Consider the following 288,358-nt stretch of genomic DNA (forward strand, 5'->3'; position numbering starts at 1 on the left):
ACACTTATTACCTAATTCTTGCTAATTCACCTGGGTCTATAATCCATAAATATTTAAAATGGCAATGAAGTACATAAATGCATACTTCTAGATAATTCCTCTTTACTCCATGGTAATGTGAATCAAGAAAGTATGTGAGTCAATCATAATATACTAATCAAAGAGACTCACTAGTGAAAACCATAAGATTTAATTGGATGAATCAATCAACTCAATTATTTATGTGTATGCATGTACATATATATGTGTGCATATAGTAACTGAGTTAAAATGGAAGGTAAAAATGATTTTTCAATAAGTTGTTTATGTATCTAGCTCATGCATCTTGATGATAACTAAGTTGAAAATAAGGGTTAGTTCCTCACTATCTGGAAATTTTAATTGCTGTTGTCAGAACAAAATAGTGGGTTTGTACATTGTCCTTAATTTAAATTTAAATTTAAATTTTTCATTTAATTTTGATTTTTGACTGCATCAACTCTTCTAACTTTGATATCTAAAGTTTCTAACATTTTCTACTCAAAATTAGTTTCAAAAAGTTTTGTGACATTAAATTTAGAATGGTTATTTTCACTACTTAGGTATGTGAACTGATAAAGATTAGAAAATGAGAGCAAATTTTTAAAAAGTGTTTTACCTTTTTTCAATCAGTCTTCCACTTTGGGCAGTGATCTGTGATAAAGATAATACTACATTTAAAAATATCAAGTATGCATATGAAATGTTTACATTCAGTCATTTAGAAAAATATCATTTAAGGTAGTTTTTTAATATGACAATTTTGTAAGATTAAGGTATTGAAAAAGCAAAGAAATTATCATATTTTAGCATTGGAAGAGACACTATAGAAGGAAGTAGGCCCTAAAATTACTTATATTTCTAAATTAAGAGCAAATCAGGTTTTATACTTTCAGTAAACAAAAAAAATTTTTTTGAGTTAAAGAAAAGCATGTTTATTAGAGCAACAGAGTACAAGAAAATAGCTGCTCCATAGACAGAGCAGGCCTGCTCCATAGGCAGAGTAGCTCAAAATTTATTTTAAACTTATCTATTACATAATTATCTAATTCTTTTAAATATTCTTGTTGAAGGGTTTATAATGCTAATATTATATATAATAAACTGTGGAGGTACTTTTTGTAATTTATCAATTTTAAAATAAGTATACTGAGAATACATGTTCAAATATGTTTACGGAAGTATGTAACCAAAAGTGTCAGGCCAGCCGGGCAAGGTGGCTCACACCTGTAATCCCAGCACTTTGGGAGGCCAAGGCAGGCAGATCACCTGAGGTCAGGAGTTCAAGACTAGCCTGGCCAACACGGCGAAACCCCCTCTCCACTAAACATACAAAAATTAGCTGAGTGTGGTGGTGGGCACCTGTAATCCCAGCTACTCAGGAGGCTGAGACACGAGAATTGTCTGAACCTGAACCAAGGAGGCAGAGGTTGCAGCGAGCCAAGATCTCACCATTGCACTCCAGTCTGGGCAACAGAGTGAGACTCTGTCTCAAAAAAAAAAAAAAAAAAAAAAGGCCAGTGACCTTAAAAGTGTGATTTTTATTAATAAATTACCTCTTGTGAAAATAATACATATTTTGCTATAGCATAAATGTTGATTCTAGGTTTTATTCTGGACCTGATTTTCATCTAATTCAGTTTCTTTTATGCAGAGGTCAACTGGTTTTATCCTTATTCCCCTGTGGCAAAGACTCCTAAATGGTCAACAATGTAGTTAAATGTAGCAAATAGAATGTGAGAAAAAAGAACGTGCATCTCCTCCAGCCAGGTCAATGAAAATTACTCATGTTTGCCCTCCATATTCTTTTCTGATAGCTAGATAACTATGCCTAGTGTGGCTCAGGAAGCCACATGTGAGATGGCAAACCTTCCATATGCCAGGATACCTTAACAACCCTGTGGAGCAGAACTCCCTACCACAAACACTGACGTTGAACTTCGTTGGACTATTAACACCAGGAAAGAAGCTTCCATTGTGTTTGAGCCATCATACATTTTGTGTCTATATGTCGTAATAGTCACAATAGTTATCCTATATACTAACTAATAAATCACCAAGGATTTTCAACTAGCCACCAACATGGAAACTGGCCTGGAAAGAGAGAGACCAATTAGAGTCCTGATGGGAGCTTGACTAACAGACCTGTCAGTAATATTGAGAAAACTGGACAGAATTTGATGAATAATTGGATCAAGACAAAGGAAAAGAAGAAATAACAGTGATGCTGGACTTTCTAGTTTCAGCAATTAGATGGATGAGGATGCCAGGAGACTGAATACTGAGAGATAAAGCAGGTCTGAGAAGAACACAATTGGTTCATTTGGGGACATGGTAAATTCTAGATGTTTGAAGCCCATTGAAATACAAAAATTCAGTATGTTAATGAATAATAGGTCTGGAAATTAGGTGTTATTCGAGTTAGAGATAAGAGATTTATATGGCCCTAGAAGCCATGAAGGTATATGAGCATGTTCAGAAAGAGTATATGGAATAAAAAGAAACTCTAGGACAAAACCCAGAGAAGTACTAACATTTAAAGAATGAGCAGAGCAAGAGGAGACAAAAGAGGTGTCCAAAAATATATAAGGAAAATCAAATAATTATGCTGTTTCTCAAACTATAGACTATATATGTACCCCAGAACTTAAAGTATAATACAAAAATATTAAAAAATAAATGATTAAACATAGTTAAATGCTGCTAAGAGGACAAATGAGATTGATTAAACTATAAATCAGGTGTGGTAGCTGGCCAGGTGTGGTAGCTCATGCCTGTAATCTCAGCACTTTGGGAGGCTGAGGCAGGTGGATCACCTGAGGTCAGGAGTTCGAGACTAGCCTGGCCAACATGGTGAAACTCCATCTCTGCTAAAAATATAAAAAATTAGCCAGGCATGGTGTCAGGCTCCTGTAATCTCAGCTACTTGGGAGGCTGAGGCAGAAGAATCACTTGAATCCGGGAGGCGGAGGTTGCAGTGAGCTGAGATCACACCATTGCACTCCAGCCTGGGGAACAAGAGAGAAACTCCATCTCAAAAAATAAACTATAAAGCATCCTTCAGAATAGCATCAAATAGATTTGTTGTAACCTCAGCAAAAATAGTTTTAATACAGTGATTGAGAAAGAAGATTACAGTTAAATTACGATAAGAACATGGACAGTGAGTATAAACTTCTATTACATCAAAATCTCCAATAATGGTATCTCCTGTTTCACTATTACCAGAACAAGCCATCTGAATACATGACATTATATACATCATCTATGCAAAGAACCTAGCATATAGTAGATGTTTTATTAATGAATGTTAAGCTAGATACATAAGAAGACAGGTGTGTATTGATCTATATATAAACCCACTAAAATGAGAATCACTTATGTGAAAGCAATGTGATGTTTCGGTTACTGTTCTGCTCAGGTCCATTTTACTATTTAACTTTTTCTGTCATATATAAAAATCTTTGTTTTGGATTAGGAGATAAATACTGGGAAATAGAAAACAATAAAGCTTTTAACAAAGCAAGTTTCAAATGCAGCCATATAGACAAGCAAAGAAGATATCTTCAGATGTGATTTTGGAGCTAGAAAGACCTGAATTTGAAATCGAACTCAGTATTACTTACTGTAATGTGGCATGGCTAATTTTTTAAAGCTTTAGTTTCATTCTCAAAATGGAGGCGCTAATAGCTATTTTATGGTCTTGTGTAAATGACTAGCCCATATACATAGATATAAAATAGCTAACAGATTTTATAATAATGGCAGATATAAAATGACTAGCAGATTTTAAATTGTGCTGCTTCTTTTGTTCTTTGTCTTAAAGCAGCTGACAGACAATCCTATATTTCTTTATTTTCATTTTTATTTTTTTTGAGACGGAGTCTCGCTCTGTCGCCCAGGCTGGAGTGCAGTGGCGCGATCTCGGCTCACTGCAACCTCTGCCTCCCGGGTTCACGCCTTTCTCCTGCCTCAGCCTCCCGAGTAGCTGGGACTACAGGTGCCCGCCACCACGCCTGGCTAATTTTTTGTATTTTTAGTAGAGATGGAGTTTCACAGTGTTAGCCAGGATGGTCTCGATCTCCTGACCTCGTGATCCACCCACCTCGGCCTCCCAAAGTGCTGGCATTACAGGTGAGAGCCACTGCGCCTGGCCATATTTCTTTAAATATATGTTTTTATATTCAATTCAGTGTACCTTACTCCATTTATATACATGATCTAACAACTTTAATAATTTTTATTGCCCTTGGAGAAACTATCTTTATTATTTATCTTTCCAGGAAGAAGTTGAGGTAGTTCACAATAAAAATTATACACAAAAAGAGAAGGTAAAAGTAAAGAACTCAAATCTCAGATGCTTATGTGGTCATTGAAAATCAGTATATATTTAAGTCATAGTTTGGTATTCAAGATAATAATGAGTTGACATATACAGAAGATAAAGGGCAAAAGTAAAAACAAATCCAAAGGCCGGGTGCGGTGGCTCATGCCTGTAATCCCAACACTTTGGGAGGCCGAGGCAGGCAGATCATGAGGTCAGGAGATCGAGACCATCCTGGCCAACATAGTGAAACCCCATCTCTACTAAAAATACAAAAATTAGCCGGGCATGGTGGCACATGCCTGTGATCCCAGCTACTCAGGAGGCAGAGGCAGGAGAATCCTTTGAACCAGGGAGTTGGAGGTTGCAGTGAGCCGAGATCGCGCCACAGCACTCTAGCCTGGCAACAGAGCAAGACTCCGTCTCAAAAAAAAAAAAAAAAACAAAAAAACCCAAAAACAGAGGCACAAATTTTTAAATAACATATATGAATGAAGTAAATAATAATATAAAAGACAAATTTCTCGCAACATATACTACTGTCTCCATTTTGGTTATTTCCTCACCTGTGGATATTCTTGGATTTTATCACTTGTCCTTTGTCCACCTGAATCTGAAACCAGTGATTTTCTTGCTTCTTTCTCCAATGGTATATTTTTTGAATCTTCACCTTTAACTTTTGTTTGACTATTACCCACTCGCATTGTTGTCTCAGTTTTCCCCTCACTTTTAAGTAACTTCTTCTCTTGATTTAGGAAATAGTTAAGTTGATGCTTAGCTTTTTCAGCTTCCTGTTTTTAAAAAAGTACCAGTTTATTAAGCATTTTCTGATATTTTCCTGCCAATACTACCACATTCAGGAATCTACATATATTTATGCCTACATGATTTCTCAACTCATTTTTACTGAGTTGAAGGGAGCAAAGGTAAGCTATTGGTATAACTGATACTTTAACAATTCCACAGTTAAAATCAGAAGTTGTGAAGAAACCTCTTCCAACTTTGAGGGCTATTTTTATACCCAGGAGTTTTTCCTGGCTGTTATTTTTAAGGCTCTAATCATTATACAGGCAAAATAAAAATTCATATAAGGTATATATTATAAAAACTGATAGACTATAAGAAGGATAATTAGTGCCTATAATATCAAAGAATGAAATAAAATGTCAAAAACAATTTATTTATTCTGGAATAAAAGTCTCCTTAAAAATGTCACTTTTTATAATTTTTAGTCATACAATTAACTTACTTATATAAAAGAATATATAAACAAAAAGAAAATTCATAATCTCACCTCATAAAGAAAAATTACTATTAACATTTTGAGATATATTCTTTAAATTTTTCTAAATATAGCTAATACATATATTATATATTATGTTACATATTATATATTTTATAATATATTATATATAATATATAATACAATATATTATATATAATATATAATATATTATTATATTAGCTACATATAAATATATTATATATATTTATATAAATATATATAAATTTATATATAAACATATAATATATTTATATATAATATGTTTATATGTAAATATATTATATATAATATATTATATTTTATATATAAACATAATATATAATATATATTTGTATATAAAATATATATATATCTTTGCGTAATTTCCCTCTAACCTTTCTAATTTAGCTATATTAGAAAGGTTAGAGGGAAATTACGCAAAGATATATATATATATTTTATATACAAATATATATTATATATTATGTTTATATATAAGAAATATAATATATATTATATATATAATATATTTATATATAAAAAATCCCACATATATATATAAGCTATATATATATAAGCTATATATATATAAGCTATATATATATATAAGCTATATATATAAGCTATATTTACATATAAGCTATATATATAAGCTATATATATAAGCTATATTTACATATAAGCTATATATATAAGCTATATATATAAGCTATATATATATAAGCTATATATATATATAAGCTATATATATGCGGGGTTTTTTTGCAACCTCTAGTCTCCTGGGCTTAAGTCATCCCCCCACCTCAGCCTCCCAAGTAGCTGAGACTACAGACCCACACCACCACACCCAGTTAGTTTTTGTATTTTTAGTAGAGACAGAGTTTCACTATGTTGCCCAGGCTGATCGCAAATTCTTGGGCTCAGAGTGATCCACCGCCCTTGGCCCCCCAAAGTGCTGGGATTACAGGCATGAACCACCATGCCCAGCCAAATTTTTTAAATGTTTATCTAAATTGGGTCCTACTATACATACTCAAATATTATGCTCTTTTCATTAAATAATGTCATAGATATGTTTCTATAGCAATATACATTCAAATCAGAATAGGTAACAGAAGTGCATTTAATAATATAGCATAATTGTCTTAGCAAACTCCTTATCAATGGACATTTAGATCATTTCAAAATTTTTGCTCTTAAAACATATGACATTGTACACACTTGTGCAAAATCTCTGTACACTTTTTTCTTTAGGATAAACTTTTAAAAGCTTTTATTGAGTGAAAAGGCTACATCTTTCCAAGTTTGCTATGTCTTTTCTGTCTCCCAGAAAAGACATAACAAATATCTTTTACACTTCTATTATCAAAAAAGTATGAATATATCAATTCGTACTTTTTTGATAATAGAAGTATGTGAAAGGTTACTCATTTCAGCATACAACCACAAATACTACATATTTCTGTCCTTTACATTTTTACCAAGATGGTAAGCAAAACAATTTTATAATATACAAATACACTTTTGTCTATTCATTTATGAAATGCTTATAGCTTTTTTTCATTTCTTGTTGTATTATTTAACTAGAATTTTAAAAAGAGTAGTAGGAGTCAACATCTTGGTTCAACTGAGTTTAATCGGAATGCCTGCAGTATTTTACCTTTAAGTATATTGCTTATCAGCTTGAAATACATTGTCTTTTTTTCTTTTCCTTTTTTTTTTACACTGCAACCATGACAGATGAATAGATTGCCTTTATTAGCTTAAGAAAGTTTACTTTTCTTTATATCTCACTATTTTTGATAAGAATGAATATTAAATTTTATTAATATACCCCTAATGCACAAAATGAATATAGTTTAAACCAGCCAAATAGTAGAATATGTAGACCTCTTAGCTTACAAAGTAAAAGTTATTCATTTGAAAAGTTCTTTGTGGATATTTTCTTTACTTGTTAACAATGTTAAAGAAACATGACATCCTTTACCTGTAAAGCCTGTTTCAATTGCTCCTGAAGGACTTTGTTCTCAATTTCCAGACGTGCTACTTTCTAGGAAGTAACAAGGGGGAAAAAAGGTATTTACTTTGGTATTTTTAATTAATTTAGTTTTACCAGTATTACTTTTCTAAAACCCATAGATAGCCAAGATAAGATTTGAGCATAGACATTGAACTGCACACCTCTCAGGTGTAATGGTGGATAATACCTGAAGCTAAAGCTTCCTATTGATTTTTCACAGGCAAATTGAGCATGAATTGGGGAAATTACAATTGCAGTAAATTAAACGTTTCATTTCTCCTTTCCTCTAGGCCTGAAATATTTAAAAAGAAAAAATTCAAATTTTACTAAAAGAAGAACCTCTACTCTTAACACAAAATAAACATTTTTCTGGCTTTGTGCAAATGAGTAAATTCTATTACACATGATGTTCCAGGAATTCTCCATCAAATTAAAGACACTTTGAGGACCATATTTAGAGTTCCCAGTTTTGCTTCTGATATGACTGAGTTCCCGCTGGACAAATGCTGCCACACATAACAACCATAAACTCTGGACTAAATACAAGTATCAACAATAGGAGAACAATCAAGACTAGGCAGATTTGTTAACTTATTTTATTTTATTTTTTAGAGACAGGGTCCTGTTCTGTTACCCAGGCTAGAGTGCAGAGGTGGGTTCCTAGCTCACTGCAGTCTCAAATTCATAGGCTCAAGCCATCCTCCTGCCTCAGCCTTCCAAAGCATGGGGATTATAGGCATGAGCCACCACACACCCAGCCAAGTGTAGGTAGATTCTTGAGGGAAGGTGACACTTGGAGGAAGGGAAGAACTCTAGGGAAGATTCTCATTTTTGTGGCTTTTAGTTTGAGGGCAATCCCTATCTGAGCCATTCAAGGTGCCTAGTAGCTGATTTAAAAACCACCAGAGGACAGAGTTCAGGACAATTCAAGCCACTGGAAAGGTTAGAGGGAAATTACGCAAAGAAAAGAAGATAAGATAGGGAGCCCCGGATTCTTTGTACAAACTCTACCCAAATCTCCACCTGACCCCTGAATCACGTATGCATAAAGAAGACTAAGCAGCCTAGCAAAAGCTAAAAAAACTAAAATGAAATGTGTGCTGCTACCTAAACATAGAATTTACATTTTGAATCCAATAGTGTTAATTATATATTAAAGAAAAAATAACAATCATCAGAAGAATACAACACAATCTAGGGTTTCAAGAATATGATATTCATAATAGCCAGGATATAATTTAGAAATACTTGACATTTGAAGAAACAGAAAAGTGAAACTAATTCTTAAGATAAAAGACAATGAGCAAAGAGTGATGCAAAGCAAGACAATCCAGATTTTAAAATTCACATACAGATGTTTAAAGCAAGTATAACAAAAATGTCCAGCATAAAGGAAAATATACCCATAACAAATAAAATTATGGAAATCTTAGCAGAGAAATATAAACTATAAAAAAGGCATGCGCACACCTATAATCCCAGCATTTCAGGAGGCTGAGGTGGGAGGATTGCTTGAGGCCAGGAATTCAAGACAAGCCTGGGCAACATAGCAAGACACTAGTCTATAAAACCCATTTTGAATTAGCCGTCCATGGTGGTACACACCTACAATCCTAGCTCCTTGGAAAGCTGAGGCAGGAGGATCATTTCAGCCCAGGAGCTCAAGGCTGGAGTGAGCTATGATCCTGCCACTGTACTCCAGCCTGGGTAATAAAAATAAGACAATGTCTCTTTAAAAAAAAAAAAAGTCAAATGGAAATTCTGGAACTGAAAATCATAATATCTCAATTTAAAAATTTAATGTATGAGCATAAGAACAGAATCTGATGACAGTGGAAAAAGTCAAACGACTTGAAAATATATCAATACAAAATGCCCAATCTAAATACAAACAACAACGATTTTTTTTTAACAGATACTGAGGCAACTGTGGGATAAAATCAAATGTCTAAGATATAATTGTATCACATAAAGAACAGAGAGAGAGGAAGTGGTAGACAAAATATTTTTTAAATAATAATACATTGAAAATGTCCCGAACTTGGTGAAATTAACATACTCAACATGTTCAGCGCTGCCCAAGTTGATATTTACAAAGAAAATCATGCCCACATAAAACAAAGCCAAACTACTGAAAACCAAATAAAAGGAAAAAAAAACAACAAAAGTGCCCAAAGAAAAATGACATATTATACAAAAGGAAATGATGACTTTATTTTTTTTCCAGTCCACACCTGTTCTTTTATTACTATTATTATTATTATACTTTAAGTTTTAGGGTACATATGCACAACGTGCATGTTTGTTACATATGTATACATGTGCCATGTTGGTGTGCTGTACCCATTAACTCATCATTTAGCATTAGGTATATCTCCTAATGCTATCTCTCCCCCCTCCCCCCACCCCACATCAGTCCCTGGTGTGTGATGTTCCCCTTCCTGTGTCCATGAGTTCTCATTGTTCCATTCCCACCTATGAGCGAGAACATGCGGTGTTTGGTTTTTTGTCCTTGTGATACTTTGCTGAGAATGATGGTTTCCAGCTTCATCCATGTCCCTACAAAGGACATGAACTCATCATTTTTTATGGCTGCATAGTATACCATGGTGTATATTTACCACATTTTCTTAATCCAGTCTTATCATTGTTGGACATTTGGGTTCGTTCCAAGTCTTTGCTATTGTGAATAGTGCCGCAATAAACATACGTGTGCATGTGTCTTTATATCAGCATAATTTATAATCCTTTGGGTATATACCCACTAATGGGATGGCTGGGTCAAATGGTATTTCTAGTTCTAGATCCCTGAGGAATCGCCACACCGACTTCCACAATGGTTGAACAAGTCTACAGTCCCACCAAGAGTGTAAAAGTGTTCCTATTTCTCCACATCCTCTCCAGCACCTGTTGTTTCCTGACTTTTTAATGATGGCCATTCTAACTGGTGTGAGGTGGTATCTCATTGCGGTTTTGATTTGCATTTCTCTGATGGCCAGTGATGATGAGCATTTTTTCATGTGTTTTTTGGCTGCATAAATGTCTTCTTTTGAGAAGTGTCTGTTCCTATCCTTTGCCCATTTTTTGATGGGGTTGTTTTTTTCTTGTAAATTTGTTTGAGTTCATTGTAGATTCTGGATATTAGCCCTTTGTCAGATGAGTACGTTGCAAAAATTTTCTCCCATTTTGTAGGCTGCCTGTTCACTCTGATGGTGGTTTCTTTTCCTGTGCAGAAGCACTTTAGTTTAACTAGATCCCATTTGTCAATTTTGGCTTTTGTTGTCATTGCTTTTGGTGTTTTAGACATGAAGTCCTTGCCCATGCCTATGTCCTGAATGGTATTGCCTAGGTTTTCTTCTAGGGTTTTTATGGTTTTAGGTCTAACATGTAAGTCTTTAATCCATCTTGAATTAATTTTTGTTAAAGGTTTAAGGAAAGGATCCAGTTTCAGCTTTCTACATATAGCTAGCCAGTTTTCCCAGCACCATTTATTAAATAGGGAATCCTTTCCCCATTTCTTGTTTTTGTCAGGTTTGTCAAAGATCAGATAGTTGTAGATATGCGGCATCATATCTGAGGGCTCTGTTCTGTTCCATTGATCTATGTCTCTGTTGTGGTACCAGTACCATGCTGCTTTGGTTACTGTAGCCTTGTAGTATAGTTTGAAGTCAGGTAGCGTGATGCCTCCAGCTTTGTTCTTTTGGCTTAGGATTGACTTGGCGATGCGGGCTCTTTTTTGGTTCCATATGAACTTTAAAGTAGTTTTTTCCAATTCTGTGAAGAAAGTCATTGGTAGCTTGATGGGGATGGCATTGAATCTATAAATTACCTTGGGCAGTATGGCCATTTTCACGATATTGATTCTTCCAACCCATGAGCATGGTAGAATGGCCATCATTAAAAAAGCAGGAAACAACAGGTGCTGGTGAGGATGTGGAGAAATAGGAACACTTTTACACTGTTGGTGGGACTGTAAACTAGTTCAACCATTGTGGAAGTCAGTGTGGCGATTCCTCAGGGATCTACAACTAGAAATACCATTTGACCCAGCCATCCCATTACTGGGTATATACCCAAAGGACTATAAATCATGCTGCTATAAAGACACATGCACATGTATGTTTATTGCGGCACTATTCACAATAGCAAAGACTTGGAACCAACCCAAATGTCCAACGATAGACTGGATTAAGAAAATGTGGCACATATACACCATGGAATACTATGCAGCCATAAAAAATGATGAGTTCATGTCCTTTGTAGGGACATGGATGAAACTGGAAAACATCATTCTCAGTAAACTATCACAAGGACAAAAAACCAAACACCGCATGTTCTCACTCATAGGTGGGAATTGAACAATGAGAACTCATGGACACAGGAAGGGGAACATCACACTCTGGGGACTGTTGTGGGGTGGGGGGAGGGGGGAGGGACAGCATTAGGAGACATACCTAATGCTAAATGACAAGTTAATGGGTACAGGAAATCAACATGGCACATGGATACATATGTAACAAACCTGCACATTGTACACATGTACCCTAAAACCTAAATTATAATAAAAAAAAAGAATGCTTGTGATTTTTGCACATCGATTTTGTATCCTGAGACTTTGCTGAAGTTGCTTATCAGCTTAAGGAGATTTTGGGCTGAGATGATGGGGTTTTCTAGATATACAATCATGTCATCTGCAAACAGGGACAATTTGACTTCCTCTTTTCCTAACTGAATGCCCTTTATTCCCTTCTGCTGCCTGATTGCCCTGGCCAGAACTTCCAACACTATGTTAAATAGGAGTGATGAGAGAGGGCAACCCTGTCTTGTGCCAGTTTTCAAAGGGAATGCTTCCAGTTTTTGCCCATTCAGTATGATATTGGCTGTGGGTTTGTCATAGATAGCTCTTAATATTTTGAAATACATCCCATCAATACCTAATTTATTGAGAGTTTTTAGCATGAAGGTTGTTGAATTTTGTCAAAGGCCTTTTCTGCATCTATTGAGATAATCATGTGGTTTTTGTCTTTGGTTCTGTTTATATGCTGGATTACTTTTATTAATTTTCGTATGTTGAACCAGCCTTGCATCCCAGGGATGAAGCCCACTTGGTCATGGTGAATAAGCATTCTGATGTGTTGCTGGATTTGGTTTGCCAGTATTTTATTGAGGATTTTTGCATCAATGTTCATCAAGGATATTGATCTAAAATTCTCTGTTTTGGTTGTGTCTCTGCCAGGCTTTGGTATCAGCATGATGCTGGCCTCATAAAATGAGATAGGGAGGATTCCCTCTTTTTCTATTGATTGGAATAGTTACAGAAGGAATGGTACCAGCTCCTCCTTCTACATCTGGTAGAATTTGGCTGTGAATCCATCTGGTCCTGGACTTTTTTTGATTGGTTAAGCTATTAATTATTGTCTCAATTTCAGAGCTTGTTGCCGGTCTATTCAGAGATTCAACTTCTTCCTGTTTTAGTCTTGGGAGAGTGTATGTGTTGAGGAATTTATCCATTTCTTCTAGATTTTCTAGTTTATTTGCATAGAGGTGTTTACAGTATTCTCTGATGGTAGATTGTATTTATGTGGGATCGGTGGTGATATCCCCTTTGTCATTTTTTATTGCATCTATTTCATTCTTCTCTCTTTTCTTCTTTATTAGTCTTGCTAGCAGTCTATCAATTTTGTTGATCTTTTCAAAAAATCAGCTCCTGGATTCATTGATTTTTTGAAGGGTTTTTTTGTGTCTCTATTTCCTTCAGTTCTGCTCTGATCTTAGTTATTTCTTGCCTTCTGCCAGCTTTTGAATGTGTTTACTCTTGCTTCTCTAGTTCTTTTAATTGTGATGTTAGGATGTCAATTTTAGATCTTTCCTGCTTTCTCTTGTGGGCATTTAGTGCTATAAATTTCCCTCTACACACTGCTTTGAATGTGTCCCAGAGATTCGGGTATGTTGTGTCTTTGTTCTCGTTGGTTTCAAAGAACATCTTTATTTCTGCCTTCATTTCGTTATGTACCCAGTAGTCATTTAGGAGCAGGTTGTTCAGTTTCCATGTAGTTGAGCGGTTTTGAGTGAGTTTCTTAATCCTGAGTTCTAGTTTGATTGCACTGTGGTCTGAGAGACAGTTTGTTATAATTTCTGTTCTTTTACATTTGCTGAGGAGTGCTTTACTTCCAACTATGTGGTCAATTTTGGAATAGGTGTGGTGCTGAAAAGAATGTATATTCTGTTGATTTGGGATGGAGAGTTCTGTAGCTGTCTATTAGGTCCGCTTGATGCAGAGCTGAGTTCAATTCCTGGATATCCTTGTTAACTTTCTGTCTCGTTGATCTGTCTAATGTTGATAGTCGGGTGTTAAAGTCTCCCATTATTATTGTGTGGGAGTCTAAGTCTCTTTGTAGGTTACCAAGGACTTGCTTTATGAATCTGAGTGCTCCTGTACTGGGTGCATATATATTTAGGATAGTTAGTTCTTCTTGTTGAATTGATCTCTTTACCATTATGTAATGGCCTTCTTTGTCTCTTTTGATCCTTGTTGGTTTAAAGTCTGTTTCATCCGAGGCTAAGATTGCAACCCCTGCCTTTTTTTGTTTTCCATTTGCTTGGTAGATCTTCCTCCATCCCTTTATTTTCAGCCTATGTGTGTCGCTGCATGTGAGATGGGTTTCCTGAATACAGCACACTGATGGGTCTTGACTCTTTATCCAATTTGTCAGTCTGTGTCTTTTAATTGGAGCTATTAGTCCATTTACATTTAAGGTTAATATTGTTATGTGTGAATTTGATCCTGTCATTATGATGTTAGCTGGTTATTTTGCTCGTTAGTTGATGCAGTTTCTTCCTAGCCTTGACGGTCTTTACAATTTGGCATGTTTTTGCAGTGGCTGGTACCGGTTGTTTCTTTCCATCTTTAGTGCTTCTTTCAGGAGCTCTTTTAGGGAAGGCCTGGTGGTGACAAAATCTCTCAGCATTTGCTTGTCTGTAAAGGATTTTATTTCTCCTTCACTTATGAAGCTTAGTTTGGCTGGATATGAAATTCTGGGTTGAAAATTCTTTTCTTTAAGAATGTTGAATATTGGCCCCCACTCTCTTCTGCCTTGTAGAGTTTCTGCTGAGAGATCCACCGTTAGTCTGATGGGCTTCCCTTTGTGGGTAACCCAACCTTTCTTTCTGGCTGCCCTTAACATTTTTGCCTTCATTTCAACTTTGATGAATCTGACAGTTATGTGTCTTGGAGTTGCTGTTCTCAAGGAGTATCTTTGTGGCATTCTCTGTATTTCCTGAATTTGAATGTTGGTTTGCCTTGCTAGATTGGGTAAGTTCTCCTGGATAATATCCTGCAGAGTGTTTTCCAACTTGGTTCCATTCTCCCCGTCACTTTCAGGTACACCAATCAGACATAGATTTGGGCTTTTCACATAGTCCCATATTTCTTGGAGGCTTTGTTCATTTGTTTTTATTCTTTTTTCTCTAAACTTCTCTTCATGCTTCATTTTATTCATTTCATCTTCCATCACTGATACCCTTTCTTCCGGTTGATCGCGCTGGTTACTGAGGCTTGTGCATTCGTCACATAATTCTCGTGCTGAGGTTTTCAGCTCCATCAGGCCCTTTAAGGACTTCTCTGCATTGGTTATTCTAGTTATCCATTCATCTAATTTTTTTTCAAGGTTTTTAACTTCTTTGCCATGGGTTCGAACTTCCTCCTTCAGCTCGGAGTAGTTTGATCTTCTGAAGCCTTCCTCTCTCAACTCATCAAAGTCATTCTCTGTCCAGCTTTGTTCCGTTGCTGATGAGGAGCTGCATTTCTTTGGAGGAGGGGAGGCGCTCTGATTTTTAGAGTTTCCAGTTTTTCTGCTCTGTTTTTTCCCCATCTTTGTGGTTTTATCTACCTTTGGTCTTTGATGATGGTGACGTACAGATGGGGTTTTGGTGTGGATGTCCTTTCTGTTTGTTAGTTTTCCTTCTAACAGTCAGGACCCTCAACTGCAGGTCTGTTGGAGTTTACTGGAGGTCCACTCCAGACCTTGTTTGCCTGGATATCAGCAGCGGTGGCTGCAGAACAGCGGATATTGGTGAACCACAAATGCTGCTGCCTGATCATTCCTCTGGAAGTTTTGTCTCAGAGGAGTACCCAGCCATGTGAGGTGTCAGTCTGCCCCTAGTAGGGGGTGCCTCCCAGTTAGGCTACTCGCGGGTCAGGGACCCACTTGAGGAGGCAGTCTGCCTGTTCTCAGATCTCAAGCTGTGTGCTGGGAGAACCACTACTCTCTTCAAAGTAGTCAGACAGGGACATTTAAGTCTGCAGAGGTTATTGCTGTCCTTTGTTTGTCTGTGCCCTGCCCCCAGAGGTGGAGCCTACAAAGACAGACAGGCCTCCTTCAGCTGTGGTGGGCTCCACCCAGTTCGAGCTTCCCAGCCGCTTTGTTTACCTACTCAAGCCTGGGCAATGGCGGGCACCCCTCCCCAGCCTGGCTGCCGCCTTGCAGTTTAATCTCAGACTGCTGTGCTAGCAATGAGCAAGGCTCTGTGGGCATAGGACCCTCTGAGCCACGTGTGGGATATAATCTCCTGGTGTGCCATTTGTGAAGCCTGTTGGAAAAGCGCAGTATTAGGGTGGGAGTGACCCAATTTTCCAGGTGCCATCTGTCACCCCTTTCTTTGACTAGGAAAGGGAATTCCCTGACCCCTTGTGCTTCCCAGGTGAGGTGATGCCTCACCCTGCTTCGGCTCACGCACAGTGCGCTGCATCCACTGTCCTGCACCCTCTGTCCAGCACTCCCCAGTGAGATGAACCCGGTACCTCAGTTGGAAGTGCGGAAATCACCCATCTTCTGCGTCACTCACGCTGGGAGCTGTAGACTAGAGCTGTTCCTATTCGGCCATCTTGGCTCCATCCCCGGAAATGATGATTTTAAAAATTGCTTCTCAGCAGAAAAAAATGAAAGCCAAGCAAAAACAGAAAAAATATCTTTACAGAATAAATGCCCCTTTTCTGTAACAAAGTTATTTTAAGAAACAAAAGAAATCCCTAAATCTACATTTTATTCTCATTGAAATTTGAGAGAACATAGCATCTATAAAACAAAAGCACATGATAATGGCAACAAAAGTAAACCTTACAACAACTGCACAAGAGATTTCAATACATGACTAATGAGCTGCTGAGGAAACACGTCCATAAACAGGCACAGAAATGCAATAAACCATGGGATGGGACTAAGTAACTTCAGAGAGGAAGTTGAACAATCCAAAGACGTAGCCCCTACTAAAGCAGAACTAGAGGGATAAACAGAAAATAATTAGTAAGAAAACATTAAGACCCTGATAGTGTTCTCTGACTGATGCAATTAGAACCCTAAATTAGGATCCCCTGAGATTTTTAAAGAAAGCAAACATGACTTTTTTAACTTAAAAGTTCAAGAGGAAGTGAAACAGAGAAAAGTTGCTTACTTTTGAGAATAAGTTTAGAAATCTTGTAAATTAAATGGAAGACATATCTCATACCACAGAACAAACATACACGTAGAAGCCATGATGAAAAAGATAGAAGACTTAAAACAGTCAATCTAGAAATCATAATATTCAAATACAAGTCTCAGCGGGATAAAAGGAAGAAGGAAGTTAAATGATGACGAAAGAAATAAGAAAACTCCCTTGATATAGATAAAACATTTGGGATATGATAAAAATTTCTACGTTTCAATGAGAAACAAGAGCAAGAAGTAAGAAGTCTAGGTACCAGACAACATCAAACTACTATACTTGCTGGAACCATCAACTCAAACTTTACATGAGATAAAAATGATATTCTTCCTTGTTTAAGCCATTGAATTATATGGGGTCTCTTTTATAGCAGCCTAGTCTATATTCTAACAAATAAAGATGATAGAAAATTAAAATAATGAAACAAATCTAGACTTAATTGAATTTTATACACAGGGAGAGAGAAAATATATACCCCACTGTGGTTGACTACAAATGGCCATAAATTCTTCCCAGTAGCTCCCATAAAAAGGTACAATCTATTTCTTCACTTCTTGAAACTCAGTTGGCATAATTCTTGTTTGGGCCAAGAGGATACAACACAAATGACATTATGAGTGATGTGAGCTGAGGCCTCCAGATATCTTTCAGCTTTGTTCTGATCTCTTGCTACTAGGAATCCTTCTTTAAACTACCCAGAGCTACCATCCTGGAGGATAAGAGACTAGAAAGAAGTCCCACTTCTCCCAGATGTCCCAGCTGGAATGTCAGACATAGGAATAAAACTTACCTTGCACATCCAAACTAAGCTGAGCTGCCCAGCAACTATAAGAAATAATGATTCTATTGTTTTAAGTTACTACATTTTGGAATAATTTGTTATTTAGGAAAAGCTAACTGGTATACCTAGCGGTAGAAAATGTGTATTATTTTATGTCATTAGAACACTTACAAAAATTGAATATTGTACTGGATTATTTCCATAAATGGCTACCAACAATTTTCTCTCACCCTATATATGCATGCTACTGTTACCTCTGAATATGGACTGGCCTTATGACTTCCTTACAGAATGTGTCCTCTCCTTTAAAAGTTAAAAATAGGCCAAGCACAATGGCTCATGCCTGTAATCCTAGCACTTTGGGAGGCCAAGCCAGGCAGATCATGAGGTCAAGAGATCGAGACCATCCTGGCCAAAATGGTGAAACCCCACCTCTACTAAAAATACAAAAATTAGCTGGGTGTGGTGGCGACTGCCTGTAGTCCCATCTACTCAGGAAGCTGAGGCAGGAGAATCACTTGAACCCGGGAGGCAGAGGTTGCAGTGAGCCGAGATCGCACCATTGCACTCCGGCCTGGCCACACAGCAAGACTCCGTCTCAAAAAAAAAAAAAAAATTAAAAATAGAACTAACATATAATCCAGTAATCTTACTGTTAGGTATATACAAAAAAAGGAAATCAGTATATTAAAAAGATATCTGCACTCCCATGTTTATTGCACCACAATTCAAAATAACTATGATTTAGAAGCAGTGTAAGTGTCCATCAACAGACAAATGAATAAAGAAAATGTAGCACATATACATAATGGAGTACTATTCAGCCATAAAAAAGAATTGAGATCCTGTCATTTGCAACCGGAGGTCACTACGTTAAGTGAAATAAGCCAGGCACAGAAAGACAAACTTCACACGTTCTCACTTATTTGTGGGAGCTAAAAATCAAAACAATTAAACTCATGGAGATAGAGTGCAGAATGATGGTTATCAGAGGCTGCAAATAGTAGTAGGGGGTGGAGTGCAGTGGCAATGGTTAATGAGTACAAAAATATAATTAGAATGAGTAAGATCTAGTATTTGATAGCACAATAGGGCAACTACAGTCAACGATCATTTATTGTACATTTAAAAAAAACTTAAAACGGACCCACAGACCCTCTGAAGGAAGCAGACAGCTCCACAGGACCTGGGAGACACCCCAAATACTGTAAGTGCCCCAACTGCGGAAGCAGGAAAGGGAGACTCTCCTCTCCTGAACACACACTCTCCACTGGAGAAACAGAAGGTCTGTTCATGGGAAAACTTTCCGACCTTACTTGGAGCTGAGTCCATTTAGAGAGCCATGTGAAATATAAGAGTAGAAGCAGCAGCAGAAAAGCCCTGGGAGCTCACTGGGTCCCGAAGCAGGCCACTCCTGACTGGAACCACAGGGATCCATTGGGAGGACAGACATACAAGCAGGGGGTAAAACTCCCAAGGGAAAAGGAAATCTCTAGCTGAACTTTGTAACAATTTGAACAGGGCAAGAAACCTCCTGGCCAGAACTCGGAGGAGGGCACAAATCTGGTGTGCAGACTCCATAGGTCAGGGAAGAACCACGCCCTTTTCTTTCGCAGCTGTGAGGCGGGTAGCTTGGGGCAAGTTTTCAAGCCCAACTCGCCCACCATCTGGAAACAGACTTGGAGCTATTGCGGGGGAGGTTGGGAGCAACACAGGCCCTTTATTTTGAGTGGGAGATGGGTGAGCCCTGTGACTGCCCACTTGGCCCGACAACTCTGACAACCTGCATGACTCAGCAGAGGCAGCCATAACTCTCCTAGGTACAAAACTCCAGTGACCTGGGAATCTCACCCCCATTCCCCACAGCAGCCACAGCAAGACCCACCCAAGGAGTCTGACCTCAGCCACACCTAGCCCTGCCCCCACCTTATGGTCCTTCCCTACCCACCCTGGTAGGGGAAGACAAAGGGCACATAATCTTGGAGTTCTAGGGCCACACCCACTGCCCCTTCCTCTCCATACTACCACAGCTGATGCTCTCTGGAAAGTGCCACCTCTCAGCAGGAGGCCAACCAGCACAAAAATAGGGCATTAAACCACCATATCACAGGACTCTGTGCAGACAACCCCCAATACCAGCCCAGAGCCAGGTAGACTCACTGGGTAGCTAGACCCAGAAGAGAGACAACAATCACTGCAGTTTGGCTCACAGGAAGCCACATCCATAGGAAAAGGAGGAGAGTACTACATCAAGGGAACACCCCATGGGACAAAAGAATTTGAACAACAGCCTTCAGCCCTAGACCTTCCCTAAGACAGAGCCTATCCAAATGAGAAGGAACCAGAAAACCAATCCTGGAAATATGACAAAACAAGGCTCTTTAACATTCCCTGCAAAAATCATAATACTTCATCAGCAATGTACCCAAACCAAGAAGAAATCCCGGCTTTACCTGAAAAAGAATTCCAGAGGTTAGTTATTAAGGGAGGCACCAGAGAAAGGTGAAGCTCAATGCAAGGAAATCCAAAAAATGATACAAGTGAAGGGCGAAATATTCAAGAAAATAGAAAGCTTAAAGAAAAAAAACAACAATTCAGGAAACTCTGGACACACTTTTAGAAATATGAAATGCTCTGGAAAGTCTCAGCAATAGAATTGAACAAGTAGAAGAAAGAAATTCAGAGCTCAAAGACACAGTCTTCAAATTAACCCAATTCAACAAAGACAAAAAAAAAAAAGAATAAAAAAGAAAACAAAGACTCCAAGAAATCTGAGATTATGTTAAATGACCAAACCTAAGAATAAACGATTTTCCTGAGGAAGAAGAGAATTCTAAAATCTTGGAAAAAATATTTGGAGGAATCATCAAGGAAAACTTCCCCGGCCTTGCTAAAGATCTAGACATCTAAATACAAGAAGCACAAGGAACACCTGGGAAATTCATCACAAAAAGATCTTCACCTGGGCACATTGTCATCAGGTTATCCAAAGTTAAGACGAAGGAAAGAATCTTAAGAGCTGTGAGACAGAAGAGCCAAGTAACCTATAAAGGAAAACCTATCAGATTAACAGCAGATTTCTCAGCAGAAACCCTACAAGCTAGAAGGGATTGGGGCCCGATCTTCAGCCTCCTTAAACAAAACAATCATCAGCCAAGAATTTTGTATCTAGTGAAACTAAGCATTATATATGAAGGAGAGATACAGTCTTTTTCAGACAAACAAATGGTGAGAGAATTCACCATTACCAAGCCACCACTATAAGAACTGCTAAAAGGAGCTCTGAATCTTGAAACAAATCCTGGAAACACATCAAAACAGAACCTCTTTAAAGCATAAATTCACACAGGATCTATAAAACAAAAATACAAGTTAAAAAACAAAAGCAAAAAACAAATGAACAAAAACCCAAAGTACACAGGCGACAAAGAGCACAATGAATGCAACGGTACCTCACATTTCATTACTAACATTGGACTAAATGCTCCACTTAAAGACACAGAACTGCAGAATGGATAAGAACTCACTAACCAACCATCTGATGCCTTCAGGAGACTTGCTAACACATAAGGACTCACATAAGCTTAAAGTAAAGGGGTGGAAAAAGGCATTCCATGCAAATGGACACCAAAAGCAAGCAGGGGTAGCTATTCTTACATCAGACAAACACACTTTAAAGCAACAGCAGCCAAAAGAGACAAAGAAGGACATTTTGTAATGGTAAAAGGCCTTGTCCAAAAGGAAAGTATCACAATCCTAAACATATATGCACCTAACACTGGAGGTCCCAAATTTATAAAACAATTACTAATAGACCTAAGAAATGAGATAGACAGCAACACAATAATAGTGGAGGACTTAAGTACTCCACTGACAGTACAAGACAGGCCATCAAGACAGAAAGTCAACAAAGAAACAGTGGATTTAAACTATACCTTAGAACAAATGGACTTAACAGATGTATACAGAACATTTCATCCAACAACCACAGAATACACATTCTATTCAACAGCACATGGAACTTTCTCCAGGATAGACCATATGATAGGCCATAAAATAAGCCTCAATAAATTTAAGAAAATTGACAGTATATCAAGCACTCTGTCAGACCACAGTGGAATAAAATTGGATATCAACTCCAAAAGGAACCTTCAAAACCATGCAAATACATGGAAATTAAATAACCTGCTCCTGAATGAGCATTGGGTCAAAAACAAAATCAAGATGGAAATTTAAAAATTCTTTGAACTGAATGACAATAATGACACAACCTACCAAAACCTGTGGGATACAGCAAAGGCAGTGCTAAGAGGAAAGTTCATAGCCCTAAAAGTGTACATCAAAAACACTGAAAAAGCACAAACTGACACTCTAAGGTCACACCTCAAGGAACTAGAGAAACAAGAACAAACCAAACCCAAACCCAGCAGAAGAAACAACCAAGATCAGAGCAGAACTAAGTGAAACTGAAACAAAAATAATACAAAAGATAAATGAAACAAAAAGCTGGTTCTTTGAAAAGATAAATAAAACTGATCGACCATTAGCAAGATTAAATGAGAAAAGAAGAGAGAAAATCCAAAAAACCTCACTAAGAAATAAAACAGGAGATATTACAACTGACACCACTGAAATACAAAAGGTAATTCAAGGCTACCATGAACACTTTTATGCACATAAACTAGAAAACCTAGAAGAGATGGATAAATTCCTGGAAAAATACAACCCTCCTAGCTTAAATCAGGAAGAATTAGACCAGTAACAAGCAGTGAGTTGAAACGGTAATTTTAAAATTACCAACAAAAAAAAAACGCCAGGACCAGATGGATTCACAGCAGAATTCTACCAGACATTCAAAGAAGAATTGGTACCAATCCTTTTGACACTATTCCATAAGATAGAGAAAGAAGGAACCCTCCCTAATTCATTCTATGAAGCCAGCATCACCCTAATACCCAAAACAGGTAAAGACATAACTAAAAAAGAAAACTACAGACCAATATCCCTGATGAACATGGATGCTAAAATCCTTAACAAAATACTAGCTAACTGAATCCAACAATATATCAAAAAGATAATCCACCACGATCAACTGGGTTTCATACCAGGGATGCAGGGATGGTTTAACATACCCAAGTCAATAAATGTGATACATAACATAAAAAGAATTAAAAACAAAAATCACATGATCATCTCAGTAGATGCATAAAAAGCATCCAACAAAATCCAGCATCCCTTAAAACTCTCAGCAAAACGGCATACAAGGGACATACCTTAATGTAATAAAAGCCATCTATGACAACCCAATGCCAACATAATACTGAATGGGGAAAAGTTGAAAGCATTCCCTCTGAGAACTGGAACAAGACAAGGATGCCCATTCTCACCACTCCTCCTCAACATAGTACTGAAAGTCCTAGCAAGAGCTATCAGACAAGAGAAAGAAATAAAAGGCACCCAAATTGGTAAAGAAGTAGTCAAACTGTCACTGTTTGCTCACAATCATTTACCTTGAAAACCCTAAAGACACCTCCAGAAAGCTCCTAGAACTGATAAAAGAATTCAGCAAAGTTTCTGGATACAAGATTAATGTACACAAATCAGTAACTCTTCTACACACCAACAGCAACCAAGTGGAAAATCAAATCAAGTACTCAACTCTCTTTACAATAGCTGAAAAAAAAAAAAAAACTTAAGAATATACCTAGCCAAGGAGTTGAAAGACATCTACAAGGAAAACTACAAAACATTGCTGAAATAAATCTTAGACAACACAAACATATGGAAACACATCCCATGCTCATAGATGGGTGGAATCAGTATTGTGAAAATGACCATACTGCCAAAAGCAATCTACAAATTCAATACAATCCCCATTAAAATACCACCATCATTCTTCACAGAACTAGAAAAAACAATCCTAAAATTCATATGGAACCAAAAAAAGAGCCCCCATAGCCAAAGTAAGACTAAGCAAAAAGAAGAAATCTGAAGGAATCACATTACCTGATTTCAAACTATACTATAAGGCCATAGTCACCAAAACAGCATGGTACTGGTATAAAAACAGGCACACAGACCAATGGAACAGAAAGGAGAACCCAGAAATAAACCCAAATACTTACAGCCAATTGATCTTTGACAACACAAACAAAAACATAAAGTGGGGAAAGGACACCCTATTCAACAAATGGTGCTGGGATAATTGGCTAACCACATGTAGGAGGATGAAACAGGATCCTCATCTCTCACCTTATACATAAATCAACTCAAGGTGGGTTAAGGACTTAAACCTAAGACCTAAAACTATAAAAATTCTAGAAGATAACATTGGAAAATCCCTTCTAGACATTGGCTTAGGCAAGGATTTCATGACCAAGAACCCAAAAGCAAATGCAATAAAAATGAAAATAAATATCTGGGACCTAATTAAACTAAAAAGCTTTTGCAAGGCAAAAGGAACAATCAGCAGAGTAATCAGACAACCCACAGAGTGGAAGAAAATCTTCACAATCTATACATCTGACAAAGGACTAACACCTAAAATCTACAATGAACTCAAACAAATCAATAAGAAAAAAACAAAGTATCCTATCAAAAAGTGGGCTAAGGATATGAATAGACAACTCTCAAAAGAAGATATACAAATGGCTAACAAACATATGAAAAAATGCTCAACATCACGAATGATCAGGGAAATGGAAGTCAAAACCACAATGCTATACCACCTTGCTCCTGCACGAATGCCCATAATCAAAAAATCAAAAAACAGTAGATGTCGGTGTGGATGCGGTGATCAGAGAACACTTCTACACTGCTGGTGGGAATGCAAACTAGTACAGCCACTATGGAAAACAGTGTAGAGATTCCTTAAAGAACTAACAGTAGAACTACCATTTGATCCAGCAGTCCCACTACTGGGTATCTACCCAGAGAAAATGAAGTCATTATTCAAAAAAGATACTTGCACACGAATGTTTATAGCAGCACAATTCACAATTGCAAAATCATGGAACCAACCCAAATGCCCATCAATCAACAAGTGGATAAAGAAGCTGTGGTATATTTATATGATGGAATACTACTCAGCCATAAAAAGGAATGAATTAATAGCATTTGCAGTGACCTGGATGAGACTGGAGACTATTATTCTAAGTGATGTAACTCAGGAATGGAAAACTAAACATCAGATGTTCTCACTGTAGGATATAATAAATTCCTCTTCAAAGGTTTTAGCCTGTAAATTGTTAAGTAGAATGATTTCTAAGATCCTTTCCAAAGAATCAATGTATCAGGATGTTCAGCTCCCCTGTTCTTTGTCCTCCATTTTAAAGTTTAACTTCTTCATTCTCCTCGCCCCTAGTTTCAGTGAACAACCTTTTCCACCAGTTCTAATCAGTAGTTTACATATGTTTCCCTGGTCACCTGCTATGTCTTGAGTCACCCCTGGTCACCTGCTCCGTCCTGAGTCACCCTGGTCACCTGCTCTGATCTGAATTATCTGTTCTGTAACTGCCCTTCCTGCCCAACTACTCACTCCACCACTCCAGTTCATACCCCTGCTCTCTTTAAAATAGCCAATGGGAATTAGCTTAGACTGTGCGGTCCAACCCTAGCCAATAGGGGAATGACACGGCAGTAGGGGCTACCTGCACCAGGAATAAGAACCCTTCCCCTATCTTGTTCAGGTGTGCTCCTGCCATTGCTCCATCCGCAAGTCACACCCTTCCATAGAAGTAAAATTACCTTGCTGAGAAAATTAAATTTATGTTCGAGTGCTGTTTCTTTGGCGGCACCAAATATTTATTTATAACATCACTGATACGTGGGAGGTAAGCTGTGAGGATGCAAATACATAGGAATGATACAATAGACTTTGGGAACTTGAGGGCAAGAGTGGGAGGTGGGCGAGGGATAAAAGACTACAAATATGGTGCAGTGTATACTGCTTGGATGATGGGTGCACCAAAATCTCACAAATCACCACTAAAGAACTTACTCATGTAACCAAATACCACCTGTACCCCAATAACTTATGGAAAAATAAATTTAAAAATAAATAAATAATAAAAACAACTAAGAAAGTATAATTGGATTATCTATAACACAAAGAAATGAAAAGTGCTCGAGGAGATGGATACTCATTTACCCTGATGTGATTATTATGCATTGTATGCTTGTATCAAAATGTCTCATGTATCCCATAAATATATACACCTACTATGTACCCACAGAAATAAAAATAAATTTTTTTAAATCAAATAAGATGGCAGGCAAAAATCTAAAATAATCCCATGACCTTCATCCCTACGGTCATGCTATATATAATAATCCAGCCCCTCTGAGTGTGGGTGGGACCTGTGACTTGCTTCTGGCCAACAGAATATGGCAAAGTGATGGGATGCCACTCCCTTTATTAGGTTCATTATATAGCAAGAGTGAGAGGATGTCACTCCTATGATCAAGTTACATTATATTAGAACTCTGTCTTAGCAGACGAGAGAGACTCTTGTGAGCCAGCCAGGTGTGGTGGCTTATGCCTATAATCCCAAAAATTGGAGAGGCTGAGGCAGGAGGATGATTTGAGGCCAGGAATCCAAGACCAGCCTGGGCAACAGAGCAAGAGCTTGGTGTTATAAAAAACTTAAAAAACATAAAACTTAGCAGGGTGTGATGGTGCATGCCTGTAGTCCTAGACACCTGGGAGGGTGAGGCGGGAGGATGGCTTGAACCCAGGAGTTCAGGCTGCAGTGAGCTAGGGTCATGCCACTGCACTCCAACCTGGATGACAGGGTGAGACCCTGTAGAAGCAGAAAGAAGGAAGAGGAGGAGGAGGAAGAGGAAGAGGAAGAGGAGGAGGAAAGGTGCTATGATATGAACAATCTATGGAAAAGGCCATGTGGCAGGAAACTGCAGACTGTCCCTAGAAGCTAAGTGCCTCAGCCCTAAACTGCAAGGAACTGAAGTTTATCACATCCACTTGAGCTTGGAAGAGGATTCTCAAGATATATAATGGAATGGAGCCCAGCCAACACTTTGATAATAGCCTGGTGAGCATAAGTTGATTACAGCATAGGACACAGCTAAGCCATGCTCAGATGCCTAACCCACTGAAACTATGAGATAAGATAAATTGTTTAAGCTGCCAAATTTGTGGTAACTTGCTATGCAGCAATAGAAAACTAATGCTACAAAATAGTACATTTTATATTCACTATTTTATGTGGTACTCTCGTTTTTTACAGAATTTATGTTATCTAGTTCTTGGGTCATTCAGGTATATACATACTTGTACACTTGCACATACTTATACACTTAACTCGAGCCATTCACTGAAATGGGTGATATAATGCTAGACGGTTGTTAAGAAATTAACATGTAGCTGTCTCTACCCCATCTTCCCAGTTTGGGAAAGAATCATTAGATAAAACAAAGGCTCTGCCTTTTCTGATACCACACTCCACAGATATTTTCTCACATCTTTTTAAACATTTTGCAATAACATGTTATTTATAGGAAGTTTACAGGGTACGCAATGATTAAAATTTTTAAGTGACTTGATAGTTGCAAAAGAAGGATAATATTTAAGGTCAGTGAGTAGCAAGACAAACTAAAGTTTCTGTAATATCTGATACTCTGTTAATTATAGAGCAAAGATTCCCTTACAGAATCCTTTCATGAACAGCATGCTAGAGTCTATCCCTAGTGGTTATAGCATTTGCTATGTTTTTCAGGAGACAGTTATGCCAGGGTGATTTGAATGGATAAATGTGCTGTTTTGCCTGCTTGTAGAATTCAGCCCAGTCTTTGGTCCCTCTCTCTCTCCCTCCTCCACCTCTCCCTCTCTCTTCTTCTGCACCAGAGTCTAAGGCTGCCCCACCAACATGTGTCATTTTTTCCAGAGGCTACATTTTTTTTTTTTTTGAGACAGAGTTTTGCTCTGTTGCCCAGGCTGGCATGCAGTGGTGTGGTCTCGGCTCACTGCAGCCTCGGCTTCCCGGGTTCACGCGAGTCTTCTGCCTCAGTCTCCGGAGTGGCTGGGACTGCAGGCACGTGCCACCATGCCCAGCTAATTTTTGTATTTCTGGTAGAGACAGGGTTTTGCCATGTTGGCCAGGCTAGTCTCGAACTCCTGACCTCAAGTGATCTGCCCGCCTCGGCCTCCCAAAGTGCTGGTATTACAGGCATGAGCCACCGCGTCCTGCCTAGACATATCAAATTTGACAGGTATTGTGTACCCTTTGGATCTTTAGGAATTAATTTTTGCCTCTGTCACTCAGCTTTGCATATTTTGAAATGGAGATAAGTATAGGGAGGTCATGGAAGGAAAATTGCCAGAATTCTCAAACCATGTAACACTCGTTGAGAATTCCAGATTCATTATATCTAAAGGGCAAGTGAAGGAAACAGTATTGTGAACTGGGTATAACTCCTTGGTTCTTAACTAGTACATTCTTAATTTGTGAGACCAAAATGTTGATAAACAATAATTTAAGATTGTACAGTACTCTAAACATCTGCAAAGGTCTAGATATTATCAGTATCACTAGTTTTTATTTATGCCAGTAGCTCCCTTTTAGGTTACATTGTTGTCCTCTTTCCAGTGTGGCATCTGTCATTGGTTTTTTACTATGGCAAGTTCATTAAAAAGCTTGCTCCACTGTTGTCTTCAAGTAATGCCCATAAGGAGATGGAAGATATCTGATACAATTAAGGCTTTAGCTTCTAGGCAAGAGAAATAACATTGCATTAAATTCCAAGTTTCTTTCTGCTAGACTTGAATGTATCTAGCCACTCTAATTTATGGGGGCTTTTGGTTTTTTTCCTATTGTACTTTGTATGTAGAATTGTTTTGAAATATTAAGTATATTTGCTTTGAATTTGAACTCTTTGTTAATTTTGTATTTATTCTTTGAATAAAATATAAATCCAAAAAAAGAAATTAACATGTAGCAAAAGAAAAAAGAATATTTAAAAGCCAAAATGTAATAACAGGTTACCTGTATTCCTTTGATTGGATGACACAAACCAGAGTGAGATATAGAGTTTACAATTTCTGAAGAAGTTTTTCGTTGCATCTTAAAACGTTTATACTTTTTTTTTTAATTCTCCAGGTAGCCATTTATTTATAGTCATAGGAGGGCATAAGTTGTAGAAGATTTTTAGAGTATAGATTTTTAAATCAGCCTGAGCTAGTTAAATAATTTCCTTTTTTTATTTTTTTAATATTTCTTTTTTTATTATTATTTTTTATTATTATACTTCAGGTTTTAGGGTACATGTGCACGATGTGCAGGCTTGTTACATATGTATCCATGTGCCATGTTGTTTTGCTGCACCCATTAACTCGTCATTTAGCATTAGGTATATCTCCTAATGCTGTCCCTCCCCCCTCCCCCCACCCCACAACAGTCCCCAGAGTGTGATGTTCCCCTTCCTGTGTCCATGAGTTCTCATTGTTCAATTCCCACCTATGAGTGAGAACATGCGGTATTTGGTTTTTTGTCCTTGTGATAGTTTACTGAGAATGATGTTTTCCAGTTTCATCCATGTCCCTACAAAGGACATGAAATCATCATTTTTTATGGCTGCATAGTATTCCATGGTGTATATGTGCCACATTTTCTTAGTCCAGTCTATCGTTGTTGGACATTTGGGTTGGTTCCAAGTCTTTGCTATTGTGAATAGTGCCGCAATAAACATACGTGTGCATGTGTCTTTATAGCAGCATGATTTATAGTCCTTTGGGTATATACCCAGTAATGAGATGGCTGGGTCAAATGGTATTTCTAGTTCTAGATCCCTGAGGAATCGCCACACTGACGTCCACAATGGTTGAACTAGTTTACAGTCCCACCAACAGTGTAAAAGTGTTCCTATTTCTCCACATCCTCTCCAGCACCTGTTGTTTCCTGACTTTTTAATGATGGCCATTCTAACTGGTGTGAGATGGTATCTCACTGTGGTTTTGATTTGCATTTCTCTGATGGCCAGTGATGATGAGCATTTTTTCATGTGTTTTTTGGCTGCATAAATGTCTTCTTTTGAGAAGTGTCTGTTCATGTCCTTCGCCCACTTTTGATGGGATTGTTTGTTTTTTTCTTGTAAATTTGTTTGAGTTCATTGTAGATTCTGGATATTAGCCCTTTGTCAGATGAGTAGGTTGCAAAAATTTTCTCTCATTCTGTAGGTTGCCTGTTCACTCTGATGGTAGTTTCTTTTGCTGTGCAGAAGCTCTTTAGTTTAATTAGATCCCATTTGTCAATTTTGGCTTTTGTTGCCATTGCTTTTGGTGTTTTAGACATGAAGTCCTTGCCCATGCCTATGTCCTGAATGGTATTACCTAGGTTTTCTTGTAGGATTTTAACAGTTTTAGGTCTAACATGTAAGTCTTTAATCCATCTTGAATTAATTTTTGTATAAGGTGTAAGGAAGGGATCCAGTTTCAGCTTTCTACATATGGCTAGCCAGTTTTCCCAGCACCATTTATTAAATAGAGAATCCTTTCCCCATTGCTTGTTTTTGTCAGGTTTGTCAAAGATCAGATAGTCATAGATATGCGGCATCATTTCTGAGGGCTCTGTTCTGTTCCATTGATCTATGTCTCTGTTGTGGTACCAGTACCATGCTGTTTTGGTTACTGTAGCCTTGTAGTATAGTTTGAAGTCAGGTAGCATGATGCCTCCAGCTTTGTTCTTTTAGCTTAGGATTGACTTGGCGATGTGGGCTCTTTTTTGGTTCCATATGAACTTTAAAGTAGTTTTTTCCAGTTCTGTGAAGAAAGTCATTGGTAGCTTGATGGGGATGGCATTGAATCTATAAATTACCTTGGGCGGTATGGCCATTTTCACCATATTGATTCTTCCAACCCATGAGCATGGAATGTTCTTCCATTTGTTTGTATCCTCTTTTATTTCATTAAGCAGTGGTTTGTAGTTCTCCTTGAAGAGGTCCTTCACATACCTTGTAAGTTGGATTCCTGGGTATTTTATTCTCTTTGAAGCAATTGTGAATGGGAGTTCACTGATGATTTGGCTCTCTGTTTGTCTGTGATTGGTGTACAAGAATGCTTGTGATTTTTGTACATTGATTTTGTATCTTGAGACTTTGCTGAAGTTGCTAATCAGCTTAAGGAGATTTTGGGCTGAGACGATGGGGTTTTCTAGATATACAATCATGTCATCTGCAAACAAGGACAATTTGACTTCCTCTTTTCCTAATTGAATACCATTTATTTCCTTCTCCTGCCTGATTGCCCTGGCCAGAACTTCCAGCACTATGTTGAATAGGAGTGGTGAGAGAGGGCATCCCTGTCTTGTGCCAGTTTTCAAAGGGAATGCTTCCAGTTTTTGCCCATTCAGTATGATATTGGCTGTGGGTTTGTCATAGATAGCTCTTATTATTGTGAGATACGTCCCATCAATACCTAATTTATTGAGAGTTTTTAGCATGAAGGGTTGTTGAATATTTTCAAAGGCCTTTTCTGCATCTATTGAGATAATCATGTGGTTTTTGTCTTTGGTTCTGTTTATATGCTGGATTACATTTATTGATTTGCGTATGTTGAACCAGCCTTGCATCCCAGGGATGAAGCCCACTTGATCATGGTGTATAAGCTTTTTGATGTGCTGCTGGATTCGGTTTGCCAGTATTTTATTGAGGATTTTTGCATCAATGTTCATCAAGGATATTGGTCTGAAATTCTCTTTTTTGGTTATGTCTCTATGAGGCTTTGGTATCAGGACGATGCTGGCTTCATAAAATGTGTTAGGGAGGATTCCCTCTTTTTCATCTGTTGGAATAGTTTCAGAAGGAATGGTACCAGCTCCTCCTTGTACCTCTGGTAGAATTCGGCTGTGAATCCATCAGGTCCTGGACTCTTTTTGGTTGGTAAGCTATTGATTATTGCCACAATTTCAGAGCCTGTTATTGGTCTATTCAGAGATTCAACTTCTTCCTGCTTTAGTCTTGGGAGGGTGTATTTGTCGAGGAATTTATCCATTTCTTCTAGATTTTCTAGTTTATTTGCATAGAGGTGTTTATAGTATTCTCTGATGGTAGATTGTATTTCTGTGGGATCAGTGGTGATATCCCCTTTTTCATTCTTTATTGCATCTATTTGATTCTTCTCTCTTTTCTTCTTTATTAGTCTTGCTAGCAGTCTATCAATTTTGTTGATCTTTTCAAAAAACCAGCTCCTGGAAAAATTAATTTTTTGAACGGTTTTTTACGTCTCTATTTCCCTCAGTTCTGCTCTGATTTTAGTTATTTCTAGCCTTCTACTAGCTTTTGAATGTGTTTGCTCTTGCTTTTCTAGTTCTTTTAATTGTGATGTTAGGGTGTCAATTTTGGATCTTTCCTGCTTTCTCTTGTGGGCATTTAGTGCTGTAAATTTCCCTCTACAAACTGCTTTGAATGTGTCCCAGAGATTCTGGTATGTTGTGTCTTTGTTCTCGTTGGTTTCAAAGAACATCTTTATTTCTGCCTTCATTTCATTATGTACCCAATAGTCATTCAGGAGCAGGTTGTTCAGTTTCCATGTAGTTGAGTGGTTTTGAGTGAGTTTCTTAATCCTGAGTTCTAGTTTGATTCCACGGTGGTCTGAGAGACAGTTTGTTATAATTTCTGTTCTTTTACATTTGCTGAGGAGAGCTTTACTTCCAACTATGTGGTCAATTTTGGAGTAGGTGTGGTGTGGTGCTGAAAAAAATGTATATTCTGTTGATTTGGGGTGGAGAGTTCTGTAGATGTCTATTAGGTCCACTTTGTGCAGAGCTGAGTTCAATTCCTGGATATCTTTGTTAACTTTCTGTCTCATTGATCTGTCTAATGTTGACAGTGGGGTGTTAAAATCTCCCATTATTATTGTGTGGGAGTTTAAGTCCCTTATACCTTTTTAAGACAAATAGAGTAGCTATCGTTTTACACATTTGGGTTATGAAAATTTTGAAAAATTTGAAATTCAAATAGGTTAAAGGGAATTATCCAAAGTCATATAACCAGTAAGTTGCTGTTCTGACTCCCAATATGATGCTCTTTCCTCCACGGTATTTCCTGTAGTTGTTTAAACCATGGTAATTTTCATAATATTGACATAAATATGCCTGGGTTTGACATTGCATTTTCTGAACCTTGATGAGAAGAGTCCATCAACAAGAAAGACATTATCTCAGGAAGAATTTTAGTACAAACACACACACACAGAGATGCATACATACACACAGACATATATATGTATAATCACATACGTAATAATGTTTCTCTATATATGACTATCAGAGCAAGTATTAATCAAATATTGATGCATAGAGAGAGTGGGTGTGTTACCTGTATTTGATCCAAATCTTCTTTAATTTTAAACTCTTTTTCTGGAGACATCTTCCTGTAACATAAAATGTTTTAAAATGCATCATGATATTTTTAAATGCCTCACTGCTTTGCTTTCTTGAGGAGGACTTTTTAAATGATTTTAAAATAATGAAATTTTTTTTTTTAAATTCATATTTCTAAGAGATATAAAATTCATACAGGCTAAATTACAAACAACTGAATAACATTTCTCAAACTAACTTCTCACTGGTATGATTAAAATGTGAAAAGACAGATATTCAAAGCATATTGGTCATTTTTTCTTCCCGGGTCATTTTTTGTTAAAGGTCAAAACCATTTGTCCCGTGAATTTCTTTTCAGGATTTGTGGAATTCTATAAAGTTTGACTTCATAGTTTCCTTTTAAAATTATTTTAATATTAGGGTTTAATCAGGCAAATTCAAATGCAATAATTATTTTAGAATACTAAAGAAAATATTTACTTAATAATGCTACTTTATAATAATACAGATACACAAAAAATAAATAACTTTTTATAAGAATAATACAATTAATAAGTACAGTAGAAAAGAACAGCCAAGACTGTGGAGTTAACAAATTACAAAGCATGAGCTAGACCATCAAAGAAACAATGTAAATGCTTTTTTCCTAAAATTAAAGATTTAATTCTGTTCACCTATTTCTGAATGTATTGTGGTTCAATCTCCTCTTCCAGTCCATTTTTGGTTCTTTGTTCTTCCCTTTTTAGCTTTATCCCATAATCATATACTGGTATGGTTATAAAAACACGTATTTGCCAATTTTATGTTTTTAAAAGCTTATTCATGAGTTATGTTTATTTGACTTTAAATTGTTTGTATAAAAAGAAAATACAAATTAACAAGAAAAAAAGATTAACATGTATATTTATGTCTTACTTTTCTGAATCCTCAGATTTTCCTTTGTCTTTTTTCTTCACTGTTTTCACAGCTTTCTTTGTTCGATTATTTGTAGGCTTAGTTTTCTGTGTAATTTTATATAAGCCAGAAATAAAGGGTTAAAAACACAATAAGTTATAGAAAGATATGATAATATACATTATTAATGTACATTTTACTCTGAGAGTCACTATACAATGTTTCAGGAAAAATTATCTGCATAGAAGCAAAACAAAATGACACATCTGGTCTGTCTGTAATAGTGCTTTACGTGGTGTAAGTTGTATATAAGCTAATACATATTAAAACATTTAAATTTTTCTGACAATATCAATTATGTTATAATGTGGCATATGCCTTCCTGAAAATCACCTTACTACGCAGAAACATGCAATAAAACCTGTAGGATATATGGGGGAAAGGTGTTAGGTGCACATCTTGCAAAAACCTTGTTGGTGATATATTTTTAAAAATAAAAACCTAAGAAAAACAGTACTATAGTACACAGTTAAATCATTAAGAATACATAAATACCATGAGAAATACAGACTTTTATTTTGAGAAAGACCTGAAACTTGTTTGTGAAAGTCAGCATTGAATAGGTTGCAACTTGTGAGTTATCGCACAGTGGAAGGAAATTATCTGAAATTAAAATGTCATACCACCAGATGTGTGCTGGTGTGGCACACTATACACAGGTGAACCAAGGTAAATGGAGAAAGTTGCTTTCTGCTTTTTTTTTTTTTTTTTTTTGAGATGGGAGTCTCTCACTCTGTTGTCCAGGCTGGAATGATGCAGTGGCACGATCTCAGCTCACTGCAAGCTCTGCCTCCTGGGTTCAAGCAATTCTTCTGTCTCAGCCTCCTGAGTAGCTGGGACTACAGGGGCACGCCAACACGCCTGGCTAATTTTTGTATTTTTAATAGAGACAGGATTTCACCATATTGATCAGGCTGGTCTTGAACTCCTGACCTCAGGTGATCCGCCCGCCTTGGCCTCCCAAAGTGCTGGGATTACAGGCATGAGACACTGCACCCGGCCTTTCTGCTTTCACTCATTGTTTTTGCAGTTTAAAATGCTTAGGCTACAGTAACCAAAACAGCATGGTACTGGTACCACAACAGAGATATAGATCAATGGAACAGAACAGAGCCCTCAGAAATGATGCCGCATATCTACAACTATCTGATCTTTGACAAACCTGACAAAAACAAGAAATGGGGAAAGGATTCCCTATTTAATAAATGGTGCTGGGAAAACTGGCCAGCCATATGCAGAAAGCTGAAACTGGATCCCTTCCTTACACCTTATACAAAAATTAATTCAAGATGGATTAAAGACTTAAATGTTAGACCTAAAACCATTAAAATCCTACAAGAAAACCTAGGCAATACCATTCAGGACATAGGCATGGGCAAGGACTTCATGTCTAAAACACCAAAAGCAATGGCAACAAAAGCCAAAATTGACAAATGGGATCTAATTAAACTAAAGAGCTTCTGCACAGCAAAAGAAACGACTATCAGAGTGAACAGGCAACCTACAGAATGGGAGAAAATTTTTGCAACCTACTCATCTGACAAAGGGCTAATATCCAGATTCTACAATGAACTCAAACAAATTTACAAGAAAAAAACAAACAACCCCATCAAAAGGTGGGCAAAGGACATGAACAGACACTTCTCAAAAGAAGACATTTATGCAGCCAAAAAACACATGAAGAAATGCTCATCATCACTGGCCATCAGAGAAATGCAAATCAAAACCACAGTGAGATACCATCTCACACCAGTTAGAATGGCCATCATTAAAAAAACAGGAAACAACAGGTGCTGGTGAGGATGTGGAGAAATAGGAACACTTTTACACTGTTGGTGGGACTGTAAACTAGTTCAACCATTGTGGAAGTCAGTGTGGCGATTCCTCAGGGATCTACAACTAGAAATACCATTTGACCCAGCCATCCCATTACTGGGTATATACCCAAAGGACTATAAATCGTGCTGCTATAAAGACACATGCACACGTATGTTTATTGCGGCACTATTCACAATAGCAAAGACTTGGAACCAACCCAAATGTCCAACAACGATAGACTGGATTAAGAAAATGTGGCACATATACACCATGGAATACTATGCAGCCATAAAAAAATGATGAGTTCGTGTCCTTTGTAGGGACATGGATGAAACTGGAAAACATCATTCTCAGTAAACTATCGCAAGGACAAAAAACCAAACACTGCATGTTCTCACTCATAGGTGGGAATTGAACAATGAGAACTCATGGACACAGGAAGGGGAACATCACATTCCAGGGACTGTTGTGGGGTGGGGGGAGGGGGGAGGGACAGCATTAGGAGATATACCTAATGCTAAATGACGAGTTAATGGGTGCAGGAAATCAACATGGCACATGGATACATATGTAACAAACCTGCACATTATGCACATGTACCCTAAAACCTAAAGTATAATAAAAAAAAATGAATAAATAAATAAAATAAATAAATAAAATGCTTAGGCACATGTGAAATTCAATCTATGCTCAAATTGTTCAATTATGTTGGAACAAGTTTGCATTTCAAAACAAATACTATAGCGGAACTAATCAGGTTCTAAAGTATTCTTGAGCTGCTGTGTAGTAGAAGATCATTTTATATAAGAAAGGGAAAAAATTAACAATTAGATTATTAAAAATTTTAGGATATTTGGACAAGATAGCTGACTAGAACCATCTCATATGCGCCATTCTCACAGAGCAGAAACAAAAGGGGCTGGTGAACATTGACCCTGCAGGCCAATCATCTGAGAAACCACGTTACTATCCATCAAGGCAGCAGGGTAACACAGAGAGCAGAGAGGAGTGAGGTGGAGCACCAGCATGTCTGGGCTCAGTGCAGAGCCAGAAGAACCTTTCAATATGGGAAAGGTTGAGTAAGTGAACCATTTGCCAACATGTGAAAGGGTGAGAGCCCCTAGGGGGATTCAGCTCTCCACAGGGACCTGTGCAAGACTGGGAGTGGGAGAATCCCCCTGGGCCCCCACCAACTCCACCACATTTCTAGACTGAGGTAGGAGCCACTGGCACATTTTGTGGGGGCAACTCTTCCATCCACAGTGACCTCTACAAGCCTTGGGCCCAAGGGCAGACCAGCACCAATGTCACTGCCCCAGTAAAGACCACAGTTACAGTGCCTGGGAGCTGTATGATTTATCCATGTCTTCTTGCCAGAAGAGGCTCAAGGCCAGCTTCTGGACTAGCAGGCCCACTTTGGGCTGAACTCGGCTGGCCATTCCACCCACCCCCACCACTAATAGCCAGGTGGGTAAGGCTTGCTAGAGCTTCCAGCCCAGCAGTGCTGCTTTTGTGTGAACTCAGCTGGAGGATGCAGTCTCCTGTTTTCCCAGGAAGTATCCAGAGAGCTGAGCAGGTGACCCCATCCACCCCTCCCACTGATACCCATATGGGCAACACCTCCTAGAGCTTCCAGCCCAGTGGCCATGCTTCTGTGTAAACTCAGCGAGAGGGTGCACCTTCCTGTTTGTTCCAGGAAGCATCTAGACTATAGAGCAGGCATCCCTGCCCACCCCACTGCTGGAAGCCAAGTGAGCCGTGCCTGTTAGAGCTTCTAGCTCAGTGGTCCTACTTCTGCCTGAATTTGCCTCCTGCTGCCCTGGAAACACCGAGAAGGCAGGGCAAGCAACTCTATCCACCCCTGTGGTTCTCTAAAATAAATCAATCAGACAGAAACAAAGAAAAAAGAATGAGGGAAAAAAAAAAACTCTGAGAAATTTGGGGTTAAGTAGAGGTCAAATCTATGACTGATTGGTTCCTGAAAGAGGCAGGGAAAAAGCAAGCAACCTGGAAAACATATTTTGCTATGTCATTGATGAACACTTACCCAACCTCGCTAGAGAGGACAACAATCAAATCCAGGAAATACACAGAGCCCCTGAAAGGTATTACATAAGAAGATAATCCCCAAGACACATAATCGTCAGATTTTCAAAGGTCAACACGAAAGAAAAACTGATAAAGGCAACTAGAGAGAATGTGCGGGTCACCTACAAAAGGAACCCCACCCACCAGTTAAAAGTGGACCTTTCAGCAGAAACCCTACAAGCCAGAAGAGACTGGGTGGGGGGTGGCCTATATTCAGCATTCCTAAAGAAAAAAATTTCCAGCCAAGAATTTCATATCCAGCCAAACTGAATGTCATAAGTGGAAGAGAAATAAGATCCTTTCCAGGCAATCAAATGCTAACAACATGATAGCGAGATCAAACCCATACATATCAATATTAATACAGAATGCAAATAGGCTAAATGCCCAAATTAAAAGGTACAGAGTGGAAGCTGGAAAAAGAAGCAAGACCCAATGGTATGCTATCTTCAAGAGATCCATCTCACAGGCAATGACATCCATAGGCTCAAAATAAAAAGACAGAGAAAAATTTACTATGCACATGGAAAACAGGAAGAAGTAGGAGTTGCAAACCTAATTTCAGGCAAAATGAACTTTAAGCAAATAAAGATCAAAAAAGGTAAAGATGGGCAGTACATATTGGTAAAGGGTTCAATTCTGCAAGAAGATTCTAAACATATACACACCCAACATAGGACCGCCCAGATTGATACTCAGGGTAAGCAAGTTCTTAGGGACCTACAAAGAGACTTAGACCCACACACAATAATAGTGGGAGACTGCTATTAAACAGAGGTCCCCACTGACAGTATTAGACCATTGAGGCAGAAAATAAACAAAGATATTCAGCACCTAAACTCAACACTTGACCAGTGGACAAACAGACGCTACACAAATCTCCACCCAAAAACAACAGAATATACATTCTTCTCATCACGACACAGCACATACTCCAAAAAATCTAACTGGCCATAAAATAATCCTTAGCAAATTAAAAAAAAATCAAAATCATACCAACCACACTCTCAGACTACAGCAAAATAAAAATAGAAATCAAGACTAAGAAAATCACTCAAAACCATACAATTACATGGAAATTAAACAACCTCCTCCTGAATGACATTTAGGTAAACAATGAAATTAAGGCAGAAGTTAGGAAGTGCTTTGAAACTAATGGGAACAAAGATACAACATACCAGAAACTCTAAGACACAACTAAGGCAGTGTTAAGAAGGAAGTTTATAACACTAAATGCCCAACATGAAAAAGTTAGAAAGATCTAAAATTAACAACCTAACATCACAACTAGAAGAAGAAGAGTAAACCAACCTCAAAGCAAGCAAAAGGCAAGAAGTACCCAAATCAGAATTGAACTGAAGAAATTGAGATACAAAAAAACATGCAAAAGATCAACAAATCCAGAAATTGGTTTTATAAAAAAAAATTAATAAGATAGACCACTAGCTAGACAAATAAAGAAAAACAGAGAGAAGATCCTGATAAACACAATTAGAGATGACAAAGCAGATGTTACCACTGACACCACAGAAATACAAATCACCATCAGAAACTATGACCGCCTCTATGCACACAAACCAGAAAATCTACACTAGAAATGAGTACATCAAACTAGAAATGGATAAATTCCTGGACACATACAACCACCCAAAAATGATCCAGGAAGAAACTGAATCCCTGAGCAGACCAATAACGATTTCCAAAATTGAATTAGTAACAAAAAGCTTACGAAAAAAAGGCCAGGACCAGACAGATTCACAGCCAAATTCTACCAGATATATAAAGAAGCGCTGGTGCCATTCCTACTAAATGATTCCTACTAAATTCCTACTAAAATGATTCAAAAAAACTGAGGAGGAGGGACTCCTCCCCAACTCATTCTATGAGGCCAGCATCATCCTGATACCAAAACTTGGCAGAGACACAACAAATAAAGAAAACTTCAGGCCAACATCTTGATGAACATAGATGCAAAAATCTCCTCAACAAAATACTAGCAAACTGCTTCCAGAAGCACATCAAAAACCTAATCCACCATGATCAAATAGGCTTTATCCCTGGGATGCAAAGTTGATTCAACATAGGCAAATCAATAAATCTGATTCACCAAATAAATAGAACTAAAAACCAAAACCATAGTATTATCTCAAGAGAGGCAGAAAAGACTTTCAATAAAATGCAACTCTCTTCATGTTAAAAACCTTCAATAAACTAGGCATTGAAGGAACATACAAAAAAATAATAAAAGCTATCTATGACAAAACCACAGCCAACACCATATTCAATGGGCAAAAGCTGAAAGCATTTCCCTTGAAAACCAGCACAAGACAAAGATGCCCTCTCTCACCATTTCTATCCAACACAATATTAGAAGTCCTGGCAAGAGCAATCAGGCAAGGGAAAGCAATAAAGGGCATCCAGATAGGAAGAGAGGAAGTGAAACTACCCCCATTTGACAGCATGATTCTATATCTAGAAAACTCCATAGCCTTGGCCCAAAATCTCCTTCAGCTGATGAACAATGTCAGCAAAGTTTCAGGGTACAAAATCAATATACAAAATTAGTAGCACTCCTACACAACAACATCCAAGCCAAGAGCCAAATCAGGAATACAATCCCATTCTCAATTGCCACAAAAAGAATAAAATATCTAGGAATATAGCTAACTAGGGAGGTGAAAGATCTCCACAATGAGAACTTTGAAACACTGCTCAAAGAAATCAGATGACACAAACAAATGGGAAAACATTCCATGCTCATGGATAGGGAGAATCAATATTTTTAAAATGGTCATACTGCCCAAAGTGATTTAAAGATTCAATGCTATTCCTATCAAACTACCAATGTCATTCTTCACAGAAATAGAAAAAGCTATTCTAAAATGTGTAAGGAACCAAAAAACAGTCAGAATAGCCAAGGCAATACTAAGCAAAAAGAATAAAGCTAGAGGCATCACACTACCCAACTTAAAACTATACTAAAGGGCTACAGTAACCAAAATAGCATGGTACTGGTGCAAAAACAGACACCTAGGCCAATGGAACAGAATACAGAAGCCAGAAATAAGGCTGTACACCTAAAACTATCTGATCTTCAACAAACCTGACAAAAACAAGCAATGAAGAAAGGACTCCCCATTCAAAAAATGAGGCTGGAATAACTGGCCAGCCATATGCAGAAGATTGAAACTGTACCCCTACCTTATACCACATTCAAAAATCAACTCAAAATCAATTAAAGACTTAAATGAAAACCCAAAACTATAAAAACTCTGGAAGATAACCTAGGAAATACCATTCTGGACATAGGACTTGGCAAAGATTTCATGATAAAGATGCCAAAAGCCATTTTGACAAAAACAAAAATTAACAAATGAGATCTAAACTAAAGAGCTTCTGCATAACAAAAGAAACTATCAACAGAGTAAACAGGCAATCTAGAGATTGGGAGAAAATATTTGTAAACCATGCATCTGACAAAGGTGTTATATCCAGAATCTATAAGGAACTTAAACAAATTTACAAAAAAAAAATGACTCCATTAAAAAGGGGACAAAGAACATGAATGGACACTTTTCAAAAGAAGACATACATGTAGCCAACAAACATACAAAAAATGCACAACATCAGTAATCATTAGAGAAGTGCAAACCAAAACCACAATAAAATACCATCTCATACCAGTCAGAATGGCAATTATTAAAAAGTCAAAAAGTAACAGATGCCTGTGAGGTTGAGGAGAAAAGGGAAAACTTATGCACTGCTGGTGGGAGTGTAAATTAGTTCAGCCATTGTGGAAAGCAGTGTGGTGATTCCTCAAAGAACTTAAAAAAGAATTACCATTTGACCCAGCAATCTCATTGTTGGGTATATACCCAAAGGAATATATAAATCATTCTACCATGAAGACACATGCACATATATGTTTATTGCAGCACTATTCACAATAGCAAATACATGGAGTCAACCTAAATGCCCACCAACGGTGGGCTGGATAAAGAAAATGTGATATGTATACTCCATGGAATACTACGTAGCTATAAAAAATGAGATAATATCCTTTGCAGCAACACAGATGGAGCTGGAAGCCATTATCCAAATGGCTAGTGCCAAATACCCCATGCTCTTACTTATAAGTGGAAGCTAAACAACAAGACCACGTGGATTCTAGGAGAGGAACAACAGACATTGGGGCCTACTTGAGAGTGGAGAGTGGTAGGAGGAAGGGGATTAGAAAAAATACCTATCTGGTACTATGCTTATTACCCAGGTGATAAAACTATCTGTACACCAAACACCCATGACATGCAGTTTACCTACATAACAAACCTGCCCATGTACCCCTAAACCTAAAATAAAAGTTAACCAAAGTGTGAGGTTTGCTGGGAGGAAACAGGTATATTCAAGTGCTAGCAGCTTGTGAGACGGCAAGACTCAAGTCTCAAAAAGCCATCTCAAAATCTCAAGCTGCCTAGAGGATGTTTAAGGGGAAAGGTGGCATGGAAATGATGCACAGGAGAGGCATGGGGTATAGGTCTGCTTGTTGTTTTCTGATGGCTAGCTGGGGTAACAGACCATCCACAGGCCTGGCTGGTGTAATCTCTGCAGGGGTCTGGTTATAGACTAACTGCTCCAATTTCTTCCTGGAAGGGAGAAAATTGCAACCACCCTCTCTGCTTCCTGCCTGGATTGTTTCAAGATTAGCCTTTGGAATTCTCAAGCAAACAGGTAGTTAGATATATGTGCAGCAAGAAACAAAATGAGGGAGGGGTTACTTCTAGAGTAAACTAGCAACCTGGCTATCCCAGTGAGAACTAAACTTTGACCTTTTCTCTCTCTTGCTGAAATTTCTATTTAAGGGGCCTGGGAAGACATGCCCTATAAACCATAAAACCTAAATAGATGCATTTTATTTAACCCTATATAACATTGCTTACTATCCAACCTGACTCTGGCATCACATCACATGACAGATAAAGAAGGAAATCCAAATATTTAACCCCAAAATATGTTTCTTTGCCATATTTTGAAACAGTCCTGCAAAGCCATCTTTTACCAGGGAAATTTGCATCTGTAAATAACTTCTATTAACTTAATTAACGTAATAACTTTCTCCTTTCCTCCCAACCTTGAAGAGATTAGCTGAGAATCCAGTACCTCTTAAAGGTCTAAACAGGAAATATTTGCCATCTATTGTTTCTAAGGGCAGCCACCTATGAGATTTCATATAATAAGAACCTCCAAGCCCCTTCTCTTTACCTAGACACTCCTTTCTATTGATTCCAGATCTTTAGATAATAATAACTTGACTTTTTCAATCAATTGCCAGTCAGAAAACCTTGAATCCATCTATGACCTGTAAGCACCCCACACACGCATCCCTCCTTCAAGTTGTCCCACCTTTCCTGACCAAACCAATGTATACTTCACATGTATTGATTGATGTCTTATGTCTCCCTAAAATGTATAAAACCAAACTGTAACCCAATTGCCTTGGTCACTCATATTTGGCTCGGGGTAAACTTCTTTAAATATTTTTAAAAATTAGATTAGCTTAATAATAACTACCTATTAAGGCATTAGGTGGTTATTTCTTGTTTTAAACCACAACTCCCAATGGATACCAAATTCACTATAGTGGCAATCTTCTCATAAGTTAAATACAGAGCACTGAGATTTTCACCAGCAACAACCCATAACATAAATATAAGGATGGGAAATATTTTCTTACCATCTGCCTGGAGTTTTTCACCCAGAGAAGTGAAAAAACTCCAGGCAGATAGTAGGAAAATCGGACTTCCACATCTGTGATACCCCTCCCCACATTCTGTCCTGCTACAAGCATGCAAAAGAAAATCTTCCCCCACCTCCAAGTTTCTACACTGCAAAAAGTGAGAATGAGGGGGTCAACCAGCTTTCCCACCATGCTGGGTTCCTTGACAGGAGACTTGCACTTGCTTTAACCCTCAGGAAGCATTGTGACTGCCTAAAGGGAGAAATATTACCAGCAACAGACAAAGACAAAGAAGAAAAGTAAAACTACCATCCCCAGCCCTGGAAACTCTGCAACTTGACCAAAGGAGATGCCAAATCAGAGTGGCTATTCAGCAGGACCTCAATGTAGAAGGAACATTTATTCCCAAATCCTTTGGCCTAAATCCCTGGTCAGCCTTCCTACACTGCTGGGATAAAACTTTTGGGACCTCCCCAATTCCAGACAAGCAGCACTCTCACCATTTACTAGAGCTGAGGTCAACCAGGGCTTAAGGAGCCACCAAGAGCCCCCCAAAAAAAGCAGCAAACCAGTGATAAATACTTGCTAAGCAAATATATCCATTTTTTTAATAAAAGCCAGAAAGAGAAAATGGGAATAAATAAGTAATTCTTCAAAGCAAAGGCACAGGCATATACCCACAATAAACAACAGCAAACAAGGAACCATAACCTCCCCCAAAAGGACAAAGCAAAAACACCATGACTGACCATAACAAGATGTTAATTCATGAGTTCTTGGAACAAGAATTCAAAACAACAGTTTTAAGGAAACTCAATTATCTCCAAGATAGCACAAAAAAGAAATTCATAAATTTACCAGATAAATTTAACAACAAGATTAAAATAATTTTTTGAAACTCAAACAAATCTTGGAACTGAGAAATACATTTGCTGAACTGAAGAACTCATTAGAGGCTCTCAACAGCAGAATGGACAAAGTAGAGGAAAAAAATTCAGTGAAATCTAAGATTGGCTATTTGAAAATACACAGTCAAAGGCGAAAAAAGAAGAAAGAATGAAAAGGAATAAAAATTACCTTCAAGACATAGAAAACTATTTTAAAGAACCAAATCCAAAAATTATTGGTGTTCAAAAGAGAGCTGAGGAAAAGAAAGGGGTAGAAAACTTACCCAAAGAAATAATAACAGAAAACTTTCCAAAACTTCTGAAAGATGTCAATATCCAGGTAAAAGAAATTCTGAGAACACCAAACAGATTCAACCCAAGTAAGACTACATAAAACATATAATAATGAAGCTCTCAAAGGTCAAGGACAAAGAGAATCCTAAAAGAAGCAAAAGAAAAGAAGCAAATAACATATTAAAAAGCTCCAATTTGCCTAGCAACAGACTTTTCAATGAAAACAGTACAGGCCAGGAGGCAGTAGAATGAGATTTTCAAAGTGCTGAAAGAAAACAACTTCCATTCAAGAATACTGTATCCATCAAAATTATCCTTCAAATATGAAGGAGATATAAAGTCTTCTCCAGACAAAATAAAGCTGAGAGAATTCACAACTACCAGACCCATCTTATAAAAAATGCTAAAGGGAGTTCTTCAATCTGAAAAAAAAATAAAGCAAAACACTAATGTGCAAAATAAAAAAAAACTTTTCCAGGTATAAAATGCATTGGTAAAATTAAGTACATGAAGAAACCCAAAATACTCTATATTGCAACTGTGGTGTGCAATTTGCTCATAAATCTATTATGAAGTCCAAAGACAAGTCTATCAAAAATAAAAATATTACAGCAACCTGTTAAGAGATTGGTAATATAAAATATGTAAATTGAGACAACTTAGTCAAAATGTGGGGGAGAAGTTAAAGTGTAGAATTGTGTGTGTATGTGTGTGTGTGTGTGTGTGTATGTGTTTCCTTTGTTTCTATTCTTTTATTTGGGATTAAAGATAAATTATCATCCCTTTAAAACAACTTGTTATATCTATACAATGTTCTTTGTAAGCCTCATGGTAACCACATCACAAAAACACGTAATAGATTCACTAAAGTCAAAAGCAATAAATCAGAACATATTATCATAAAAAATTACTTAACCACAAAGGAAAACAGTAAGAAATAAAAGAAGGACTCAAAACAATCACAAAATAGGCATCAAAATGGTCATAGTAAGATCTTACTTATCAACAATAACACTGAATGTAAATGGTCTCAATTCTTCAATTAAAACCCGTAGAGTGGCTGAATGAATAAAGAAACAAGACTCAATGATATGCTGCTCTCAAGAAACCCTAAAGACACACACAGCCTGAAAGTGAATGGAGTGGAAAAATATATTCCATGTAACTGGAAGCCAAAAAAAGAGCAGGAGTAGCTATACTTAGATAAAATAGACTATAACTATAAGATTGCAAAAAGAGACAAAGTCACTATATAATAATAAAGAGGTCAATTCAGCAAGAGGATGTAGCAACTATAAATATCTGTGCATCCAACAACAGAACTCCCAAATATATAAAGCAAACATTAACTAAAGTATAGATCTCTAGGGAGAGATAAACTGTAATACAATAACAGTAAGGGACTTTAAACGACACACAAAATGTAATAGGCCTATCTGGCATTTACAGAACATTTTGCCCAACTGCTGCAGAATACACATTGTTTTCATCAATATATGGAGCATTCTCCAGAATAGACCATATCTTAGGCTACCAAACAAATCTTAACAAAGGCAAAACATAGAAATCATATCAAGTATAATTTGTAACTTAAATAGAATAAAACTATAAATCAATTAACAAAAGGAAAACCTCAAAAAATACACAAACACATAGATGTTACCGTGTTCCTAAACAACCAATGGGTCAATAAAGAAATTAAGAATGACACTTAAAAATTTCCTCAAACAAATAAAAATGGGAATACAACATACCAAAGTTTATGGAATGTGGCAAAGGCATTAAGAAGAAAATTTATAGCAATAAATGCCAGTGTTAAGGAAAAAAGTAGAAAGACTTCAAATAACCTAATGATGAACCTCAAGGAACTACAAAAGGAAAAAGAAATCAAGCCCAAAATAAGTAGAAGAAAAGAAATAATGAAGATTAAAGCAGAAATACAAGATATTGAGGCTAAGAAATGTGCAGAAAATCAACAAAGACAAAGTCGATGTTTTGAAAAGATAAACAACATTGATAAGCCTTTAGACTAAGAAAAAAAGAGAAAAACCCAGATAAATAAAATCAGAAGCCAGCCTGCCTGCCTGCCTGCCTTCCTTCCTGCCTTCCTTCCTTCCTTCCTTCCTTTTTTTTTCTTTTCTTCCCTCTGTGGCCCAGGCTGCAGTACACTCGGCTTGCTGCAGACTCCCTGCGTCCAGCTCCCGTCATTCTCCTGCCCTGGCCTGCGGGCTGGCTGGGATTGCCGGTGCACGCCACCACCCCTCCCTCGTTTTTCTCCTTTGGCTGGAGGCGCGGTTTCACCATGTTGGCCAGGCTGCTCTCCAGCTCCTAGCCTCCAGTGGTCGGCCCGCCTTGGCCTCCCGAGGTGCTGGGACTGCAGATGGAGTCTCGCTCACTCGGTGCTCGGTGTTGCCAGGGCTGGAGTGCGGTGGTGTGATCTTGGCTCACTGCAGCCTCCGCCTCCAAGCCGCCTGCCTTGGCCTCCCAGGGTGCTGGGATTGCAGCCTCTGCCCGGCCGCCACCCCGTCTCGGAGGTGGGGAGCGCCTCTGCCTGGCCACCTATCGTCTGGGACGTGAGGAGTGCCTCTGCCCAGCTGCCCCGTCTGGGAAGTGAGGAGCGCCTCTGCGTGGCCGCCCCGTCTGGGACGTGAGGAGCGCCTCTGCCCAGCCGCCCCTTCTGGGACGTGAGGAGCGCCTCTGCCCGGCCGCCCCGTCTGGGAAGTGAGGAGCGCCTCTGCCCGGCCGCCCCGTCCGGGAAGTGAGGAGCCCCTCTGCCCGGCCGCCACCCCGTCTAGGAAGTGAGGAGCGTCTCTGCCCGGCTGCCCCGTCTGGGAAGTGAGGAGCTCCTCTGCCTGGCCGCCCCGTCTGGGATGTGGGGAACGCCTCTGCCCGGCCGCCCCGTCTGGGAGGTCTACCACAGAGGCCAGAAGCAATGTGGGGGCTGGACGTGGTGGCTTACGCCTGTAGTCCCAGTACTCTGGGAGGCCAGGGCAGGTTGATCACTTGAGGCTGGGAGTTTGAGACCAGCCTGGCCAACATGGTGAAACATATGAAAAATACAACAGACAAATCAACCAACCAACCAAGCGACAACAAAACAGGTCTAACCTGGAGTCATACTCTAATTTTTTTTATTTTCCTCCCTTTCTGATCCTTTATCCCACTTTCTTTTTCTTCCTCTTCCTTCTTCTTCTTTGTCAAATAGAGGATTGAGTTATTATCATTGATCCATACAAAGTCCCTCTCTCATTTATTTTCTTTAATTCCCACCACATATTTCTATTCCCCGTCTTCCCATGTGCAACCTTCCTAATATGTTTGATATACATCTTTTTGTTTGTGCTTTTAAAAAATAAAAATAAAAACTAAAAATAAAAAAATAAAATCAGAAGCTAAAAAGAAGAAATAACAACTGAGACCTCAGAATACAAAGAATCACTAGAGACTACTATGAACAGCAATAGTCAACAAATTGGAATACCTAGAAGAAACAGATAAATTTCTGGACACACTCAACCTACCAAGATTGAACCATGGAGAAATAGAAAACATTAGCAAACCAATAATAAGTAACAAGATCAAGGTGTAATAGAATGTCTCCCAACAAAGTTAAACCCAGGACCTGATGGTTTCACTGCTGGATTTTACTGAACATTTAAAGATCTAATACCAATCCTACTCAAATCCTTCAAAAGTAGAAGAGAAGGGAGTGCTTCCAAATGCATTCTACAAGGCCAGCATTACCTTGATAACAAAACCAGACAGAGACACAGCAAAAAAAGAAAACTACACACCAATATGACTGATGAATATAGATGTAAAAATCTGCAACAAAATACAAACCAAATTCAATAACACATTTAAAGATCATTTATGGCTAGGTGCAGTGGCTCACATATATAATCCCAACATTTTGGGAGGCTGAGGTAGGAGGATCACTTCCACCCAGGAGTTCAAGACAAGCCTGGGCAACATAGTGAGACCTCATCTCTGTAAAAAATAAAGAACAATAGCCAGGCGTGCTGGCAGACACCTGTGGTTCCAGCTACTGGGGAAGCTGAGGGGGAAGGATTGCTTGAGCCCAGGAGGCCAAAGCTGCAGTGAGCCAAGATCACACCATTGCACTCTCGCCTGGGTGACAGAGTGAGATTCTGTCTCAAAAAAAAGAATCAATCACCATGATCAAGTAAAATCCATCATCCCAGGAACATAAAGATGGTTCAATGTTTACAAATCAATAAACATGATATATCATATTAACAGAATCAAGAAGAAAAACCATGATTATTTCAATAGCTGCTGAAAAAGCATTTGATAAACTTCAACATCCTTTATGATAAAAACCCTCATCAAAATAGGTATAGATGGAACACAACTCAAAATTATAAAGATCATCTATAACAAACCCACAGCTAACATTATACTGAATGGGGAAAAATTGAAGGTCTTTCCTCCAAGGACTGGAACAAGACAAGGATGTCAACTTTCACCACTTTTATTAAACATAACACTGGAAGTCCTGGCCAGAAAAGTTAGGTAACAAAAAGAAATAAGGGGAATCCAAATTGTAAAGGAAGAAGTCAAATTAGCCTTGTTCACAGATAATATAACCTTATACCCAGAAAAACAGAGTCAACCCCCAAGAAAACTGTTAGAACCAATGAACAAATTCAATAAAGTTGCAGGATACAAAATCAATGTACAAAAATCAGTACCAATTATATACCATTTCACTGAACTGAAAACGAAATCAAGAAAACAATCCCATTTAAAACATAAATAGTGTTATGTTTAATAAAAGTGGTGAAAGTAGGCATCCTTGTCTTGTTCCATTCCTTAGAGGAAAGGCCTTCAGTTTTTCCCCATTCAGTACAGTGTTAGCTGTGGGTTTGTTATAAATGACCTTTATTATTTTGAGGTATGTATGACCATACTGCCAAAAGCAATCTACAAACTCAATGCAATTCCCATCAAAATACCACCATCATTCTTCACAGAACTAGAAAAAAGAATCCTAAAATTCATGTGGAATGAAAAAAGGGCCCACATAGCCAAAGCAAGACTAAGCAAAAGGAAGAAATCTGGAGGCATCACGTCGCCTGACTTCAAACTATACTATAAGGCTATAGTCACCAAAACAGCATGGTACTGGTATAAAAATAGGCATATAGACCACCAATACAGAATGGAGAACCCAGCAATAAAGCCAAATACTTATAGTCAACTGATCTTTGACAAAGCAAAGAAAAACATAAAGTGGGGAAAGGACACCCTATTCAACAAATGGTGCTGGGATAATTGGCAAGCCTCATGTAGGAGAATGAAACTGGATCCTCATCTTTCACCTTATACAAAAATCAACTCAAGATGGATCAAAGACTTAAATCTAAGGCCTGAAACCATAAAGATTCTAGAAGATAACATGGGAAAACCCTTCTAGACATTGGCTTAGGCAAAGACTTCATAACCAAGAGCCCAAAAGCAAATGCAACAAAAACAAAGATAAATAGATGGGACTTAATTAAACTAAAAACCTTCTGCACAGGAAAAGAAACAATCAGCAGAGTAAAGAGACAACCCACAGCATGGGAGAAAATTCTCACAACCTATACATCTGACAAAAGACTAATATCCAGAATCTACAGGGAACTGAAACAAATTAGCAAGAACAAAACAAGTAATCCCATTAGAAAGCAGGCTAAGGACATGAATAGACAATTTTCAAAAGAAGATATACAAATGGCCAATAAACATGAAAAAAATGCTCAGCATCACTAATGATCAGGGAAATGCAATACAAAACCACAATGCAATACCACCTTGCTCCTGCAAGAATGGCCATAATCAAAGAATCAAAAAATAATAGATGTTGGTGTGGATGCGGTGATCAGAGAACACTTCTACACTGCTGGTGGGAATGCAAACTAGTACAGCCACTATGGAAAACAGTGTGGCAATTCCTTTAAAAATTACAAGTAGTCCGGGCGCAGTGGCTCATGTGTGTAGTCCCAGCACTTTGGGAGGCCGAGGCAGGCAGATCACGAGGTCAGGAGCTCAAGACCAGCCTGGCCAACATATGAAACCCCATCACTACTAAAAATACAAAAATTAGCTGGGCGTGGTAGTGGGTTCCTGTAATCCCAGCTACTTGGGAGGCCAAGGCAGGAGAATCATTTGAACCCAGGAGGCAGAGGTTGCAGTGAGCTGAGACCGCACCATTGCTCTCCAGCCTGGGTGACAGGGCAAGACTCCATCTCAAAAAAAAAAACATAAAATAAAATACAAATAAACTACAAGTAGACAGTAGATCCACCATTTGATCCAGCAATCCCATGACTGGGTGTCTACCCAGAGGAAAAGAAGTCATTATACAAAAAAGATATTTGCATATACATTTTTATAGCAGCACAATTTGCAACTGCAAAAATATGGAACCAGCCCAAATGCCCATCAATTGATGAGTGGATAAAGAAAATATAAATATATATATAAAAGTATTCATCAATCGATGAGTGGATAAAGAAAATATAAATATATATAAAAGTATGTAAAATATAAAAGTATTCCACGGAATAATGTGTGTGTGTGTGTGTGTGTGTGTATATATATATATTTCTGAGATTTTGGTGCATCCATCTATCCAGGTTGCTGTGAATGACATTATTTCATTCCTTTTTATGGCTGAATATATATATATATGTACACACACACACACACACACACATATGCATATACCATGGAATACCATGGAATACTACTCAGCCATAAAAAGGAATGAAATAATGTCATTCACAGCAACCTGGATAGATTTGGAGACCATTATTCTAAGTGAAGTAACTCAGGAATCGAAAACCAAACACCGTATGCTCTCACTCATAAGTGGGACCCAAGCTATGAGGATGCAAAGGCATAAGAATAATGCAATGGATGTTGGGGCCTCGGGGGAAAGGATGGGAGGAGGGTGAGGGATAAATACACATTGGGTACAGTGTACACTGCTTGGGTGATGGATGCACCAAAATCTCAGAAATCACCACTAAAGAACTTAGTCATGTAACCAAAAACCTATTCCACAAAAACCTATTACAATTTTAAAAAAAAGAAATGTGCTACATATACACAGTGGAATATTATTCAGCCATTCAGCCATAAAAAGGATGGAATCCTGTCATTTGCAGCAACATGGATGAAACTGGAGGCCATTATATTAAGTGAAACAAGCCAGACACAGAAAGACAAATAACCCATATTCTAATTTACAAGTGGAAGCTAAACAATGTGTACACATGGACTTACAGTGAGGAATGACTTGGAAGGGTCAGTGGGTGGGCAGGGAGGTAGATGATGAGAGATTATTTAATGGGTATGTTAACATACGTTATCTGAGTGATGGGAATTTAAAAGTCCTGACTTCACCACTATGCAGTCTATGCATATAACAATATTACACTTGTACCCCATAAATTTATATAAATAAAAAAATTAAAAATAAAAATAAAAATTAGAAATCCCGTGTTCGACATATTCCATAACCATTATTCTCTCCCCACCATCCTATTTCACCAATTGCCATGTTAAATTTCCTTCTCTGAAAACAGACCACTTCTCAGATTTCTTGGTCACTACCCTTGTGTGGATATAACAATTACTTCCACAGTTCTCCTTCACACATCTACATCATTATGAGAAATTCTTTAAGTAATTTATAACAAGAGAAGGTACAGTCATTCATTGACTACATTTCACATTTATATAGTATTAGAAATGTGGTCCAGCAGACTTTAATATATTTTAGAATATTGAAAGCTTAAGTGAAGAGTGAAGCAGAAATGATGTGCACGGGCTGAGACAAAAATGGTGGTGGCAAGATGGCAAAATAGAAGTCTACACTGTTCATCCCCTCTGTTGGAACACCAAATTTTAACAACTATCTACACACAGGAAAGCACCATCACAAGAACTAAAAATCAGGTGAGCAATCACAGTTCCTCGTTTTAACTTCATATTGCCAAAAGATGCATTGAGGAGGGCAGAAGAGACAGTATTAAATGCTATGCTATTCATCTGCTATCACAGTGCAGCAGCCATGTGGGGTGGAGAAAGAATCTGTGCTCTTTAGGAAGGGAGAGCACAACAGTGGGGGGACTTTACAATGAACCCAGCGCTGCCCTGTCACATCAGAGAATAAAGCCATGCTGGGCTCAGCCAGCACCCACACACGGAGGGAGCATTTGCACCAGCCCTTTCCAGAGGGGAACTGACCATACTAGTGGCTGAGCTTGAGTTTCTTGGCAATCCTAAACATCATGGACTGAAGGGCTCTGGGGTCCCAGGTACACTTGAAAGGCAGTCTAGGACACATGGACTGCAATTTCTAGACTATTTGCAGGGCTAGGGTTGGGCTCAAAGCCAGTGAACTTGGGTGGCACGTGACCTACGAAGATACCACTTGGTATGGCAAAGGGAATGCTTGTGCCACCCTTCCCCCAACCCCAGGCAATGCAGCTCAGCAATGAAAGTGACTCCCTCCTGCTTAAGGAGAAGAGAGCAAAGAGTAAAGATGACTTTGTCTTGCATCTTGGATACCAGCTCAGGTACAGTAGGATAGGGCACCAAGGAGAGTCATGAGGCCAACTATTCCAGGCCCTCGCTCCTGGACATTTCTAATCACATGCTGGGCCAAAAGGGAGCATGCTGCCTTGAAGTGAAGGACCCAGTACTAGCAGGACTCATCACCTGCTAACTAAAGAGCCCTGGGCCCTGAATAACCACCAGTGATATGCACGGAGTACACTGTGGGCCTGGGCTCTGAGACATGGGGGCTTCAAGGATGACTCAGGACATTCCAAGCTATAGAGGCTATGGTGAAAGACTCCTTCTGTTTGAGAAAATAAGGGGGAAACGTAAAGGTGACTTTGTCCTGCACCCTAGGTATCAGCTCAACCACAGCGGGGTAGAACAACAAGCAGGCTCTTGGGGTCCCTGAGCCCAGGCTGAGACTTCTGGATAATATTTCTAGACCTTACCTGGGCCAGAGGGGAACCCACTGCCCTGAAGGGTGAGTCCCAGGCCCGGAAGCATTCACCACAAGCTGAAGGAAGAGACCATGAGCTTTAAGTCAGCATCAATGGTGTGTACAAGCGGAAGCCCTCATGATCCAGTTGTGGTGGCCACAGGGAGGGGCTTCTCTGCCTATGCAAAGGCAAAGGAAGACTGGGAAGAACTTTGTATCATGGGTTGAGTTCCAGCTTAGCCATAGCAGAAAACATCAGGTAAAATGCTAAGGTTTTTTACTCTCATCCCTGCCTCCCAGATAGCATCTCTGAACACACTTAGGGCTTGGGGGAACACACCACCCTGAAGGAAAGGGCCTTGGGAAAGGCCCAGTGCTGTGCTGGCTTCAAGTGTGACCTGGCACAGTCCCAATGGTGGTGACCACAGGGGTGCTTGCACAACACACCCCCCAGTTCCAGATGGCTCAGCAGAGAGAGAGAGAGAGACTCTGTTCCTTTGAGAGAAAGTAAGGGAAAAGAAGAAAAGTCCCTGCCTGGTAATCCAGAGAATTCTTCTGGATCTTATCCAAGACCATCAAGGTGATACCTCTAAGAGTCTGCAAAAAACACAGCATTATTGGGCTTGGGGCCCAAGTCCCTTCAAATACTTCAAAAGTCTTCACAAGAAGGACAGGCACAAACAAGCTCAGACTGTGAAGACTACAATAAATACCTAACTCTTCAAAATCCAGACCCTTATAAACATCTACAAGCTTCAACACCACCCAGGAAAACATAACCTCACCAAATGAACCAAATAAGACACCAAGAACCAATCCTGGAGAAACAGAGATATATGACTTTTCAGAAAGAGAACTCAAATAGCTGTTTTCAGAAAACTCAAATTCAAGATAATACAGAGAAGGAATTCAGAATTCTATCAGATAAATTTAACAAAGAGATTAAAATATTTTAAAATAATCAAGCAGAAATTCCAGAGTTGAAAAATGCAATTGACATGCTGAAGAATGCATCAGACTCTCTTAATAGCAGAATTGATCAAGCAAGAGAAACAATTATTGAGCTTAAAGACAGGCTATTTGGGGTTTTTTTTTCCTTTTTTTTTAAATTATGCTTTAAGTTCTAGGGTACATGTGTACAACGTGCAGGTTTGTTACATATGTGCACATGTGCCATGTTGATTTGCTGCACCCATTAACTCGTCATTTACATTAGGTATTTGTCCAATGTTATCCCTCCCCCACACCCCTATTTGAAAATACACAGACAGAGGAGACAAAAGAAAAAAAATACACAATGAAGCACATGTACAAGGTCTAGAAAACAGCTTCATGGGGGCACTTTAAGAGTTATTGGCCTTGAACAGGAGAAAGAGATAGGGTAGAGAGTTTAGTATCAAACAACTTCCCAAACCTACAGAAATATATCAACATTCCAGTATAAGGTTATAGACTAGCAAGAAAATATAACCCAAAGAAGACTACCTCAAGGTACTTAACAATCAGACTCCCAAAGATAAAGGATAAGGAAAGGATCCTAAAAGCAGCAAGAGCAAAGAAACAAATAACATACAATAGACCTCAAATATGTCTGGCAGCAGACTTTCAGTGGAATACTTACAGGCCAGGAGAAAGTGGCATGCCATATTTAATGAGCTGAAGGAAAAAACCTTTTACCCTAGAATAGTATAGCTGGCAAAAATATTCTTTAAGCATTGAGGAGAAATAAAGACCTTTCCATATAAACAAAAGTTGAGGGATTTCATCAACATCAGACCGTCCCATAAGAGATGCTAAAGGGAATTCTTTTATCTGAAAGGAAAGGATGTTAGTGAGCAATGAGAAATCATCTGAAGGTACAAAACTCATTGGTAATAGTAAGCACACAAGAAAACACTGAATCATGTAACACCATAACTGTGGTGTGTAAACTACTCTTGACTTAAATAAAAAGACTCAATAATAAAACAAACAAAAATAATAACTACACCAGATTTTTTCAAGACATAGTACAAAAAGAAAAAAATTAACAACCAAGTGGATGAAATTAAAGTGTAGAGTTTTTATGAGTTTTCTTTCCATGTGTATGTCTGTCCATGCAATCAGTGTTAAATTGTCATCAGTTTAAAGTTATGGGTTATAAGATAGTACTTGCAAGCCTCATGGTAACCTCAAATCAAAAAACATGCAAGGAATACACAAAAAATAAAAAGCAAAAAAGTAAAGCAAACCACCAGACAAAGTCACCTTCACTAAAAAAAAAAAAAGACAAAAGGAAGAAAGATAAGGCTGTAAAACAACCAGAAAACAAATTTAAAAAATGGCAGGAGCAAGTCCCTACCTATGAATAATAACACTGAATGTCAATGGACTAAACTTTCTTATCAAAAGATATGTGATGGCTGAATGGATTAAAAAAAAAACAAGAACCAATAATTTGTTGCCTACAAGAAACATACTTTACCTATAAAGAGATACATAGATAGAAAATATAGGAATGGAGAAAGATATTCCATGCCAGTGGAAACCAAAAAAAAGCAGGAGTAACTATACTTATACTAGACAAAATAGATTTCAACACAAAAACTGTAAGAAGAGACAAAAAAGGTCATTATATAATGATAATGAGGTCAATTCAGCAAGAGGATATGATTGTAAATATATATGCAGTCAATACTGGAACACCCAGATATGTAAAGCAAATATTATTAGAGCTAAAGAGAAAGATAGATATCAATACAATAATAGCTGGAGACTTAAACACCATACTTTTTTTTTTTTTTGGAGATGGCGTCTCGCTCTGTCACCCAGGCTGGAGTGCAGTAGTGCAATCTCGGCTCACTGCAACCTCTGCCTCCCAGGTGCAAGCAATTCTTCTGTGTCAGCCTCCCAAGTAGCTGGGACTACAGGCGCCTGCCACCATGCTCGGCTAATTTTTTTGTATTTTTTAGTAGAGACAGGGTTTCACCATGTTGTCCAGGCTGGTTTTGAACTCCTGAGCTCAGGCAATCTGCCTGCCTCAACCTCTCAAAGTGCTAGGATTACAGGCATGAGCCACTGCCCCTAGCCAAACACCCTACTTTTAGCATTGGAAAGATCTGTGAGATAGAAAATCAACAAAGAAACATCAAACTTAATCTGTACTATAGAACAAATGGAACTAATAGATATTTATAGAACATTTCATCCAACGGTTGCAGAATACGCATTTTTCTCTGCAGTACATGAATCATTTTCAAGGATATACCATATGTTAGGTCACAAAACAAGTCTTAAAACATTCAAATAAAACTGAAATAATATCAAGCATCTTTCCTGACAACAATGAAATAAAACTACAAATCAATAACAAAAGGAATTTTGGAAACTATACAAACACATGGAAATTAAACAATATGCTCCTGAATGACCAATGAGTCAATGAAGAAATTAAGAAGGGAACTGAAAAAATTCATGAAAGAAGTAATAATGAAAACATAATATACCAAAACCTATGGGATACAGCAAAAACAGTACTAAGAGGAAACTTTATAGCTACAAGTGCCTGCATCAAAAAAGAAGAAAAATTTCACATAAATAACCTAATGAAGCAACAAAAAAACTAGAAAAGTAACAGCAAACCAAACCCAAAATTAGTAGAAGAAATAATAAAGATCAGAGCAGAAATAAATGAATTTCAGATGAAGAAAACAATACAAAAGATCAATGAAACAAAAAGTTGGTGTTTTGAAAAGATAAATAAAATTGACAAACCTTTAGTCAGACTATGAAAAGCAGAGAAAGACTGAAATAAATAAAAATCAGATATGAAAAAGGAGATATTACAACTGATACCACAGAAATTCAAAGAATCATTAGTGGCTACTATGAGCAATTATATGTCAATGAATTGAAAAATCTAAAAGAAATAAATTTCTGGACCCATATAACCTACCAAAATTGAAACATGAAAAAACAAAAAAAAAACAAAAAATTGAAACATGAAAAAATCCAGAACCTGAACAAAAAGTAACAAGATCAGAGCCGTAATAAAAAGTCTCCCAGTAAGGAAAGCCCAGGACCCAGTGGCTTCACTGCTGAATTTTACCAAACATTTAAAGAAGTAATACCAACCCTATTAAAACCATGCCAAAAAATACAAGAGGAGGGAATACTTCCATACTCATTCTACAAGACTAGTATTACCCTGATGCCAAATCTAGACAAAAGCTCTTCAAAAGAAAGGCCTATATGCCACTATTTCTGGTGACTATTGATGCAAGAATTCTCAACAAAACACTAACAAAACACATTCAACAACACATTAAAAGGATCACTCATCATGACCAAGTGGGATTCACAATATGCAAATCAATCAATGTAATACATCATATTAACAGACTGAAAGACAAAAACCATATGATCATTTCAACTGATGCTGAAAAGGCATTTGATAAAGTTCAACATCCCTTCATGATAAAAACCCTCTAAAAACTGGCTACAGAAGAAACATACCTCAATGATAATAAAAGCCACATATGACAAACCCACAGCCAGTTTCACTCTGAATGGGAAAAAACTGAAAGCCTTTTCTCTAAGATCTGGAACATGGTAAGAATGCCCACTGTCATGACTGTTGTTTAGCATAGTACTGGAAGTTCTCACTAGAGCAATCAGATAAGAGAAAGAAATAAAGGGCATCCAAATTGGAAAGAAACAAGTCAAATTATCCTTGTTTGCAGATGGTATGGTATGATCTTATATTTGGAAAAATCTAAAGACTGGCTAAAAAAAAAACTCTTAGAACTGATAAATTCAGTAAAGTTACAGGATACAAATCAAAATACAAAAATCAGTAACATTTCTATATACCAACAGTGAATAATCTGAAAAAGAAATCAAACGAGTAATCCCATTTACAGTAGCCACAAATTAAACACCTAGGTATTAACCAAAGAAGTGAAAGATCTCTACAAGGATAACTATAAAACACTGATGAAAGAAACTGAAGTGGAGAGATATTCCATGTTCATAGATGGGAAGAATCAATATTGTTAAAATGTCCACACTACCCAAAGCAATGTACAGATTCAGTGTAATCTCTGTCAAAATATCAATGATATTCTTCACAGAAATATAAAACAAATCCTAACATTTATATAAAATCACAAAAGCCCCAGAATAGCCAAAGCTATCCTGAGCAAAAGAAATAAAACTGGAGAAATTATATTATTTGGCTTTAAATTATACACAGAGCTACAGTAAACAAAACAGCATGGTAGTTGCAAAGAAGCTGACACATAGACCAATGGAACAGAAGAGAACCCAGAAAAAATTCCACACACCTACAGTGAACTCATTTTCAAGAAAGGTGCCAGGAATATCCAGTGGGGGAAAAGACAGTCTCTTCAATAAATATTGCTGGGAAACTGGATATCTATATGCAGATGAATGAATCTTGAACCCTTTCTCACCTTACACAAAAATCATATCAAAATGGATTAAAGACTTAAATCTACAACCTCAAACTATGACACTACTCCAAGAAAACATTGGAGAAACTCTCTAGCATATTGGTCTGTGCAAAAATTTCTTGAGTAATACTCCACAAGTATAGGTAACCAAAAAATAAACGGACCCATGGGATAACATCAAGTTAAAAAGCTTCTGCACAGCAAAGAAAACAATCTACAAAGTGAAGAGACAACCCACAAAATGAGAAAAAATATTTCCAAACTACCCATCTGATGAGGGATTAACAATCAGAATATATAAGGAGCTCAAACAACTCCACAGGAAAAAAAAATCTAATAATCCAATTTAAAAATGGGTAAAAGATTTGAATAGACATTTCTCAAAACAAGACATACAAATGGCAAACAGGCATATAAAAAGGTCCTTGACATCACTGATCATCTGAGAAATGCAAATCAAAACTACAATGAAATATCATCTTGCCCCAGTTAAAATGACTTTTATCCAAAAGCCAAGCAATAACAAATGCTGGGGATGATGTAGAGAAAAGGGAACCCTCATACACTGTTGGTGAGAATGTGAATTAGTAAAACCACTATGGAAAACAGTTTGGGGGTTGCTCAAAAAACTAAAAATAGAGATACCATACAATCCAGCAATCCTATTGACATGTATATATCCCAAAAATAGGAAATCAATATATCAAAGAGATATCTGCACTCCCATGTTAGTTGCAGGTCTGTTTTCAGTAGCCGAGATTTGGAAGCAACCTCTGTGTCCATCAACATATGACTGGAAAAAGAAAATGTAATACTCATACACAATAGAGTACTATTTAGTCGTAAAAAAGGAGATGGTGTCATTTGCAACAACATAGATGGAACTGGAAGTCATTATGTTAAATGAAATAGGCCAGGCATAGAAAGACAAACATTGCATGTTTTCACTTATTTGTGGGGGCTAAAAATCAAAACAGTTGAACTCATGGAGATAGAGAATAGAAGGACTGTTACCAGAGGCTTGGAGTGTGAGCAGGAGGTGGGGATGGTTAATGGGTACAAAAAATGTAGTTGGAAAGAATGAATAAGACTTAGTATTTGATAGCACAACAGGGGGACTATAGTCAATAGTGATTTAATTGTACATTTAAGAATAACTAAAAAAGTATAATTGGATTATTTGCAACACAAAGGATGAGTGCTTAAGGAGATGGATACCAAATTTTCCATGATATGATTATTACACATTGTATGCCTGTACCAAAATATCTCATGTACCCCACAAATATATACACCTACTATGTACCCACAAAAATAAAAAATTTTTTTAAATGTTTTAAAGAATGGGTAAGAGTATAACCTACCAAATGAGCACCAAAGTTTCTATGCATTAAACAAGAAAACCTTGTTGTATCCTAGATCATATATTGAAGTTCGTGCAAAAACCATTGCTCTCTAGAGCAGAATTAGAGACAAAACACCTAAAGAAACAACACAAGGAAGCAAAACCAGAAACTGCTGCAACATCCTCAAGTCATCTAAGAAGCTCCAGCGTTTTTTCAATGTGGCTCTAACAGTGTGTGATTAGGATGCTGCAAAATTATCACACTTGGTCAGACTACTCAGTTCTTCAACATGACAATTTACTATTTTTAGTTTTTTTGTACCAATGTTCTATTCCTATTTGGCATGATACCTAAAGGAAAACTATTCCTAAACTGAACATATATGACAGCCCTGATCTTATATTTGACACCTGTGTAAGACTACTCCTTCTCTAACTGATCAAACAGCAAATCTCCTGTATGATTTCTGCTTCCTCCCCTAGTAAGGAAGAAATATCAAGCAACCAACATTATTGAATTTAGTATTTTTCCTCAACCATATATCTTAAGTTCTTAAGTGGTTAATAAAAGTTCACTTCTAATGTATTTGACTTTATTGTCTATGGTTTGAATTTGTAAGCTCTCTAACAATGGCAAAGAGAATAATAAAATACAAGAGGAAACAAATTTTCCTTTATCCTTGCATTTCTATTTACTCTATTTGGTATAATGAACTGAGACACACACATTACATAATTGTAGAAAATACCACAAAATGCATTTACAATATATTTGAAAACTAATTTACTGTTAGTTTAATAAAGTTAAATATTTGGCCTAGAAATGTCTTTTCAGATGTGTAAATTTTTTTTTTTTTTTTTTTTTTTGAGACGGAGTCTCACTCTGTCGCCCAGGCTGGAGTGCAGTGGCGCAATCTCGGCTCACTGCAAGCTCTGCTTCCCGGGTTCATGCCATTCTCCTGCCTCAGCCTCTCCAAGTAGCTGGGACCAGATGTTTAAATTTTATCTGTTTTTTCATGGCATCCTTTTGGTTTTGACACCTAATATGATAATTTAGAATATGGCATAATTTTATTTTTTAAAGCACAGCTGCTACAAATTATTAATATTAAAAACATATTATATAACATTTAAATATCTCTTTGATTTCTATCCTAACATAATAAGCCTTGTTAGGTGTATGCCATTTTCAAACACTAAAATTTTTCCAACCTCTTTGTCCTTCAACTTTTGTAGTTCATTTTCCAGCACCAACTTCTCTTCTGATAACAACTGAAAATCACGTTGCATCTGTTTGTATTCCTAAAAACAAATAATTTTAGTAATAATGAAGAGTAAAACTCTCAATGTAGAAAGGTTATTCAGATATTTAATGAATATCTGAATGAAACATTGGTATCAGTCTGTAGAGTGAGACAATAATTGGAGCTGAAAGACATAAAAGATCTACAAGTGTCAAGGACTGGAACTATTCAGATGACTGTAGGATATTATAGTTTAGTATTTCAGAAGTGAAGTGTTTCTGAGTGATAATGAGAGTAAAATGAACAAAATAGACAAGGCTTTCCAGTTCACATATGCATACAAATCTCTTAAATAAACTAAGTAAGGATTGGATCTTTATATAGGATTATGTATCCTGACAATTTCTAGAATCTGTTAAGAACTCAAGGACAAAGTGTAATTTCAAATTGAGAGTACTATACTTACAGCATCTAACAAAACTTGATCATTTACAGCTCTGAAAAATAAACCAAAAAAAGTATGTTTATAATTGTACATTTATATTTTAATTTATGAAACACACATATTTTCTTTTTTTTGGTATTCAGTAATTAGTTGCTACTGTTTTATTCTGCCCTCCCTTGCATCCCACTTTTCTTTTTATTATTATTATTATTATACTTTAAATTTTAGGGTACATGTGCACAACGTGCAGGTTTGTTACGTATGTATACATGTGCCATGTTGGTGTGCTGCACCCATTAACTCGTCATTTAGCATTAGGTATATCTCCTAATGCTATCCCTCCCCCCTCCCCCCACCCCACAACGGTCCCAGGTGTGTGATGTTCCCCTTTCTGTGTCCTCATTGTTCAATTCCCACCTAACACACACATTTTCTTTGTAAAGATTTTAATACAAATGAAGTTTAATGGACACTTTGATTAGCATTTCGAAAATTTAATACTCTCCCTAGAAATATTATTGGATCACTGTTACCTTTCCAGGACTTGTTCTAGGCATTTACACAATACTGCATCTACCTTTTCCATTCTGTAATTTTTATTAGGGGGTTGGATTTCAGGTTTTCACATAAATGACATCACTGTATATATTGTTCTCAACTTACTTTTTCACTTAATGTCTGAGATTTCTTCACGTCCATAAACATAGATCTTTCTCAGTCTTTTTAAGCGCTAATGATTATTCCATAGCAGGAGTGGTAAAGAACTAGATAGTAATGTAGGTTCTACAAGCCTGATGGTCTCTGTCACTATTCTTCAATGCGTATGGCTGTATTCCAATTAAACTTTATTTACAAAAATAAGTTTCAGGTTAGGTTTGACATTGTTCCACAGTTTGCTGACAGTTTGGTGACATTGTTCCACAGTATGGATAAACCATAGATTATTTTCAACAAATAATCTATGTCTATCTATGTTACTGCCAAATAACATTCCATTATATGGATATCCCACATTTTATTTATCCATCACTTTAAGGACATTTTGTTTGTTTCCACTTTTCTGCCACTATGAATAATGCTATTATGAACATTTACATACAAGTTTTTGTGTGAACGTGTGTTTTCATTTATCTCATGTATAAACCTAGAAACAGAATATCTGAATCATATGCAGACTCTGTATTTAACATTTTGAGGAACCGGCAAACTGTTTTCCAAAGCAGATACATAATTTAAATTCCCATTATGAGGTTCCCAATCTCTCTACATACTTGCCAACAAATCATTGCCTTGTGTATTTGATTATAGCCATCCTAGTGGGTGTAAATTGGTATCTCATTGTAGTTTTGATTTGCAATTAAAACTAGTGACAGCCAGGCCCAGTGGCTCATGCATGTAATCCCAGCACTTTGGGAGGCCGAGGCGGGAAGATCAACTGAGGTCAGGAGTTCAAGACCAGCCTGGCCAACATGGTGAAACCCCATCTCTACAAAAAATATAAAAATTAGCCGGTGTGGTGGCAGGCGCCTGTAGTCCCAGCAACTTGGGAGGCTGAGGCACAAGAATTGCTTGAACCCGGGAGGTGGAGGTTGCAGTGAGCTGAGATCATGTCACTGCACTCCAGCCTGGATGACAGAGCGAGACTCTGTCTCAAAAAAAAAAAAAAAAAAAAAATCTAGTAACTAACAATGTTACATACCTTTTCATGTGCTTATTGGGCATTTCTATATCTTCTTTGGGGAAATATCTATTCAGATCCTTTGCCTATTTTTAATTGAATTATTTAGCTTTTTATTATTGAGATATAAGAGTTCTTTACATATTCTACTTAGTACTTTAGCAGATATATGATTTGTGAATATTTTTCACATTCTATGAGTGGTTTTTTTCATGTTTTTGATAGTATCATTTGCAGCAAAACAGTTTTTAATTTGGATAAAGCTGATCTAACTTTTTGTTTTGTTGATTGTACTTCTGATGTCATATCTAAGAAACCACTGCTTAACCCAATGTCACAAAGATTTACTCCTACGTTTCTTCTAAAATGCCTATAGTTTTAGCTCTTAAATTTAGGTCTTTGATAATTTTGACTTTAGTGCATGGCAAAAATAAGTAATCCAAGGCCGGGCGCGGTGGCTCACGCCTGTAATCCCAGCACTTTGGGAGGCCGAGGTGGGCGGATCACGAGGTCAGGAGATCGAGACCATCCTGGCTAAAACAGTGAAACCCGGCCTCAAAAAAAATATATAACAACAACAAAAAAAATTAGCCAGGCGTGCTGGCAGGCGCCTGTAGTCCCAGCTACTTGGAATGCTGAGGCAGGAGAATGGCGTGAACCCGGGAGGCAGAGTTTGCAGTGAGCCGAGATCATGCCACTGCACTCCAGCCTGGGCAACAGAGTGAGACTCCATCTCAAAAAAAAATAAAAATAAGTAATCCAGCCTCGTTCTTTTGCATGGGGATAACCAGTTGCCCAAGTACCATTTATTAAAAAGACTTTTCTTTCCCCCATTGAATCATCTTACCTTGAAAATCAATTGTTCATAAATGTAAGGGTTTATTTGTGGACTTTCAATTCTATTCCATTGTTCTATATGTCTAGCCTTATGCCAGTAACACTTTGCCCTGGTTACTGTAGCTTTGTATTAAGTTTTAAAATCAGTTAAGTGTGAGTCTTCTAACTTTGTTCTTAAGATTGCTTTGGCTATTCTAGCTTCCTTGCACTTCCACATGAGTTTCAGAATCAGCTTGTCAGTTCTTAAAAAATGTCAGCTGGAATTCTGAAAGTAATTACATTGAATCTGTAGGACAATTTGGGAAGTATTGCTACCTTAAAATTATTAAAGCCAGGTGTGGTGGCTCACACCTGTAATCACAGAACTTTGGGAGGCCAAGGCAGGAGGATCACTTGAAGCCTGGAGTTCAAGACGAGCCTAGGCAACATAGCAAGACCCTGTCCCTACAAAAAAAAATTTTTTAATTGCCAGGTATGGTGGTGCATGCCTGTAGTCCTAGCTGCTTAGAAGGCTAAGGTAGGAAGATGCCTTGGGCCTAGGAGTTAGTAGCTGAAGTGAGCTATGATTGCATCACTGCGCTCCAGCCTGGGTGACAGAGTGAGACCTTGTCTCTTAAAAAGAAAATAAAAAATATTGAGTTTAACAGTCTATGAAGATGAGATATCTATCCATTTCTGTAAGTGTTCTTTAAGTTCTTTCAATGATGGTTTGTAGTTTCAGTGCCCAAGTCTTGCATTTCTTTTTTTAAATTCAGGTATGATCTCTTTGGTGCTATTATAAATGGAATTGTTTTCTTTATTTCACTTTGAGATGTTCATAGTTAGTGTATTCATTTCCTAGGGCTGTAGTAATAAAGGACCACATATGGGTGATTTAAGACAACAAGAATTTATTTTCTCACAGCCTGGTGACTTGAAATCCAAAATTAAAGTGTTGGCACAGCCATGCTCCCTCTGAAATATCTAGGGAAGGAATCTACCATGCCTATTCTAGCCATTGTTAGTCCCTGGCATTCTTTGGATTGTGGCAGAATAAATCCAATCTCTGCCTCTATCTTTACATTAGCAGTCTTTCCTCCATGTTTATCTGTCTTCTCCAATTCCTATAAGGACATTAGTCATGTTGGATTAAGGGCCCATCCTACTCCAGTATGACCTCATCTCTACTAACAATATCGGCAATAACCCTGTTTCCAAATAAGGTCACCCTGAGGTAGCAGGGGGTGAGAACTTCAACATATCTTTTGAGGGGATACAATTCAACCCATAACAGCTAGCGTATAGAAATACAAATTGTTTTTGTTTATTGATCGTGTATATTGCAGCCTTGAGGAATTCATTCACTACTTCCAATAGGTTTTAGCAGAACTCAGGATGTTTTTATATCTAAAATCATGTCATTTGCAAATAGAGGTAGTTTTACTTCTTCCTTACCAATGCAGACACTTTTATTTCCTTTTCTTCCATAATTGCCCTTGCTAGAACCTCCACTATAATGATAAATAGAAGTGAATGCCTTGTCTTGTTCCTGATCATAGGGAGAAATTATTCATTCTCACCACTGAGTATGATGTTGACTATGGGGTTTGTAAATGGCCTTCATCAGGTTAAGGAAGTTTCCTTCTATTCCTGGTTTGTGGAATTTTGTATCATAAAAAGATGATGAATTTTGTCAAGTGCATTTACTGAATCTAGCGAACTGATGTGATTTTTTTCTCCTTTATTTAATCAATATTACACATTCTGTAAATTGATACCTGCATTTTAAATCAACCTTGCATTCCTAAAATAAATCTCACATGTTCATCATATACAATCTTTTTTATATGCTGTTGGATTCAGTTTGCTAGTATTTTGGTGAGGATTTTTGTGTTCATATTCATAACACATATTTATCTTCTTAAAATAAATATCATATTTATGTTCTTGTGATTGTCTAATTTTGGTATTAGAGTAACACTAATCTCATAGAATGAATTGAGAAGTGTGAACTCTTTTATTTTTTGGAAGAGTTTGTACAGGCCTGATATTAACTCTTCTTTAAATATTTGACAGGATTAAAAAGCGAAGTCATCTGGCCTAAGCATTTCTTGGTGGGAATATGTTAATTATTAACTAAATCTTTTCACTACTTATAAGTTCAGTCACATGTTCTTGTTCTTCTTGATACAGTTTAGTTTGGGTCTTTCTAGAGATACATATCATCTAAGTTATCTAATTTGTGGTCATATAGTTATTCATAGTATTCCCTTATCATCCATTTACCATAGATTATTGAGCCATACTCCTACTAACAAAAACAGGTTCTTTCTAGTTTTGCTACCACCACACTGATGCAAAAAAAATTCCTTTTATGTGCTTTCTTGAGCATATTTTACTCCTTTCTCAAGGGTAGATAAAAAGAGATCTGCTATATAACACGGCATACACTTTCGTTATTACTAAACTGTGCTAAATTGTCCTCAAAAGGGGGAAATTTCTATTACACTAGCATGGTAAGAGTATTCATTCTGCCAATAGTTGATATTAGAAAACTTCTAAATTTTGTAGACAAAAAAGTCATGGCTTTGTCTTATATCTTCCCTGATCACAGTGAGATTGAGCATCTCTTAAAATGTTTATTGGCCAATTTTTTTGTCTTTTCCTTAGTTACCTCTTTATATACTTTGCCTATTTTTCTTATGTGTTTTTAGGGAGTTACAGATTCTTATTAGTACTCCTTTTTTCTATTGTATTTGCACGAATCTTTTCTCCCAGTCTATTGCTTACCTTGTAACTTTGCTTCAATTTTGAACAAGGTGTTTTTAGTTTTGAGAGTTGAATTTCCTCCCTTTTTATGGTTTTATTTTCTTACATTTAGGTCTGTAATCAATGTTACTTTTTTAAATGATGTGAATTCAGAATCTGTCATTACTTTTTAACCACATGGATGCCTTTGCCTTGCCTATGCCCTAGCTAATCACTGAAATTCATTCACGAATGTGAATTTGCCATGTTAGAATTATTATGATTCCAATTCTGACATAAGGTAACTATTTGTGATGCATGCACTTGGGCTAAAGACACTTTGAAAGGCAAAACAGCCTATTACCTTCACTTGTAACGTCTGCGCCTCCCTAGAAAAATGTCATGACGGAATTCTTAACAGGACTGCTTTCCTGTCCAGACCACTTGATTCAGGTAATGTACATTGTTCTTATCTAACTTAACAACTTCATCTCTAAGATTGAACACTAGTTCTAAGCATTCTCTTCACCAAAAAGGAATCATATCTTCACAAACCATCTTACAAATCAATATCTAATTGAGATCTCAATTTGTCCCACAATTACAAAAGAATTTCAAGGCCCTCTAGATCTATGCCTATTTATTTATTTCTCATTATGCACAGGTGAACAGCTAGACAATGCACTGACAAGATCCTGAAGAATATGTCTATTAGCTCCCCCAAAGATCAACATGATTGTCTTATCCTGCTACTATATAAATTTATGCATAATAATTTAATTAAATCCTAGTTTCTATATTTTATCCTATACTTTTAAATCACTTTATTGGTACGTAATTTGTGTATAAAAAGCTATACATTTTTATTGTATCTATCCCAATGAATTGGGAATATGAATATACCCATGAAATTATCATCATCATCAAGGCCACAAAGAGATCCTCATCTCCAAATGTTTCCTTCTGCCCTCATTAATACCATAATTGTTTGTCATGGTTTCTGCTGCTGCTGTTGCTATCAAGAAAAATTAACAAAACACCTACCCTCTTAGAAAATTTTAAGTATACAATGCAGTATTGTTCACTATGGGAATTCTGCTGTACAATAGATCTACAAAGCTTATTTATCTTGGAAAACTGAAACTTTTTGCATTTTAGCCTACACCTTTTCAGCTCCTAAATTATTTTGCTTTCTGTGCCTGGATTCTTTTACTTAACATAATGCCTTCCAGGTCCATCCATGTTGTCACAAATGGAAGGATTTTCTAATTTCTTAAGGGTGAATAATATTCTGTTGTATGCATAGGCACATTATATCCATTCATCCATTATGGATACTTAAGTTGTTTCCATATTTTGGCTACTGCAATGAACACGGGAGTGCAGATATCCCCCTGACGTATTGATTTAAGTTCCTTTGGATACATACCCAGAAGTGGCATTTATGGGTCATATGGTAGTTCTATTTTAAATTTTTATGCACTTCCATACTTTTTCCATAATGGCTCTACCAATTTACATTCCCACCAGTAGTGCTGAAGGGTTCCCTTTTCTCCACATCCTTGCCAACAATTGTTACCATTTTTTCTTAATAACAGCCAACCTAACAAGTATGATGTATTATTCCATTGTGATTTTGATTTACATTTCTCTGATGATTGGTGATATAAAGTACCTTTTCCTATACCCATTGTATATTTGTATGTCTTCTTTGGAAAAATATCTATTCAAGTCCTTTAATTACTTTTTATCTTCAATTCAGTTGTATGAGTCCCTTGTATATTTTTTATATTAACCCATTATCAGATGTATAGTTTGAAAATACTTTCTCCCATTCTATAGTTTTCCATTTCATTTTATTATTTCCTTTTTTAGGCAGGACTTTTAAGTTTGATGTAATCTCAGTTGTTTATTCTTGCTCTTTTTCCTGTTTTTTTGGTGTAATATCCAAAAAAATCATTGCCCAGACCAATGTCATGGAGCTTATTTCCTATGTTTTCATCGAGGAGTTTTACGGTTTCAGGTCATACAGGAAAGTTTTTAATGTATTTTGAATTGATTTTTATGCATGGCATGAAGGTCCAATATCATTCTTTTGCATATAGAGATCCACTTTTCCCAGTATCATTTGTTGAAGATACTATCCTTTCCCCATTGTTTATTTCTGACACTATTGTTGAAGATCACTTGTCCATATGCTTGGGTTTGTTTCTGCGCTTGCTAATCTGTTTCATGGGTCTATATGTCTGATTTTATGCCAGTACCATACTGTATTAATTACTGTAGCTTTAAAACATAATTTGAAATCAGAAAGTAAGGGCCAGGCACAGTGGCTCAGGCCTGTAATCCCAACACTTTGGGAGGTTGAGGCAGGTGGATCATCTGAGGCTACTCAGGAGGCTGAGGCAGGAGAATCACTCAAACCCAGGAGACAGAGGTTGCAGTGAGCTGAGATCACGCCACTGCACTCCAGCCTGGGTGACAGAACAAGACTCCATTTCAAAAAAAAAAAATGCCAGGCGCAGTGGCTCATGCCTGTAATCCTAGCACTTTGGGAGGCCAAGGCAGGAAGATCACTTGAGGTCAGCAGTTCAAAACCAACCTGGCCAACATAGTAAAACCCCGTCTCTACTAAAAATACAAAAAAGTTAGCGGGCACTTGTAATCCCAGCTACTTGGGAGGCTGAGGCAGGAGAATTGCTTGATTGCTTGAACCTGGGAGGAGGAGGTTGCAGTGAGCTGAGATGGTGCCACTGCACTCCAGCCTGGGTGACAGAGTGAGACTCCGTCTCAAAAAAAAAAAAAAGAAAGTAATGTGCTTCCAGCCTTACTACTCTTGCTAAAATTTGCTTTGGCTACTCAAGGCCTTTTGAAATTTCATATGAATTTTAGGATTTGTTTTATGTCTGTGAAAAATGTCATTGGTATTTTCATAAGATTCACACAGAATCTGTAGATCACTTTGGGTACATGGACTTATTTATAACAGTATTAACTCTTCTAATCCGTGAACATACGATATTGTCCCATTTCTTTGTGTCTTCTTCAATACATCTCATGTGTTTTACAGTTTTCTGTGTGCATAACTTTTACTTCCTTGGTTAAATTTATTCTTAAATATTTCATTTCTTTTCATGCTACTCTAAATGTTTTCTTCTTCACAGTTATTGTTAGTGTGTAGAAACACAACTGATTTGGGGATGCTGATTTTGTAACCTGCAACTTTACTGAATTCATTTATTAGTTCTAAGAGTTTTGGGAGTGGCACCATCCTATATTTGATGGGGATGGGGGAGGCATCCTTAGGGTTTTCTACATATAAACTCATGTCATGTAGAAACACATGATTTTACTTCTTCTATTCTGATTTGGATACCTTAATTTCTTTTTCTTGACTAATTGCTTGGCTACTAAATTGGACTTCTGGTACTACATTGAATAGAATTGGTAAGAGTAGGCATCCTTGTCTTTTTCCTGTTATTAGAGAAAAAGTCTTCAACTTTTCATCACTAAGTGTAATGTTAGCTGTAGGCTAATATGGCCTTTTTATGTGGGGAAAATTCCTTGTATACCTAATTTGTCGTAAGTTTTTATTATGAAAATATTTTGAATGCTGCGAAACGCTGTTTCTGCAACTATTGAAATGATCATATGATTACTGTCCTTCAAAATGGTAACAGTGAGCCATGCACAGTGGCTCATGCCTATAATCACAGCACTTTGGGAGGCCGAGGTGGTGGATCGCCCGAGGTCAGAAGTTCAAGACCAGCCTGGTCAACATGGAGAAACTGCATCTCTACTAAAAATACAAAAATTAGCCAGGCGTAGTGGCAGGTGCCTGTAATTCCAGCTACTCAGGAGGCTAAGGCAGGAGAATTGCTTGAACCCAGGAGGCAGAGGCTGCAGTAAGCCAAGATCGTACCACTGCACTCCAGCCTGGGCAACAGAGTAAGAGTCCATCTCAAAAAACAAAATGGTAATAGTAAGTCCTTACATATAAATAATTACTTTGAATGTGTATTTAAGTGTAAATTGATTAAATCTCCAACAAAAACATGTCAAGTGGCTGAACGGATTTTTTTTTAAGAACCCAACTACATGCTGCCCACAAGAGACTCATATAAACTTTACGAACATACAGGCCAGGCACAGTGGCTCATGCCTGTAATCCCAGCACTTTGGGAGGCCATGGTGGGCGGATCACGAGGTCAAGAGATTGAGACCATGCTGGCCAACATGGTGAAACCCTGTCTCTACTAAAAATACAAAAATTAGCTGGGTGTGGTGGTGCACACCTATAGTCCTAGCTACTCGGGAGGCTGATGCAGGAGAATCACTTGAACCTGGGAGGCAGAAGTTGCAGTGACCCAAGATCGCACCACTGCACTCCAGCCTGGACCACACAAAAGCTAAAAGTGAAGGGATGGAAAAAGATACTCCATGCAAATCAAAACCAAAAGAAGGCACAAGTGGCTATACTTATATAAGATAAGAGAGATTTTAAGTTATTAGCTGCCTCATGAGACAAAGAAGGTCGTTATATAATCATAAAGGGGTCAATCCATCAAGAGGTTATAACAATTTTAAATAATACGCATCAAGATAAGACTACCTGAATACATATAGCAACATTAATAGATCTGAATCGAGAGACAGACAGCAATATAATAATAGCCTATTTACAGTAATGCCCCATTTACAACAATAGACAGTTCATCCAGACAACAAATGAATATGGAAACATTGGACTTGAACGATACTTTAGGCCAAATGGACCTAATTGACATATACAAAACATTCCACCCAACAGCAGCAGAACATACATTCTCCTTGAGTGAATATGAAATATTTCCCATGATACGTTATGTGTTAGGCCACAAAACATGTCTTAATATACTTAAGAAGACTGAAGTCATATCAAGTATATTTTCCAATGACAATAATTTGAAACTAGAAATCAATGACAGAAGAAAAACTGGAAAAATTCACAAATATGTAGAAATTAACACACTCCTAAACAAATGATGAGTCAAAAAAGAAATCCAAAGGGAAATCAGAAAGTATCTTGAGACAAACAAAAATGGAAATAAAACATACTAAAACTCATGAAATGCAGCAAAAGCAGTTCTAAGTGGGAAGTTTATTGCAATAGACGTCTACTTAAAAAAGAAATAATGATCTCAAATAAATAACCTAATGTGATACATCAAAGAACTAGAAAAATAACAAATTAGGCCAATAGTTCATATAAGGAAGAAAATTACAAAGAGCAGAAATAGGCCGGGCGTGGTGGCTCGTGCCTGTAATCCCAGCACTTTGGGAGGCCAAGTCGGGCAGATCACAAGGTCAGATCAAGACCATCCTGGCTAACACGGTGAAACCCCGTCTTTACTAAAAATACAAAAAATTAGCCAGGTGTTGTGGCGGGCAACTGTAGTCTCAGCTACTCAGGAGGCTGAGGCAGGAGAATGCATGAACCCGGGAGGCGGAGCTTGCAGTGAGCCAAGATCGCGCCACTGCACTCCAGCCTGGGTGAAAAAGCAAAACTCCATTTCAAAAAAAAAAAAAAAAAAAAAGGCATAAATAAATAATAGAGACTAGAAAAGCAATAGAAAAGGTTAACAAAACTAAAAGTTTTCTGAAAAGATAAAATCAGCAAATCTTTAGCTGGACTAAGAAAAAAGACAGAGAAGGCCCAAATAACCTCAGTAAAGAAAAATGAGACATTACAACTGATACCATAGAAATAAAAAAAAGATAATAAGAAACTACCACAAAAAAATTACATTCTAACAAACTGAACAACCTAGAAGAAAATGAGTAAAATTCCTGGAAACATACAACCTGCCAAGACTGAAGAAATAAAATCTGAAAAGACCAATAATGACCAAGAAGAGTCAATCAATAATAAAAAAATCTCCTATCAAAGAAATGCCCAAGACTCCCTGGCTTCATGGCTGAATTCTGCCAAATATTTAAAGAAGAACTAATACAATCCTTCTCAAACTCTTCAAAAATCTTGAAGAGAAAGAAATACTTCCAAACTATTTTACAAGTCTTCACCAATCACCCTGATAACAAAGTCAGACATGGACATCAAAAGAAAAGAAAATTACAGGCCAATATGCCTCATGAATATAGATGTAAAAATCTTCAACACAATACTAGCAAAACAAATTTAACAGTACATTAAAGGGATCATTCACCATGATCAAGTGGAATTTATCCCTGGAGTGCAAAGATGATTCAGCAAATCAATAAATGTTGTATATCATATTAGCAGAATGAAAGACAAAACCATATGATCATAAGATGCAGAAAAAGCATTTGACAAAATTCAACATCCTTTCGTAATAAGACCCATCAATAAATAGGTATAGAAGGAATGTACCTTAATATAATAAAATCCACATATCAGAACCCCATAGCTAACATTATTATACTCAACAGTGAAAAGTTTAAAGCTTTTCCTCTAAGATCAAAAACAAGGATACCCACTCTCACCACTTCTATTCAACACAGTACTAGAAGTCCACGCCAGGGCAGTTAGTCAAGAAAAACAAATAAAATGCATCAAAACAGAAAAAGAATAAGTAAAATCATATTTGTTTCCAGATGATGTACTCTCCTATATAGAAAATTCTAAAGATGCCCCCAAAAACTTGCAGAACAAATGAATCCAACAAAGTTGCAGGATACGAAAACCAATTCAAAAATCAGTTGTGTTTCTATAAATTAATAACAAACTATCTAAAAAAGAAATAAAGAAAACAATCCCATTTATAATAGCATAAAAAGAAATAAAATACTTGGGAGTATACTTAATCAAAGAAGTGAAAGATCTGTTGCACTGAAAACGATAAGATGTTGATGAAATAAATTGAGGAACACACAAAGAATTGAAAATGCATCCCATATTCATGAGTTGAAACAATATCGTTAAAATGTTCGTGCTACCCAAAATAACCTACAGATTCAATGTAATCCCTAGAAAATTTCAATGACATTTTTCACAGAAATAAAAATAGATCCTAAAATTCATATGGGACCACAAAAGATCCTGAGCAGCCAAAGCAATCATAAGCAAAAAGAACAAAGGTGGAGGCATCACACTATCTCAAAATCTAATACACAAAGCTATAGTAATCAAAACTGCATGACCCTAGCATCAAAACAGATATAGCCAAAAAGATGGCCTAATAGGAACAGCTCCAGTCTGCAGCTCCCAGCGAGATCAACACAGAAGGTGGATGATTCCTACATTTCCAACTGAGGTACCCAGTACATCTCACTGGGACTGGTTGGACAGTGGGTGCAGCCCATGGAGGATGAGCTGAAGCAGGGTGGGGTGTCGCCTCACCTGGGAAGTGCAAGGGGTCAGGGGATTTCCCTTCCCTAGCCAAGGAAAGCTGTGAGAGACTGTACTGGGAGAAATGGTGCATTCTGGCCCAGACACTGAGCTTTTCCCATGGTCTTCGCCACCAGCAGACTAGGAAATTCTCTTGGTGCCTGGCTTAACGGGTCCCACCCCCACGGAGCCCAGCAAACTAAGATCCACTGGCTTGAAATTCTCTCTGCTAGCACAGCAGTCTAAGGTCAACCTGGGACACTAGACCTTGGTAGGGGGAGGGGCATCTGCCATTGCTGAGGCTTGAGTAGGTGGTTTTACCTTACAGTGTAAACAAAGCCAAGCCGCCAGGAAGTTCGAACTGGTTGAAGCCCACCATAGCTCCCTCGGACAGAGCACCTGGGGGAAGGGGCGACTGTGGGCGCAGCTTCAGCAGACTTAAACATCCCTGCCTGACAGCTCCGAAGAGAGGAGCAGTTCTCCCAGCAAAGTGTTCAAGCGCTGATAACGGACAGACTGCCTTCTCACATGGGTCCCTGACCATCCATGTATCCAGACTGGGAGATACCTCCCAGTAGGGGCCAACAGATGCCTCATACAGGAGAGCTCTGGCTGGCATCTGGCTGGTGCCCCTCTGGGATGAAGCTTCCGGAGGCAGGAACAGGCAGCAATCTTTGTTGTTCTACAGCCTCCGCTGGTGATAACCAGGCAAACAGGGTCTGGAGTGGACCTCCAGCAAACTCCAGCAGACTTGCAGCAGAGGGGCCTGTTAGAAAGAACACTAACAAACAGAAAGAAATAGTATCAACATCACCAACATCACAGACCAAATGTAGATAAATCCATGAAGACGGGGAGAAACCAGCGCAAAAAGGCTGAAAATTCCAAAAACCAGAACACCTCTTCTACTGCAAAAGATCACAACTGCTCACCAGCAAGGGAACAAAACTGGATGGAGAATGAGTTTGATGAATTGACAGAAGTATGCTTCAGAAGGTGGGTAATAACAAACTCCTCTGAGCTAAAGGAGCATGTTCTAACCCAATGCCAGGAAGCTAAGAACCTTGAAAAAAGGTTACAGGAATTGCTAACTAGAATACCCAGTTTAGAGAAGAACATAAATGACCTGATGGAGCAGAAAAACACAGCACGAGAACTTTGTGAAGCATACACAAGTATCAATAGCTGAATTGATCAAGCGGAAGAAAGGATATCTGAGATTGAAGATCAACTCAATGAAATAAAGCAAGAAGACAAGATTAGACAAAAAAAGAGTGAAAAGAAACAAACAAAACCTCCAAGAAATATGGGACTATGTGAAAACACTAAATCTACATCTGATTCATGTACCTGAAAGTGACAGGGAGAATTGAACCAAGTTGGAAAACACTCTTCAGGATATTATACAGGAGAATTGAATAGGCAAGCCAACATTCAAATTCAGGAAATACAGAGAATGCCACAAAGATATTCCTCAAGAAGAGCAACCCCAAGACACATAATTGTCAGATTCACCAAGGTTGAAATGAAAAAAAAAAAAAAAACGTTAAGGGCAGCCAGAGAGAAAGGTCGGGTTACCCACAAAGAGAAGCCCATCAGACTAACAGCAGATCTCTCAGCAGAAAACATACAAGCCAGAAGAGAACGGGGGCCGATATTCAACATTCTTAAAGAAAAGAATTTTCAGCCCAGAATTTCATATCCAGCCAAACTAAGCTTCCTAAGCGAAGGAGAAATAAAATACTTTACAGACAAGCAAATGCTGAGAGATTTTTGTCACCACCAGGCCTGCCCTAAAAGAGCTCCTGAAGGAAGCACTAAACATAGAAAGGAACAACCGGTACCAGCCACTGCAAAAACATACCAAATTGTAAAGACCATCGAGACTATGAAGAAACTGCATCAACTAACGGGCAAAATAACCAGCTAGCATCATAATGACAGGCTCAAATTCACACATATTGATATTAACCTTTAATGTAAATTAGCTAAATGCCGCAATTAAAAGACACAGACTGGCAAATTGGACAAAGAGTAAAGACCCATTGGTGTGCAAGAGACCCATCTCACGTGCAGACACACATAGGCTCAAAATAAAGGGATGGCGGAAGATTTATCAAGCAAATGGAAAGCAAAAAAAAGCAGGGGTTGCAATCCTAGTCTCTGATAAAACAGACTTTAAACCAGCAGAAATCAAAAGAGACAAAGAAGGGCATTACATAATCATAAAGGGATCAATGCAGCAAGAAGAGCTAACTATCCTAAATATATATGCACCCAATACAGGAGCACCCAGATTCATAAAGAAAGTCCTTAAAGACCTACAAAGAGACTTAGACTCCCACACAATAATAGTGGGAGACTTTAACACCCCACTGTCAATATTAGACAAATCAACGAGACAGAAAATTAACAAGGATATCCAGGACTTGAACTCAGCTCTAGACCAAGCAGAACTAATAGACATCTACAGAACTTTCCACCACAAATCAACAGAATATACATTCTTCCCAGCACCACATTGCACTTATTCTAAAATTGACCACATAATTGGAAGTAAAATACTCCTCAGCAAATGCAAGAGAACAGAAATCATAACAAACAGTCTCTCAGACCATAGCGCAATCAAATTAGACCTCAGGAGTAAGAAACTTACTCAAAACCACACAGCTACATGGAAACTGAACAACTTACTCCTGAATGACTACTGGGTAAATAATGAAATGAAGGCAGGAATAAAGATGTTCTTTGAAACCAATGAGAATAAAGACACAACATACCAGAATCTCTGGGACACATTTAAAGCAGTGTATAAAGGGAAATTTACAGCACTAAATGCCCACAAGAGAAAGCAGGAAAGATCTAAAACCAACAACCTAACATCACAATTAAAAGAACAAGAGAAGCGAGAGCAAACAAATTCAAAAGCTAGAAAAAGACAAGAAATAACTAAGATCAGAGCAGAACTGAAGGAGATAGAGACACAAAAAACCCTTCAAAAAATCAGTGAATCCAGGAGCTGGTTTTTTGAAAAGATCTACAAAATAGATAGACTGCTAGCCAGATTAATAAAGAAGAAAAGGGAGAAAAATCAAACAGACACAATAAAAAATGATGAAGGGGATATCACCACTGATCCCACAGAAATACAAACTACCATCAGAGAATACTATAAACACCTCTATGCAAATAAACTAGAAAATCTAGAAGAAATGGATAAATTCCAGGACACATACACCCTCCCAAGACTAAACCAGGAAGAAGTCGAATCCCTGAATAGACCAATTACAAGTTCTGAAATGGAGGCAGTAATTAATAGCCCGCCAACCAAAAAAAGTCCAGGACCAGACGGATTCACAGCCAAATTCTACCAGAGATACAAAGAGGAGCTGGTACCATTCCTTCTGAAACTATTCCAAACAATCGAAAAAGAGAGAATCCTCCATAACTCATTTTATGAGGCCAGCATCTTCCTGATACCAAGACCTGGCAGAGACACAACAAAAAAAGAAAATTTTAGGCCAATATCCCTGATGAACATCGATTAGAAAATCCTCAATAAAATACTGATAAACTGAATCCAGAAGCACATCAAAAAGCTTGTCCACCACAATCAAGTGAGCTTCATCCCTGGGATGCAAGGCTGGTTCAACATACACAAATGAATAAACGTAATCCGTCACATAAACAGAATCAATGACAAAAACCACATGATTATGTAAATAGATGCAGAAAAGGCTTTCAACAAAATTCAACAGCGCTTCATGCTAAAAATTCTCAATAAACTAGCCATTGATTGAATGTATCTCAAAATAATAAGAGCTATTTATGACAAACCCACAGCCAATATCATACTGAATGGCCAGAAACTGGAAGCATTCCCTTTGAAAACTTGCAAAAGACAAGGATGCCCTCTCTCACCACTCCTATTCAACATAGTATTGGAAGTTCTGGCCAGGGCAATGAGGCAAGAGAAAGAAATGAAGTGTATTCAATTAAGAAAAGAGGAAGTCAAATTGTCTCTCTTTGCAGATGACATGATTGTTTATTTAGAAAACCCCACTGTCTCAGCCCAAAATCTCCTTAAGCTGAGCAATTTCAGCAAAGTCTCAGGATACAAAATCAATATACAGAAATCACAAGTATTCCTATACACCAAGAACAGACAGAGAGCCAAATCACGAGTGAACTCCCATTCACAACTGCTACAAAGAGAATAAAATACCTAGGAATACAACCTACAAGGGATGTGAAGAACCTCTTCAAGGAGAGCTACAAACCACCACTCAAGGAAATAAGAGAGGAAACAAACAAATGGAAAAACATTCCATGCTCATGGATAGGAAGAATCAATATCATCAAAATGGCCATACTGCCCAAAGTAATTTATAGATTCAATGCTATACCCATCAAGCTACTATTGACTTTCTTCACAGAATTAGAAAAAAACTACTTTAAATTCATATGGAACCAAAAAAGAGCCCTCATAGCCAAGATAATCCTAAGCAAAAAGAATAAAGCTGGAGGCATCATGCTACGTGACTTCAAACTATACTACAAGGCTACAGTAACCAAAACAGCGTGGTACTGGTACCAAAACAGATACATAGACGAATGGAACAGAACAGGGGCCTCAGAAATAACACCACACATCTATAACCATATGATCTTTGACAAACCTGACAAAAACAAGCAGTGGAGAAAGGATTTCCTATTTAATAAATGGTATTGGGAAAACTGGCTAGCCATAGGCAGAAAACTGAAACTGGATCCCTTACACCTTATACAAAAATTAACTCAAGACGGATTAGACACTTAAACGTAAGACCTAAAACCATAAAAACCCTAGAAGAAAACCTAGGCAATACCATTCAGGACACAGGCATGGACAAAGACTTTATGACTAAAACACCAAAAACAATGGCAACAAAAGCCAAAATTGACAAATGGGATCTAATTAAACTAAAGAACTTATGCACAGCAAAAGAAACTATCATTAGACTGAACAGGTAACCTACAGAATGGGAGAAAATTTTTGCAATCTATCCATCTTACAAAGGGCTAATATTCAGAATCTACAAAGAATTTAAACAAATTTACAAGAAAAAAACAACCCCATCAAAAAGTGGGTGAAGAATATGAATAGATGCTTCTCAAGACATTTATGTAGCCAACAAACTTATAAAAATATGCTCATCATCACTGGTCATTAGAGAAATGCAAATCAAAACCATGATGAGATACCATCTCACACCAGTTAGAATGGCAATCATTAAAAAGTCAGGAAACAACAGATGCTGGAGATTACGTGGAGAAATAAGAACACTTTTACACTGTTGGTGGGAGTGTAAATTAGTTCAACCATTGTGGAAGACAGTGTGGTGATTCCTCAAGAATCTAGAACTAGAAATACCATTTGACCCAGCAATCCCATTACTGGGTATATACCCAAAGAATTATAAATTATTCTACTATAAAAACACATGCACACGTATGTTATTGCAGCACTGTTCACAATGGCAGACTTGGAACCAACCCAAGTGCCCATCAATGATACACTGGATAAAGAAAATGTAGCACATATACACCATGGAATACTATGCAGCCATAAAAAAGGATGAGGTCATGTCCTTTGCAGGGACATAGATGAAGCTGGAAACCATCATTCTCAGCAAACTAACACAAGAACAGAAAATCAAACACCGCATGTTCTCACTCATAAGTGGGAGTGGAACAATAAGCACACATGGACACAGGGAGGGGAACATCACACACTGGGGCCTGTCAGGGGGTGGGGGCCTAGAGGAGGGATAGCATTAGGAGAAATACCTAATGTAGATGACAGGTTGATAGGTGCAGCAAACCACCATGGCACATGTATACCTATGTAACAAACCTGCACATTCTGAACATGTACCCCAGAACTTAAAGTATAATTTAGAAAAAGGAAAAAAAAAAACAGACATAGCCAATGGAACAGAATAGAGAGCCCAGAAATAAATTCACATATATATGGTCAACTGTTCTTTGACAAATGTCCAAAAACACATAATTAGGAAAAGAATGTCTCTTCAATAAATTATGTTGAAGAGACTGCAGAAGAATGAAATAGGTCCTTATCTCATCTCATATACAAAAATAGACCCAAAATGAATTAAAAACTTAAATGTAAAACCTGAAACTGTAAAACTACTTGAAGAAAACAGGGTGAAAACTTCTTGACATTGGTCTTGGAAAAGATTTTTTTGATATGACCCCAAAAGCACAGGTAACGAAAGCAAAAATAGACAAATGGGACTGCCTCAAGCTAAACAGTTTCTGTAGAGCAAAGGAAACAATCAATGGAATAAAGATACAACCTATGGAATGGGAGAAAATATTTGCAAACCATACATCTGATAAGAGTTTAATATCCAAGATGTAAAAGGAGCTCAACTCAACTACAAGAAAACAAATGACCCCATTTAAAAATGGTCAAATGGCTTGATACTTCTCAAAAAAAGACATATGAATTGGTCAACAGGGTATATGAAAAAAATGTTCAACATCACTAATCATCAAGGAAAAGTAAATTTAAACCACCATGTAATATTACCTCACATCTGTTATCAAAAAAATGGCTATTATCAAAAAGAAAAAACATAAGTACTGGCAAGAATGTGGAGAAAAGGGAACTCTTATACACTGTTAGTGAGAATGTAAATTAGTACAGCTTTATGGAAAACAGTATGGAGATTCTTCAAAAAAGATAAAAATAGAACTACCGAATGAACAAGCAATTCCACTTCTGAGTATACATCTAAAGGAAATGGGATAAATCATGTTGAGTAGATAGATACCCATACTCCCATGTTCACTGCAGTATTATTCACAATAACTACAATATGGAATCAACCTAAGTGTCCATAAATGTAAAAATAGATAAAGAACATGTGGAAGATATATATATGTATATAATATTATCCATATATATATAATATTATCCATATATATATATATATATATAATATTATCCAGCCTTAAAAAATAAGTAAATCCTGTCATCTGCAACAACATGGATGAAACTGAAGGGCATTACCCTAAGAAGTCAGGTACAGAAAGACAATTACTGCATGATCTCACTTATAAGCAGAACCCTAAAAAGTCAAACTCATGGAAATAGAGAACAGAATGCTGGTTATCAGAGGCTGGGGTTGGGGAAAAATGGGGAGATGTTGGTGAAAGGGTACAAAATTTCAGCTAGACAAAGGGAAAGTTTCTAGAGAGTAGTTTTTAAGTGTTTTCACCAGAAAAAAAAGATATGTATGTGAGGATTTTGGGTCTGTTACATAGCTTGATTTAGCCATTCCACAAGGTATGCATATATAAAAACATCACATTTTATACCATAAATATATATAATTTTGTCAATAAAAATAAAACATTTATTTTAAAAAGAAATTATATGAGTTTACAGGTGAAAAAATATTCACAAACTACATTTTGTATCATTGTAACTTTTAACTTTTTTAACTATGGAAAAATACATATAACATAAAATTTACCATCTTAATCATTTTAAGTGTACAGTTCAGCAGTGTTAGGTAACTTTACATTATTTTACAACCAATCTCCAGAACTCTTCTCCTCATGTAAAACTGAAGCTTTGTGTGCATCAAACAGTAACTCCCCATTTCCCCCTCCTGCACCCGCTGGCAACCATCATTCTATCTTCTGTGTCTATGAATTTGACACTACTCTAGATACCTCATGTAAGAGGAATAATTACATTTGTCTTTTTTGTAGCTGGCTTATTATACTTAGCAGAATGTCCTCAGGGTTCATACATGTTGTAGCATGTATTAGAATTTCCTTTCTTTTTAAGACTCAATAAGAATTTCATTATATGTATATGCCACATTTTGTTTATCCATTTATTCACTGTTGCACATGTGGGTTGCTTCCATCTTTTGGCTATTGTGAATAATGCTGCAATAAACATGGATGTACAAATATCCCTTCAACACTCTGTTTTCAATTTTGGGGTATACATGCCCAGAAGTGGAATTGCTGGATCATATGGTAAATCTGTTTTTAATTTTTTTAGGAACCAATATACTATTTTCCCATAGCACATATTTTACATTTCATTTTACATTCTCTATGTTTATAACTTTCCATTTAAAAATTATACATACATAAAATCATAAAAATTGATATAAGAAATTCTAAATTTGTTGATAGAGGTGTTATTTTCTTCTTTATGTTTTCAATATTTCTGCAATAAATACATACTAACTTTTTTCAATGAACATATTACATATGGAAAAATACAATTTTATCTGTCATTTTTTTAAAAATAGAAAAATAATAAAATGCAAAAACAAAAAAGCTTACCTCTCCAACATATTTGCCTGGTTTTCAAATACTTTCAACATGGCATTAAATCGATTAGTCATTGAATGAGTAGTTTCTATTATTTAAAAAGTCAAAAATGTTAAAAGTTTTATAAATAGCTGAAGTTATAACTCTATGCTAAATATAACTGCTATAGATGTGAAAGCTAAACAAACATAAAGAGGGGCTAGCAGGGCTACATGACTATTAACAGAATGCTTATGAGGAAAATAGCTACCATTTTATTAAACACCTATTATGTGCGAATCACCATGTTATACTGCATTCTCTTATTCTTAAAATAATCTAAAAAATAAGATACTGTCATAATTTTCAAATAAAGAAGTTCAGGCTCAGAGAGGTTACATAACTTGATCAATACTATATATCTAGTAAAAGACAAAACTGGATTAATGTCCAATATATGTGACCTTCCTATGATATGGAATATCAGAGGGACTATAGCATACTAAAAGATAACTGCTTTAGTTGCTGTTGCTAAGTCAATAAGGTCTATGGGAAGGATCTAGCTAACCTATTAAGTTTTACAACTGTATCAACGAATCCAAAAGAGAACCTAAGATGCTACTTAAAAGAGAACCAACATAATAATGATCCATAATAATCAATGAACTATTGGGGTAATACCACAAGACTCTTCAATCTTGTGACATAAAAAGTATATGACAGAAGACAGTCCCTGCACTAAGTTTTCTGCTAGACAAACAAGACATGACACAAAGAAAATGTTAAATAACATAGAAGCATACAACAGTTCCTAAACATTAATTATATTTTTTCTATCCCACATGTCAAAAGAGTGGTATAGAAGAATAATAAATATTTAGGGGCCGAGAAGATAAAGCAGAAAAACATAAAGAAGCTAAGACTTAAAGAATGCACAGAGTTTCATTAGAGAGAAAAAAATGAAAAGTAAACACCCTAAGCAAAGGCAAGAAAAGTAGAAATGTGTAAAATATATTCAGGGTACCAAATATATCAAGTATAACCAAGAAACCAAGTCAAACATAGGCTTTACTTTGAGAGAGTCAATATTCCTCAAAGATTCAAATAGGATATTGGGAGAAGCCAGCTTCATAAGAATTAAATTTATAACTTTTTGTAGGTAAGAGAGAGTAATTTAAAATGCTTACATAAAAAGTTACAGTAAATGATAAAATAAAACAACAATTTTTTTTTTTTGATACGGAGTCTCGCTCTGTCTCCCAGGCTGGAGTGCAGCGGCGCAATCTCAGCTCACTGCAAGCTCCGCCTCCCAGGTTCACTGCCATTCTCCTGCCTCAGCCTCCCGAGTAGCTGGGACTACAGGAGCCCACCACCACACCCAGCTTATTCTTTTGCATTTTTAGTAGAGACAGGGTTTCACCACGTTAGCCAGGATGGTCTCAATCTCCTGACCTCGTGATCAGCCCGTCTTGGCCTCCCAAAGTGCTGGGATTACAGGCATGAGCCACTGCACCCGGCCAAAATAAAACAATATTTTAAGAGTAATCTGATCACAGCATATGAGATAATTTTAAATTCTGCCCTAAATATGGTAAAGGACTACAAGGAACATCAACTATTATTTCAGCCACAATTTGAAAATTCAGTCCCCAGAAAGAAGAAAAAGCCATTACAAAACATTCCTGGGGGAAAAAAAGGAAGAACACAAAATGACATTAGCAAGATGAGAAACTAGGAGATATCAGTCTTCATCTCCCCACAAAAAAACAACCACTAGACAGCTATCCACAGATGAAAGTGGCCTTGGTAGGGCTCAAAGTCTCAAAGAAGCTGCAGCAATATAGTAAAGCAAAAAAATGGAGAATAACCACACAGACAGGATAGCTGAGGAAATCAGCACACCAGAGACATCTGGAGACAGCAAGGAATGAGGAAGAGTGCAGGAACTATCACTATCAGCCATGCAACAGGTCCCACCATGGTTCCTAGTAGCCTGCTCTACAGAGAACACTGACAGCTCTCACCACTGAGATAACTAATAACCACTGCCACCATTAAACCCCCAGATAAGAGAAATGTTGCTCCATCCACCACCAAGAAGGAGCCACTGTTGTGCCAACCCAGGACCAGAGCCACCATGCCCGAATTCCATGTGTGACCCAGACCACAGAGTCATAATCTTTCCATATGTACCCAGGCTCCAGCACTGGCTTGAATGTTGCATCATGCACTCCCATGCCTCAGACACCAGAGTCACCTTCACTGAGGGCTAGCCCATCCCAGGCCCTAGAGCCATGCTCACTCTGCACCAGCCTGCACAGTGAACCCTAGCTCTGCCACTCCTCTATGAATCCTATGCTTCAGGTATCTGAGCCACTGCCACAGTGAGCTAAGCCACAGCTCAATCCTGGAACCACTGTTGCTCTGCATGTGTTCACATTCCAGTCCACATTTCTAAGGCTGCACCATGCACATGTATAATATAGTCACCAGAGCCACTGGCTTTACATGCTAGCCTTGCCCAGGGCCCTGAAGCTGCAGTCTCTCAGTACACATGTGGGCTGCAACCTCGGCTCTGCTGCACCTCTTTGAGACTCTGACTGCACATGCATCAGACATCAGAGCTACCACCACAACAAGTTAGCCCACGCAACTGTTGCTCTCCAGGTGTGACCACATTCCAGAATGTGGCTCTGCAACCACTCAACAAGTGCCTTCATTCTAGACACCAGAACCATCAATGCAGCAGGGATATCCATATCACTGTCCTCAGAGCAGCAGTAGACTTGCACACACTAGCATCTGGACCCCAAAGCCACTGTCAATCCATACATGCCTGTGCTCCCAGATCCAAGCTCCTTGACCACTCCACAGGTATCATGCATCAGACATTAGTACCATTGTTACTAGAAGCACACCCACAAGCCAAATCCAGAACCAAGAGGTGTCACCTCTGCCACAACTCCCCTTAGGGAAGTAAAAGAGATCAGAAGAATTCAGTCAGGCTTTGCCACTATTGCAGATACCTACAGCCTTGGCCACTGTACACCACTGAAATTTTTACCCATATCAACCACAGCCGACAAAGCTACATGGACACTAAACTGCCACATCCTCACTGGATCCTGAATTGCCACACCCCACCTAGCTAGTGTACTCACAACCACCCATAGGTGAAGACCTTTTCATATAAAACTAGTCCATAAAGTCTAAAAGAAGTGACTCTATCAATATCTCACAAAATATTCAAATAATAGTTTTATGGAAGCTCAGTAAGCTATAAGAAAACACTTGATAGACAACTTAACAAAAATCAGAAAAACAATACACAAACAAAATGAGAAGTTTAACAGAGTGATAGAAATCATAAAGAAGAACCATACAGAAATTCTGATGCCGGCGGGGTGGACCCAAGATGGCCACATAGGAACAGCTCCAGTCTACAGCTCCCAGCGTGAGTGATGCAGAAGACAGGTGATTTCTGCATTTCCAACTGAGGTACTGGGTTCATCTCACTGGGGAGTGTCGGAAAGTGGGTGCAGGATAGTGGGTGCAGCGCACCGAACATGAGCCAAAGCTGGGCGAGGCATTGCCTCACCCAGGAAGCGCAAGGGATCACAGAATTCCCTTTCCTAGTCAAAGAAAGGGGTGACAGACGGCACCTGGAAAATCGAGTCACTCCCACCCTAATACGGTGCTTTTCCAACGGTTTTAGCAAACGGCACACCAGGAGATTATATCCCGCACCTGGCTCGGAGGGTCCCGTGCCCACGGACCCTCACTCATTGCTAGCACAGCAGTCCGAGATCAAACTGCAAGGCAACAGTGAGGCTGGGGGAGGGGCACCCGCCATTGCCGAGGCTTGAGTAGGTAAACAAAGCATCTGAGAAGCGCAAACTGGTGGTGGTGGAGCCCACCACAGCTCAAGGAGGCCTGCCTGCCTCCGTAGACTCCACCTCAGGGGGCAGGGCATTGCCAAACAAAAGGCAGCAGAATCCTCTGAAGACTTAAATGTCCCTGCCTGACAGCTTTGAAGACAGTAGTGGTTCTCCCAGCATGCAGCTGGAGATCTGAGAATGGACAGACTGCCTCCACAAATGGGTCCCTGATCCCTGAGTAGCCTAACTAGGAGGCACTCCCCAGAAAGGGCAGACTGACACTTCACATGGTTGGGTACTCCTCTGAGGCAAAACTTCCAGAGGAATGATCAGGCAGCAGCATTTGCTGTTCACCAATATCCGCTATTCTGCAGCCTCCGCTGCTGATACCCAGGCAAACAGGGTCTGGAGTGGACCTCCAGCAAACTCCAACAGACCTGCAGCTGAGGGTCTTGACTGTTAGAAAGAAAACTAACAAACAGAAAGGACATCCACACCAAAACCCCATCTGTATGTCACCATCATCAAAGACCAAAGGTAGATAAAACCACAAAGATGGGGAAAAAACAAAGCAGAAAAACCGGAAACTAAAAATCAGAGTGCCTCTCCTCCTCCAAAGGAACGCAGCTCCTCACCAGGAACGGAACACAGGTGGACAGAGATGACTTTGACGAGTTGAGAGAAGAAGGCTTCAGAAGATCAAACTACTCTGAGCTAAAAAAGGAAGTTCAAACCCATGGCAAAGAAGTTAAAAACCTTAAAAAAATTAGACAAATGGCTAACTAGAATAACCAATGCAGAGAAGTCCTTAAAGGACCTGATGCAGCTGAAAACCAAGGCACGAGAACTACGTGACGAATGCACAAGCCTCAGTAGCCGATTTGATCATCTGGAAGAAAGGGTATCAGTGATGGAAGATCAAATGAATGAAATGAAGCAAGAAGAGAAGTTTAGAGAAAAAAGAATAAAAAGAAATGAACAAAGCCTCCAAGAAATATGGGACTATGTGAAAAGACCAAATCTGACTGGTGTACCTGAAAGTGATGGGGAGAATGGAACCAAGTTGGAAAACACTCTGCAGGATATTATCCAGGAGAACTTCCCCAATCTAGCAAGGCAGACCAACATTCAAATCCAGGAAATACAGAAATGCCACAAAGATACTCCTCGAGAACAGCAACTCCAAGACACATAATTGTCAGATTCACCAAATTTGAAATGAAGGATAAAATGTTAAGGGCAGCCAGAGAGAAAGGTCGGGTTACCCACAAAGAGAAGCCCATCAGACTAACAGCTGATCTCTCAGCAGAAACTCTACAAGCCAGAAGAGAGTGGGGGCCAATATTCAACATTCTTTTTTTTTTTTTTTTTTTTTTTTTTTTGAGACAGAGTCTCGCTGTCGCCCAGACTAGAGTGCAGTGGCAGGATCTCGGCTCACTGCAGGCTCCGCCCCCTGGGGTCCACGCCATTCTCCTGCCTCAGCCTCCCGAGTAGCTGGGACTACAGGCACCCGGCTAATTTTTTGTATTTTTAGTAGAGACGGAGTTTCACCGTGTTAGCCAGGATGGTCTCGATTTCCTGACCTCGTGATCCGCCTGCCTCAGCCTCCCAAAGTGCTGGGATTACAGGCGTGAGCCACCGCGCCCGGCCTCAACATTCTTCAAGAAAAGAATTTTCAACCCAGAATTTCATATCCAGCCAAACTATCCTTCATAAGTGCAGGAGAAATAAAATACTTTACAGTCAAGCAAATGCTGAGAGATTTTGTCACCACCAGGCCTGCCCTAAAAGAGCTCCTGAAGGAAGCACTAAACATGGAAAGGAACAACCGGTACCAGCCACTGCAAAAACATGCTAAATTGTAAAGACCATCGAGGCTAGGAAGAAACTGCATCAACTAACAAGCAAAATAACCAGCTAACATCATAATGACAGGATCTAATTCACACATAACAACATTAACCTTAAATGTAAATGGGCTAAATGTTCCAATTAAAAGACACAGACTGGCAAATTGGATAAAGAGTCAACACCCATCAGTGTGCTGTATTCAGGAAACCCATCTTACGTGCAGAGACACACATAGGCTCAAAATAAAGGGATAGAGGAAGATCTACCAAGCAAATGGAAAACAAAAAAAGGCAGGGGTTGCAATCCTAGTCTCGGATAAAAGACACTTTAAACCAACACAGATGAAAAGAGACAAAGAAGGCCATTACATAATGGTAAAGGGATCAATTCAACAAGAAGAGCTAACTATCCTAAATATATATGCACCCAATACAGGAGGACCCAGATTCATAAAGCAAGTCCTTGGAGACCTAGAAAGAGACGTAGACTCCCACACAATAATAGTGGGAGACTTTAACACCACACTGTCAACATTAGACAGATCAACGAGACAGAAAGTTAATAAGGATACCCAGGAATTGAACTCAGCTCTGCACCAAGTGGACCTAATAGACATCTACAGAACTCCCCACCCCAAATCAACAGATATACAATCTTCTCAGCACCACACTGCACTTATTCCAAAACTGACCACATAGTTGGAAGTAAAGCACTCCTCAGCAAATGTAAAGGAACAGAAATTATAACAAACTGTCTCTCAGACCACAGTGCAATCAAACTAGAACTCAGGATTAAGAAACTCACTCAAAACCGCTCAACTACATGGAAACTGAACAACCTGCTCCTGAATGACTACTGGGTACATAACAAAATGAAGGCAGAAATAAAGATGTTCTTGGAAACCAACGAGAACAAAGACATAACATACCAGAATCTCTGGGACACATTCAAAGCAGTGTGTAGAGGGAAATTTACAGCACTAAATGCCCACAAGAGAAAGCAGGAAGATCTAAAACTGACACCCTAACATCACAATTAAGAGAACTGGAGAAGCAAGAGCAAACACATTCAAAAGCTGGCAGAAGGCAAGAAATAACTAAGATCAGAGCAGAACTGAAGGAGATAGAGACACAAAAAACCCTTCAAAAAATCAATGAATCCAGGAGCTGGTTTTTGAAAAGATCAACAAAATTGATAGACCGCTAGCAAGACTAATAAAGAAGAAAAGAGAGAAGAATCAAATAGATGCAATAAAAAATGATAAAGGGGATATCACCACCGATCCCACAGAAATACAAACTACTGTCAGAGAGAATGCTATAAACACCTCTATGAAAATAAACTAGAAAATCTAGAAGAAATGGATAAATTCCTCGACACATACACCCTCCCAAGACTAAACCAGGAAGAAGATGAATCTCTGAATAGACCAATAACAGGCTCTGAAATGGAGGCAATAATTAATAGCTTACCAACCAAAAAAAGTCCAGGACCAGACGGATTCACAGCCAAATTCTACCAGAGGTAGAAGGAGGAGCTGGTACCATTCCTTCTGACACTACTCCAATCAATAGAAAAAGAGGGAATCCTCCCTAACTCATTTTATGAGGCCAGCATCATCCTGATACCAAAGCCTGGCAGAGACACAACAAAGAAAGAGAATTTTAGACCAATATCCCTGATGAACATTGATGCAAAATTCCTCAATAAAATACTGGCAAACCAAATTCAGCAGCACATCAAAAAGCTTATCCACCATGATCAAGTGGGCTTCATCCCTGGGATGCAAGGCTGGTTCAACATACACAAATCAATAAACGTAATTCATCACATAAACAGAACCAAAGACAAAAACCACACAATTATCTCAATAGATGCAGAAAAGGCCTTTGACAAAATTCAACAGCCCTTCATGCTAAAAACTCAATAAACTAGGTACTGATGGGACATATCTCAAAATAATAAGAGCTATTTATGACAAACCCACAGCCAATATCATACTGAATGGGCAAAAACTGGAAGCATTCCCTTTGAAAACTGGCACAAGACAAGGACGCCCTCTCTCACCACTCCTATTCAACATAGTATTGGAAGTTCTGGCCACGGCAATCAGGCAAGAGAAAGAAATAAAGGGTATTCAATTAGGAAAAGAGGAAGTCAAATTGTCCCTGTTTGCAGATGACATGATTGTATATTTAGAAAACCCCATCGTTGATTAAAGACTTACATGTTAGACCTAAAACCATAAAAACCCTAGAAGAAAACCTAGGCAATACCAATCAGGACATAGGCATGGGCAAGGACTTCATGTCTAAAACACCAAAAGCACTGGCAACAAAAGCCAAAATTGACAAATGGGATCTAATTCAACTAAAGAGCTTCTGCACAGCAAAAGAAACTACCACCAGAGTGAACAGGCAATCTACTCATCTGACAAAGGGCTAATATCCAGAATCTACAATGAACTCAAACAAATTTAGAAGAAAAAAACAAACAACCCCATCAAAAACTGTGTGAAGGGTATGAATAGACACTTCTCAAAAGAAGACATTTATGCAGCCAAAAGACACATGAAAAAATGCTCATCATCACTGGCCATCAGAGAAATGCAAATCAAAACTACAATGAGATGCCATCTCACACCAGTTAGAATGGCCATCATTAAAAAGTCAGGAAACAACAGGTGCTGGAGAGGATGTGGAGAAATAGGAACCCTTTTACACTGTTGGAAGGACTGTAAACTAGTTCAACCATTGTGGAAGACAGTGTGGTGAATCCTCAAGGATCTAGAACTAGAAATACCATTTGACCCAGCCATCTCATTACTGGGTATATACCCAAAGGATTATAAATCATGCTGCTATAAAGACACATGCACACGTATGTTTATTGTGGCACTATTCCCAATAGCAAAGACTTGGAACCAACCCAAATGCCCAACAATTATAGGCTGGATTAAGAAAATGTGGCACATATACACCATGGAAAACTATGCAGCCATAAAAAATGATGAGTTCATGTCCTTTGTAGGGACATGGATGAAGCTAGAAACCATCATTCTGAGAAAACTATCGCAAGGACAAAAAACCAAACACCGCACATTCTCATGCATAGGTGGGAATTGAACAATGAGAACATATGGACACAGGAAAGGGAACATCACACACTGGGGCCTGTTGTGGGGTGGGGGGAGGTGGGAGGGATAGCATTTGGAGATATACCTAATGTTAAATGATGAGTCACTGGGTGCAGCACACCAACATGGCACATGTATACATATGTAACTAATCTGCACATTGTGCACATGTACCCTAAAACTTAATGCCAAAGAATATAATTAATAAAATTAAAATTACAAAAGATAAATAAAAAATATGTCAACTGTATAATTCATCAAGGAGAAGAAAGAATCTGTAAACTTAAAGAAAGTTATTTGAAAATATACAGTTAGGAAAAAAAGAATAAAGAATAAAAAGGAATTTTAAAGGCTATTACCTATTGGATACAATGTTCACTATTCAGGTGATGGGTACACTAAAAGCCCAGACTTCACCACGACACAATATATACATGTAAGAAATCTGCAGTTATCTCCTCTAAATATATAAAAATTTAAATTTTTTAATTCTGAAAAATAAAGCCTACAGGATTTATGGGACAGCATCAAGAGTGTTATCATTTACACTATAGGAATTAAAAAAGAAGAAAAGGGCCAGGCACGGTGGCTCATGCCTGTAATCCTAGCACTTTGGGAGGCCGAGGTGGGTGGATCACGAGGTCAGGAGATCGAGACCACGGTGAAACCCCGTCTCTACTAAAAACAGAAAAAATTAGCTGGGTGCTGTGGCGGGCGCCTGTAGTCCCAGCTACTCCGGAGGCTGAGACAGGAGAATGGCTTCCTCACACAGAGAGAATCCCCATAGGGCTATCAGCAGTGAAAATTTTGCAGTCTAAGAGAGAGTAAGAAGATATTTTCAAAGTTCTTGAAGAAAAAAAACTGCCAACCAAGAATACTTTACCCAGAAAAGTTGGTCTACAAAAATGAAGGAGTGATACTTTCCCTGACAAACAAAAGCTCAGGGAGTTCATCATCATCAGGCTTGCCTTACAAAAATGATAAAGGGAGCTCTTCAATCTGAAATGAAAGGACACTAACTAGTAACACAAATACATATGAAAGTATAAAACTCACTGGTGAAAGTGTGTATATAGTAGAATTACATACCATAATATTGTAACAGTAGTCTGTAAATCACTTATGTCTACAGAATAAAGGGTAAAAGACAAACAAAATTCCTATAGCTACAATAATTTCTTAATAAAATTCAATATAAAATATGTGAATTATGACATCAAAAACATAAAATGCTTAGAGGGGAGTAAAAATATATCAACAAATCACAAAGGAAGATAGCAAACAGGGAATAAAAGAACAAAGGATCTACAAAACAGCTAAAAAGCAATTAACAGAATGGCAATAGTAAGTCCTTATTTATTAAAGGTAACTCGAAAGTAAATGGATCAAATTATTCAATTCAAAGACACAGAAGGGCTGAATGAATAAAAAACAAGACTACATGCTGCTTACTCACAGAATAAATGAAGGGATGTAAATAGATACTCTATGCAATTAGAAACCAATAAATGAGCAGCTGTGGCTATACTTACATCAGACCAGATACTTTAAATCAAAAACAGTCACAAGAGACAAAGATTATTATATAATGAAAAAAGCTCAAGAGAATATAACAAATATATACACACCCAACATTGCAACACCTAAATATATAAAACAAATATTAATAGATCTGAAGAGAGAGATAGACAGCAAGACAATAATAGCAGAGGCCTTCAGTACTCTACATTCAATAATGGACAAATCATCCAGACAGAAAACAAATAAGGAAACCTTATATTTTAACCACACTTTATGCCAATGGACCTAACAGACATACACAAGATATTCTATTCATTTATTTATTTATTTTTTGAGACGGAGTCTCACTCTGTCACCCAGGCTGGAGTGCAGTGGCGCAATCTTGGCTCACTGCAAGCTCTGCCTCCCAGGTTCACGCCATTCTCCTGCCTCAGCCTCTCCGGGTAGCTGGGACTACAGGCGCACGCCACCACGCCCGGCTAATTTTTTGTATTTTTAGTAGAGACGGGGTTTCACCGTGGTCTCAATCTCCTGACCTCGTGATCCGCCTGCCTCGGCCTCCCAAAGTGCTGGGATTACAAGCGTGAGCCACCGCGCCCGGCCTCAAGATATTCCATTCAACAGCAGGAGAATATAGAGCTTTCTCAAGTGCAAATGGAATATTCTAAAGGACAGATCTTGTGTTAGGCCAGTAAGTCTTATAAAATTTAAGAAGGCTAAAATCATATCAAGTATTTCCCAATCACAGTGGCATGAAACTAGAAATCAATAACAGAAGAAAAATTGAAAGATTTACAAATATGTGGAAACTAACATACTCCTGAACAATGGGTCAAAAAGAAATTCAAAAAGAAATCAAAAAATATCTTATGACACACAAAAATGGAAACATACCAAAATTTATGTGATGCAGCAAAAGCAGTTATTAAAAGGAAGATTATAGCAATAAAAACCTACATTCAAGCTGGGCACAGTGTCCCACACTTGCAGTATCAGCTACTAAGGAGGCTAAGTGAGAGAATCACTTGAGGCCAGGAGTTTGAGGTTGGAGTAAGCTATGATCACACCACTCTACTCCAGCCTGGGCAACAGAGCAAGACCCTGTCTCTAAATAAATAAGTAAATAAATAAAGTATACATTAAAAAAAGACAAAAGAGCTAAATAACGTAATGTCACACCTCAAAGAACTAGAAAAAGAACAAACTGAGCCCAAAGTTAGTAAAAGGAAGGAAATAAAAGATTAGAGCAGAAGTACATAAAATAGAGACTAGAAAAATCATAGAAAAGTTCAACGAAACTAAGATTTGGTTTTTTGAAAAGATAAACATAATTAACAAGAGTTTAGCTAGACTAAGAAAAAACAGCAAGACTCAAGTAACATTGAAAAAGAAAGAAGAGACATAATAACTGATACCACAAAAATACAAAGGATAAAGACTACTGTGAACATTTATACACCCACAAATTAGATACCCTAAAATAACTGGATACTTCATAGACATATACAACCCACCAATACTAAATCATGAAGAAACAGAAAGTCTGAACAGACTAGTAATTAGTAAGACTGACTCAGTGATAAAATCCCCCATAAAAAAAAAGAAAAAACCAGGACCCAGTGGTTTTATGGCCTAATTCTACCCAACATTTAAAGAACTAGTAGAATCCTTCTCGAATTCTTCCAAAATCTTGAAGAGGAAGGAATACTTCTGAACAATTTTTCAAGGTTAGTATTACCCTAATACCAAAGCCAGACAAAGACACTATGAGAAAAGAAAACACAGTCCAATATCTCTGGTGAATATGGATACAAATATCTTTAATAAAATGCTAGCAAACTGAATTTACAGCACATTAAAAGAATCATTCACTATGACCAAGGGGGACTTATCCCTGGGGTGCAAAGATGGTTCAAAATATGCAAATAAATGTGATATACCGTATTAATAGAATAAAATATAAAAATCATATCATAATCTCAATATATGGGGAAAAACATTTGAAAACTTTCAACATTCTTTCATGATGAAAATAACAAATTAGATACAGAAGGAATGTACCTCAAAACAATAATGGCCAACTATCACAAGCCCACAGCTACATAGTCAACAGTGAAAAGTTGAAAGATTTTCCTCTAAGATGAAGAACAAGATAAAGATGCCCATTCTTGCCACTTCTATTCAACATAGTACTGGAATTCCTAGCTAGAGCAATTAAGCAAGAAAAGAGATAAAAGGTGTCCAAATAGGAAAGCAAGAAATAAAATTATTTCTATTTGCAAAAAAGAAAGAGGGACCATCACTACTGACCACATGGACATAAAGGGACAATAAACAAATACTATAAATAACTTATGCTAACAAATTTGATAATTTAGGTTATATGGACAAATTCTTGGAAACTCACTATCTACCAAAACTCACAAAGGAGAAATTGATATTATGAATAGGCCTATTTAAAAGAAATTGAATCAATAATTAATAAGCTTCCAAAACAGCAGGTACTATGCTCAGATAGTTTCACTTGGCAAATTCTACCAAACATTTAACTAAGAAATTATGCCAATTCTTTATGATGTCTTCCAGAAGATAGAAACATAGGTAACATTTCCTGACTCATTCTATGAGGCCAGTATCACTCCAATACCAAAGCTGGACAAAGACATTACAAGAAAAGAAAACTACAGATGAATATCTTTCATGAATACATATGTGAAAATCCTCAACAAAACATTAGCAAATCACATACATAAATGTATAGAAAGACTATACAACACAACCAAATGGGTTATTCCAGGTACGTAAGGCTGGTCCAATGTTCAAAAATCAATTAATGTAATCTACATGCTAAAGAAGAAAAATCATACAATCATATCAATAAATGCAGAAAAAGTATTCGACAAAATCTAACACCTACCCACAATTTTAAAAAACTTTTTGTAAATTATAAATAAAATAGAAGTAAGCTTCCTCAGTTTGATAAAGAAAATCTACAAAAAGTTTATAGCTAACATAATACTTATAGTGAAATCCTAAATGCTTCCTCCCTAAGATCAGGAAGAAGGCAAGCATGCCCATTTTTACCATGCTATTTAACATCATACTGGAAGTCCTAGCTAATGCAATAATATAAGAAAAGAAAATCAGAAGGAAGAAGTAACACTTTCTGTTAGATAATGTGACTGTCTCTATAGAATATCCAAAAGAATCACCAATATCTAGTAATAAACAATTATTACAAATTTACAGGACACAAAAGTTAATTGCAATTGCTTTCCTATATACCAGCAATGAAGTATTTGTATTTGAATTTTAAATTATAGATATTAACACCATTTATAGTAGCACTGAAATTTCAACACTTCAGTGTAAATCTAAAAGAAAATATGTACAAGATCTATATGAGGAAAAGTTCATTACTCTGATGAAAGAAAGCAAATAAGATCTAAATAAATGGAGAGATATTTCATGTTCATAGAATGAAAGATACAATATTGTTAAGATACAAGTTCTTGTCCCTTTAATCTATAGATTCAATGCAATCTCAATCAAAATCCCAGCAAGGTATTTTCTGGATACCAACAAATTGTTTCTAAAGTTTATAAAGTTTAATAGACTCAGAGAAGTCAACACAATGTTGAAGAACAACAAAGTTGGAGGACTGACACTACCCAACTTCAATACTTACTAAAAGCTAAAGTAATCAAGACATGTAGCACTGCCAAAATAGACAGACAAGCAAACAGAATAAAGAGCCCAAAAACAGACTCACAAATATACGCAACTGATCTTTGGCAAAGGAACAAAGGCAACTCAATGAAGAAAGAGTACTCTTCTCAACAAATGATGCTGAAACAACTGGACATCCAAATGCAAAAAAAAAAAAAATGAATCCAGACATAGACTTTACAGTTCTCACAAAAATTAACTCAAAATGGGCTGGGCGCAGTGGCTCACGCCTGTAATCCCAGCACTTTGGGAGGCTGAGGCAGGCGGATCACAAGGTCAGGAGTTCGAGACCAGCCTGACCAACATGGTGAAACCCCAACTCTACTAAAAATACAAAAATTAGCCAGGCGTGGTGGCGCATGCCTGTGGTCTCAGCTGCTAGGGAGGCTGAGGCAGGAGAATCACTTGAACAGGGAGGCAGAGGTTGCAGTGGGTCAAGATTGTACCATTGCACTCCAGCGACAGAGTGAGACTCCATCTCAAAAAAAAAAAAAATTTTAACTCAAAATGGATCATAGTTATAAACGTAAAATGCAAAACTATAAAACTTTTACAAGAAAGTAGAAGAGACTAGGTAACTTTGGGTTTGAAGATTAATTTTTGCATACAACACCTAAAGCACAATTCGTGAAATAAAAAAAAAAATGGGAAGTTTGACTTTATTCTGGCTCTGCAAAAGACACTGCTAAAAGAATGAAAAGATAAGCCACAGACTGAGAGAATATCTTTGCCAAACACATATCTGATACATGGCTTGTATCCAAAATATAAAAATAACTCTTAAAACTCAACAATAAGAAAACTAATAACCCAATTTTTAAAATGGGTAAAAGATCTGAATACCTCACCAAAGAAATGAAACAGATGGCAAATAAGCATATGAAAACATGCTCAACATCATGTATAATCATGGAACTGCAAATGAAAACAATGAAAAATCACTACACAACTATTAGAATGGCTAAAAGCCCAAACACTGTCAATTCTAAATGCTGACAAAGATGTGGAGCAACAAGAATTCTCCTTAATTGCAGGGGAATGCAAAATGGTACAGCCCCTTTGCATGCTCATTTGGCAGTTTCTTATAATGCTAAACAACTCTCACTATATGACTTAGTAGTCATGCTCCTTTGTGTTTACCCAATTGAGCTGAAAACTTACATCCACACAAAAACCTGCACAAAAGTGTTGATAGTAGCTTCATTTATAATTGCCAAAACGTGGAAACAACCAAGATGCCCTTTCATAGGTAAATGGATAAATTGTAGTAAATCCATAAATTGATTATTTATCAGCAATTAAAAAGAAACTGTCAAACTATTGAAAGACACGGAAGAACTTTAAATGTACATTGTTAGATAAAAGAGAGACTAATAATATCAAATATACAACATTCTTGAAAAGGAAATACTATAGAAACAGTAAATAAACAGATTAGTGGTTTCCAGGGATTCAGGTGGATGGAGGAAGAGGTGAATAGGTGGGACACAGGGGATTTTTAGGGCAATTAAACTATTCTGTGACACTGTAATGGTGGATCCAAGACATGATACATTTGTCAAAACCCACTGAGCTGTACAAGGCAAAAAGCAAACCAGATGTAAACTACGGACTTTAGTTAATAATAATGTATCAAAATTGGTTCATCAACCATAACAAATGTATCACATTAATGCAAAATGTTAATAATAGGGGAAGCTTTATGCCAGAAGCGGGGGGACTACACTAATGGGAACTCTGTAATTTCTGTTCAATTTTTCTGTGAACCTAAAACTTCTCTAAAAAATAGTCTATTAATTATTAAATGAAGCAACATCAAGATGAAATTGTGACCTGAAAGCAAAACCAGAGTGCAATACAAAGATAGCTTCTGTCTTGCTGGCCAGGCTATAAGATTTAATAGAATTTAGTAAACAGGAAGGGAAGAGAGGATTAAGTGTGGCCAGAGAAGAATTGAGGAGGTACTTTTAAAAGAAAATGATAGTAAACAAGTGAAATACAGCAACAGAGAGAGTAGGTCAATACTAATAGAGCTAAGAAACTGAAACAACTGCCATTGGAAAAAGATCTTATGAATTTGCAAAGCATTTTCTCCATATTGTACAATATAATTCTGTCCTCTGCTCCCCTTTAGAACCATGAGCAAAATCTCAACTATATTTTATCCTTTTGAAATGTGGTTTTATGATTGGAAGATGTATTCCATTAGACTATAAGTGGGTACAGGGATTTCTGCTTTCATCCATGATGGAGCATCAGGGACCAGAATTACTCTTCTACTTTAAACTACTTAAATACTGGACAAAAATACATGAAACAGTGGTATTCAGAAATTGGAAAACAGTGAATGCAGTACATATGGAAATAAAGTGGAAAGGCCCTTGTGATGACCCCAGTTTACTGTCTAGAATTGCCAGTCCACAGTATAGGGAAGGGGAACTCAGAGCATACTGGTCACCTTGAGTTTAGGAAACAAAGTTCAGTGTTTGTGGAAGCCAAGGTACAATATTAGAAGGAAGGCAACCATACAGATTGAGAGAGAGAAAAAGAGAGAGCTCTTGAGAGGTCCATAGACGTACAAAGGATTCCCCTTGATTAGAGTAGAGGTTTTCACTATCTACTCCAAAGTTCTATATACCTTTCTACCCCACCTAGTCAGTCAGAGCTCTCTTCGACCAGAAATCTCTATAGAACTTGGGAGTGCTGTAAAATGTGCAGCTGTCCTTGGTTTAAACATGGCAACGTTTGGGTTTAAAGCTGAAGTTGAAAGAGGGCAGAATTCCCAGCAACCTGTTCCAAGCAAATATTATTTTCTACTTTTGTACTGTATTCCATAGTGTGCTTTACACTATTATTTCAAAATTCTCTCCAGCCCTAAGACATAAGTAAGTTAATTTCCTTTCTATTGACAAACAGTCATAAACTTAACATACAAGCTCTAGCAGTTCTTTATATTCCTGAACTGACAACTACTCATCTGCAGTCAAAGCATTTGTGGATATAATTCCTAGTAACAAAATCTACAAACTATTTAAATTTATCACTGCTACACCTCAAAGGCCTGCCAACATTTCAGTAGTATGTTCTAATCACAGCTCAAAATTCTCCATTCCATGTACTAACATGCACTCCTCAAAAATTAATCTAGGCCGGGCGCAGTGGCTCACGCCTGTAATCCCAGCACTTTGGGAGGCTGAGGCAGGCAGATTACCTGAGGTCAGGAGTTCAAGACCAGCCTGGGCAACATGGTGAAACTCTCTCTACTAAAAAAAAAAAAAAAAAATACAAAAGTTAGCTGGGTGTGGTGGTGCATGCCTGTAATCCCAGCTACTTGGGAGGCTAAGGGACAAGAATCACTTGAACCCAGGAAGCAGAGGTTGCAGTGAGCTGAGATCATGCCACTGCACTCCAGCCTGGGCAACAGAGCAAGACTCTGTCTCAAAAAAAAAAAAAAAAAAAGAATCTAGTTTCAGTAACACGTATCCTTAACTAAGAATTTCAATACTTGCTTGACAACCAGCTCAACTGTATGGCTCCAAACTCCAAGGCAAGGAGTCTGTACTGTTAACCTAATAATTATTACTTTATAGAAATTAATGTAACAGAGGTTATTATCACAATAATGCTTTAATGAGTGGAAACTTACGTGGTTCTGTTGCAGAAACATCTTTAAATTCATCAGTTGAGTGGGCTTCTATGAATTCTGAAATAATTAAAAGTGTATTTGTCACTATAAACTTCAAACAGCAATTATATATACTAATTGAGTTTAAATTTTATTATTTTAATTTTAGTAACTTATTCAGAAGAAAGAAAACTTTGAAAAAATAATAACTGCCAACACTGCAGATCTTCCTAATCAGGTAAGAAATGGTAATATTTAAAAGAATGTGTGTAACAGCTGATTATAAACATCACTTTCTCATCAAAACTTGTTTTTGCTCTTGTATTCTCTTATATTCATTCATGGTACCATCATTACCTAGTCTTCCTTCCTTCCATATCCAATCACCAACTTTCAAGTAAATATTTCTCAAACCTGACTCCCTTCTTCTTTTCACTAGTCTTTGAATATAGGTACTTCTCACACATCTAAGATATAATAACTTCCCTTTCCTACTCCTAGTCCCCAAATCTAGCTTCTACAGTGCAATCAGGAAAAAACTTCTCTAAAATTAAATCCTACAAAAAATCTTCAATGATTCTTTATTATTTTTGAAAAAAGTCTAAGCTCCTTAGCAGAGCATCCATTCCCACTATGACTAGCCCCTCTGTTACTTCATCCCTATATATCGCTTCTTACTCTAATACCAATCCAGTTGTAATTCTCTATGCATGTTGTTTGTTCACGCTATTGTCTTCTTAAAATACCAAATATTTCCCTTCTTTACTTGACTAAATCCTATTCACCCTTTAAAGTTGCATAAAGTCTTCCTAACTCCTTAGGTTGAACAGATTGCTCCTTTCTGTGGACCCAATGCAAATTCCACATACCTTTATCATGCATGACACTGTACTAACATGCTAGATAATGTACTTGTATCCTTACTAAGCTGTAAATGTTATGCAAGTAACAACCACATTGTTGTCTGTATAGGGGATACACATTGTATTCATTTTGTATGTTCCCAGAATCTGGAACATAATAAAAACTTTTATTAAAATATCAAACTCACTATTAAATATTATCTAAATTTACCATTGTATAATTTTATAACTGTAAATTTTTAACTTTAAGTCTCAAAATGTTCATACACTTAGGAAACCCCATAAAAGTCAAACATGCCAGGCATGGTGGCTCATGCCTGTAATCCCAACATTTTAGGAGCCCGAGGTGGGAGGATCACTTGAGGCCAAAATTTCAAGACCAACCTGGGCAACACAGTGAGACCTCCATCTGTACAAAAAAAAATCAGCTGGCCTCAGTGGCCTGTGCCTGTGGTCCTAGCTACCTCAAAAGGCTGAGCAGAGAGGATCACTTGAGCCCAAAAGTTTGAGGCTGCAGTGAGCGATATTCATGCCACTACACTCCAGCATGGGTGACAGAGTGAGACCCTCTCTTTAAAAGATAAAAAATAGTAACAAAATTTTTAATAAAATCTTTAAGGATAAACATGTATAAAATATTATCACCTTCAATTTTCTGTGCCACAGCTTCACAACTTTTCACTGCTTCTGGTCGATTTTCTTTATCCCTGTTAAAGTTCAATAAATGAAACATTTTTTAATATATCAAAGAGTAAGAGTTTAAATTACACTAAAATAACTAAAATATGCAGTCCAGACATATGAAGCTTGTAAAATAAAAATTAAACATATCTTTAATCTTTATTCACAGACACTAAGGTAAACTTACAAGTTATAAGTTGAAAAGTCAAACTAAACTATGTAATTATATGAATTCCATGTAGGCTATGAATATAATTAAGTATACCAAAAACATTCACAACAAAAATAGCAAAAATAAATTGTTAGAAACATGAGGTATCTTTTTGTCAAAGTATTATTATCAATTGTATAATGATGAAGGACATAAGTTCTGGAGTGAGACTAGCTGACCTTTGGGTCAAAAACTGTTTCATCCATTTACTAATTATATGACCTCAGTCAGGTATATTACTTAACCTCTATTGGCTTCAGTTTATTCTCATTAAAATTGGGGTATAATAGTACCTTTCTCATAAAGTAGTTATGAAAATCAAAGATTATACATGTAAAGTTACTACAAAAATCGCTAGTACACAGCAGACACTTAAATGTCAAGTATGAATATGGTCTAAACCTTAACCTTTGAACCAAGGATCTAGTTATGCAACCCCCAGGAGCCAACTCAAGTACCACTCTCTTCATTATTTTCAGTTATTGACGGAGATATCGCTAAAGTAACTGCATAACTAGTGGCCCCTCCCAACTATGGGTACGTATATTCTATTTTAACACAAAAAAGAATGTTTTATCTGTCTAATGCAAAAACATGGCTGCTTATAAATGTAAAAATTTTACTTGGATAAGCTGTTAATATAATTTTTAATGAAGGTGTTCATGAACAATGAAGTATTTCATTAGATCTTAGTTTCCTATTTATTACTAGGAGTGTCCTAATCAAACTGAGAGAAGAGTTTATAAGCCAGATATTTCAAAGCTAGCAATGTCCAATATAACTTTCTAATAACAGACACGTGTAGGTACTAAGCACTTTAAATGTGGCTAGTGTGACTAAGAAACTGATTTTCTACATTGAATTTGCATAGCCACATGCAGAGAATGTCTCCTGTATTGTATATCTCAGATTATTAAAAATTGCAAATAGAAACAAGCTGACTAGACCTGATTTGACTAAGAAGCTCTGTGTATAGCCATCATATCTGACTCATTATCTTACATTCAGTGCTAATTATATACCCTTTCTTATTGTTTTTAATTCAATTAGTTCTTATATCTCACTTACATAGTTTTAGACAACATGACTTTCAAGGAGGATTTAGACCTCTGTTTAAGGCGATTCTTCAGTTCTTCAAATCTTTGTACAAGCCTTACTATTTCTGCAATATTTAAAATGACTGTTTTGTCAGGTTCTGGAGGCTCTGCTTGTAAAACAGTTTGATCTTTACTTATCTAAAATAATAAAATTAACCAGTTACTTAGTAAATACCCATTTTGTTCCCATACCTCAAATAAATTTCATTATTTCCTTTATTAAATCAAACTAACTTTTACATTATTCTTGTCTGTAGCTATAGCCAAGTAATGATATAATATTCTACAAATATATTTATATGAGCAATTATCTATGAATAGAACTATAGCTCAGTGATGGCTTTTACATGTAAAGCCTGAAATCTAATCATCTGTTTATTGTTTTAATATGTAGGAATTTTAAGCAAGTCCAATAACAATAAATGCAACTCAAAATATTTACAAGAGTAATTCTAAATTGTTTCCCATAAATTCTTTTTAAGAATACCCTTACTGTAGTAAATTATCTAAAGATAGTAATTTTCTCTCAAAGGCTAATCCTGTCTAACTCCCAGAAGTTAAAATATAAAGATCTATGGAACTAGCATTTTTCCAGTCTGTGTGGGGAAGACTGTGACGTATTTAGGTGTCTTGAGACCTTTGGAATAGACCAAGCTAAAAAATAACAAGCAGAGGAAAGAAACAGCAAGATTCACAGAATAAGATGACCATAATTACTATTCTAGGTAATAAGTTTACTTAAAGAAAATTCAGCAAGAATGAGTGTCCAAAAACCACAGCAAAAGAAACCTACAAACAGCCAATGTGTGGAGACATAAACAAGCAGAGTAGCAATTGGGGTCAGAAAGTTTTGATAGGAAAATGGCACAGAATATTTACAAGAGTAATGCTAAAATAATTGCTTGCCCTAAATTCAGAGATCCACCCATGTAGACTTCTCCAATCCTTATGCTAGGAAGAAAAGTTGGGGAAAAAATGAAGTCAAGGACTTAGCAAAGATAAATTCTAGCACTGGGGATTTAGAACAGAGACTTCATTTTTGTAATGACTGGAATGAGAGTAGGATATAACAGCAGGAAGTAAATGCTGGGCAATGCACTAGAAGTCTGAGCTTGGGTGTAGGGAAGATATGGCAAGGAACACAGAATAGGTGGAAGGGAAGCAGGAGACATATGGAAATTCTATAGACAAAGGAAAGATCCCAAATAAGAAGCCACAAATCATAAATTGAGTCAAAAATAATGTCATCAATTTACTGCGTCTCATCTCAAAAATCTATTCTTCATTGTCTTGTCTGTGATAGTGGAATATTTCTTCCTTGACAGGTGGCTTGATGTTAGCCTTTTTCAGTAGAGGGTCCTGAAGAGGCACTGGAAGAGGAAGAAGCTTTTCTTCCTAGTTCTGTGTGTCTCTCTCTGCTTCTTCCTCAGGCAGTGTGTAGTATATTTTATAGTACTCACCCCCAGAAAATTTCAACAGCATCACCTGATGGATGGCTTCCTGGTAAGGTCCCTGGCATGGCAGATTCCTATGGGCAGCTTCCCCCAGAACTGTGTAGCAAAATCCACCGGTGCAGAGCCTCCCTTAGGGAAGTTTTCCAACATATCACCCTTGTGAACAGCTTCCCAGCAGGAAGTACAGCACCTCTCTGGAAGGTGGCTTTTCCTAGCATCACAGAGGGCAGATTCCTAAGTGTACCACCCTCATGGACAGCTTCCCAGTGAGTTCAAGCTCCACCAGCCTTGCAGCCCAGCAGACTTCTCTGCCACATAGTGATGAAAGCTGCTCCCTCTTCAGAAGTTTTGCATCTTAGCCCTGCGTTGCTGGGAGGGAATGATTGGGGATATTCATATTCTGATTCCATCTTAGGAGTTGAAGTTGTTCCCTCTATCTTCTACTCTTGTATTCATTAGAATTATCTTTACTCCTTTAGTAGAATGTCTATCAATATCCTTTAGTAGATATTCCTCTGTTAACAATAATTCTTTATATTAAACTTTCCCTAACCAAATTACTGTGTGGTTTTTGCCCTTGATTAGACTCTCAATACATCACATTTCCCAATACAGATTAAATTTTAACAGAAGTCCTTTCTGGGAAAAAAGATAAAGGCACAGAACTAAAAGAGTATGGAACAGAGAGTGGGTTATCAGCTAAACGGTTTCTTCAGAAAGACCTTTGGGGCACAGATTCCAGCAGGACAATTCTGAAGTGTACAGGCTACTTTAGGTTCAGCCTACATTTCTCTGGTGTAGCTCACCATATACTCTAATAGTTTCCACATGTATCTCTGTTAATGCAACATGTAATGCAAAATGATCACTGACATTAACCTCACCAGCATGTACTGACAATAAATTCTGTCAGCAGTAAAAACATTATCACAGGATTCTCAAATGTTAGTGTGCATAACAATCCCTTGTTTCCCACCTGTTGAAGCAGTAGATTCCTTACTCACAGACTCACAAAACAAATCTAATCCAGTAATGTGCACTTATAACAGGTATCTTGGATGACATTTAAACATGTTCTATCAACTACACTTTAAGAAACATTCCTTGAGGTGCCCTCTCCCACCACTCCTATTCAACACAGTATTGGAAGTCCTGGTCAGAGCAACCAGACAAGAGAAAGAAATAAAGGCATCCAAATAGGAAGAGTGGAAGTCAAACTATCGCCATTTATAGACAACATAATCCCATATCTAGAATACCCCAAAGTCTTGGCCCAGAAGTTCCCTCAGCTGATAAACAGCCTCAGCAAAGTCTCAAGATACAAAGTCAATGTACAAAAATCACTAGCATTCCTATACATCAACAACAGTCAAGCCAAGAGCCAAATCAGGAATGCAATCCCATTCACAATTGCCACAAAAAGAATACCTAGGAATACAGCTAACTAGGGAGGTGAATAATCTCTACAAGGAGAACTACAAAACACTGCTCAAAGAAATCAGAAATGACACAAACAAATGGAAAAACATTCCATGTGCATGGATAGAAAGAATCAATATGGTTAAAATGGCCATACTTTCCAAAGCAATTTATAGATCCAATGATATTCCTATCAAACTAACAATGAAATTCTTCACAGACCTAGAAAAATCTATTTTAAAGTTCATATGGAACCAAAAAAGAGCCGAAAGAGCCAAGGCAATCCAAAGCAAAAAGAACAAATCTGGAGGCATCACAGTACCTGACTTCAAACTATACTACAGGGCTACAGTAACCAAAATAGCATGGTACTGGCACAAAACCAGACACATAGAGCAATGGAACAGAATAGAGAAGCCAGAAATAAGGCTGCACACCTATAACTATCTGATCTTCGACAAAGCTGACAAAAGCAAACAATGAAGAAAGGACTCCCTATTCAATAAATGAGGCTGGGATAACCGGTTAACCATGTGCAGATGATTTAAACTGGACTCACTGCTTACACCATATACAAAAATTAACTCAAGAAGAATAAAAGACTCAAATGTAAAACCCAAAACTATAAAAATTCTGGAAGACAACCTAGGCAATACCATTCTGGACATGGGAATGGGCAAAGACTCCATGAAGATGCCAAAAGCAATTGCAACAAAAGCAAAAATTAACAAATAGGATCCAATTGCACTTCAGAGCTTCTGTGCAGCAAAAAAAAAACTACCAACAGGGTAAACAGGCAACCTAGAAATTGGGAGAAAACATTTGCAAACTATTCATCTGACAAAGGTCTAATATCCAACATCTATAAGAAACTTAAGCAAATTTATAAGACACAAACAAACAACACCATTAAACAGTGGACAAGGCCGGGCGCAGTGGCTCACGCCTGTAATCCTAGCACTTTGGGAGGCTGAGGTGGGCAGATTGCCTGAGCTCAGGAGTTCGAGACCAGCCTGGGCAACATGGTGAAACCGTGTCTCTACTAAAATACAAAAAAAAAAAAAAAAAATTAGCTGGGCATGGTGGCATACACCTGTAGTCCCAGCTACTTGGGAGGCTGAGGCAGGAGAATTGCTTGAACCCGGGAGGCAGAGATTGCAGTGAGCCGAGATCGTGTCACTGCACTCCAGCCTGGCAACGGAGCAAAACTCCATCTCAAAAAAAAAAAGTAGACAAAGGACATGAACAGACACTTTTCAAAAGAAGACATACATGGGGCCAACAATCATATGAAAAAAAGCTCAACATCACTGATCATTAGAGAAATGCAAATCAAACCACAATGAGATACCATCTCATACCAGTCAGAATGACTATTATTAAAATGTAAAAAAAAAAAAAAAAAAGGGTGCTGGCAAAGTTGTGGAGAAAAAAAAATGCTTATACATTGTTGGTGGGAGTATAAATTAGTTGCCTGCTGTGGAAAACAGTGTGGTGATTCCTCAGATATCTAAAAACAGAACTACCATTTGACCCAGCAATACCATTACTGGGTATATACCCAAGGGAAAATAAATCATCCTATCATAAAGACACGTGCATGTGTATGTTCACTGCAACACTATTCACAATAGCAAAGACATGGAATCAGCCTAAATGTCCATCAGTGGTTGACTGGATAAAGAAAATGTGGTACATATATACCATGGAATACTATGCAGCCATATAAATGAATGAGATCATGTCTTTTGCAGGAACATGGATGGAGCTGGAGGCCATTATCCTTATCAAACTAGCACAGGAACGTAAAACCAAATACTGCATGTTCTCACTTATAAGTGGGAGCTAAATGATGAGAACTCATGAACACAAAGAAGGAAACAATAGATACTGGGGTCTACATGAGGGTGGAGGTTGGGAGGAAGGAGAGGAGCAGGAAAGATAACTGTTGGGTACTGGGCTTAATACGTGGGTGATGAAATAATCTGTACAACAAACATCTGTGACGTGAGTTTACGTAAATAACAAACCTATATATGTACCCCTGAACTTAAAAGTTTACAAAAAAAAAAAAAAAGAGAAACACTCCTTGAAAAACAGTAGATCATATAAACCTTTAGATAATATATCTGGTATACCAAATTAATAAAATATTTAAGATAAGTAATTATGGGTTTAAACATTGAAAAACTTGAAATTCCAGATCAGAAGTATATGCAGTGGGGGTTCCTCCTGGTGATTATGAATGCACTGGTTGGGATTTCAGGCATAATGGATATGACAGTAACCAAAAACAAGGTGTAGACACAGAGAAAAGTGGACACATCTGACAGTTATTTAGAAAGTAAAACCCAGAGGACTTGTGGATAGATTAAATATCAGGAATAGATGGAAGTGAGTTGTCAGGAATGGTTTCCACATTTCACATTTACCCAATTTGATAAATAGTACTCATTTGCTAAGATAGGGAACACTAGAAGAAATATGAGTTTAGGAGTAAAAAATTCATATTTCTGACCCATTGCATCTGAGGTGGAATAGTCTAGTAAGTAATTATATACAAAGCCTGGAGTTCAGGGAAACATTTTGAGCAAGAGGTATATGTTTTTAAATTACATGCATAAATTTAAATTACATTCAAATACTTGAATGGAAAAACTAGATGAGACCGCCTAGGGAGAAAGTTTGGAGTAAAAAGAAAAAAGGCATAGGATAAAACTTTGAGGTACTCCAACATTTACTGGTTGGGTTAAGGAGGGGACTCGAAAAAGAAGACAGCCAAAGAGGTAAAGCAATAGCCAGGAAAATGTAATTCACAGAAGCCAAAGGAATAGTGTTTCAAAAATGAGGGCACGATCAATAATATTAACAATAGCTGAGGCAAAAAAAAAAAAAAAAAAAAAGTCTGTTTAATTTAACAACATACAACTTACAGCGAACCATATGGAGAGAATGTTTTACTTATTAGGGAGACAGAATTCAGTCTGGATAGATTGAGAAATGCTTGGGAAGTAAGAGCATAGTGTATAGTAAATTAATATACAAATAAATTTGGCTCTGAATATGTGACATATGCTCCATGGCTAAACTCTTAAGGGCTATTATAGGAAATCCGTAAACAACTCTAATTGTTTTACTTAATACCCTTAGTTGTCTCTTACAAGGAAAGAGTGCCCAGATTAATCTTTTCACTAGGTGCCAGTTTATTCGTTGAGTACTTTAAAAAAAAAAAAAAGAGCCAACTAGTTTCATTGTTCAAAGACTGTCTACTCTGTTTTTCTCTCCACTCGCTTATAAATCTGTTTTGCCTTTACACCCTGATAATAATCTAATGATTGTTTCCCTAATATGAGTAAATTTGCATACAAAATAATTTTCTTAAAAACAGGCTAATAAAGGACATGGAAATAGGCCTTTAGAGAGGAATGTGGATCAAATGAGAGATAGAAGAGCATATTTAAAAACTGAAAAGAAGGATAAAATTGAATGAGAGAAACTGAATATACAAGAGAGAATAATTAATTAATCAAAGTTCTTGAGAGGGCATGGCAGGGCACAGTGGCTCACGCCTGTAATCCCAGCACTTTGGGAGGCAGAGGCAAGGGAATTGCATGAGTCCAGGAATTCAAGACTAGCCTGGGCAACATGGCGAAACCCCATCTCTACTAAAAAAAATAACAATTAGCCAGGCGTGGTGGCTCGCGCCTGTGGTCCCAGCTACTTGAGAGGCTAAGGTTGGAGAATCACCTGAGCCTGGGAGGTCAAGCCTTCAGTGAGCCGAGATCAAATCACTGCAGTCCAGCCAGGGCAACCAGAATGAGATCCTGTCTCAAAAACACAAACAAACAAACAAACAAACACAAAGTCTTGAGCAGGCAAGAGGATATGAAACCCAAAACGGAAGTGAAATAATTAGTCTTATGTATAAGAAAGAACAATATATCTGTCTTAACAGGAAAAAAGAAAAAGAAAATGAGTACAGATGTTAATATTTTGTTAGGTAGCAGGAATTGAAGGAGTTCCAACCAATGGCTTGTATTTAGAACATTCCAAGTGTTTGGTGGCCAGAGCAGTATTTAAAGTAATAATTGGAAAAACAGAAATTTATAGTTCAAGAATAAGTTCCCTAAATTAGTAATTTTTAAAATACAGTAATTAATTAATGACAAGGTCCAGAGTGTGACTGGAAGTGGAGGCCAAGAGATCTTTGGAGATGAGGAAGTCAAGAAAGTGAGAGGCCAGGGTTTTGGATAGGTCATGTACATTGACAGGACTGAGTGTAAAAGAAGAGTAAAAGTAAACCCATTAATAAAATAATAAAAAGAGGTTGATGGATGAAAAGAAGATGACAAGATGAATTTCCAAAGTTGCAAAGAAGAACACATTTTAAAAGAGGGTAGAGGAATAGTAGACTTCACTCTAACCCTACTTCTCTGGAAGGATAATGACCACTATGCCATAATCAAAGAATGACTAACACTTTTCCAATGTCAGTCAAATGTATCCTAAAGCAAAGAGCATATAGACCATGGAAGTCTTCTATTCTGGGACCAGAGATACAACAATAAGATGCTAGGATATAGTCACAGCTCATGCATTTAAGGTTCTATCTATATTTATCCTTTAAATACCCCCAAATAAACTGGCCTCTTTTATTTGAAAGGCCTGGGCTTCAAGAGTGTTTAATTGGACTGAATCATAAGTGTGACCAAATGAGAACAAAAATAATTCTGTAAGTCAGTAAAGCTACCCTGGAAATCATTCTAATATACTAACAGCATATATATTTTCCAAAGTAGAATTAAAAGCCCCTAAGGACAGAGACCAGTAGTTCTCAAACTAATGGCAAAGTACCTGAATCAAAAGTATAAAAGAACATCATTAAAATAATGATGTTTTTCTATAGATGTTTTCATCTATAGAAAATCAATATATAATTTTATGTCTACACATACATAATCATTTAGCATGGTTTTTTAAAATATGGTAGAAATTTTTAAAGTGAAATGTTCTCTCATCACCCTTTTATGTAAATTGGAAAAAAAAACTTAGTTTCCATTATTCAATTTTAGGAAAAAAAATGTGTCAGTCAAACTTGGAGTATACCAGATATATGCAGGGACATAGGGTGTAAGTCACTGAGAAATATTTTATCCCATCCACTTATTCCTTGTCTACCCAAATCAAAAGGTTACTTTATAACCAACAGTTATTCAAAAATGACTTATACATACTTAACTTATACATAATCCAAATTGGTTTTCAAATGAGTTAAAAAATATTAACTTAACAATTTTAAAATGTTAGACTTACTTCTTCCATCTGATTGACCTGCCACTGAAACCACTTTAAGAAAACAAAAGAGGGACAAAAAAAGACATAGTGACTACTTAAATTGCAGCAATGAAATAAATATCTATATAAATGTGTGTCTGTGTCTGTGAATCTTCATCCATCAAATATCAGCCCTGACCGAAATATCACTTGGGATTCAGAATGGGGCTAATGCACTATACAAATGAACACAAAATTCTTAAATACACAGAACGGCAAGTATGGAATTCCTTCTACTCCCTTAAAATTTAGAAACCTCTTCTTCATTGGCATGTATTTCTGTGTTAAGTTTTAGTAGGCTTAGCTGTAACGTATTGAACATACCTTAAAAAGAGATTCCAAAATCTGAAAAATAAAGTTTTAATTAACATATTTAAAAATAGAATGCTTCACAATGTATGATATAATATTTAGTTCAGTCTTTTGCAATTTTCAATCACAAAAATGTACTAAGTATTAAAATATAACTTTATAAATCTGTAGTTGAAAATTATAATTTTTTATTTACAGACAGTGCTTTTAGTTCACCTTGCATAGACAACTTCGTTCTAGAATTTAAAAATAATTTTTCTTTTCATATATAAAAAGGGAGAAAGAGGGAAAGAGAGACAGAATCTCACTGTCACCCAGGCTTGAGTGCAGCGGCGCACTCATAGCTCACTATAACGTTGAACTCCTGGGCTCAAGTGATCCTCTTGCCTCAGCCTCCTGAGTAGCTAGGACTACATGGGCACACCCCCATGCCTGGCTAATTTTTAATTTTGTTTTTAATAGGGATGGAGTTTGGCCATGTTGCCCAGGCTGGTCTCGAACTCCTGGCCACAAGCGATCCTCCCATCTCAGTCTCCCAAAACACTGAGCATGAGCCATCATGCCTGGCCCTAATATATCTGTATTAGGAGGCCCCCAAACAATTCCCAAATTTATTTCATATATTTTCTTAATATAGGTAAGGAGGCTGGGTACAGTGGCTCACGCCTATAATCCCAGCACTTTGGGAGGCCAAGGCAGGTGGATCACCTGAGGTTGGGAGTTCAAGACCAGGCTGACCAACATGGAGAAACCCCATCTCTATTAAAAATACAAAAATTAGCCAGGTGTGGTGGTGCATGCCTGTAATCCCAGCTATTTGGGAGGCTGAGGCAGGAGAATCGCTTGAACCCGGGAGGTGGACGTTGCGGTGAGCCGAGATCACACCATTGCATTCCAGCCTGGGCAACAAGAGCAAAACTCCATCTTAAAAAAAGATAGATAGATAGATAGATAGATAGATAGATAGATAGATAGATAGATAGATTAGATAGATAGATGTAAGGAATAAAATTTAAATTCCTTTCAGAAAAGCATTATATTTTTTTCATACAGCAGCAAGTACAATAACAAAAAGCATCACCTTCCCAACACTATCTTCTCAATACAACTCTGTTCCTGCTAAATGGTCTAGAAAACCAAGGTATAAAATATTATAATACTATTTAATATTTTTAATGAAAAATGCAAAGTACTTGTTTGAGAAATTATAAGAGAAACTGACTAAATATACAAAAACCAATGGAAACTGAACTCCACATACACCTACAACCATTCTGTTTTTCACTTTCAGTACAGTATTCAAAAAGTTTCATGAGCTATTCAACACTTCCTTATAAAATAGGCTTTGTGTTAGATGATTTTGCCCAACTGCAGGCTAATGTCCAGTGTTCTCAGCACATTTAAGGTAGGGTAGGCTAAGTTATGATGTTTGGTAGGTCAGGTTATTAAATGCACTTTCACCATATGAAAAATTCAACTTATGATGAGTTTATCAGTATGTAACTCCCTCATAAGTTGAGGAGCATCCATACACAGTTCAAAATATCAATATTTATTACTTAAATATCTAATTTCAAAGTGATTACATTTGCTACAAAAACAAAAACCTCACCCTATCAAATTGGGTTAAAGTTTTCAATTACATTATTACAGTAAAATGTTACTACGTGCATTCAGGGAGTAACATAAAATTGAACAAAAATTAAACTAGATAAATTAAATTTATCTTCCACAACACTAACTCTAGATCTGTGGTTCAAAAAGTAAGGAGCCACAGCAACAGCATCAGCACCACCTACAAGCACACTTATTAGTTGAAAATTCTCAGGACCCACCCTACCCTACTAAATCAGAAATTCTAGAAGTGGGACTAACAATTTGTGTTTTAACTAGACCTGCAGGTGATTGCTTTGCATGCTAAAGTCTGAGAATCACTAAGCTAAATAAGAAAGCATAAATCTAAGCAAAAAGTGCTGAGATCCTTCAGAAAATATACCAAAGCAAATTAATGTCTGTGTCAGAAGAAAAATATTTTCAGCTATGTAAGTGTTTAGAAAATAATGTCCACTAAAGCACATTATACCTAGGAATAACTAATTCTTTCCACTGTCAAGAAAGATTCCAAGGTTCTCAAAACTTTCCTTCCTGCACTGGAACCTGATGGGAAACATTAGCATATACCAATTCAACCACTCATTGTAGCCATAGTTCTAGAATAATTTAAACCACTCCTAGTTTAAGGAGAACAGTGCCTTTCTCAATTACTGAGGAAACCCACGGCATCAATTACTGATACTGCTAAATCTAGATCATTGTTGATAAAAATGAGTGAAAAATAAAAACTGATCCACTGTGAAATGCCTTTTTATTTTGTAATGATTTGTTTAATCTTTTACTTACTGATAAGTAGACATTATCTGTATAATCTAGATAATCCTTTATGTGATTAAATACACATATACGTCAGGTATACATGATCCAAATTTTGCCCCTATTTGAAATTTCTCTTGCCCCTCTCTTTATGAATTATTTATGTAAGAGCTTATAAATTTAATATAGGTGAATTTATCAATATTGCCTTTTATGACTTGTATTTTTTTGTGATTGTTTCTTGCTCCAGGTCATATACTTATATCATCAGTATCATATTTGATCATATATCAAATTAGTTTTTTCCTTTATAAATAACCAATTGTCCCAAAGCCATTTATTATACTGCTGGCTCTGTCATCAACAAAATTTTCCATATATAAAAGGGTCAATATCTGAGACTTTGTTCAATTTCATCAGTTCATCCAGGCTTGCACCAAAAGCACATAATCATAATTGATATAGCTGCATAATGAATCTTGATATCTGTTAGGGTAGGTCCTTTGGCCTTGTTCATTTTCTTCAGGACTCACTTGGTTATTCTTGGTCTACTGAAATGCTATATACATAAAATTCAAAGTCAATTGTAAATTTGTACCAAGGAACAAAACTATTAGGGTATTTGAAGAGTGATAACAGCAAAAAAAAAAAAAAAAAAAAGTGCAGTAGGGAAGTCCAAAGGCCTATGCTCCAATTTTGTTAGAACTCTGAAAAACAGTTAAAGATTTAAAGCAACCAAGCAATGCCACATCAATAAAATGTGGCTTGAACACCACAGGAGAAATGTGTGGTATTTTAACTCGGTCTTGCCCCAACCCCTCCTCCAGCACAGTGGCAGTCTTAAAAACAGCAACCCTCATTTTGAGTGGTTCTGGAGACAGCATAGCAGACATATTCCCAAGAAATGGTGTTAGTGTTTTGAGCTCTCTAGAGGTTCCCACTTTTGAGCTCTCTAGAGGTTCCCACTAAACTGAGTTAGTTTCACCTAACTCAGAACTCTCCTAGGGAAGAAAAGCAACTAAGTGGAGGGCCTCAAAAGAGTCCCTGTTTGCAGACAACATGATCATATACATATCATATACATAGAAGACTCCAACCAAAAACTTCTTAGAATTAATGAATAAATTCAGTAAAGCTGCAAAATACAAAATCAACATATAAAAATCAGTAGCATGTTTATATACTAGCTGAAAAAAGAAATCAAGAGACCAATCCCACTTATAATAGCTACAAAATAATATATAAGATACCTAGAAATAAATTTAACCAAGGAGGTGAAAGGTCTCTACAATGGAAATTATAAAATACTGATGAAAGAAATTAAAGAAGACACACACAAAAAAACAAAGGACATCTTATGTTCATGGATTAGAAGAATTAATACTGATAGTGGGCTTAAGCCCAGTATCATTTTGACAGGTATTTCACTGAATCTGCAGATAGCTTTGAGTAGTATGGTCATTTTAACAATATTAATTATTAATACCATGACATTCTTTACAGAAATAGAAAAAAATCCTAAAAATTCATGTGGAACCACAAAAGACCCTAAGTAGCCAAAGCAATCCTAAGCAAAACGAAGAAAGCTGGAGGTAACACACTATCTTACTTCAAAATATACTACAAAGTTAGCCAGGCATGGTGGTTCATGCCTGTAATCCCAGCAGCTTGGGAAGCTGAGGCAAAAGGATCCCTCAAGCCCAGGAGTTCGAGGCTGCAGTGAGCTATGATTGTACCACTGCACTCCAGCCTGGCCAACAAAGTGAGACCTTGTCTCTTTAAAAAAAAAAAAAAAAAAAAAGCACACACACACGTGCAAACACACAAACATACTCTTCAAAGCTACAGTAGCCACAACAGCATGGTACTGGCACAAAAACAGACACACAGACCAATGAAACCCAATAGAGAACCCAAAAAATAAGTCCACTTATTTATAGCCAACAGATTTTCAACAAAAGCACCAAGAACATTGGGAAAAGAACAGTCTTTTCAATAAATGGTGCTGGGAAAACTGGATATCCATAGGCAGAAGAATGAAACTAGACCCCAATATCTCACCATATGCAAAAATCAGCTCAAAAACAGCTTAAAGCCTTTAATATAAAACCCAAAACTATGAAACTACTGGAAGGAAACAGAGGAAATGCTTCAGGACATTGGTCTGAGAAAATATTTTATGGATAAGACCTCAAAAGCATAGGCAACACAAGCAAAAACAGACAAGTGGTATTATATCAAACTAAAAAGCTTCTGCACAGCAAAGGAAACAACCAACAGAGTGAAAAGACAATCTTCAAAATGAGAAAAGATATTTGTAAAAAAAAATTCATCTAACAAGTGATTAATATTCAAAATATATGAGGAACTCAGACAACTCAATGGCAAAAAAAATCTGATTTTAAAATAGGTAAATGGCTTGAATATTTCTCAAAAGAAAGATATACAAATGGCTAAAAAGTATATGAAAAAAATGCTCATCATCACTAAGCATCAGGGAAATGTAAATCAAAACCACAATGAGATATCATCTCAACTCAGTTAGAATGGCTATTATCAAAAAGAAAAAAGATAATAAATACTGACAAGGACGCAGAGAAAAGGGAACATATATACACTTTTGGTGGAAATGTAAACTAGTAGAACGATAATGAAAAATAGCATGGAGTTTCCTCAAAAAACTACAAATAGAACTACTATATGATCCAGCAATTTCACTACTGGGTGTATATCCACAGGAAAGGAAATCAGTATACTGAAGAGACATCTGTACTTCCATGTTCATTGCAGCACTAAACTGCAATAGCCAAGATATATAATCAACCTAAATGTCCATCAATAGACAAATGAATAAAGAAAATGTGGCATATCGGGAGAATGGACTACTATTCAGCCACTTTTAGTTCCGAAAAAGATTTCACTCTTAATTCCAAAAAAGAATTAAATCCTGTCATTCACAGCAACATGGAGAGGCCTACAGGATATTATATTAAGAGAAATAAGTCAGGAACAGAAAGATAAATATTTCATGTTCTCGCCAATATGCAAATGCTAAAACAACCTGATCTCATAGAGGCAGAGTGTAGAATCATGATTACTAGAGGTTGGAAAGGGTAGGGGTGAGGGAGGATAGGGAGAGGTTGGTTAAATGATAAAAAATTACAGCTAGATAGGAGAAATAAGTTATAGTGTTCTACAGCACTATAGGGTGTCTGCAGCTAACAACAGTTTATTATATATATATATATATTCAAATAGCTAGAAGAGAGGATTTTGAATGTTCCCACCACAAGGAAATGATAGGTGTTTGAGGTGATGAATATGCTAATTACTCTGATTTGACCACTACACATTGTATGTATCAAAATATCACTATGTACCCCATAAATACGTATAATTACTACATGCCAATTTAAATACTATTGCCAAAAAAAGCAATAAATTAAGTGTGCTCTATTATATGAAAAAAAGACAATTTCAACAATTCCACTGTAGTCTTACCTTTTACTCATAGCTAATTGATAAGGCTTATGGTACCAAACCATGATTGTGTAGTCATTCTCTGTAATGGCCAATCATTCTCTCTTTGATGCTGATTGCCACAACCTTAATATTTATTAACTACCTTATAACTACTTACATGCTCTTAGTGAGGGAATATGGCAGATTCATTAAGATTCACGCAACTATTGAAGAATTAATTCAAAGTTCATGTCTTTTTTTATTGTACTTTAAGTTTTAGGGTACATGTGCACAACGTGCAAGTTTGTTACATATGTATCCATATGCCATGTTGGTGTGCTGCACCCATTAACTCGTCATTTATCATTAGGTGTATCTCCTAATGCTATCCCTCCCCTCTCCCCCCACACCACAACAGTCCCCGGAGTGTGATGTTTCCCTTCCTGTGTCCATGTGTTCTCATTGTTCAATTCCCACCTATGAGTGAGAACATGTGGTGTTTGGTTTTTTGTCCTTGCGATAGTTTACTGAGAATGATGATTTCCAGTTTCATCCATGTCCCTACAAAGGACATGAACTCATCATTTTTTATGGCTGCATAGTATTCCATGGTGTATATGTGCCACATTTTCTTAATCCAGTCTATCGTTGTTGGACATTTGGGTTGGTTCCAAGTCTTTGCTATTGTGAATACTGCCACAATAAACATACATGTGCATGTGTCTTTATAGCAGCATGGTTTATAGTCCTTTGGGTATATACCCAGTAACGGGATGGCTGGGTCAAATGGTATTTCTAGTTCTAGATCCCTGAGGAATCACCACACTGACTTCCACAATGGTTGAACTAGTTTACAGTCCCACCAGCAGTGTAAAAGTGTTCCTATTTCTCCACATCCTCTCCAACACCTGTTGTTTCCTGACTTTTTAATGATGGCCATTCTAACTGGTGAGAGATGGTATCTCATTGTGGTTTTGATTTGCATTTCTCTGATGGCCAGTGATGATGAGCATTTTTGCATGTTTTTTTGCTGCATAAATGTCTTCTTTTGAGAAGTGTCTGTTCATGTCCTTCACCGACTTTTTGATGGGGTTGTTTGTTTTTTTCTTGTAAATTTGTTTGAGTTCATTGTAGATTCTGGATATTAGCCCTTTGTCACATAAGTAGGTTGCGAAAATTTTCTCCCATTGTGTAGGTTGCCTGTTCACTCTGATGGTAGTTTCTTCTGTTGTGCAGAAGCTCTTTAGTTTAATTAGATCCCATTTGTCAATTTTGGCTTCTGTTACCATTGCTTTTGGTGTTTTAGACATGAAGTCCTTGCCCAAGCCTATGTCCTGAATGGTAATGCTTAGGTTTTCTTCTAGGGTTTTTATGGTTTTAGGTCTAACATGTAAGTCTTTAATCCATCTTGAATTAACTTTTATATAAGGTGTAAGGAAGGGATCCAGTTTCAGCTTTCTACATATGGCTAGCCAGTTTTCCCAGCACCATTTATTAAATAGGGAATCCTTATCCCATTGCTTGTTTTTGTCAGGTTTGTCAAAGATCAGATAGTTGTAGATATGCGGCATTATTTCTGAGGGCTCTGTTCTGTTCCACTGATCTATGTCTCTGTTTTGGTACCAGTACCATGCTGTTTTGGTTACTGTAGCCTCGTAGTATAGTTTGAAGTCAGGTAGCGTGATGCCTCCAGCTTTGTTCTTTTGGCTTAGGATTGACTTGGCAATGCAGGCTCTTTTTTGGTTCCATATGAACTTTAAAGTAGGTTTTCCAATTCTGTGAAGAAAGTCATTGGTAGCTTGATGGAGATGGCACTGAATCTATAAATTACCTTGGGCAGTATGGCCATTTTCACGACACTGATTCTTCCTACCCATGAGCATGGAATGTTCTTCCATTTGTTTGTATCCTCTTTTATTTCATTGAGCAGTGGTTTGTAGTTCTCCTTGAAGAGGTCCTTCACATCCCTTGTAAGTTGGATTCCTAGGTATTTTATTCTCTTTGAAGCAATTGTGAATGGTAGTTCATTCATGATTGGGCTCTCTGTTTGTCTGTTATTGGTGTATAAGAATGCTTGTGATTTTTGTACATTGATTTTGTATCCTGAGACTTTGCTGAAGTTGCTTATCAGCTTAAGGACATTTTGGGCTGAGACAATGGGGTTTTCTAGACATACAATCATGTCAGCTGCAAACACGGACAATTTGACTTCCTCTTTTCCTAATTGAATACCCTTTATTTCCTTCTCCTGCCTAATTGCCCTGGCCAGAACTTCCAACACTATGTTGAATAGGAGTGGTGAGAGAGGGCATCCCTGTCTTGTGCCAGTTTTCAAAGGGAATGCTTCCAGTTTTTGCCCATTCAGTATGATATTGGTTGTGGGTTTGTCATAGATAGCTCTTATTATTTTGAGATACGTCCCATCAATACCTAATTTATTGAGAGTTTTTAGCATGAAGGGTTGATGAATTTTGTCAAAGGCCTTTTCTGCATCTATTGAGATAATCATGTGGTTTTTGTCTTTGGTTCTGTTTATATGCTGGATTACATTTATTGATTTGCGTATGTTGAACCACCCTTGCAACCCAGGGACGAAGCCCATTTGATCATGGTGTATAAGCTTTTTGATGTGCTGCTGGATTCGGTTTGCCAGTATTTTATTGAGGATTTTTGCATCGATGTTCATCAAGGATATCGGTCTAAAATTCTCTTTTTTGGTTGTGTCTCTGCCCGGCTTTGGTATCAGGATGATGCTGGCCTCATAAAACGAGTTAGGGAGGATTTCCTCTTTTTCTATTGATTGGAAAAGTTTCAGAAGGAATGGTACTAGTTCCTCCTTGCACCTCTGGTAGAATTTGGCTGTGAATCCATCTGGTCCTGGACCCTTTATGGTTGGTAAGCTATTGATTATTGCCACAATTTCAGAGCCTGTTATTGGTCTATTCAGAGATTCCACTTCTTCCTGGTTTAGTCTTGGGAGGGTGTATGTGTCAAGGAATTTATCCATTTCTTCCAGATTTTCTAGTTTATTTGCATAGAGGTGTTTGTAGTATTCTCTGATGGTAGATTGTATTTATGTGGGATCGGTGGCGATATCCCCTTTGTCATTTTTTATTGCATCTATTTGATTCTTCTCTCTTTTCTTCTTTATTAGTCCTGCTAGTGGTCTATCAATTTTGTTGATCTTTTCAAAAAACCAGCTCCTGGATTCATTAATTTTTTGAAGGGATTTTTGTGTTTCTATTTCCTTCAGTTCTGCTCTGATTTTAGTTACTTCTTGCCTTCTGCTAGCTTTTTAATGTGTTTGCTCTTGCTTTTCTAGTTCTTTTAATTGTGATGTTAGGGTGTCAATTTTGGATCTTTCCTGCTTTCTCTTGTGGGCATTTAGTGCTATAAATTTCCCTCTACACACTGCTTTGAATGTGTCCCAGAGATTCTGGTATGTTGTGTCTTTGTTCTCATTGGTTTCAAAGAACATCTTTATTTCCACCTTCATTTCCTTATGTACCCAGTAGTCATTCATGAGCAGGTTGTTCAGTTTCCATGTAGTTGAACGGTTTTGAGTGAGTTTCCTAATCCTGAGTTCTAGTTTGATTGTGCTGTGGTCTGAGAGACAGTTTGTTATAATTTCTGTTCTTTTACATTTGCTGAGGAGAGCTTTACTTCCAATTATGTCGTCAATTTTGGAATAGGTGTGGTGTGGTGCTGAAAAAAATGTACATTCTGTTGATTTGGGGTGGAGAGTTCTGCAGATGTCTATTAGGTCCGCTTGATGCAAAACTGAGTTCAATTCCTGGGTACCCTTGTTAACTTTCTGTCTCATTGATCTGTCTAATGTTGACAGTGGGGTGTTAAAATCTCCCATTATTATTGTGTGGGAGTCTAAGTCTCTTTGTAGGTCAGTAAAGACTTACTTTATGAATCTGGGTGCTCCTGTATTGGGTGCATACATATTTAGGATAGTTAGCTCTTCTTGTTGAATTGATCCCTTTACCATTATGTAATGGCCTTGTCTCTTTTCATCTTTGTTGGTTTAAAGTCTGTTTCATCCGAGGCTAAGATTGCAACCCCTGCCTTTTTTTGTTTTCCATTTGCTTGGTAGATCTTCCTCCATCCCTTTATTTTCAGCCTATGTGTGTCGCTGCATGTGAGATGGGTTTCCTGAATACAGCACACTGATGGGTCTTGACTCTTTATCCAATTTGCCAGTCTGTGTCTTTTAATTGGAGCTATTAGTCCATTTACATTTAAGGTTAATATTGTTATGTGTGAATTTGATCCTGTCATTATGATGTTAGCTGGTTATTTTGCTCGTTAGTTGATGCAGTTTCTTCCTAGCCTCGATGGTCTTTACAATTTGGCATGATTTTGCAGTGGCTGGTACCGGTTGTTCCTTTCCATGTTTAGTGCTTCTTTCAGGAGCTCTTTTAGGGAAGGCCTGGTGGTGACAAAATCTCTCAGCATTTGCTTGTCTGTAAAGGATTTTATTTCTCCTTCACTTATGAAGCTTAGTTTGGCTGGATACGAAATTGTGGGTTGAAAATTCTTTTCTTTAAGAATGTTGAATATTGGCCCCCACTCTCTTCTGGCTTGTAGAGTTTCTGCCGAGAGATCTGCTGTTGGTCTGATGGGCTTCCCTTTGTGGGTAACCCGACCTTTCTGTCTGGCTGCTCTTAACATTTTTGCCTTCATTTCAACTTTGGTGAATCTGACAATTATGTGTCTTGGAGTTGCTCTTCTCGAGGAGTATCTTTGTGGCATTCTCTGTATTTCCTGAATCTGAATGTTGGCCTGCCTTGCTAGATTGAGGAAGTTCTCCTGGATAATATCCTGCAGAGTGTTTTCCAACTTGATTCCATTCTCCCCATCACTTTCAGGTACACCAATCAGATGTAGATTTGGTCTTTTCACATAGTCCCATATTTCTTGGAGGCCCTGTTCATTTCTTTTTATTCTTTTTTCTCTAGACTTCCCTTCTCACTTCATTTCATCTTCCATCACTGATACCCTTTCTTCCAGTTGATCGCATCGGCTCCTGAGGCTTCTGCATTCTTCACGTAGTTCTCAAGCCTTGGCTTTCAGCTCTATCAGCTCCTTTAAGCACTTCTCTATATTGGTTATTCTAGTTACCCATTCGTCTGATTTTTTTTTCAAAGTTTTTAACTTCTTTGCAATGGATTCGAACTTCCTCCTTCAGCTCATAGCAGTTTGATCATCTGAAACCTTCTTCTCTCAACTCGTCAAAGTCATTCTCCATCCAGCTTTGTTCCGTTGCTAGTGAGGAGCTGCGTTCCTTTGGAGGAGGAGAGGCGCTCTGATTTTTAGTTTCCAGTTTTTCTGCTCTGTTTTTTCCCCATCTTTGTGGTTTTATCTACCTTTGGTCTTTGATGATGGTGACTTACAGATGGGATTTTGGTGTGGATGTCCTTTCTGTTTGTTAGTTTTCTTCCTAACAGACAGGACCCTCAGCTGCAGGTCTGTTGGAGTTTGCTAGAGGTCCACTCCAGACCCTGTTTACCTGGGTGTCAGCACCGGTGGCTGCAGAACAGCCAATTTTTGTGAACTGCAAATGCTGCTGCCTGATCGTTACTCTGGAAGTTTTGTCTCAGAGGGGTACCTGGCCGTGTGAGGTGTCAGTCTGCCCCTACTGGGGGGTGCCTCCCAGTTAGGCTGCTTGGGGGTCAGGGACCCACTTGAGGAGGCAGTCTGCCTGTTCTCAGATCTCCAGCTGTGTGCTGGGAGAACCACTACTCTCTTCAAAGCTGTCAGACAGGGACATTTAAGTCTACAGAGGTTACTGCTGTCTTTCTGTTTGTCTGTGCCCTGCCCCCAGAGGTGGAGCCTACAGAGGCAGGCAGGCCTCCTTGAGCTGTGGTGAGCTCCACCCAGTTCGAGCTTCCCAGCTGCTTTGTTTACCTAATCAAGCCTGGGCAATGGCAGGCGCCCCTTCCCCAGCCTCGCTGCCACCTTGCAGTTTAATCTCAGACTGCTGTGCTAGCAGTAAGTGAGACTCTGTGGTGTAGGACCCTCTGAGCCAGATGCAGGATATAATCTCCTGATGTGCCGTTTTTTAAGCCCATCAGAAAAGCGCAGTATTAAGGTGGGAGTGACCCGATTTTCCAGGTGCTGTCTGTCACCCCTTTCTTTGACTAGGAAAGGGAACTCCCTGACCCCTTGCACTTCCCGAGTGAGGCAATGCCTCGCCCTGCCTCGGCTTGCGCATGGTGCGCTGCTCCCACTGTCCTGCACCCACTGTCTGGCACTCCCTAGTGAGATGAACCCAGTACCTCAGGTGGAAATGCAGAAATCACCCATCTTCTGCATCACTCACGCTGGGAGCTGTAGACCAGAGCTGTTCCTATTTGGCCATCTTGGCTCCTCCCCCACAAAGTTCATGTCTTATTTGTGGTGGTTCAGTGGCATAATCTTTGCATTTGGGCATAGTAAAAATCCTTGATGATGATTTAAAAAAATAAATAAATAAATAAATAATGCTTTCCAATGCCATTTATAATTTCTTAAGACACTGAATCTAGGTTAACATTGGCTGACTGGATAGCAGATTCAATTTTCAACAACCAGTACAAGTTTGATATTTTATACTTGAGAGTATATACAGAATACATACATTTTGTTCTTCTTTAAGTGCTTCTTCTAGCTGAGCTGCAAATTGCGAACAATATGTCAAGAATGAATTCATATCATCCCCAACCTTTTGAAAAGAATAATAAAACATGAAGTTACTTTTATTTAAGAATCCATATGCATGTCTGTCTTTTTCTAGCATATTTACTTCTTGAAAAATTTTAATTTTGTGTAATTTATGTCCCTTCAAACATTTACAGCAAGAAGCCATGCTTCAAATGCCATACTAGCAAATTCTCCCAGAGAGAAAACATGGAAGAAAGTACACTCTGGGAAGTGGCCCATCAGTGACATATACCCAGCTATGTCTGTCCTCTCATTGATCTCTACACAGTTCCAGAAAATCCAGCATCCCAGCCTTACAGTCCTGAAATTTCTGGGTGGCCCAATAAAAGGTAATCATTACCATAAAAAAAAAATCTCTTGGTGTTAGAAAATGACTACTACCTATGATATCTAACTATATACTTGCCACGAACTGCAGTCTTCTGCTCTCACCTAATGGGCAATACAAAACTTTGAGGAAAAAAATAGTTACAGCTTAAATGTCATAATGATCAAATCCCTTCTAGTAAAGCAGTGATTTGTAAATCAGAGAATTGACTCATGATAAACAAATATTACAGGCTTATATACAGTTAGGATTTTCACAGAGTGGTTCTCCATGAAGAATATATTCCCTGAGCATTACATTTAAAGATACTGAGCCAGGCGCAGTGGCTCACACCTGTAATCCTAGCACTTTGGGAGGCTGAGGCAGGTGGATCACTTGAGGTCAGGAGTTCAAGACCAGCCTGGCCAGCATGGCGAAATCTCGTCTCTACTAAAAATACAAAAAAATTAGCTGGGTGTGGTGGTGCACACTGATAATCCCAGCTACGTGGGTGGCTGAGGCACGAAAAACACTTGAATCCAGGAGGCAGCAGTTGCAGTGAGCCAAGATCACACCACTGCACTCCAGCCTAGGTGACAGAGCGAGACTCTGTCTCAAAAAAATAAAAATAAAAATAAATAAAATAGAATAAATAAATATACTGAGAGGCTCACATACTTTTTGTCACAATAAAGACCTATAATCATATAGGAGACAGGGAAAAAAACTAAAATAATCATCCAGCAGAGAGGAAAATGAACAGATTAGTGTTACTAATCATAGATATAAATTAGCCTACTTCTTCCACCCACATTCAGGTGCCACATTCTTCAAATATAAATTAGCTTACTTCTTCCACTCACATTCAGGTGCCACAAATATAGAGAAGATAGAGAAATATAGAGAAGATAGAGACTGATTTGACCAAGTTTGTAATGTAACCAAATAAGACCAATAAAGCAGAACAGGGCAAGAGAGTTAAGTACGTGTGAAAGGGAGTGATACTAATAGTGGACCATGCTATTTAAGCTGGGTAAGTAAGGGCACAAGGAGGATTTGGGACACTAAAAAGGCAGCAGGACCAATGGATTATGGTTCCCTGTGAAATCAAAGGATTTTTGGAGACAGAATATTGGACAGACTGAGTGGGAAAGACAGGAGGTGGTGGCCAGAGATTAGGATGACTGAAATTCAAATTATGAAACAGTTATGGTAAGGACTACAGGATATCACTTTGTCAATTAGTGGTTGAGGTGAAATAAAATACAAGATCATTGAGGAAAAAAATTCAGTAAAATAAAGCGGGTATCCGAAGGGCTGATTTCTTCAATTTTGTCAGTATTGGAGATCACAGGAAAGTGAACTCAATTTCATTTTATTTTATTTTTTGGTGGGTTTTTTTTTCAACTTTTGTTTTAGATTTAGCGGGTACATGTGCAGGTTTGTTACCTGGATATATTGCGTGATGCTGAGGTTTGGGGTACCAATGATCCCATCACCCAAGTACAGAGCACAGTACCCAATAGCCAGTTTTTCAACCCTTACCCCGCCTCCCTCCCACCTCTAGTCATCCCAGTTTCTATTGGACTTCAATTTTAGATTTTAGTTTTGGTTCTTTGATTCAATCCTGGCAGGGCTTCAAAACATAATAACCACAAGGTCATGCAGGATAAGGATTGTGATTACATAGTCCTTTTAATAGTTGGGTAATCACCACCGCAATAAAAATATAAAACATTTCCATCATTTCAAAAAGCTTCAGTGTACTCCTTTGCAGTCAATTCTCCCCTCCTACCTTAGTTCAAGACAACCACTCGTCCTTTACTACAGTTTTCCCTTTCCCAGAATTTCATATAAATAGAATCATACGATATGTAGCCTTATTTATTTAGCTTCCCCACATCCTAATGTTTTTGAGATTCATCCACGTTGTTCTATGTGTCAGTAGTTTGTTCCCTTTATTGTGCAGAGTATTTCATTGTATGCTGTACCACAATTTGCTTATCCATTCACTAATTAGTAAATATTTGGGTTGCTGGATTCAGTAGCTATTCTGGCTGTTATAAACAAAACTTCTATAAACATTTATATACAAGTCTTTGTGAGGATGTATGTGTTCATTAATCTTGGATAATCACTTAAGAGTGGAATTGGTGGTTATCTTTTAAGTATATGTTAAACTTTGTGAGCAGCTGTCAAACTGTTTCTCAACATAGCAGTGCCATTTGTGTTCCCACCAGCTCTGTATGAGAGTTCCTGTGGCCCCATATCTTTACTAAAATGTGATTATTGTCTATCTTTAAAATTTTGGTCATTCCTAATGGGTATGTAGAACTTTTCTGCAACCTTCTTGGCAAAATTCAGGTCAAGAGGGATTTGGTTGGGTTGAGTAATTTTCTAAGAGGATCATTTTCATGGATGGGAAATTCATTCTGAGGATATATAAGTACTCCAAAAGAAAATATTTTAAATTTATATTTTTAAAAAGAAAATCGACCCTTTTCAGTGTTAATGTCTCTATATTAGGGTTGCATATACTTACAGATAAAGATAATTCTTCATGTTCATGCTTTACAAATGGTTCTTCTCCATTCTGATCACAATGTCCATAGGTTTCTTCCAAAGTGGAAACAAACTGTAAAAAAAAAAAAAAAAAAAATCAAAGCCAATTAGATTCTTTAATGGTTTAAAATTAATTATATTAAATGTAAATAATATTTAATCAATTATGCCAGGACCTTTTTACCAGTAAGACTTATTTCTTCCAGTGCCACAAACTTAAATTTTTCATCCCATACCCAATTTCATGTCATCATGAGGAAAAAGCAATATTCCTTAATCCTACTCCCTAGCAATAGAGAGATGCTCTATGACTCTACCATTTCTGTGTTGATAGCTGTCTTAAAACAGAGAGGGCCTGTCCATGAGTGGTTGAAGCATTAAGTAGAGTTTTCCTCAAAGTCTGCCTTGACTTTCTCCTCTGAAGAGAGTTAGAGGAATTCGAAAGATGGAGACCAGAAACCAGTGAATTTTTAAAGAAAATTATCTGGCCTAACCCCTCAAACTTTCAACAAACTTGTACAAGTTTGATGTACTATATTTTTTTTTATATTTGTGCTCTTCCTCATTGTTCTCACTTGATATTTGGTACATTTACAATTCAATTCTGGATCGCAGTGAAAAAAATAGAAACTCAGAGAAAGGAAAATTTTTCCCCACATCAAGAGCTAAAGTTTCGGCCAGGCACGGTGCTCACGCCTGTAATCTCAGCACTTTGGGAGGCCAAGGCGGGTGGATCACCTGAGGTCAAGAGTTTGAGACCAGCCTGACCAGTATGGTGAAACCCCATCTCTACTAAAAATACAAAAATTAGCCAGGCATGGTGGCATGCTCCTGTGGTCCCAGCTACTCGGGAGACTGAGACAGGAAAATTGCTTGAAACTGGGAGGCAGAAGTTGCAGTGAGCCAAGATCACACCACGGCACTCCAGCCTGGGCGAAAGAGCGAGACTTCATCTCAAGAAACAAAAAAAGAGCTAAAGTTTCTGAAATGCAGAGTTTAACATAGTAGAAATGCAGGACTTAGGAAGGCCTGCTTCCAAGGTTGGCCTTAACCTGGCATCTGAGATCTTGGATTTCAGGAGGGTTCTTCCCATTCACCGATAGAAGCAGCTCACTGTCCCTAAACTGTTTGTATAACGTTGTTTATACTGAACCTCCTTTCCTTGTGAGAGTCTGAAATTTTCGTACATGCTAAGCACAGAGTGAATAGTAAACAACCCCCAATAAATCCCAGGGCACTGAGTTTCCAATGATTTTCCCTAGCAGACATTTTATATGTGTTGTCACAATTCATTGCTAAAGAAATTAAGCATCTCCTGGGTGACTCTAAAGGGAAAAGACTCTTGCAAGCTTAGATCTGGTTTTCTCCTAATTTCACTTCATGTACCTACTGTAATAAATCTTAGCCATCAGTATGACTGTATGTGGAGTCATGTGAGTCCTCCTAGCATATCACTAAACCTGGGGTGATCATGGGGGCCCTGCAACACAGAAACTAACAATCCTCTTACCATCTTCAGATGTTTGATAATTTTTCCGATCATTTCATCTCCTGACAGTAAGTTCTTTGTCTTACTCGATGGAATGGGCAAAGCATACCGTACAATGGATTCTCCTGTTGGTGGAGATCTTAGGACCATTGGTTCAATTTTATCATGAATTAATTTTGCATTATGTTTTTCCTTTAGTTTAGGTGATAATGGTAAATTATGTAGTCCTTTTTTAGTAGTTAATGCTGGAACATTTGCTGATTTGTTACTGGTGGTCAACAGATGCTTTACTGGTTTCATTTTGTTACTGACTTGGCTTCCAAATTTTAGATGAAAAAACTTATTCCTCCCTGTGAAAAAAATTAGAGATTCAGAGAAAACACCAGGCTCTAATTAAATTCACATACTACATTTCTCTTTTTCTGATGCTTTAGCAATTTGCTCAGAGTACATTAAGCAACTTCTGGAAGCTACAATTACACTTTGGGCTTTCTTGAGTCACGGTAACTTAAACAAAACAAACAAATATAGAATGCAGTTATCACAATATCTAATTTATATCAAGAAGTTATTTAAACTTAAGTATAATAACAGTAAAAGCTCCATCATTTTTAATCTAAGGTATGCCCTTTATGTACATCATTATTCCATTTTACATGGGAGCGGAGTAAACTGAGCTCAGACAAGTTAAGTGACTAACCAAGAGTCACACAGCTAGTAAGTGTTAAATTTTTCAGAATTACAACATAGGTCAAATTGGCTATAAATCTTGCTTCTTTTCTATACCCTTTGCTCTCCATATGGAAAATGTTGGGTTATTTTACCTATAGGACTTATAGCATTTCCTGTAAGTAAGGGGGGTTGTAGATGAAAACATTTCAGATTTAAAATGATAAAAGGATTATCAATTGCTATGAAGATGGCGAATCCCAAAATCAACTCTGAAAAAATGAAAAATAGAAAGGAAAATATTCCTAACAACAGAAAACAACAAGAACAAAAAACTTTTTAACTATAAGAAACCCCTAAACAAAGGCTCATTTGTTTATGGGGCATTTAGGATGGGAATATAGGGACTGAAGAAGCCAGAAGCAACAATGAGAGAATACATTCAGGAAAAAAAAAATTACATTTTCTTCCCATCTTTCCCCCATATTTGAGCTAATATATGTCCTTAATATACATCTTTATTCCCACAGGAGCAGTAGCCTTGGCCCAAGGTATCATTAGGGTAATATTAAGGCAGCATCAAAGCTATGCTAAGATAAGGAAGTATAAACTAGATAGGTCTTGGGCTCTTATTCCTCTATTTTTCTCTCCCCTCAAAGCTGACTAAGACTCAGGACAATGCCACCTCCCAAATAGTTTAAAAGTATATGCCTAACAGTGGGAATTGCCAGGTACAGTGGCAAAATTAAGATAGAGTAATGTAACACTGGTACTCTGTTATCTGAAGCTGTCTACACTTTGGCTTGTCCCATTGTTATGTGTTGAACTGTGTCCCTGAAAAACATATGTTCAAGTCCTAAGCCCCGAGCACTTTGAACGTGACCTTACTTGAAAATAGCGTCTTTGCAGATATGATAAAGTTAAGATGTGGTCATACTGAATGAAGGTGGGTCCTAAATCCAATGACTGGTGTCACTATAAGAAGACCATATAGTGACAGGCAGAAATTAAAGTGATGCACCTGCAAGCTAAGGAATATCAAGGATTGCTAGCATCCACCAGAAGCTTGTAAAAACCAATGAAAGATTCTTCCCTAGAGCCCTTAGCAGGGAACATGGTTTTGCTGAAACCTTGATTTCAGTTTTCTGGCCTCCAGAACCATGAAAGAATAAATTTCTGTTGTTCTAAGCCACCCAGTTTGTGGTACTTTGTTACAGCAGCACTAGTATCTTAGTCTGTTGAGGCTGCTAGAACAAAACACTATAAATTGCATAGCTTATAAACAAGAAACATTTATTTCTCACAGTTCTGGAGACTGGAAAGTCCAACGACGAGGCACCAGCAGAGCTGGTGTCTGATGAAAGCCCAGACGCTAAATAAATGGTGCCTACTCTCTGTGTCCTCACATGATGGAAGGAGCAAGGGAGCTTTTTCAGACCTCTTTTATAAGGGCAGTAGTCCCATTTATGAGGGTGCTGCACTCATGACCTAATCACCTCCTAAAGGCCCCACCTCCTAATACTACCATATATTGAATTGGGGCCCAATTTCAACATGTGAATTTGGGGATGACACAAGCATTCAGACCATAGGAAATATCTAGCACTTCGAAAACAAATACACCCACATACTTTCCCTAACTTCCAGGAGGAATACAGGCTGGGAACTGGCTTTTGATCATTTCCTAATAATAGATTACCAGACAAACAGGTGACACCCCCAAGGGTATACGAGCTCACAGGCCAAAACAACTTGACAACTGAAAAAAACAACCATTAAAAAATAAAAAATAGGCCAGGCACATTGGCTCATGCCTGTATTCCCAGTACTTTGGGAGGCAGAGGCGGGTGGATCCCAAGGTCAGGAGTTCGAGACCAGCCTGGCCAATATGGTGAAACCTGTCTCTATTAAAAATACAAAATATTATCCAGGCGTGGTGGTGGGCACCTGTAGTCTCAGCTACTTGGGAGGCTGAGGAAGGAGAATCGCTTGAACTCGGAGGTGGAGGTTGCAGTGAGCCGAGATTGCACCACTGCACCCCAGCCTAGGGGATGGAGTAAGACTCCATCTCAAATAAATATAAAAATAATAAACTAAAAAACATGTTTTAGTTGTAGAATCATTAAAACAGAGAGACTAAAAATACATAAATACATAGAAAGAGAATATTAGCCATATAAAACAGCTATAAGAGGAATTTTTAAGACCCAAGTAAAAATATTAAAAAATAAAAAATATAACAGATAAAACAACACAAGTAATCACAAAATAATACTGCTGAAGAATAAAAACTGATGCAATGAATAAAATCAGTGGAGGAATAATCCAGCTGAAGAATAAAAAAATGATGCAAAGATCAGCAGCATTTATCACATATTCCTGAACATTAATAAAATACACATCAATAGTGATAAGTATTAAAAGCTAGTATCAGGTTTGAAAAAAATATAAATAATTAACAATTCTACTGAAAATGAGAAAATAAAGGCCTATATATGTTAATAACAATAAACATGATTCAATTTTTGGAGAAGCTGTATCTAATGTTCAGAAGATCATCCAATATATATTAAGAGACCAATAATAGGATTTTTTTTTATTTGCCGGAAACCATGGCAAAAGTTGATGGTATCCTGTTAGCACATTTATGCAAAACATAAATATCAATACCAAATAGTATAACATACTATTTTAGAGAATAAAATATAAAAACAAATAATAAAACTTACAGACGTTATAAATAAAACCACTTTGAATAAAGTTTTAAAAACTAATAATTTCTCAATTATTTTGGACACATGGACAGCAGATAACAATTGTTGATGTAATTATGGATTTCCAAAATGCAGATATTTCAATATGTGAACATTTATTAAGATTTTAACAAGTAGATGACACCCTGCTGGAAAAGAATCATATATATGTTTAAGAGACTACTCATAAAAAATTAAAATTAAAAATATATAATATATATGGGGCCAGGGATACATGCCCTTAAATATGTCTGACAAGCACAAACAGAAAATTCTCAAAAATAAAAATTCTAAACTAGGTTGTGAACAATAGAACGAAAATATCTTAATAGCACTGAAAATGTTTATTTCATCCAAGAACTATACAACTGCTTTTTTGTTTCGATGAAACACTATAGTTAACACTATAGTTAATTGAATGCAGAGTTGCCAAGCATAATTTTTAAATCATAATCAAATATGACTTTGCAAAGATAACTTGTCACTAAAAATCCATTTGAAGGAAGAACACAATGCTCTCTTGGAAACTACTGATGATAATAGTAAATAAATACATTATAGAACTTGAACCAAAGCCCTGCAAAATATTCCCTTTTACATTTTTCGTTTTTTTGAGACAGAGTTTCGCTCTTGTCGCCCAGGCTGGAGTACAATGGTGCAATCTTGCTCACTGAAAACTTTGCCTCCCAGGTTCAAGCGATTCTCCTGCCTCAGCCTCCCGAGTAGCTGGGATTACAGGTGCCCACCGCCATGCCCAGCTAATTTTTGTATTTTTAATAGTGACAGGGTTTCACCACGTTGGCCAAGCTGGTCTTGAACTCCTGACCTCAGATGATCCTCCCACCTCAGCCTCCCAAAGTGCTGGGATTACACGCCTGAGCCACCGTGCGCCCTGCTCCCTTTTACATTTTTCTCATACCGATTGTGACATGATGCTTTCAGTAAAAATTAATGTTACAAGCAAAATGATGCAGAAACCAAGATTAAATTTACAAAATTGAAAAGCCTCAAAAGAATTCTGAATAAATTACATTGCCAAAGAAACTCCATCAAAACCATCAGGTCCAAGCAAACATCAAAAATTCCATCAAAACCATCAGGACCAGCAAACAGGACGTAAGAAGAGTGGCCAATGAGCCAATAAGTAAAACCAAAAGGGTATATATACATAGAAAGCAAGGAAAAGAAAATATACTAAGGACGGAGTGATGAACTATGTTAAATGCTGAGTCAAGCAAAACGAAGACTAAGCTGACACTGGATGTGGCAACATGGAGGTAGGTCATTTGTAACCTGAAGAACGGCAACAATTTCAGTAGAATGATCGAGATAAATATCTGACTTACCGTTCAAAAGAGAGGAAGTAGGAACAATGAATTGAATACAAGCACTGTAGAGAAATTTTACTATAAAAGGGAGTAAAGAAATAGAGTATTACTAGAAGAAAACACGGTCAAGAGGAAAGTTTGATGGAAAAAAGAACAAGTGTATATGCTGTTATGGATTGTATTGTGTCCTCTCCCCCCAAAAAAGTGTGAGGCAGGGAGGGAGGAAGGGAGGGAGGGAAGGAAGGAAGGAAGGGACGGACGGAGGGAGGGAGGGAGGCAGGCAGGCAACGCTCACTTGGTGCAAAAAAAAAAGAACCTGACAAATGCTCTGATGAAGTTCACATAAATACAAAAATAGAGTCACGCACAACGAATACTCGTATTAGCAAGCAAATATTTAAGGACTTTACATATTTAATTCATTTATCCTTCCTAACAATGCTAGGAAGTGGATGTCAGCATTACTTCGCCCAAGTGCATCCGTCCCTTTCCGCCACCACGACAAATGTTTTCTGGTTTCATCCTTCAAGGATTAATTTATATTCATTTCAAACCCTTTAATGATAAAGTGTACAAAATCGAGGACAGCGGCAGGGGTCGGCAGGCGGCGTAGGGAAAGGATGATTTGCCTTCGATCCTACAGCCTGCATAAAAAGCAGCACAACCGCCACCGAGGCAGCCAGGCAGCGGGAAAACTAAGTGCAAAGCCAGGACTCTCCCGAAACCCTCAGGTCCTGCTAAGGGAGCCGCTCGCGAGGCTCCCCGCCCGGTGTACCTGCTGAGACTGTGGGAAGTCGGGTGACTAGGCGGTTTGGCCTTGCCAAGGCTGGCTCTAAGGTGAAAAACTATTTGCCTGAGGAAGATGGCAATTCCGAGCCTGCCAGACTTCCTTCTAGACGGAAGCCTGAAAACTCCTCAGACTCCAGCCCCACCCTTTTACAAACTGACGTTTGTGCTGAAAGAAAAGGCCCGGCCTCTGCGCCCCCGGGCGGCAGCAAAGACCGCCGGGCGCCCACCGCCGGCGCCGGATGGGGCCGTTGACGCCACGTCCCAGACGCCCGACGCCACGACGCCTTGGCGCCGCCGGCGTCGCTGACGCTGCGGGCGTGGGCTGCGCGCCGAGAGCGGAAGAGGAGACGCAGTTTGGCCGCTGTGGGGATTTGCCGAAAGGTTAATAATGTCCATGGGCACATCGGCCGCCTGCTTTCTTATTCTCTCTCAAGTGTAATTCCAGGACGCCCCCTGAGCGCAGATTCATCCAGGCATTTGGCCTAGAGGCCCGCGGAGGAGAAATAAAGTACAGTCCTGGTAGGACGTTTGAGAACCTGGGCTTCACCTACAAAACCAGAGCCCCAGTCCTTCATTCATCTGCTGTCTCCTCAAGCTCATTTCAGTGTATTGTGGAGTTCATTACCAGACTCTAAGCTCGCACGAAGTGTACATCAGCTTCGTGATCTTAAAAGCAAAACAAAATGAAATGGACTAGGAATTAACTTGAAGCAGAGTTGTGACACTTAAGTGGTTTCTTGCCATCAGTTTCCACGCACTGCTTTGAGATGCAATTTTACAAGGTAGAGTTTTTTAGATAATTTGACCTCAAGAAATATATTAATTTTGTCTTTAAGTTGAACAAAGTAAAATGTTTTTAATATTTTAAAATATTAATTGATATAATTTAACTCTTAATAATGCCTGTGTGTAAATGAAAGGAATAGGAGAGATGGAACTAAAACTAAAAACCAGGAGATTTAAAGAAGACTTTAGATTTGACTTAGTAGATTTCAACTATTTTCTAAAACTGAAAACTGATTGTATCTAACTATTTCTAATTTTCCAGTAAAATCTGAATGCCTCACAAGAGATTCCTGAAAATTATCGGCTCCCAAGAGCTGGTGTAGGCTAGCTCCAGCACACCACTGGGAGTTACCATTGGGGTTGCCTGGAAAGGGAAAACAACACATCTTCTGGAGTACCAGAAATGTTCTGTCTTTTGCTCTTTCTGGATGTGTTCAAAAATTCATGAAGGCAGGCTGGGCGTGGTGGCTCACACCCGTAATCCCAGCACTTTGGGAGGCTGATGCAGTGCATCACTTGAGGTCAGGAGTTTGAGACTAGCCTGGCCAACATGGTGAAACCCCTTCTCTACTAAAAATACAAAAATTACCCAGGCGTGATGGCGGGTGCCTGTAATCCCAGCTACTTGGGAGGCTGAGGCAGGAGAATCACTTGAACCCAGGAGGTGGAGGTTGCAGTGAGCCGAGATTGTGCCATTGCGCTCCAGCCTGGGCAACAGAGCGAGACTCCATCTAAAAAAGAAAAAAAAAACATGAAGGCATATGCTTATTTGTGCACTTTTCAGTATGTGTGTTTTATGTCAGTAATAAAGAAAATGTACATATAAATGATCAGATTTATTAAGCTTTCCACCAACAATTTTTTATTTTTTAAAGTTGGCAATAAAATTAAGAAAGTAGTTTAGAAAGAATTGAATTGCTAAATTCAAAATCTCCCAAAACCATTGTAAATGAAAGGGATAGAAAAGATAGAACTAAAAGTCAGGAGAGATTAAAGAAGACCTTCGATTTGACAAAGCCAATTTCAGTTATTTTCTAGAACCCTGAAAATGGATTATATCTAGTCATTTCTAATATTGTTGGTAAAATCTTAATGGTCAAGCTGTCAAGTTAGCATACATTAGCAAAACTCTCAGCATAAGTCTAGCCAAAGGTTCACCATTCATATTTGTGGCCTTAATAGTCAGCACAGCCAAGAACCACAGAAAAGTTATCAGTGCTGACAATGTAAAGCAAAGAAGTTTAAAAAGTTAATAAATTTAAGCATGTAATATCAAATTTTGCAGTGGTTTGCGTCTGTGCCATTAATCGATTATTCTTTGAAAACAAACAATACGAATAGAGAGGAACTTTTTCATCTGATGAAGGACATCTGTGAACTATCTCCAGCTAACATCATTTTTAATAGTGAAAAATTGATTTTTCCTTAAGATTGGAAGGAGGCAAGGATATTTGCTCTCACTATGTCTGTTCAGTATTATACTGGAGGTCTTAGCGAGTGCAATAAGGCAAGAAAAAGAAATAAAGGCATAATGATTTCAATGAAAGAAATAAAGCTGTATTTCCAGACAACATACAATTTCCAGACATCTACAATGAAAACTATATAACATTACTGAGAGAAATTAAAGAAGATCCAAATAAATGGAGATTATATACCATATTAATGGATTAGAAGACCCAATATTGCTAAAATGTCAACTTTTTAAGTCTATGTCTATCAATATTTATCTATGGATTAAATGTATTTATGATCAAAATCCAAGCAGATTATTTTCTAGAAATCGGGAAAATAATTTTGCAACTTGTATGGAAATGAAAAAGGCTAGAGCCAAAACAATCTTGAAAAAAATGAGCAAATATTTAAATGACATATACTACAGGTTTTCAATAGTTATAAAGTTACAGTAAAATAGTATATTACACAAAGTTAGACAAAAATGGAACAAATAGAAGGTTAAGAAATATATCCACATATATAAAGTCAATTGATTTTAAACAGTGCCAGTGCACTTCAATGGGGAAAGAAAAATCTTTCCAACAATGAAAATGAAAGCTGATATCATTGAGAGAAAAAAAGTTATCCATGACCCCTGCCTCATGCCATACCTGAAAGTTAATTTAAATTAAATCATAGACCTTGTGCCATGGACACATACCATACATATTATCCTTCAAGGGATAATGTGAAGGGTTCTGCTTCCAGCCAAGATGGAGTAACAGCAACTGGGTTTATCCTCCTGTCTGGAATAAGTAAAGAATCACACAAAATATATGAAACAATGAATTTTGATACCTTGGTTATGAGATAATGAATGATAATGACCCCTGCATAACAGGAAACAAACAAGATGATCCCTATTATTTCCTAAGTTTACTCCCTGAACACAAGTGGTTCCAAGTCATGATACATAGAACAGAAAACCCAGGCAGCTTCTAGCAGTCTCTGAGCTGAGGGAAAGAGGTGTCCAGGAAGGCCAAGGAAGCTAGAGTTCAAAGGAGAGAATCCTAGAGAAGAAATTAAAGAACAAAGAGAGCTCCATAAATCTTTAGGGGACCCCTTTAGTCTTCAACTGGGTAATGATCACTGTATACATGTATGAAAACTATCCATGGCTAGGGAAAGAACCACCTGGAAGCATGATAGGATATGATACTCAATGCCATGATAGGATATGATACTCAGTGCTCAGAATATTTCATGTTACCACCAGCTAGAGTCAAAAGTTTTGTAATTTAATGGGCAGTGAGTAAAGTGCTCAAAAGGGTTTTGCCTCAGGAAGGTTTCCAAAACAGTCTTACACTAAACACTCCTCTGGACCTGTGAAACAATGCTTAAAAGTAAGATCTGAAAGGATGGAATGTTTCCAGTAACAGCTGAGACCCAAAACACAGCTCAAGAATATTTATAGGCATACAAAACCTTCCAGCACTCAATAAGGTAAAAAGTTACAGTGATAACTACAAAAAATTGCTGAGAGAAAATAAAAAGACCTAAATAAATGAAGATACACTGTGTTCATGAATCAGAAGATTTAACAATGTTAGGATGTCAGTTCTCCCCAAATTGATCTATAAATCCAATGCAATTCCATTGAAAATACCATCAGGCTTTTGTGAAGCAATTTGCAACCTGACGCTAAAGTTCATTTGGAAATAGGAAGGATCTGCAATATCCAGAATGACTTTTTAAAAGAAAAACAAAATTGGAGGTATACATTACAAGAAGTATAGTCAGGGAGCATTGAGTGTCCTGGAAATAAAGTCTTGTTTGCATCTTTTGGGTATCCCCTTTCCCCCTACCTCCACCAAAATGGCACTCATATTACTCATGAGGCACAGGTTGACCATGCCTCCAACATGGCCTCCCAATCACTGATACGCCTTGGGATTCCTAGTTCAGTTTGAATAATTGAGAGTCCTTGTCACTGATACACCTTAGGATTCCTAGTTCAGTTTGAATAATTGAGAGTCCTTGTTTTTGTAGTTACCACATGATGGAAGTCAGTCCCATCTTTCCTATCCTGTTTCATCCACCACCACAAAATACCTAAGTGACAGCTATGGGACTGTCTACAGGCAATATATACAAGGTGTTGACAAGTTTTTGCATGGAAAATGAAGAAGCTGAGACCATTCACTGCTGTTTCTAACAGACTTCTCAGAAAGAATAAGAGCATAGTAATCAAATTGTGGTCAAAGCCATCTAACAGAGGATAACAGACCCAGGAATCAGTTAAATTCAAGGACTTGAAACAGTTTGCAAAAGCTGCACCAGGGCATTTTCCTCTGTGAGGGAAAGCTCCAGGATCAGTTCTAAAAGACAAAAGAATATTAATCCTAATGTCCCTTTATCCCCCAGTGCCTTTCCAAGTGCTTAGGTCTCAGTCGCTCTCTCTCTGTCTCTCTCTTTCTAACACTGCCACAAAATTAATGTGTCCCATTCTAGTAACTATAACCTCTTTCCAATCATGCTTCTAACCTCACCTAAAATTTTCATCTGGAACAGTCAGTCAAGAGCAAGAGTGACAAGGGAATTTTTATAAAACATATAAAAACCCATTATGTCCCTCACTCGTGGCTTTTATGGGTCAGTGTCAGGGGACTAGGTGGAAAGTATCAACCCAAAGCAGGATAGTAAGGGCCTGAATACTAGATATTGCTTCATCTCTGGTTTCCCATGGCAGGTTCTCTGTCTCAGGAATCTCTTACTGAGAGGGCCAGATACACTTACAGGAGCCAGAGCCTACTCCAAGAAAACTCGTACTGTCATCTTCAAAAAGATCTAATATTGGCCTGATAGAATTCAGGAGGAGTTGAGCTGTAAGAGGTTGCCATTGCTATTGCCATACCTCCTTAACAAACATCGTGCACCTCTCTCCCTCATCTCCCAAGCTAACAAGCCAAAGTTCTTAAGATTTGCAAAATTTCTGTCCATAGCAGTCCCAAATTCTCTCCTTTTGCATTTAGAGATGCATATCTCTGTAACTAGTTTCTGAAAAGGATCAGAACCTTACTCTAACCCAGAATGGATCTTAGTTCTCATTGTTACAAGGGATGGGAGTGACACTGACCATCAGATTGACCCTCCTGCCCCCACCTCAATGAACCTATTTTCCAGTATTCAGCCTGCAGCCATCTCCCTAGTTCCTCCTTGGTAGCAGAGAATGAAAGAGGGGAGGATCACTTATTGCTTGATCGACTAGACAGTTTGAATAATATGGCTGCTACTAAATCCTACAGACTTCCCTCAAATTATCAGTGCACTATGGGAAGGCTCTTGTCTTTCTTATTCCAGAACGCCATGTCTTGTCAGTATTCCATCTTTATTACCAAAAATGGTAAGAATAATAAGAGTCTGTAATTTTACCTTGCTAGAAAACAAGTTAGCATGCCACAAATTCATAGACATTGGCAGGAGATATGAGATTCCTGGGCCAGGGATAAAGAACAATGTATTAATCAGAGCAATAGCAGTAATCAGAGTAACAACATTTGTGCTAGTTCTTCAAGCCCTGATTCCCATAGAGCACACTCAGTGAGTTGCATTACCCAAGAGCAACCCTATTTAGGAAACCCCAATATTTTCTAAAACCATTGCTAGAAAACCTTTTCAACCTTTTTCCAGTGGAAGACATTGTCTTTATTATCATGAACAGCCAACAAACCTGCCTTCTTCCCCAGAGGGAGAAACTGTATTTTCCAAAGCTGTTTGCTCTACGGACATTCTTGAAAAGACAATGTAGAAAAAAGCTAGGAATATAATTGCTCAGAAGATATGCAAAAACATAAGGTCTATGGAGAATTATCTCCCAACACCTCCATAAATATATTCACACATAGACCTAAATGTAAAACCTAAATCTATAAAGGTTCTAGAACAAAATATAGGAGTAACTTGAGTTACCTTAACAACCAACAAGGTCAGGGGTGGTCCAGAAAGCTTGACCCACAGGGACAGGGACAGGACTTTGGTGAGGCAAGCAGGGCATCTCCTATGGAAAATCTAAGCACTCACTGTTAGGTGCTGAGCCTGCATTTCACAACCTGCGAGTGAGCACCTCCTTAAATTTTTTATTTTCCTAGTTGGGCTTGCCATAATCTCCACACTGCATCCTTTTCCTTCACTGACCCAAAATCACAGAGAATGGCAGCTTGTTTTGCTCAAAGCAGCAGTACAGCTTACTTACATCACAACCTGGACCTGCTACATTTTCTGTCCTAAGCCCCATTCAAACGTGGCAGCATTCCATGTCACGTTTTATCTGCTGGATTAGCATTTGGAGATAGAAATGTATTGCTTCCACAACCCAAAGAGACCCATGACATTGCACTTCCTTCTTTGTAGCAGGACATGTATTCTTACTGGGAATAATACACCCCCAAGGGGGCAAAAATTGGTATTTGATGGTTTATGTGGTCTTGTAGTCTTCCAAAGGCCACGCTACCTAAACAAATATACAGTACATCTGTGCTATCAATATTCCATGACGGAGAGGTAATTAGGGGTAAAATGTCTAAAAAGCTTCCTTACCAGGGCATTAATAACAAAAAGGTTGAGAAACACTGTAGCAGGAGAAGATGCAACAACAATGAAAAAAGACACTTTTTAAAGAGGATGCCTCTACATGTCTTTGATCATCAGATCTCTGAAGTATTTACTGAAGTGATGAGTCCCAGAATCTTAGAAGAGTTTATTTGCCACCCTCTAGAATATATTTGTCAAAAAGTGCCCATTATGGGCCAGGCACCGTGGCTCACGCCTATAATCCCAGCACTTTGGGAGGCTGAGGCAGGCGGATCACGAGGTCAGGAGATCAAGACCATCCTGGCTAACAAAGTGAAACCCCGTCTCTACTAAAAATACAAAAAAATTAGCCAGGCATGGTGGCACATGCCTTTAGTCCCAGCTACTCGGGAGGCTGAGGTAGGAGAATGGCATGAATCTGGGAGGTGGAGCTTGCAGTGAGCCATGACGGCACCACTGCACTCCAGCCTGGGCAACAGAGCAAGACTGTCTCAAAAAAAAAAAGTACCCATTATGAACTTGGTTCTGTCAGATCTATCAAGTCATAAAGGTGAGTGAACGAAGCATCAGTTCATCACAAGATGTAAAAAGTGCATCTGGGATTAAACCTGAACAGGAGTAGAAGGTAGGCATAATCTACATGAGGAGATAGACTGTACCTCCATGTCACCCACCACAGTTGCACCAGGGCCCCTCCACTCAGCTCACATCTAGGCTTTATGGGATTCCTGTACTACTAGTTGAAGGAAGGGGAAAATTAAGAGGTTAGTTTTCAGATAGGCTGTCTAGGTATAACAGTGCAAGACAAAAATAGATGGTGGCTGCATTATAGTCACAATGGGGGACAGTCTTGAACAAGTGTTGAGGGAAATTTTTCCTGAGAAGCTGTGAGTAATGTCTCTGCTCACTCACTTTGTGTGAAAGTGGCTCAAGAAGAGACTCATATATGAACTATATATGGACTCATGGGTGGTGGCAAGTGGCTTGTCCTGCTAATCAAGGGCTTAGAAGGAAATGGACTGAAAGGTCAGAGACAAGGAGATCTTAGGTAGAGGCATATGGTGCTTATGGCTAAACATATGAAATTTTTCATATCATATGTAATTTCCTATCAGATGGCATCCACCACAGAAGAAGCACAGAACAACTTTATGACAAAATAATGCAGCCTGCTAATGTTAGCCAACCTTTGTCTTCAGCCACCCCAGACCACATAGCCACAAGAAAGAAGTGGTCATAGTAACAGAGATAGAGGCTACACATGAGACCAAAAGCATGGACTCCCTCTTACCAAGGTCAGTCTAGCTACTGTTGCCTCTGAATGTCCTCCATGGCAGCAGCAGAAACCAGTATTCTTGTATGACACTGTTCCTTTGAGAGACCACTTGGCCATTTGGTGGCAGGTTGATTATGTTGAGTCCCTTCCATCCTGGAAGAGCCAGTGAAATACATGGATCTGGAAACCAAAGGATGAAAGCAGGAAATATTCCAGCTAGCATCACTCCCAATAACCACTAAGGAGCTTTGTACATCTCTTCCTGCAATCCTGGACTTCAAAACCTTAGACACTTTGGTTCCCAAAAGAGGCATAACAAGCCTCCTACTGAACTACAAGCTACAGCTGCCACATGGGCACTCTGAAGTTTTCGTTTCCAGGAACCACAAGGCTGTAAGAAGGAGTCACAGTCTTGGTAGTCTAGATGACACTGACAAGCAGGATGAGGTAGAGATAATGTTAGACAATGGTGGTGGAGAGGAATATGTGTGAAATTCAGGTGATCCACTTGAGTGCCTCTTGGTACTTCCCTGCCCAATGTGACTGTGAATGAGCAAGTGCAGCAAACCTGGCCTGAAGTGGACAAGAGCTATAGAGGAGCTGCACTCCAAATGTGTAAGGACAAATACATGTAAAGCAAAGAGGGGACTGTAGCAGACACGAAAACATGCCACTTACAACTCTCTTCAAGAAGGAACCTGCAGCAAAGAATACAGACTAGTGAAAACCAGCTATGGATGTCTTCAGGATTTGTCTTATTAATAACTTTTGAGCTGAGACCATTTGCCTCCTGGGCATCCTCCAGCTGATGACTGAGCATGCAACGATGTAAAGATTTGCTATTTCTGGCCAGTGTGAGACTCCTCCGTGGACAATATTTGTTTTTGAGATCACTAGGCTTTCTGATACATTCCCAAAGCTACTCCCACAGTTTGATGCTCTTTTATATAATCCACTTTCTTTTCCCCACTCTTTTCACAGGTATTAGACCGGTATCACAGCCTGAAAGCTTTCTCTGCCACTCCTACTCTCTTTCCTTTAACTTTCACAATTATAAATCTCCTTCACTTATAACTCCATTTGGCATGTGCATCCTGGAGGACCCAAATCAACACAGACCTAGCCATAAAAACAAAAAACATAAAGCTGTGAAAGCAAAAAGCGTAAAGAAAACATAGGTGAATATATTAATGACCTCGGCATAGGCAACTTTTTTTTGACAAGACAAAAATTACTAACCATTTGAAAATTGATAAACTGGATTGCTTTCAAATTTTTAAAAGTGTGCATCAACAGATGAATAAGTAAACTATGGTATATTTTTACAATGGAATACTGTCCAACAATAAAAAGGAATGAACTTTTGATACACAGAACAATTTGGATGAAACTCCAAGGCATTACACTGAGTGAAAGGACCCAGTCTCGAAAGGTTACATACTATATGATTCCATTGACATGACGTTCTCAAAAATACAAAACTGTGGTAATGAAGAACTAATCAGTATTTTCCAGGGATTGGAGGTGGGAGAGGGTGTGACTATAAAAGGATAGAATGAGGAAGTTTGGGGCGGTTATGGCACTGTTCTGTATCCAGATTCATGTTGGTTATATTTCATGCATGTGTTAAAATTCACATAACTGTACAGCAAAAAGTCCATTTTACTGCATGTTAATTTTTTAATTAAAAATACAAAAAATCTCCACATATTCATACTCTGCTTAAAATTATTCAGTGCGTGAATGCTTGGGACTCATTTGCTGAGGCATATAGTAGGTATATATTTGACTTCTTGTAAAAAGCTGCCAGGCCGTTTTCCAGGGTGTTTGTTTTATACAGGCATAGCTCATTTATTGCACTTGCTTTATTGCACTTTGAAGATACAGCACTTTTTTACAAGTGGAGGGTTTGTGGCAAGCTTGCATCAAGCAAGTTAATCAGCACCATTTTCCCAACAGCATGTGCACGCTTCACGTCTCTGTGTCACATTTTGGCAACTTTTACAATATTTCAGACTTGTTCATTATTATTATATCTGTTATGGTGACCTGTGATCACTGATCTTTGATGTTACTACTGTAATTGTTTTGGGGCACTGCAAACCACACCCATGTAAGACAGTGAAGTTAATTGATCAATGTTCTGTGTTCTGACTGCTTCACCAACTGGCCATTACTCCATTTCTCTCCTTCCCTTCAGGCCTTCCTATTCCCTGAGACACAACAATATTGAAATAGGGCCAATTAATAACCCTACAATGGTCTGTAATTGTGCAAGTGGAAGAAAGAATCATGTGCCTCTGACTTTAAATCAAAAGCTAGAAATGATTAAGCTGAGTGAGGAAGGCAGTGTTTAAAGCTGAAACAGACTGAAAGCAAGGCCTCTTGCACCAAAAGGCCAAGTTGTTAAAGCAAAGGAAAAATTACTGAAGTAAATTAAGTGCTACTCTAGTAAACACAATTGATAAGAAAGCAAAACAGCCTTATTGCTGGTACTGAGAAAGTTTGAGTCATCTGGGTAGAAGATCAAACCAGCCACAACATTCCCTTAAGCAAAAGCCTAATCCAGAGGACCCTAGCTCTCTTCAATTCTATGAAGACTAAGAGAGGTGAGAAAGCTGCAGAAGAAAAGTTGGAAGCTAGTAGAGTTTGGTTCATGAGGTTTAAGGAAAGAAGCCATCGCTATAACATAACAGGTCAAGAAGGAAGTGTTGATGTAGAAGCTACAGCAAGTTATCTGAAAGATCTAGGTAAGAACTAATGAAGGCAATTACATAAAACAGAGGCTTTTCTTTTCTTTTTCTCTTTTTTTTTTTTTTTTTTGAGACAGGGTCTTGCTCTCTCACCCAGGTTGGAGTACAGTGGTGTGATCATAGTACAATGCAGCCTTGAACTCCCAGACTCAAGTGACCCCACTACCTCGGCCTCACAAGTAGCTGGGACTACAGGTACATGCCACCATCACTGGTGAATTTTTTTTTTTTTAATAGAGACAAGATCTCACTATGTTGCCCAGGCTAGTCTCAAACTCCTAGGCTCATGCAAGCCTCCAGCCTCAGCCTCCCAAAGTGCAATGAATACAGGTGTGAGCCACCATGCTCAGCCAACAATAGCTTTCCAGTATAAACTAAACAGTCTTCTATTGAAAGAAAATGCCATCTGGGACTTTCATAGCTAGAGAGTAGAAGTCAATGCCTGGCTTCAAAGACTCAAAGCACAGACTGACTCTTCCGTTAGGGGCTCATGCAGCTGGTACTTTAAGTTGAAGCCAGTGCTCATGTACCATTCTGAAAATGTTAGGACACTTAAGAATTATTCTAAATGTATTCTGCCTGTGCTCCAAAAATAGAATAACAAATCCTAGATAACAGCATATCTGTTTATAATATACCTTACTGAAAATTTTAAGCCCACTGTTGAGAACTACTGCTCAGAAAAAAAAAAAAAAAAGATTTCTTTCAAAATATTACTGCTATTGACAATGTACCTGGTCACCCAAGAGCTCTGGTGAGATATACGAGGAGATTAATATTTTTATGCCCGCTAACACAACATCCATTCTGCAGCCCATGGAACAAATAGTCTTTTTGACTTTTAAGTCCTATTATTTAAGAAACACATTTTGGGCCAGGCGTGGTGGCTCATGCCTGTAATCCCAGCACTTTTGGAGGCTGGGGCAGGCAGATCATCTGAGGTCGTGAGTTTGAGACCAGCCTGACCAAAATGGAGAAACCCTGTCTCTACTAAAAATACAAAATTAGCCAGGCATGGTGGCACATGCCTGTAATCCCAGCTACTTGGGAGGCTGAGGCAGGAGAATTGCTTGAACCTGGGAGGTGAGGTTGCAGTGAGCCAAGATCACACCATTGCACTCCAGCCTGGGCAACAAAAGTGAAACTGTGGGGGAGTGGCTGCTGGGCGAGCTGGGCAGTCTGATTTCCAGTGGGTCCCTGCACAGACGGGACATGGCTTGGGAGCAATCCCAGGCTGCGGGCATTCCTTGGCCCAGTGGCCAGATTTCTGGCACTTGAAGCAAGATCCTGATGGAGGAAGTCTTGTGGGAATGCTTGACTGCTGCGGCTTAGGCATTTTGAAGTTCTCGTATGCTGGAGGTGTGGCTGGGTTTTGTCTCACAGCAGAGGCAGGGCGCAGTGGCTCACGCCTGTGGTCTCAGCACTTTGGGAGACTGAGGCGGGTGGATCGCCTGGGGTCAGGAGTTGGAGACCAGCCTGGCCGACATGGCGAGACCCCGTCTCTCCTAAAAATGCAAAAAATTAGCCAGGCGTGGTGGTGGGTACCTGTAACCCCAGCTACTTGGGAAGCTGAAGCAGGAGAATTGCTTGAACCCAGGAGGTGGAGGTTGCAGTGAGCTGAGATCACGCCATTGCACTCCAGACTGGTCAACAGAGTGAGACTCTGTCTCAAAAAGAAAACCTCTCCTTCCTTTCTTCCCTCCTTCCTTCCCTCCTTCCTTCCTTCCTTCCTTCCTCCCTCCCTCCCTTTCTTTCGATGGTCTCCGTCTGTTGCCCAGGCTGGAGTGCGGCGGCGTGGTCTCGGCTCACTGCAACCTACCTGCCTCAGCCTCCCGTGATTCTCCTGCCTCGGCCTGCCCAATGCCTCGGATTGCAGGCGCACACCACCACGCCTGGCTGGTTTTTGTGTTTTTGGTGGAGATGGGGTTTCACCGTGCTGGCCAGGCTGGTCTCCAACTCCTGACCTCCAGTGATCTCCCTGCCTAGGCCTCCTGAAGTGCTGGAATTACAGACGGAGTCTTGCTCACTTAATGCTCAAAGTTGCCCAGGCTGGAGTGTAGTGGCGTGATCTCGGCTCGCTACAACCTCCACTTCCCAGCCGCCTGCCTTGGCCTCCCAAAGTGCTAAGATTACAGCCTCTGCCTGGCCGCCACCCCGTCTAGGAAGTGAGGAGCGTCTCTGCCTGGCCGCCCCGTCTCGGATGTGAGGAGCGCCTCTGCCTGGCCGCCGCCCCATCTGGGAAGTGAGGAGTGCCTCTGCCTGGCCGCCCCGTCTGGGAAGTGAGGAGCGCCTCTGCCCGGCCGCTGTGCAACCTTCCAAGTGTGAAGTGACAGCCTTCATTGTAGAATGAATGAAGACACTGGCACTAATTATATAACACCTTGGCAGCTATCGCAAGTCGTTGATGGTGGAGGTATTGGAATTATAGAAGAAAGCAAACACACAAATTTGACTAAAGGCGATTTTGTGACTTCTTTCTATTGGCCCTGGTAAACCAAGGTTATTCTGGATGGAAATAGCCTTGAAAAGGTGATATATATATGATCGTATCTGATTTTTTTTCCTCTTATAATTCTTACTTTGTGCATTTGATATTCAGTTGTGTTTGTAATCACGGAAAAATAAAAGCATAAAAAAAAGTGAAACTGTGAAACTCCATTTCAAAAAAAAAAAAAAGAAACACATTTTGTAAGACTATCACTGCCATAGATGGTGATTCTTCTCATGGATCAGGGAGCACTATATTGAAAACCTTCTGGAAAGGATTCACCATTCTAGATGCCACTAAGAATATTTGTGATTCATAGGCAGAGGCAAAATACCAACATTAACAGGAGTTTGGAAGATGTTGATTCCAACCCTCATAGATGACTTGCAAGGGTTCAAAACTTCAGTGGAGGAGTAACTGTAGATGTGGTGGAAATAGCAAAAGAACCAGAATTAGAAATGGAGCCTGTAGATGACAATGAATTGCTGCAATGATCAAATTGGAACAAATGAGGAGTTACTTCTTATGGATAAGCAAAGAAAGTGGTTTCTTAAGATAAATTCTACTCCTGGTGAAGATCCTATGAACATTGTTGAAATCAAAACCAAGGATTTAGAATACCACACAAATTTAGCTGATAAAGCAGCAGCAGAGTTTGAGAGGACTGACTCCAAATTCAAAAGAAGTTCTAGTGTGTAAAATGCTATCAAACAGCATCATGTGCTGCAGAAAAATCTTTCATGAAAGAAAGAGTCAATCGATGTGGCAAACTTCATTGTTATGGTCTTATCATAAGAAATTTCCACAGCCACCCCAACCTTCAGCAACCACCACACTGATAAGTCAGTTGTCATTAATATTGAGGAAAGATCCTCCACAAGCAAAAAGATTACAACTCACTGAAGGTCCAAATGATCATTTGCATCTGTAGCAATAAAGTATTTTCTTTTTTTTTTTTTTTTTTTTTTTTTGAGATGAGGTCTTGCTCTGTCACCCAGGCTGGAGTGCAATGGGGCAATCTCTGCTCACTGCAACCTCTAAGAGCCTCCTGGGTTCAAGCAAGTCTCCTGCCTCAGCCTCCCAATTAGCTGGGATTACAGGTGCTCACCACCACGCCCAGCTAATTCTTGTATTTTTAGTAGAGACAGGGTTTCACCATGTTGACCAGGCTGGTCTTGAACTCCTGACCTCAAGTGATCCACCCACCTCAGCCTCCCAAAGGCATGAGCCACCACACCTGGCCAAAGTATTTTCAGTTAAAGTATGTACAATGGTTTTTTAGACATAATGTGATTGCACACTTAATAGACTAAAATATAGTTCAAACATAACTTTTATATGCAATGGAAAATCAAAAAAATCATTGCAATATTCACTTCTTTGCAGTGGTCTGGAACTAAACCTATAACATCTCTGAGGTATATCTGTATTTTAGTAGGGATGGTGGTTACATGGGTATATACAAGAAAAGAAAACGACAGGCCAATATCACTGATGAACATAGATGCAAAAATCCTCAACAAAATACTAGCTAACTATATTCAGCAAGACATTCAAAGTATCATTCACAATAATTCAGTGGGATTGATCTCTGGGATGCAAGATTGGTGCAACAAACTCAAATCAATCAACATGATTCACTATATTAGCAGAATAAAGGGCAAAAACTATATGATCAGGCCGGGCATGGTGGCTCACACCTGTAATGTAAGCACAGCACTTTGGGAGGCCAAGGCAGGAGGATCGTTTGAACTCAGGAGTTCGAGACCAGCCTGGGCAACATGGCGAAACTCCATCTCTACAAAAAAATACAAAAATTAGCCAGGTGTGGTGGTACATGCCTGTAGCCCCAGCCACTCAGGAGGCTGAGACAGGAGGATCACTTGAGCCCCGGAGGTAGAAGTTGCAGTGAGCAGAGATTGTGCCATTGCACTCCAGCCAGGGCAACACAGTGAGACCTCATCAAAAACAAACAAACAAAACACACCATAATCAATTACATAGTTGCAGAAAAAAAATTTGGAAAAAATTCAACATCTTTTTATAATAAAAACTGTTAATCAATTTCATATAGAAAGAATGTTTCTCAACACAATAAAGGCCATATATGACAAGCCCATAGCTAACATACTCAACATGTTCTCTAAGAGCAGGAACAAAGTAAGGATGCCTGCTCTCATCCCTTCTGTTCAACATAGTACTGAAAGTCCTAGCCAGATCAGTTAGGCGAGAGAAAGAAATAAAAAGTATCCAAATAGGAAAGGAAAAAGTAAAATTATCTGTTTGCTGATGACTTGATCTTACATGCAAAAAACTTTAAACATTCCACCAAAAAGCTGTTAGAACTAGTAAACGAATTCAGTAAAGCTGCAGGCCACAAAATCAACTTACAAAAATCAGTAGTGCTTCTATACACTAACAATGAGCTATCTGAAAAAGAAATTAATTAAACAATCCCATTTACAATAGCATTAAAAAATAAGATAATCAGGAGTAAATTGAAACAAGGAAGTGAATGATATGTATACTGAAAATTATAAAATATTGATGAATAAAATTGAAAATGGCATAAATAAATGGAAATATATCCTGTGTTCATGGATTGGAAGAATAAACATTGATAAAAGTCATAATACCCAAAGCAATCTACAGAGTCAATGCAATTCCTATCAAAATTCCAATGTCACTCTTCACAGAAATGGAAAAATTAATCCTAAAATTTGTATGGAAACACAAAGGATCCTGAATGGCCAAAACAATCTGGGTCAAAAAGATCAATGACGAAGACATCACGCTACCAAATTTCAAAATATATTACAAAGCTCTAGTAACAAAACAGTATGATGCTGGCATAAAAACAGAAACATTGATCAATGGTGTAGGATTGAACCCAGAAATAAACCTACACATCTATGGTCAATTGATTTTTAACAAAGATACCAAGAATACACAATGGTGAGAGGACAGTTTCTCTAATAAATGGTGTTGGGAAACCTAAATAGGCACATATGGAAGAAGAATAAAGATGGACTCTTATTTCACCCCTTACACAATAATCAACTCAAAATAGATTAAAGACCTAAATGTGAGAACTGAAACTATAAAACTACTAGAAGAAAACATAGGGAGAAAGCTTTATGACATTGAGCTAGGCAGTGAGTTCTTGAGTATGACCCCAAAAGTACAGGCAATAAAAGCAAAAATAAACAAATGGGATTGCATTGAAATAAAAAGCTTCTGCACAGCAAAGGAAACAATAAAGTAGAGAAACAGCCCACAGATCAGGAGAGAACATTTGAAAATTGCACATTGTTAAGGGGCTAATACCCAAAATATATAAGGGACTCAAACTACTCAATAAACAAGAAAATGAATAATCCTATTTAAAAATGGGCAAAGGACTTAAATAGACATTTATCAAAAGAAGGCATACAAATGGCCAACAGATATATGAAAAATGCTCAACATCTCTAATAATCAGAAAAATACAAATTGAAATCACCATGAGATATCACTCCATACCCACTAGATTGGCTGTTATCAAAATGATAAAACATAACAAGTATTTGCAATGATGAGAAAGGGGAACCTTTGTACACTATTGGTGAGTACATATCTTTTTTAAGACTGTGATATCCTTTTGATAAATTGACACCTTTAACTTTGTATAACTATCTTGAAAATAGTAAGGAGGTTCTTCAAAAAGCTAAAAATAGAATTACCATATGATCCGGCCGGGCGCGGTGGCTCACGCTTGTAATCCCAGCACTTTGGGAGGCTGAGGCGGGCGGATCACGAGGTCAGGAGATCGAGACCACAGTGAAACCCCGTCTCTACTAAAAATACAAAAAATTAGCCGGGCGTGGTGGCGGGCGCCTATAGTCCCAGCTACTCGGAGAGGCTGAGGCAGGAGAATGGCGTGAACCCGGGAGGCGGAGCTTGCAGTGAGCCGAGATTGCACCATTGCACTCCAGCCTGGGCGATAGAGAGAGACTCCGTCTTAAAAAAAAAAAAAAAAAAAAAAGAATTACCATATGATCCATCAGTCTCACTTCTGGATATTTGCCCAAAGGAACTGAAATTAATATGTCAAAGAGATGTCTACACTCCCATGTTCACTGCAGCATTATTTACAATCGACAAGATATGGAAACAACTTAAGTGACCATCAACAAATAAATGGATTTTTATGTAATTATATAAAACTTATATACAGCAGGATGCTATTCAGCTTTAAAAAAGAAAAAACAGGAAATTCTGTCATTTTCAAAAATGTAGATAAATCTGAGGACATACGTTAAATGAAATAAGCCAGGCACAGAGAAACTAATACTGTATGATCTCATCTATACGTGGACTCTAAAAAAAGTCAACCTCATAGAAGTAGATAGTAGAATGGTGATTACCAGAGTCTGGGGGTGGGGATGAATGGGAAAAGGGAAGATGTTGGGCAATGGGTACTAAGTTTCAGTTGGAGAGGAGAAATTAGTTCTGGTGTTCTATTGTACAGCATGGTGATTAAAGTTAATAATTTGTGTATACTTCAAGGTAGATAATAGAGAGGATTTTAAATATTCTTACCACAAAGAAATGATAAATATTTGAGGTGATGGATATGTTAGTTAGCCTTATTTGATTATTCCACAGCGTATGTAGTATCAAAACATCACATTGCAGCTCATAAGTATATACAATTTTTATTTTTGTCAAATAAAATTAAAAACTGTTTTAAAAAGCATGAAATTTGGAAAAGGCATTAACAAATAAATCAGAAAATGGAATATAAAGCCCAAAACAGACCCATGTATATATAAGACTTTTTAGCCATAAAAATATAGCATTTGGAATCACTGATGAAAGAATGTACAATTCAATAAATGGCTAGGGAATGTGCAACTACCATTTGGGGAATAAATTAAGTTGTATTTCTACCAGATAGCACGTAAAAACTTCTGACTGGATTAAAACATAAAATGCTAATTAACCATAAATCATTAGAAGAAAAATTAATATAATATTTTTATAACATTACTTGGGATAAAGATGCCTTCTAAAAACACTGTGAGCTCAAAAGGTGAAAAGATCCAATTACATGACACTTTAAAAATTCTATTTGTTGCATGATATCTTTTAAAACATTAAAAGACAAGTAGAAGACATATTTGCAACATATGTAACTGGCAAAGAATATATAAAGAGCTTCTAAAAAGACAACTCACTAAAAAAAAATGAGAAATCAACAATTCACAGAAGAAATTCAAATACGGCATAAACATAAGATGTTCAAGTTCTCTAAAAATTATAAAAATGCAAACTAAAACAAGAGTGATATATCACTTTATACCTATCAAACTGGCAAATTTTTATTTTATTTAATTTATTTTGCAAGAGCTCCTTAAGGAACCATTAGTGAAAATTTAAAGTATTGATAATATCCAGTGTTAGCAAGGATTTCGGGAAAGGAAGACTTATGCATACTTCATGAGAGAACCAATTAGTAAATCCCTTTTGGAAAGCAATTTAACAGTATCTTTTTTTTTTTTTTTTTTAGACAGTCTCACTCTGTAGACCAGGCTGAAGTGCAGTGGTGCGATCTTGACTCACTGCAACCTCTGCCTCCTGGGTTCAAACGATTCTCATGCCTCAGCCTACCAAATAGCTAGAATTACAGTCGTGTGCCACCACGCCCAGCTAATTTTTGTGTTTTTAGTAGAGATGGGATTTTGCCTTTCGCCATGTTGGCCAAGCTGGTCTCAAACTCCTGACCTCAAGTTATCCTCCCACCTCAGCCTCCCAAAGTGCTGGGGTTACAGGTGGGAGCCACAAGGCCCAGCCAATAGTAACTTTTAAAGTTAAAATTTTACATATTCTTTTATCTGATAATTTTGTATCAATCCAACCTATAGATTTAAAATATGGGCACAAAGATATTTGAACAAGGATGTTTATTATAGCATCACTTGTAATAATGAAAAATTTTAAATAATCCAAATATTTATAAATACAGAGACTAGTTTAATAACTTGTGGCATATCAAAAATACTAGGTAATGATATGCAACTATTAAGAATAAGATAGAACTTTGTGTATCACCATGGGACAGTCACTAAGACATATTCATTGAGTTTCATACTTACGCATAAAGTACTATTTTACTTGTTTTTAAAATCTACATTTCATATATATTAATGCAGAGAAAAAGGACTCAAATTATACACATTAATATATGTGTGTATTTATAATGTGTGAGGTAAAGATAAACTTTTAGTTTTACCCTATGTATTTCCATATATTTGAATATTTTATAAAAATAATTTATTCCTATATTGCCTATATAACAAAACTACAGAGAAAAAAATAATCCTTAAAAATACAATTACGACCGAGTGTGGTGGCTCACACCTGTAATCCCAGCACTTTGGGAGGCCCAGGCAGGTGGATCACCTGAGGTCAGGAGTTTGAGACCAGCCTGGCCAACATGGTAAAACCCCGTCTCTGCTAAAAATACAAAAATTAGCTGGGCGTGGTGGTGCATGCCTATAATCTCAGCTACTTGGGAGGCTGGGGCAGGAGAATCGCTTGAACCTGGGAGGCAAAGGTTGCAGTGAGCCCAGATCGAGCCACTGCACTCCAGCCTGGGCAACAGAGTGAGACTGTTTCAAAAAAAAAAAAAAAATTACATACACTAAATACGATTTACAAAAAAAAACATGACTCTATGAATCATTAAACAATAGATAATGTTGCCAACCTTCCTTAAATTTTCCAAAATGCCCATTTTTACAGTTTATCCAACAAATATTGATTTAGGGTCACTAAGCAATGGGAATTGCGTTAGGCACTTAGACATACTGGTCAGAGAAAACATAGCCAACTACCCTCTTTGAGTTTATAGTCTGTTTGGAAATAGAGAAAACTAAATAAGTGATTAAATAAAATATGATGAATGTTAAAACTCGGAAAAGGTGGGGTGCAAGAAAGAGGAAATAGCAAGAAAACCTAATGTAATCTAATCTAAAGCTGAGTCAAATAACAAGAAAACCTAATCTAAGAGATTTGGCCTCCTAGAAAAGATGGTTAGGTTACAACCAAAATGTTGACAAAGAGTTTGCCACCAAGGAACAGAGGAGCAGGTGCTGGGGAAGAAAAGGAAAAGGACCAAAATGAGAATGTCCGAGGCAGAAGGAATATCATGTACAAAATCGGTATGGTTGGACTGTAGTGTGTGAGGGGCTGCATGGTAATGGATTAGTTCGGAGAGGGAGCTTGGGCCTTCTTTGTGAAGGATCATGGTAAGAAAGGAAGGACTTACCCTAAGGCCAACTGCAATCATTAACAGTAACAGGCTCAGATTTAGGTCAGGTTTTTGAAAGATTATGTTGGATGATTATGGAGAAAGAACTCCAGTCACACAAAAATGGAGGCAGGGCCGGGCTCGGTGGCTCACGCCTGTAATCCCAGCACTTTAGGAGGCCGAGGCAGGTGGATCACAAGGTCAGGAGATCCAGACCATCCTGGCTAACACAGTGAAACCCCGTCTCTACTAAAAATATAAAACATTAGCCAGGCGTTATGGCAGGCCCCTGTAGTCCCAGATACTCGGGAGGCTGAGGCAGGAGAATGGCATGAACCCGGGAGGCGGAGCTTGTAGTGAGCCGAGATGGCGCCACTGCACTCCAGCCTGGGCGACAGAGCGAGACCCCGTCTCAAAAAAAAAAAAAAAAATAGAGGCAGAAAAATCTATCAGAATGCAGTTCTAGTAATGCAGGCAATAGGGACAAAAATAAGGGAAACGTTTGAAAGATATTTAGCAGGTGGAATTCAGTGGGATTTAGTGACTAGGTTAATGTGTTAAGGAAAGGGAGAGGAAAGAATCAGGAATAAATTCCAGCCTTCTATGCATCCACCATTATCTGCACCCACCTACCTACATATTAATTTATTTAAATCATAGAGGTGATTCTCTCTGTTAATCATTTTAAATTTAACTCTTTTCTAGAGCTATCTGAAATGATTTCCTTCTTTGAGAAGCCTTATATATTACTTCGTTATTGTCTATGTACTTGTGGTTCATGTTTCTTCTGAAAATGGAATTCTAGCCTAGAAATTAAATGAGACTATCTACTATATGTCCAAAGTTTTGTAAATTGTAACAAGGAATGACCTGTAGCAAAACTACTGTCCGATAGTTTCATTTACATTTACAGGAGAATAAAAAGAGGGAGGCCGGGCGTGGTTGCTCACGCCTGTAATCCTAGCACTTTGGGAGGCCGAGGCAGGCGGATCACCTGAGGTTGGGAGTTCAAAACCAGCCTGACCAACATGGAGAAACCCCATCTCTACTAAAAATACAGAATTAGCCTGGCTTGGTGGCGCGTTCCTGTAATCCCAGCTACTCAGGAGGCTGAGGCAAGAGAATTGCTTGAACCCAGGAGGCAGAGGTTGCGGTGAGCCGAGATTGTGCCATTGCACTCCAGCCTGGGCAACAAGAGCGAAACTCCATCTCAAAAAAAAAAAAAGAGAGAGAGAGAGAGCAAACAGAACACAAATGAAAAGTTTACAAACAAACCATTCTGTTGGGTTATGCTGCCAGTGGGTCAATAAGCAATCAGTATTGATTATTGTTTCAGTTAGATGCTATGGTGGGTTGAATAATAGCCACCTCCTCAATCCCCCAACTGCCCTTCTCTGAAAATATGTCCACGTCTTGACCATGGAACCTGTGAATAGGTCACCTTACATGGCAAAAATGCCTTTGCAAATGTCACTGAATTAAAGACTGTGAGAAAGGGAGATTATCCTGAATTATCCAAGTGGGTCCTTATAAGTACAATCACAAGGGTCCTTATAAGAGAGGAGCTGGAGGGTCAGAGTCAGAGAAGGCGATGTGATCATGGAAGGAGATGCCAGTGATGTGGCCATGAAGGCGGGCAGCCTCTGGAAGCAGGAAAGGGGCAGGGACAGAGTCTCCCCTAGAGCTTCCAGAAGGCAAGCAGCCCTGCACAGCCATTTTAAACTTCTGACCTCCTGAACGATAAGATAGTAAATTCCTGTTGTTTTTAAGCCACTAAATTTGTAGTGATATGTTATAGCAGCAATAAGAAACTAATACAGGTGGTCTTTAAAATAATGTGTCAACCCAGGTTTCACTACACTGAACAGATTATTTTACCTCTAACCCAGTGGTCCCCAGCCTTTTTGGCACCAGGGTCTGGTTTCATGGAAGACAATTTCTCCATGGACCCAGGGTAGGGTGGAGGTGGTGGGGTTTGGGGATGATTCAAACACATTACATTTATTGTGTACTTTACTTCTGTTATTACATTATAATATGCAATGAAATAATTATACAACTCGCCATAATGTAGAATCAGTGGGAGCCCTGTGCTTGTTTTCCTGCAACTAGCCAGTCTCATCTGGGGGTAATGGGAGACAATGACAGATCATCAGGCATTAGATTCTCATAAGGAGCAGGAAACCTCGATCCCTCACATGCACATTTCACCATGGGGTTCACACTTTTGTGAGAATCTAATGCCACCACTGATCTGACAGGAGGAGGAGTTCAGACAATAGGTAATGCAAGTGATGTGGAGCGGCTGTAAATACAAATGAAGCTTCATTCACCCATTACTCACCTCCTACTGTGCAGCCCAGTTCCTGACAGGCCACGGACCACTGTGACCTGGGGGTTGGGGACCCTTGCTGTAACCTACAGATTAAACCAGAACAATTAATCATGAATTTCTTGAATTCAGGGCTCCCATACACCTAAAAACTTTATTTGCACATACCTGCAACCTCCTTTTCTTCAAACTAATAGAGACATTCTACTCTCTGAAGATGTATTCTGTTACCCTGTCTCCTTGTTCCATCATCTATTTGCGCCTGGGTCTTTCTTCATCAATGATCCCTCTCTCCTGTATCTTTACTCTTTTCCTCTCAATGGATTCTACCTATCTATCTACAGACAGGTTCAAATAATAATCACAACAGCATTTATGGCATCTTTTCTATATGCCAGCCATTAGGCTATGTTCTGCTTCATTATAGGATTTAATCCCCTGAGATAAGATTTTATGAGAATAACAGATTTACTGTGAGGCTAATGAATTTAAACTCCAGGGCATTCAGTTGTATGAGCCATTTCCAAAGCACTGTATCTAATTTTACATTAATACTTTTGTATTCCTTTCTTTAAAAGGCCCCCGAAATTGTGTGAGCTTCAAGGCTCCACAAACCAGAACGCATCCTGCCTATAAAATACATGTTATTATCTCCATCTTACAAATTAGAAAACTGAGCTGTGGCGAGGTTTCATAATTTGCTTAAGGTTATGTTATATTATCAGTAAGAGCCATAGCAATAATTCAACATCATTGTTTCTGACTACAGTCTAGACACTGATAATTTACCCATTAAATTACTCTAACTCATCAGAAAATTTCTTACCCAAACATGTTCCTTTTTTGCCAATTTCAGCTTTCTATTCATTAATGGTTTATGTCTCTTTTATTTTAGAATCCAAGGAATAATCTGCATTTACTATCTTTACTTCCTTACTTTACACTTTCTTTAAACTCACTATAATCTAGTCTCTACCTCCATGATGACACTAAAACTTTTACCACGGTAACCAGTAGCCTCCAACTCACAAAACCCAATGAATGATTTTTATTCCTAATCATACTTAAGCTTTCTATTGACCACTCCTTCCCTCCTAAAGCCTTCTTCCTTGCTTACTAAGACATGCTTTCCTCCTTCTCCCTCCCTCGGAGATACTCTTTCTCACATTTACTCTACTCCTCCTTTATTTGTCCCCATTTCCTCATCCCACACTTTAAATATCAGTGAAGTTTATAGCATTATTTCTTCTACCCTCTTCCCAATTTACTTCCTTGGGGTTATCTCATTTTCATATTTCTCACAGTTTTAACTAAACTCTCATAGTCTCCAATTTAGCTGGGTATGGGGCCTATAATCCTAGTGCTTTGGGAGACTAAGGGTGGGAGGCTAGCTTTAGGCCAGGAGTTTGAGACCAGCCTGGGCAACATAGAGACCGTGTCTCTACAAAAAATAAATATGTATCTAATACACACATCAGATATACACACATCTTTTCACTGTCTTAGCCATGTATCACAAATTACAGACCCATAGTACAATTGCTTAATGGACACCTTCATCTAGATTCCCCCATCTCCAATTCAGCAGTTCTCATCTGCTGTTCTTTCTGCTTAATCCATCTAGTCAATCAAGTCAAACCCCAGGAACTATGCTTGAATCTTTCCATTTCCTCAACTTCTACCTCTAATCTCTACCAATTCCTTTTCATACTGTATTTCATTCTTTTTCTTTAAACCAACTGTGATTGCTTTAGTTCAGACTAGCACAATATATGACATCCTTTATCTTAAAAAGCCACCAAGGCCGGGTGCGGGGGCTCACACCTGTAATCCCAGCCCTTTGGGAGGCCGAGGCGGGTGGATCATCTGAGGTCAGGAGTTTGAGGCCATCCTGGCCAACATGGTGAAACCTTGTCTCTACTAAAAATACAAAAATTAGCTGGGCATAGAGGCACATGCCTGTAATCCCAGCTACTCAGGAGGCTGAGGTAGGAGAATCGCTTGAACCCAGGAGGCAGAGATTGCAGTGAGCTGAGATCATGCCATTGCACTCCAGCCTGGGCAACAAGAGAGAAACTCCCTCTCAAAAAAAAAAAAAAAGCCACCAAATTTGTTTTACTAACTGCATTTTGCCTCCCCAATACTCTCTCTCTCTTTCTCTCTCTCCCCCCCACCCCATCTCTCCACTGTCCTACCTATTTCCTCCAGGGTGCTTTTTCTGAAATGCAAATCAGATCACATTACTTTCCCTGTTTTAAGCCATTCTTGTCTTTCTGTTGCCAAGGTGGTCAAACAAATGTGTTGCATGGCAAAAAGAGACATTCGCTATCTATCCGTAAATGCATTTGACCTTGACTTCTAAGGTCTCTGCCTCAAAGCTTATATTTTAACCATTCTAAACATATGCAGTTCTTAAACCATGTTGTTTCACATCTCTTTCATATGCATGCCAGTCTGTCTGGCCAGCTTCGATTTCTATGGTCCTATATACAGATTGTTTAAAACTCAACATGTGTCATCTCCTCCTTTCTCCCCTCATCAAGTAAAACTGATTACCTCCCCACATTGTGATCTGTTATTTTACTTTGTATATTTATCTGCTCTGCTACTAAATACACTGCATTGCAATTATTTATTAATGTGTCTATATCTTCTTGTAGTATGTGAGTACCTCAAGGTCAGGGATCATGCTTGAATTCCCAGTTCTTGACTTAATGTCTGGAACATGGTAGGAATACATAAATATTGAATGAATTAATTGATCAATAATACAATAACTGAATACAAGAATTACCCAAAAAATGAAGATTTGTTAAGGAGTGATAGATTTTAAAAATAGTCTCAAAGGGCCAGGTGCAGTGGCTCATGCCTGTAATCATGGCATTTTGGGAAGATGAGGCAGAAGGATCACTTGAGGCCAGGAGTTCAAGACCAGCCTGTACAACATAGCAAGACCCTGTCTTTACAAAAATAATACAAAAATTAGCTGGATGTGGTGGTGTGCACCTGTAGTCTCCCACCTACACAGAAGGCTGAGATGGGAGGATTGCTTGAGCCCAGGAATTGGAAGCTGCAGTAAGCTATGATTGTGCCAGTGTCCTCCAGCCTGGGTGAAAGTGAGGAACTGTTTCTAAAAAAAATAAAAATAAAATAAAATTTAAAAAACAGTCTCAACAATAAATCTTTTAGGCTTTTGGAGACTTCTAATTATGACCAAGATGGTTTAACAGAACCAGTTTTACCATCTTTTCTAAAAAAATTAAGATACTGGAGAAAATACATCAAACACCAGTTCTCAAGACATTGAACATCAGACAACAAAAGATGATGATCCCTGAGACAGGAAATAAATGAGAGAAGCCCTGTGAATTGCCCTGGCATACTTCTTGGAGAAAATTTTCAGGTTGCATGCAAGGAGGAGGACAGGACATCTCTTAGTCTCCCAGAGATGAGATGAACTAGGCATCCAAGAATGCCAAAGTGGCTAGAATTTGCAGGCAGAGTACCAGAGATGAGACAGCTTCAGAGGAAATGATACCAGAGACCAGTCTCCCTTAAGCAACCAAAGAATATATAAGTATATATGTGGGTGTCAGGAAACTACTTGAGGCCAAATACAGAACTGTACAAAATGATTTCAGCAAACAATCCCACAGTTCACACAGGACTAGGAATTACGCCAGAGTGGAAAGCCTCAGACTTCATGGAGCACTGAGTACTGTATTCAAAAAGTTTGCCTCAGTGTAGGGGCATATTTAGTCCTAGAGGAATACTGCTGCTCTGGTCTACCCCAACTACACACACACAACAAGCTCAAAGTAAGACCCAAAAGATCCTACAGTTTTCAAGTAACTACATTCAAGAACAAAGCTCAATAATATTTATAGGAATACAAAATATCCAACACCCAACATGAAAAAATTCACAACTATGTGGATTTCGATAAAAAATTACCCAGGTAGGCAAAGAAAACGAAAAATATGATGTAAAATAGGAGAAAATAAATCAATTGAAGTTATCAAAACAAATGCAGATGATAGGATTAGCAGATAGACATTAAATAGTTATCTAGCTGTATCCCACATGTCCAAGAAGCTAGAGGAAAAACTGAACATATTACATAAAGACATGGAAGATATAAGAAGAACCACATTAAAATTTTAAAGATAAAATCTATAATATCTGTGATGAAAAACACACTGGATTGATTTATAATAGAATAGACATTGTAAAATAATAGATTAGTGAACTTGAAGACCTAGCAATGAAAACTATCCAAAATAAATAGAGAAAAAAAAAAAAGTCCGGGTATGGTGGCTCATCCCTGTAATCCCAACACTTTGGAAGGCCAAGGCAGGTGGATCACTTGAAGTCAGGAGTTCAAGACCAGCCTGGCTGACATGGTGAAACTGTCTCTACTAAAAGCACCAAAATTTAGCCAGGCATGGTGGCACACACCTGTAATCCCTGTTACTTGGGAGGCTGAGGCAGGAGAATCACTTGAACATAAGAGGTAGAGACTGCAGTGAGGTGAGATCATGCCTCTGCCTTCCAGCTTGGGCGACAGTGCAAGACTCCATCTCAAAAAGTAAAAAACAAAACAAACAAAACAAAAAATGAAGAAAAAAAAAGCTAGCAGAGCATCATTGAGCTGTGGAACATTTCAAAAGGCCTAATTAATATTTATGGTATTGGCATCCCCAATAGTGGTTGAGAGAAGGGGAGGAATCTGAAGAAATAATGGCCAAAAAACCTTTCAAATTTGGTAAAAACTATCAAAACCAAAGATGCGAGAAGCACAAGAAATAGAAAGAAAACTATACCAGTATAGGTCATAATCGAATTGGCTACAACCAGGAAAAAAAGAGAAAACTCTGAAAGCAATCAGAAATAATACATTACTGACAGTAATAAAAATAAGAATAATGGAAGGCTTTTTGTCAAAAACAAGGCAAGCCAGGAGACAGGGAACCAATGTCTTTAAAGTACTGAAAGGAAAAACTACCAACCTAGGACTTTCACTCAGTAAGAAAGTACAACAACATCTTCTCAGTGAAATTATTTTTCAAAAAGAAACGAAAATTATTTTGTTCTGAGAACTAAAATAATTTACCTTATCACACCAGCTCTGTAAGAAATGTTAAAAGAAATCCTTGAAGCAAAAGGAAAACAATACCAGATGGAAATCTAAGTCTACACAAAGGAGTGAAGAGCACCAGAATGGTAACTACATAGGAACATTTGAAGACATTTTTATACTCTTTAAATCATTTCAAAGATAATCAACTGTTTAAAGCACAAATAATAATGTATAGTGGGGCTTGAAACATATGTAGAGTAAAATGCATGAAAATAACACGAAGACCAAGAGGGGAGAAATGGACTGATATTGTCCTAGATTTTTACTATTTATGTAGTGGTATCATATTATGGGAAAGTAGACTATGTTAAGTTAAATAGATATTCTATAAATGCTAATGCAATTACTAAAATAATACAACAAAGAGTTATAGCAAATAAGTCAACAGGGAAGATAAAATGGGTCATTTCAAAACTCAATCTTGGCCAGGTGTGGTGTCTCACACCTGTAATCCCAGCACTTTGGGAGGCCAAGGCAGGTGGATCACCTGTGCCTGGCCAACTTGGCAAAACCCCATCTCTACTAAAAATACAAAATTGGCAGGGTGTGGTGGCAGGTGCCTTTAATCCCAGCTGTTTGTGAGGCTGAGGCAGGAGAATCATTTGAATCTAATAGGTGGAGGCTGCCGTGAGCTGAGATCATGCTACTGCACTCCAGCCTGGATGACAGAGCAAGGCTTCATCTCAAAAAGAAAAAAAAAACTTAATCTAAAAGATGGTACAAAAAGAGGAAGAGAAGACCAAACAAAAAGTGGACAAATAGAAAACAAATAACAAGATGGTAGATAATCACACTAAATATAAATGGTCTAAACATACCTGTTAAAAAGCAGAAATAGGCAGATTTGATAATGTTATGGCCAGGATGTTTGTATCTCCCCATAATTTATATGCTGAAACCCAATCACCAATGTGAAGCTATCAGGAGGCAGAGCCCTTAAGAGGTGATTAGGTCATGAGGACAGTGCCCCAATGAGTGGAATTAGTGATCTTTAAAAGAGGAACCAGAGTGTGAGAGTGGCCTCACTCCTCCCACCATGTAAGGAAACAACTAGAAGCCACCATCAATGAACCAGGACGCAGGCCCTCACCAGACACTGAATTTGCCTTGATCTTGAGCTTCTCAGGCTCCAGAACTCTGAGAATAAATTTCTTTTGTTTATAACCTATTTGAGTTTATTTTATTTTGTTATAGCAGCCCAAATGTACAAGACAGATGAGAAAGCAAAATCCAATACAATGCTGCCTAAAATAAACTCACTTTAAATAGAAAGGCATAAATAGAATAAAAGGATTGAAAGATAGACTGTACTAAAATAAAATCAAAAGAAAGATGCAGTGGTTATGTTAATATTAAATAAAGGAGACTTTAAAGGAAAGAATACTACCAGAGATAAAGAAGATTATTTCGTAATGATAAAGTTATCACTTCTTCAAGAGAACATAGTAATCTCAAATGTATATGAAGCTAATAACAGAGCTTCAAAATATATAATGCAAAAACTGATAGAATTGCAAATAATAGAGATTTCAACAACTCTCTCAATAATTGATAGAGGAACTAGACAGAATATAAGTAAAGATACAGAAGACTTGGACAACACCATGAACCAATTTGACCTAAATGACATTTGCAAAACACTCCATCCAACAATACAAGAATGCACATTTTTTTTTGGTTCACATGGACTGCTTACCAGAATAGATCATATTTTGTGGCACATAACAAGTCTCAAAACATTTATAATGGTTCAAGTTATACAAAGTTGTTTCAGACCTTAATGGAATTATATTAGAAATCAAAAAGTAACAAAAAGATATCTAGAAAAATCTAGAAATATCTGGAAATAAAATAATACATATCTAGAAAAAATCAAAGGGAAAATGAATCAAAGGAGAAAGTATAAAGCATTTTGAGTTGAATGAAAAAACAACATACAAAAGCTTGTGAGATGCAAGTGAGGCAAAGAAATATAGCACTAAGTGCCTATATTAGAAAAAAAGAAGACTTCAAATCAATGTCCTCAGTTTCTACCTTTTAAAAAAGAATAGCAAATGAAAACCAAAATTAAACATTAATAGAAGAAGACAAAAATCAGACAGAAATCAGTGAACTAACAAATCAACATATAGAGACAATTAATAAAACCGAAAGCTGGTTCTCTGATAGGATAATAAAAATTGACAAATGTTTAGCCATACTGATCAGGAAAGAGAGATGGCACAAATCAATAACTCAAGAATGAGAGAAGTGATATCACTACAGATTGTAGAGAAAATAAAAGAATCATAAAGGACTTATATATAATAGTTCTCTTTATGTCCATAAATTCAACAATTTAAATAAAATAGATAAGTTTCTTGGAAAAAAAACAAACTACCAAAGCTTATTTAAGGACATTTAGGCCTAGCATGGTGGCTCATGCCTGTAATCCCAGCACTTTGGGAGGCCAAGATGGGTGAATCATTTGAGGTCAGGAGTTCCAGACCAGCCTGGCCAACGTGGTGAAACTAAAAAAATACAAAAATTGGCCGGGCAGTAGTGGCGCACACCTGTAATCCCAGCTACTCAGGAGGCTGAGGCAGGAGAATCACTTGAACCTGGGAGGCGGAGGTTGCAGTGAGCCAAGATTGTGCCACTGCACTCCAGTCTGGGTGACAGAATGAGACCCTGTCTCAAAAAAAAAAAAAAAATTCATCTAGACAATTTTGGAAAAAATATATCCTAACTCATTCTTTCAGCCAGCATTGCTCTTTGCTCTTTTACTAAAACCAGATAAAGACATTATAATAAAATAAATTCACAGAAGAATATCCCTCACGAATGTATGTACAAAAAAAACTAAATAAAACTTTAGCAAATAAAATCCAACAATATATCAAAAGGAAACTTCATCATGAACAAGTGGGATTTATCCCAGGAATGCAAAGTTGATTTAACATTTAAAAATAAATGAATATGATTTACTATATTTTTTAAAAGAGGGAAAAGAAAAGCCATATCACAGTATCAATTAATGTACAAAAAGAATTTGACAAAATCCAACTTCCATTTCCAATCTTAAAAAAATCTCTTGGCAAGCTAGGAGTAGAATGGGACTTTCTTAACCTACTGAAAAACACTGATGAAAAGCCTGCACTTAATTTTTTAAATAGCATTTACAATAACATCACAGATATGAAATATTTGATGATAAATCTGACAAGATGTATGCAAGACCTGTACATTAAAAACTACAAATCATTGCTGAGATATATTAAAAATGATCTAAATAAATGGTGATATATACTATGCTCATGGATGAGACATTAAATATGGCTAAGATGTCCATAAGTAAGACTAAATTTTGCTAAAATCTTAGGCTAAGATTGACTAATAGGTCATCTGAAAATTTACTTATTAGTTCAGTGTAATCTCAATAAAAAATTCCAGCAGAATCTTTTGTAAAAATCAACAAGCCAATGCTAAAATTATATGAAAATATAAAAACTTGGAAGAACCAGAAAAATTTTGAAAGAGAAGACCAATTTGAAAGAGAGAGAACTTTCATTACCTGACTTCAAGACTTATTATAAAGCTATAGTAATTATGACAGTGTGGTATTGATTTTTAAAATAGGCAAATAGATCAATAGAACAGAATAGGGTCTAAAATAAACCCACATATAAAGGGTCAATTGATTTTCAACAAATTTGCAAAAGCAACTCAGTGGAGAAAGGGCAGTGTTTTAAACAAATTGTGCTGTAAAAATGGGATATTCATGGGCAAAAATTGAACTTTGATTTATACCCCCACCATATAAAAATAACTCTAAGTAGATCAAAGAACTAGATGTAGGAACTAGAACTATAAATCTCTAGACCAAACATGAGAAAAAGTCTATCTGTAACCTTGGGTTAGGCAAAGAATTTCATAGACAACACACCATAAGCATGACTCATAAAACGAAAAAGGTAAGTTGAACATCATCAGAATTTAGACTAAGAGAAAATATTTGCAAATTACGTATCTGATAGGTAACTTACATACAGAATACATAAAAACTCTCAAAATTTTATAATAAAAAACAGGCAAGCCATAAAAAAATGAGCAAAAGATTTTAACATACACCATATTAAAGAAGGCATGTGGATGGCAAGTTGAGCACTTGCTCAACATCATCAGTCATTAAGAAAATGCAAATTAAAATCACAATGAGATACCACTATGTTTGTGATATCAAAAATTAAAAAGAGCAACTATACCGAGTGTTGATGTAGACGCAGAATAACAAACATTAATATATTTCCAGTGGAGAAGTAAAATGACATAATTGGTTTGGGGCAGTTTCCTAAAAGGTTATACATACATATCATGTAATCCAGCCATTTTACTTCTAGGTATATAGTTAAGAGAAATAAAATCATATGTCCATGCAAAGACTTGTACATAAATATTCATAATTCATAAATATTTCATCAATCTATCTCTTGTATGAATTAAAATGCACCTTCTTGTAAATAGGAAATCACTTTATAGAGTAGTACCTTTTAATCAGGGAAGGGTCCCTGAAGTTAAGTGAGTTATAGCTGACTTTTTTTCTGCATCTAATCATCCATTAATAGGTGACTTTTAAAGAACGTGAGGCTATGGTATGGTAAAAGGGGAACTTGGGGAAATTATTCCAGATGAGGAAATATATCTTGTGGCTAGCCTAAAAGATAATTGAATTAAAAGAAAGTGAAAAAGTTGAAATACAGGAGAGAGCCAGGCTTAAAAGTCATGCTATGGTTTGAATATGTCCCCCAGTGTTCATGTGTTGAAAACTTAATCTCCAATGCAACAGTGCCAAGAAATGGGACCTTTAAGAGTGATTACATCATGAGGGATCTGCCCTCATGAATGCATTAATGTCATTATCACAGGAGTGGGTTCATTATCATGAGAGTGGATTTGTTATAAAAGTGAGTTCAGCCCTCTCTTGCTCTTTCCTTGTACTCTCTTCCCCTTCCACCTATCGCTATGGGATAAGGCTACATGAAGGCCCTCACAGGATGCTGGTCCCATGCAGTTGGACTTCCCAGCTACCAGAATTGTGACCACATAAATTTCTGTTCATTATAAATAACCTGTTCTGTGGTTATAGCTGCACAAAACAGACTAAGATAGTCATTAATTTACATTTTTAATAAATTAATTTTTTAAAACTGTTGAACATTAACCAAGGAAACTGTGGCTGTGGTAACAGACATTGAGTGTATTTCTACAAGAAATGTTGACCCCATTTGACAACATTTGGGGATTTCTCCACAGCTGGATCACACTCCTCCCACCTTGTTATCCTCCCTCCTCCTAGAATCCTCTCCAACTCACCTCGCTCCATACTCCACCCTAACCACCAGGTCATTTCCCCATGAAGCAAAGGGAGAAAAGAAGTAGGCTCAACAGCCACAAACGAGTGAAAAGTAGTTGCAGATGTTGAATCTAAGAGTATTTTCTACTAACCACCAAGACTGCCTTCTGCCTGATATCAAGGGGCCAGCTCTGGGAAAGTTAGCAGTGCATCTGAATTCAGTGAAGGTCTTGGAGGAGAACCAAATCACCACATTCGGAAGAGTTCCAGGAACTCTGGGAGGCTGTACATTCCAAACAGAGAGAAAGAACACAGAAAGCAAGGCTTGAAATGGAGCCCAGAAAGGAATCTAGTAGCAGGAGGCATTGAGTGGGAAAAATGAGCATTTTTAATTAAAGTTGCTCAGGAATTCTCAGAATCAATAGATAGTCTAAATAATGTTTGAAATATGCTTTTTACAGCATTCCTTTCTGTTCATTAAACTTCTTACTACAGTTCTGAACTAGAGTGCTAACAGAGAATAGCCTATGGAGGAGAACACTGGCTGATTCAGAGTAATAAATATGCCCCTGTGTACATACACAAAACAAAGTGCGATATTCATAACAAGCATAGTATTAGTGACTAGAGGCTGCTTCTAGGCACTATTTCACTTTTTACAGTTTCACAATAATAGTATATGGTATTGGGGGCATCATTATCTGTCAGTACATGGAGAAATATAATATTAAAAGAAATCTGGAAATTTTAGCAAGCACACCATAGAAAGTTTATTTTTAAAATTAAGTTCACCAAAGGATATTCTGACACATGCCGCAACATGGATGTACCTTGAGGACATTACACTAAGTGAAATAAGCCAGTCACAAAAAGACAAATACTATATGATTCTGCTTACTTAAGATCTAGAGTAATCAATTTCATAGAAAGAGAAAGTAAAGTGTCAGAAGCTGAGGGTAGGGAGGAATGGGGACTCATTTAATGGGTATAGAGCCTCAATTTTGCAGGATGAAAAAGTTCTGCAAATTGGTTGCACAACAATGTGAATATACTTAATAATATTGAACTGTACACTTACAAATAGTTAAGACAATAAATTTCATGTTTGCATATTTTAACATAATTTTAAAAGTATTTAAGGTAATGAAAAAAGTAAGTTCACCAGTAACCAGACTTTCTGAAAAGCATCTGCAGAAGCATTGACTAAACCTGAAAAATAAAAATACATTGAATAGAATATTTTTAAGTACATAGTTGGAAGAAAAAATAAAGTAAGTGGGCATTTAGTCCCAATACAGGCTCATCACTTTGTGAGGTCCTTTTACATAGATTATCGTAGTAAATTCTCATAATAAACCTGAAAGTAGATATTCTAATTCTGATTTTGAAAATCAAAAACTTTAGGTATAAAAAGGACAAATATGTTGCTTAAGTGTTCACAGTTGATAAGCAGCAGAGGGCAATAATTGATTGTCTAATACTGGAAAATAAGAGGTTTATTATAATGAAAGTTTGGCAAATAAAGGTAAGAAATACTCTTCTTACCCTTTCTACATTATTTTCACTTTTCTTTCTAACTATACAGAATCCTGAGAAGAAAATTAAAAACAAAGTTAATCTAGTGTTTATGGAGAAAACTTTGGGAAAAAACTTTGAGAGTTTCTTAACTTCATTAGCATAAGATTTTGGAGCTGGAAGTAATTATCAAGGTACCTGACAGAAAACAGTGTCATGACCAGGTGTAGTGGCTAACATCTGTAATCCTAGCACTTTGGGAGGCAGATGGGAGAGCATTGCTTGAGGCCAGGAGTTCAAGACCAGCCTGGGCAAAATAGCAAGGCCCTGTCTCTAAAAAAAAAAAAAAAAAACATTAAAAAGTAGCCAGGCAGGGTGGCCCACACCTATAGTCCCAGCTACTTGGGAGGCTGAAGCAGGAGGATCACTTGAGTGCAGAAGTTCCAAGCTGCAGTGAGCCATGATCATGCCACCCACTCCAGCCTGGGTGACAGAGCAAGACCCTATCTCTAAAAAAAATAAAAAGGCCGGGCTTGGTGGCTCATGCCTGTAATCCCAGCACTTTGGGAAGCCGAGGCAGGCAGATCACGAGGTCAGGAGATCATCCTGGCTAACACGGTGACAGTATTTAATTAATTACATGAGGTATTCAACATTTTATTATAAAATAAGCTTTGTGTTAAATGAGTTTTCCCAACTAGAGGCTAACTGAAGTGTTCTGAGCATGTTTCTGGTTGGCTAGGCTAAGCTATGATGTTTGATAGGTTAGTGTATTCAATGCAATTTTGACTTATAATATTTTCAACTTACAATGGGTTTATTGCGGCATAACCTCATTAAGAGGAGAAGCATCTGTATTTTTCTTATTTAATAATATCCTCTGACTGTGATTATACATTTCTGTCAATTACATTTACCATCCATGTTACTAAAAGGAACCATAAAGATAAACACCATTAACAGAAATGTCAGCCTGAGAACATATTCTACCTACTTCACATTCTGTCCTGTAGGTCTGTTTCAAAGCATATGGAGTAGATTAGGATCTAGCACCTAAAAAGCACTAAATGTGCTTATATACCATTCTCCAGTCACCTAGTATCTCCAAACTATTGTACAGTTATTTCTAAATCATTAGCAAAACAGATCAATTTTTAAAATATATTAATTATAATTTTTCGAGATTTTTATGTTCAATGTTTTCTGACCGCACAGCTAAAGTTACAATGTTTTTACCTTATTAATTGGTATACTGTGCATGAAAGAAGGAAAATCCCGAAAAACCTTAGAAAGGATTTGAGCAATTATGTTAGTAAACTTCTTTTTTTTTAATTATGTTAGTAAACTTCTTTTTTTTTTTTCCTTTGAGACGTTGTCTCACTCTAGCCCAGGCTGGAGTGCAGTGGCACGATCTCAGCTTACTGCAAGCTCCGTCTCCCGGGTTCATGCCATTCTCCTGCCTCAGCCTCCCGAGTAGCTGGGACTACAGGCACCCACCACCATGCCCAGCTAATTTTTTGTATTTTTAGTAAAGACAGGGTTTCACCGTGTTAGCCAGGATGGTCTCTATCTCCTGACCTCGTGATCCACCCGCCTCAGCCTCCCAAAGTGCTGGGATTAGAGGCGTGAGCCACTGTGCTTGGCCTATGTTAGTAACCTTCTAATCCTGTTTAGGAATTTCTTCCCCAGTGTGCCTGACAGGGTGTCATTCCACCTCTGGTGACAGACACCATCTAATGAGATCGTCTTTTATATACTCTATTTGATGGAACGTTTTAGTTTGCTGTGTGTGTGTGTGTTTTTAATTTTTAATTGATCTAAAATCTTCATCTCTTCAGCTCCCTCTAATTGTTCCTAGTTTTATCCTTGGGAGTGAAGCAAATGTAGTCTCTCTTCTGTATGACAGCCTCTCAGTATCTGGAAACCACTATAACAGTTGCTACCCCGCCTCCCTGATCCCATTTCCCACTCCACCAGTACTTAAGTTTTCTCAAGACAAGGGATCTTTCAAGAAGTCCTCTCATGTCACCTCTCTAGAACTCTTTTCATCCTGGTTGCACTATTTTGGACTCAGCTGAGAAAAAGAGATTCAAATGAGATGTAATTCTAAATTTTAAACATAAGTTGATTCATGTTCACTATGCCTTCCTCAAACGTCCAGTCTAAAACAGAACCTTCTTTATAATTTTTCGAGGTACTGTATTCTACGCCTTCATAGCACTCATCATGACTTCTACTTCTACTTTTAATTAACTTATACATTTAATTTAGATTACATTTAAAACTATTCACTGTACATTTAATAACTTAAGTAAACATATAGTATCTGTTTCCCCCACTGGTCTCTTAAGTTCTATGAGGGGCAGGAACTGTATCTATTTTCCTTACTACCTAATTCTTGCTGTCAGTGTAATAACTGGCACAGAGTAGGTATTAATCAACACGAATTGACAGATTTAAAGCTGTTGAATAAAATGAAATTTATATTATAGACATAATTTTAAAATGCAGAGCAGAATTGTCTATTTGGAAAATGTATCCTAGAAGATATGAATTGGATTTTTAAAAGAACAAGCGTCCTGGATAGAGGAAGAAGAGAAGGGAAAATTCTCATGCACGTAGCACATCATCTAGTAAGGTGGAGACTAGTCTGGCAGTGGTTCACTAAAAATTCATTCTCCCCTTCCTCCTGAGCATGCAGTTAAACTACATTTTGAGACCTCCTTTTCTGTTAGACGACGTACTTACTGGTGACTAAGTTCTTACCAATGGGATGTGAACATAAGTGATGACGACCACTTCTGAGTTTCTGTCTTAAAAGTGGTTATGTTTTCTACTTGCCCTTTTCTCTCTTCCCGGCTGACTAGAACCCAGACAGGACTCTGATTCAGCCTCCATGCAGACAACAGCAAGGCCATAGAGATGGTAGAGCCATACACCAGAGGAGCCTGAGTCACTATCTGACTGCCCAGACCAAAGCTGTCCCATTCACCTGAACTGAACACCTTGGACTATTATGTGGAAGGGAAATAAACTTCTTTGCTCTTTAGGCTGCATCCCTGGATCTCTTCCCATGACTTAACCTTTGCCCCAACTAATGCATCTGGGATTTGAAAATGCTCAATCTATACTTACTGGGTATTTTACATTTTAAAAAATAAAAATAGGCCGGGCACGGTGGCTCATGCCTGTAATCCCAGTGCTTTGGGAGGCCTAGGCAGGCAGATCACTTGAGGTCAGGACTTTGAGACCAGCCTGGCCAACATGGTGAAACCTCGTCTTTACTAAAAATACAAAAATTAGCCAGGTGTGGTGGCAGGTGCCTGTAATCTCAGCTACTCGGGAGGCTAAGGCCAGAAAATCACTTAAACCTGGGAGGTGGAGGTTGCAGTGAGCTGAGATTGCACCACTGCACTCCACCCTAAGCAACAGAATGAGACCCTGTCACAAAATAATAAAATAAAATAAAAATAAAACAAAAAGCAAATATAAATATTAACTGGATTCCTAATATAGAGAACGACATATGTAACATAGCCAAAAAGAACCTAGTCACTAAAAGAGGTAATGAACATGCCCAAAACAAGAGGCTAATGACAAGATTAGTGAGAAATTATCAGTGGTGATTAAGTTGGGAAAGTATTTACTGCTAGTATTATAAAGTACAAATTTTTTTTTCCCAACTCTCATGTACCTACCCCTTACAATGAATAAATGTTAGCATTTTTAAAAATTTAATTCAGACTGTTTTTCTCTTAAAAAAAAAAAACAAAACTAGAACCTTACAAGTGAAATTACAACCCAATCCCCTATAATTATCTTCCGTGGAGGAGGTTTTTCAGCATACCTCTCAAAACGAGGCACCTACCTCTGAACTCCAAATAAGGGCTGACCACAAAAGTACAAAGTGTCCGTTACTCACTGGGATCTGAGCAGTACACTTCTATTAATAGAGTCCTAGATTGCACTGCTTACTTAATAACTGCTTAACACTATTTGCTCATGTTAAACTTGAAATTTACTAAAACTGCCTAACCATCCTTCCCATCAACTTCTACCACCAGTTCTCCCTTTTCTATGCTAGTAAAATGTGTGAAATTGACTACTAACATAAGTGCACAACCTAACATTTACTACTTGTCATTTTTATCCTGCTGATTTTAGTCTATTAATGGTGGGGCATCATTTTTCCTCTGCTGAAATTTTGGCATCAGATAGCAGGCATTGCCCACTTAAGAGCATTAAAAAAATTCTGGGTGGATCCCAGCACTCCCAATATTCTATATCAAGACTATCACTTGGGTTCTTTTCCAAAACCAGTTAACACATCAGGCTGCTACAGGGTGCCCGGTGAAAGTAGGGCTCTATTTTTATTTTTGTTTTGTTTTCTTTTGTTCTCAATCTGAAAAAGTTTTATTTAAAAGTTGCCAGACATTTTCTGCCACAAGCAATAGTGACATCAATTATCCCTTGGAACAGATTTCCTTTGTTTTGGAAAAATTACATGAAGGAGCCCTTTAGTTATATTTCCCCCAATTGTTCTGTGGATTGTTCTTTGGCAACACGGAACAAGTATTTTGTTTTGTTTTGTTTGTTTTTGTTTGCTTATCAAGGGCACGATGGGTGAAATTAGTCAGTGCTGATAGATTTCCAGACAATATTATTGAATGACAAAAGTAACATTCACAGAAGTGTGTGTAATTCCATATATGTAAGACAAGTGATAAAGTATGTGTATGTATGAATATGTTTATAAATAAATATATACATATAGAAAAAGTAGCTTAAGCTGTACACCAGACTGTGAACATGGGCTGGTCTTGTAGTATAAGGAGAAAAGTAAGAACAGATAACACAGATAAAAAGAGAAGAAGATATTTTTATAAAGAAGAACACTAAAAATCAACACTGCCCATGAGAGATGAGAGAAAGACTGGACTTTGCTAAACTAGTGTGGGGGCTCAAAGTTGTTATAGTTTAAATATTTTTTAGATGAGACCTTATTTTGTAGCCACAGGCTTGTGAGGTTTAGGGGCATATGTATTATAAAATGAATATTTTTTAAAGCCTATATGAAAACTAAGAGAAAGGTGATGATGGCTTTCATCTATGGCTAAAGCAAGTGCAGATTATCTCAAGTGTTTCTGTTAATAGATTTTTTTAATGTTCATTGAGAAGAAACTGTAAGTGTCTCATCCTTAAGAACAAAGAAAAGAAACGTTAACCAATGCAGATTTGATTACAGATGGTGGAATAAAGTAGGTAGCCTAGAATAGCTTCTCATATTCTAACTCTACGATAGGTATTATACTCATTTAACATACAGTGGTTATGTACATTTTACATATCTATTTTACAGATGTTGAAGTTGAGTCTTGGAAAATTTTAGCAGGTTTCCTAAAATCACTCTGCTTGAATTTGACCTTGTTTATACAGTTACAAAGCCCATATACTTCTCACTAGAGCATGAAACATCTATGCTAGATTTGGAATCAACTTAAGAATGTGACACCTATATCCTGCATTTGTCCCAGCAGCCTGTATTCGAGTTCATAGAATTGTCACCTACCTTCTCTCTCCTTTTGTATTAATCCAAATGTTCTTTGTGTTTCTAGCTCCAATTTATAGATCCTTCATTAAATGTTTTTAGGCTCTACAAACCTACACAATCTGCATACACTTTATTTCTCTGATCTCATTTCCTTTCTCACCCTACTCCAGCCACTCTGGCCTCCTTGTTGTTCCTTGCTGTGACGAGCATGCTCCTGCCCCAGGGCCTTTGCACGTGCTGTTACCCCTGCCTGGGACATTCTTCCATTAGACAGCCACTTGCCTTTGCTTTCTCTCTGTATTAGTTAGGGTGTATGTTTCACAACCTCAGATCAGGCATAGCAGCCTGCTGGACTTAAACGTATTCGTCATCAGGGGAAAAGAAACTAACAAAAATTCCCACTAATAATGGTGAGTGAATTGGGAAGAACCTAGTGCTGAATCCTTGCCCAGTGGTCAGGAGTGGAAAATGTGACATATGGAAGACTCACTCCCTAGCGCAGCTCAGGCCCAAGTGCTGATGGAGAATGTGAACAGTGTGAGACTGGTAGCAGGCCTGGTGGACCAAGCCCAGATCTTCCTGGAGTTGGGTTGCTTGGGAATGCAGTTTAAAGTGGGTGGTAAACTCCATCCAGGGCTAAATACCAACCCAAGACAGATAGTCAACAAGTACCATATGGAAAAGTTGGAAAAAGCTTTGTAGACAGAGCAAAAGGGGGCCAAATTCGCCTTTATAACAGAGCCACTCTCCCAATAACTACATTAATCCATTCATGAGGACAGAGCCCTCATGACCTAATTACCTCTTATTAGGCCCTGCCTCCCAACATTGTTGCATTGGAGATTAAGTTTCCAACACATCAACTTTGAGCAACACATCAAACTATGGCATTTTGCCTCTGGCCCCCAAAATTCATGTCCTTCTCACAATGCAAAGCATATTCATTTTGTCCCAATAGCCCCAAAAGTCTTAACTCATTACAGCACCAACTCAAAAATCCAAAGTCCAGAGTCTCGTCTGAATCAGATATGGATGAGACTCAAGGCATGAATCATCCAGAGCAAATTCCTCTCCACTTATGTGCCTATGAAATTAATAAGATACATGCCTCCAAAGTACAATGGTGAGACAGGCATAGGATAGACATTCTCATATCAGAAGGGAGAAACAGGCAAGAAGAAACAGATAACTGGTCCCGATCAAGTCCAAACCCAATGAAGAAAACAACATTGAGTCTTAAAGATGAAGAATAACTTTTTTTGACTCCGTGTCCCACATCCTGGGCACATTGGGGTGGAGGCTGGGTGTCCAGGGCCTCAGGCAGCCCCACCCCTATGGCTTTGCTTGGCTTAGTCCACCCAGCAGTTCTCAGGGGTTGGAATCTCATTCCTGCAACTTTCCCAGTCTGGAGCTGCACACTGGTTGCCCTAGAGTTCTGGGATCTTGGAGGCTACCCAACTCCCACTGCTCAATTAGGCATTGCCCTAGTCAGGGCGCTCTGCAGGGGCTCTGCCCCTGAGATAAGTCTCTGCCTGGCCTTCTAGATTGTCTGCAATGTCCTTTGAAATCTAGATGGAGGGTAAGACATGGTGGCTCATGGCTGTAATCCCAGCCCTTTGGGAGGCTAAGGCAGGTGGATCACCTGAGGTCAGGAATTCGAGACCAGCCTGGCCAACATGGTGAAACTCCGTCTCTACTAAAAATACAAAAATTAGCTGGATGTGATGGCACGTGCCTGTAATCCCAGCTACTTGGGAGGCTGAGGCAGGAGAATTGCTTGAACCTGGGAGATGGAGGTCGCAGTGAGCCAAGATCGCGCCACTGCATTCCAACCTCGGCGACGGAGGGAAATTCCATCTCAAAAAAAAAAAAAAAAAAAATGAAATCTAGTTGGAGGCTGTCATGGCCCCACAGCTCGTGCACTCTACATATCTACAGAGTCAGTACCGTGTGGACACTGCCAAAGTTTGCTACTTGCACCTTCCAAAGCAGCAGCACAAACCACACCTGGGCCTACTAAAGCTATGGCTGGCATGGCCAAGAAGCATTATGCTGAGATGCAGGAAGCAGAGTTCTGAGGCAGCTCTGGGCCATGAATGCTAAAGTACTGTAAGTGCCTCTCTTGAAAGCTTGTCCTGAAAGTTTTGGCTTGCCTCAAAGATCTCTGAACTGCCCGTGAGGTCATTCTCTCATTGTCTTCATAAATAGCACCTAGTTCCGTATTATTCACTTGGCCACACCCTTAGTATTCTCTCCCTAATTCACTTTTTTATTCTTGACATGGCCAGGCTGAGGGTTTTCCAAATCTTCTCATTTTGTTCCCTTTTAAATTGTAAATTCCACCTTGAAATAATTTTTCACCTCTCTCATTTTACTGCAAGTTGACCAAAAGGAGGTGATGTGGTTTGGCTATGTCTCCCCCCAGATCTCATCTTGAATTATAACTCCCATATTTCCCACATGCTGTTGGAAGGACCTGGTGGGAGGTAATTGAATCATGGGGGCAGTTTCTCCCATACTGTTCTCGTGGTATTGAGAAGGTCTCATGAGATCTAACAGTTTTATAAGGGGAAACTCCTTTTGCTTGGTTCTCAGATCTAACAGTTTTATAAGGGGAAACTCCTTTTGCTTGGTTCTCATTCTGTCTTGCCTGCTGCCGTGTAAGAAGTGTCTTTTGGCCAGGTGCAGTGGCATAAGCCTGTAAAACTACCACTTTGGGAAGCCGAGGTGGGCGGATCACCTGAGGTCAGGAGTTCATGACCAGCATGGCCAACATGGCAAAACCCCATCTCTACTAAAAATACAAAAATTAGCCAGGCATGATGGTGCTCACCTGTAAACCCAGCTACTTGGGAGGCTAAGGCAGGAGAATTGCTTGAACCCAGGAGGCAGAGGTTGCAGTGAGCCAAGATCACACCATTGCATTCCAGCCTGGGCAACAGAGGGAGACCCCGTCTCAAAAAAAGAAAAAAAAAACAAAAAAGTACCTTTTGCCTTCTGCCATGATTGTGAAGGCCTCCCCATCCATGTGGAACTGTGAGTCCATTAAACTTCTTTTTCCTTATAAATCACCGAGTCTCAGGTATGTCTTTATCAGCAGCATGAAAACAGACTAACAGGAGGCTTGCCACACCTTGAATGCTTTGCTGCTTAGATATTTCTTCTGCCAGATATCCTGGTGTGTTGCTCTTCAATTCTACTTTCCACAAAGACCTAGGACATGGACACAATTCTCCCAAGGTCTTACCAATCATATAACAAGGGTGGTCTTTAGTTTCCAATATCTTGTTTCTAATGTCCATCTAAGACCTCATCAGAATGGTCTTCCCTGTCCATATTTCTATCAACATTCTGATGATGACCACTTCAGTAATCTCTAAGAAGATTCAGACTTTCTCTACAGCTCTCCTCTTCTTCTGAGCCCTCACCAGAATTGTCCTTCATTATTCATTCATAACAAACTAGGCTTTTTCTAGCAACTCCTCCAATTTCTTTCAGCCTCTACCCACCATCCACTTCCAAATTTGCTTCTACATTTTCAGGTATTTGTTATAGCAAAAGCTCTACTTCTCAATGCCAATTTTTTTGACTTAGTCCATTTTGTGCTGCTATAACAGAATACCAGAGACTGGCTAATCTATAATTAATAGAAATTTGTTTGGCTCATGATTCTAGAGGATGGGAAGCCCAAGAGTATGGTACTGGCATCTGGCAAGGGCCTTTGTGCTGTGTCATTCCATGGCAGAAGGTGTAAGGGCAAGAGAATGTAAGAGAGGGGCAAGAGAGGGCTGGCCTCACTTGTATAACAAATCCACACTCGGGATAATTAACCTATTCATGCAATGATGACATTAATCTATTCATGAAGGAATAGCACTCATGACCTAACCATCTTTTTTTTGACCCCTCCAACACTGTTGCATTGGGGATTAAGTTCCCAGCACACGAACTTGGTGGGGGTGGGCCTCAAACCATAGCACTGGACTCCTTCACAGTGAACCCTTTCCAGAACAATTCACTTAAAATTGTAGTCTCCACAGGCAATTGGAATCTTCTTAACCCTCTGTCCTCTTTTATCTTTTTTTCTCACTGATCATCATTTAATAAGTTTTATTTTTATTTATTTAATTTATTTAACCTTCCTCAAATACACAAAAATTTTATAAATTTTACAGGACAAGGATTTTCTCATTGATCATTGGTGTGTCCCAAGCACCTAAAATACACCTGTCAGCCAGACACAGGGCACACCTATAGCCCTAGCTACTTGAGAGGGTGAGGTGGGAGGATCATTTGAGCTCAAGAGTTCAAGTGCGGCCTGGGTAACATAGGAAGTACTCAATATATAAGTGTAGAAAAAGTGGATTAATATACTGCCATTCTCCCTTCTAATATCTAATATTAACATACTATCTAATTCAGATTTGATAGTATGTTGTTCATAAAGCATCTCTTTTAATTACCACATTCTGGTTGTTAATCTCGTCTTACCATTTCTATGAGTTCTGGAGCTAAAAACAAAGGAGAGGGGGTACAGATGAGAAAAGTGATTCAATAACATTGTTGAAGAAATAATAATTTTATAGTCTGAAAATCTAAATTTGGCCTATGCTCATACTTTACACAAAAATGAATAAGCTATATACATAACATATTTTTAAATGATATAAAGCCACAGAAAATAGAATTTTATTTTATCACCAGAGAAGTAGCACATAATGCCTATATTGTAAAAAGGAATCAAATAAGTTTGTAAAATATAGTTAAGATTTTAATACACAAATGGCCAAGTATGAATAGACAATTTATATATGGATACTTATATGGTTTGGCTCCGTGTCCCCACCCAAATCTCATGTGGAATTGCAATTCCTATGTGTCAGGGGAGGGGCCTGGTAAGAGGTGATTGGATCATGGGGGCGGATTTCTCCCTTGCTGTTCTCATTATAGTGAGTGAGTTCTCATGAGACCTAATGGTTTAAAAGTGTGTGGCACTTCCCGCTTCGTGCTCTCTCTCTCTCCTGCCACCATGCAAAAATGGTGCTTGCTTCCCCTTTGCCTTCTACCATGATTTTAAGTTTCCTAAGGCCTCCCAGCCATGCTTCCTGTTAAGCCTGCAGAACTGTGAGTCAATTAAACCTCTTTTCTTTATAAATTACCCAGTCTTGGGTAGTTCTTTATAGCAGTGTGAGATCAGACAAATACAGATACACAATTTGTAAACAAACACAGAAAAAATCTTCGATAACAAAAATGGAAATGAAGATAATATGGTGTCATAGTCTTGATAACTATATAGTAATATAGTAAAATGATTATGATGACGTTACATTAAAAAGACAAAATTGAAAATTATATCTGTCAGTTGGGCACAGTGGTGCACTTCTACAGGTCCAGCTACTTGAAAGGCTGAGTTGGGTAGATCGCTTGAGGCCAGGAGTTCAAGTGCAGCCTCGGTAACATAGTAAGACCTTGTCTCTAAGAAACATTTTTTTAAATTTCACTTTTAAAAAATTGTATCTGCCATGTTTATAGGTATCCACATGGACATGGATAGGAAAGGAACCTAAAAGTTGGATATAATTTGGTCTGCTGGTTATATGAGCATATTAAAATTTAACATTCACTTGATTGTTGTCTCTACACTACATTTTGGTATTTTTACATCTAAGGTCAATCCTCATCTGACCAGATTTAGTTTTGTTGTTATTGTTATTGTTGTTGTTGTTATTGGGAAGTTGTTGTTGTTATTTCAAACTGAGAAGTATTCATTTTTCTGTCCCTTTCACACAATACCTTTTCCAGAGCATTAAGCTTTAGAGGTATTTTTTTGTTTGTTTGTTTTCTTTTGAGATGGAGTCTCACTCTGTTGCCCAGGCTGGAGTGCAGTGGCTCGATCTCAGCTCACAGCAACCTCCACTTCCCAGGTTCAAGCGATCCTCCTGCCTCAAGCTCATGGGTAGCTGGGATTATAAGTGCATGCCATCACTCCCGGCTAATTGTTGCATTTTTAGTAGAGACAAGGTTTCACCATATTGGCCAGGCTGGTCTCGAACTCCTGACCTCATGATCTGCCAGCCTTGGCCTCCCAAAGTGATGGGATTACAGGCGTGAGCCACCGCACCCAGCAAGCTTTGGAGTTTTGAAAGACAGAAAAGCATAGATGTTGCGGGCACAGACTCTGAAGCCAGGCCACCCCAGTTTGAATCCCAGCTCAGCGTCTGACTAGCTGGGTGACCTTGGACAAATGGCTCTGTTTTTTATCTTTAAATAGTCATCGTAATAATAATTTCTAACTTACGTGGTTACTGCAAGGACTAAATGGGTTAATGCATATAAAGCATTTAGAACAGTACCTGGCATTGGATACTAATTAGATATTACTAATTATTTATTTTTCCCTCTCTTCCTTAATATTCATTTAAAAATCCTCTTGATCAAGTTGAGTCTCTTGCCAAACATCCTTTCCAACCTTAATGAGAATCCCAGGGTCACTTGGTCAGGAGTCCATGATTTTAAAATTATAAGCAATGGTGCAGGTCATCAAAATCTGACCTCCATTGCCATCTTTGTAGCTATCCAACCACAGAACACAGCCAGGCAAGTCTCAGTTTCTCCAGGTGACAGGGCATGGTAGAAGAGGTTGAGATCTGGAGCTAAACCACTCAACTGTGGGGACATATAATGGAAAAACAGACCCCACTCTAGGTGCAATGAAATTCCATCAAAACATTTACTGAATACTTGTCATGTTCCAGGTATTGTGCTATGACTAAAACTAGAGTAGTAAACAAGACAGACAGTCATTGCCTTCACAAGCTCAAAGGCAAAGACAAACATTCAATACTTACAAGTGCTGGCTGGGCACAGTGACTCACACCTGTAATCCCAGCACTTTGGGAGGCCAAGGTGGGAGGATCACCCGAGGTCAGGAGTTTGCGGCTAGCCTGGCCAACATGGTGAAATCCTGTCTCTACTAAAAATAAAATTAGCCGGGCATGGTGGTGGGCACCTGTAATCCCAGTTACTTGGGAGGCTGAGGCAGGAGAATCGCTTGAACCTGGGAGGCAGAGGTTGCAGTGAGTGGAGATCGTGCCATTGCACTCCAGCCTGGGCGACAGTGCGAGATTCTGTCTCAAAAAAAAAAAAAAAAAAATCGCAAGTGCAATGAGTGCTACTAAGAGGTTCAGGGTTCCATGGAAGCTCATAATCTGACAAGCAGGTTTTGTGATTACATGGTCTCAGTCAACAGACCACAGGTTTGATCGGTGTACGCTGGCACCTGGCAATAAGGAATCCAGAGCAGGTATTACTCAAAAACACACTCACGCATGCAGGGAGTCTTCATTCAGGAAGTCCCTGCTACCCAGCCAGGGTTCAGGTAGAGGATTTCAGATACTGAGAAGAGTTCGACAGGATGTCACATCCTGACAGGAGGTGAAAGGGATATATACCATTCTAGCACTGCAAGTAATTCAGTATGGCTAGAACCTACAGTGGAGGGAGTGCCGAGAAATGAGTCTGGGGCAGTAAACAGGGACTAGATCTTGAAAGCATTTATTAACACCGTGTGGTGGGTATCTGCCAGGTAATGCCACAGCCTATGCCGGCCATGAGTACTATAAAACTCAGCTCTTCTCTTGCCCCTTTCTACCTACTCATAGCACAAAACTGAGCCTCAGATGATGGGGAGAGGAGTTTTCTGACTATCATTTTGCTCCAAGTGGCTCAAACCTATACTTGTAACCAATATGACCTGTGTATTTGCCCTCAGGGTACACACAAGAAATAAGTTTCTTTTTTCCTCTCTCTCTTCTCTCTCTCCTCCTTTTAAGTTCAAAGTCCAATAACCCCTTTCTGTTTGTTTTTTGACACAGAGCCTCACTCTGTTGCCCAGGCTGGAGTGCAGTAACATCTTCTCGGCTCACTGCAACTTCCACCTCCCAAGTTCAAGCGATTCTCCCACCTTGGCTTCCTGAGTAGCTAGGACTACAGGCATGTGCCACCACGCCCAGCTAATTTTCTTTTTTGTTGTTGTTGTTGTTGTTGTTGTTGTTCTTGTTGTTTGTTTGGTACAGATGGGGGTTTCACCAAGTTGGCCAGGCTGGTCTCGAACTCTTGAACTCAAGTGATCCGCCCACATTGGCCTCCCAAAGTACTGGGATTACAGGCTTGAGCCACCATGCCAGACCCAAACTCCAACAACTTATTTTCTAATGAATAAGTATCCCAGTGTTTATTTTACCTTCTCCTCCCGTGTGTTGAAAAGGAATAATAATGTAGCCCTCAATTTCTCTCGCTGTGAATGGTGTTTGCCGAAGCTGGGTACTAGTGCTAGCAGATGGCAGCATAGAAGGAATCTCTGCTGAGAACTCTTGGTACAAAGGGCAGAAAGACTCATATTTTATCGAAAAAGTGTGTGGATTTTTTTTTATTTTTTTTATTTTTTTTTTTGTGACAGGGTTTCACTCTGTTTGCCAGGCTGGAGTGCAGTGCTGTGATCATAGCTCACTGCAGCCTTCCAGGCTCAAGCAATCCTGCCATCTTAGCCTCCTGAGTAGTTGGGACTACAGATGTGCACCACCACATGCCACTAATTTGTTTTTTGTTTTCTGTTTTTGTTTTTTTTGGGGTTTTTTTTGTTTTTTGTAGAGACAAGATCTCACGATGCTGCCCAGGCAGGTCTCAAACTCCTGAGCTCAAGTGATCCTCCTGCCTCAGCCTCCCAAAGTGCTGGGATTACAGGCGTGAGCCACCACACCTAGCTCATGCATTGTGAGTTGTTTCTTGGAATCCTGCCGACATTCACATTGTTGTCTTTTCAAAACTGTACAATTTTGGATCTACATTTGTGTTATGAACACTATCTGCTTGTACTGCATAGATGAAATTTTTTGAAATAATTTCAAATTTATAACAAATTTGACATTCTACTGCTAGGAAGAACTTTCCCTTCTTTCTGCTTATTTATTTACATCTGTATGGGCTTGTGGATTCCTACTTTATTCAAGGAGTTGTAATCTGTGACTATCATTACTTTGGTCTAGATTTGACAGGTTGGATTCCTTCAAGCTGGCTCTTCTGTCCTTGGACAGGTCTTCATTCTTTAAGCATTTCCTTACTCTCATGAGCAAAAGTAGTCCAAAATCATCTCGTGGCCGGGCGCAGTGGCTCACACCTCTAATCCCAGCATTTTGGGAGGCCGAGACGGGCAGATCACGAGGTCAGGAGATCAAGACCATCCTGGCTAACACGGTGAATCCCCGTCTCTACTAAAAATACAAAAAATTAGCCGGGCGTGGTGGCGGGCACCTGAAGTCCCAGCTGCTCAGGAGGCTGAGGCAGGAGAATGGCGTGAACCCGGGAGGCAGAGCTTGCGGTGAGCCGAGATCGCGCCACTGCACTCCAGCCTGGGCAACAGAGTGAGACTCTGTCTCAAAAAAAAAAAATCATCTCGTACTTTCTCTGCCTCAGTCCTGGAACCAATCATTTCCACCCCTTTCAGCAGTTATGGATATTTGGAAATCAAGATCTAGGCACTTCATAGGGTTATTTCTCCTGGGTTGCCATTGTTTCTATACTGTCTCAGACAACAGAGCTAGGAGATAGACGTGCGTGTGTGTACACATAGACACATACACATACATCTATGTCTATTTCTATATCTATATCTCTCAGTGTATATATAATAAACACATCCATCTACATATCAGTACTTTCCATTTCAGCCCAGCACCTCAGGCTTCTCTCCAGCCTTCCTCCTTCCATATTTATAAATCCCTTTTCCAATAGTGAGAAACTTGACTCTCATTATCCTCTCAATATGTTTATTTATTTGCTCAAACTCTCTGTATGTAACTTATCTGTCTACCATGCCAGTTGCCTCCTCAGTCCCCACAGACTGCACCTTCACAGCTTCTCCTTTTCCAGAAGAGGAGAATCAATGGGAAAAGTGGTCTAATGGGAAGGAAGGAAGGAAGGAAGGAAGGAAGGAAGGAAGGAAGGAAGGAAGGAAGGAAGGAAGGAAGGAGGCGGGGGGAAAGGGCCAATAATCCCATTTTAGGGTTTCTCACAGATTGTTCAACAATCTAAGGGCTTAATAAAAAGAAGAGTTTAATCCTGCTTACAAAAGAAGGAAGGAAGAAAGGAGGGAGGGAGGGAGGGGGGAGGGAGGGAGGGAGGAAAGGAAGGAAGGAAAGGGCCAATAATCCCATTTTAGGGTTTCTCACTTACAGATTGTTCAATAATCTAAGGGCTTAATAAAAAGAAGGGTTTAATCCTGCTTACAAGTGCCAAATATAGAAAGAAAGGGAGAGACTAATCAGTATTCAACTGCCTGTGCTTCTTGCAGAAACTCAGTTTCTGTTCAATAATATTCTCAGAGTCCTACAGAGGCTCTTCTATTGTGATTATGGTTGAGGACATTACTGCCAGTGTCACAGTGATATACCCATTTAGGTTCTACAGTTATAGCTCTCCTAACTCACACTCACATTCTCCTCCATGATCAATCACTATGCCACAACACTGCATTAAAAGGAGCTTTTACACAGTGCTGAAACTAACCCTCCCCCATGCAAGCTTTTATATTGAAAGCTCAGGCTCTGGGAACTAACTATAATGACAAAAATATATTATAAGGAGTTGTTAGGCCTTTATCTTCTCTAGAAAAGATCTTGGTATTCTTTTTGGGAAAAAAAATTGTGATAATCTCTGACTTTTTCAGGGAAGTGGTGATGTTTAACGGGCCCTACAATTTACAAAATTCCGGGGCACATATAATCTCATTTAAGAAAAGATGGAGGCCAGGCATGGTGGCTGGCAAGTGTAATCTCAGCACTTTGGGAGGCCAAATCAGGAGGATCACTTGAGCCAAGGAGTTCGAGACCAGCCTGGGCAAGATGGCGGGACCCTATCTCTAAAAAACATTTTTTAAAAAATTAGCTAGATGTAGTGGCACGTACATGTAGTCCTAACTACTCAGGAGGTTGAGGTGGGAGGATCCCTTGAGCCCAGGAGTTCCATGTGGCAATGAACGATGATAGCACCACTGCATTCCAGCCTGGGGAACAAAGCCAGACCCCATCTTTAAAAAAGGGGAAAAAAAAGATAGAAATACCTTTAGACTTGTGTGGAATGTTGAATATTTGGTTATGCTTGGAAGACTTCAACAGAATTCCAATATATGAATGATTTTCTTCACTGTCTCTTAAACAAAGAAGTCCTAGCAAATTCTTCTTCTTTTTTTTTTTTTTTTTTTGACAGGGTCTCACTCTGTCACTCAGGCTGGAATACAGTGGCACATTCATGACTCACTGCAACTTCGACCTACTGGGCTCAGGCGATCCTCCCACCTCAGCCTCCTGAGTAGCTGAAACTAAAGGCACATGCCATCAGGAGCAAATTCTAATACTAATCTGAATTCCTTCTTAGATAACAATGTACTCTTCATGTAAGTCCCTTGATTAGGTGGTATTATCCTTCTTCAACAACATCACATCAAAGCCAACCTTTAGAAATTTTCCTTTAAAGTCCAGAAGCCAGTTGTCTGGGCCAAGTCTGTCCAGCAAAAGATCAAAATGATGTTCAACTGTCTGCCAACAGTAGAATGAATAAATAATATTATAGAGCAATGAGTGAGCTACAACTATGCAACAATATGAATGAATCTCACCAACATAATGCTAAGTAAAAGAAACTAAACATGTCTATGTTTAAATCTTTTAAACATAGACAAGTATGGTACTAGAAGTCAGGATAGTAGTTACTTTTGTGAAGGAGTAACTGGATGAGAGCACAAATGGGGTTTCTATGAATCTAATACTCTTCTGTTTCTTGACCTACATCCTATTTGTTTTGTAAAATTTCATCAAACTATACACTGGCAATTTGCATAGTTTTTAGTATGTATGTTAAATTTGATAAAATAAATATGCCTCGGCTGGGCATGGTGGCTCATACCTGTAATCTCAGCACTTTGAGAGGCTGAGACAGGTGGATCACTTGAGGTCAGGAGTTCAAGACCAGCCTACTCAATATAGTAAAACCCTGTCTCAACTAAAAATACAAAAATTACCGGGGAGTGGTGGCATGTGCCTGTAATCCCAGATACTCAGGAGGCTGAGACAAGAGAATTGTCTGAACCCGGGAGGCAGAGATTGCAGTAGGTTGAGATCGCGCCACTGCACTCCAGCCTGGGCAACAAGAGTGAAACTATCTCATAAATAAATAAATAAATAAGTCTCAAAAGACTCCTTAAATGAAAGTACGGTTAATCCTTAAGAATATCCAGAAGTTTTCAGGGACAAAAAAACATTTATAAGTCACTTTCTAACATACTCAGGAAAGAGCAGAATTGTGTATGTCCCTAGCAAGATGGCAATGATCTTCTCTGTCCCAGTCCCAGTTTTTTCTGACTAGTTTAACTCTTTATCTTTGAATCAGATACCTCTAAGACCATGTGGGTACTGTTGAATGGCTGGAGAACTTTCTGAGATGAGGAGCCTCCATGTTTACCCCAATATTTTTGAGAAAGCTGACTCTCACCAAGTCAAATTTACTGTAATAATGTGTAACTGGGAGCCTACTCAACATCAATGCACTTTCAAGGCCTGAGACTACGCCTCTAGGTGGAAGTGGTAAAGTCCAATCATGACAAATGAATACTGCCAGGAAGATGCAACCATCTTTTACATTTTTAAATTTAAGATTAAACTCAAAATCAGCCAGAATTGCTAAACTCTTATCCCATCTTTTAGTCTTAAGAAGCAGATATTTTTGAAAGTCTTATGCCCCAGAGATTCTTTGCCCCTTCAAAATAAGGTGAGCCTACAAGTACATTTAAAGCTATGAGACCTAAATTGGTGGGGGAAAATTGGCCTTTTGTTGCTTTGGAGAAGAAAAGGAAAAGAAAAGAAATGAAATGAATTTATTTATTTATTTAGAGACAGGGTTTTGCTCTGTCACCCAGGCTGGAGTGCAGTGCTGCAATCATAGCTCACTGTAGCATCTAACTCCTAGGCTCAAGTGATCCTCCTGCCTCACAGCCTCCTGAGTAGCTGGGACTTACAGTCACACACCACCACACCTGGCTAATTTTTTTTTTTTTTTTTTTTTTGAGACGGAGTCTCGCTCTGTCGCCCAGGCTGGAGTGCAGTGGCACGATCTTGGCTCACTGCAAGCTCCACCTCCCGGGTTCACGCCATTCTCCTGCCTCAGCCTCCCAAGTAGCTGGGACTACAGGTGCCTGCCACCACGCCCGGCTAATTTTTTGTATTTTTCATAGAGATGGGGTTTCACCATGTTAGCCAGGATGGTTTCCGTCTCCTGACCTCGTGATCCACCCGCCTCAGCCTCCCAAAGTGCTGGGATTACAGGTGTGAGCCACCGCGCCCAGCCTTCTTTTTCTTTTTGTAGAGACAGGGTCTCACAGTCTTGTACAGGCTGGTCTCTAACTTCTGGGCTCAAGCAATCCTCCCACCTTGGCCTCCCAAAGTGTTGGGATTACAGGCGTGAACCACTATGCCTAGCCAAAATTTATTTTGTTTTTTACTCTTCCTTTTCTATAGAATTTTTTTTTAAATGTTAACCTCACAAAAGTTTTTGAACTCCCATTTGGCACTTTAGGAAGTTATTTAATCCTAAGGTAAAAAATATTTAACTCTTCTCTAGATCCACACTTAATGGATGTATGCAACTACTGAATATATCCACAGCAGCATTTTTCTGAAATAAAGAGTTAAAGGCTGATGGTCTGTTATGCCTATTCTTGCCACATTATTATTGTCACAACTATTCACACCCCAAATCTTGCTCAACTTGTTTAAAGACCTTTTCTATCTTTTTTCTGTTACTACTCGGTCATCTTTACAAGCTTTTTTTCTCATTATTTGTGAACATTCCTTATTCTCAGCCCAATTAATAGAATTACTATAATATCTAACCATAAATTTTTATTTTTGCTCCATACATTTCTTCCAAAATAAATCGCAACTTGCCTCATCCCTAAGTCAAGCTATACTCTTCTCTCTTGGCAGCTGAAAAACTGAAAGAATATCTCTGATCATCATTCTCAGTGGATCAGGGCTCTCATCACATAATCCCTATATTTGGGCAGTAGATGATTTATTTGAATTTTCTTGAATAATAAAATTATTGTTACAATGGTTCCATCATTTGTATTCTTTTCCTAAGAGACTGCTGGGCCCTTCTTTGCTCATCCAGTAACCAATAATACTCATGAGTGTTGCTACCACCTAAGTAACCCATGCAGTATTTTTTATTTATTTATTTATTTATTTATTTATTGAGACATGATCTCGCTCTGTCACCCAGGCTGGCATGCAGTGGCAAGATCTTGGCCCACTGCAACCTCTGCCTCCTGGATTCAAACGATTCTCCTGCCTCAGCCTCCAGAGTAGGTGGGATTACAGGCGCCTGCCACCACACCTGGCTAATTTTTGTATTTTTTCAGTAGAGACAGGGTTTCACCATGTTGGCCAGGCTGGTTTCAAACTCCTGACCTCAAGTGATCCACCTGCCTCAGCCTCCCAAAGTGCTGGGATTACAGGTGTGAGCCACCACGCCTAGACCCATAAAAAAGTAAAGGAATCTTTCAGGATGGCATGGATGTTTCCAAAGTCAATGAGTTAATCTGGAATGACCGTCAGAAGTAGAATTTAGCTTAAGAATCAGGTCTTGAAATTCTTACCACTAGGAACATTTATATCATTCTTTTTTCTTCCATTCTTAATCTCCCTACTGTTGTGATCATTTTTCCCCCTCGCTTATACGTTTCAAGCCCCTTATTTTAAGATCTTACCGTGTTTTTTGTTTTTCTTCACCCATCTTAAGACTCAAAATCTGCAAGTAGGGCTCACCAAACTTTCTAGTCGTATCCAAGAGGAGAAATTTTGTCAAACTTGATACATTCTGATCTCAGCTCTGTATCATACCACTCATTTTCTTTCTTGGTAGTTTCTAACCTCTATTACCTCCTTCATGCCACAATCTAATGCCCTATACTTTCCAGTTACTTCCTGCAATTGGCATGGAAATCTCTCTTTTCCTCACAGATAATGGACTGTAATGAACATAGTAAACAGTTTGAAACCATTTTAAGGGCTGGGCATGGTGACTCATGCCTGTAATCCCAGCACATTGGGAGGCCGAGGTTGCTGGGTCACTTGAGGTCGGGAGTTCAAGACCAGCTTGGCCAATATGGTGAAACCACGTCTCTAGTAAAAAATAGAAAAATCATCCAGGCATGGTGGTGGCACCTGTAGTCCCAAGCTACTCAGGAGGCTGAGGCACAAGAATCCCTGGAACCAGGGAGGCAGAGGTTGCAGTGAGCTGAGATCATGGACGGCACTCCAGCCTGGGAGACACACACAAAAAAATTAAAAATAAAAATAAAGCCATTTTAAAATGGGGGAAATTATGACACAGAAAATTATATTGCTTTCATACTATTCTATAATTTATGCAATAGTTTATGTAATTGTTAGAAGTAAACTACAGGCTTCCTAATTTCCAATACCTGTTTTTGGAAAATAATTTAATAGTTATTGTTTTGCCATTATATTTCATTTTAAGATTATCTTCCATTAATAGTGATACTGTTGTGCTCACTTCGGCAGCACAAATACTAAAATTGGAATGCTACAGAGAAGATTAGCATGGCCCCTGCGCAAGGATGACACACAAATAATGATATTGTCCTCCCATTAATGGTAGCAATATAAAGTAACCCTTTAAAGTAATATATTTAAGGTAGGATGTCACTAATTTAAAGAAAATTTAAGTAAATACAAGTAAGGGTGATACAGTATGGCAAAAATTGCGATGATCAAATGATTAAGTCTGGGAAGCATCACTAATTGAGAAACACTGTAAAGTCTGGTGTAAAATGATGGCAGAGGAATGGAGACTCAAGAATCCCTTATTCTAGTCTCTGGGTGGTACTTAATGGTACATCCTTTGCCACCTTATGACATAGGAGGTCATAAGGGCAAGAGCCAAAGCCAGATTTCCTGCTCTGCTTTAACCCAGCCTATAGCTGGGGTCACTGCCTTCTCTGCTGGCTAGCAATTGGGGAAGGACTCCTATCACAGGCCTGGAGCTGCCAGGGAATGTGTGGACAGAGGCAAATCTGAGTAACAGTGTTCACATCCTGTAAAAACCATAACACTGGCTAAAATAAAGAAACAGACAAGCTTGCCATAATTGAGGAGAATAGTAATTTTTGCTCTTGGCAAAGCCATAAGAGGAAAGGCCCACTTGATGGGTTGGGAACGAGGGACGGAGTCTTTTACAAAGATATGGCCTTAAAGCCTTAACAACAGGGCTGAATTTAGAGGAGAAAGCTCATGCTTTTAAGAATTTTTTTTTGAGACAGGGTCTCGCTCTGTTGCCCAGGCTCAAGTGCTGTGCAGTGGCACCATCTTGGCTTACTCCAACCTCGACTTCCCAAGTTCAAGCAATCCTCCTGCCTCAGCCTCCCAAGTAGCTGGTACTATAGGCACATGACCACACCTGGCTAACTTTTGTATTTTTAATAGAGATGGGGAATCTCTATGCTGTCAAGGCTGGTCTCGAACTCCTAAGCTCAACGGCCTCAGCCTCCCAAAGTAGTGGGATAACAGGTGTAATCTACCATGCCCGACAGATGCTTTTAAGAATAAATTAGAGGGCCAAAAATTAAGATAACATTTATTAACCCTAGGAAAACATCTTATAACTTTTATAAGCTTTAATTTCTTCATCTGAATATGAGGAAGATAGTAATAACTGACCTATCTCAGACCAGCTAATGTGTGTATTGCATGATACAATGCATATAAAATACCAAGTCATGCTAAATGCTCAGTAAATGTGACTTCCCTATAAAGCCAAAAGACTTCAGGTCAATATCTGGACCTTACTAGTTAAGTAACTATGGGTCAGTTTACTTATTTATGGGTCACAATTTTCCAAAATGTACATGAAGCAGATTATAAAAATTCCAAACAATAAAATAGTATGCACAAAATTTCAGAATCAGGGAAAATATAAATTAGAATAGAAAATTAAGACCAGGAGAGAAAATATAATGTAGATATTCAGACCAATAAGTCCTACAGCAGTACTAATGTCTGTTACAGTACAAAATTAGTTCTGGGGTTCCTGTCAACCCAAAAGAAATTTGAAAATGTTCAGTTACAAAATATTCATTCATTCTCCATGAGGAGAAAAAAAAACACCAAATGCTCATGGTAAACCTGTGTTGTTTCAGGGTGTATCACTTCAATTATCCGAGCTTTAAAACAAGAAAAGTATTATCTACCTTCCAGGGTAGATGTAGAGAATTAAATGAATAACATATATGAAAAAGTATTTCATAAAATTGATGTACTATGCAAATGTTACTGATTATTTCATATACCTTAATTTACCCAATAGAGCAGGCTTACCATATGTTTGGATCTTCATTTAAATTACTGGGCTAAAAAAAGAATGTTTATACACTGTTGAAGGGAACGTAAACTAGTACAGCCATTATGGAGAACAGTTTGGAGGTTTCCCAAAAAAACTAAAAATAGAGCTACCATACAATCCAGCAATCCCATTGCTGGGTATATACCCAAAAGAAAGGAAATCAGTCTATCAAAGAGATACCTGCACTCCCATGTTTGTTGCAGCACTGTTCACAATAGCCAAGATTTGGAAGCAACCTAAGTGTCCAGCAACAGATGAATGGATAAAGAAAATGTGGTACATATACACAATGGAGTACTATTCAGCCATAAAAAAGCATGAGATCCTGTCACTTGCAATAACTTGGATGGAATTTGAGGTTATTATGTTAAGTGAAATAAGCCAGGGACAGAAAGACAAACATTGTATATTTTCATTTATTTGTGGGATCTAAAAATCAAAACAATGGAACTCATGGAGATGGAGAATACAAGGATAGTTACCAGAGGCTGGGAAGGATAGTGGAGGTTGGGGACAGGTGGGGATGGTTAATGGGTACAAAAAATATATATAAAAATGGATAAGACCTAGTATTTGATAGCACAATAGGGTGACTATAATCAATAATAATTTAATTATACATTTTAAAATAACTAGAATAGTATAATTGGATTGTTTGTAATACAAAGGATAAATGCTTGAGGGGATGGATATCCCATTTTCCATGATGTGATAATTATGCATTGCATGCCTGTATCAAAATATCTCATGTACCCCATAACTATACACACCTACTATGTATCCACAAATATTAAAAAGCAAAAAACCAGATAAGTAAATAAAATAAATTACTGAGCTAAATCATTTTTACTATAGGAATACTCAGCATTCCCAGGCACCGTTCTAATAATAACATGTATTCAATTACTACCCACAATAATAGTAGGTACTATAATTATTTTCATTCCGATGAAGAAATCTGGGTACAAAGAGGTTAAGTAACATTCCCAAGTTTACTCAGCTAGTAGGTGATGGTGCTAAGATTGATATCCAGGAAATCTGGCCCCCGAGACCATCCTGGTGTACAAATACAAGGTATAAATGACATATGCTTATAGCCCTATGTAACTATAAAAGCTGCCAACCTGTAAATTAAATATAAGCCTAGCAAGAAAACTAATAAGTGAAAGGTATTAATTTTATGTGGCATGCCATATTGTTTTCTCATCACCAGTTGTAGCATGAATTTGATAGCATTATGGTCAGGTTATTAACAGGTCCTGTGAGATGACAATTTCTCATCACTTTTTTTCATTCAAATTACTGGAAACCATTTGTTTATACAGCTTGTTGTGATATGCAGCCTTCCCTTGGTATAAATGTATCATTTACCTATTAAGTCAGCTTTCGTTCTTTTCTCATTAGCTCTCTGATTAAAATAGAATTGCTCACTTCTAACTCAATTACAAACACAAACACAAGACTAAAATTGCAGGATAACACTTGGCTACAGAGAGGCTATCTAGATGACCAAGGGTCTGCTTATATTGTTTTTTAAGTACATTGAAATGAAAATGTAAAATTCTCACAGAGAAGGTCAGGTTCAGTAGCTCAAGCCTATAATCCCAGCACTTTGAAAGGCCGAGGCAGGAGGATTTCTTGAAGCCAGGAGTTTAAGACCAGCCTGGGCAACATAGGGAAACCCTATCTCTACAAAAAAATAATAAAATTAGGTTGGTGTGCTGGCACGTAGTAGTCCCAGCTACTCAGAAGGCTGAAGTGGGAGGATCACTTGAGCCCAGAAGTTTGAAACTGCAGTGAGCTATAATTGTGCCACTGTACTCCAGCCTGGGCAATAGAGCAAGACCCGGTCAAAAAAAAAAAAAAAAAAAACACTCACAGAGAGTTCATAAACATCAGTGTCTCTAGTTTGAGAACTCCCACCACAGAGTACTCTCAAGAAGGCAGGCAACCCAACTGCATCTCTGTAATTTGATAGGCAACCCTATTCCAGACTCTGCCAAAGAGGAACCACTGGAGCATCCCCTGCTTCTATAAGAGCAAAAAGTCTGTAAGCACCATCTGTATTCTCCTGAGGTTCCATCCCTTCCTACCATGTACCTAGGGCTCTTCCAGGCATCCTGAAGTAGGGAGGTCAGCTGGTCTGTGTCCTATTTTGATACTGACTACTGGAGAGAGGAACAGTAGGGAGAGATTTGGCTACAATAAATCTGTTCTGATGGTACCGGGTGACACATGCTGGCTTGGGAAGCCTCAGAAGGGTAGAAGGCTTTTTTGTAAGGGTTCTTTTGCCAACAGCAAATTCCCAACAGAGAATTCTGCTCAGAGTCCCAAACCCCAAACCCTAAAGGGTTGCAGCTCTGACCAAACAGCTCAGCCCCTACATGGACTTCCCAGGGTGAAAGCTGGCCCAGAAGCACTGCTTCAGGATTGGTTCAAACAAGAAAATAATTTTGCCTGTCTCCTTGTAAATACCCCCTCAAATTATGGTTTGCAAATTGAGGTTTGGTGCATTGGTTTTCCAAATATGTACAACAGACACAGCAAAACTGAGTTGACAGTGCACACAGTTTAAGACATCTGTTAGTGAAAGTTACATTTTAAGACTTCTGTGATGACACCGAATATATTGCAACAGAGAGGCCAAGACAGAGTCCAGCGTGTCAGCTTCTAGCTTAAAATTCCCTCAGAATAAAGCACCCTTAACATAGATCTTTACAAGCAGTGCTGAGAGTGAAGCCTGGACCCTAAAATAGAGTGAGGCTAACTCACTCTCAGGATGTTGGAAACCTGATCATGGTCTCATGGACATTTTACACCAACTCCTGGATAAGCAATCTCTTTAAGGAACTCCCAGTGAAGATAAATAGTGTTCAACTAGAATTTCCTTTTGCTAGTGAGAAGCAATGAGGCCAATGACGGCAAGTCAAAAATCAAGGGTGATCAGGTCAAGAGGTGATCATGTACATGGTAAAGGTAGCAAACGGATGGCTGCCACTGGGGCAATAGGTTTTTTTTTTTTTTAAGTGTATCTAAAGTGACCATATTTCCTGATTTTCCCTATATTTAAAGCAATCATATGTATGTCAAGTGAGCACGTTTTCCTGATTTTCCAACCTGTTATCTCAGTACAATTATTATTAATTTATTTTCTTGAGACAGAGTCTCATTCTTGTCACCCAGGCTGGAGTGCAGTGGTGCGATCTCAGCTCACTGTAACCTCTGCCTCCCAGGTTCAAGCGATTCTCCTGCCTCAGCCTCCCAAGTAGCTGGGACTGTAGGCACACACCACCATGGCTGGCTAATTTTGCATTTTTAGTAGAGACGAGGTTTCACCATGTTAGCCAGGCTAGCCTCAAACTCCTTACCTTAAGTGATCTGCCTGCCTTGGCCTCCCAGAGTGCTGGGATTACAGGTGTGAGCCACCATGCCCAGCCAGTACAATGATTAGTCGTGCCATTTTCACTCTTGAAAATGTCATGGATTTTACTATAAGTTGTATGATCACACTATCTGTGGCACGATCCCATATTATTTTATGCTCCACCTCTCCTCTTTCAATACCTCTTCTCCCTGATTCCTTGGGATTCCCACATCTTTGCTTTTGCCCATTGGCTATCTTTCTCTGTTTTCCAAGTGTTTCATGCTCCAGCATTACCCCCAATTCAATATTCACCCCCCATAACACTATTCATTCAACTCAGATTATCTTGGTGTATTCGTTCATTTTCACACTGCTGATAAAGACATACCCGCAACTGGGTAATTTATAAAGAAAAAGAGGTTTAATGGATTCACAGTTTCACGTGGCTGGGGAGGTCTCACAATCATGGCTGAAGGCTAAGGGCACGTCTTACATGGCAGCAGACAAGAGAAAGTTTGTGTGGGGAAACTCCCCCTTATAAAACCATCAGATCTCATGAGACTTATTCACTATCACAGACAGCACAGGAAAGACCCGCCCCCATGATTCAATTACCTCCCACCGGGTCCCTCCCACAACACGTGGAAATTGTGGGAGCTACAATTCAAGGTTGAGATTTGGGTGGAGACACAGACAAACCATTTTGCTTGGTAAATGATCCGAAGCAAAAAAGCAATCTTACCATCTCATTTTAAGTAACCTATACTTGTGCTATGATCTTATAAAACATTTAGAATTATAGAGGGGAGACAGTTTTCTAATGCTTCTTGCAAAATCTCTGCCCTTTATCAAAGTAAGGTGCAATCATGTTAATTATGTAATCACTCCTGTCTGAGTTATTTTTGTGAGTGCTATTATATATACTTGTTCAGTTATATAATAGGGATTGCTGACTTGGCACCCTTTATTCTGAAAGTTTGCCAACACAAAAAGAAGTACAGGAAAAGGCACTGTAAAGAGATCCAGAGAAACAGGACTACAAGTGGTTGGGATACTGTTTGCTACACATTTTCCGAATGGCCAGTAATGAGTGTATATTACTTTTATATTACTTTTACCATCTGGTAAAAAAAAAATGAATACAATAGAAGAGAATCGTACACAAGAAATTAATAAAGGTCATTTAGACTATAGTTATTTTTATCCACATGAAAAGCTGAAAGCTTGATTTGATGTTAGATAATGGTTGACTAGTTATAAATCTATGTATTTATATCACGGGTACATTAAATACTGCTTTTTTCAATGGTCACAGATACATTAAATACTGCTTTTTTCAATGGTCACAGATACATTAAATACTGCTTTTTTCAATGGTCACAGATACATTAAATACTGCTTTTTTCAATGGTTAAAGAGTTGAAGTGGCCGGGCATGGTGGCTTTAGCCTGTAACACCAACACTTTGGGAGGCCAAGGCAGGCGGATCATTTGAGCTCAGGAGTTCAAGACCAGCTTGGCCAACATGGTGAAACTAGAAAATGCAAAACCTAGCCAGGCATAGTGGTGTATGCCAGTAATCCCATCTACTCAGGAGGCTGAGGCAAGAGAATCACTTGAACCCAGGAGGCAGAGGTTGCAGTGAGCTGTGATTGTGCCATTGCACTCCAGCCTGGGCAGGAGACTCCATCTCAAAAAAAAAAGAGTTGAAGTGAATCTTCACACTGGCAATCCAGCCTTGCAAGAACTGCCTGTCTTTTACTAGTTAGCCTTACTGACAACGTAAAGGCCCCATGCTCCTAGTGTGAGGTCCTCTATGGTGTTAACCCAGCCAGTCAGAAAACAGGTGCTGCTTCTCTGCACCAGCTACTCTAAGCAACTGAATTTCTATTGCAATTGTCAGTTTAGGGCTATTCAGTCTCAAAATATAGCTGAAAACAATGCCCAAAGTGTTATTTTAATGCACTACAGTACAAAGACGATAGGATTCATTAATAATAACTGGCTAAATACTAAGAATACAATAAATCGCCTGCGTGGATTCTGTTATTAATGTCAACCCCCTCTCCCCACTCCCTCTAGTAAGGAATTATAAGAACCTTTAGCTAGACATAGCTAGGAGAGTTATTTATGATTTGATTCGATTAAACTCCTCTTCCTTTGTCATCCTGGGCCTGAATTATTTGCTGACTCTCTTTTTGCTCCAATAATGATTCATATTCCATAACAGTAAATGACCTTTCTTGTATCACAGCATTAATGATCTCTTACAGAAAATTCTGTCTCCCTTTCTGTAATTGCTCAAGGTTTATACTTTAAGTGAAAGGCTTTACCAACTGTTTCTATTGCTATAGCTATTCCAGTTTTTCTTTCACCTCATAACTCAGTGCAATGCTGAAATTTTAAACAGTATGGTTTCTGTCAATGTATGAGTTTTCTCATCTGTATCCTGCATTGGGACATAGGAATGGGGTAGGAACAGCCAGGAGAAGGAGTTCAATATAGTTTTTTTTTTTTTTTTAAAGAGCAGAATGCATAACTCATTGAATACTAGACGAAAAATTGTCCCTGGTGCTTTTACTATAATACCTCCTGTATCATATTACAAGAAAACCTCAACCTAGAGTTTTGCTGTTTAACCACTTCATGTCCACTAGGTCTACTACAATTCAGTTACCACAGAGCCTAGAATTCTGATAAGCCATGTACAAATGAGAAACTTGAGTAATGGCTGAGGTCACTCAAGATGTGGGGCTCATAAATGCAGTCAGATGGCTGCTGCTGGTGAAGGCATAGATATCGCCATAAAATAAGAACATGAAGCTGGGCATAGTAGTCCCTACCTACTTGGGAGGCTGAGGTGGGAGGATTACTTGAGGCCAGGAGTTTGAGGCCAGCTTGCACAACATAGCAAGACTCTGTCTCAAAAAAAAAATTTATATATATATATAAGAATATTGAGAGAGTGAACACTGATGGAATATGCAATTTGATACCATTGAGTGTCTGCAACATGATTACAGGGAAACATATAAACATAAGGGCACCATTTTTTGTGGTAGAAATGGGCAGCTGTCTTAGGTATTCCACATAATAGGGGCACTTAGAATAAAAAGATTATTCAGGCCCAGGTGCCATGGCTCACGACTGTAATCCCAGCACTTTGGGAGGTCAAGGCCGGCAGATCACTTGAGGTCAGGAGTTTGAGACCAGCCTGGCCAATATGGTGAAACGCCGTCTCTACTAAAAATACAAACTTAGCTGGGTGTGGTGGCACATGTAATCCCAGCTACTCAGGAGGCCGAGGCAGAAGAATCACTTGAGCCCAGGAGGCGGAGGTTGCAGTGAGCCAAGATCATGCCACTGCACTCCAGCCTGGGTGACAGAGCAAGAACCTGCCTCAAAAATAAATAAATAAATAAATAAAATAAAAAATAGCTTTCTTTAATTAACTGATAACATACATATAATAAAATATGTTTGGTGTACTAATATTGATGTACGGTTCAATCTTTTTACATATGTGATATGCATACATATGTGATACATATATACATATTTCATGTATATGTAACTGCAACCCAGATAAAGACAGAAGATTTCTTGCAACCCAAAAAGGCCCCTTGTCCTTGCTTTCAGTCTAATACTACACAGCAGCTTAAAAGTAGCTGATTTTTACAAATAAAATACTTTGAAGATTACTCACACTAATTTTATTAGAAATTGCATTTAGTTGTGAATAGGCCCGTAAAAGAAAGATTTACATGGAATACTATGCAGCCATAAAAAAGACAAAATCATGTCCTTTGCGGCAACATGGATGGAGCTGGAGGCCATTATCCTAAGTGAACGAACTCAGAAAATCAAATACCACGTATTCTCACTTACAAGTGGAGCTAAGCAATGGATATGTATGGACTTTAAAAGATGGGCATAAGAGACACTGGGAACTCCAAAAGACTGGAGGCTGGGATGTGGGTGAGGGTTGAAAAATTACCTACTGGGTACAATGTTCACTGTTTGGGTGATGGGTACACTAGAAGCCCAATCTCCATTATTATGCAATATGCCCACGTAACAAACATGGACACGTGCCCCCTGAATCAATAGGCTGGGTGCAGTGACTCACGCCTGTAATCCTAGCACTTTGGGAGGCCAAAGCGGGTGGATCACTTGAGGCCAGGAGTTTGAGACCAGCCTGACCAACATGGTGAAACCGTGTCTCTACTAAAAATACAAAAAAATGAGCTGGGTGTGGTGGAGCACACCTGTAATCCCAGCTACTCGGGAGACTGAGGTATGAGAATGACTTAAACCTGGGAGGTGGAGGTTGCAGGGAGCCAAGATCGCACCATTGCACTCCAGCCTGGGTGACAGAGGGATACTCTGTCTCAAAAATAAAATAAAATAAAATAAAATAAAGTAAAATAGAATAGAATAAAATAAAATAAATAACAAAGGTTTAAACGAAGTAGCTGTTTTCTTTTTCTCTCATGTAAAAAGCAGGTCTAGAGGCAGGCCTTCAGTGGCTGGTGTGAAAGCTCCACAGAACCCAGCTTTCTTCTTTCTATTCAGCTACCCTTAGTACGAAAGAGCTCCCTTTGGTTGACACAATGGAACACCAGACTCCACCCAAGTGTGGTGACCATCCTCCAAGCCTGAAGAAGGGCAAAGGTAAGAAGCACAAGGCAGCAGCCACTGAGTCAACCCCCTATAAATGCTTTCTTGGAATCCCAACCAATGGCTTCTGCTTGCATCTCACTGGTTAAAACAGTGTCATGCAAAACAGTTTTGGGTGGCACACCCAAAATAAAATGGGATTTTATGAATAAGAAAGGGAGGAGGGATGTTGGTTAGTTAATGAGTAGTCTCTGCCACACCAGCGGCCACAAACCACTCGCATGAATGACCTTTCTTGAAAATGCCATGTTGCATGATTTTAGATTGCAATGGATCAAAGCAATCTAAAATCATGCCACAACAGGTAATGAGTTCTGAAATAAACACTCTTAAGATCTTGGCTAAAGATATTCAAATATTTGGAAATAAAAAGTCTGGTGAAGTACTGCTTTAAAATTTGATTGCAAAAAACTTTTCACTATTCTTAAGAGGAAAAAATATAGGGAAATCATAAAAAGTAAAATTTATAGCATTTGCACAAGACTGCACAAAATTTAATAATATTGTATGCATTCATTTATTAGGGCCCACAAATGGAAATCTGACTATTTCCAAATGGTAACTGTTTCTAATCATTAGGATTGTGAGTTCTGATTTAAACTAAGAATAAAATTTTAACTATCTGAATGACACAAAAATCTATAATTCCACAATTTTATATCCACAGTTATGAATTCCCAAAACTTTCGAAAACTGAAAGCTTTTTTTTTTTTTTTTGAGATGGAGTCTCGCTCTGTCGCCCAGGCTGGAGTGCAGTGGCGCTATCTCGGCTCACTGCAACCTCCGCCTCCCGGAGAATGTTCATGCCATTCTCCTGCCTCAGCCTCCCAAGTAGTTGGGACTACAGGCGCCCGCCACCACGTCTGGCTAATTTTTTTTGTATTTTTAGTAGAGACGGGGTTTCACCATGTTAGCCAGGATGGTCCAATCTCCTGACCTCATGATCCGCCCGCCTCGGCCTCCCAAAGTGCTGGGATTACAGGCATGAGCCACCGCACTCGGCCGAAAACTGAAAGCTTTTTTTTGCAGATTGCAGCATCCTCTTTGGTGGCAAAAGCTGACCTGATGCAGGTGCAGTGGCTCACGCCTGTAATCCTAGCACTTTCTGAGGCCGAGGTGGGCACATCAATTAAGCCCAAGAGTTCAAGGCCAGCCCAGGCAACATGCGGAAACCTCATCTTTACAAAAAATGCAAAAATTAACCAGGCGTGTTGGTACACCTGTAGTCCCAACTACTCGGGAGGCTGAGGTGAGAGGATCACCTGAGCCTGGGGAGTCGAGCCTACTGTGAGCTGTGATTGTGCCACCGCACTCCAGCTTGGGTGACAGAGTGAGACTCTGTCGTAAAAAATAATAATAAAAAAGCTGACCCAAACTGATGTGGGGCTTCTTATAGTCTTTACTCCATTTAATGTGATTGTAATATTTAGCACAAAAATATTACAGCCTTTGATTATAGCGTGCTGCATGATGTTATTTTTTTTAACTCAGAAAATTAATCCGAATTCCAAAACAGATCTATCTCCACCTCCAGTTCTGTGAGGTAAAGATTTTACAAACTACACTACCTAATTCGTTCACGATTTGATTTGTTTGGAGATTCCTATTAATATCAAAGCTCATTCAAGAGATTATACATCATTGATTTGACCTAACTGCTTTTGTAATTTTCTTAAGTCTTAGATCTAAGAAACTGAACATGTTATTTCTGCTCATGTGCCTGTAGGATTTTGGTTTGCTAACAACCAGTTACTAAATTGAAAAAGGATAACTTTTTAATTCTGATCATGTTAAATTCTCACTTTAATAATGTTTTGCCTCATTTGTTTTGTTTTGTTTTTTGTTTTTGTTTTTCTTTTTTCTTTTTTTTTTTTTTGAGACCAAGTCTCATTATGTCACCCAGGCTGGAGTGCAGTGGCTCAATCTTGGCTCACTGCAACCCCTGCCTCCTGGGTTCAAGTGTTTCTCCTACCTCAGCCTCCTAAGTAACTGGGATTACAGGTGCCCACCACCCCACCCAGCTAATTTTTGTATTTTTAGTAGAGATGGGGTTTCACTATGTTGACCAGGCTGGCCTCGAAATCCTGACCTCAGGTGATCCGCCCACCTCAGCCTCCCCAAAGTGCTGGGATTACAGGCGTGAGCCACTGCTCCTGGCCTCATTTGTTTAAAAAAAAAAAAAAAAAAAAAAAGGTGAGCACTGTTCAATTGATATAAAACGTAGTATTTTTTAAATCAGAAATATCAAAATCAGCACCATTAAAGAAAACTGAGGCAAACCATTGCCTGAATTCCTCCTTTCATTTTGTTTGTACTACGTATGATCTTAGATATTTGTGTCTTATTCACATTTATTTATAAACCGAGTCATAATCAATGGCTGTAACTATGTGGGTGAAATATGGATTTTTAAAAATATAATACCAAAACCCTGTAATGTAGCTATGTAAATTCAAAATTAGCATTGAGCGTTTTTTTTTTCCCTCTACCTTCTCTGGACCTTATCATTATCAAAACCTCTAAAATCTGGAAGTCCAATATTCACTGTCTTAAACACAGAATTCCTTTCTGTGGCCTACAAACCTCTACAGGATCTCTCTCCAGTCTACATTTCTGACTTCATCTGATACATTTCTTGATGTGGTGAAACCACACTGGCCTCATTTCCCTTCTTAGAATGTGCCAAGATTCATTCTGCCTCAGGGCCTTCACACGTGCTGTAGCCTCTTCCTAGACTGTGACTTCTCCGATATTTTTCAAATGTGTCTCCTTATCATCCTTGAAGCCTAGCTTAAGCCCCACTCCTTTAGAGACAACTTCCTTACCACCTTGTTTATTTATTTCCCTCCCTGTTATTCGCTAACACTGCACTGTTTGTTTTTTTGTTTGTTTGTTTGTTTGTTTTTTGAGACGGAGTCTCACTCTGTCGCCCAGGCTGGAGTGAAGTGGTGTGATCTTGGCTTACTGCAACCTCCACTTCCCGAGTTCAGGTGATTCTCCTGCCTCAGCCTTCCGAGTAGCTGGGATTACAGTCACCTACCACCACGCCCAGCTAATTTTTGTATTTTTAGTAGAGACAAGGTTTCACCATGTTGGCCAGACTGGTCTCAAACTCCTGACCTCAAGTGATCCACCCGCCTCGGCCTCCCAAAGTGCTGGGATTATAGGCGTGAGCCACCACGCCCAGCCCTGTTTGGTTCTTTAATAGCACTTAGAATAATGTGCAATAATATACACTTGACCCTTGAACAACACAGGTTTGAGCTGTACAGGTCCACTTATACACAGATTTTGTTTCAATAAAAGTTACACAGAGTATTCCTGCCTCTCCTGCTTCCCCTTCCACCTCCTCCACCTCTGCCACCCCTGCCACTCCTGAGACAGGAAGACCAAACCCGCCGCTTCTTTCTCCTCCTCAGATACTCAATGTGAGGACAATGAGGAATAAAGACTTTGTGATGATCCACTTCTGCTTATGAATAGTAAATGTATTTTCTCTTCCTTATGCTTTCTTAGTAACATTTTCTTTTCTCTAGTTTATTGTACAAATTCAATATAGAGTACATACAACACACAAAATGTGTATTAACTGACTGTTTATGTTATTGGTAAGGTCAATATTAGGTTATTAGTAGTTCAGTTTTGGGGGAGTTAAAAGTTACACAGAATATTTGACAGCACGGGGGATTGGCACCCTTAACCCCCACATACTTCAAGGATCAACTGTATTTGTTCACCTGCTATTTATCTGTCTCTCCGCTATATTATGAACTCCATGAAGGAGGAAATAAACTATCTACTTGTTCACTAATATATACATTGCACCAAACATTATGCCTGGCACATTCTAAGTTCTCAAGAACTGTTTGAATAAACAGCAAAAGAATTATTTATCTTATGTATTTCTGTGATAATCTCCACCAAAACATTTCATTCTACATATTATCTTTCCTGAAACAAAAACCAAAAATCCCTCAAATTTTGTATATCATGAATATGGTCTCAAAAACTCCAAAGAAAATTATCCCATAGGAAAGCATGTAATCAGAAGTACGTGTATCTTACAAAGTGCACAGAACATCCTAATCTACAGATAATAAAGTATATGAAGGTATATACACATATGGATGTGCATATCTAGGTATTTTCTTTACCATGGCTGTTCATTAAATATATCTGACCCCAAGTCCTCTCAGATTGTCTACTTCACTTGGCAGTAGAACAAAGGCAGGAGACGTGGCCCAGACAGGGGTCTAGCTCAAATGCTATCTAAATTGGCCCAGGCCCCCTGGCAGTAGGTGCCCTGTCTAGTGAAAGTTCAAGGAGTTCTCACTAAAAACATAGTGAGTTCTACCTCCTGGCTTATCATGGACAGGCTCTGTTTATTCCAGCTGTCCTATAATTAGCCCTTTTCTCTCTCAAAGTATCCTGTGTTAGATGATAAATTCATAATCACTCTAGCTATATCTTTCCAAGAATGTTACCTATTAAATGCCAGGCAGGGATACCAGACCAATGTGTGTGTGTGTGTGTGTGTGTGTGTGTGTGTGTGTGTGCATGTGTGTGTGTATGTGTGTGGTGTGTGTAGGGAGGGGAAGAGGTTGTGAAGAATGTAGATAATTCCCCACCCCTTTCTTCCTTTAAACCCTGTTCTCTCCTTGGCTCGTTAGAAAATTTAGTAGGCAAAGAATTTTTACTGAATATGTTAGCACATGTATGCAGTATTTGACACACTACGATCTTTGTCGACTTTTCTGACTTTACATTAGCAAGCATAGTCTTGCGTCTGTTTAACGTTCTTTTTTTAAATGAATGTCAAAGTGAAACGTTTTGTCTTAGATTTTGTCTTTATTTAAAAGCCCAGTTGCAACCACCAAATACCTGACTCAGCTCCCAACTAGAGACCAAGCATCAAATTTCCCAGCCCACTTAATTTGAAAGCCTGCCAAGATAGGTGAAAGACCTTATAAATATGTAAAGCAGGAAGTTCAAATTACAGTCAAGTAAATCTCTAGTGACTGATGTTCTTTTCAAAACAATTTTAAAAAACTAATAATGACCAGCACATTTCTAAGACCCTCTTACCAAAGGTTTCCCCCGAGTTCAGACTCAATGGTGTACTTTCAGTACTGTATTTATTTTGGATTTTTACCACTTCCTGGAGGCCAGGAGGAGGCACAGTGGGAGGATCCTAAAAAACTCAGTACCACAGCCATTTTGTTTGTAAGGCAGAGTGGTAGAATTCTGTCAGCCAGTAAAGGTTTTTGAAACAGTTTTTAAGGGGGGCGGGGGAGGGGGCGGGAATATGCCTATTGTTTTCATTTAACCGCTAAATTCATTATTTTATTTTACTTTTTGCACACATCGTAGTTACTGTGAATAAGAAATTATATTTTTTTTCCCAAGGAATTAAAGATCTCGGAGCTAAAGGAGTCATGAATTTTGTTCCAGGATGACTGGCTTCTCTAGGTACCTTCATGAGATCAAATCGAAAAATATTTTGATGGACATCGTTTTTACATGGCCAGGTTTGCATGCAGAGGATTTATCGAGTGGTTGAAAAGGATCAACAATTTGCTCAAGAAAAACATGATAATGCTGTTTAAAAAAAACAAAAACAAAAAACAAACAAACAAACAAAAAAACCCACATCCAAGAAGCCAGAGTGTTCCTTCAGATGTTATAAGGGGCATTCCCCCGAGCTCACAGGCAGCCGTGGGTGCTATTGTCTTGCAGTGTCACTTCATAGCGAGCTTAGACTTTTGTCATTTGGGTGGCTGTGCTTTTAAAAGCCCAGTGTAAAATGGCACACACACTGCATTTTTTTCCGAGCTGCAGGAGGCGGGGGCAGCGGGGGATAGTGCAGACTGTAGGGACACTGCCCTCCCAGCCAATCAGCGCTCGCCTGCTTGCCATCGCAAAGTTGTTAACCCCAGAGTCTTCTAGCTGTGCTGCCTCCTCTGCTTTTAATCTTCTGTGGATATTTCTCCGATTTCCCCCAAACGCCCACAGATCCTGGAGGAAGCCACCCCATTCGGCCACCGATCATGGAAGAAAGTATTACTTTTTATTTACCAAACATTTTGAAGATGTTGGAAGATCCATATGCTGCCTGGAGGCTGTTGTTTCTAGGGACACAAGTATCCAGCCTATATTGTTACAATTTTTTTTCAAGAGCTGCCGTCTTCTTTGCCTGCACTAATGGTAAGTTTGTAATTTTCACCATTTATGTCAGTCTTTGAAAGAGCCACCGGCTAAAAAGGATTTTCATTGTGTTTCTTCTAACAAAACCAATCTTTGTATTTTTCTTTAGCATTGATCTTGCACGTTCTACCTAATCTTGCCTGGTTAATTTTTACCAAAAGAAAAAAAACAGTTTTTTTTCATTGTTAAAGCTAAATGTTTATAATATAAATTATACTTTAATTACTGTGAACTACAGAGGAACTCAGATATTTCAAGATGGACTTGTTTTGTGCCAGTAATGTTGGCAATGCCAAATATGTGCATATCCTCTTTATAAAAATTATGTCTTACCTAATTTGTCCAGGACTCAATTATCAGCAGGCAAACTATGGATATAGTTTTTTTAAATGGACCTATTGTGGTTCTCTTGATAGATTACTTGGATACAAACTACAGAAAAGCTGCCCTTGGTATAATGAAGGTGGAGGTTGACATAACCGGGTTTATATTAAGTTATGGCTGTTACTAAATAGTGGATCTTTTATTTGCTGATCAGATCTCAACTTGTAGTCTATGATATTATTTCTTTGAAGCTCTTCATTAGATAATCTTTGCAGATCTATCTTGTTTTTCTCCTATAAGGTACATTTGGGAGACATTTTGTAATTTTTGGCATTTTTCTAATTTTTTTTTCTTTTTGCACACGGTGGGAGATCTTTTTTGTTTTGCATTGATCTGTGTTGGTGGCGCTGTAGTGCTCCTCAACAATTTATGTCAGTTTCACTAAAAGAAAAAAGGAAGAAAAAAAAAGAGGTGGGGCAAGATTTGATCTATTCTCTTCTCCTTTTATTTTCTTAAAGAAAGTTCATTTTAGTCAGTGGAAATATTCAGTTTTGTTATTTAAATGTTTTCTGTGAACTGTGAACTATGGTGAGAGAAGACATGTCGTCACAACTAGTCGAGGGAACATCAGGGACAGGCATGCAGTTTGCAGTTGTTTTATCTGATCTGATTTATCATGTCTATATCAGAATTATTCAGTAATAAGCTGTCGATTTATCCTTTTAGTAACATTTTGCGTTTTCCTTATATTACAAAATTATATGTGTTTATGTGTTAGTGTATTTTCAATTTACCCAAACATTTGAGTTTTAGTTCCTTCAACATTGTAAAAGTTGAATTTCATTTTGAACCTAGGGATTTCTTAAATAACTATTCTAAGTTTCTTCTGAGGTTTTTCTAATAAATAGTCATATAATAATTCCCACATTATTGTTTGTTTCATTTTGAAATCATACTTCAACTGAATTACAGATAGTCTTGTTTTAAAAATAACAAATATTTTGGAATAAGATAATTTTTTAAGAATATGTGCACAATTGCTTTTGGCTTTAAAAATTTTGATGTTCACGTATCTAAATGCAGGATTGTATCTTTTCCATCTTTGTTCTTATTGAGTTGTCTGATTAGAGAATGTGGGATTTAGGCCCAAAGCCTCCCAAGAACAAAAATGTGTTACGATCTGACATAGGTTTTACTGGTCTCTGTAAACATTTTAGTTGCTTATGCAGATAGTAAGTGTGCCCTTAGTTCAAAAAGAAAGTGAGATGAATCAGTAATTGAACCCTAAAGCATATTTTTTTGCCACATAAAATAAAAACAACTGAAATAGTATACTAGACCACTTTTCCATAAGATCGAAGAGATTATTTTTTGAAAGAGTGAACATTTCAAGAATTATTATTTAGCGTGTTTATCCACTTTGGAATACGTAAATGCTCATTTCACTTTTTAATCATTTAACAGGTTGAAGTAAAAGGATGTGTGAAAATGGCTAAAAATAGTATTTCTGATTTTTGTGTCTCTATATCTACATATCCCATGCTTGAACTTCAAAAATAATTATGTATTATGCCCATATTTTGTTTATACTATGCTATAAAAATGTGAAAATGTTCACTGTAAAATTTATCTATTCGTAAAATGTAAATGTCCCATCAAGGCTGGTTTTTGACATTATAGATTATTTATACAATGAAATACTGCAGGTGTAAATATATTATCTAACCTTCTGGTTATGCTGGAGAGTTTAGTTCTCTGAAGTTGATCTACCAAATAAAATATACTTTCCAACACATGTATTGCTAAAATAGTCTGCTATTCAGAATGGCGACAATTTTTATTTTATTTAATCACTGAAAACTAAACATGTGTATATAAGGTAGCCCCCTTTTAAAAACAAACTGATGCTCTGAAGTCCATATGGAGCTATGCAATGCTCTTTGTTCTCCTACATCATTGACTATTACATCATTGATTATGAAGTAACTATTACAGTTAAATCTTCACTTTTAAAAATCCTTCATATATATTTATATGACCGATAACATTTTATATATGACTCTTACATCAGTATGTATTCAAGGAGGTTGAAATCTATAAGGCAAAAACAATTCACTATTTTATATTATTCTCCATTTTAAAATCCACCTTGAGCTTCATTTTAGCTCTTGATTCCTTGAACATTAATTTTTTTAATTGATAACATTTGTATAGAAATTTAGTTCATGAGCTTGGTGTGATTGTGATTAGAATTATAACAAATTTTTATTAAAAACCTTTATTTATTAAATTTAGTAGATAGAGAACTAACAGTTGCTAGACCATGGACAATAAAAAATTATTTTTAAAAAATCCCAAAATGTCATTTTAGTCAATAGTTACACACTTATTTCTTTCTTGCACACCATTTTATCAGATAATAGCAAGTGGCAAAATTTACTATATTGTCATATCATTTTTCTCATCCTGCCCGTCCCTCTGATGGAGGGAGGGGCTAATGAGTAGTGAAATAACCAAAAAACAGGTTGCAGAAAGCAGAAAGAAATAATGCCAAAGACATGGAGAATCTGTAAATCAAATTCGAAACAATAAACCTCAGAAAAATGAACTTGAAATTATGGAGCTCAATCAATAATAAATAAACTGAGAATTATATTAAGACAATGTAATGAACCAATACAATTTCCTGATTTATTAACTTGCATTCATTAGTATTGTTAAAGACTGAGGAAGTTTCAGGTTAGCCAAACTCATTAGATAATAGGTAATGGTAGGGTGAGGTAACAAAGGGAAGAAAGATCTAGAGATGTTAAGGTGACCAAACATAAAATGCTAAAAATATTAGCCAGGGTTAATCTAATCTACCTTGGAATGAACTTTTTTAAAAGAAGAAAATATAAATTAAAATTCTATCCTGTGAAATCATGTACAATATAGACCTGAAATTGTCTGTTTCCAATTCTACCCACTTCTCGTGCATATTTACCTCTGTTATTTGCTAGATGTGTTACTACTTTCCATAAGACGATACAGATACACTACTGTCCTCCTCAGCATGGTTTTGCAAAGGAAAACAAGAGGAAAATGATACACAAAACATGTGTCTGTGTTATGACTTTGTTTTTGATCTTTCCAAAATAATTATCAAATGGAGAATCTGAAGGGAAACTAAAGCAGATGTATAATTTTATAAATATTTTTATGAAAAAGATAAAAGCAGATTTTATACTTGATTTGTTCAACATTTGTTTTTATTTTTATTCGGGGGTTTGTTTATTCTAGATCTTCCCCCATCTACTATGTATCATTCTGATAAGATGCCAGGATGCAATATTAAGCAAAAGAGGCAAGGATTCCTGCTGTAATGGAGTCTACACTCCAATGTGGTTCAGAGTTCTAAAGATATTTTATATCTAAGGTCTTAGATGTGTGAGGTTCCCAATGAAGGCCAAATAATATTTTTGGAAAAAAATATTCTTTTAATTTAGATCTGTTTAAATAGGATTTGACAAGTGTTCTTCCATTGAAGGACCATGATTCGGGCATCAAATACTCACATATTGGGGTTGGGAGAGGATGTGGCCCTTAAGCTTTAGATATAACCCAAATAGATGCTGCAGATGGTTGCCTAATACAAATTCCTATTGCAAAATGAGAAATAAGACTTTGATTTACTGGCTAGAGAAAAGAGATGGAGAGAGGATCACTCTGGTGGCAGGAGTTTTGGGCATGTCCCTGTGAGATCCATTTGATGAAAACATTTTTTAAAACATGGCAGGGCCTCATTTTGCACATTTTGCTCATAGTGTCATCAAATAAACATCAAGGTAAATATAAACTGTGAAGATGAAGCAGGGAAATAAAACTAGTATTGAAGTATTAGAACTAAAATTTTTATTTTAGAACCTTCTGTAATAATTTCTAGTGGTATATATAACAGAAATTTTAAAAATAAAAACAGATATTTTAATTTATGAAAAGAATATAATTAGACATTTAGCTAATGGTTAATTAAACATATCAGGTATGGAGCAGGAAAGTAAGACTGATGTTATTTCTATACAGACGAATTGGAGGAGAAGGAACTATTTATTAAGGAATCTCTATGTGGGTTAAGATGATCTCAGGAATAAAGTTACCAGATTATTGTGTCATATAGCCAATTAATCTATAGTAGCTAGATGTGTTATATTATTTAGTTTGCTTTCATACTAACATAGAACCCTACTGATAGTGGCATAAAAATAAGGACACTTACTTTTTCAACTAAATGAGTAATCAGGTGGCAAGTGAGTTCTAGGTTTGGTTCAATAGTGAGTTCTAGATTTGGTTCAACAACGTTTTTAAGTTCCTTTAATCTTTTACATTGCCATAACATCAGCAATGTCTTTCCTCGTAGTCACAAAGTGGCTGCTGCAGACCCAGGCATCATATCCTAATATTAAAATATCCAAAGTGAGGAGAGTTACTCTTATTCATCTTGTTGTAAGGGAAGAAATCCTTTCTCAGAAGCCCCATAGCATAGTGTTTCTTAGAGCTCATTGGCCAGGTTTGTAGGACGTGCTCATACCTAAACCAGTCACTGACAAGGGGACTGAAATTACCAGGATTGGTTTAACTAGGGAAGATGCTTAGAAGGGTGAACACCTGCTGAATATTTAGAGCTCAATAAGGTTAGCACTTAATTGCTTTGCGTAAACTTGAACTGTTTTGTATAAACATTCTTGAGTGATTAAAACATTAGTATCTGTTTTCTCAGTGGCCAGATATGTCACTCATGGGCTAATTTTAAAAATAACAAAAACAACATTTGATTAGAGCTTACTATGTTCCAGCCTCTAGCCTAAATGCTACCTTTATCTCCTTAAATCCTCACACAAAATTAGGAGATAAGGCAATTATTATAACCATTTTGCAGCCAAGGAAACTGAGGCATAGAGAGGTTTATACCCCTGAGGCTTGGCCCATGTTACACAGAAATGAAAAAGCTAGAGTTTGAACTTGGGAAGTCTGAAATCAGAGTCTGTGTACTTCCTCCTTCCTCCTTTTCTTTACTATCACATGAGATATTTGTAAAATTGGTGTTCTCTAACTTTTATTTTATTTTATTTTACTTTTATTTTATTTTATTTTAACCGAGTTGCACTCTTGTCACCCAGGCTGAAGTGCAATGGCACAATCTCAGCTCACTGCAACCTCCGCCTCCCGGGTTCAAGCGATTCTCCTGCCTCAGCCTCCCAAGTAGCTGGGATTATAGGCGCCCGCCACCACATCCAGCTAATTTTTTTTGTATTTTTAGTAGAGATGGGATTTTACCATGTTGGCCAGGCTGGTCTCAAACTCCTGATCTCAGGTGATCCACCCGCCTTGGCTCCCAAAGTGCTGGGATTACAGGCATGGGCCACCACACCTAGCCTGACTTATATTTTAAATGTGCTCTATGATATTGCTGTTGAAGCTTCTGGTTAATTTATTACTTTGTAAATCTAACAGTGTTTTCCTAGAATGAGTAATTGGCCTTCTGATTTATCAGTCATATACAGAATGAAACTTTGTATGTTGAATTTTCATCTGATACATTTGTACCTGTACTTTACCTCCTCTCTTCAGGAACATCTCATGAAATTCTTTCAGACAAATTTTTTACAGGGAAAAGAAGATCAAAGCCTAGAGATTCAGCGAGGCCTTATTGAAGTGGGTAAATTCATGATTCATAACATTAGGTCCAGATGGAATATTGGCATCTATTTCGCAATATATAAGGCCAATTGTATGTACTGAAATGTTTCAGTCTTTATAACTTTTATATGGAAGCTTTCACCTGTGGGACATTTTGCAGGGTTTTGTTGCACTCTAGATCAGTGGATCTCAAACTTTGGTGTGCCCTAGAATCACCTGGAGGGCTTATTGAAACACAGATTGCCAGGCCCCCACCACAAGAGTTACAGGTTCAACTGGCCTGTGGTGGGACATGAGAATTTTCATTTCTTAGTTCCCAGATGATGAGATGCTGTTGGTCCAGGCAACAACATTTGAGAACACTGCTCTAGAGTATCAGATGCTGTCTGCCATGATAAGTATTTTGGCTTTGAAATATGGATTGCAAACTTTGAAAGGATGTCATTTAATTTTTGGCAAAAGGAATTAATATATACATATTTCGGTATTAAATAGGATGTTCAGGGTGGGCTGATTGAAAAGGTGAGAGTTGAGCAAAGACTTGAAGAAGGAATCTTTTTGTTTTATGTTTTGAGATGGAGTCTCCCTCTGCCACCCAGGCTGAAGTGCGGTGGCGCGATCTTGGCTCACTGCAAACTCCGCCTCCTGGTTTCAAGCAATTCTCCTGCCTCAGCCTCCCCAAGTAGCTGGGACTACTGCGCCACCCCACCCAGCTAATTTTTTTTTTTTTTTTTTTTTGTATTTTTAGTAGAGACAAGGTTTCACCATGTTGGCTAGGCTGGCCCTGAACTCTTGACCTCAGGTGATCCACCCACCTCAGCCTCCCAAAGTGCTGGGATTACAGGTGTGAGCCACCACGCCCGGCCATGGAGGATTCTCCTTATGCTTTAGCATTAATATCACATTTAAAATTTATTTGCCAACGAGTCATTAATGTGTGTATTTTTACCTTTTTAAAATAGCACTCATACTTTACAAGTGATTTTTTTAAAGCAAGTAAAAGTAGAGTTTAGTTTTGCTCAATACCAAGGCCCATCTGTGAAAGACCTGAATCTGTGTCATTTTGCTGTTTTTCTCAAGATTTTATTCCACCAACCACCAATGCCCCATATTCACTAGTAGGACATAGTATCCGTGAGACTGAGAAAGGGAGGCTGCCATGCCAATGACCTATATTTAGCTCTGAAACTCGGGCCACTGCTCCAATCCACTGGAAACTCTCCATCCTCCAAGATAGAGGTCACAATCCCCAGTTGAAAAACACTGCAACATGCCAAAGAATGAAGAGGACCATTTCCAAGAGTTTAATTGCTTTGCGGTTCCATTATTAAGTTATGAGACTTCAGAAATTTTTAGTTCTGAAGGTGTTTGTTCATTTATCAAGAAACAAATTGCCAACCTAAATGAGGGAGGAAAAAATCAGCAAATTCCATGTCCTTTCTATCCTCAGAAGCCATTATAAGCTTCAAGCCATCCTTCCATACCATTGGAGGTCTTCTCAAGAAGCTGGTATGAAGTATCCTGAAGAGGCATAAGTAGTGAGTTTGGGCTAGTGTGGTCTAGTATTAAAAAGAGTCATTCAGCAACTATTTAATAGTAGACTCAGATCATTTAAAATTGCCTAAAACTCCAGAACTGTGCTGTCCAATACAGTACTCACTAGTAACATGTGGCTATGTATATTTAAATTTGAATTAATTTAAATTTTAAAGTTCATTTTCCCAGTCACACTATCCACATTTCAAGTGGTCCATAGCTACACTCAGCTAGTGGCTACCATATTGGACAGCACAGATTTATGGCACATTTCCCTGACTGCCCAAAGCTCTATTGAACAGCCCTGGTCTAGAATGATTCTGGGTCCTTCAGATCATGAGAGGCTCACACTCTTGCGCCAGTGGTTCTCAACTCTGCCTGTATGGAGAATCTCCCAGAAACTTAAAAACAAAATGTCTATGCCCTACCCTAAAAAGTTCTGGTTTAGTTGGACTGGACGGGATCTGGAAATAAGTATTTCCCAAAAGTTGTCCGTGGGATCCTAGCAGTTAGGGTTGAGAATTGCTAAGTTATAGAGACAGGCTTATGGCTATTGAAGCAAGCCACTAAACCAAAAACTTGGGGGAGGTTTTTGTAGACTAGCCAGGCTACTTCTCATCTCCATCTTTCAAAACCTACTATCCATCTCCTAGGAGGTGAGGGAGGCCAAGACCTACGTAAAGATTAACGACAGTGAAACCAGTTTTGTGGAGTGAAGCAATAAATTGACTGCCTAATGAACACAAACTTTTGCTGGAAGAAAACCAGCCCTGTAACTCCTCTTCAGTTATGAGTTATTTGATGCCCTTCAGAGTGGGTCTTATATATTGAAAGGGTATTCAGAAGTTAATTCCAGTTCTTAAAATATACATAAAAAGTTTTTAGCTTATATATTCAAAGTAGCAGTTCTCCATTATGTTTTAAAATTTAGTATACAAATCTTATCATATTCATAAATCTTGCAGATTTTAGAAGTCATGATCCTTTAAATAATATCTGGTCTTATCTGTAGCATGACTTAATTAAACACCTCCCAACTTTTTACACTGAATTTATGAATTTAGTACATATAATTGCCTTCTTTAGTACTTTGTAAACATTTTCAAGAAGCTAAAATCTTACAGATCTAATAATTTAACTTCTAAACATGGTAACTCTTAAGTTCGCTCTAATGTTTCAATAATACACATAAACTTAGTAGGAATTCTGCTTAAAAGTCTAATAGGCTGACCTCTTACTCCATTAGGTCAAGTGTTCTTAAATAGTACAATTACTTACACTAAAAAAAAATTGCAGTACTTTCGACAGCACATTCTAAGTCTTTCTGGAGTTAAAATATGCTTACCTGTTAAAAGAACCGTTATGACCTACCCAAACAATTTGGGGTGTTGCCTTCCCAAGTAAATTTTTTGGTCTGCCTTCTTAGCTTGTTTATATTTTTTGATGAACAGTGGTTTTGGTTAGAACACAACTAGATCCTTGTTTGAGAAACTGATGGGGTGTACTGAGCCTTATTTATATTTACTGTATTTTTTTATTTAAAAAAAGGTATTCTGAAGGCCTACTTGTCTTAGATATTGAGTCATATCATTACCTATTTTCAAGTCATCTTAGGATCTATGGCTACATCAATTGAAAAATACCTGGATTTTGCACTTCCTAACCTTTTAGAATATGTAGCTGTCTTTTATATCTAAATCTAAATACCTTTGAATTTGGCAGAATGTCATATTCTTTCATGTTGTCTAGTAGGACAATCAACTCTTCCAGATATTTCTGATCCTTGACTGACTGAATTTCTCTCATGGCTTTGTCTGGCTATGTGGTCACCATTTCCAATGTTATTCTATTGACAAGATTTTTTAGCTTCCAGAGTAGCTGACCAGAAGCCTCTCCATCCACATTTCTATTGCAGACATTAGGAGAACACTTGAAGTACACGGCTTTGTCTGATCTGTTTGGAGTTCCTAACTTTGCCCTTTACTACCAATTGTCCAGGCCCTCAGTTTCTTCTTGTATCAAACAACGTAATATTACTTAATCTCACGTGGCTGCTGAGAGAACACCATGCGTTAGTGCATCTAAAGTGCCTTGAATAGCGCCAGACTTGCCATAAGTACTCAAGATGTGCTCTAAGTTCTGTATTTCTTAGACAAAACTGATTTCAGAGATCAAAATAGGCCTTACACAGTGCGATGCGAATTTAAAAGATCACCCCATTCAGGTGTATGGATTTTGCAGTATTAAAGATGCTCCCTGGAATAGATCATTATCTTCTCCAAGTACTCTATTAAGTCAATGAGTCAGAGTGTAAGGTTTATTATCTGCTTTTCTTTCATTAAATACATCTTTACTGAATTTCTACTACATTAAAAAAAAAAAAAAACACTGCCCTGAGCCATAAAGGAGAAGGTAGTTTTAACTGGAATCTTGGATGGGTAGACTTTCAGCAGATAAAGATCCAGGTAGAGAAAGCAGTGTGGGCACAGGCAAAGATGGAAGAACACATGTGGCTTTGAGAAACACAGCTAGAAGTCAGTGCGGATAGAGAGTAGGCTATGATGTGCAGAGGTTAGACACTGGGAAAGATAGGTCCATGAGAGTAGCTTGGACTAACACAGGGAGGGTTTGGAATCTCAAGCTGGGGAACCTAGAAATCAGGCATTGCCCACAGAACACCAGTTCAAATGCTTGCGTCAATTGCCAGAAAATGATGAAGGGATAAATAAAGAGGGAACTACTTCTTTCTTTTATTTGTTGGTTAACCCATTGGCATTGTGGAGGGAAACTCCAACAGTCTGGGTCTCTTGCCAGGTAAGTTTTGATGGCGGAATAAAGAGAAATAGAAAAGATTGGAAGTTTGGGACAATTTTCAGTAAGTGTGGACACTGGACAGCAGGGGGCAGCATAAGGGCACCAAAAAGTTGAAAGATGCAGAAGACATTCGCTTATGTAACATTTCCTGACAATTATGAGTTTACATTTATAAGGCTACTTATATTACTAACTTAGCATTCTTCTCCCAAAAATGAACAGAAATTGACAGAGAAAAGAGGAAAAATAACAACTGCACTGTGTTAGGCTGGCTAACAGCAGAATGGCACTGCTGTTTATTTGAGAGGATAGAAACAGGCAGTTGTCTGCTTATTATTTCCTTTCAAATAAATACAAACTCAGAATTCAATACAAATGTGTACATTTCAATCGGAAAACACAACTTTATATGACTTTATGATTTTGCATTTTTTAAAATATGTTTGTTCAGCTATACTATATTCACAAATTTCCCTAGTGAAAAAGTGGGGAAACTTGAAAAAATATATAATTTAAGAATGAATTGAAAGTTTTACATGTTATTTTATATGCCAAATATATGGAATTTTAAATTTTGAGTTTTTATGATTATGAAATTTTCTAGACTTTTAAATAAAAATTTTTTCTTTATGTCTAAAATTCAAAACTATCTACATTACATTTAATCAGACTTTTCTAGTGAAATTCCTCTCTTACTTACCTTTTTAAAAGTTTCTTCAGCTATTGTTTTAAAAAAGTTTGGGGCCGGGCACGGTGGCTCATGCCAGTCTTTACATTAATAAGAATAGCAAAAGGCTGGGTGTGGTGGCTCATGCCAGTAATCCCAGCACTTTGGGAGGCCAAGGTGGGCAGATCACTTGAGGTCAGGAGTTCGAGACCAGCCTAGCCAACATGGCAAAACCTCTACTAAAAATACAAAAATTATCCAGGTGTGGTGGCTGGCGCCTGTAATCCCAGCTATTCAGGAGGTTGAGGCAGGAGAATCCCTTGAACCCAGCAGCCAGTGGTTGCAGTGAGCCAAGATCACGCCACTGCACTCAAGCCTGGACAATAGAGCAAGACTCTTTCTCAAAAATTTAAAATAAATAAATATATACATACATACATAAATAGTTTGGATGGTTAGTGATATTAAGAGTGGAAAACTGGAAACTTACACATAGATTTTTTTTTTAGCTCTGGAATTTGCCATGGCAAAGGCTACATTATACTCACCTGCAATCTCTCTATCCAACTTGTGAGGAAGATGGTAGCACACTGCTTCATACCCTCACACTTAAGGAGAAACCTCTCTGTCTGTGTTCCTTCATGATTCTTTCAATGCCTGTCACACGTGTTGAAGGTTGTGATCACTGTGTGGGTTGCACTCTGTGTGCTGCTTTTGTTCTGTCATTTTGCTTTTTTATATATACTTCTTTGCATGTATTGATATAATACCTCATATTTATCACTTTAAATGGCCAAAAAAATTGATGGCAGACTATTCTTATGATTATTGAATACTGATTTCCAATTTTAATAAGGAAAATCTGAAACAATGAATAAATTTGGGGCTTAAGCTGGTTAGCATGAAACTTTATTCTTCAATATCATAATTGAAAATAAATTACTCTGTAAAGTAACTTCATGAAAAATTACCTATATTTTTTATTTTAATCATTTGTAAATCTGGCCATATAAAGATATCAAATTATTTAAAATGTTACCTTTCAAACCAGAGTTTACAAGCAGGGTGTGCCTGCTTGTGTTTATAGGAAGTAAGTTCACTAACGGCAAGAGCAACATTTTCTTTTATATTTCCCCTGGCTTATAGTACAATGCTTTTGCACAGAGGTGGGGCCCAATAAACAAAACAAGGTTAGGAAAACTTATTAAAGCATCATATGAAACATAAACATGTTTTGTAATGTAGATTTAAAAGTACTCATTGTTGTTGTTGTTTTTAGCCTGAGTTTCGCTTTTGTTGCCCAGGCTGGAGTGCTGTGGCATGGTCTCGGCTCACTGCAACTTCCTCTTCCCGGGTTCAAGCAGTTCTCCTGCCTCAGCCTCCCAAGTAGCTGGGATTACAGGCACGTGCCACCATGCCATGTTAATTGTGTATTTTTAGTAGAGACAGGGTTTCACCATGTTGGCCAGGCTGGTCTCGAACTCCTGACCTCAGGTGATCCACCCATCTCGGTCCCCCAAAGTGCTGGGATTACAGGTGTGAGCCATTGCACCCATTCACTTTTTTTTTTTTTTTTTTTTTTTTTTGTGAGACGGAGTCTGTCTCTGTTGCCCAGGTTGGAGTGCAGTGGCGTGATCTCAGCTCAGCGCAACCTCTGCCTCCTGGGTTCAAGCGATTCTCCTGCCTCGGCCCCCCAAATAGCAGAGATTACAGGTGCACCACTATGCCCAGCCAATTTTTTTTTTTTTTTTTTTTAATTTTAGTAGAGACAGGGTTTCACCATGTTGGCCAGGCTGGTCTGGAACTCCTGACCTCAAATGATTCACCTGCCTCAGCCTCCCAAATTGCTAGGATTACATGCATGAACCATGTCCCCGGCCTAAATGTACTCTTCACACTTCCATCATATGTTTCAAATTGTGAAATTGGTTAGAGTGCGACTGTTATTGTTCTTGTTGTTGTTGTTGGTATTTTTCTCCGTGCCTAAATAAGACTGTGCTAATTATTTTCCTACATAGAAATTCTCCTCACTTTCTAGTGAAACTATCAGACTAATTACAGATCTTTTATTACTAGATGGTTATTTTGATCTGCTTTAGCCTTTATGCTAAAGTTTGCATCTTTTCATATTAATTCTGAATCCTTGTTATCTAGTTTTAGTGACATATTTATAAACAACACTGATTCCTCAAATCACATTTGACCACACTTAAGGCAGAGCTACTTCTACTAACCATCCTATAAGAACATTTTGTTTAAGCGTCAAGTGTCACCAATTACTAACTAATAGACCATAACCTCTCTGACTCAGGGATTGAAATTACATTCCCTAGGGCATGTCTTCCAGAACTTTTTATCTTATACTTCTCTTAGTGCTTTCTTTACTATGTAAACCAGGGGTATCCAATCTTTTGGCTTCCGTGGGCCATACTGGAAGAAGCAGAATTGTCTTGGGCCAAAAAATATACAAACGATAGCTGATGTGCTAAAAAACAAAAAAAAAAAAATGTGAAAAAAATTCTCATAATATTTTAAGAAAGTTTATGAATTTATGCTGGGCTGCATTCAAAGCTGTCCTGGGCTGTGTGTGTCCCACAGGCCACAGGTTGGATGAGCTTGATAAATATATAGTTAGAAAACACCAAAGGCATAGTTTCTTTAGAAATCACACGTCTTAAAGTAAATTATCTTTTCTTAGCTTTTTACATTTAAAAAATTTTATGTATTCTCTATTTTCTATAAACTACAAAAAAAAAATAAATAAAATTTGAGAGTTGAAAGAGTTGGGAAGGGTCGAGTCTCACTCCTTGAGGAGATGGAAGCCCAGGGAGATTAACATCAAGACCATTCAACTAGGTGGTGGCAGAGCCAGGGTCGAAACTTACATTCTTTAAAATAAAAGCTTGCAAATAACTTTGTAATACAGTTAAGGTAAACTAGCATGGATTAATTTTTAATTCATTGACGACTCTAATTATAAAAATGTCACATGGCTTAAAAAATTTTTTGCTTTTTAAAAATACCCTGAGTAACCAACATGATGGGGCCGGGCACAATAGCTCATGCCTGTAAGCCCAGCACTTTGGGAGGCTGAGGCAGGGGGATCACCTGAGGACAAGAGTTCGAGACCGGCCTGGCCAACATGGTAAAACCCCATCTCTACCAAAAATACAAAAGTTAGCCAGGTTTGGTGGTGGGCACCTGTAATCCTAGCTACTTGGGAGGCTAAGGCAGGATAATCACTTGAACCCGGGACACAGAGGTTGCAGTGAGCCGAGATCACGCCATTGCACTCTAGCCTGGGTGACAAGAGTGAAACCCTATCTAAAAAAAAAAAAAAAAAAGGCCAACATGATGGACACAATACTATTATAAAATTAGACTTTTTCTCGGTCCTTAAAATTGTTTCGTTTTTTATTCCCACTGAGAATTAAGAAATGAGAATATTTTAAGAAAGACCATTATACAGAGGATAGTTCAAAATTCATGCTCAAGAGCTATTGCTTTTCAAGTAGATTGTGCAAGTTTAGCTATTTGGAAAAGCACAGTTATTGGAACAACTCAAGAAAACAAAGGCAAAAAGAGTTCTGTTAAGACAGAAGAAAGGAAACTATATATTGGAAATACACACAATAGTGTCCCCTAAAGCCTGGTGTAAAGAAGCATATATATACATGTGTGTACACACTAGTATTTGTGTGAATTGAAAGAGAAAGGATAGGGTTTGAGAATTTATTTAAGAAGGAACACTTTTTTAAAAATTCAGAATAGCATTTCTTTCTTTTAAAGGTCTAGGCTTTTAGTATTTTTGTTCAAGGGAAAGAATGACTGACAGCTAGTGTAAACCCAGCTTAGCATTTATGTTAAAATGGAGGTAATTAGAACCTGGCTCAGGATACTCAGGGGCAACTGACTTTCCACCCTACACTGAAAATTATTCCTCTTTCTTCAAGAAAAAATGGGCTGGGCATGGTAGCTCAAGCTTGTGGTCCCAGTACTTTGGGAGGCCGAGGCAGGCAGATCCCTTGAGCACAGGAGTTCCAGACCAGCCTGGGCAACATGGTGAAAATACAAAATTTTCTCTGCAAAAAAATACAAAAATTAGCCAGGTGTGGTGGCACATGCCTATAGTCCCAGGTGATCAGTAGGCTGAGGTGGGATGATTGCCTGAGCCTGGGAGGTCAAGGTTGCAGTGAGCCAAGATTGTGCCACTGCACTCTAGCCCAGGTGACAGAGTGAAACCCTGTCTCTCAGGTAATAAACAGGAACGGCCCTTTTCCTGTTGCAGATACTTTTACTAATATAGATTTCCTTTATGGATGTAAATTTCTTTTATGAAAGTATAGCAGAAATACAGGTTCAGTAGCTGGCTACTTGCAGAGTTTGCTTAACAAGGAGGTGTGGTATAAAGAAGGTGACTTTTTGTTCCAAAGCTAGCTTAGGAGAAGAAGTACAGGCTTCCTGCCTTAAGGGTACTGCTTCACTTCTGGAGCAGAAAGCAGGCACTTTTTAAAGGGGGCCTAACATGAATGGCACACGGGAGGAAGCAAGCAGGTGGGGTATCCATGTGCTAGTTTGGTGCCTTATCTACCAGGCAGTTGAGTTGGCATCTTCATGGGCCAAAAACTTTCCAGGTGGGAGAGAGTTTTGTAGCAGGCATACTGTATTAGTTTGTTCTTGCATTGCCATAAATACCTGAGACTGCATAATTTATAAAGAAAAGAGATTTAATTGGCTCATGCTTCGGCACGCTTTATGGGAGGCATGATGCTGGCATCTGCTCGGCTTCTGGGGAGGCCTTAGGAAACATAGTCTTAGTGGAAGGTAAAGGGGGAATGAGAACTCTTATTGCCAGAGCAGGAGCAAGAGAGAGGCAGCGAGCGGGGAGGTGCTACTATGCTTTTAAACAACCAGATCTCATGAAAACTCACTCACTATCATGAGAACAACACCAAGAGGATGGTGCTAAATCATTCATGAGAAATCCACCCCCTGATCCAAGCAGCTCCCACCGGACCCCACTTCCAACATTAGGGATTACAGTTCAACATGAGATTTTGGCAGGGACACATATCTAAACTACATCACATGCTTTTGTTACCAGAAAGGGGTCCCCTGTCCAGGCCCCAAGAGAGGGCTCTTGGATCTCATGCAAGAAAAAATTCAGGGCAAGGCCATAAAGTGAAAGTGAGTTTAGAAAGTAAAGGAATAAAAGAATGGCTACTCCACACACAGAGCAGCCCCGAGGGCTGCTGATTGCCCACTTTTATGGTTATTTCTTAAGTATCTGCTAAACAAGGGGTGGATCATTAATACCTCCTTTTTTTAGACCATATAGGGTAACTTCCTGACGTTGCCATGGCATTTGTAAACTGCCCTGATGCTGGTAGGAGTGTAGCAGAGGTCACTCTCATCACTATCTTGGTTTTGATGGGTTTTAGCCAACTTCTTTACTGCAGCCTGTTTTATTGGTAAGGTCTTTATGACCTGTATCTTGTGCTGACCTCCTATCTCATCCTGTAACTTAGAATGCCTTAACTGTCTGGGAATGCAGTCCAGTAGGTCTCAGCCTCATTTTACCCAGCCCCTATTCAAGATGGAGTTGCTCTGGTTCAAACACCTCTGACATTTGGGGCTGTAAATTGACTATTATCTCTCAAAGCAGTCTCCCGATGGGTGAGAGTTCCGCTCTGAAGCTTGGAAGCATATAGATGAACTTGCCCTGTAGTGGGTGTCTGGTGATGGGTGGGGGAGGGGTAAAAGATTATAATTGCATTTCTAAATGACTAAGTAGGAAGTAGGGAACAGGGAAAATGCAGAAAAGAGAAAAGAAGAGAAAACAGTAAACTATAATCGTAACTTATTCTATTTTTCTTAGAAAAATGGGGGTACTCTATAACAAAGGATGGCTTTTCAGTGCTACTACTACACCTGCAACTTCTCAGAATAGCCAGCTCAAATATGCCAAAGAAATAAATTTTGGGGGTGGCATATTCTGGTCTCCCACTGTCATATTTTGGGGTGGTATGTCCTGATCCCCAACACAATGCCTGCACATAGGCATTAATTATCTCTGCGTTACAGAGGAGGAAGCTAACGCTCATAGAAGTTGTAAATTTCATTCATGTTTACGGAGCTAGAAAAAAGCAGAGCTGAGATTCAAACCCACATCATGTTTGACTCCAGAGCCAGACCTTTTAACCACTACACAACACTACATCTCTTAGCAATTTGTTTTCCTAAAGCTGTGGACCTAAAGGAAGAAGCTGAGGCACAAATACAATTTTAAGAGTTTACTTAAGCCAAAGTGAGGATGGCTGCCCAGAGCACACTTTTAAGTTGCCTTGGAGAGTGCTCCCTTGGCCTTTGTTACAAGCATGTTTTTAAAGGCAAAAGGGAACAAGGAATGGGCTGTTTGACAGGAATTCTCAATTGGGTTACAGAGACCACATTGATTACTGATTGGCTATACTTTTTTTTTTTTTTTTTTTGAGATGGAGTCTCACTCTGTCGCCCAGGCTGGAATGCAGTGGCGCGATCTTGGCTCACTGCAACCTCCACCTCCTGAGTTCAAGCAATTCTCCTGCCTCAACCTCCCAAGTAGCTGGGACTACAGGCGCAGGCCACTGCGCCTGGCTAAGTTTTGTATTTTTAGTAGAGACAGGGTTTCACCATGTTAGCCAAGCTGGTCTCGAACTTCTGGCCTCAGGTGATCCACCCACCTTGGCCTCCCAAAGTGCAGGGATTACAGGCTTGAACCACCGCGCCCAGCCTGACTGTACGTTGTTGAACTACAGAGTATAAGTTATGGTGTCCAGTATGTGGCATTACTAGCTTAATTTATGGCTACTTGGTGTCAGTCTAGAGCTCCCATCAAGTGGCTTCAAGAGATAGTTATTTAGCCAAAGGAGGAAGTGAGACATGACTGCTGTTGCATTTCAGTGCCTCTCTGGGCCTGCTGATAATATAAAGGGGCTTCCATTCCTCAGATAGAAAGTTTCTTTTCTTCCCCAAAGCTCCCCCGTATCATACACTAGCAACCTTTATTGCTGCTTTTAAAAAGGGGAAATCAGTGAGCAGAGAAAACTCAGGAAAAAAAATTTTTTTTTTTATGTTTCTGAGGTGGTGATAAGGAAGAGGCTTCATGATGAAAATTATAGCAGTAAAAATTATAATATAGGTAAATTTCTAATCACAAAATAATGCAAACATATCATAGATTTCCTAAACTTTGCATTGTACTAGACATTCTTTAGAGTACAGTGAAGAAACACGGCAAGCTAAATTAAAAGAGGTGGAGAAAAGACAATTTAAAAAATAAATAAAATGGGTGAATTTTGGTTTTGTCCTAAGATTTCCTTTTTAAGGAAACATTCACAGGGCCCAACTCTAGCAATCAAATCTGTGATTAATTACATGATTTGAACAGGTCCTAGATTTTCCATTCTAATGTGTTCTTTTGGGGAATGTATCCCCTTCCCAACCACAATGGTGAAATTGAAATAAAATTATATGGTATTCTTCTTTAAACTTGTATGGTACTTCGGAATTTTCAAAGATTTTTCACCACATTGTCTCATTTGTTGTTCATAATGCCCTAATGGGAAGAGAACAAGTATTCTGTAGACCATGCATGTGAGATACTTATAGCCCAGAGATCAAATCCTTTCTATAGAGTCCTACTGCTGGTAAATGGTAAATACTAGATTCGGATCCAGATCAGCAAATACGGAAACCCGTGTTCCTTCTGGTACATCCTGCTGTGTCTCACTACACTATGTGGCTGCCTTGAATGCAAACTGTTACTTATCACTGGACTGTTCCACACACAGCACTCACCCTGAGGCAAACAGTAGCAACCTGTGCAAAGAGGCCTTGACCCCCTGGGGAGCTAGCTTTACCAGATTTGGAGATTGGGCAGCCACTGTGCAACTATCAGATGAACTCACTTGGCAATGAGAGGAAAAGAGGCAACAGGGCTCGTTGTAGACATATACATGATACTAAACTACTAAACATGCATAGAAATGATACAAAATTACTAATGATACAACATATGAATGATACAAAACTATTAAACATACCTAGGAATGATACAAAATTACTAATGATACAAATATAAATGATACAAAACTACTAAAGATACAAACATATGAATGATACAAAACTACTAATGATACAAACGTGAATGATACAAAACTACTAGTGATACAAACGTGAATGACACAAAACTACTAATGATACAAACATACGAATGATACAAAACTACTAAATATACCTACGAATGATGCAAAATTACTAATGATACAAACATAAATGATACAAAACTACTAATGATACAAACATAAATGATACAAAACTACTAATGATACAAACATATGAATGATACAAAACTACTAAATGGAAGCAAAACAAAAAGATCTCAGAAGGTGAATGTCCTCTTTTAAATAAATTAATTTTATATAGTATCGTTCAGGTATTTGGCTTCATATGAGAATTTCTTTTCTCTTTCCTTAGCTAACAGTTTTGAAGCCTTTACAACACAATATTATGTTGTATACTGTACATATGAAAAATAAATCTCAGAAGAGTAAAATGATCTATTCAAAAAATAAGGTAAAACTATCATTCAAAAAATAGCTTATGTTTATTAAGCATGACTTTTGTGTCAAGCCCATGCTGTGCTGTTTGCGTTGAATGCTTGCAGCAACCTAAGTAATAGATTCTGTTACGATTCCTATTTTATGGATGAGGAAACTACAGCTTTTAATAGCTTAAATTAGTGTCAAAATCTTTTAATTAAAATTCAGTGTATTCATTTTACTAGAGAAATTTTTGGAAAGAAATGTAGCTAAATATTTCTCGTTAATTTGTTATTAAACCATATATACTATCAAAGTGTAGCAATCTGCTCAATTCTAGTACCTGCCAGATTTTCATCCAATTTTATATTTAAATGTCTTATATTACACAATTTTTAACAGGATGAAACATTTTAAGACAGTAATAAAGATAATATTTTAAATTTATAAGATCTTTATGCCTTTTCAAAGTTTATTTGGCAGACTTAAGTAATTAGATGGATAACTTGATTGGAAAAACTTCTATTTCCTTGAATTGCCTAGAATGAAATTTCCTAAAGTGTGCTCTTATAGAACTAAAGGTAATAATTAACGGTGTACAGAAAGGGGTTCTATGGTCAGAGAACTTTGGAAAATTCTGTGCTAAGCATCAGTAAATGGGTTTCTTTTCTGCAGGACTTCCCTGAGCCTATACATGGTGAGCCTCTACCTATCTTAAAGAGGAAGATTTAATAAGCAGTATTTCCCTAACTTACTAGTTTTATACAGAATTCTTTACATAACTCTCATTTCAGAACATCAGTATTTTATGGAGCCTAGTTTTTGAAAAATGCTAAACTAATATCAGGGAAGAAATACTGATATTTAAATCCCAGGTGCTTGTCATCTACTCAGACAGATGATGAAGCAGCTAACTTTTGTTTGTGTAGACTTGGCACTATCATTACTCAAAGAACAGCAGACATCTGTTCTGTGCCTTAAACCATGAAAATTTAAACCCATTTTCTTCTCTTTTTTTTTTTTTTTAACTCTGTTCCCCAGGCTAGAGTGCAGTGATGCGATCACACAGCCTCAACCTCCTAGGCTCAAGTGATCCTCCCACCTCAGCCTCCCAAGTAGCTAGGACTACAGGTGTGCACCACCACACCCTAGCTCATTTTTGTATTTTTTGTAGAGACGGGGTCTCATTATGTTGCCCAGGCTGGTCGCAAACTCCTGGGTGCAAGTGATCCTCCTGCCTCAGCCTCGAAAAGTGCTGGGTTTACAGGTGTGAGACACCACACCCATCCTAAACCCATTTTTTATTTTAAAAGTACTATTCAGATTATGTGTTCTTTATAACAATGAAAAGTCAGTGCATTCTACAATTTAAGAGGGTAATTCTTAAGTAAATTATTTTACAGATGCCGGATAAGTATCTCTGTCAAATAATAGTCTTAGAAGAGTATTTAATGAGATGGGAGCATTCTCAAATTATACTGAGAAGTAGGCTGGGCATGATGGCTCACGCCTGTAATCCCAGCACTTTGGGAGGCTGAGGCGGGTGGATCACTTGAGGTCTGGAGTTCGAGACCAGCCTGGCCAACATGGTGAAACCTCGTCTCCACTGAAAATACAAAAATTAGCTGGGTATGGTGGCGGGCACTTGTAATCCCAGCTACTTGGGAGGCTGAGGCAGGAGAATCTCATGAACCCGGGAAGTGGAGTTTGCAGTGAGTGGAGATCGTGCCATTGCACTCCAGCCTGGCAACAGAGTGAGACTCTGCCTCAAAAAAAAAAAAAAAAAATTATTGAGAAGTAAAGGCCACAAAACAGAATAAACTGTATTATCTCAATATTGTAAAACCAGCCAATGAAAAGCAAAAACAAAAACTAACAAATGGGGCCAGGCATGGTGACACACCTATAATCCCAGCACTTCAGAAGGCTGAGGCAGGAGGATTGCTTGAGGTCAAGAGTTCAAGATCAGCCTAGCCAACATAGCAAGACCCTGTCTCTAGAAAAAAATTAAAAAATTATCCAGGCATGGTGGCACGCACCTGTAGTCCCAGCTACTAAAGGCTGAGGCAGAAGGATCACTTGAATCCAGGAGTTTGAGGCTGCAGTGAGCCATGATAGTACAACTGCACTGCAGCCTGGGCCACAAAGCAAGATCCTGTGTCAAAACAGCAACAAAACTAACAAACAAAACCAAAAAAGACCAGAAAAAACAGAAACACAAAGTGTTAACCTTATTATAAATAAATCAATTAAAACAAAAAGTATTATCTCGTTCCAATATACATGCTGCTGCAGTGCAACTGTCTTATTTTTTGGCTTACATTTCTCGTGTTTGGGAAACCAAATTCAGAAGAAATCTTAAGATCTGGATGTGGCTTTTACCTGTGTCAGTAATTCATGTAGAGAAGTCAGGTAGGTCTTTGGTTTCCAAGCTTCTACAACTTTAACTCTGGAAGATACGTCATGTACTCTGTTCTAACTTGGGAGGTGCTGAGGATGATAGCTACTCTGTGTCCCTGGCTATATCCTGAAGCTTAACTGATTTTTGACTTCAAAGTGGTCTCATTCTTGTGAACAAGTACTTAAACAATGATTATAGGAGGGTACTGGGAAATCACATTTTTGGGGGCTTTGGTAAATTTTTTTTTTTTTTTTTGAGGCAGAGTCTCGCTCTGTCACCGAGGCTGGAGTGCAGTGATGCAATCTCGGCTTACTGCAAGCTCTGCCTCCCTGGTTCACGCCATTCTCCTGCCTCAGCCTCCTGAGTAGCTGGGACTACAGGTGCCCGCCACCACGCCCGGCTAATTTTTTGTATTTTTAGTAGAGACGGCATTTCACCGTGTTGGCCAGGATGGTCTCGATCTCCTGACCTCGTGATCCGCCTGCCTCGGCCTCCCAAAGTGCTGGGATTACCACCCGGCAGTAAATGTTTAATCAACGTGCGCAGGCACCACTAGGCCTATAACTCTTCCAATTCACGGCTCAGCTCACATTGTCTACTTTTCTCCCACGGTGTCCTAAAGAAATTGGGTTTGCTGTTACCTCTTCATTCTTTTTGATTCTCCTCATTGATCTCCTCCTTGAAATGCTGACCTCATTTGGCCTGTCTCCAGGCTTCTCTCAGCCTCTCCCTCTGTTCTTGTCCTGGGTATCTTCTAGATGTTGGTATTCCCCAGGGCTCCATTCTCTATGCTCCTCTCTCACTCCCTGAGTGAGTCTTCACACCAAGAATCCCACTCCATGGGCTTCCAGTCATTCACTTTCCCTTCCCTGCTCTGAAAGGGAAGGGGAACTAGATTCACAGTGCCTACCTAAGCAATTGGCACAATGTTGCTCAAGGTATCATGGAGAAGAATAAATATAGTGAAAGATAAAAAACATTTTATTTCAGTAACCTTAATTTATTAGATGATAATTCTGTACCCCAAGTTTCAGTAAGAAAACAGAATTTCCTTCCTCATGTTGTAAAAGCAAAAGCAATTCATGATATTTTCTCTCTCAAAGCCCTTCTTCCCTGACAGTCTTTGTCTACCACCCACTAATAAATTGTACTTAAACCTTCCAACATATGTTTCTACTTCATTAACAATCTTTCTCATTCCCCCAAATTTTCTTCCTTCACCCATCATGTACCATCTGTACCATACTGATTTGTATGTGCATTACTTAGTAAAACTAATGCTTAAGTAGTCTATCGACTCAAAAGTGTAAGGCACTGGCCGGGCGCAGTGGCTTACACCTGTAATCCCAGCACTTTGGGAGGCCAAAGCGGGCAGATCACCTGAGGTCTGGAGTTCAAGACCAGCCTGGTCAACATGGCGAAACCTTGTCTCTACTAAAAATACAAAAATTAGCTGGGCATGGTGGCACATGCCTGTAGTCCCAGCTACTCGGGAGGCTGAGGCAGGAGAATGGCTTGAATTCAGGAGGCAGAGGTTGCAGCCAAGATCATGCCACTGCACTCTAGCCTGGTCAACTCTGTCTCAAAAAAAAAAAAAAAGGGGGAGTAATGCACTAAAGGTAGTGTGTTCTCTCTTGTTTTTGTCTTTCTACTACTTATAACCTTGCACCAATGCCTGGCACATAGTAATCTGTCAGTATGCGCCAGTCGATGGGTTTAATGGGTTGATAGTAATTTAACATAATCCAGTTTAGATAAATACCACCAAATATTTCTAAAATGTATATGGTTTAATTTGTACATTTTTCTAAGATAGACTTTTATTCTAAGAAATTAATTGGGATGAGACATGGAAGAGACTACTGAGTAGTTCCTCCGCTAAGCACTAAATTATTATTTTTCAAGTTCAGTTTCTCAACAGTTTCCTGTTCATGCCTCCCACCACTTCTCCAACTGCAACTAGTAGTATCCTCCTTAAAATGCTGTCATAGAGGTCTCAACTGCTTGCCAGCACAATGAGGAAAAGATCAGATGATTTATAGCAGTGGTCCCCAGCCTTTTTCACACCAGGGACTAGTTTCATGGGAGACAACTTTTCTATGGATCCAGGGGTAGGGGGTGCTTTGGGGATAATTCAAGCGCCTTACATTTATTGTGCACTTTATTTCTATTATTATTACATTGTAATATATAATGAAACAGTTCTACAACTCACCATAATGTAGAATGAGTGGGAGCCCTGAGCTTATTTTCCTGCAACTAGATGGTCCTCTGTGGGGACAGTGATGGGAGACAGTGACAGATCATCAGGCATTAGATTCTCATAAGGAGCATGCAACCTAGATCCCTCAATGTGCAGCTCAGAATAGGGCTTGAGCTCCTGTGAGAATCTAATGCTGGGTGAAGCTTGGGTGGTAATGTGGGCACTAGGGATTGGCTGTAAATACAGATGAAGCTTTGCTGGCTTGCATGCCACCCACTTCTGTGCTGTGTGGCCATGTACGCATTACACATTTACAATAAATGCATAAATCCCAATACATTTACACACTTATTGTGTAAATCCTAAGGTTATAGAAAACCTAAACCTTAGGATTTACACAATAAATGTGTAAAGACATTCTATTTAGATTACATAGAAAATCTAAAATGTATTGTGTGTCATCTTTTTTTAAATCCCAATACTGCTGCAACTACAATTCTCAGATAGTCCCATTTGTTTGAATCATGCTTTTTTTTTTTTTTTGAGGCGGAGTCACTCTGTTGCCTAGGCTGGAGTGCAGTGACACAATCTCGGCTCACTGCAAGCTCCACCTCCTGGGTTCACGCCATTCTCCTACCTCAGCCTCCCAAGTAGCTGGGACTACAGGCGCCCACCACCGTGCCTGGCTAATTTTTTGTATTGAATCACGCATTTTTCATTTCCTTTTTGTTGTTGTTGTTAAACTTCATATTGAAAATAAAGTTAAACTGAAATAACTTTGAGTCCATCTTGCTACTGTTTGCTAAGATTGATAATTTGTCCTTTATTCTCTTAAGGTATAGATATATTGTTTCTAAATATATTCTGAATGATTTTATTTTATGTGAAACATAGTTCTTAAAGATTATGTACGGAACTCCATGCACAAATTACTCAGTAAGGAAATCAGTAGTTCAGATATTGTTTCTGTGACACCTTATTAAATATATTGAAAGGCAACTGTAATATTTTCTTTCCAACCTTTCCTAGATGAAAAAAACAACATACCATAAAAGGCTTCCAGTGTTTGTTTACCTAAATGTTATAGTGGAAGAATTGTTTGCAGTCATTTCTTTATGTAACTTATTATGAAAGTAAAAAGCAGGAAGTTAAGAGAAATGATTAGAAATCATTACTTCAAGTGATAATGTATTCAGTATTCATACTTTTGCAGAATGCTTTAAATTATTGCACATCACTTTTTAATGTAGAGATCATTGTGCATTTACACGGTTTAAAGACATTAATTTCACATTTTCCCAATTGAATACAAATACAGTACCTCACTTTATTATTAGTCCTGTGAGGATATAGAGACCATATCTTGTTTATTATTGTTTCTCCAACACAAACTGTTTTGCCTTAGCTCTTAGTAAACATTCAATAAATATTTGTTGAATGCTTGAAGAAATGAGGAATCCAGACTCCTGCTACCAAAACCAGTATTATGATTTTTAATCTTGTTGCCCCATCAAAGAGAGTTTAACTCTTTGCATCACTGTCCATTCTGGCTGTCATTCCTTCCTGCCTGCCTCAGAAAAAGCCCTAAAATTAACCCATTTAAATGATTCTTTGCTTTTAGTATACAAACTTGCCCACATCTCTCCTACTTTCAAAAACAATGAAACCCTTGACTTCAAATAGCTACCCCTTTCTCTCTCTCTTTGCCCTTCATTACCAACCCTCTTAAACATCTCTTCAAGTCTAGTTCTCTCCTCACTTCACTTCAATCTGGGACTGCACTCTGGAATCACATACTAGGGATTTCTTTTTTTTTCTTTTCTTCTTTTTTTTTTTTTTTTTTTTTGAGATGGAGTTGTGCTCTTGCTGCCCAGGTTGGAGTGCGACGGCACGATCTCGGCTCACCGCAACCTCCACCTCCTGGGTTCAAGGTACTCTTCTACTTCAGCCTCCTGAGTAGCTGGGATTACAGGCATGCACCACCACGCCCAGCTAATTTTATATTTTTAGTAGAGACAGGGTTTCTCTGTGTTGGTCAGGCTGGTCTTGTACTCCCCACCTCAGGTGATCTGTCCGCTTCGGCTTCCCAAAGTGCTGGGATTACAGGGGTGAACCACTGTGTCTGGCCAGATAGATACTAGGGATACTAATCTCAGCACTGCCTCTTACCAGCTTCGTGGCCATAAGCCAGTCACACAACCTCTCTAAACCCAACAGGATATACCTAATAGGGCTGTCATGAAAATTGAGATAATGCATTTAAAGTATTTCTGCATCACCTGGTACATACTAGGTGTTCCATTAATGGTAGCTATTCTTCCTGTTGACTGAAAGCATAATAGGAGTTCAGAGATGAGAAAGATTGGGGTAGGCTTATTTTGCATTTATCTAACTGCTCACCGATGCTTCAGATTAGGAAATTAGGGCCCAGAGAGTTTAAGTAGTCAATGTTCATGGGGGAGGTGGTATTTGAGTTGGATTTTGAAGGATAACAACAATATCTTACATCTATTGAGGGTTCACTGTGGGCCAGGGATGATTCTAAGTGCTTTACATGGTTTGTTTTACTTAGTGTTCAAAACATTCCTGTGAAATAGGATTTCGGTAGACAGTCTGAGGCAGGACAGGGAGGACACACTGAAAAGAATCAATATGGCTGGGCAGGGCACAGTGGCTCATGCCTGTAATCCCAGCACTTTGGGAGGCTGAGGCGGGTGGATCACGAGGTCAGGAGATCGAGACCATCCTGGCTAACACAGTGAAACCCGTCTTTACTAAAAATACACACACAAAAAAAATATTAGCCGGGCGTGGTGGCAGGTGCCTGTAGTCCCAGCTACTCAGGAGGCTGAGGCAGAAGAATGGCATGAACCTGGGAGGCGGAGCTTGCAGTGGGCCCAGGTCGTGCCACTGCACTCCAGCCTGGGTGACACAGTGAGACTCCATCTCAAAAAAAAAAAAAAAAAGGCTGGGCACAACGGTTCACGCCTGTAATCCCAGCACTTTGGGAGGACGAGGTGGGTGGATCACCTGAGATCAGGAGTTTGAGACCTGCCTGGCCAACATATGGTGAAACCCCGTCTCTACTAAAAAAATACAAAACTTAGCCGGGCGTGATGTTGCACTCTTGTAATCCCAGCTACTTGTAAAGCTGAGGTAAGAGAATCACTTGAACCCAGGAGGTGGAGGTTGCAGTGAGCCGAGATCACGCCACTGCACTCCAGCCTGGGCAACAGAGCAAGACTCCATCTCTCAAAATTAAATAAATAAATAAATAATCAAAAGAATGAACAAAAACCTGGAGGCAGGAAAGACACGCTGATTTTTTTTTCTTTTTTTAAGATGGAGTTTCGCTCTTACTGCCCAGCCTGGAGTGCAATGGCGTAATCTCGGCTCACTGCAACCTCTGCCTCCCAGGTTAAAGCGATTCTCCTGCCTCAGTCTCCTGAGTAGCTTGGATTACAGGCGTGCGCCACCATGCCCGACTAGGTTTTTGTATTTTTAGTAGAGATAGGGTTTCATCATGTTGGCCAGGCTGGTCGCGAACTCCTGACCTCAGGTGATCCACTCTCCTCGGCCTCCCAAAGTGCTGGGATTACAGGCGTGAGCCACCACACTCAGCTGACATGCTGATTTCTGAAGATGGTGATGAGACTGCTAGCTAGAGTGAAAAGCTCGTCTTAAGCAATAATGACAAACGATGTTGGACAGAGTGGGGCAAAATTATAGGAGGTCTTGACAACCAAACACTCAAAAATTTGGCTTTATCTAATGGCAAAACAAACAGCAGTTATAAAGATATGAATTAGAGAAGGGAGGATACAGAATGAAGTAGAGTTTTTGGCACACTGACTTGGTGACATGCATTGTGAGGCCCCAGGGACCCAGAGCCTCTTCTTCCACTTTGGTTACCACTAGCCACCAACAGAAGAGTACCAGCACAGTTTCCTATAAAGTGGAAGCTTTAAAAAGGTTTACTGAGGGAATGAGTAAATAAAGGATGGACTGAATAAATAAAGGATGAATGGGAGGCTGTTTCTAGGGGTGAAGTGATGAGAGTTGGGACTATGTTTAAGACAATGGAAATGTGAATCGGGAAGTAAATCCCAAAAACAATTTCAAAGAAGAAATCATAAGAGTTGGATACATACCGAACAAAAACTACTATTAGAGCTGTATTTCAAATGTATTAGTTACCACAGAATGCAGTGTCAGAGCAGTTGCCTTTGGCATATTCTAAGTTTTTGTTAAGTAGAAATTCTGTATTTGGAACAGAAATCACATTTCTTGTGCTATTATATGTAATCATTATTACCATGAAAACTCATGTCTCTTTACTTTCTACTCCTACTCCATTCACCCAAGTTCTTATCAGTTTTACCTCCTAATTGGATTGTTGTTGGAGTCTCCTACTGAACTCTGGCCAAATAAACCTCCTCATCCTCAATCATACCTGACAGTTGCCACCTCTCACCCTTTTGTTCATACAGTTGCATTCCCCCATGAATGTTCTTTCTTCTATAATAGCATTTCATTCCCACGAGCAGTTGGAACCTTAGCCATCCTTCAGAATCAGATCGCATGCTGCTTCTCCATGCTGTCCGATCAACCCAGATGGGACCTACTGCTCTCTTTTCTGAACTCCCATAGCCAATGCATTTCATTATACTGCCTTGCCACTTGGGTAACTGGGTATCCATTTGCCAGTGTTTTATTTGTATCCCCTACAATGACAGTACTGTGTGTTACCTGGTTATCCAATACATATTTGTGACATCAAACTATCTTAAATACTCCAAATCCCTTCCCAAACAAGAGTTTCCCTCTGCCGTTAGGGTATTCAGCTTTGCCCTAGCATACATTTTTTGCAACATCGAGAATTTCACATCACTTTTGTTGGGGATACTTAGAAAAAGAAGGAATTTTAAGTTGAGAACAGAAAAGAATTGTTAAAGTACAGGATTAGCCATTTTTTCAAGGAATCTTTTGGACAGATAAAAGAATCTAGGGAAAACTAGGCCTGAACCTTTACTGCCGTCTTCCTGTCCCTTAAGGTGAAGAAAAGTGAGCTGCATAAAAAAGAGGCACGGGTCCGAACGCAGTGGCTCACACCTGTAATCCCAGCACTTTGGGAGGCCGAGGTGGGAGGACTGCTTGAGGTCAGGAGCTCAGCAGCAGCCTGGGCAACAGAGGCAGGCCCTGCCTTTAGAAAAAATTTAGAAATTAGCAGCGTATGTGGCACGTACCTTTAGTCCCAGCTACTGATGGCTGAGGCAGGAGGATCACTTGAGCCCAGGAGTTCAAGGCTGCAGTAAGCCACGATCACAACACTGAACTCAGGCCTGGGAGATACAGACACTGTCTCTAAAAAACAAAAATTTCAAAAAAGGGTTTTTTTGTTTGTTTGTTTTAATTTTATAAAAGAGGCTTGGGACCGCAGCCTTTGGGTCCTTGGGAACCCAGAAGGACCTGAGAGTTGGAAATCCACGGCATTGAGGAGATGGATAAAGGAATGATGAGAAAAAGGTGTCTCTTAGCAGGCATATAATATTATCTGCCAAAAGGCAAGCTGAATCTGTAAGCTTATCTCTGAATTTGCCATAGAGGGTGATTTTAGACTCTCTAGAGAATAAGAAATATTTTTGTACTCCACCCGTTAGTACTAATGTAGGATGTGGAAACAGTTATTTTGTTGCTTACTGTTATATTAATGAGGGTAGAAATAATTCATTTCCTTGGTTCACTCTTGACTTACTCTATTTTGTTCTTAAAATCTTAGGCTCCTCAGTCATGAATTCTACTGCTAGGACTTTCAGGAACCTAATGTTGTAGGCTGGAGAGGGCTGTTAGAATAATATTGAGCCAGTATTTTCGGAACTGTTAAACCTGGCTAAACAGGTGTCATTCCACAGAGACATTGGCAATTCTTGAGGCTCCCAGAAAGTGACTGCTGTCTAATGACAGCCTGTGGACACGTCGCTGCCGTTGTCTTAAAATACCTTTCTTCCCTTCATTTTTACTTTTTTTGCAAAGTTAACCCACACTTACCCTACATAATTTTACCCAGATATCATCTCTTCCAAAAAGTCTTCCCTTGCTACTTCATTAGAACTACTCTCCTGGGTTGGGTGCCACTCTTGTCCCTTCCCACAGTGGCCTGGGCTTTCACCATAACACTTAGCTCACCGTGTGGCAGTTGCCATTCGCGGGTCCTTCTCCCCACTGTGTAAGCTCCTCCAGGAGCCCTGTGGGTGCCAAGCTGACTTGGAAGGCTATGAGGGCTCAATACACACACTCAATACTCATTGAATGAATAAATGCACGGTCTCTGTATAGGAAATGCAGGTGAACGTCCTTCTGCCTCACTTAAGTGAGCTGCCAATATCGGAGTTTTAGGATAATTTTGGAGAACTGCAATCCGCCCTGTTTTCTCCCTACCCCACGGGAGCTGGCTAAACCAGCCTGGAGGCTAGCAGTTTGCCTGTGTGCCCTAAGCTAGTGACAGCTCATATCAAGCCCAGTATTTAAGAAGCGTGATTACTTTTACTATGTAGCCCCCAGGGAGAAAAGCAGACTCACGAAACATTTTTGTATCTTTTTGTATCTTGTTGCACAAGATACAAAATTGTGCACCAAGATACAAATTGAAACTCGAATTGAAATTTGGCTGCCAATTTATTAAACCCACCCCAACAATCTTCCCTATTAAAAAAATAATAAATAATAATGAAGAGATCTCAGGATACCCATTTTCATGTGTAATATAAACCGATGCCACCCATCTATCATATCCATCTAAATCTAATAATTCAGCTTTTTGTTTGTTTGGCGGGAGTACAACAGGTCTTTATATGATTCAACGTTACAAAGTTTTTCAGAGAACAAATGATAAAAGTGTGAACCCACGGCTATGATGAAGCCGCAGTTTCTTTGAGTACAAAATCATGAGCTAGATATAAAGAACTGGCTTTAAATTCTGAAGTAGATCTTGCTTTTAAATGTTACAGTGGTGGGTAATAATTTCCTTTGCTTCAGTTACTATTTAAAAATAAATATGTGTAGATAAAAATGCAGGATTTTTAAAAATCTACTTTGTAGAATAGAATACCTATTATTTATATTAAGCCCAATGCGTGGGAAACGGATCAATGACTTGATGCGGTGCCTATAAAATAATATAACCCAAAGTTGCATTAGGACATAAAAATAACTGCTGATAAAAGTTTACTCAAAGTAGCATCTGCCCCTAATACAGTTTGTATTTTTATCGTAAAGACCTAAGGCGCCGCAGGAACTAGGCTGTGCGTTCGCCCCCCGCGGCAGACGGCGGCGCGCGGCGCCTCCGGAGCGCCCCTCCGAAGCCCCGCGGGGGCGGCCGCTGACAAGCACCCCACAGAGGTCCGAGCCCTCCAAGCCCCAGGTGCCCGGGGCCCGAGACCCGCTTGCCACTCTCCCCAGCTGCCTTTCCAAACGCCTGCGTGCTGGTGGAGAGAGTTTTCCCGCACCTTGTTCGCCCGTCAGAAAGCGGCGCCGGCGGGGAGCGAGCGTGAGAAAGTGAGCGTGTGCGCTGCGGGAAAGCACGACCCAACAGCCGGAGCCCGGTGTCCGAGCGCCCAGTCCGCCCTGTCCGCCCCCAGACCCGCGAAGGGCGGGGGCCCCGGACAGTGAGGCGCGGGAAGCGAGGCCGGCGGGTGCCGGGGGTTGGCGGGACGCGCGCTCCGTGCCGGCGCCGGCCTCGAGCCCGCGCTCCCTCCCCCCGCCCGCGTGCCCGCGCCGCTGCGCGATGCAGTGTGGGGAATGGCTGGGGTTGGCTGAAGAGCGCACAGTGGAGTTTTAATGTCCGCCATGTTGGCCATGGCGTATTGAAGAGAGCGAGCGAGAGAGGAGCGGAGCGGCACAGCCTCCCACCCTCCCGGCTGGTGTTAGTGCCCGGACGGCGGGCTCTGCGCTCCGCCCCTCAAGTCCCCGGCAGCGGTTGGCGAGTGGGGACCGAACCCCCGGTTCTCCATGATCCCGCTGGCCGGGGCCGTTTCCCCAGAGCGGAGAGGTATCTGCTGCGCCTGAGATGAGTAAACTGTCGTTTCGGGCGCGGGCGCTAGACGCCTCGAAGCCGCTGCCGGTTTTCCGCTGTGAGGATCTGCCCGACCTGCACGAATACGCCTCGATAAACAGGGCCGTGCCGCAGATGCCCACCGGAATGGAGAAGGAAGAGGAGTCGGTACGTGTTAACTCCCCTGTCCGACCCACCGTCAGGCCCGCTCCCTCTGCTGCCTGCGGCGGCAGCGGAGCAGCAAACCCACACAAAATGGCCGCCATCTTCTCTTCGCCGCCGACTCTCAGTCGCCGGCCGGGCCTATACCCCGCCTCCCCCGGCCTTGACCCCCGGCCGCCGCGGCCCGGCGGGGCCCCTTCTAAGGCCACCCGCTGACCCCGGCCACTTGTACCCGGGTCCCGCGGAGTTCGGGGGCCCGAAAGGCACAAAGGGGTCACGTGACGAAGCTGCCGGCAGCCATTTTGTGTCTTAGTTCTTGGGTTGGGCCTTGTGCATCCGGAGAGGGGAACGGGCTGGGTGGCTGTGGGGGTGCGGCGAGTCGGGAGCCGTGGAGGACCCGCCTGCAGGCCTCTCCGTGGGCCGCTGGGTGGCGCTCTAGGGCCACTGCGGCCCGCGCGCCGCTGCCCGTGCCGGGAGCGCAGGTTCTATGCACAGTCGGGGAATTTGCCCCATCGCCTGGGAAGCTTGTTGGACTCAGTGCAGCCCCCACGTGGAGCCTCAGACGGGCATGTCATGTTGGCTGCGGCTCTGTGAGGCTTTTCTCCCCCTCTCTGCAAGGAAATGTCGAGAGTGCAGCGTGTTTGCCCGGACGACTTACTTTTCTAGAAGATAAGACTTACTCTCAGGGTCCTCTTTCTGGGATGTTTGCATCCATCCCTCTCCAGAGCTAGTTGGTCGGAGGATAATAAACCACTATCCCTGAGTTTTTCTGTGATCCTTGCGAATATCTTGCAGATTTGTTTGGAGTACCTCTCTCTTCAGAAGCCTGTAACCTTACCTATTTGTAAAATAAATTTAAGTAACTGTTATAGATCTAAATTTCGAAGGAGGATCCTTTCTTACTCAAAACCGAACTAAAACTAAGTGACTTGATTCACAGAAATCTTAATATTGAGATGTCTAAATTGGGTGGGTTTCAGCACGTAAATGACTGTTGACAACTAATAGTCATTTTACCATCGCTGTGTCTTTACCTTGTTGTGGAAGTTGGGTTCGGACACCAGGATAATAGAATCTTCCTCTCATTTCCCCCAGATCCTTGACAGTATAACTTGATGACTTCTAATCCTAAGGAATTGCATACCTTGGTTTTCAGGTACAGCCATTTAAACAGGGTGCAGTGTATTGACAGTTCAAGGAAGTCCAGGAGTCGCGTGGATTTGTGTGCTACAATTTTGTTGTGGAAAATTGTACTGTAATAATTCTCTTGGTACTGTAAGAATTTTTAATGTGGAAATTATGCTCTGTAATGTTGTTTTTGGAAATAAAACTGTTTAAACTCTTTGGGTTAACCTTTTAAAGTAAAATAGCTGTGACAGTGGAATGTTACTTTTGAGGGTAGTGTCTTAAATCTAACTTTACAGATAAGCCAAGTGTATGTAGTAGCTGAGATTGTCTAGTTGGGCACTGACTTTCAGCACATTGTCTTATGAGACACTACCTCTTAATTTATTTTACTTGTATCAACTTTAGAATAGCATGGTGCCATTTGTTTATTTTTTAATAAGTGAATTTGTTTTTAAAAATTAAAGTACTTGTGACTGCAGAATCTTGTCTTTTGCTTTTATTTTTATTTCTGTTTATAAATTTTACAGATAATACTTTCAAGTATTGGGGTGTTGGTTTTACCCTGCCCTGGAAATTAATTTGTAGTTCTTGTTTAGCAGCCAAGGAAGGGGAAAGCCTTGATTAAAGCAAGACAGCACTACAGTACACTTTAGACTCCCAAGTCTTGCTTCTGTGAATACTTTGGACAGTCCCAAGAGTTACAACCTAAAGTCAGAGCTGAGCTCAATGAATTAAATTTTACGGGTAATTTTTGTTCGCTGAAATAATTTAAGCTTTTTTTTTCTTTTCTTTTCTGAGTTGGAGTCTCACTCTGTTGCCCAGGCTGGAGTGCAGTGGCACCATCTCGGCTCACTGCAACCCTCCGCCTCCCGAGTTCAAGTGATTCTCCTGCTTCAGTCTCCCCAGTAGCTGGGATTATAGGCGCTTGCCACCACGCCCAGCCGATTTTTGTACTTTTAATAGAGACAGTGTTTTGCCATGTTGCCCAGGCTGGTTTTGAACTCTTGACCTCAGGTGATCCGACCGCCTCGGCCTCCCAAAGTGCTGGGATTACAGGCATGAGCCGCCGCGTCCGGCCAATTTTCACGTTTTATACTGCAGTGGCTATCAATAGTTTGTAACATGTGGAGTCCCTAATTTTGAAACACAGGGATTTTTTTTTTCTTCAGATTGCCTTTTTCCATTATGTGCTTAGAATTTTTCACTTCACAGCCAACCAAAGCTGTGTATGAGCAGAGAAGCATAGACCTCAAGAATAGATACTGAACCTAATGGAAGAATGTAAAAAGTACCCGGTAAACAAGCTCCTTTACAGTCCTGTGGTTCATGCTGTTAGTGGTAGGCTGTGTAAATCATAATATTGAAAGTAGTGTGTTATGCAGTGTTGAAAAGGTGTATTAAACATAAAGGTAATTGAATTCTGGATTCACCATAGAAAAACTTTTTGATGATTTGCAGAAGCATTTTGTACTTCTAATAAAGAGGAAGGAAGGGTTAAAGCAAACTTCTGCCTTTAACTGACACGTTAGTTATTTGTTATCTTCTTAGGTCACTGTAACCTAGAACCTGAATTGACTGTCTTAGAAAAAAAGTATGTAGTCCTATGTTGGTCCTGAAAGGTGAGGACAGTTTTTTTATACACCACCTCATTAAAGCATTTTATTGATCAAAATAATCTGCAGAATTGTCATGTGAAATACACCTAGTAATTGTTACGTTGTTTCTGGATATACTTGACAGAAATCCAGGTCTTTTAACATTGGGAAAATAAGTATTATTCGTGTATTCCCATTTAACCAGTGTTGGCTGCACACACGGGCGTAACGAGGCAAACTTTTTAATTTTTAAGAAACAACTTTAAGTAGAAGCCCTTACCCCCCCCCCCCCCCCGCGCCAAAAAGATAGTTTGGAGGCAAAAAATGTTACTGAACTTACCTATTTTTTAATTATTATAGTAGTACTGAAAAAGTAACTTCAGATTGTGATAAATTGAAGGATTTGATTGGGTCAGAGATGTTAGAGATTAAATGCGAATTCGCAGAATGTAATGCATCGAAATTTGCTAAGTCTGAAAGTAACAGATTGGCAGGATGCTGTGGCTCACGCCTGTAATCCCAGCACTTTGGGAGGCCGAGGCGGGTGGATCACCTCAGGTTGGGAGTTCGAGACCAGCCTGGCCAACATGGTGAAACCCTGTCTCTACTAAAAATACAAAAATTAGCAAGCCGCGGTGGCGGCTGCCTGTAATCCCAGCTATTCAGGAGGCTGAGGCAGGAGAATCGGTTGAACCCGGGAGGCGGAAGTTGCAGAGAGCTGAGATCGCCCCACTGCACTCCAGCCTGTGCAACAAGAGCAAAACTCCGTTTCAGAAAAAATAATTTAATTAAAAATAAAAAAGTAACGGATGATGAAAACAGTCTATTTCATGAAGTACAGATGTGACTTAAATCACAGCGAAATAATAGACTTAATTGAGTCCCTTTGGGGTTTAAAAAAGCTAAAAGTTTAAACAAGTGCTTGGTTGGTGTGGGGCATGTGTCCTATTATGAATATTTTACAATGTTAACTTTAAGATTATAATTTAATTATAATCTTAAATCTTGTGCTACGGCTTCGCATTCTATTGAAAGGTTAAACTTACCAAATGGATTAATACCATCAAATCTTTTTATTAAAATTGACTCGATTAAAATTGGAGCTTTATGTTGTTACAATTCTCCTTTATGGAAACCACTTTTAAAAAGTCGATTTTAAAATGATATTTAGCAAAATGGAGCTACTGTTCCATAGTAGTTTAACATTTCATTGGGTTGTCTAGAGTGCATAGTTCCATTTATGAGGGGGGTGGCAACTTAACCTTTCCTCTCCTGTTACCTAGACTGGTTTGGGTAGGATATTTGTTGTAATTAAGATGTTAATGATGTTTTCATATTGATACTACGCTACAGTCACCTTTGAAACTGTTACAAGAAGAATCTAACCACCATAATCCAGCACCTTAGTTGTATAGGATTCTAACAGGACAGGATAGTCTTTATACTCCCACCTTTTCTGTATTACCGGCACAATATACGTTGTTACTAAGCCCAAGTTAAGAACTATTTATAAGAAGTGGATGGGAGTTGTTTTTAATTATGGGGAAATGGGAAATATGTACATATCCTTGATCCGAGAAAAAAATGGTTACTACATTTCCAAAACTTGGTAATAAAAACCTAGTTTAAATTTAAATCACTTTGAAAGAAACCAAGAGTCTCTTTCTTTAACCTTTAATATTGTAAACCAATATTCTTAGTCCCTTGATCTGGAGCTGTAAAGATCAATCTAGATTTTTCCATTCTATCCACTGTCTTGGAAGTGAAGAAAAATACATGAAATCTCAATTATAGTAGAAGCAAAGTTTAACAAACTAATTACAGATAGTTTGAATTAGAAAAGAATTGAGAGTATGGGGATTTTTGCATTAGATTATAATTACTTCAGATAAAATCAAAGAGAATTAATAATAAAATGTTTCAGCTGTCTATACTGTCCAAAGATATTTTTGCATAAAGTTGCTAAGCTAGGGTTCTGAGGGTTATGTGAAAATAATTCTGGAAGTGATGAATTCCCACCGTATGCCTGTAAAATGTTAGAATATATTTTTCTAGGGAGAAGGTTCACATTTATCATCAATTTCTCAAAGTATTGGTAATGGGCTGGGGCAGAAAGCCCAGGGTTAAGATGAGCTATTCCATAAATTTCAAACTGAGTCATTTTGGTTTTGTTTCAGTTTGGCAGTTACTAAATAGACTTAGTCAAAGGAGGATAATTGAAAAAGGACAGGCAGTCCAGGAAGAGACTAAGGATTCTTGAATACAGAAGGGACCTTTTGAACACTTACATGCCTACACACCTGAAATGTTAGTATTAACTTTTGTTTCAGTATACCATTTGAATGTGTTTATGTATCTAATGGTATTTTGTGAGTGCTTTTCATGATCAGCAATGGCATTTGTACTGAATTACATTTTTTCTGTTAATAGGACTTAATTAAAAGTACTGTCTACAGTGTAGCTTAAATTTTGTAAACGAGAGAAAAAGTTCTGCATAAAGGTTCATGAATGTGTGGGCAGGATTAAATATACCAACCAATCCTGTTAAAAATGGCTGGGTTTTAGCTTTATATTTTGCATTCTACTATGTCATGGTATGTACTGGTAGTAATGGTAGAAACATAGAATCTACACAAACACACACACACAGAGACGTGTCCACGTTTTAAAGCACTTAGTAATGGGAAGAGTTCTTTTTATGTATATAAAGATGTGATTTCTGATTACATTTATTACTCAATTTTCTTGAAAAGTTAAGGATGCTTAATTGTTAACAGCAGTTAGTTAAAAGCAGAAGATAGCATTTTAAGGGAGCAATAATACCATGGAATTAATCGTATCATTTGTGATTGTACTTCTTAGAAGAAGAGAATGCACAAGGAAATGGGAATTTTATATTGTAATTCAGGAATAAAATGAATTGAGTGTGTCTAAGGGCAAAAGTGATATGAAAGTATGACATACTTTCAGAGACAGGACTAGAGTATGTATTTTACTTTTAGAGTAGACTTTTGGAACATTAAAGTGTGACTTGCATTGATATAACTTTTTGATAAGAATAAACCAAATTCTGAGAAATCAGTGAGAAGACAAGGGATTCAAATGTCTTAAACAACTTGCTAGAATTGCTTTTTTTTTTTTTTTTTTTTTTTGAGTCAAAGTCTTGCTCTGTCACCCAGGCTGGAGAGCAGTGACACGATCATAGCTCACTGCAGCTGCAGCCTCAACCTCCCTAGCTCAAGCAGTCCTCTCACCTCAGCCTTACAAGTAGCTGAAACTACAGGTACACACCACCACACCTAATTTTTTGTATTTTTTTTTTTAAAGATCACCATGTTGCCCGGGCTGTTCTCAAACTCCTGGGCTCAAGTGATCCACCCACCTTGGTCTCCCAAAGTGCTGAGATTATAGGCGAGAGCCAGTGCACCTGGCCCTAGAATTGCTTTTAATTTATTGATGCTAACTGTTGCCTTCAACACATTTATAAACTGTAGCAAATCTTTCTTGATTAGGTTTATTAAATCATGTAATAATAGGTAGTGATTTTGAGTTCTTAACAATATTTTAAATATAGTGGACACTCAACTTTGCACCTTTAAATACATGAAGTGAATTCCATCTACCAACCCTGCTGTAATAGGTATATGAAAAACAAAAGCAAACTTACTGTACTTATAACATCTACTATAATACGTTATCTGAGGTGTAGCTTTGATCAATGCAGATACAATCAGTTCTTTAAAAGATAAAGCCCTCCCTCAAGTATTTGTTGTAATGGAAGTTATCTTTAAAGTTTTGGTTCAGTTTTTGGATATGTGTTGTGATAATCACTTGCTGAATTGCAAAGCAGATTATTTAAGCAAATCGTTTCGGTTGAATTTCCCTCAGTATAGCAAGTACCGACTGAAGAAATTGGATGTGACCTTAGAGTGAATCTAGGGGCAAACATGACCTGAGGTTTAAAATGTCCTGTGAATGATTTAATATAGGTTCTAATGTTTTTATATATTGGGATGAACTATTTTGATAATGTAGCAATTGTATATCCTCTGAATATCCGAATAGCAATTGTGTATTCTAAGGAAACTTTTCCTACCTTGATTTTGTATCCATTGACAAGTCACTTAACGTCACTGAAAGAACTTTAGTCTCTGCATTTCTTAAGTCTTCTGAGCTACCTTACAAAATAGCTCTGAGGAGTAAGGCAGTGTATGTAAAATCATGTACAGATGAATTTCATTATTACCAAACACTAATAGAATTTCTAGAATGGCCTTGCTTTTTGTTCTCAGAAGATACTTAACATTATATTTTGTATTTGGGATTGTCTGACATAAAAGTGTTAGATGTATTTTGTCTCCTTAGAGAGTTGTATGATATGATTGTGAAAAACTATGTATTTTAACTTAGGTTATTATTATTATTATTATTACTATTCAGACAGAGTTCACTCTGTCACCCATCCTGGAGTGCAGTGGCATGATCTCGGCTCATTGCCACCTCCACCTCCCAGATTCAAGCGATTCTCGTGCCTCAGCCTCCTGAGTAGCTGGGACTACAGGTGTGTGCCACCATGCCCAGCTAATTTAGGTAATTATTAATAGGAAAAAGCATCAAACTAGGAGTTACTAGACTTAAGGCCTTACTTTAGCCTCTAGCTCTGCTTCCACATGCCCCAGGTTTTCTTGACTGTAAGATGCAGTAGGCCTATGGTAGTTTCCTGTTGTAATGAGAATATTCTGTTGCCATTATATTTAAATCTGTTTCCAAAAGAATTTTATGTGTTTAGAGAATAGTCATTAAATCTCGAGTTAATCTCATTTGCATATTATGTAAACATAATTTGCATGGAAGTAAAGGTGCATGGATAGTTGGTTCCAGTTTAAGAAGGGTCAGGTTCTAAAAGCCAGTCTCTAAAGGATTTAAAGATATAATTGGATGCAGTAGTCAGAAAATAACTTTTATTGTCATGAGAATTTGAGATTAGAGCCAGAATTTATTATTATTATTATTTTTTTATTTGTTATTTTTTTTTGAGACAAGGTCTCCCTCTGTTGCCCAGGCTGGAGTGTAGTGGCATGATCTCGGCTCATTGCAGCCTCAGCCTCCTGGGCTCAAGGCTCCTCCCACATTAGCCTCCTGAGTAGCTGAAACTCCAGGAGGATGCCACCATATGTTCTTATGTGGCAGTGGAACAAGATACTACAGAATTTTAGTTAGAAGGAGAAGGATAATTTTCTTTGGATAGATGGTTAGGAAACATGTGGCCTGAAACTTGAGTGGTGGGAATGAGCTGTGGGTAGATCTGCATGAGGAACATTCCAGAGAGACCTACAGGTGCACAGAGCCTGAGCTGAAACAGGAGACCATTGTACTCAGAGCAGAGTGAGCAGGGGATTGGAGATTAGGAGATGAGGACACATACGTACTCGGGATCCAGATCAGGAAGGGATTGTTAGGCTACCATGAGAAGTTTTGACTGTGTTGAAATGAAGTAAGCTATTAGCGAGTTTGAGGGAGCGACATGATCTGATTTAATGGTTTTTCAAGATTATTCTGGCTACCATGTGGAGAATGAGTCATACTGGGCAAGACTGATGATGATGGCTTTAAGTAGGGTTGGTACTAGTGGAAATGGAGAGAAATGGATGGATTTGAGATATATTTTGAGGAGCCAGAACCAACAGAACTTGCTGGTGGATTTGAATGTATTAGATGGAGAGAGAGAATCCGAGGATGAACCTCCAACTTGAGCAGCTGGATAGATGAGTGGGCTTCTTACAGAGAAGGGACAATTAGGGGGTGGGGGATGTAGAAGGGATGGACTTGTTCAGTTTAAAATGTGCCTCTTTTGTCCTGATTGGATATGTGAGAATATATACATTAGAGAAGTTTGTGCTAGAAGTGTATAATTTTGAAGTCATGAGTTGGTACTATAAATCTGAGAGTCTTCAGCTTATGAATCGCATAGAATGCTGTGCTCTGGCACTCAGAGGAGGAGCTACTGAAAAGATTTTCTTCATTTTTAGAATAAAAACATCTCAAGAAGGAAGGACATTGGTTAACTATGTCCACTGAGAAGATGAAAGTATGGGAAAGTAATTTAATTATATGTGTGCCATTGGCATGTTTTGATGGAGTGGTGAGAAGGAAAGCCCAGCTGGAGTAGAAGAAATAATAGAAGATGAAAAAGGGGACATGGCAAGTATAGTCAACTCTTTGGAATAGCTCTGCTGTGAAAGAGAAAAAAACAGGGCTGGAGAAGCTGGAGGAGGCCCCCAGATCAGCAAATGATTTCTTTAAAAATTAGTTACAAAGTTCCATCAGGCACAAATGAAGGAAACAAATGAAGCTGAGCCCTAGATTGACCCACTTCACTGCCTTGAGAATTTTCAGATTGCAGCACAGGGAGGGGAAATCCCAAACAGACCTGGCAGCTCCTTCAGTTGAAGAAACAGAATTCAGAGTGTGGGGAGGCCTAAGTGACTTCGGAGCAGAGTACCAGGGCTGCACAGAAAAAGAGCTCCAGATATTCACAGGGTGTCCCTTTGAGTGTCTAGCTGAAAACTGATCTGATCCTGTCCATGAGGAACTTCCAAGTCTAGGGAAAAGCAACAGGAAAGAAAGAACAGTTTGGGAAGCTCATAGGGCCGAGACTGCGCTACATTCCCACTAACCAGAATGGAAAGGCCTCAGTACACAGAGTATCAAGAACCCTCAGAAGGGTTATTGTCTCAGTAGTGAGGCCGAGGCCAGATTACTTCTAAAGACTGTTCTGGACTTGCCCTAACAAAGATTGAGCACTAGCCTCAAAAGAATCAAACTAAATTTTAAGTAACTTGATTGTGTCCCAGAACAAAGGCCAAAAATGTTTAAAGGAATATTAAAATATCCTGCAACATAAGCTCAGTGTTTAGCATCCAATAAAAAATTATCAGGCATTCATAGAAGCTGGAAAATATGGCCCATAATTAGGGAAAAAATTAACAGAGACATAGAAATAACCCAGGTAATCAAACTAAAAGTATGAAATAATCCCATCCTCTCTCCTACTGAAGGACTTCATTCCTAATAACTATTTTATGTCTCTCCTGGATCCATTTAATGGAGATATTGGTTACTAATTACAACAGGAACTTTTTTTTTCCTTTGTGAAAGGAAGGCAGATAAACGAGAAAAGATGCATGTCAGTCGTTAAGAGTTGGTTATGACAGGATGAGGTAGTTTATCCTATGGTTGTATTTTTTCTATGAGGTATGAGTGAGGTCATCACCTCAAGAGTGAGGGAGAACCTTCAGAGATGAGGTAGGTATAGGAAAGCTAACTTAGTAGAAAAATCTCAAAGGATTGATAGATTTGCTGAGGGCTCAATATTTGTGATCATTTAAAGTGAGACCAGTCAGCTCACTTGGGCAGTAGCATTCACTTGAGTTCCAGCACAAAGTAGGTAGATAGGGTTTGTCAAGGGTCAATGTTCGGCCAGCAAGTAGAAAGGAGGAAGACAGGGATGAAGGCATTAAAAATTAGGTAGTAGGCCGGGCACGGTGGCTCACACCTGTAATCCCAGCACTTTGGGAGGCCAAGGCCGGTGGATCACGAGCTCAGGAGTTCGAGACCAGCCTGGCCAACATGGTGAAACCCAGTCTCTACTAAAAATAACAAAAATTAACTGGACATGGTGGCGGACACCTGTAATCCCAGCTACTCCAGAGGCTGATGCAGTATATCAAATATATATCTCAAATCCATCCATTTCTCTTCATTTCCACTAGTACCAACCCTACTTAAAGCCATCATCATCACTCTTGCCCAGTATGACTCATTTTCCACATGGTAGCCAGAATAATCTTGAACCTGGGAGGTGGGGGTTGCAGTGAGCCGAGATAGTGCCATTGCGCTCCAGCCTGGACAATAAGAGCAAAACTCCGTTTCAAAAAAAAAAAAAAAAGGTAGTAGATTATCATGATGGACCATGGAATCTAAACTGGGTAAGCAGGGAAAGAAGACATCCGGGAGCTGATGAATAGTAGAAAAGTGGTAGGACTCAATTGGGATGGAAGGCTCTGTGGAATTGATTTGTTACAGTGGGAGTGCTTGAGTGAGTGAAGAGTCAGGAGGGTGGTGGCTAAAGAGGGACATGTTTGAGTTTAAACTTCAGAGGTAGCACAATTATTAGTGAAGGCAAAATCTAGAGTATAACCATAGGAGTGGTGGCTGAGATGGAGTAGAGGAAAAGAAAGATCAGCGTGGGCGAGGAGGTCATGCTATTTCATCATTATCCATGTAAATTCTGTCATGAAAAATGATGCCAGAAGTGTGGTAGTTGAGAAAACAGTGCTGTGACTGTGACATAAAGAGTGTATATGGCAGCTTTAGGGAGAGAGTGATGCTGTGAACTTCTGAGTGGTTGTGTTTTTTTGAAGGGACAACAAAGAAGAAATGGGATAGAGCTGGCAATGGGAAGCAAGGAGAGTGGATGTGTATGCCATCCACAAGTCTGGCATATGGGAAAATAAACAGCTTCTGGTTGGAAGGGCGATGGGGAGTATTGTTTCTGGAATGCACTGCCAGGCTTCAGTTAGGGCAAGGTGAGGGAACACTGAAAGAAGTTGAGAATGAGTATAAAGAAGAGTTTGCTGATACATCTTTAGTCTAGACAACAGAGTGGAAGACTTTGAGACAGTCGGGAAGGGTGGAAGATTGGGACAGGTTAGGAGATACTGAGATTAGAATGGTGATGAGAGCCAGGGTGGTACTGTTATGTCTTGGACTCTGTTGGTAATGGTTACAAAGAATGATGGGATTTATCCAGCCAACCTCAAGTGAGCAAACAATACAAGATAACCCTCCTGCTAGATATTCTAAACTGTAGAGGACCATTCTTGCAGCTAGAAGTGGTATGATAGCCTCAAGGAAGGGCAGCTCTACTAAGTAGAAAGTGATGACCCCTTGAACTCCAAGGAGTACCCTATCATTCCTGCTGCACAGTTGTATAAATATCTTCATAATGAAGGATTTTTGTACAGCACGGTTGTTTCAGGGCTCAGAAAATGGACCTTTAAGGGTTGTATTGAATATCTCAGACTTCTCCTTCCTTTGCAGTGGTTCTCAACAAGGGCTATATCATTCTTCCACCCTGGAGACATTCTGGAAATTTGTGGGGGTGCTTTGGATTGTCAGTTACTGGGAGATGCTGTTGATATTAATTAAAAATAAGAGGGGGCCTAGTAATGACATAAACCCCACCTTACAAAACAGTCTCACAAAATGACTTGACTATCCCAGAGAACATTCCAGCAGATAAAATTACAATTTATAAATTATCTGAGTCTAGGCCCTAATTTCATTTTACATGTATACAGTTTTAATATACAGTAAATTTTCCAGAAAAGCAGCTAGTGTATAAAGTAAGAGGATGTTGTACTTTTTTTGTTCAGAACTTTTGCAGGAGTTCTTACTGTTTGAAAGTCACTTCATTGACATCACCATTTGTGGCATTTGAGTCAATAGTATATACCTGTATAAAGTGTGATTTTTTTTTTTTTTAAGCTGTTATATTCAAAAGTCTTATCCTATCACAGCTCAAAGTCTAGAATCTCATCTAAGTTAGATTCAGGTACAGTTGGGACTTCTTGGATTTTCCTTAAGTACAGCTTCTCAAGTACAATTCCTGCTGACCTGTAAAGCCAAAGCGATATGTTACCTGGTCCTCATCCTTCCTCCAGACACTTGCCCAATATACAGTATTGGGTAAGGCTTAAGATAACCTCTATAAAACATTCCTATCAAAGCAGGGGGTGGGGGGTGCCAAGAGATAGTAGGCACAAGGGAATCCCTGGTCTGTAACAATTCTGAAATCCAATCAGGCAATCCTTGGGTGGGTCTCAATTCCTAGGTGTAATTCACCCCTGCTGTCAGCTTTGCCCTTTGGGCATGTGGTTCTTTCTCCACAGTCACCTTTCTTCATGAAAGGTAGTACATGTTTGTTTGCAACCGACTAGTTTTCTTATCTTGCTTCCTACAACAATTTGGGGCCTCTGAAGGCTTCATTTTCCATCTGTTGTCTCTTTCAGTTCAAGCTGGCAGTGTTTCACCATATGTAACTATTTTTTAAAACTTTGTGCATCTTTTGTGAATCCTTTTGGGGTCAATCTATTAGTTGAAAATCATATACACAAATTTATTTGAGGTACGCCCGTTTCTACCTTGAGCTCCTATTGAGAGACAACACCCTTCTCGCAAAGCCTTATTGTCTGACTGAGATACACTGTGAAGTGCAAAATTCTAGCAGGGCTTTTGTCTGACAAAGTAGTATTCTGAGGTACTGTCTTTGGTATTTCTGAGCTCTTAACAGAAGATTTTATAGTTACTCCCATGGCTTAGTTTTTAGATCATGTTTTTCTGGCAGTGCCCTGTATTTGATCTTGGCTCAGAACCCATTTCTGAATGTTAGCATTGTTTGCAATCTGAAGAGACTGCAAATTTTCAAAACCATCAAGTCGTTGCTCTTCTTTAAGAGGTCTTGATTTAATTTATATCTTCTCATTTTTTGCTGTATATAGCAGAAAAAGCAAGGCAGCACTTTCTAGTTGAAACTCTCCTTAGCTAAATCACTCAGTTCATTACATAAAATTTCCAGGTTTTTGTGGGGGTTTTTTTGTTGTTGTTTGTTTTTGAGACGAAGTCTCACTCTGTCGCCCAGGCTGTGGCGCGATATCGGCTCACTGCAACCTCCGCCTCCCAGGTTCAAGCGATTCTCCTGCCTCAGCCTCCTGAGTAGCTGGGACTACAGGCGCACGCCACCATGCCCGGCTAAATTTTTATTTTTAGTAGAGACGGGGTTTCGCCATGGTGGCCAGAATGGTCTCGATCTCCTGACCTCGTAATCCACCGGCCTTGGCCTCCCAAAAGTGCTGGGGTTACAGGCGTGAGCCACTGTGCCCAGCCAAAATTTCTGGTTTTTATATGACCAAAGGTCACAGTATTACTAAGCCTCGTGCCCCTTCCTAACAAGGATACCTCCTCTTCTAGTTTCCAATAACATCTACCTCACTTTTCTGTTCTCCTTGTAGCCTTATGAAATACCATGAGACTTTTTAAAAACAGCTTCTTAACTAAACTATCCTTAAGAGCCATGGTCTGTTTCCAAAGCCAATCCAACATTTCAGTGTTTTGTTATAGCAGTGAGGACTCCCAGTATCAACATGTGTTACTTATCTATTACTATGTAACTAATTACCCAAAAATGTAGCAGTTTAAAACAACAAACATTTGTAATCTCACAGTTTATGAGGATCAGGAATCCAGGGGCAACATCTGTTGGGTGGTTCTGACCGCTGTCTGCATAAAAGCTGTTCAGGATTGCAGTCACCTGCAGCCCTGCTTCCAGGCTTGCTCACATTGTTGGCTGGAGGCTTCTGTCCCAGTTCTCTCTACTACCTTTGTGTCTTCACAGAACAAATGACTCTAGCGAGTATGTACCAAGTAAGAGAGCGTGCAAGTCTTTTATCACCCAATCTTAGAAGTGACATACTATCACTTCTGCCATGTGCTGTTGGTCACACAGACCAACCCTTGTTCACTGTGGGAGGTGACTACCCAAGGGTATGAACACCAATCATCCTGCAGGCTGGCTACCACAAGCCCTCTGCTCAGTGAACTGAACTATACTGTGCTTCATGCTCTCTCAGTGGGCCATGCTGTCTCTCACTTCTGCCTTTACTTATACTGCCCTTTGCCCCAAATGCTTTTCCTTTCCTCTGTCTGTTCAACAAACCTGTTTGCTGTCAACTTTTATGAAGGCTTTCCAAGCCCTATCACAGCACTTTTGGAAAACAGATTCATTTATGATTGTTTCCTTTGCAACAAACCTTTTGAAAGCAAAAACTATTTTATCTTAAAGGCTTAATATTGCACTAGCACAAGTGTTTCTTGAATTAGTATTTAAATAGTTCTGGAAAAATCTAGGTAGTCAATGATAACTTTGTATTCTAAAATGGCAATCAGATACCTGTTTTGTGTTTTTCTGCCCTTGAGCTTTTGGAATGAGACTAATAAAGTAAGATTTAAGCTGTGCTTTATGGGAAGGACATGAGACATTTTAATAAACCAAAATTTTAAGCCAGAGAAAATGTTATGGCCTCCCCCAAAATGTTTTGTGAAATGCTGTGCTTAGGCCACTTGTACATCATGTTGACTTACGAGATGACTTACTCATCAAACACTTATAAACTTACATTTACAAAGTATAATGCTAAATACTGTGGAATTTACAAACGTCTTATCTGGAAGGGACTTATAATTCACATGGTAAATAAAACAGTCTGAGGTAGTCTTTTTCAAGTCCTTGTTGTAAGTATCAGAAATACTTATTTTTACTTTGGATAGTTTATATGTTATCTGTCTCTAAGTCTAATAAAACTGTGTAAACCAACTTGTAATATTAAGTTCTGGAGAAGTCATCTATTTTTTTTTTCATTTGAAGTGAATGTAAGTACAATAGATGATGTAAAATCAAAACCAGTTATTTTACTCTAAACTTTTATAAAAATTTCTTCTCTCTAATCAGAAAGTTTTGAAAAATGAAGATTTTAGTTGCAGTTACCATATTACCTGCCTTAAAGTTTTCTTTTTTTTTTTTTTCTTTTGAGACGGAGTTTTGCTGTTTTTGCACAGGCTGGAGTTCAATGGTGCTATCTTGGCTCACTGCAACCTCCGCCTCCCAGGTTCAAGCAATTCTGCCTCAGCCTCCCAAGTAGCTGGAATTACAGGCACCCACCACCATGCCCAGTTACTTAAAGTTTCCTTTTCATTTACCATAATGGAATCTTGACACTACATATGAGACTTCTGTATGGATTTTTTTCCCTTTGTGAATGTTTCTTTGTAATGCAATTTAAAAGAAAATAGTCACTTCTTTTCCAAGAAAACACCAAATGGCGGATGACGCTGGTGCAGCGGGGGAGCCCGGAGGCCCTGGTGGCCCTGGGTTGGGCAACTGTGGTGGCTTCCGCGGAGGTTTCGGCAGTGGCATCCAGGGCCGGGGTCGCGGCCGTGGACGGGGCCGGGGCCGAGGCCGCGGAGCTCGCAGAGGCAAGGCCAAGGATAAGGAGTGGATGCCCCTCACTAGGTTGGGCTGCTTGGTCAAGGACATGAAGATGAAGTCCCTGGAGGAGATCTATCTCTTCTCCCTGCCCATTAAGGAATCAGAGATCATTGACTTTTTCCTGGGGGCCTCTCTCAAGGATGAGGTTTTGAAGATTATGCCAGTGCAGAAGCAGACCTGTGCTGGCCAGCGTACCGGGTTCAAGGCGTTTGTTGCTATCGGGGACTACAATGGTGGCCACGTCGGTCTGGGTGTTAAGTGCTCCAAGGAGGTGGCCACCGCCATCCATGCGGCCATCATCCTGGCCAAGCTCTCCATTGTCCCCGTGCGCAGAGGCTACTGGGGGAACAAGATCGGCCAGCCCCGCACTGTCCCTTGCAAGGTGACAGGCCGCTGTGGCTCTGTGCTGGCGCGCCTTATCCCTGCACCCAGGCGCACTGGCATCATCTCCGCACCTGTGCCTAAGAAGCTGCTCATGATGGCTGGTATCGATGACTGCTACACCTCAGCCGGGGGCTGCACTGCCACCCTGGGCAACTTCGCCAAGGCCACCTTTGACGCCATTTCTAAGACCTACAGCCACCTGATCCCTGACCTCTGGAAGGAGACTGTATTTACCAAGTCTCCCTATCAGGAATTCACTGACCACCTCATCAAGACCCACACCAGAGTCTCTGTGCAGCGGACCCAGGCTCCAGCTGTGCCTACAACATAGGGTTTTTATACAAGAAAAATAAAGTGAATTAAGCGTGAAAAAAAAAAAGAAAAAAGAAAATAGCAGTCTTTTTTTCTGTATACCCTGAAATATACAGAAAAAATAATATACCTTGATTCGTTTGTCTTGGAATTTTCTCTGCACTATTTTAAAGCCTTCATTAAGTTTTATTTCATCTTACATTTGAACTTCTACACTGTGATTTTGTACAATACACATGAGATCAGACATTCTAACTTTTGTAGTGATGAAACATTTTGTTCCGCTTTTTTGGAGATGCTTTTTTTTCTGGCCTTTATATTTTTATGACTGGGGGTTTTTTTTCCATAAAATTTCTCAGTTGAACCTTAATTCTTGTTCATATCTAAAACTATTTCTCAAGGATGCATAGTACTTTGTATCACTAGCAAGAAACCAATTAATACCTATAATAATGCTCCTTTATTTGGGGGCCTAACTACCTTAAATCCTTTCTGGAATCTTAAGTTTGAATAAAATCTGCAATTTCTAAGATTTGGATCCAGGATTTTTCACTAAGCAGACTACCTTATCAATTGGGAAATAATGGAATATAATCCAGTGTGTTTGACTACTAAATAAAGTGGCATGAAACAAGATGACCACCCATCCCTAATACATGTGTGTCTTCTAAAAGGATTGCTGGGGCTGTTGGAAAGGCATACTTGTGATGTAAATGCTGTTTTTTGTTAGCTAGCTGTAACAAATGGGTGTGGGCTGCCCTTCCACTCAGCTTAATGTATTCAGATTGACTGTGAATCCAGTGGAGAAATTGGAGAACTAGGATGAAGGTGTAGACAGGCTAGCAAAAGTTTAAAATAAGTTCCAAATATTTCAGATGTTATTGTCTCTGTTGCTACTTCCCTAATTCAAGGTATTGCCATCTCTTGCCTAAATTTAAGTAGCTTCCTCACTGGTCTTCCCAAGACTATAATTGCTGTCTCCCCAGTATTCTTAATACAACCAGTGGCCCTTTGAAAAAGAAAATCTCATTGTGTCACTCTTGCTAAAAACCTATGAAGAGTTCCCATTGTTTTCAAAGTAGCATTATATACTAGGCTTTATGTAACCTGGCTCCTATGTCCTTTTAGTACCTCCAAAGCCTTCAAATTCGCTTCAGCCACAGAATCGTTCCTCATTTATTCTCATGCACTGAAGCACCGTTCCCCTGTGGGTTGGTTAGTAATCTCCCACAGATCCTTCAGATCTCAGCCCAGGGTCACTTCCTAGGTATCCACTCATTATGATAGGACTGTCACAGGCTCTCATAATACCATCTTTCATGGCAATTACTGCTGTAAATTTCCATTTTATTTATGTAGTTATTTGGTTATAGTCTCACCACATGACTAAGCTCCAAGTACCTCTAGCATTGGAGCTTAATGCCTCTAATTTTTTTAATAAATGACTGGATTGGCTTACTGTTAATTTATTCGTAGTTTCTAGTTTAGTCTATCCCAGAGCTATGTTTAGAGATTAGGAGGGACATAACTCCTATTGTAATTTAGAGTTATATGAGGATAATGATGGTTCCAGCAGAGTCTACCTCATTGGGAGCTAAAACACTTGACGACCTGCTTCCTATAGAAAGTTGGAGACTTAAGCATACTTTTAAATCAGGTTTTTAATTCAGGCTCTGGGTTGTTTGTTGTTTGTTGGTACCACAATTGTGCAAGCTTGTAATGTGTCTAAAAACACGTTTCCATTCAGCTCATATGCCAGTGTTCTTTACCAGATGTATGTTTTATAAACGCTGCTACCAGTAACCTGTTGGGCTCTGTGTGTGTGTATTTATGTGTCTTTTTCTTTTCCTCAGAGCATTTTATTCAACTGAGAGCGTTAATTGGGTGTCACAATTTTAATTGGATCTCTGCTCTGAGACTCTTCTCTTTAACCCATTGAGATGTTTTAACAGTGAATATGATGCCCATACTCTTGATTTGATTTGATACTCTTCCTTTGTTGCTCAAAGCCTTTGGTGGTTTTTAAACTTACAGCTTGGGGTTGATAAATCTTTTCTTCCAACTGTGAAAGCCTCCGCATTTTGGGGCCCTCTTCCTTTTATTCCTGCTTACAAACTCTGGTCAATTTTAAAATTTGTTTTTCTTGCAATACCAAACAGTCAAGACAACCAACATACCATTTTAATGTTAGGGTTTTTAAAATTGGCGCGTAGTGATCATACATACAATTATGTTCTGCATAGTGACGTTTCAGTCAACAGACCACATATATGACTCTGGTGTCCCCCAAAGTTGTAATAACATATTCTTACTGTACCTTTTCCATGTTTAGATATGCTTAGATCCACAAATACTATGTAGTAAGTTATACCATCTAAGTTTGTTAAGTAAATCTATAGTGTTTGCATGATACAGTCACCTAATGATGCATTTCTCAGAACACATTCCCATTATTAAGCAACGCATGGCTATATTTATGGAGTAATGTTCTATACGTGTGTACACTGTGTAATGACCAGATCATGGCAATTAACATAGCCATGACCTTAAGCATTTATCATTTCTTTGTTGTGAGAACATTCACAATCCTTTCTTCTGGCTATTTTGAAACATATAATGTGCTGTCGTTAGCAATAGTCACTCTACTGTCCAATAGAGTACCAGAACTGACTCCTATCTGACTGTAAATTGTCCCCCTTGACCAACTTCTCCCTGTTCCCCATCCCTCCTAACATCCCCAGTCTCTGGAAAACACTGTTCTTCCCTCAACTTCTATGAGTTGTTGTTTTGTTTTGTTGAGATTTCACATATGAATGAGATCATGTGATATTTATCTTTCTGTGTCTGGTTTATCTCACTTTAACATAGTATCTCCTAGGCTCATCTGTGTTGTAGCAAATGACAGAATTTCATCCTTTTTTGTAGCTGAATATTATTCCATTGTGAGTGTGTGTGTGTGTGTCACCACATTTTCTTCATTCATCTATTGATGGTAATTTACATTGATTTTTTTTTTTTTTTTTTTTTTTGAGGACCCTCTCCATGATGTTTTCTGTAATGGCTGTACTGATTTACATTCCCACTGACAGTGTGTGAGAGTTCTTTTTTTCTCTGCATCCTCACCAACATTTGTTACTTTTTGTCTTTCTAATAGCCGTTCTCACTTGAGTGAGGTGAAATTTCATTGTGGTGTTGATTTGCATTTTCCTGATGGTTAGTCATGATGAGCATTTTTTCCTATACCTGTTGGGAAATGTCCAGTTTTTTTAACCTCTTCCCCTAGAGCTATAGGTTTATTAAATACATTATCTACCTGCTTTTCAAATTATTATAACTGACTTTTACCAAATATTTTGTACTGCTTGTTAAGGATTGCCATCCTTCTAGAAGTTTCCTTGCTGCCTGGCCTTCAAGCCAGTGGCATATATTTTAGTTTTTTTGTTATAATAGTATCCTGTCTCCAGGTACCAATTTATATTTGTTAGGATGGGCTAGGATATGCTGTGATAACCAAGAACCTCAAAATCTTAATGGCATAAAATACACAAAGTTTTTTTTCTTATTCTTGTCACATTTTAGATCATTGTCCTGGATCAGCAGGGGAACCAGGGTGGTACAGCAGTAAACATCTCAAGCCTGGCGACAGGTGGAAGAGTGCATTGAAAGATTTCACATCTTTCACTGACAGTTAAATGCCATGGTTCAGAAGTCATATAGGTCACTTTGACTTACAATTGGCCAGAATTAGGCACCTAACCCCTCCCAGCCACAGGACAGCCAGAAAGTACAATCATAGCAGAAATTCTGATGAACATCTCTAAAGACTAACCCTTTCAGTATTCGTTTTTGTGTATTGGAAGAGGAAGGATAAAGAAGTAGGGATATTGTAGGTTCTGTCCTACAACTCCTTGCAGTGTGTTAACTGTACTTTTGTTTTTTGGAGATCTTTGAGAAGACAGATAAGAGGTGTAAATTCATCAGGCCGTGTTTCATCTGTCCTGAGTTTAAGGTCTTTATCTTTCTTCCTCCTATTAAAAAGTAAGTTTTGCATTCTAACCATGATTTGGTCAGACTTTAACATAAAGACCTCATTTACTTACTGGAAGGCATACTGTCGTTGATATTGTCAGACTGAAATAAATTCCTAATTAAGTACAAGTGTTGTAACACCAGGCCTCTGCTACCATTTATCACTGGAAAGAGTTAATTTGCCTTTATAGAGTTAAAAAAAAAAAAAAAAAAAAAAAAAAACCGGCAGTGTCTGCCACAGTTTGCTGCTTTGAAATGAGATTGTGATTACTCTTTTTTTGCCTACATTTGGAAGAATCAGCCTTTCGTTCTGACCAAATTTAATGCATGATACAAACTTTTAGTATGGTTTACTTAATGTTTTTGTAGGGAACATCTTACATATTATCTGGAAACTTTATCTACTTGATGTCTTTTATCTCCTTCCACTCTGAAATAAGGGAATTTATGTGATGTTTATATTAGCCTCAGAACCTTTACAAGAAAAGATAAAATTTTCCTCCTTTTATGTCACGTTTTGCAACCATTTGCCCCTTCCTGTGCAAATTAAAGTTGTTAGGAATTTTCTCTTGTTTCCATAGGATTTATTTCACATAGCATTTATTTCACATAGCATTAAGCTTTAAAAATGATCCAGTGAGTTATCTCATATCCATTGTGGGGTGAGGTATGTGGTGTAAATAATCTTTGAAATGAATTATTGCTATTAATTAGAAAAGCTATGAAAACAAGGCTTCCCAGTGACGGTAATACACACTTTTAATTTTGTTTTGTGTTTTGCAGTGTGTAGAGATCTCATTCTCTTGTACAAGTTGAAGTTTCTGACTATACTCAATATAGTATAGTGCTTGAATTTATCATAAAACGTCCTTAAGTTCTACAGTGAGAATTGATTATGTTCATAGGTTGACACTTGTTTTGTTAACAGTGACAGTCTGCCGCTAAAAATTAATTCAAGGTTTTATTTATTTATTTATTTATTTTATTTTTATTTATTTATTTGTTTTTTGAGACGGAGTCTCACTCTGTCGCCCCGGCTGGAGAGCAGTGGCGCGATCTCTGCTCACTGCAACCTCCGCCACCTGGGTTCTACAGGCTCGCCATTCTCCTGCCTCAGCCTCCCAAGTGGCTGGGACTACAGGCACCTGCCACCACGCCCAGCTAATTTTTTGTATTTTTAGTGGAGACGGAGTTTCACCGTGTTAGCCAGGATGGTCTCAATCTCCTGACCTTGTGATCCGCCCACCTCGGCCTCCCAAAGTGCCGGGATTACAGGCTTGAGCCACTGTGCCTGGCTAAAATGTGTTTTTGTTTGTTTGTTTGTTTTTTAAGATTAGTAGGAGAAAGAATATATTTTAAGAAAACACAAGGTAAATTTGGAACTAAAGTTTTAAAAATTTATTTACTTATTTATTAAGTAAATAATTAAGAGTAAGATTTATTAGAGTAACTTTTTTTTTTGTCTTTTTTGAGGCAAAGTGTCTCACTCTGTAGCCCAGGCTGGAGTGCAGTGGCACAACCTCGGCTCACTGCAGCCTGGCCTCTGGAGTTCAAGCGATTCTCCTGCCTCAGCCTCCTGAGTAGCTGGGATTATAGGCACCCGCCACCATGCCCAGCTAATTTTTTTAGAGACAGGGTTTCACTATGTTGGCCAGGCTGGTCTGGAACTCCTGACCTCAGGCAATCCACCCGCCTTGGCCTCCCAAAGTGCTGGGATTACAGGCGTGAACCACCATGCCCAGCCTAGAGTAACTATTAAGCTTATTTATTAAAGAATAACTACGCCAAGTGCAGTGGCTCACGCCTGTAATCCCAGCACTTTGGGAGGCCAAGGCAGGTGGATCACGAGGTTAGGAGGTCGAGACCATCCTGGCTAACATGGTGAAACCCCGTTTTTACTAAAAATACAAAAAAATTAGCCAGGCGTGGTGGCGGGCACCTGTAGTCCCAGCCACTTGGGAGGCTGAAGCAGGAGAATGACGTGAACCCAGGAGGCGGAGCTTGCAGTGAGCCGAGATAGTGCCACTGCTCTCCAGCCTGGGCGACAGAGCGAGACTCTGTCTCAAAAAAATAAAATTAAATTAACTATTTCTATTAACAATTTAGGCCATTAATTATTATAATTTGCCTATTAGAATAATAAATGTACCAGGAATTTATGGACATATGTTTATTTAATCCTCATGGCAACCTTTGAAGTTAGGTGGCATTTTCTGTGCTTTACCAGTAAAGAAACAGGTTGAATTGATTTCATTAGTCAGAGAGCTAATATGTGTATGCTAGGGACCGTGCTAAGAGGTTTATGTCCATTTGTTGTTTCAGTTTCTTCTTATAATGGCAATTACCTGATTTTACTAATAAGGAAATTTGGTTTAGAAAAGTCAAGTCACAATTAGTAAACAGCAGACTTAGAATTCCAATTCAGATTTTTGATCATTGGGTGCTGTTGAATAGTAGTATATCTTTTATATACTTAGATACCTTCCTATTTGATAAGACTCATCTAATGAAATCAGAAACTTTGTTTCCTTACACCATGTTATACAATATAGAAGAAAAGAATTTATGGTATCAATATTAAATTAGAAATTTTGAAATACTACTCTGGTAATTATAAATAAAAGGGGGTAAGCTTGAACAAACATAAAAGGACACATATTTGAACAAGAAAGTTTTGAGATTGTCAGAGTCCCTTTTATTTTTTAACCAGTCCAGGAAGATACTACCTCTATTACAAATATCAGAAATTGCACTGGGGGGGATTTTGTGGTTTTGGTGAAACTTAGGGACTCCGTGAAAAGGAAGAAAATTCTGTAAGATTATTTTTAGTTTTAGTCTGAAGTGAATAAGAAGAAGTACATTGTATATACTTCTCTTTTTAAAAAAATTATGGATACATAATAGTTGTACGTATTTACAGGGTACATGTGATATTTTGATACAAGCATACAATGTGTAATGATCAAATCAGGGTAATTTGAGTATCCATCACCTCAAGCATTTATCATTTCTTTGTGTTAGGAACATTCCAGTTCCACTCATTTAGTTGTTTTGAAATATACAATAAATCATGGTTTAAAAAAAAAAAAAGGTCTCTTTATTTTGCTGCCAAACCCTAGATCTTATTCCATCTAACTGTATATTTGTACCCATTAATCATCCCTTCTTTATCCCTCCCTCCCCACTACCCTTCCCAGCCTTTGGTAGCCATCATTTTATTCTCTATCTCCATGAGTTCGGTTTTTTGTTTTGTTTTGTTTTTTTAGCTCCCACATATTGATGATAACCATCATTTCTCATATTAGCCACATTATAGTATTCCAGAGTCATCTTAAACATGCACAAATGTTAGCATTCATAGAAATCCTAAAGGTTTATATTTTAGACAAGTAAAACAATGTATGTAATAAAGTAAGTGTAACAACAGCTAAGTGCTACATTGACTGGCAAGAAACCAACTGTAGATAAATCTGTTATTTTTGATAGAAGAACAGGGCATGGTCAAATTTAGTCTACTTGATACTTTGTTTCAACCTATTTCATCACGTAAATCCTTCTCTGGATGGTAAATAATTTAGTTATCTTCTGACTTCTTTTATGGTAGATTTTATAGTAATAATAAAGTACTAAGCTGATTCCTTATAAGTAAACTCATTTCTCATTACTTTCTGTAAAAAGATTATATTATTTTGTTTCCATATATGGTATAGTAAATGTGTCAAAGATAGAAGCAAAGTGTTAGAAATCCAGAAGAAGAACTAACAAATTTTATTAGTTTTCTATTTTTGTGTATATTAAGCAAGATAAAACAGACTTTTTACTGCGAACTGCGATACATGTAAGGCTAACGCGTGATTCAGAATGGCATAGGGAAGCATCTGTACCTGGTCTTGGCTTTCTTGTGACTTCATCTTCCTTAGGTCTGTCCTTCATATCTAGGATGCCTGGACATTAGCAGCAGTTAAGTCTTAGGAGCTAAAATCAAGTAGAAGTACTCTAAGGAGAATCCTGTAAGCAAAGCTAAGAAACCTGCTCTTACTTCCTTAGGTGGACTGGTTGTAGCTTTCTAATAATCCTTGTACCTAGGATGCTGTTGATCATCTCTTCAGCCATTTAAAGTCCTTTTTGCTTCTCTCTCAGTATTCTGAGTCTTCCCGTGAGTACCAACCAGAACCCAGCCATAGATGGGGAAGGCAAAAGAAGACTAGAAGGGAGAATTAAGCTGCAGTAGAAAGATCATAGGGTTCTGGAGTCAGACCTCAGTCCAAATCCTACTTCCACCACTTCAGACAAGTGACTTAATCAGTCTTCAGAGTGAACATGAAGTATCTAATAAAGGGTCTGAACATAGTGATATTTTTTTTTTTTTTACTTAATATTACTTCCCTCTTCTCTCAGTCATTTTCACCATGTAAATAGTAGAGCATTCTTTAGCCATTGCCACTGATCTACCTTACCACAACTAGTCTGCTGAACCTCAAAAATTAAATGGATCTAAGCTGGGTGTGGTGGTTGCACCTGTAGCACCAGCTACTTAGGAGGCAGAGGCAGGAGGATCACTTGTCCAGGATTTTGGGGCTGTAAAGTGCCGTTTGTGCTTGTTAATAGCCACTGCACTCCAGCCTGGGCAATATAGCAAGACCCCATCTCTGGAAAAAAAAAAACAGATCTATATTAAAGATCTGCAAACTCTTCCTGTAAAGAATCAGATAGTAAATATTTTAAGATTCGCTGGCCCTACAGTCTGTGTCATCACTACTCAACTCTCTTGGTGAAGGGCGAAAGCAGCTGTGGAATGATATGCAGACCAATGAGTGTGGCTGTTTTCCAATATAATTATTTAGAAAAACGTAGTGGGCTAGATTTGGCCCCAAGCTATATAGTTTAACCTCTAATCTTTGTCTTTAACCATTAAAGGTAGTTCCATTTTGAGATTTCATAGTCAAAATACAGCTCCCTTAAAAAAAAAACTAACTAACTGAAAAAGACCTCATTATGAATTGGACAGTGAATGGAGTTAGAAGATGATGTTTCCCAAAATTGATGACATATATTGTGGAGGAGAATGGTACTATAAATTAAAGATGAGGTCTCACCAAACATTTAAAGAAATCACATGAACAGTGGTCAAAAGCCGGGTGAGGTGGCTCACGCCTGTAATCCCAGTACTTTGGGAAGCTGAGGCAGGTGGTTCACTTGAGTCCAGGAGTTCGAGACCGGCCTGGCCAACATAGTGAAATCCCGTCTCTACTAAAAATTAGCTGGGCGTGGTGGTGCATGCCTGTAGTCCAAGCTACTTGGGAGGCTGAGGCAGGTGAATCACTTGAGCCCAGGAAGCAGAGGTTGCAGTTAGCTGAGATCACACTACTGCACTCCAGCAGGAGCAACAGAGCAAGACTCTAGTCTCAAAAAAAAGAAAACGGTCAAATGACTAAGAAATGTTGAATTCTGTATTATTTATTTGGAAGATCATACTGCATTTTGGCATACATAAAATCTGTGAGGATTCTTCTGTAAAGATGTTGTTCAGCATAGCTTATCCCTGCCTCTATGCATATCCCAAAATTATTTAATCACAGAACTCCTCATGTAACACTTAATGATATTGCTGGAACTGCTTTTCAGAAGACAGTATTCTGAAACTATCTAGTTTAAATAGAGAAATTAAGAAATGAAGAAAGGGAATTTAAGAAAGAGACTTTCACTGACTTGTAAAGATTATGCAGTTACTTGGTAACAGTTCTGGAAGCAGTACTTGAATCTCTTGTACAGATTGTACTTTTTTAAAAAAAGTCCTTTTGCTCTTAGCTTTATTAAAAAATTACTATTTGGAAGTAATTTTACTTACAGAAAAGTTACAAGAAAAGGAGTAGTAAGTACATAGAGCATTCTCTACCCTTTTACCCAGACGTGTTAACACTTTGCCCTATTTGCTTTATTGTTCTCTTTCTCATATGTACACACATATTTTTTTCCCAAACCATTTAAGTTGCCTACATCGTGGCCCTTTACCCCTAAATAGTTTCATGGATGTTGGCTGGGCACGGTGGCTCACGCCTGTAATCCCAGCACGTTGGGAGGCCAAGGTGGGCAGATAACCTGAGGTCAGGAGTTCGAGGCCAGCCTGGCCAAAATGGTGAAACTCTGTCTCTACTAAAAATACAAAAAAATTAGCCTGGTGTGGTGTTACGCGCCTGTAAACCCCAGCTACTCGGGAGGCTGAGGCAGGAGAGTCGCTTGAACCCAGGAGGTGGAGGTTGCAGTGAGCCGAGATTGCGCCACTGCACTTCCAGCCCAGGTGACAGAGCAAGACTCTGTCTCAAAGAAAAAAATATACATCTTTTCATAGATGTTTTCATCTTTTACGATGTAGACATTTTCGAAGAATACAGTTTTGACTTTTTTAATAGAGTGACCCAATTTTAGGTTTGTCTGATGTTTTCTCATGTTGAAGTTTGCATTTCCAGCTGAAATGTCACATAAGGGATATTGTGTCCCCATGACATCACATCTGGAGGCGCACAGATGCATCTGCACCTCACTGGTAATGGTAATTTTCACCATCTGGTAAAAGTTTGGTCCAGTTTCTCCACAATATAGTTACTATATTTCCCTTACAACAAATAAGCAATCTGTGGGGAATCTACATCCTTCTTGTTAGTTTGTTATTTTCTGCCACTTCCAGTATGTGTGAGGCAGGTTGTTCAGGGATCATGGAATCTCTATCAGGAATTTTTTTCCATATTCTGACTTGCTCAGTTTTCAACTTTATAAAGATTTCAGTTGAATCTTTATGAAGATAGGCATTTTTAAGTCACTTCTGCCTGTTTTTTATGTTACTGTAGTATTACATAATCATTGTGGAAGACTTTCCAAAAGCGGGGTAGACATCCTAGTAGAATTATAAAGAAGGGAGAAGGGTTATAGATGGAGTTAGAGGCAAGGAACAGTACATATAGGTGTTACTAGAAAGTTCTATTAGATGCTTATTCTAGATGAAGTAGGAAATTCAGGGGAGAAAGTGGTCAGGTGTTGAACTGGAGGAATTAGCTAGAGCTAGGTCATGAGGGCCTGTTTCCCAAGGCAAGTTTGAATTTCACCAGGGAGGCAATAAAGAACCAAAGATGAAGTGTGAGAGTTGACTTGGTCAAACTCTTAGAAAGACCAGTGGAGAGTAATGTGATACTAGAGGTTAGAAGGCCACTTGCTGCATGAACTGTGGCTGTGGGATGGAGAAGTATTGAGTAATTTCTAGTCATAAAACCAATGAGAAATCTGTGCCTGATTTGGAAATGGGGAAATAAGCAAAAGGGAGCTAGGAACATTGAGGCTTCTGACTTGGGTGACTGGATAGATGACAGTGCAACTTACTGACATAGGTCAGGAGGAGGAACAGATTTGGAGAGTCATGGAGCGAGGGTGTCGATGTTATGTGAGAGATGTCTGTGGAACATATAGTAAGGTCTTTATATACATGTCTTGAGTTCAGAATTCTGAGCTAGAAATTAAGATTTAGAATAATCACCAGCATCCAAGTGGTAGTTGAAGCCATGATACTGGATGAAATTGCAAGAGTGCGTATATACAAGGGCTAAGGACTAAACAGTGGGACAGATTTAGTTTGTGTTACTGATTATATAAGCACTTTTAGACAGATTTAAATTAGTTTATTGCTGCTGCTGTAGGGCATTTTAGAAAAAAACAAACACATTTGTATCTGTATTTTATTTTACTGCTCTCGGGGCTGTTTTGGAGGCATAGAAATCATCAGCATAAAGATTACAACAAATCTTTATGCTGGGGGAGCCTTTTAAAATTTAATTTTGGGGAAATGATTCGATTAGATTGTGGCTTTTCTAAGCGTAGAAAGAGACTCTAATTTTATTCCCTTCCCGCTTACATTGTCACACATCACACTGGGCATGTAGGCTCTTAATATGTACAGCACAAACGACCTAAGCCTAAAGGGATGCTAGGGGTACAAATAAGGACATGAGAGGACAGAATCAGAATGAAACTTCATGTCTGGGCCACCTGTGATCGTGCTACTTAGTCACTTGACTTTACATCCTGTTGATTTTATAAGGAAAGTAGTAAATTGGCAAATGTTTCACACTGAAGAGAAATAACAGAACTGGACTATTTTATCTGTAAAGGTCTTCCTTTTTGTATTCTAGAAATTAATTTGAGTACTGAGCTTTAAGCAAGAAGATAGGTAGAGAGTAATAACCTTGTATCATTTATTTCTTGTGAAAAATAATAGATATTAAATTGCTCTTTTCCTCGCCAGATACTATCTGTCCTTAAACTATTACCGTATTTCAGATACAAAAGTAAAATGTGTTCATTTTAATTTTTTCTTTTTTTCTTTTTTCTTTTCTTTTTTTGAGATGGAGTCTCGCTCTGTCGCCCAGGCTGGAGTGCAGTGGCACGATCTTGGCTCACTACAACCTTTGCCTCCCAGGCTCAAGAAATTCTCCTTCCTCAGCCTCCCGAGTAGTTGGGATTACAGCCATGTGCCACCACACCCAGCTAATTTTTTATATTTTTAGTAGAGACAGGGTTTCCCTATGTTTGTCAAGCTGATCTTGAACTCCTGACCTCAAGTGATCCACCCGCCTCAGCCTCCCAAAGTGCTGGGATTACAGGTTTAATTTTTTCTTTGCTTTTATGAAATGTTATCTTTGCTTCTTTATGAAATCTATTCCAAATGGTAATAGTTTGTGGACCTTGAATAACTGGTATAATTCATTGGCTCATTTATTTATTAAATAAGTATTTATTGGATACTTACATGCTTTAGGCATGATTCTAGACCTGGGATAAAGCAAAGCAAAAAATCTCACTCCTACCTTCAAGGATCTTATATTCTGGTGAGAAGAAACTGTTAAGTAGTCTATAAGGAAGTGACAAGTGCTAGGGAAAAATAAAACAGAGTTGGGGAACACAGTGTTCTGGGGTTGAGCAAGATTTTACAATGAACATTTTCAAACATTCAGTAAGAGTTTTAACAATTTACAATGAGAATTTACCCATAATACACTACTAGCTAGATTCTTCCATTTTATTATTTTATCACCCATGTATCCATCTCTCCATTCATCTTATTTTTTAAAGGCATTTAAAGTAAATTGCACATGAGTGCATGTTTTCCTAAATACTTCAGCGTGCATATCATTCATTAGAGTTCACTATTTGTTTACTGTTTCTTTCATTTGAGGTAAAATTGACATGCAGTGAGATTCACAAATAGTGGATATTGGCTAAATTTTGTCAAATTCATATATTTACATAACCCAGCCCCCCATCAAGATAGAGAACATTACCATCATCCCAGAAAACTCTTTCATTCCCCTTCTCGGTCCCTGCCTCCACTTCCCAGAGGGAACTACTGTTAGGATATTTTTTTCTGTCATAGATTATTTTTGCCAGTTGAGAACTTCATTGATGTACTTTGTGCGAAGCTATTTTTACTCCCTATAGTGTTTTTGAGATTTACCCATGTTGTTGCATGTATAAATAGTTTATTCCTTTTTATTGCTGAGGAGTAGTCTGCTGTATGGCTTTACCACAGTTTGTTCATCTGTCCTATTTTGGTGGACATTTGGGTGGCTTCCAGTTTGGGCCCATTATGAATAAAGCTCTTTGAACATTCTTATTCGCGTCTTTCTGTGGACTTGTGTTTTCCTTTCTCTTGAGTAAATTCTTAGGAGTGGACTTGCTGGGCTATGGATTGTGTGTGTTTGGTCTTACATTATCTATCAGCCTTTCCTCACTAACCGTGTATGAGAGTTCTAGTTATTCCATATCCTCACCATCATGTGATGTTGTTAGCCTTTTCCATTTTAGCCTTTCTGCTGGGCATATAGTGGGATAACTGGTAAGGAATGATCTGATCAATCTGGGAAGATGACCTTTAAACAAAAACTTGAGGTGAGGGAGCAAGCTGATTCTTACAAGATTGACAAACAGCAAGGAATCCAGTATGACTAGAGCAGAGTGAGTGAAAAGGGGAATAGTTAACAGTACCAGAGAGGTAACAAGGAAAGGGGAGTGCAGATCATGTTGGACCTTGGAAGCAATTTTAAGGACTTTGGGATTTATTCTGAGTGAGATGGGAAATAAGTGTAAGATTCTGAATGGAAGAATGACATGACCTGATTAACAGGATTGCTCTCACTATTCCATGAAGAACAGATGAAGGTGCAGGCAGGGAACCAGTTAGAGGCGATTATAACGAGTCAGGGAAGAGCTGGGTGTTTGGATGTAGAAAAACTAGGTGGTATTTGCTGGAGCAGTGTTCCTCCATAGAGTTACTTGTTTGGGTTCTTAGAAATGTCATTTGAAAGTAGGAGAGAAAATAATTCAGCTCAGGCCTTTTCAACTAGCAATGGAGTCTCCCTCTACATGCATAAATATTCAGGGATTTAAACTTCTTAAGTAGCTTCTTATATAATTAATCATCACTTATTTACACATATGGAATTTTGTATGATATTGTTGCTTTTAATAAGCTGTTTTTAATTGTAACCAAAAAGGTCTAAATGTGGCCTTAATTGTTATGTCTAAGTGGTATGATCATTATTTGCTTAAATAAAAATTTAATGAATAAATGAATATAATTTAATCTTTGTTTAGGAATCTGCATAATATAACCTTGAATAGCTCTTTTTAGATTGGTAATGTTTATTATAATTTATTATAGAGCAGGTAGAAATGTCTTTTTTCATGTGTTTTATTTAGGTTGATCCTTTTCATCTTTCGACAATGGTATTTTATAAAATACTGAGTGCCTACAGTAAGCCAAAATAATATACCAGGCAATGAGTACATTACAAAGACAATATTATTTAGTCCTCAACCTTAAAAGATTTACAGTCCCCAAATAGTACATGAGAATACATCTTTTGAAGGAAAAGATGCAAAGGCAAATTAGACATGGTCTGTACTCTTAAAGAGCTCACATTTTGGAGATCAGTATGTAAACATAAATAGTGATAGCACAATGCCCTAAGTATAAAATATAGTATTGCAGAATCACAGATGAGAGAGAAATTCTTCCTAGGAGAAGTAGAGAAAAGATCATTTTGAAACCGACTTTGAAGATCAAGTGGGAATTTCCCATGGTGGGGTGAGAGCATGAGGAATGGCGATAGCAGCAAAGATACCCACCCATGTGACAAAGGATCAGAGCAGATGTTTATGACACATTAGCAAAACCTACACCTCCAGATAGGCTTTATCTACAGATAGCTAATGTCACTCTTATTTAATAAAAAATATTTCTGGCTTCTTAACATTAGTGATATGCCCTGTTTAGAACAGGCTTACCCTTTCGTGTTAGCTAACCATGCATTTAACAGAGACCATAGAAAGCCACCTGAAAAGGCAATGTTTTTCATGGTGCAAGCAAAAGTAATAAAGAAAAAAGGGAGTGTTTCCTGCTGGAGAGAAGAGAGGGAAATGGGTAAGGAAAATATATTTTGCAAATAATAAAAATACATACCAGGGTGACTTGCTAAAAGCTAAAATTCACACTTGGGTCTCTAAAACCTGCGCTCTTCTATTGCACTAGGCAGGCTGAAGTAACAAAAGGTGAATACTTTCGGAGCTGGGTGCCATGATAGCAAAGCTCATGACATGAAAGTGTGCCTCTGAAGTTTCTAAAGATTGTTGTTCAGTGTTTTCTCATCCTCTTTTTATTGTTCATATTGCTATGTATAGAAAACTTATCTATAATTACTTTCAGCCCAAGAGGCTTTTAAGCTATTTGCTTATTTATAAGCTGTGGTTCATCTGATTCCAATTCCATTTTTGTAAGATTGCATATTAAATATTTCTTTAAATTATTTAACTTTATTTGTTCACTTTAAAATCAGGCTGATTTGAGAGTTTATGCCTCTGTACAATGAAAAATTGGAATTGATCTTGGTGTTACAGCAATTAACTGTGAAATCACAGCTGAACCTAATTATCATAAATATTTTATAATTAAAGAAATTTTACCCATCCAACATGTTATAAATAGTAAGTGGTCTTCAAACATAGCTCTTCCCTCTTTTTTTTTTTATTTTATTTTATTTTTTTTGGGGGGGGACAGTCTTGCTGTGTCACCCAGGCTGGAGTGCAGTGGCGCGATCTCGGCTCACTGCAGCCTCCACCTCCCGGGTTCGAGCGATTCTCCTGCCTTAGCCTTTAGAGTAGCTGAGATTACAGGCACCCGCCACCACACCCGGCTAATTTTTGTATTTTTAGTAGAGGTGGGGTTTCACCATACTGGCCAGGCTGGTCTCGAACTCCTCAGGTGACTCTCCTGCCTCAGCCTCCCAAAATGCTGGGATTACAGGCGTGAGCCACCACGCCCAGCCTATTCCTTTTTCTTAAAACAATCTTTCACTTAACTCCAATTCCTGCAGGTATTAGCTTAAATGTCACTTTCTCCACTGATAAAGCGATAGTCTCAGAAATGTTTCCTGTTTATATTTCTCTAAACATTGTACTTTTCCTTCATAGTACTTTATTACACTGTACAATTTATTTTTAGATTTCATTAGTATCTGTCCTTCCTGTTAGAGTGTAACCTCTGCAGTGTCATGTAGAGCATGTCTCTCTTATTTGCCATTGTGTCCCAGTGCCAGGCACATAATGGTTAGCACTCAGTAAATTTAGGCTAAGTTAATTAATGAACACAATTAAGTCTGGATGTTCTGCCCTGAATCTCTGGTTTTTGTTTTATACCAGCATTTCCCAAACTGTATTTCAAAAGTTTTCTATCAACTATTAGTGGATAATTTCTGAAAAAAATGATTCCGTTGTCATTGGCTTGGAATGGCTGTATCCTCCCTTGAGAACTACAGTTTACATTACCATGCTCTCAGAAGTCCTTAAAAATAAAAAATCTAAGTTTCAAACCCAGCCTTCTGTACACTTAAATTATCAAACTTCTCATTAGACTACCTATTAATAATTTGAAATTAGTACTTCAGTGAAACAGCTTGGAATATCATTGTAATTTACACTTGTATAATCTCAGATATTTAGTCAAGGCATTAAATAAATATCTATTGAATGAAATACAGAACTCATCATTTCCTAATTTATTTTGTTTCTTGTCTTTACCATTTTGCATCTTCTTCCTACTGAAAGCAAAAAAAAAATCCCATTTTCACTTATTTAATGTTATTTTATGGATATAGGTGTGTATATAGCTTTGGGTTTTAAAAATGTTTTCTAAAACTGTGTGTGTGCGTGCACATGTATGTGTACATGCACATATACATACACACATATCATTTAAGCACTCCGCTTTGTTCCAAACACTATTTTAGGGTGGTGATAACAGCAGTGGACAAAATAGACAAATCCCTTCTCTTATGTTGCTTAGATTGGGGGTGGAGGTGGAGGGAGAGATGGTTAATGGTAGTAAACAAACCAACTATATGGCCTTTCAGAGGATGATACATGCTATGAAAAAATAAAGGTAGGGGATAAAGGAATATAGGGATGACTGAGATATATATCTATACTTTAGATTGTTTTCTATATAGATAGGCTCAGTTGTATCTTTTTCTTAAAAAGTATTTAAATATCTTGAACATACAATTTTCAGATATCTCTCTGATGGTTTGTGCATGTCATTAAATGTCATTCAGAACTATTTAAGGGTTACGTATATTCTGTTTTATAAAGCGTGGTCCATTTACTACATAGCAGCCAAGGTGCTCTTGTAAAACCCTGCAGCCACTATTGCTCTTAGAAAAAGGACAAATCCTTGACACGACCCCTAAGACTCTGCATGATCTGGCGCTTGACTCCTTCTACATAAGAATTTGTCACTCACCACCTCACTCACTGTGCTTCAGCCTCACTGGCCTTCTCTGTTTGGTCTCCTCGTCTCAGGCTCCTGGTGTACATAGCAATCCCCCATCATCCATGGTTTTGCTTTCTGCAGGTTCAGTCACCTATAATCAGCTGCAGTCTGAAAATATTAAGTGGAAAATTCTAGAAATGATTTTTAAGTTAAAATGAGTTTTTAAAAACGTTTTAAATTAGTTTTCAGTGGTAGTCTAACACTACATCACAGTGCCTACCTTATTCACCTCACTTCATCGCATCATGGAGGCATGTTCTCACATCACAATAAGAAGAGTGAATGCAGTATATTTTGAGAAAGAGACTACATTCACATAACCTATCACAGTATATTGTTATATTTGTTCTATTATTGTTGCTTATTGTGCCTAATTCATGAATTAAGCTTTATTATAGGTGTGTACGTATAGGAAAAACATAGCATACATAGGGTTCAATAGTGGTTTCAGCCATCCGCTGAGATTGTCTTGAAATGTATCCCCTGTGGATACGGGAGAACTGCCATACTTGGGGAGGAAGTAAATATGAATAGTAGAAGGTAATGAGTATTTCAGCTGTTGAGGAAGGAAGGTTTTTGTTGTTGTTTTTGTAAGTCTTAGAAGAACCTAACCATATTTGTTTTACATTATATACATACCTGACCATAGTGCCTTCTTCTTTATCCAACTTTTTATTATAAAAATTTTCAAATTTATAGAAAAGTTGAAAGAGTAGTACAGAGTGCAGCAGTGCAATCTCGGCTCACTGCAAGCTCCACCTCCTGGGTTCATGCCGTTCTTCTGCCTCAGCCTCTCTAGTAGCTGGGACTACAGGCGCCCACCACCACACCCAGCTAATTTTTTTTTTGTATTTTTAGTAGAGATGGGGTTTCACTGTGTTAGCCAGGATGGTCTCCATCTCCTGACCTTGTGATCTGCCCACCTTGGCCTCCCAAAGTGCTGGGATTACAGGCGTGAGCCACTGCGCCCGGCTGGTTTTTTTCCTGTTCTTTAAATCCTGTTTTCTGAACCATTTGAAAGCATGTTGCATACATCATGACACTTCACCCCTAAATGCCATTTATAAAATGGAGATTGTTTTCTTGACTGTTAAAGATAGGAGGTAATTATGTGAATTTTTTTTTCTTTTGAGACAGAGTCTTGCTCTGTTGCCCAGGTTGGAGTGCAGTGGCGTGATCTCCGCTTACTGCAGCCTCTGTCTCCCGGGTTCAAACGATTCTTCTGCTTCAGCCTCCCGAGTAGCTGGGATTAAAAGGCACCTGCCACCACACCTGGCTAATTTTTGTATTTTTAATAGAGACAGGGTTTTACCATGTTAGCCAGGCTGGTTTTGAACTCCTGACCTCAGGTGAGCCACCACGCCTGGCCTATGTGAAATATTTTGCGCAAGAAAACTACAAATAAAATTTTTTTTAAGCAGTGAGTGTTCACTGTAATATTGATACACAAAATTTTGGTTTCACAGTTATGAAAAGTGGATGTAACATAAGGGAAGGTTTTTTCTACAGAACTTTTCATACAAGAGGATATAAATGGTAACTAAGGGTATGAAAAACTTCAGCTTCTCTAATAATGAAAGGTATAGACTAGCTGCCATGCATTGGATACTGGTACATCTTGGGCATGTTAACCACAATCCCACATGGTAGGTATGTAATACACATTTACAAATAATAAAACTCTTGCTAGAAAAGAGTAAATAATTTATCCCAAGTCCCAAAGTCATAGAGTTAGTAAACTGTGGAGCCAACATTCAAATACCAGGGAACTCTTGGTTACAAAATCCATGTTCTTTATTTTTTCTTTTTTTGAGACAATGTCTCGCTCTGTCACCCAGGCTAGAGTGCAGTGGCCTGATCTCAGCTCACTGCAACCTCTGCCTCCTGGGTTCAAGCGATTCTCTTGCCTCAGCCTCCTGAGTAGCTGAAACTACAGGTGTGCACCACAACACCTGGCTAATTTTTGTATTTTTAGTAGAGACGGGGTTTCACTGTGTTGGCCTGGTTGGTCTTGAACTCCTGACCTCAAACGATATACGCTCCTTGGCCTCCCAAAGTGCTGGGATTACAGGCGTCAGCCACCACACCCGGCCAAAGCCCATGTTCTTAACCACTATACTATATTGCTTGTAAAAATCAGAACTCCTTAGGGGTCATGTTTTATACCTAAAGAATTAATTTTATTATGGTTTATTTGAAAAAAAATGAGAAACCTGATAAGGAAAAAGTATGAGTGGGAAATTACCATACTAGATAATAAAATGCAGTATGAGGCTACATTGTTCTTCTTCTTATTTATTTTTATTTTCATTTTTTTTGAGACAGGGTGTGGCTATGTTGCCCAGGCTGGTCTTGAACTCCTGGGCTCAAGTGATCCATCTGCCTTGGCCTAGCAAAGTGCTGGGATTACAGGCCTGAGCCACCGTGCCCAGCCCAAGGCTACGTTGTTTAAAACACATTAAATACTGGCATAGGAGAGAGTTGAGTGGAGTGGGAAAAGAAAAAAAAAAACAAAAACTGAAAATACTCCCAGTTGCAAGTGAAATGTATTTTAAAATATAGATAATTTTTTAAATTTTTTATTATGGGTACATAATAGGTATAGATATTTAGGGAGTACATGTGATGTTTTGATGGGGCATACAATGTGTAATAATCACATCAGGGTGATTGGGACATACATCACTTCAGCATTTATCATTTCTTTGTCTTAGGAACTTTCCAATTCTACTCTTTTAGTTATTTTAAATTATGTAATAAATTATTGTCAGTTGTCATCATGCTGCTGTGCTATCAAATACTATTCAAATCTTACTCTATCTCACTATATTTTTCTGCCCATTAACCATCCCCACTTTTTCTACCCCTCCCCAGTACCCTTCTATTGTTTTAGTGAACAATTTAGTTCAATTATTTTAATGTTTAGCTCCCACATAATGAGCGAGAATGTGCAAAATTTTTCTTTCTGTGCCTGGCGTATTTCACTTAACATAATGTCCTCCAGTTCCATCCATGTTGTTGCAAATGATAAATGTTTCCATTCTCTTTTATGGCTGAATAATATTCCATTGTGTGTAGTTCCACATTTCCTTTATCCATTTATCTGTTGATAGACATTTAGGTTGATTCCAAATCTTGGCTATTGTGAAAAGTACTGCAGTAAACATGAGAGTGCAGATACCTCTTTGATATACTGATTTTCATTCTTTTGGGTATATACCTAGCAGTGAGATTGCTGAATCGTATGGTAGTTCTATTTGTTTAGATTTTTGAGGGACTTCCATACTGTTTTCCATAGCGGCTGTACTAATTTACATTCTCACCAACGGTGTGTGAGGATTCCTATGGGAACATTTTTAATGATTAAGGAGAATAGATTATTTCATTCATGACATTAGGACAGATGGCTCACTATTTGGGGAAAAAAGGTAGATCTTTGTCTCTTCTTATAGAAAAAATAAATTACAGATGTAAAATAAACTATTAAAAGGGGTAAAAACTTGACAAGGGTGAATTTGTTTCATAATCTTGAGGTGGGAGGATGTGGTAATATGTGAAGTATTCGTTTTCTGACCAACTAATAGTCTCAGACATTGGCGTATTCTTTTTTTTTTTTTTTGAGACAGAGTGTTGCTCAGTTACCCAGGCTGGAGTGCAGCAGTGCAGTCTCAGCTCACTGAAACCCACCTCTGCCTCCCAGATTCAGGCAATTCTCCTGCCTCGGCCTCTCAAGTAGCTGAGATTACAGACACATGCCATCACACCTGGCTAATTTTTGTATTTTTGTATTTTTAGTAGAGATGGGGTTTCACCATGTTGGCCAGGCTGGTCTCAAACCCCTGAGCTCAAGTGAGTTTAAGCCTCCCAAAAGTGCTGGGATTACAGGCGTGAGCCACCATGTTTGGCCGACGTTGGCATATTCTGTTCTCAACTACAACTACCTCTCATTTGGACCAGGTGCCAGATACCAGAACTAGTTAAACAAACAATGCTTGAATGCTATGTTCTAAAGGCATCACCAGGAGTAAGACAGATTTGCAAAAGTCCAAAAGGTAAAACATCTAACTTATATGTTCACCTAAACATAGAAATTATGGGTTAGGAGATTAAGGGTAGTGAGCTGGGAACAAAAAGCAAACTATGAATCACATGTCTTGCTTCCGTACTCCTTGAGTTTGGTGTGTGTGCTAAGAAGAATATTTCTCTTGACATTTGAGGATATCTGAGAGTTCAAGAGTATGCGTGTAACTGACATACACTGGGTTTGGCAAAAATGCCCTGTATCAGTGGGCATTCAGGGCCAGTAAATATGGCAATAGACTACCAAAGTAGAAGATAGAATTTGCTGTTTAGTGACACTGTTCTCCCCACCCCACATACACACATACAGACTTAGTTTCTACCAGCTCCCAGGAGTCATTAGGCATTCCGAGGGTTTAGAATCAAAAATCAAATTGAGAATGAATAAGAAAAATGCAACACTTTGAAAATGAGCAAAGAAGAGCAACATTTGAAAGAAAAGAAACTTTATCATTTGTAAAGAAACTAACCTAAAGTAACAGGAAGGGCAAAGAGTTTTAAACTCAAAAGGAATATTGAGAAATAGTTACTTAAGGAATGAGGAATATGTGTTGTTACAACCTCAGATACACCCTTTGAGCACTTCCATTTGTAGTTGTCCTACAGATGCCTTCACAAGTCCACAAAGATATCTTGTACATAATAATACATGAGTGGTTCTTTGTAGCACTTAGGAGATGGTAGGCATTTAGGTTATTTCCAGAGTTTTTTTCCTATCAATTTGTATCTGGTTAAATAAATTTGGGAAGTCCATATAGTGGAATATAATGTAGCTATTATAAGGAATGTAGTAGAAGTATTGGTATGGAAAGATCTCCAGGTTATATCAAGCAAACCAAAGCTAGGGATAAAGTTCTATATTGTGTATATCTTATATCCATTTATATAGGAGTATGTATATTCCTTTACGTATTTAAATACGTACACATTTGTATATACATTAAAATATTGAGAAGAAAATACTCATTCTTAATGGACTACCTATGAAGACTGGAACTTTTCATACTATTAGAATGTTTTTTATCCATGAATTTGTGTGTGTGTGTGTGTGTGTGTGTGTGTGTGTGTGTGTGTGTGTGTTTGAATTTAATAGGGCATATACCAAAATTCAGTGTTGATAGGCCTGGATGAGACCAATACCTTTATATGGCAGTTGGTAGTATCACAAACTAGGAAAAGCTTTCTGTGTGTTGGCTAAACCAAAACTTATTTTGAGCACCCGTTATGTGTCAGGCATTATACTAAACATTTTATTCACATTTATCTTACTTAAATCTCCAACTTCGTACACTAGATTCTTTTTTTCTCTTACTGTAGGAAATAGATTTAGAAGACTGGTTTCTTGCCGGGAGTCACAAACTGTTTCAGTATCAGAGTTGGGTTCTAATCCAGACAGCCTGAGTCCATGTGCTTTCTGCCCCTACACATACTCTGCAGCTGCTCAGAAAGGGCTCTGGAAATGTGTATGAAAGGTTATCATTTCAGACAAAAGACCAGGATTTGAGTCTGTCAGTTTCAACTCAAAATGGAGATAACCTCTGCCCTTCTTTGAAGAAATCATATTTAGTTGATTTGTATTCAAATACCTTCTAAATTTATGAAGTATTACATGAATAAAAGATTTGAATCAATAAAATATTTTTAACCATAGCCCACTTTATTTATATAACAAGTTCAAATGTTTTAACTCTTTCTCCACATCTCATCTGTAAAATGCAAGCTTTGTTTTTGTCAACTATTTTGAATCTCTTTATATAATTCTCAGTTTTGGCAATTCCTTTTGCTATATTGAGGAAATATTCAGTGTTTCTGATAATTTTTTTTTTGTTTCTACCTAAACTGATTTCATCACTAGTTGAATCTTGTTAACAACATGCTTTTAAGACCTACTACTAGAATCTCTCTATTTTAAAAACAAATGAGCCAAAAAAAACTTTTTGGCTATATGATCTGTTTACTGCTTTTTAAAAATACATGAACTTACCTGTTTTTTCTTCTTTTTAGGAACATCATCTTCAGCGGGCTATTTCAGCACAGCAGGTGTATGGCGAGAAGAGGGATAATATGGTTATACCGGTCCCAGAGGCAGAAAGTAATATTGCTTACTATGAGTCTATATATCCTGGGGAATTTAAGATGCCAAAGCAGCTCATTCACATACAGCGTAAGTAATGATTCTCTTAATGATTGTATTTTCTATATTTCTCTTATTATGTAACTTGACAGATTTTTGTCTCTTCAGGAGCATTTTTGTTGTTTGTTTCATTGACCAGCATCAGCTTAAGAGGTATTAGAGTCCATTTTCAATTTTTAAAATGATATTTGAGATATCTGACAAGATAGCATTTATTATCCTACATTTTTTGTTTCATCCCAGCATACAATCTTATGCTGCTTTAGTCAAGTAGGATAAGAAAAAAAAAAACAAGCTCAGATATAGAAATAGTTTTCTTCCTGTTTAGAATTAATAATATTAATAGTCTTAAAGAACTTCTTGATGTAAGTGAAAGTCAACAGACGTTTTCTCTACAGGGTCAGATTGTAACTACTGTAGGCTTTGTGGGTCATTCTGTCACAACTATTCAGTTCTGCTGTTGCAGTGCAAAATCAGCTAAAGAGAATACAAAAATGAATGAACGTGGCTGTGTTGCAATAAAACTTTACTGATAAAAACAGATGGCAGGCCAGAATTGGCCCATAGGCCATAGCTTGCCAACCCCAAATTTGTTTTTTCTAGTAGAGTGATGCTAATTTTTAAAATTTAGTGCTCTGATTGGGAATTTATTTCACTTAATAGTGATAGGTTCTTCATAAGAAATGATCGTTTGATAACTGTGTGACATTTGGTGATGAATAGCTGAGAGCTTTTACACAATCTCCAATTAATTAACAACTTAAAAACAAATAATTGAAAGGTTAGTAAGGTAAAATTCCTGCAGCTTTCATTGTCTTGTTAATCTTTATGATCAAGAGGTTTTTCTTTTTTCTTTTTTCTTTTTTTTTTAAGATGAAGTTTCACTCTTGTTGCCCAGGCTAGAGTGCAATGGCGCAGTCTTGGCTCACCACAACCTCCACCTCCTGGGTTCAAGGGATTCTCCTGCCTCAGCCTCCTGAGTAGTTGGAATTACAGGCACACACCACCACGCCCAGCTAATTTTGTATTTTTAGTGGAGACGGGGTTTCTCCATGTTGGTCAGGCTGGTCTCAAACTCCTGTCCTCAGGTGATCTGCCCGCCTCGGCCTCCCAAAGTGCTGGGATTACAGGCATGAGCCACCATGCCTGGCCTGATCAAGAGGTTTTTCTGGGGGACCATCTAAATTTTTTTTCTTCAGGACAATATAAACTAATTTTGTTTTTATTGTTCCTTGCAAGCACATTGAGAAACCAATTTTAACTAGTTTACTTGTGCAGTCACATGTTTTGTTACATTTAAGAGACAGACACAGACATTATAAACAAATGCGATAGATATTAGAACCTAAAAAGTTGTTTTCCAGAAAATCGTGCCAAGGTGGATTTGAAAGTTAAGGATCTGATCTTCCCCATTCTGTTCTGCTGCCACAAGCTATATTATCTTACAAATGCATGCTTTTAGGTTAAAGCAAGGCTGAGTAAAATAAGATAAAATTATACTAATTTACATTATCATGAGAAAAAAATTAATACATGTCTTAAAGATGGCTTACTTATTGATTATCAAAATCTATAAAATACATTTGACTGATAACTAGTGAATTATACGTGGTCAGTAAAGTCAAAAGGTACTACTATATTGAAAAAGGAGTTGACTCCTGACATTATAATCAAATATTAATAAAAGACAGCAGAATTGGAGTTTATTTGGGAGGAAAATTTTTATCGTACAAATTTGAGGTAACGTCTTTGGAAAGATATATACTTTGGAATATTAATAAAGATAATGCTGCTAAATTTGTGTTAGCTGCCCTGTATCTATGGGAGGTTGCAGATAAATGTACAGAGAAGTCTCCTGCACAGCTCCTCCAGCCTCATCCAGTATTAACCTCATGTACAACTATTGTACAGTATCAAAACCAAGAAATTGAAATTGGTACAATCTAGAGTTTATGCAGATTTCACCAGTTAGACGTGTACCACATATGTGTGTGTGCGTGTTTGTAGTTGTGTATAATTTTATCATGTATAGCCCTGCATAACCACCACCACTATCAAGACACTCACCTGCACCATCACCAGCAGATGCCCTCTTGTTACTTCTTTATAACCATATCCCTGCCTCTCCCCATCCCCTGACCGTCACTCATCCGTTATCCATCTGTATAATTATGTTCACGGATGTTACATAAATGGAATCATGCAGTATGTATCCTTTTGAGGTTGGCTTTTCTTCACTCAATATCACTGAGGTTCATTCAGTTGTTGGATATATGAATAGTTCATTCCTTCTTATTGCTGAGCCGTATTCCATGATATGTATACATCACAGTCTGTTTAATCATTCACTCATTGAAGAACATTTGGGTAGTTTCCAGTTTTTGATTATTACAAATAGAGCTGCTATGAATATTCATGTACAAGTTTTTTTGAGAACATGAGTTGTTTGTTGTTGTTTGTTTGTTGAGACAGAGTCTCACTCTGTCACCCAGGCTGGAGTGCAGTGGTGCAGTCCCAGCTCACTGCAACCTGCACCTCCTGGTTCAAGCGATTCTCGTGCCTCAGCCTCCCAAGTAGCTGGGATTACAGGTGTGCACCACCACACATGGCTAATTTTGTACTTTTAGTAGAAATAGGGTTTCACCATATTGGCCAAGCTGGTCTCGAATTCCTGACCTCAAGTGATCCACCTGCCTTGGCCTCCCAAAGCGCTAGGATTACAGACGTGAGCCACTGCGCCCAGCCAGAACATGAGTTTTTCTTCCCCTGGGGTATATATTCATGAGTGTAGTTGCAGGGTTCATCCATTTTTAGTTTGGAAAGGAACTCCCACACTGTTTCCTGGAGTAGATGTACCATTTTATATTATCACCAGGTATATATTACCCAGTTTCTCCATATCTCTCTAGCACTGGGGGTTGGCACTATTTTTCATCCTAGCCTATTCTAATAGGTGTGTAGTAATATCTCATTATACTTTTCATTTACATTTTCCTAAATAGCTAAAATGAAATATCTTTTCATGTGTTTATTTGCCAGTCTGTACATCCTCTTTGGTGAAATGATCGTGCATGTCTTTTGTGTCCCCCCGCCCCCTTTTTTTTTTTTTTTTTTTTTTTTTGAGATAGAGTCTCACTCTGTTGCCCAGACTGGAGTGCAGTGGTACAATCTTGGCTCACAGCAACCTCCGCTTCCTACATTCAGGCAATTCTTCTGCCTCAGCCTCCCGAGTAGCTGGGACTACTGGCATGTGCCACCATGCCCAGCTAATTTTTGTTTAGTTTTGTTTTGTTTTAGTAGAGATGGGGTCTCCCCATGTTGGCCAGGCTGGTCTCAAACTCCTGACCTCGGGTGATCCACCCACCTCGGCCTCCCAAAGTGCTGGGATGATAGGCATGAGCCACCATGCCCAGCCTCTTTTGCTTACTTTCTGTGGGATGTGTGTCTTAATGTTGAGTTTGAGGTGTTTTTAAAAAGATAATATTCTAGACACAGTGTCTTTGTCAGATATATGACTTGGAAAAGTTTTGTTTTTTTTTTTTTTTTTTTTTTTTGAGATGGAGTTTTGCTCTGTCGCCCAGGCTGGAGTGCAGTGGCATGATATCAGCTCACTGCAAGCTCAGCCTCCCGAGTAGCTGGGACCACAGGCACGTGCCACCACGCCTGGCTAATTTTTTGTATTTTTAGTAGAGATGGGGTTTCACCATGTTAGCTAAGATGGTCTCTATCTCCTGACCTCGTGATCCGCCCGCCTCGGCCTCCCAAAGTGCTAGGATTACAGGCGTGAGCCACCACGTCCGGCCATGAAAAATTTTCTACCATTTCTTAATGTCTTTTCATCTTTTTTTTTTTAATAGACTTTTCATGGGACAAAAGTTGTTAATTTGGATGAGATCCAGTTTCTCAATTTTCCTTGTAATGGATCCTGCTTTTGGTGTCAAGTCTAAGGGCTCTTTGCCTTTCCTATGTTCTCTTCTAAAAGTTTTGCCATTTTACATTTAAGTCTGTGGTCCATTTTGAGTTAATTTTTGAATAAAGCAGGAGGTTTAGATCAAAGCTCATTTTTTTGCCTCTTGATATCCAGTTGTTCCAGCATCATTTATTTAAAAAGCTTTCCCTCCTCTATTGAATTGCTTTTGCTTCCTGGTCAAAAATTAACTGGACATTGTTATGTGGATCTGTTTCTAGATTCTCAATTCTATTCAATTGATTTCTGTGTTTATCCTAAGACAATATCACTGTCTTGAGTATTCCAACTCTACAGTAATTTTTAACATCAGGGAGAATGATTCCGCCTGTATTATCTTTCTTTTTCAAGATTGTTTTGATATTCTAAGGTCTTTCCTTTACATATAAACTTTAGAATAAACTTGTCTATGTCTACAAAGAAACTTGCTGATATTTTTATGGGAATTGCCTTAAATCTATAGGTCAGTTTGGAGAGAACTGACATCTTTTCTATGTGAATCTTCCAGGTCATGAACACAATGTTTGACACTCAAAGTATTCAGGTCTTTTTTTATCTCTTTCATTGACACTTTATAATTTTCATTATACAGATCCTGCACATGTTTTATTAGATTTATACCTGGCTGTCCGCTTAATACTCAAAGGAAGCCTTTTTTAAAAGGGTAGTCAATATGTATATTTTTATATGCATTTGCGTGTATGAGTGGGTGGTCATGTAGGTACGTAGGTAGTTAGGCAGGCAGGCAGGCAGGCAGGCAGGCAGGCAGATAGATAGATAGATAGATAGATAGATAGATAGATAGATAGATACATAGATAGATAGATAGATAGATAGATAGATAAGATAGATACAAATGTGCTTCTAATTCTTTCCTCTGTAAGGGCCAAGAAACAAAAATAAGCAAACATAGCACCTATTCTCTAATTTATTCCCCACTAAACGGCCCAGGAAGCCTTGAAGAAATGGCTGATTACAGGGCTGAGGCAGGGTGGGTACAAGATGACCCTGTAACATCTTGTTATACTGGATATTAAGCTTTCAAAAAAATGGTGGTGGTGTGTCGTGAAGACACGGGTTTCCGCTGGCTAATTCTGGGACAGTTCAAGCAACAATGTAAGTACAATAATTATAAACCATTGAAAAAGTAAAAATTGGCGGGATGTAGTGGCTCACACTTGTAATCCCAGTACTTTGGGAGGCCGAGGCGGGCAGATCACCTGAGGTCAGGAGTTCAAGACCAGCCTGGCCAACACAGCGAAACGCTATCTCTACTAAAAATACAAAAATTAGCCGGGCATGGTGGTGTGCGTCTGTAATCCCAGCTACTCGGGAGGCTGAGGCAGGAGAGTCGCTTGAACATGGGAGGCAGAGATTGCAGTGAGCGGAGATCGCGCCACTGCACGCCAGCCTCGGTGACAGAGCAAGACTCTGTCTCAGGAAAAAAAAAAAAAAAAGAGTTGAATTGATCCACTGTAGAAAAAATGCGGGGGGAGGGGGAGGGAAAGCATTAGGAGATATGCCTAATGTAAATGACGAGTTAATGGGTGCAGCACACCAACATGGCACATGTATACATATGTAACAAACCTGCACATTGTGCACATGTACCCTAGAACTTAAAGTATAATAAAAAAAAAAATTTAAAAAGCTAGAGTTAGAAAATCATTTTTGCGGCCGGGCGCAGTGGTTCACGCCTGTAATCCCAGCACTTTAGGAGGCCGAGGCAGGCGGATCACGAGGTCAGGAGATCGAGACCATCCTAGCTAACATGGTGAAACACCATCTCTACTAAAAATACAAAAAATTAGCCGGGCGTGGTGGCAGGTGCCTGTAGTCCCAGCTACTCGGGAGGCTGAGGCAAGAGAATGGCGTGAACCTGGGAGGAAGAGCTTGCAGTGAGCTGAGATCACACCACTGCACTCCAGCCTCAGCAACAGAGCGAGACTCCGTATCAAAAAAAAAAAAAAAAAATCACTTTTGCAATTATCATAAACCAGGGTTGGATCATACTAGAATCATCAGTGTGTGCTCAATAAGAGATGAAATTTTGATGAGGAGATTTGCATGGCTTTAAGCTCTCTCCACAAACTACTCATTAATTACAAAGAAGAAAAATTTAGGCAACATCTTGACTGGTGATCAAAATTGTCATTACTTACGGGGAACGGATGAATATTGTGTGCCTCTAGATGTGGATATTCTGAGAAGGACTTAAAAAGTTCACTTTGCAATAACCTAGCCAAGAATGTATAATCTAATCACAATGGAGAAAAAAATAAGAAAAACACAGAGTGAGGAATGTGCTAATAATAATGATGATGATGATGATGATAGAGGCTTGGGGAGGGGGACATACCCAAAAAACGTCAATGTCTTAAAAGACATTGGTGGCCAGGCACGGGGACTCACGCCTGTAATCCCAGCACTTTGGGAGGCCAAGGTGGGCGGGCCACCTGAAGTCAGGAGTTCAAGACCAGCCCGGCCAACATGGTAAAATTCCATCTCCACTAAAAATACAAAAATTAGCTGGGCATGGTGGCAAGCGCCTGTAATCCCAGCTACTTAGGAGGCTGAGGCAGGAGAACTGCTTGAACTCAGGAGGCAGAGGTTTCAGTGAGCCGAGATCACGCCACTGCACTCCAGTCTGGGCGACAGCGTGAGATTCCATCTCAAAAATACAAAACAAAACAAGCCATTATGAATATAATGTACCCTCCTATGGCTTAGAAAATGAAAAAATAAAGAGTGAGCGTGTATAATGAAAGTGCACACAAGCACAAGCACATGTGCACATGATAAAACAAAATAAAAATTTAACAATAGCTGAATCTGGGTAAAGAGTATGCAGGTGTTTCTTGTACTGTTTATTTCAACAACTTATGTAAGTTTTGACTTCTAAATAAAGTTTGTGTAATGGATACTTTTTTCCTGAAGTAGAACCTACATTTTCGTTACCTCTCAGAACGGATATCCTGTCTTTGTGCTCTGATACTGGAAGATTATTTTCTCCTTCCCTCTGCCTGCCTCAACATTCCCTGCAGCATATTCTTCTGGTACCGCTTTCTGACAGATAAAATCTATAGCAGCAACCAGAGAACTTTATGTATGGAAGATTTATATCTAAGATTTCAAATCTAATATTCCCGATTTCGCTCCCTAAGTACATTCTAGAAGTGACCCCAAGCTCTAGCTTTTAAGCAAAAGAAACTGAAGATTTTCATGATCTAGCTAGTCAGCGGTATCTTTGTTTTAGAGCTGAGGCAAGGATGTTAAATACCTATCACCCCATAGTAAATAACACCTTCACAACAGTCTTTTCTGCTGCTCAGAATTGATATCAAGAGCTTTGCAAGTAGATATTATTAATCGTGCAGTTAGTGCTCGTGTTAAAACTGGTGTGACAATTTTTCTTCCCTTGGTAGTGTTCCTACCTTCCCTCCTTTCAATCAGGGCGTATATTCTGTTCCTAATTCACATTGTGTGCTGTTTCATGGATCCAGATATCCTTTCACTATTTGCTTCCTGTGTTTTTAAAATGCTGTTTGAAGTTATGGACATACTCACCCAATGCACACTTAGTTTGAGTCATAAATGGCACTTGTTACGTAGCCACTTACATTCCATCTCTATTACTAAACTTTAATATCTTTGTCTTAGATCTAAGGCAAGGATGTCAAATACTTCCCACCCCATGGTAAATATCTGTTACTAGACTTTAAATACCATGGTTTGTACCAGCCTGGATTTCCTTTAAAAATAATCTAATCGGCTGGGCACGGTGGCTCACGCCTGTAATCCCAGCACTTTGGGAGGCCGAGGCAGGCAGATCACGAGGTCAGGAGATTGAGACCATCCTGGCTAACACGGTGAAACCCCATCTCCACTAAAAATACAAAAAATTAGTTGGTTGTGGTGGCGGGCACCTGTAGTCCCAGCTACGTGGGAGGCTGAGGCAAGAGAATGGTGTGAATCCAGGAGGCGGAGCTTGCAGTGAGCTGAGATCACGCCACTGCACTTCAGCCTGGGCGACAGAGCGAGACTCTGTCTCAAAATAATAATAATAATCTAATCAATGTATAAGTCCTATTGGTATTTTACTTAGGCTTATTTTATGTCTACATGGCAGTTATGGTATA

The 288,358-nt window shown here is 38.5% G+C and overlaps 2 protein-coding genes, 1 non-coding gene and 1 pseudogene across 7 annotated transcripts in view; 3 read left to right on the top strand and 1 right to left on the bottom strand.

Moving 5' to 3' along the window:
• Positions 1–633: 633 nt before the first annotated feature.
• LOC100595906 (coiled-coil domain-containing protein 7) lies at positions 634–134,309 on the bottom strand. The gene is made up of 17 exons (XM_030798647.1): positions 134,211–134,309; positions 129,464–129,792; positions 127,934–128,026; positions 125,002–125,085; positions 112,554–112,574; positions 112,209–112,241; positions 103,994–104,160; positions 102,679–102,740; positions 101,192–101,248; positions 83,464–83,539; positions 62,519–62,549; positions 62,021–62,110; positions 34,138–34,223; positions 33,218–33,272; positions 7,594–7,656; positions 4,909–5,133; positions 634–672 (listed from the first exon to the last, which is right to left on the bottom strand). The coding sequence occupies exons 2-17, from the start codon at positions 129,740–129,742 to the stop codon at positions 634–636; spliced, it is 1,461 nt and encodes a 486-aa protein (XP_030654507.1). The 5' UTR covers positions 129,743–129,792; positions 134,211–134,309.
• Positions 134,310–191,097: 56,788 nt separating this feature from the next.
• Positions 191,098–191,205, top strand: LOC115831415. The gene has a single exon (XR_004026914.1). It is a non-coding gene; the product is annotated as a U6 spliceosomal RNA (small nuclear RNA).
• Positions 191,206–206,889: 15,684 nt separating this feature from the next.
• The window catches only part of EPC1 (enhancer of polycomb homolog 1), a 112,134-nt gene continuing 30,665 nt past the window's right edge, over positions 206,890–288,358 (top strand). For 2 of the 4 annotated variants that reach the window (XM_030797733.1, XM_030797734.1), the window contains exons 1-2: positions 206,890–207,197; positions 280,123–280,282. In XM_030797733.1, coding sequence (XP_030653593.1) covers positions 207,195–207,197; positions 280,123–280,282 — 163 coding nt within the window. In that variant the 5' untranslated portion in view covers positions 206,890–207,194. Of the gene's footprint in view, positions 207,198–239,165; positions 239,622–280,122; positions 280,283–288,358 lie in introns of those variants that run through there. The other 2 variants (XM_030797732.1, XM_030797731.1) reach the window with 2 other exon arrangements.
• On the top strand, positions 255,193–256,206 carry LOC100594063 (annotated as a pseudogene). The gene has a single exon (XR_001114817.2). The product of XR_001114817.2 is annotated as a 40S ribosomal protein S2 pseudogene (transcript).

Source organism: Nomascus leucogenys, chromosome 18, assembly GCF_006542625.1.
Source record: "Nomascus leucogenys isolate Asia chromosome 18, Asia_NLE_v1, whole genome shotgun sequence".
Classification (NCBI taxonomy): domain Eukaryota; kingdom Metazoa; phylum Chordata; class Mammalia; order Primates; family Hylobatidae; genus Nomascus; species Nomascus leucogenys.

Excerpts from the sequence above, each read along its gene's own strand:
- LOC100595906 (XM_030798647.1), bottom strand. The coding sequence starts at position 129,742 with ATGAAACCAGTAAAGCATCTGTTGACCACCAGTAACAAATCAGCAAAT. Across the intron at positions 112,575-125,001 it reads CACTTAAAGAAGAACAAAAT|ATTTTGGAATCTCTTTTTAA; the intron begins GTATGTATTCTG and ends TTTATTTTTCAG. Across the intron at positions 33,273-34,137 it reads AAATCTGAGGATTCAGAAAA|GAAGATGTCTCCAGAAAAAG; the intron begins GTAAGACATAAA and ends TTTATGTTACAG.